Genomic DNA, 219002 nt, shown 5'->3' with positions numbered 1-219002 from the left:
ACTTCCAGGAGCAGCAATTCCCATAGGGATAATTACTCCAGCCACAACAGGTTCGGCATTTTAGAACTCACTACGCAAAGAATTAAATTTAAGTGTAAGAGAGAAATGAAAACGATGAATTGCACAGACCAGTCAAAACCCAAAACTAATCCACTTGGCAAGCAGTGAAAGTAATAACAATGAGTGAAGGATAACTACGTCTACACTGGAGCTTCTTGTGCAAAAATTCTTCCAGAAGAGAGCATCTACACTGGCATGTGCCTTTGTGCAAGAGCATCCATGCCAGTGTAGATGCTCTCTTGCGCACAAAAGCTCCGATGGCCATTTTAACCATAGGGCTTTCTTGAACAAGAAATTCATGTTGCCTGTCTACACTGGCCTCTTGCGCAAGAACAGTTGCACAAAAGGGCTTATGCCTGAGTGGGAGCGTCAGAGTTCTGGCGCAAGAAGCCCTGATTTTATACATTAGAACATCAGTGTTCTTGCGCAAGAACTCATGGCCAGTGTGGACAGGCAGCAAGTTTTTGCGCAAGATCGCGCCAGCGTAGACACAGCCACAGTGTGTGAGCGGGACAGAGGTTTACATTGCCACGCTCCCACCAGCCCCTTCTCCCTGTGTGGAGCTCAGTCAGGCTCACCGGTCAGCGGCTCCAAGACCTACCAGTAGAGCCCGGTCTACTGGTTGGTGACCTCTGTGCTAAGGATTTTTCTCCCTTGCAGGTGCAGGGAAGTGTTGAGGGACGGACTCGGGCAGCTGCCCTTCTGTGAAAGCTCTGAAAGCTAAGCTGAGGCATCTCTGGCTAGCGGGATGAAGGCCCCTGCCTGCAGAGCTTTCCCCACCACATGTGGAGCAATCGCCTGGTGCAGTGGCTAACTCCTGTCTGACTGGGCAGTTCTCTTCAGTGGGGCAGTGTAACTGGTACCAGAGCCACATACGCCGGGAATGCAGCGGGTGGATTTAAAGAATACTTGCACAAAAAGGGACCCGTGTTACATGGCTGCCAAAGGCCTACTGGTTTGGTTCACCTGCGCCTCCTGATGGGTTGCGTCAAATGGCTGGTGCGGTTGCTACAGCCAGCTGCAATGAGGCGCAGGTTCCTATCCTGTACAGCTGTGGTCAGTGGGGCAGGTGCTGCAAGGCAGATGCTGAGGCATTTAACTTGCTGGTCTCTTAAGGTGGAATGTGGCATCCACATTCTGCCTATCCAAGGGCAGGCCAACAGCTTGATGGGTAGCACAGGCTAGAGCAGCTCACAGGCTGCACCTCTGGGGGCAGGTGGGCTTCCAGATGCTTGGGTAGAGTGGAGAGACAAGCTTCCTCTGGGGTGGGGTTCAGCACACCCAGAGAGGAGCCAGGCAGCAGCCCCTTGTGGCTTGGCCATATGCCCTCTCCTTAGAAGGCCTCCCTTTGCCTGGTGCCCTGCAGAGGCTAACACAGGCCTTGGGGCTGTGGGCAGTCCCCCTAGAACACATTTGTCTTGTCAGCGCCTCAGCGAGGAATAGCTGTTAGCTCTCTGGCAGTTGATGCTATTTCATTAAGTCGCTTGTTGGCGGCATTAAGTCTAGTTGCACCCTTGCCTTGCCTGGCATGTCTGCCCAGGCTAAGCCTGCTGCTGCTTTCTCCAGTCCTGCAGGGAGTGGCTATGCCAGGACTAGCCACAGCTTCCTCACAGCCAGGCTGCCACGCCACATGCTGCAGCCATGCTGGCCTTGAGATGCTGGCCTGGATCATGCAGCACTAGTCCTAGGTGACTTGCCCAGGGGGCCCTTGTGGGGATCAGAGCATGGGCAGTAACAGCATCTGCTGGGAGAGGCTGACACTGGGAAGAACTGTGGGTGCCACCATCACAAGTGCTCCTGCCTTATTCTCTGCACCACCCCGTGGGACACACCAGGCGTAGAATAGCTAGTGGCAGATGCCAGCTTGTGGGTAAGGGCCATAACCAATCGCCTGCAGGCGTGGGGAGGCGGAAGTCCAGCACAGTAAACCAGCCAGTTCCACCCAGACAAGCAGAAACGGGACTTCATGTGTCTGAAGCCTGGCCCCTCGCCAGGATGGTGAAAGCTCTACAGGCCTGTGTCAGGGCAGGGAATTCACCAGCTTTGCACAAAGCTTAGACCGACTGCATAGGCAAGGGGCTCTCAACCGCCCACAGCATAGGCCATCCCCGACCAGTGCCGTTGTACAATCCAGCCCGGGCGTTCCAGTGGGTGGGGGAGGCCCACCCCTGCCCCAGCCCCCCCAGTAGTTTCAGGGATTACAGCTGGGACGGGGAGCCTGGCACCGGGCAGCAGCAGCAGTTAGGCTCCCCTGTACTCCATGGCAGCAGGGAAGCAGTGCAAGTCCACTGAGACTGCTGGGCTGCATCTGGCAAGCTCTCTGGGCGAGGCTGGCCTGTGGGCCGGGAGTTTGAGCCCCCGTCATAGCCTCAGCCATTAAAGGCCAGAAGGGTTTAGCACAATCAGCAGTTCTGACCACCTGCACAGCACAGGCCACAGAAACTTGCCCACCCCCTAACCACACATACTGAAGTCCTCTCAGCATAGGCTCAAGCTGTCCTGTGCAAATGCATCTCAGGGCAGATTACAGCCAGCTCATGCTTCACCCCCCCGGGAGGGGGGGGGGCAAAGGATTATGCCAATCCTTAGTCAAGCCAGGAAGCCTCCTTGGGGAAAAGCCATAAAAGAGCGTCTAGACTGGTGCGATCCTCCGGAATAAAGCCCTTTTCCGGAGGATCTCTTATTCCTACTTGCAAGTACGTGCCTCTTGCAAGTAGGAATAAGAGATCCTCCGGAAAAGGGCTTTATTCCGGAGGATTGCGCCAGTCTAGACGCTCTTTTCCGGCTTTTCCCCGAGCCGGAACAAAAGCGGCGGCCATGTTTATTTAAATCCCGCGGGGGATATTTAAATCCCCTGTGGATTTCCCTATTCTGACTTGCTTGCTTTGCATGCCTCTTCCGGAGAAGGGGCCAGGCTAGACGTAGCCTAGCAGTAATAGACTGGCACCATAAACTGCAACCACGACCACCTCCCTCTATAGCTACCTGGTTTACAAATCCTCTCCTGGCCCAGGCTTAACCTTAGGTCTAAGTCACACTGCAGGCTTTTTGCAGAACAGCTGTTGTGCAAAAACTTGTGGAGCATCTACACTGCACATGCATTTCTTGTGCAAGTGAATTTACAGTAAAGCAGCAGAAAAGAGGGCTTCTTGTTCAAGCATTACTCCTCTCCCCATGAGGAATAAGCCTTCTTGCACAAGAAGGCAGTGTGGATGGGCAACAGGTTTCTTGCACAAGAAACCGCCGTGGCTAAAATGGCCATTGGAGCTTTCTTGCGCAAGAGAGCGTCCATACTGCCATGGCCGCTCTTGCGCAAAAGCACATGGCAGTGTGGACGTGCTCTTGTGCAAGACCTTTTGTGCAAGAACGCTTGCGCAAACCAGTTCTTGCACAAGAAGCCTGCAGTGTAGACATAGCCTAGGAGTTTTGTTCCCAGTATGCCCTGGGTAGAGACCAAGTGCTGCAGTGCCAAGGTGGCCTGTAATTCTTGTTCTACTTTCTCTGTCTTACCCCACTATTGATTTATTCACTTTAATTAATGCAGAAGCTGTTTAACACAGTCTTGGTCCAGCCCTCTCCTCGGAGCCCTGGCTAACCCGCCAGGCTAGGCAGCAGCCACAGGACTGATCCCGTAGCTAGTATGTCACAGTGTTTCCTGGCTGGCACCACCCAGAGTTCCCAGAACTGAAGCAGGACATGGGACTATAGGTGGGTTTGTTTTTTTAAAAGACTTTTATTGGAAAAGAAAAACAATCCAAAAGTGGTGAGGGCTGGCCCAAAACCTGTGTGAGCACGGAAAACAGGGAGAGGCCACAGCGCCCCGGCACAGACATGGATTAGAAGAAACAGACGGGAAAGGAAAAGGGAAAGGCCCATGAACCTGGGTGGCGGGGAGGGTGGGGGTGGCAGGGGAGGGAATTTTTCCTGGTTGCTGCAGGAGTCTCAGGGTTGCACCTTCTGGTGGAGATGCAGGCAGCAGGAAGGGGTCACCCTGGCCAAAAAGGCCAGGCCTTGGGTGAGCAACTTGTGAGCCAAATGCAGGGCAGGGGAAGCTGCAGGCACACAGCAGCCCACTGCTGGGACAGACGCATGGTGCCTCTCGCAAAGTCGAGGCAACCAGAACGAAGGGGCTAAGGGGACGGCTCCACATTTTTCCATTGCACATGAGCCCAGGCAGGCACTGGGCTCCACCCTTCCTGCTCATTACACCTCCCCTCCGTGACCCGGCCAGCAACAAGGTCAGCGCTTTAGCTTTTCTGTTTCCTTAAAGCACCCCTGTGAATCAGACAGGGCACAAGCTTCCCACAGATGTGCCGGAGGCCACTGAGCTCCAACAAGGGGTCCAGAAGGTGAAGGGCTCCAGCTGCTCCCAGCTCAGAGCTCCCCACGCACATGGCACTGAACAGTTGAAAACAGATGCAGGGAAGCGAACACTGGGTCCAAATAAAGGCACCTGACAGTGGCACGGAGTGGGGCTGGGGAAGGTAAACAGCACCTCCTTCAGGCAAGGGCGGGTTTGGTCTCTACACAGCTAGTGATTAGAAAAGGCATCTCAGTTAAGGAGGAAGTTGCAGGGGGCTGGGGGAGGAGGAAGAATGGAATCTGGCAAAACATTGCCGAGCAGGGGGACCGTGCTGCAGCTCCGAGTGGTGGATGTCCAAATGGGTTCAGGCACCGTGTCTAGGAGATAGGAGGGTCGGGCCATGCCTTCTAGTCCTTCCCCTTCCCTTTCCTGGCTGTTTGGAACAACAGAACAAGAGACCAGTTAGCGCACACCCGGGTACAAGCTGCAGCGGGGGTATCTGAAGTGGGCACTTAACAGGACACAAAGCCTCCTGCAGACCTCTTGCTCAGGTTCTGGCTGCAGTGGCACATGGGTCAGGCAGCTGCACTGAATCTAGCCAGAGCCAAGCCGGATAAATCCTGCAAGCCTGTGCATTGCCTGAGACGGCCTGTTGAGTGAGTCCCACATGGTGCTACTGGCAGATCCCAGACCTCCTGGCCTTTGACAAACCAGGAGGCACTTTACTATTTGCTTTAACTCAGTTGGGCTTTGGAGATACAGTGACTAGGTACGATTGGCAGAGCAAAGCAGGGGCCAGCATCCAACACCTGGACATGCCCTGGTCACCAATGGAGGGAGGCTGCCCAGGCATTGCTGTACCAGCTCAATGACCTATACACCACTGACTTGCACTCAGAAGCAGAGGGCAAGCACAGCTGGCAGTTCCCAGCTACAGCATTGACTCCAAGTGGCACAAGCAAAGTGTATCAAGACTCAAATGACTAGCCATGAGAATGGACTAGGGGCCTTTCATGCTTTGAAAGATCCCAACATGCCTCACAGGCTCTATAGCAGGGGTGGGGAACCTATGGCCTGATCTGGCTCTTGAGGCTCAGCACTCACTGCCCCGCCTCAGGGAGCTGTGCTCCAGCTCTGTGACCCCCTTTCTTCCCAGTACCCACACTTCTATTCCCCTCTTGCACCCTGCCTCCCGCCCAACCCTGCCACCCCCAACCTGCTTCTGCACCCTCCCAGACCCTACACTCGTAGGCTGCTTCCCAGCAGCTCCCTCCCACACACACAACCCTCATTTTGGCCTTACCCCAGAGCACAGCCTGGGCCCCCCGGCTCTGGTGTGCGAGGGGAATGTGGAGAGTGTCGTTCTGCTTCTCAGTCGTGTTTTTTTTCTTCACACTTGTGCAGCCCCCAACTGATTTTTCTGTAGCTCAGCAGTCCTTGACCCAAAAAAGGTTCCCCACCCCTGTCTATAGGCAGATTGCTAAAGCACCATTGAAATGCAGCTCTCTCTAGAGTGTGCTGTACTGCAACTCACCAACTAAGGGAAAGAAAGAAGGTGAAATCTTGTCTCCATGGAAGTCCCTGGGGGCGTGGCGTGTCTCCAGCGAGGAGTTATTTCAAAATAACTCCCCTTGTTTTGAAACAACAAGATGAATGTCCACATTGCCAGGCCCGCTATTTCAAAATAATGGGCTAGTTATTTTGAAATATTCCTCTTCACAAGCAGGAGTAGTTAACGCCTATTTCAAAATACGCATTTCGGGTGTTATTATTTTGAAATAATTTCCCAGTGTAGACATGCCCTGGGAGTGTTGCTAGTGGCAACAGGATTTCACACGGACACTCCTGTAGCCATTTGAAACAGCAGTGGGATTTGAAGCCCCATGGACTGTAAGGATCCAAAAAGCAATTTCACCAGGCTCGAGTTAACAACCCAGCTCTTATGAGCGGAGCCAGGAACTTAAGGAGCCCAAGTACCAAGGACCTCAGTGGTTTGTTTCCTCCAACAGTTACTCTGGCAGAGGCAGAGAGCTGCCCAGCACCATGCCAGCGCGCAGGCGCAGTACGGACCTGGAGCCCTTCCTAATGAATCACCAGCACCACTTTGCAGTGGTAGAACGGTCCTTGGAAACACCATCACAACCGACCTAGCTTAGTCTGTAAGACCCAGCATGGTCACATGCCTAGCTGGGATGGCTCCGTTCCTCTTGAACGTGTCATGCATGCGACGTTCACTGGCTCCCCACACGCTGAGGTGGGATAAGGACATCTAGTGGTGGGACTGACCTTTGGATTTTGACTTGGACTTGGGAGAGCAGGGCTTGGTCACTTGGATGGTCTCCTGACATTCCGCATTGTATAGGGCTTTCTTCAGGGTGCCCGAACGGGCCTTCAGACCTGTGGCCGCATCGCACCCGCCCCAACTCTCAAACTTGTACTTGCAGTCGGCTGGAAGAGAGGTTGGAGACATCAGTTCTATGCAGGGCCCAGAGTAAATGGCAGCCTGATGGGAGCCCCAGGGACCATAGGTGCTGGAGCGAGGGGGGCTGCCCCACCCCTGGCTTGCACTGGTTTCCATTACACACAGCGTTGGTTCAAGAGCTCCCAGCACCCCCACTATACACAGTGTTCATGCTGCTCTATTGGACAACCTTGCATTGCATTCCCATTGCGCCGGTTAGTCGCGCTCTTCAGGCCCTCCAAGGCAGTTGGTCATCCTAGTTGACTGATCAGCACCCAGCTATACACAGCATGTGGTACCAGAACTGATCCCTGTGTCACAGACACAGCATCCAAATAGCATCTGGACAGCACTCGTGCTCCCTCAGGGGAACCTGATACCCAACTCTGTTCTTCATGGGCGTGTCTCACCGAACAGGCCATGCCAACAGGCCCGATACCCAGATGGTGAGGCACAGTTAGGCAGCTGGAAGGGAAAAGCAGATGAGGCTACTTGCCCCAGTCCCTGAACCCCAGCTCAAGCTCTGAAGACAGCAGCACCAGCTGCCATAGTCTCGGAGGGGTGCCAGGTCTGAACTGAGAAGGGCAGGCCTCACCGGCCAGGCAAATGTAAAGCAAAGCTCAGTTGTGAGATACTGTGTGAGGCCCCCAATTCTGCATTAGACCATTGGTCTATCTAACCTGCCCTGCAGCACTGGGTCACATCTATGGCCCATACAGCCTGTTGTCCCTAGGTGTCACCAAGGGCCAAACGTGGCCTGCAGAGCCTTCCCAAATGGAGTCCAACAGCAGCAGTTGAATCTGGAACCCTCCAGCCAGGACGAGCGTCTGCTCATTTCAGGCTAACCGGTCTCCAGTAGCAAATTCTGTGTCGGCCCCATGCCCTGTCTTCTCAGAGCGCAGCTACTGCTCGGATGGCAGAGCGTTTAGCCTTTCAGCCATTGCATTGCACCCACAATGCACTGCTCTTTTCACTTTGGCAGGGAAAGAGACACGCCCCTGCCTCTCTCACCAGGGAGGTGCTGAACACGGACGTGCCCACTGTGCCACTTGCAGCCATCCCAGCCGTTCACAGAGGGGTAGTCTGCAGAGGTTACATGCCCATTGTGCAGGCCTCTGTCAGGAAGGAATGGCCAGGCCAAAGCATTGCATTCTGGGACTTGCTGTCTCTAGAGGCCCACAGATCCATTAGGACACTGGGTGAAAGGTGGTGGGAGGTCAGGTCCTAGATGCACACTTGGGCTCCTGGTTAGCGGCTTGCATGGACCTGAGAAAGGTAATGTTGGGGTTCTCATAGGTTAAAGGGGCTACCACCACAGAAAGACTCCAGATCTCCCTTGGCTGCCCCCTGAGCCTGGTGACTCTTTCTGGGATGGGGTTACGCACTCACCTCCAAACTCCTTCTTCCAGTTACAGGGGATCTTGCACTTGAGTCTCTTTGTCTCCTCCTTGCAGGTCCCCTCGCGGTAGCCCACGCCACAGTCTTTGCTGTTTGGGGTGCAAGGCCCCCAGCGCCAATCCTCACATTCAGAGCTGTTCTTCTTTACCTTGTCTGCAGTGCAGAGCAGACAGTCACGCCAAAGGATACAGAACAGCAGTAGGTCCCCTAGATAGGGGCTCTCCCCTCCCTCACTTGCAGCCAAAAACATGAACCATCCTCCCCCCCAGGGTGGGGAACCTAGAGAGGCAGATGTGTGCACCAGCCCCATGGTGGAACGGCAGGAGAGCTGGAGCACCCACCATCACAGGCTCCCCAATGCTGGGGGGGGAGGGGAAGTCCCGAGCCTTGGGGGCTAGATCCAGGCAAGCTAAGGGCCACACCTAGCCCTTGGGCCTTAGGTTCCCCACCCCTGACCTACCCCCCACGCATAGCAAGTCCCGGAGCAGAGGATGAGAGATGAATTCTCCTCTTCCTAAGCAGCCATGAATTTGTCCCTCACCTTTCTTGTTTTTTCCAGCCTCAGAGGCTGCAGTCATGAGGATCAGCACCAGGAGAAGGATGAGCCCGTGGACCTGCATTCTGCATGGAAGAGGGAGATACATCAGCCTGGAGGAGGACCCAGGCGAGAGAGGAGAAGGACACCAGGCTGGTGTTGGGGAGGGAAAGAGGGTTCTGATGCTGATGGGCAGGCTTGAGCTCAGGGGAGGGTGCCTGGGTCACTCTTCTGGGCTCAAGATGGGCCAAGTCCCAGGGATTTCAGTCCCTTCCTGCTTAGTGCTGTGAAGCCCCTTCTGCACTCTCCCCACAATCTCCGTGTGTCACTCTACAGGGTAGAGGGGAGCAGGGAACACGTAGCCCCAAACATTGAGCTGAGCTGTGTCTCTTCCCTAGGCCAGGCACAGGGCTGGACGAGGGACAGGAACGGGGGAGGCACTACTGCTCTGAGTGCTAATCGCCCTAGTGCCTAGCAGGAGGGAACAGGTCCCATGTAGCAAGTGTTTCTACCTGAGGCCCTGCTTCTTCCCAGAGCACGGAGCCATCCCCCCGCACGTTGCCCAGGGGCCCAGCATGGCTGTTGGCTCCCCTGGTCAAGCAGGAGCCTCCCCTAGCTGCAGGATTGGGGGGCTCCCAAGCCAGGCTCAGGGACAGGACTGGGACACAGCCAACCCCTGCAGTCTTGAGAGAAGTCAGGCTGGCTCCCCACCAGCGCTCAACAGTGAGTGGGACTCGCCCCAGCCTGTGTGCACATTGGTGAGCATCTTACGTGCACTCAACTTACAAGCCCTCCCTCCAGGCTAGGGCACGTTCAGCCAGACCACACCAGCAGAGGGGCCATGGCCCAGTGCAGCTCTCAGCCCGATCCTCCCCTTCCAAGGCGGGCGGAAAGTGCTCCCGGCAGGCTGGCTGACGGGACTTCTGGTTATAGAGGCGCATGAGTCCTTCCCACTCCAGAGCAAAGGACGGATACAGTGACCCCAGAGACCCCATCCTAGCGGGGTGAGAGGAGGAGCCTTATCTCCAATAACGAGCTGCCCAGCAACTGGGGCGTCTCAGCAGATCGGCACCTTTTATCATTGCTGCTGTCCTCACTACCAGGCCAGCAGGAATGAGGCAATGGGCCCTCACAACCACAGGCCTGTGTGTCATATAAATGCTGCCCTCCCCATCCTTGGAGCAGCCCAAGGTAGCAAGCAAGTCTTTTCCACACCAGCCCGGCTCGCGGCCTCCTGCGCAGAGCTCACCCCGAGAGGATCACAGATGACTACAACGCTGTAACGATCTCCATGTGCCTCACTGTGCAGCGAGTCAGGTTTGTGTGTGGAAGTGGCCACCAGACACTTCACCTCTTCTGGGCTCTACAGGCTACTCTGTAGTCACATGCAAACTAAGGCCCCGTGTGCAACTTACAGCAGACCCTTAGCTAAGCACAACATTTGGGCCTGATCCGTCCTCCTACACCCAATGACACAGGGCAGCAGGAAAATGCAGGATTACGCCCTTCATTACAGCTTCTCCCACGTGACCTTGTCTGTCTCTGAATAGCTGCTGGGACTCCTGCTGGTGAGTATCAGGAGGGGAAGAGGGCTCAGGCCTCTTGTTACAGGGCATGGGTAGGCACATTAACATCACAATCCCCACCCCCAGCTTTAAACCAGAAAAAAAAGGAGGCTGGGAAAGCCAATCCGCCTGGGGGGGGGAGGGTTGTGCCACTCTGGCCCTTGGAAAGCAGAGAAGCCTCCTGTTTGTCTGCTGGCAGTAATGAGGCCTTGCCCCCCGACTCCCCAACCCCAGTGATTCCTCAGCCCCCTTCCATGCCCACATTTCCCAGTGCCTCTTTTATCCAACGCCCAGCAGGCTCTCTCGCCCACGCCAAAAATCCCCATGGGGACAGCAGCTGCCATGGAAGCTTTATCCGGCTCCAAAAGAATCCAGGGCAGAAAAAAACCCTACGACCATCGTTTTTTGAAAACTAAAACAGAAGATTAAAAAAAGCCCATACAATGTGGAGCTCATGTGGAGCTTTAGAAGTGAAAGCTGCTCCCCCTGCTGGTTCCCTTAATGTCAGCCCATTACCATACAGGCACAAAGGGACTGCGGATGCAGAAGGCCAGTCTGGGGGTGGGGGGACAAGGAGGGAACAGAAGACCTGGAAGTAGGAGTCATGGGTGTGCATGCACATGCCTCTCTGTTTGAATGTGCAAGGCAAGAACTTGTGCACAGCGGAGGAGCATGTGTGTACGTGCATCTGTATGCGCATGGAGAGGCAGTGAATGCACGGAGTACATGAGGGAGTATGTGCACGCTATGGGACAGTGCATACATTTGTTCAATTACTATTTTAGCTCCACAGTGCTAGCTTTAGCTCCTCTAAGAGGGCCCCTGAACAGTATTGAAGTTAGAGGGGCAGTGTCCCTGTGTGGGCAGGTCAGTGACTGCCTACGCACCTTAGTTTCCAGCAAATACGGTTTCTAGAAATAGATCCAACCCCAAATCAGACACTTGGTGGGACACAGAATCCAGATGCGGAATTCCCCACCTCACCTGTATCCGCTGGAACCTGAACTCTGAGCTGAGTCCCCTGAATCTGATGGGTTTGAAATCTGGCTTTGGAGCCCCCTCTAGAGTGGTGCGGGAGCTGCCCCTTATTTTGTGGGGTCTGAGCTTTTGCTGACATCACTGCATCTGTCCCTCCCTTTTAGCTCCAGGAGATCCCGCAGCACTGTGGGTGTGAACAAAGGACCTTGGCAGAGCAGTGGTCCTGTTTGGGGGGGATGGGCAACAGCTTTTTACCTGCTCTTCCCATGACCAATGAGACTTCCTCTGATGGTTTCCCCACTGGTAGCAGTTCCATGAAGGACAGCAATTGACCCACTGTCTTATGCTGAGCTGGCACAGACAGTGACAAAGCCAACTTCCCCCACACTCACAAGGGGCCTCTATGGTGGGTGGCAGTGGCGGGGGGGTTATCATGTGTGCACCTCATTAAACAAATGTACAAATTCACCACCAGGGGGAGCCATACAGGTTGCAACTGAAGCCCAGGCTTAAATGGGAGTGGACTGGTGCCAGGCAGTATGTGCAGAAGAGGGAGAAAACTCCTATACAGAAAATGGCAGCTGCCAACCCAGGGAGCAGGTGAAATCCGGGTACTAGGAGGAAAGGGGATTAGACTAGCTGAACATTACAGCAGCTTGGAGCCAATGTGTTTTGATGGATGTGATGCTTCTCACTAGGTCCATATGCAGGGGGCACAGCCCAGCTTGGCTTCACCTTCTGCCCATCCCAAGTGCATTGCTAAGCTAGTCACTCACACTTGTGGGCCTCTCCCCCACGTACAAGGCCTAGTAAACCATGGACACACCCCGTCCCACTGTTACTTATGACAAGGCAGCTCCCAAGTTGATAACAGCACGTCCACCCTGGCTCGAGGGAATCGGCTCCCCCATCCTGCCCTGGGTGCAAAACCCTCCTGGCAGGCCAGCTATAGGATGGGACACGCGGGGTATGGTGTGGAGGGGGAGAAACACTTGGTCAGTGTTCGCTCCCTTCCCCCACACGGCCACCCTGGCAGCACGCTGGGTGAAGCAGCTCAGTTCGTTATTCAGGCTCCAGTGCACTCACCTTTTGTGTGTCGTTGCTGTGAAGCGCCCGGCTTCACTCTGAATTGAAGTGTCACAGAGAATTACACAGCCCGGCTGGCTGAAGGCAGAGCTGAGGGGACTAGAGCCGCCTTCCCCACCTCAGATGAGAATTATCTGGGGAGCCCTATGCCAGCCAGATCACAGCTCAAACGCCTTCCCACCACACTCTCCTCAAAGAGGTTGCAAAGACAAGAGCTCAGCATTGAGAAGGAGCCAAAGCAGCCCAGCTTCCGGAGGCAGAGGCTGGGAGCTGGCTACAGCCAACACTTCTGCCCTGTTCCATAATACCTCCTGCTGGGAGGCCATGGGACTAGAGCAAAAGGAGCTTTGCACAGCCTATGTTTCTGCCTTGATCTCTACAGCACTTCCTGCAGGAGTGGATGAGGCTACGGTAACCAAGCGCCCCCACCCCCCTCCCGAGACAGAGTTCCTATCCAATTCCCTACTGGCTCTTGGAGCAGTCTTCTATTGCCCCTTACTCAGACTCTCCCATTCACCTCCACTCTGTAAGGATTGCTTCTGCCTTGGCTATCCTCAGCCCAGCTCTGCAACATGGCCCTGGTAATACAGCCTCCCTCTGTTCCCTCTGGCTTGTCTCTCCTCCAGCCTGCAACTTTCACAGACCTCTTCATTGGCTCCTCGGTGCCCATTGGCTGGCCTTACTTTTAAAAGTCTCCATGGAGTTAGTCCTCTTTGCATCATGGTCTTTACTTCCCTGCTTCTTCTGCTGTACCCCTCAACTTCTCCCCAGTATGGGTGTGAGAGCCTTTTCTCTGTAGCTCCCACTGTGGGCTAACACGCAGGTACAACTGCCCTCCCTGGTGCATGGTAAGCATGTCCGCCAACTTCTGGAGGTGGGATGCACTAACTAGTCGACCATCCAATAAGCAAAAGCTTATTGGATAGTCCAGTTGACTAGTTGATTCCACCTCCCCTTGCTGCCTCTATCAGATGCAGGCAGCAAAGAAGGGGGAAAGAGGGTGTACTTCAAAGCGGCAGTGCTGCACCGCTGTGCCCAGGATCAGCTGTGTGGCGCTGCCCTTTTGGAATGCCGCCACAGTGCAGTGCTGCAAGGAGCCCCGGGTCAGAGACTCCCCAGCTGATCCTAGGGTCTGGGGAAATGCCATGCAGAACCCAGTCTCAGCTGGGGAGTCGCCTGCTGATCCCAGGCTCCATGCAGGCGTTTCCACTTTGAAATGCACAAGAGCCTCCGCTGGGGACTCTTGTACATTTCAAAGCTGGCTGGCACCTGCCTGCAGCCTGGAGTCAGCAAGACTTCCTGCTGGCTTCCAGGCTGCATGCAGAGTTCTGCATTCCTCCTTTGAAATGTACAAGAGCCCCAGTAGGAATGCAGGAATGCCTATCGACTAGTCGATTGAAATTCTATCGACTATTTGACTAGTAAATTACTCACTATTTAACATCCTTAATCTAGTCCTCTGCCTGTGAGCAAAACCCCAGGAAACAGTTATAAAAGAAACAAACAAACACACACACCCCAAGAATCCTCATTTCAGTGCGATGTCCCAGAACTCTGTGCCTGAGCTCCCCCTGCAGGGCCATCAGCTAAACACTCTTGCAGAATGCTGTCCTGCTGCCAGACAAGTAAAACAAGGCAGGTTTGGCTAAAGCCCTAGCACTGGAGCAAGGAGGCCTGGGTTCTATTCCAAGCTTCACTACAGAATTGCTGTGCAAATCACTTTCCATCACTGTGCCTGAGTCAGAAAGAAAAATAAATGAAACTCTGGAGACATCATTCAGTCTGCAGTATTCCACCGAGAAAGGGAGGGAACATAAATGTTCAGAATAAATTTCAGCCCCCCACATGGTTCCAATTCCAGCTGAAAATGACCACAAGTGTGTTTGCAAAACTGTCGTCCTTTTTGCAGCTGGATCTAGCGGCCCCCTTGCTGATCCAAGGCATCTATCCCCCACGTCTGCTCTCTCCCCAGGCAGACTGCACGTGTCGAGCTGAGAGAGTTTATACTGATTTTGGCAGCATCTTCCATTGCTAAGGATTTCACTCACTTTGGCTCAGATGTCAGGCTGATATTGAAATGGGATCCAAAGTGCCAAACATAACAATGAGGGGCCTTGGGACCTCGTCTGATCTGCACTCTGTGCCAGGCAAAGCCAGCTGCAGTTGCCACTCCTGAAGCAGGCACAGCAGCATATTTCCCGGCTTCCTCTGCATCCACTAGACCTCTGGTTCCTGTTGTGGCGGCCTCGAAAGGCTCTGAGTGACCCTAGGGAGTGAGGAATGTTGCGTTCCTGCTAATCTGACCTGCGCCCCTTGCTTTCAATACAGGGACCCCTCCGCTTGGCTCACACTATATCTAGGTCAGGTAGCAGAGACTCCCTGAGTCTGCGAAGCACAGGGCAGGGGGACAAAGGAGTTAACCAACCCCTGCCGCTTTAGAAATTTTCCCTAGAGCTGAGCAACTCCCCAAGGCTGGAGTAGCACACTCTCCTGGCCAGGATCTCAGTACAGACGGAGCCAGGACAGGGTTCACTAACCCTTCCCCACTGACTCATTATGTGCAACAGTGTTGGTACAGTACCCTAAGGCCTTGGGTGTGGCTGGGCAGCAGGGTTCTCTGGGGGCAGTGAGCTTTCTCCAGGGACCATGATAACCTATACTGAGGGAAGAGAGGTTGCCTGTTTCAGCCCATTCCTGATGGAAGGGGGCTTCATGCCACAGACTCCCCTTCAGTCCTGGCTTGCAGGAGCCAGCAGGTTGCCTGTGGTTAAAACTGCAGCAGGGAAGGAGACTGGGGAGGCTTGCTGCCTCCCCATCCATTGCGTGCACCACCAGCTGAATCTGCCTGCCTGGCTACTCTTTGCCTATGGTCTTCCAGGCAAGGCCACTAACCTTCTCTACCATGCTGAAACCAGCCTCCTGCTCTGAGGCCATCTTCCTCCCTCCTCTCCCCACAGATATCCTTCCCCTTGAGCTGCCACATGCCTTAGTTCTCCCGAGCCATTCTCTTCCTTAGAACTCCCTGTGCCCTCTCCCTCCACACGCTCTTAGGTTTGTTGCCTTAACCCCCACCCCTTCCTCCTCACGTAGCCCACTGGGGTCTTCAGTTTCTCTTTGGTTTTAATCTTCTCTCCCCTGACTCCCTTCTGTCCACTGCCCCATAGTGCCAGATGCTCCTCCCCTCCCATAATGTTGTGGCAGGACAAGTGCTAATGTTGCTCGAATAGTCCCGGCTCAGGGGTCAGGGCAGATGCGTTCAATGTGTGCAGCATGCACTGGCCTCCATGTCTGACTGGGGGGCAGCTGCTCTGTAGCCTGAGGCTGTATCATCCCAGGCTATTTCTTCCACAGTTACTCTCAGTCCTTGCCCAGGACACAGAGCAGCTCTGTTCTTGGGCTTCCTTGGATTTTGCAAAATGGAGCAGAAAGTGTCTGAGCTACCTGCTTTCCTTGCTCACTTGTGTTATCAGGGCTCTCTCCAACATAGACCTGTCCCCATGGCTCCACTTCGCCTTCCTATGGACTTGCAAATCTGGCCCATCCAAACCTAACCTTCCCTGCAGATCCAGACACCAGCAATGCCCCAGCTCCATAGCATCCAGCTCTCTCTGCCAATCTGTTGAGAGCTTTCTCCCCTGATCACCACCTGGCAAAGGAATCCATGGCCATCTCTATCTTGTCCCAGTTCTCAAGGGCACTTTAACAGTATCTCCTCCTCCAGCATAGCCAGCTTCTGGCAGGACCCAGTCCAATCACCCTTTCCCTCGCATGCCCTTTGGCTCCTGCTCCCACATTACTGCAGATGTGGGCAGCCTCTTTCCCTCCAACCTTTCCCAGCTCTCCCCTTCTCCCTCTCCATTCTGCTGCTTACTCACTCCCTTTCCTCTCTTCAGCACCAGCAGATAAGAAAGCAGCACACCCCACTTACCAGACAGATTCCTGGGCCATTTCTGTCTGCGCTTCTATAGCCTAACTGCCCCCAGTTAACCTGCAGCTCCCTCCTCAGGCTCCCTGGCCTTACTGATTCCTGTGCTGGGGCATGTTTTCTCTTCTCTTCTGTTCCTACCTTCCATCTAGGCACCTCCTGGGTGCCTGTTCCTGGACAGATCGCTGGTCACAACCACCAATCACTGGGGGCTGGCCCTACCCGGGGCTGTTGCCGAAGCGGGTGCTAGGAGAGGGAAGGCGGGGAGGCTGCACCAGATGTTGCAGAGAAGGAGGGTCTCCCCACCCTTGGTGAGCACTGATAGGACTGAGGGGGAAGGCCTGTGCTAGGGAGAAGAGAGGCTGGGGCTGCGAGGTTGGTAGGAGCCCTCCATGGGCAGTTTTAAGGAGACAGTTTGTCACTGGCCCAAGCAACAGCTGGGGAGCCCCAGAGGTGCAGCAGAGGGGTGGGAGGTGATCACCAGGCAGGGTGACTGCAGCCAGCAGAGCCGGGGGAGGAGCTGCAGGCACTGGGAGAACTAGGCTCTGCCCAGCAAGGACTGGGGTGCGCCCCACACCCCTTTAACTCAGCTGGGTGGGGAACCCCTGGGGCAGCGGGCTGGCCCAGCCCCCAGCCCTTCCGGGCGGGGGAGGGGGGGGAGTGCAACCCGCCCCAGAGCCCCAACAGCCCGCCCCTGAGCCTTCGGGTTGGGAGGAGTCACAGCCCCAGCTCCGCCCCTCCCCCCAGGATGCTGGAGAGTTGGGGGGGTCACAGTAGGGCGGGGGGGGCGGTGAGCCGCAGCCGGGCGGGGGGGGGGGTTGCTCCTACTGGGGAGCGGGGCTCTCGCGGTGCCGGAGTCCCGGCTGCAGCGCTGTTGCTCCTGCCGCAGCAGGGGAAACCCGCCTGCTCCGAGCCTGGCGGCCCGGGGTCAACGGGTCCCTCCAGCGCGGGGGAAAGCGCCGCCTCGGCTCGCTGCTGGTCGGAGAGCGGCCACGAGCGAGAGCCGGGGATGAGCCGCGCAGGGACTCCCAGCGACGCCCCCGGACTGTGCCTGGGCGGGGGGGGGAGTCCTAGCGGGACTGAGGCGCGGCAGTCCCGGGAACTCGGAGTCCAGCCGGGCAGAGGGGCTCGGGCGGCAGAGCCACCGTTTCCTTTCCCGGGCCCCCTGCAGCGCAGGAGCCCCCAGCCGCCACGAGAGACGACCACGTTAGTGGTGGGGCGGGGGAAACTGAGGCACGGGGCGGCGTCTTGCCCGGGACACTGCGTGTGCGCTCTCAGGAGGGACCAGGGCCCGATCCCTCTTTTCTGGGCGGAAGGGGCTGGGCAGCTAGTTAACCCCCCCCCCCCCCGTTCTAGCAGCACCGCAGGGTCCCACAGTGCCTGGCAGATGACAGCCCATGCGGGGCAGAACCGCGCGGGGAGAACTTGCCCCGGCTCCCCCCACAGGCAGCTCCGCGCCCGGGAGCGCAGCGCTCCGCTCCCCAGCAGTGCGATCGGGGCTCCGGCCTGGGCGGGGGCTGCTGCCCACGCGGGACGCTGGCGGGGGCTTTAGCTCGCGTTGCCCATCCAGAGCCGCCGGCAGCGGGGGAGCGCGGCCCCGCTCCCCGGCTCCGCACTCACTTGCCTCGGCGCCGAGCTTCGCTTCGCTGCGCTACTTGGTCTCCCGGGGTTAATCCTTCGGCCGCGCTCGCTGCCCCGCCGCCGCGCTCCCTATCTGCTTCCCTTTGTGTCTTAGAACTAGTTTCAGCTGGTCACATGTGGACACCACCTCGCGGAGCGCAGCGGCCCCTGACGTCGCTCCCAGCTGACAACAAAAGGTAGTTCGAGCCCAAACTTCGCAGGCTCCGCCCCCTTCGCGGAGAACCAGGGCAGGGAACAAAAGCTCCAGCGGCAAATCCTGCCCCCGGGGCCGCCTGGGCTCGGAGAGGGAAGAAACTGTCCCGCTCCCCCCAGCCCGGGCCCGCTGGCTGGAAGCCTCTTCCAAGACCTGGTGGTAAAGACAGTGGCCAGCGGCCGAAGAGAGGTGGTGCCCGGAATCATTTACCGCTTCCCAGCCCATCAGCAAGTGAGGGAGGCAGACAAAGCCCAGTCAAAATGTAGCACGGAAGGCCAAGGCAAAGCATGACGGGGGGAGGAGGCTGCCAGAGCCTTTCTACCCCCGTGTCCTGAAACCCCCGTTAAAGCACCTGGTGGAAAAAGTGAAGCTGAAAACCTGTGGCTCACTCAGCTGGGGAGATAGAGGGCTTCACCGCAACCTGTCGCCGATCAGGCACAGGCAGCAGTGACCGACCGTCCTTATCTGCCTGGCTTGTATCCACTCCAGACAGACTCCAGTGGGTCTGTTTCTTTTGCAGTACTGGTCACGCCAGTAACTTCTCTTGAGTTGAACTGAACTGATGGGGAGATGCAAGGGGGATGTGGCAGGGCAAGGGGAGGCTACAGATCAAAGAGTGGATCAAAGGGGCATCACTCACCCCCATAGGACTTGAGACAAAGGGCCAGATCCACCCTTTGGGCCTACCGGCTCCAAGTCCTATCTGTAGACAGTTTGTGGTGGCATCTCTGGGGCATGAGCAAGTTCTAGGAGTGATTTCATTGACTCCACAACCATCTCTTAGGCTCCAATGCAGCCTTCCAGACCTGTGCTGAGCCAGCCTCCCCCTTCCTTCACTCATGTCTCTTTCTCCTGGGCTACAGCACCAGCCCTGTGTCCCTTCTCTCCCTGCTGCACACACACAGCCCTTGCATGCTGATTGAGGGCCCACCCACCACTGCCCAGGATCATTTATATCCTGTGACACAACACAGACTATACAGGCACTATTCCAGCTCCTCTCTAGGCTGACATGGCCCCATGCACAACCATCTCTGAATCTGTTCTAGCTCCAGATCCTTGGATGCATTTCCCTCCTCTGCTCATTTTGGGCACAGTCCCCTTCCCCCCTGAAAAAATTCAGGGAAATAAAAGGACACTGGTGACAGTGATTCTTCCCCCACCCACCTTCCATCTCCAGTGAGGAGAGGAATTCAGGGGCCAAGCCAGCTCTCCTGCTTTGCTGCCCAGCAGACAGCAGGGCTGGTGTCATGCCTAAGGAATGGGGTTGTGGTGGGGAATGAAGTAATTTTTCCACCATCCCCTCTGGAAGGATGCTGCAGAGAGAATTGAGAAGCCACAGATTTTATAAACCACTTCAGAATCTGAACTCTCCAAGAGAGTCCCACTTTTAACTCACACATTGCTGGCAGTTTCCTGAATGACTGTCCAGGATCATGCCACGCTCATTCATGTGTAAGTACAAAGCTCACATGTAGTTACACTCTGGCCTAGGTTTTCAAGTGAGGTTGTGGAGTCCCCATCTTTGGGAGTCTTTAAGAGCAGGTTGGACAAACACCTGAACTTTACTTGACCCTGCCTCAGCACAGGGGGCTGGACTAAATGACTTAAGGTCCCTTCCAGCCTGACATTTCTATGATTCTGGCATGATGTCTGGAGCATACAGGGGGTGAAAGAACCTCCAAACCAGAGCTGAGCACATTTCCTTTGCATTGTCTCCTCTCTTTGTCCATTACCCAGACACTAATGGGCAAAGATCCATCACAATAAGCTGGCCTCCTTCCCGATTCATTCAGTTACCCCGGGGCCTCGTGGTGCGTGGTGTCTAACCAAGCCACGACAGCATGGGGAGATGTGAGAACAAGGCAATACGCATCTGAAGAGGGAAACCCCCAAGAGGAACAAGAGTCCTTCAGAGGGATGCAGAGAAAAGCAACAGGAGTGCATTTATGCAAGGGAACATTCCAGCTGCATCTCACCAAAAGCATCTTGGAGACTGGAGAATTGTTTTCCCAAGGGGCCAGGATGAAGAACCCATCCCTGGATATTTAAAATGAGATTGAACAGAGCCTGAAAAGGACAAAGTTCAACTTCAAAGAACAGGAGGAGCTGCCTGACCAGTTGTGGAGAGCTGGTAGGGCTTGCAAGTCTCTAACTTGAGCCCATGGGTATGAATGGTGGTGTAAAAGACCTTGGCTCCTGGTATCTGTGAAATATTCTGTTCCGAAGGAAAGAGCTGCTGGTTTTGCTCAGTCTTTTCTGGACTATGGAGTGTGAGGACAGGAGGTACCAGGCCACTGCAGCAGGAGCCTGCTAGTGTCTCATGCTTGATCTTCTCAACATGCTTAGATACTGAAAATCAATAGTATTTTTCTTTCTTTGCTTTCTCTCTCCCTGCTGTTGCTGCTCCTCCCCTTGCTCCCATATTCCCTTGTCCACCTAGGGACTAGAGCATGGTAATGACAGTTTGGTGATTGGGAAGCAGAGTGCATTTGTAAGGATCACTTAATTGCAAGGGAGGGGACAGCCCTCTGCCTGTTCCAAGCAAGCGGAGGGACTCCAAGGGGGGACAAACCCAAGGGCACTTCCCTGCAGCTGTGTAGATAGATGTAATGCAAAAAATCCCACAGAAACAATCCACCACTTACTGGCTTGACTTTTAAAGGTGCCCTGGAAAAGCATGGCATGGGCCCCTAATAAAGGTGGCACTGTTTGGTTGTAACCTGTCCTTGTGAGAACATGGACGGGCAGCCTTGTCTTGGTGGTAGCTGGGATAGAGAGTAGCTGACGAGGGTAATGATTAACACGGCCCATGTGTGCACCCTCCAGCACTCAGCACAGGGTCTAGTTACTAAGAGCTGGGTTTGTGTGTGTATTCAGTGGCATACATATGCTAGCAGTGTAGGCAGCGGGCACTCAGGTGTCTTCCATCTATGAGCATACCAATGTACTTGTTATACTTACACACTTCCAACCCCGTCCCAATTCCATCCCCCCCTCCCCATTGGATTCTACAGGAATCTCTGGAGGCCATGTCCTGCAGGCAGGGAGAGTTTCAGAAATCCAGTACCTCTCTGTATGGAACTGCACATTTCTTCCACCCTCCCCACCTCCCACAAGGAACTGGATGCAGAATCCTACAGACTCTCATCAGAGCAATAGGATTTTTGAATTCTCTCTCTCTCCCCACAAAAAATATGACACCAAGGCAGCTGGAAAACTGGTCTCTCTCCTTACAGACAGTACTGGGGAGAAGTGGCTCAAATGCTGAGGGGTCTGGACACTGATATGGAACTATTCCCCTTCACCCCCCCAAAAAAATCCCAGCATGTATATTTGATCACTGAGCAGAGAAACAAAAGGGCTGGTGCAATTTAGCATGCACAGTACCAGCCACAAAAATCCTGCCACTAGCTTAAGAGGGGCTGTGAGTGACACAAGGCTTCCTAGGGGTGGGAAGGAAGTCTGTATTGGTGGAAGAAGGGAAACTTGGAAATTCCAGCTAACCTACAGAATATAGTGGGGGAAGATTACTTACACAGCCTTTGGGGGTCTGAATTTGAGGCAAATAAATTTCCCAGCCCTCACTCTACCTCATGAATGAGCAAATTCTGTGTCCATTTGTAACATCTTCAATAGGCATAGCTCAAAGTACTGTGGCTTGTTCTCTCTATTTTACATAGATATAGACACAGAGATGAACTGTTCACACTCATATGAATGAATCAATACCAGAACTGCAAACAGAACCCACGAAGCCTGGCTCCAAGATTCCCCTGACCCCCCACCTGCAGGAATCCTCACTTCCAATTTCAAAGCAAATCAATTTCACATAATAACAAATAACCCTGCAGCTGCAGAGGACAAGGAAGGTCCGACTATGGGGACACAAACCCCATAAGAACCTGACCCCAAAAGAAAGAAGACAATGCTCAAAACAACAGGCATAAAATTGGGAGCTCGCAGTTCATGCTGATCCTCAGAGTGGGGGTGGGGAGGGGGAGAGAGAAATTCTCCATGCTACCTTACACTGCACTGTTGGATCACTGGCCAAGTGCACATCAGTGGGGAGGGGTCCTCTGCAAAGAAAGGCATTGGGCCTAGGGAGGGAGGACCTGGTTCATCCTTCTGCACTCCAGGCCAGGGTTTAGAAAGGAGGCATGTTATTGAAGGGCCACCTTAGCTTCACATGAGGCTGGCTAGCTCATTCCTGTAGCATCTATCATCCTTGCAGACTGAGAGGGGGACATCAACAGGCAGTAAAATGTCCTTTTTATTTTAATGGCAAGAAACTACAACATCCAAACTGTCAAAGATGAAAAGTGAAGGGAGTGAAGGCTGCTGTCCAGGCACTTGGCCTGCCAGAGCCACAGTCCCAACAGTTACAAATATACAATCCTAAGAGTCTAGGAGACAGAAACCAGGCACTGCACAGAATCTCCACCCTCTGGTATTACAAAATACCCATCCCCTCGCATAAAAACAAGCCAGGCTTGGAATTGCACCGCAACTCAGCTCATGGACACACACAAGGACACGGGGGAAGTGACCAGCGTGTGTCTGAACTATCTGTACAAAGACTAAGAGAATGTACAAAACGGAGCGGGGAGGATGGGTTCAGGGTGTAAACACTTTCAGGCCAGACTCAGTGTCCCCGCAGAGAGAGCAGCTTGTGCAATTAATGAGACAGTGGGTCTGTCCTGCTGTGGGCTAGCAGGCAGCCCCATCAGGACGATGAGGCCCTTTATCCTGACCCTCTGCATCTGTGCAAGAGGGACATGGAACGTCATCCAGTGGTGCCCAGCAAATGATCACCAGCCTAAACTGGCTCAGAATCACCTTTCTCTTGAATGGACAAGGGCAAGGCCATGATGGTTCATCTGACCCAAGCAGCCTGGCCCCATTGCATGCCAGCGTCTTACTTCCCGGGGGTTGCTGCTGTACTATGTAGTTGGGTAGCACTTGTTTTATGGATGCAGACTTGCAAAACTACCATCTCACCCCATGCATTTGGACAGATGGGTCACTCTGTTCACTTGTACCCTGGGGCACAGCTGGATGCAAGAAAATCTCCCCTGCAAGGATGGTGAGTGCTGGTTGGTTAGCTGTGGGCTCCCCTCCCTCCGTATCTCTGCAGGCCCAAATACCACCTTTGCCTCCAAACCAGGCCATCTGGCTCGCAACTCATCAAGCATTGTGCCTGTGGTAGCCAGGCTTGTTGATTTTTGCCACACAGTTGTCCTCATGTAGGGGGTGGGTGGCTGTCCAAGCAGAGGATGAATAGCCACAGCACAGGAGGGGGACTCCCTGGTAGCAGCACTGATACAGTGCCCAAACAGGCTCAAGGCAGATTACAGCAGCTCCTAATGACACAAGCTCCACCACAACAGGAATAACAGCGGATGGGATGGGGGCAGTACAATTCTGCTTTTCTTCCACTCATGCTGGGAAGAGTGAACTACTGAAAACAAACATGCTAAAAAGCAGGTTTCCCCTTCCCCAGCTCTGTAAACCAAATGAACAAGCTGCCCCTCCCCTCCTGTGCCCCAAGCACAGGCTCCCACAGCCCCAGTGCTCAAAGACCTGCTAGGAGAGTGGAGCTCCCTCGTGCCTTGTTTCTCAGAGCGGTCTCGGTACCCAAGGCTGAAATGAACTCACTGGAAGGCTCTCGCCTCCTGGCTCCTTCAGGGCACACAATGGCCCCACTGAATCTTCATGTTTTGCTGCTTGTGCTCCACATCTGAGTTTCACCCCTGAACTACTCAGCTTCTGGCCTGGAAAGTCCTGCTGCTCCCACCCTAGCATACAGCCAGGTATGGGCCAGCTGGCTACTTCCTTGGTATATCACCCACACTCAGGATTAGGGCTTCCCACGCAGCAGAAGGGTTAGCCTTATTGTTCTGGAATGTGTGGGGCAGACTTCACCTGGAATTGGGGCCACTGCAGTGAGGAGGCTCCGACTCCCCTTCTTTATTTTTATGTCTATTGCAAAGGTGGCAAACGAAGTAGCTAAGAGCCAGGGAAGACGCATACTGCTGGGTGAGCACACAGCTCAAAGCAGCTCAGAGTAGACAGGAGGGGCCATGCACAGAGAACTGGGGGCACCAGCCCAGACAAGGAATCTGATGAGGCAAGGGCATGAAAGCCCCCGAGCAAAGGGGAGGGAAGTATGCAGGGCTCAGTAGGGAGCAAAATGGTGGTGGGGGGAAGAGGGGGAAGAGTAGCAGCAAGGCGAGCCAAGGGACACAGGCTGCTTCTTGGGAAGCATGCTGATAGGAGCTGGGGTGGGCTTTGCTTAGCCAAAGCCCTGGGAATAGATTTTAAGAACTAAGCCTGCTCTGGCCATGGGTCCAGAGGGCTCAACAGGGCATCTTCTATCCCTTACATCTAAAGCTGTGGCTCTCACACCCTGGGGCACTTGTACAGATGCAGGCGCTGGCTCTCGGTATGGGAGCATCTAGTCTATGGTGCACTCCAAACTACGTGACTGCCCCAGCTGTACATTCAGAGGGCCCAGGGCAAGTGTTTGCAATGGGGGTGCTGGTACAGGAAGAACCCAGTACTATGGTTAACTACAAGCTCTCCCCCCAGCCTGGCAGCCTCCCTGCTGCATAAACAGCACATTTTTTTACCCACACTCAAAGCCTGCTGGTGTTCAGCAAATTAGAAACACATGTGAAGGAAGGGGAGCAGGAGATGAGCTTGGAGAGGGGAATCAGGAAAGTGAGGAGAGTGCCAGGAAGAGGAAGCCTGGAAGATCCGGGCACATCGCTGACATTTTGTTGCAGCATCAGGTTCCAACTTCGACCAGAGGACAGCTTGCCTGCCTCCACTGGACATACCAGGGGCTCCGGCCAGCTGTCGGGAGTCCCTTGCGCAGCTGCACCGAGCCTCGGGGCAAAGGGAGGCAGGAGGAGGGGGAGGTGTTAGGTCTGGCTAGGTGAACTCAGTAGCACTTAACCGCTCAGGCCCACAAGCATCCCCACCTCTTCTGCCATCTGGAGAGCCAGCTAGCACCAAGTGCAGGAGCAGAGCTGCTTTCTGAGACTCCCTGGGGCTCTGCCAGGCGTGGTGTGGGCAGGCTCCTGGGGACGAGTGAGGGCAGTGCTAGTGGTGATGAGTCCAGTGCAAAGGCGGCACTTTGGAGCCACGACGGGCTGGCAGGTGGAGGCTGAACGCGAGCACCTAAGGGCTAGAGGCTGTTGAGGGGGCACCAGCCATTACTCCTGCCTACAAGGGCGGCACAGAGTCTCCATCTCTTCCCAGCCATGGAGATGGCTCCTACAGGACGCACAGGTGGGAGAGCTGCAGGAGCAGAGTCCATCCAGTGCAGGGGATATGGAATGTGGTTGGAGATGGGGGAAGGCAGCGAGCCAGGCTCTGAGTCCCAAATGTCCTCCATACAAATGAATACAGCCTCAACCAGGCCTGGGTCAGAGCTGCTGCCACCTCTTTCCCCTCCTCCTGGGACCAAGCAGAGATCCAGGGAGGGGTGGGCTGGACCCATAGCTCGGTGGTCGCCCTCCTGTCCTGCCCACACTGGCAGGACTGCGGGGTAAGGCACACTGAGCACTACACAGCCGTCTCCTGATCTTCCCGCTGGATCATCTGGTAGTGCTGTCGATTTTCGAGGTAGGCAGCCAGGTCAGAGTCATTGGCCTTCTCGGCTCTGTGCTTGGGGGTGTCTCCCTGTGCAGAGGAAGAAAAGCAGAGGTGAAACTCCGAACAGATCCCCAGGAGATCCCGCCCCACAGCCTGCAACAAGTGTGTGTCAGCGGGGCTTCTCTGCACCCAAGGGTCAGCATACGTGAGTCTGTTACAGCTCCAAGCACAGAGCACTGAACCTACAGCTCAAGCTGTAGCAGCTTGTACTTTCAGCTCTGGTTGTCCCCAGCTCAGTCCAAGATGGCGGCCACCATGCTTTCAGCCCTTTCTCCCTGCCCTGCCATGGGATGTGCTGTGGGCTGACCATGGGCATAAGAGCTGCTGTCTCTACTCTTGGTGGGTTATCTTACTGTGTGGGGAGAGCTCTCTCGGCCTCTGCTCAGCATGAGTATCACGCTGCTCTTCTTCTATCACACGCCCATGTCCTTCCCTGGCCTAGCAGCTCTGTGCTTGGGGTAGCCCCCTGCCCTGGGCTTCCCCTTTCATGGGAGTGTATCTTGTAGCCTAGTGTGCTGGTTTTCTAATTGTGGGGCATGCACCCTGGTGGGGAGCCCCATTAAGTTCCTGGGAGGATGCGAGGACCTGGCTGCTTAAGAATTTTGTCTTGTTTCCGCTAAATCCTGTTGACAAAATAAAAATTCCTCCCACCAGCTGCCTCTCCTGTTCCAGCTGCTGTTGCCAGGCTGAAAGGTTGGAGGGGCCCTCAACTCACAGACCTCTCCCAAGACTGATGAACAGAGGCCCCCTGAGGGATGTAATTGCTCCCTGCCCCCATGGGCTCTTGTACATGTGTGCCATGGCTCACACCAGAGTCGGGTGCTTGCGGCCTGGGATGATTCTGGTAGGTCCAGAGGCAGGAGCACAAGGAGAAAGGTGCAGCCCACTTCTGTGTCCTGTTGGGGACTTGTAGAAATGCTGCTTTCCCCCAGAGCCACAGGCTGCGAGAGGGCAGAATCCAGGGTCAAACTGCTGCCGTCCATATTTGGTTCCCCACAGGACACGTGGCAGATGTGCAGTGCAATGTCCGCTGGTAACAGATTTGCCAGAAAGGGAGGGGAAGCAGGACTGGAAGAGGTGGGTGCCTTCTGGAAAGAATACTTAGATGTTTGCTAAGAGACGAGGAGAGATGCTAGCTAGATAAGCCCCAGTCAAGCCATTTCCATCTCCTGTGGGATGGAACAGAAACTGTCCTGTGTATCTCCCTCCTCATGCACGGCACACAAAGATGACCAAAACTGGGGTCTCTAATCATTTTTAACCTGCTGCTTTCCCAGCTCTGTGGAGTCAGACTGGAGCGAGGGGGAAAGAGCTGGAAGGAGGAACGAGGTGTATGTCTGGGGAGAGCTTTGAAACACCATCCCTCCCCTTTGGTACCCCCCCAGTAACTGCTCCAGCTCCTCAAGGAGGCTCACATTTCACCAGCTTATTGCAGCCATCTGGACTGTGTCCACTAATGAACTCCCGCACTCCATAAAAAGCAAATCTGTTAACAGCTTTCAGCTCCATCTCCCCTCTCCTCCCTTCCCCCTCCCGCTCGTTAACTGCCCCAGCTTCTCCGGCTGAACAAACCCTCTGCTGAGCAGGGCCAAGGAAACCTTGGCACTCTGCCGCTTCCATTGAAAACCCCCTCTCCAAGGAGAGTGCAACTTACCCACACTGGCTCGCAGAGCTCAGCAGGGTGATGGCAGCCAGAACAAGGGGGAAGGGAACAAGCTTCTGGGACTACCCACATTTATATTTCATTTGGGCAAACAATGCTCAGACACGCAAGGGTCTCACAAACATGGATGCAGCTGCAGGCACAAGCCCACACACACAGAGGCACAAAGGCAGATAGATGCAAGGCACACACAGCCACTTGCAGTTTGTGTGTCTGTCTGCGGCGTGCGCGCGTGCACCCCTCCCCCCCAGGATCTCAAAGATCTTTCCCCTGACAGGGTTGGAGCTAGGGTGTTGTGTTTCACTGCCCAGTGCTCCTCCACGGGTCTCCTCTCAGTACGCAGAAGCTAAACACTCATTGACCGAAAGGAAATACTAGGTTTCCCTTCTGACTGCATAAGTCCCGATGCTGTGCTGCCTGCTGGAGTTTGCAGACACAGCCTGAAACAAGAGCTGCAAGGGGCCCTCCGCACGGCCCAACTGATTCATGTAACATGATGCAGACCATTCTACCCTGGTTTGCTCTGCCAAACCAGGCAGTGTGGGGGATCAGACTGGACTGTACACACATTACCAAACTGTATTCCAGCTCTGTAAGGATCAGGGTTCACGTATGGGCTTCCAGAATGCGGTTTGTTCTTGTCCTTACTACAGGAAAGTTCTAAGCAGTCAGTGCTGTTGAGGATGCAGGACTTCCTAAACCAGTCACAAGCCCAGACATGCATTTATATAAGCAGATACACCCCAGCAGGCCCACTTTCCTATGCTAGGCAGTCAATTCTGGAACAAATTCTCTTCAGCATGACTCAGAGGGGCCACTTGTCCCCGAGAACTCAAGGTAACAAACATCCGGGCCCTTCTCACTTCAAAGAGGATTCCATGCCCAGAAAACTTGCGGTGCGACCTTAGCAAAACTGCCCTGGCAAAGTCTTCCGAGTCCTCAGCCTACCTTGGTCCCTTTCTCCTTTGTTTCTATGCACTCAACGTGCAGCCACCAAAGCCATTTCTGACCCAGGCACATCCCGAGGCCTGAGCCATTCGCTGGAAGTCAGGAAAGCAGGGCAGCTGCTGGTGAGTATTTGTAAAACATCTCCCTGGCTGCTGGCAAAGGGCTTGATCTTGGCCTAAAGCATTTAAAAGCTTGTACAGCCTCATTAGACTTGGCTCTCCAGGTGAGCTTCTGCGCTGTGGCCCAGCCCCTGGGAACGTCTGGCACCAAGACATGACTGCACCTCTTGGCTAGCCACCAACTCCCCGAGTTGGCCCGGCACCGAGATGCTATTATGTTCCCTGTGCTCCATCCCAACTCACAGCTTGACACTTCTGCTTCCCTGCCACCGTATGCCAGTCCCTGGGAACCTCTTGTATCAAAACATAACCTTGCCCTCTTCGATGCAAGTCCTCTGGCAGAGACATGACTTCATCCCAGTCCCTACGGCTTGGGCCTCACACGCTGCTGGCACCAGGACACAACTGAATCTATTCTGCATGTAAGTAGCGCTGCCTGAGCCACTCGCTAACACTCTGTGGGGCTGTTCCAAAGCATCTCTCAGAGATCCCCGTCCCCACACTTAGGAGAGCTGACAGTGGTGCTGGGCAGGGAATGGTCTGGTGAGACTATCCTTGCAATGACCTCAGACGGTGGGAAGGGGGAAAAAGCATTCCAGCCAGTTGCCACAGGGACAGCAGGCAAGAGCTAGGAGAAGACATATTTAACCCTTTATGCAGCTGCAGGGTTCTGCTCCATGAGGGGAAAGGGCTAGGTGAGACAGACCCAGGAACCCCCTTCATGCAGGGAATATGTGGCACATTTGACTGGGCTCCAAACTCGTGCTCTAATGTTCCCTTCACTGCTCCTCAGTCTTCTCCATCTCTGCGCCAGCCACTCACCCATGCCCCATGTACACCCTTGTTCCTAGCACTCCTACTTCCCATTCACAGCCCCTCTGACCTTACCTGCAGGTCTGTTTTCATGAGTGAAGCCCCAGCCTCCACAATGTAGTGGCAGATGGTGCGCTGGCGCAGGGCAGCTGCCTGGTGCAAACTGGTCTCACCACTGGGCAGAAGAGAAAAGAGAGATTCCCAGGCAAAGTGAGAAGTGACACACACACAGGCTGCGGGGAGGAAGCCAGTCTGGTAAGGGAGGCGAATTCAGTCTGGCCACAGTGCTTCACCAGCAAACCCTACTCCTGCCCCAAAGAACACCAGGGTGGGAGCAGAATTCAGTACCTGGGATTGTGTGGTGGTGGCTGGAGGCTGCAGTGAAGGCAGGTGGTTACAGAACACAGAGGGTCTGGGCAACAAATAATACAAACCAGCAAGCAACTTACTTCTCTTCTTCTGTTGCATCCAGGATCTCCGCAGGGGCTGGGGAGAGAGAGATAATGTAGGGCCATGAGACCGGCTTGCTTGACAGAATTTCTTGCGCACTTCCTCAGCAATGCAAAGGCTAGTCTCTTCTCACACACTTCAGGTCTCCTGCACAACACTGTGGAGACCTCGTCTGGTATGTGAGCGAGTCCCACTCAGCTAGGGAGATAGCTGCCTGGGAACAGTGGTAGGAGCTGGCCATTAGGATTTGGGAGGAGTTGCTGCCTCTGGACCCAAATACAGATAAATGCAAAAGAAAAATCCACCCTCATTCTGGTGAGACCCACCAAAACCCAACCTGTGAGCTGCCCCCTGTGAACTGGCAAAAGCAGGTAACTAGCAAACATGCTTCCCAGAGAGAGGGGTATCAACAGGGATGCTGCAGTGCACAGGCAGAAGATCCAGGCAGCCAAACTCAAAATGCACCAACACACACAGGCCATGTTGCAGCCTCAGTTATTTCTCCGAAGCCAAAGGCATTATACAGGCCTGAGGCTGAACCTGGCCTTGTTTGCCCGCAATAACACATACAACAGGAAGAGGAGGATACGGGAAATTTCCCAAGCCTAGCAGGGAGGACAGAGGTCACCACAAACCCAACAAGGCTGAGAGGGGCATCTGCACACTAGCAGCATCCCTTTGGAGCAGAGACTCATAGGGAGGCTGAGTGAATTTGGCCTCCATCCCTCTGTGTCAGCTCTAGGGGCCAGGATGCCCCCCTCCCAAAGCTGTTCCACCAGCCAGATCCAGGTCCCACTTACCATTCTTGAGGATGTATTTAACAATCTCCTTGCTCCCCGATTTAACGGCATGGTGCAGCACGGTCTGACCCGAGGGGTCTCGCATCATCAGGTCCTCCCCCGCCTGGTGCAGCTCTTGGAACTACAGGAGCATAAGTCAGCTCTGGGTTAACTTTTGCTACTCAGGCCTCTGAGCACCTGAGCAACAGCCGTGCCTGTGGGAAGGCCCTTCCCATCAGACCCTGCAGGAAGGCCCTTCCCATCAGACCCTGCAGGGCTGGCCTTTGCCAGCTGAACCTACAGCAAGATGACCAAATATTTCCAACCGTGAAGGGGACTGAACCACTTGCTAAGCTCTACCAACAAGGCTACGGCCGCCTTCATCTAACACGGCATGTGCCAGGGCTCCTCCCTCAACAGGATTTCTTGTGAGCCTGTCTGGACCCCATCCGGCACTGCTCGGGGGGAGCTCACACTGCTAAGGACTCGCCACGCACTGCTGTGAGGAAGGAGTCACAGCTGGGGCTGGCAGGGCAAAGACAGAGCCTGGCTAGGAGGCACCATTACGGTGTTGGAGAAGGGAGGCTCACACCACACTGGGGTTCTAGCTAGCTGCTGTGGAGAAAGGCACGGCACACCCCTAGCTCAGAGGCTGGGCTCATGGCCTCTGGCAGTTCTTACCTTCTGGAAATCATTACTCTTGGCAGCAGCTATCAAAGCATTATCTGCAAAGAGGAGACGCTGGTCAGGATGATAGAAGCCAAGCAGGAGCTGGGGAGAGAGTGCAGGAGAGATTCTCTCTCTCTCCCTGCACATACACTGAGGGCTGAGCTGCCATGTATCCTGCAATAGGGCAGGTGAGGAGCAGCCGCTTTTTCCCAGGCTTCCATTTCGGTCTCTCCTGGGCGTGGCCAGGGCATAAGAGGCCGTTTTAATGGCAGAGTGATGGTGCCCACCCCAGGCCAGGACACATCATGCACTTCTGGAGCTGCGCAGGGACACAGCTCTCAGCCTGTTAGTGCCTGTACAACAGGAAAACAACAAGGAGTCCCGGGCACTTTAAAGACTAAGCAGTTCATTAGGACTTGCTGTGCACTGCTGAGAGGAAGGAGTCACAGCTGGGGCTGGCAGGGCCAGAACAGAGCTTAGATGCCACCGGACTCCTTGGTTGTTTTGGCTGAAACAGACTAACATGGCCACCCCTCTGGAACCTGTGCAATGGGAGTGGCTGGAGGCAAGTTACTCCAGCACCAGTCTGTGCCGACGCCTTGCTCCAAGCATGAGCAGGGCCAAAAATCTCCCCACCCTCTCCTGAACATCAAGGCGCTGCCTCGTGGCATCCCTGGGCCTGGAATTCCCACGAGTCCAATCCCTTGTGCAAGGCTTGGAAAGAGCAGTTTGGAGGAGTCTGGAGATCAGCAGCCATTGGACAGGTTGGTTTTGCCTGTAACATGGCCTGCACCAGAGGGTCTGTGTGTGTGGGAGAGGGAGGTCAGCTTTATAACAAAGGGTAGCCCTAGGGCTGGGGGAGAGGTAAGGAGAAAATGGGGTAGCTGATGGGATGGGATGTGAGGGGAGAAACACCTGTGGGAGTGGAGGAATCACAGCACATTTTGGGGGCAAGGCTAGGCCCCAGCTCGGACACAGTCCAGAAGGAATGTTTGCAAAGCCCTGGGAAAAGGAACTCCTGAGGTGCAGGGGGAGGAGCAGGGTAAAGGGCAAACGTGGAGGTCCCCAGGGAGCTGGCCAGCTGGGATGCCTCTCACCAGTGATTCACTCACACATTCAGGACCCAGCTCTGTTCAAGCTCCAGGAAACTCTTTCCATTTGCTCAGCTGAGGGAGGCCCCTGACCTTGTGCTCCCGCTCCCAGAGCCCCAACTGGTGCCTGGCAGAGATAAACTCCACCTCACAACAACACAGCTCCAGGCCTGGGCTCTGCAGGTGGGAGATTAACCTCACCACCCTGTCATTTCCTGCTCTCTGCAACTGGGAGCGCCACACTTCACAAGCAGGCTGGGAAAAGGCTCCCTGCCCTGCTCTGCTCTGCAAGCAAATGTCTATTGGGCTTCTCCAACCGATCACTCCTGCTGCTCTCCTCGGGGCACCTCCCCTATATTCTCAGCCCCTGCCACAGCAGGGAAGGAAAATGTGATCCCCCCTGAATGGCTGTGCACGGTGCAGTCACAGCAGCCCCAGGTGAGACCTGCTCCCTCACCACCCCATAGACTGTGTAGTGTCTCAGCAGTGTCATGAGATGCCAGCAGGGGCTGGTCTCTCCAGACTTCCATCACCCCAGTTTTCTTAGATGAAGATAATTTTTGGTTTGTGAGCAGCACAGAATCAGGGCAGAGACTCAGGAGCATCCACTAGTGAGACAGGGGCATGAGACATGCCAGAGGCCTGCTGTGCAGACTGAAAAACTCACCTTCGGGGCAGGAGCAGCCCTTTTCTTCTGAGCTGAAGATAAGAGAAGGAGAGATTGAGAACTAATGCTGCCAAAGGCCATGATAAGCAAGTCTTCTACAGCAAATTCCCTCCCCTCCCTTCTCCTCCCCACAGGCACAGCCCCTGCTAGCAATCTTTGCTGGGACAGGCCTGGACTGGTTGGGAACTTCTTGTGATGAAGTGGGAATTTTCGTTAATATTTTATGAATCCTCTTTGTGCCTCAGTTTCCCCTATGTGCTGCTCTGGTAAATATGGGGTAGAAAAGGACTGTTTGCTCAAATGTAGATATGGGTGCTGCCTGAATGTCTGGGGCTCGGTCCCTACATCACTGGAGCCTCTGAAAAGACAATGGTAAATTGAATTGAGACCTAGCAATTAGGGATGTGAAGGTTTAACCAGTAAGCCTCACTCTTATGGTTAAGGTTAACCAGTGGACATGGAGCAACTCTAGCAAACTAGCCACACTCAACCGGCCAAAGAGCCACGTGTAGCTAGTGGCTAGTGTGTAGGACAACACAGGGTTAAATGATATGTTTAAATGGTTAGCCAATTAAACAAGATTTTACATCCCTACTAATAATTGACAACCAAGAGATGTAGACTTCCCTGCCTCATGGGGAGTGGAGGTGGAACAGCATATTCCCAGGTCTGGTCCAAAGGATGGGGGAGATTGAGATGGAGGGGTAAGTGTTGGCTGCTGGAGGCAGCCAGGGAGGCTCTCACCTGGAGTCTGACCAAGGACAGAGAGACACAGCTCTTGAACAAGGAGGTTCACTTCAGCATGGCTAGGCTCTGGGCTAACCAGATGGACTTTAATCTTTGGTCTTCTATGCTCACCTAAGGGCTTGCTATGCTTTGTTCCAGATGACTTATAACCCCCCTTTGACAGTGCTGCATGAGTGTTGCTGCACATGCCTGGCAAGGTGCATTAATCCCCAAGACATGCACAAATCTCCTGCTGCAGCTGGATTTGCTAAATGGTGCTCACAGTGCGAAGCAGCAGTGCCACGGACCCAAAGGTCCAGTTTGTGGAGGTGTGTAGCTGTGTGGCCTACCCTGGGGGAAGTGAGACACCCTTTGGGGGGCTGGCACACTGAAGGGGATCCTCCCAGATACTGTTCCAAGGCTGGGATCCTAGCACTGACTCAGCCCCCCTGTCAGAGCCCTGGAGAAGAGAATCACAGAATTAGAAGCCTAGGTGGGAGCTCCAGAGGGCACCTAGTCCAGCCCACCGTGCTGAGGCAGGGCCAAACAAACCTACCCCATCCCAGATAAGTGTCTGCCCAACCTGTCCTTAAAAACCTCCAGTGATGGGGATTACACAGCCTCTGTTAAAGCAACAAAGGGTTCTGTGGCACCTTATAGACTAAGTGATGAAGTGGGTCTTTGCCCACGAAAGCTTACACTCCAATACATCTGTTAGTCTATAAGGTGCCACAGGACTCCTTGTCGCTTTTGCAGATCCAGACTAACACAGCTACTCCTCTGATACTTGACAACCTCTGTTGGAAGCTTTAGTCCACAGCCCAGCTACCTCGAGAGCTAGGAAGTTTTTCCTACTATCTAACCTAAATTTCTCTTGATGCAGATTAAGCCCTTTATGTCTACCTTCACTGGACATGAAGGACAACCGATTGCCATCCTCCGTATAACAGCCCTGAACATATCTGTAACACTTAACAGGTCGCCCCTCAGTCTTTTTTTCTGAAGATGGAACATGCCCAGTGTTTTTAACCTTTCCTCACAAGTCAGATTTCCTAAAACCTTTTATCATTGTTGCTGCTCTCCTCTGCACTCTCTCCAATTCGCCTACATCTCTCCTAACATGAGGTGCCCGGAACTGGACCTAGCACTCCAGCTGAGGCCTCAGCAGCGCTGAGTACAGCATGACAAATACCTCCCATGTTTACACAGGACACCCCTATTAATACACCCCAGAAAGACATTAGCCATTTTCACAACTGCATCACACTGTTATTCGTATTCCATTTGTAAACCACTAGAACCCCCAGATGCTCCTTCAGTAGTATGGCCACTTGGATAGTTATTCCCAATTTTGCAGCAGTACATCTCATTTTTTTCCTCCCTAACGAAGTACTTTGCACTTGCTTTTATTGAATGTCACCTTACTGATTGCAGACCAATTCTCTAACCAATCGAGATTGTTTTGAATTCTCATCATGCCTTCCAAGGCGCTTCCATCTTCTGCCAGTTCGGTGTCATACGCCCATTTTGTAAGAATCCTTTTCACTTTGCTATCCAATCACTAATAAAGATATTGAATAGTGCCAGGCCCAGAAATGGCCTCAGTAGGCCCCCCTAGATATACCCTCCCTGTTTGACAGTGAACCATTGAGAACTACTATTTTGTACAGTTTTTCAATCAGTTGTGTAGCCACTTTATAGTAATCTCATCTAGTCCACATTCCTCTAGTCTGCTTATGACAACGTCACACAGGACTGCATCAAAAGCCTTACTAAAAATCAAGATACATCATGTCAATTGCTTCCCTTATCCACTAGATGAGTAACCCTGTTAAAGAAGGAAATTAGGTTCACTTGGCATGACTGTTCTTGACAAACCCATCCTAGCTATTGCTGAAAATGCTATTATCTTCCCAATGCTTACCAATTGAAAGGCTGAGGGAATTAGCCATGCCTCAGCAACGACACTCATGCCTTTTCTTGACTTGGGTTTCTTTCTCCTGCCTGGCCCATCCTCCATCACCTATTTCTTCCCTTTCCAGCTGTCAGTGACACTTATGCCTATCCCAGCTCTGTGACTCTCATGCTTTCCAAGGAGCCATCTTCCTTTGCCATATGCATTAGCGCTGGCTAACAAGTTCTGGAGTCTGAGTCAACCCTGGGCTTATGCAGCTAAGCTAGAGCCATGGGTGCAAACCTGCAATGCAGTCCCACTGTCCCACAATCACCCCTTGTGAGGGCAGGACACGTGTGGGGGAGGAAAGGGAAGATTGCCAGTCTCCATAGAGACCAGCCCAGCTGTCTTTTGCAGCAACCTGAAGAGAAAATTCTTGCTCGCATGTCACACAGAACTGCTGTTTCACTTTGGAGCTCATGCTTCAGAGCTGCTAAGTTAGGGTCAGACCTCTCAAGCTGGTCCTTCTTCCACTCCTCCCTCAGACTCTTCTCTCCATCCCACCAGGACATTCTCACCTGCAGACGAGAGTGGTCAGGCTCACCTGAGGGCTGGCGAGGAGGGTGGAGAGGATGAGGAAGAAGGGAAAGCGAAATGGTGTCCTGTGGGTATGGAGGACGAGTTATCGAGGTCAGGCATGGCGGGCGAGGTGCCCACGTTCTGGGTGATCACCAGCTCCGGGTCCAGCACAAAGAGCTCATCTTGGGAAATCTCAGTCACGTAGTTGAGGTGCTCCTGAAAGGCAGAGATCAGCCTGTTGGAGAGGGGATCCACCCACCCCAGGCCAGTCACCCTGGGGAAACACCCCCCTTGCGGCCAGAGCAATACTCTTTGGGGTGATGGACCATGACAGCTCAACGGGGCTAGGAGTGGGGTTGGGCCATGGGATGGCACCTAGGAGAGCTGCTCATGGTGACTAGCAGGGTCTCCAGCCTCCTGCAGATCATAGGCTGTTTCTAGTTGACTTTTAAGCTGTCTCCCTTTTCCTGGCCAACTCTTCCATAGCCGTGCACATCTCACACCAGGGCATCTCCAAAGACTCCACTGCAACATCCCTTCTCCAAACCCCTGCCCCCATCTCTTGTTAGGACCCTATGCAATCCCTTTCCACCCTTAGCTGTTACCCCAGGATGATGTTTGCAGACTGTCTGCAAACGGCGAGCGCTCCTGAGCCAGACGTGCCCTGCGTGGGTGTGCAAGAACCGCACAGGAAGGGACTATCTCCCTGCATCTTGACGTGAGGCTTCTTGGCTTGGGAGACTCACAGCTGATTCCAGGCGAGGTCTCTCCAGAGCCTTGGACAGAGAGACTGGTCCCTATTCTCTCTCTGTCTCTCACCCATTCCAGCGCTCTGTGTTCACCTCCATTGAAGATCATGGTTTCGGGTTATTTTTCCCAGCTGCAGTATCTACATTTCCCCAGCTGAGTCTCACTAAGACTACGAAACGCTGATCCTACGCCTGGGCTACGCCCCAGCCCCTTTACATCATTCCAGCAGCATAATGGGCCTGGTGCCCATCAGATCTCCATTCTGGGAATAACCCAGGAGAAGATGGATTTTCCAGGGAGTGGGGCCAGCAGCATGTCCCTCTGCTGTCCTCAGGCCATGTGTGTGAGGGAGGAGGGGAGTCTGGAGATGCTTTAAGCTCTAGCTATTGTGGGATGCCATGTAGTCCCCCCTCAGGGACAGCTGTATCTAGGGTGCAAGTTAGAGCTGTCTCTGGGACTCCTCTGCTTATAATGGGGGCTGATTTAGTTTCCAATAGCCTTAGAGTCAAAGTGGTACAGAGGTAGCTAAAGTCAACCTAGGGACCGAGGCTGAAGAAGTTGAAGAGGCACCTGAAGCATCTAATACCAGCTGATCCCAGGAGTGCCTGACTGCACAGGGAAGAGCATCTCTATTTCCTGAGGCTTACAACCTTCCCGGGAAACTGTATCCCCTTGTCCATAACGTGATCACAGGACATGGGCAGCATGGGACAAAGCAGACTAAGCAGCGGGCCTGGTGCACATATGTGTCTGAACGTACGAGCGCTGCTGGCTAAGCAGAGCAGTACAACAGTGCCTTGGTCCCCACCATCCCTATGAACGAGGCTGCACTCACCTGTGCCCGGTCTATCCTGTAAAACCGATCAGCTGTAGTTGCTACAACAGAGAGAGAGAGAAAGAACGTGATTCGGGCCCCCAGAATCTAGCAAGCGACAAGGAAGCAAAGGGACTGCCTATAATCACTGCATCCCACTCTTGGGCAACATGACACGGTTCAGTCACCTTATCACCCCTGAATGAGCATAGACACGTAACCACAGGAACAGAGTTAACTCCGGACCAGGAACAGCCCATCAATGTCTGCAATATGCCCTAAAGACAAGTTGGTTCTCTTCACAGACTACAGACTGCAGCACACAACGTTCCAGTTTGTCTGAGCAGCCAGTCCTCGCTCTAGGCTCTGATCACCTTTTGGAGTAGGCAGAGGCAGCAAGGCAGAGGCAAGCAACACCTGGCTGCCTTCAGCTGTCTGGGGACTGTATAGCAGAGCCTTCCCTGAGCAGGCTGCGGAGATGACAGCCCACCACTGTCAGGACTTGGACCGGGGAGAGATTATTCCTTCTGCTTAAACACACTCCTGGCCACTTTTATTGTGACACAATAGCTGCAGGGACAGAGAACAGCCAAGATGGAGAGCTCAGGCCTTTCTGTTCTCCACTCTCAGGGACTTGGTGCCTCTCACATTTTTCATTCTTGACTATGGCTCATAAACTGGATCCAGGCCTTCTGTATTGTCCCTGGCTTTGATATGGCACACTTCCCCAGAGGCGGGTGGGATGGACATTGATCCCTGTCCCTTTGGATGACAGCAGTCTAAAACAAGCACTCAAAATCCACTCTCCTAGTGGGAGCTAAGAACTGTACTCAAGTGGGTCCACAGTTTGTCCCTCTGTCCTGGGTGCTTGTAGCTCTCTCTGCTGAGCACCTGCTCCAGGGACAGAAGAGCCCTCCCCCCCAACCACTGATATACTGGGGCACGAGGAGCAGAGTGGTCCGGGCGGGGGGGGGGGGGGGGAAGAAGAGAGGATGTTTGGGAAGCACTTAGCAATTCTGGGATGCAGACAGTAACTATGAAAATCACCATCAAAATCCCACGAGGTGAAGGAAGCCCAGTAAGGGAGCGGGGGCTCCTAAGCCTTGTTGCAATATGGTGGGTAGGGCGGGGACAGGCCAGGGTTAGTGGGCTCCAGTACTTGACGGGCATTTTCTCCATGGACTCTGTGCCCCCCCACTGGGCTGAGGACTGCTGCCCAGGCTGGGGTTGCTATGGCTGGGCCCTAAAGGGACTGGGGAATTCTCTCTAGGAACAGAACAGAATGTGGGGGAGGGGTGTCCATGACACAAGCCAGAGCAGATTAGAGGAGTGAAAGGGCCCGTTTATCCTGTCCCTGCAAGAGATTTACAGCCACAGAGCTGCTAACGAAGGTCTGTAATTCAGCCACTTTAATGAGCCTGCGCTGCCCTTGAATGCAGCTCCAGCCTCTTTCCTGACACATTTTCCTCAGTGCCGAACCTGCTGCTGGGAAACCAGCGAAAGGAGGAAATAACCCACAGCAGCAATATCTGGGAGCAGGGACCATGTGAGTGGTGTCTATCCCACTCCCACAGGGTGGGACCCCACATTCTTAAGGTAGGGTGGGGAGGGAGGTGGATCTTCCGCTAGTCTAATGGATAAGACATCAGCCTCTGGAGCTCGGGGTTGTGGGTTCACTTGGCTTGGGTTGCCACCGCTAGCCAAACTCCAAGGGCTACGCTGACCCCCTTGCTGGGGATTGTTCCTGACATGCCCTTCGCCCAGATGTTGTGGCAGTGAGGGGGCGATGGTGTGCTCTGAAATCCGAGATTTGGTGGGGACCCTGGAAGGAGGCAGAGCAAGAGGAAAACAAACACAAGAAAAACAGGGAGAGGAGCAGAAATTTCAGAACCTGGGTAGGAAAGAGCAACCTGTCCTCACAGCATCTTGGGCAAGGCTCTGGCGTTTTTGTTCCCCTGGTCCTTCCAGTGTCTCCCCTGGTGGAGTGAAATGCTGGTCTCCCAGTGATCCCCACCTTGTCTATGTGCAGTCAGGCTCCTCAGGTGGGGAGGCAGGTGCCCAGTGAGCGCCTGGTGCAGCCCTGCCAGCTCTGAGGATCAGTGCAGGGAGACAAGCCTGCCTTGCTTGGTGCCCCTTCATGAGCTTCTCCCTGTGTGTTTGGGAACTCGCTCCAGCACCATTACCAGGCACAAAAGCCCCTATTGTCCCAGGCTGTGGGGGATTCCCAGGGAATGGTTCAAACCGAAAACAGAGACACCAAAACTATGCTAGTAACAGCAAAAACGCAGCCTGGAGCTTCAGGAACAAAGAGTCGACCTCGGGCGGGGGTGGAAAGGGGAGAAGGGGCTGAGAAAGGAGCTGGAACAAAGCCATGTTTATAAACAAGTCCCCACTGCTTTGCCCTAGCACTCAGGGGCTCCTGGAAACGTAGCCGGTTGGGTCACAGGCTTAGCACGTCAGGCCCTCTTCTCTTCCTGCTCCACAAGGCACCAATGTACCCGCCTGTAATTGAATTAGCTGCACAAAGGCATCTCTCACTGCAGCCGCTGTGCTGCTTACAGTGCCCCTTGCTGGAGAGGTCTGCCACTGCAGCAGCTCCCTCATGACTGACGTGTCTATTCACTGCAGTGCCTCCTGCTGGGGGAAGAATCTGGGACCAGCTCCTGGTTTTCACTTTCCCTCTGGGCCCACCCACAGTGACAAGTCTTTTTGCAGTAGCTGGGCTCCTAGTTCGGTTCTTCCCCACCCCCCAGGCTCCAAACTCTTAGTTCAGGGCTAGCAGTACTCATGAAAGAGCACAGTGCTTTCTGCAGGGAACTCCCCTCGGAAGGCTAGGAATGGCCACCTGTCGTCCTTTCCCCCAGGCAGAGGGAGAACAGCGCATCTTTCCGACCGGGGTAGCACCCTGGGTGCTGGGGAGAAGAAGACTGTTTGCACAAAGAGGCTGGTCTATCAGCCAAGCACAGCTCTAGCCAGGGACTGCACACAGAGCCACAGGAGATTGTGCAGTGCCTCGCTGAGGCTGTTCCCTGCCTGAGGGAGACCCCTGTCAGTCAGACCCAGGCACAGCACCTCGGCCCAGGCCTGGAGAGCCCACTCCACACACAGGCCAGGAGTAAAGATTTGCGGCCAGGTGTGCTGTTCGCAAACACTCCCCACCTGGCAGCCTCTGCGGGATCCACATGACCAGCAGCAATGGGCACAGTTGCTGCTCTGGGGGCAGGGGAGGCATGTTCCCCATGGCCCTAACCTGCAATCCTCAGGCACCTAACGGGGAACTGCCTGCCTGCCTGGGAGACACGCGCACACAGCACCAGGACAATGGAAATGCTGCCATGGGGCGACCCAGCTAGCACGTCCCGGGGAAGGAGCATTTGCAGGCAGCACTGTTGGTTGGGACTTTTGCAACATTCCTAGCATGGATCATCCCAGCCCTCGCAGGGCAGACCACGCTATGGCGCCGTATGGCGAGGATACTCACAGTCCAAGAAACACCACTTGGGAGACAGCTTCTGAGATGAAAGCGTCTTTACTTTGGCTCCATCCCCTTCCTGCACAAAGAGAAGCGAGTGACATTTCCTCCATTCATTCCTGCACTGGGAGTTTGGGCAGGCTCAGACTTATGGCCCTTTGACAGAAGCGGTTTGCACCCAGGCATGGCATGGGAGACAGTGGGACACAGAGGGCCATGGCACAAGAGGCAGAGAACACAGGCACGGCATAGGGTGCAGCTGCAGACAAATACACCAAACTAACTGGGGAGGTGTTCACAAGCCCACACGACTGGCACCACATACAGGACCGATAATCCAGGAGGGAAGGGAGGTGGTTGATACACACCTGAAGGAGCAGGCACTGTAAGGAAGGGGGGCATGGAAGAAAATCCTGCGAAGAGGTAAGGGGGGGGTTATCACATTCATTCAACTGCCTTCCTCTCTCAGCACACACCTGTATGAGGTGCCAGCCCCTGCCACAGCATGTACCTGCCCTGATCTATGCATTCTCAGCACTGAGCCCCCACACCCCTTGGGTTCAGAGTTTCATGACGTGCTCCAGATGGAAAATGAAAGGGGGGCAGAAAGGCAGCAGCCAAACCCGAGAACTGGGTGTCCCAAGCTGCCCAGCTCCTGTGTCCTCAGACACATCATCAAAAGCATAAGCCAGGAGACAGGCCAGGCCACTCCTAGGGCCCTCACCCCTTCCAGCTGCAGGAACTTCCCCAGGATGTAGCCAGAGTTGCTTCCCATGACTTCATGAGAGGGACGGGATTGGGTAAGGGCTGAGATATTAGGCCAGGGGAGCACAAGATACAGACCAGGGGCCAGCGCCGGCCCGCCAAGCTTTTCAATCCAGTCCACAGACTATTGCGCTGGACCCACAGGCAGGGAGCAGACCCAGGGCTCAGAGCGGCTCGCTGCTCCATCTGCCCGTCTATGCTGGGGGAAAAGGGGCAAGCTTTGCATGTTGCAAACCCCCTCCTTCACTCAAACTGCCTCTCAGACCCCACCCCCTCTCCTGCACCCCAATCCCTTACCCTGAGCTCCCTTCTGCACCTAACGTCCATCCCAGACCCCACAACCCCTCCACAGAAAAGTGCAGCCCTTGACCACTTTCCAAAGCCTTGGATGGCCCCCCACCAAAACTTATTACCCACCCCTGTATTAGGCCCTCACCAAACCCATCACTATGGCTGTCCAGCCACGTGTCTGTGAGTGTCTCCTCCCCCCCAGACACCTAATCCAGGCATTGCAGGGACTGGCACGTGAGAAATAAAGACAAGCAGGAGAGGAATAGGCAGGTTCCTGCATGCCAGCCCACACAACCTGTGCTGTCAGTAAACATGGCAGATTGCGCCTCTCTCTGTGGTCACTAAGGGTGTGTCTAGACTACATGCCTCCGTCGACGGAGGCATGTAGATTAGCCAGATCAGCAGAGGGAAATGAAGCCACGATTAAAATAATCGCGGCTTCATTTAAATTTAAATGGCTGCCCCGCTCTGCCGATCAGCTGTTTGTCGGCAGATCGGGGCAGTCTGGACGCACCGCGCCGACAAAGAAGCCTTTCTTGATCGGCACAGGTATGCCTCGTGAAACCAGGTCTACCTGTGCCGATCAAGAAAGGCTTCTTTGTTGGCGCGGTGCATCCAGACTGCCCCGATCTGCCGACAAACAGCTGATCGGCAGAGCGGGGCAGCCGTTTAAATTTAAATGAAGCCGCGATTATTTTAATCGCAGCTTCATTTCCCTCTGCCGATCTGGCTAATCTACATGCCTCCGTCGACAGAGGCATGTAGTTTAGACGTACCCTAACAAACCAGACAAGGGTCCTGCAGCACTTCCTAGGTCACAGGTAGCCCACTCTCTGGCTGTGCAGGGCCCCTGCAGGTGAAGCCAAATCCCTTGCAGGAGGTAGGGAAGAAAGAAACCAGGGTCCAGGGCTGGTGCAGTGCCTTGAGGCACACCCCTGGAGCTCCCCAGTCTGTGAGAGAGAGGAGAGCTGGGCAGGGGAAACGCATAAATCCACAGGCACTAAGAGAAACAAAACTCTCTGCCCCCCGAGGTGGGGGCTGAGGAGCTCACACTAGTACAAGAGGGGAGAGAAAGGGGCACCCAACAGGGGGAGACGGACACTGCACTGCACCCAGGTTTGGGGGAGGGACTAGGATTTTGTTGATATTCAGAGCAAGACAAACGCCTTCTCTTTCCACCTACCTACTGGCCTCTCCTTGCCCAATGCCTGGAGGAGGGCTACAAGGCAGGATGGAGGAAGGGAACTAGTGAGGCTGATACACAGGAGCTGTCAGACTCAACAGATCAATGGCCCCTCTAGCCTGGGATCCCGCCTCCATCAAAGGCCAATGCGGGAGGCTCAGAATGCCAACTGTGTGAGGCTACAATAACCAGGAGCTCAAGAGACCCCTCCCCTGAGCCTCCCTCCCCTCAGCAAGCAGCTCCTACCCCATAGGCAGTGCCTCACCTCCTGCAGCCTCTCGATGTGGGTCCGACAGACCTCCAGGTCACTATCTCCCGGAACCACAATGATCCCTAAGGGCACAGCTGAAAGCAAAGCACAGACATCTCAGGGAGCTGCCTGCTGCTAGGGCTTCTACCTAGTCCCTGAGAGAGCACGGCCACTCGCCAGAGACATGCTGAGAACAACATAACATGGGGCTGGCCACAGCCACCCAGAGACTACAGTTCAAGCATGCAACACTCCATCTGCAGCCCACATGGCTTGGTTAGGGCACAGCTGCAGCCTGCCAGAGCTGCCCCTGTGTTCAGTGCTCAAGAGGCCTCGCCCACCACCCCCAGGGATGGCACACTCCTAAAGTCTCCAGGCACGTGGGCTGGCCACTCACAGGCTTCCTTGAGCTTCTCCTTGTCGTAGTGAAGTGCCTCATAGTCGTGCATGCTGATACGGTTCACCCGGATTCGCAGCCGCTCAGGCACTGGCTGCTGGCTGCACGCAGGCCGGAGGAAAAGGGAAAGGGTTAGAAAGGAGGCCCTACAAGTGTAGGCAGGAGCACCCAGCTACATTAGCCTTGACTCCTCCAGCGAGAGGCAACTGAGGAAGCTAGGCAAGAGCACTGGCTTCAGGTGCCAACTTAGGGAGCTCCCAGCTATGCAGCACTTGTCTCTCCCAGCCAGCAGCACTGTAAGCAGAAGTGGAGCTGCACTGTTATGGCTGGCTAGGGACACAGGGCAGTGCTCCCAGCCACCCCAGGACTTGACTCCCCCAGGGAGTGGTGCTGGAGGCTGTGCGGCAGAACCCCTTGCTAACCCAGTTCCAAAAGCAGGTGAGAAGGGGAAGGGCTACATTTTTTTGCAGCTGATGGCTGCCATAACTCAAGCCACCCAGAATAAACACTCTGGTACAAGCCCCCTGTGCCCTTTGAGGCTGCGTCTGGGGCTCCCAGGGTTTCCCTGCGCCAGGTGAACGTACTCATTGAGCAGGGGCATGGAGTTGCGTCGCTTGGTCTTCTGCACCATATTGGCCTGGTTGCGTAGGGAGATGTGAATGCAGGAGGCTGCCAGCTTGCATGGCTCCCCGTCCACCTGCATAGGAATGGCCTTGGCTGTGGTGAGCATCACCTCCTGGCACTGGTGCAGCCGCTCTCCATGTCCACCCACCTGCAAGGCAGCCTGCAAACAGAACCAGGGTTACAGCAGGGCTGCCTGCGGGGAAGAGGCTCACCAGTCACACCTCACAGCAGCACCACTTGGAGTCACAACCACACTGAGCTTGGAAGTGAAAGGAATCATCTTCACAGCCTCAAGTGAAAGGAATCATTCACAGAGACTAGCACACACTGGAGCCCTCAACTGCGCTCTCAGCTCTGGAGAGGCCCTGAATGGGGAGGCAGGAGCAGAGGCGTAATGAGGGTGTTATGCACCCAGGGGCAAAGGAAAAATTTGCACTTCCCACTCCTGCCGCCACCATGGGGCAGGGCCCTGAACCTGGTGCACAGCTGAGTCTGACCCTGGGAGAGGGGGCGGGGGGGGGGAGGGGGGAGGGCAGAGGGGAACTTGTACCGCATCTTCCCCTGCTCCCTCCAGTTTGGGGCAGGCTGCCACAAGCACTAACCCGCCAGCAGAGATGGAGGAGGGTTGGCCTAGGAGCAGAGAGGCAGGGAGGAGGCTCCAGCTGCCGGCGGCAGGCAGAGTAGGAGCAGGGGAGCTGAGGGATGACAGGGGGAGCAGAATGGGATTAAATTGGCACCTACCTAGCACGGTGCCCAGGGGCAACTGACCCCTCCGGCCCCCACGCTACGCCACTGCTCCCCCCTCCTGCGGATCTATCATCTTATGCATGTGCAAGATCTGTGAGAGCCATCCCACAGATCTGCAGTTAGTGTCTGAGGCACCTGCTTCTGGGGGGAGGGGGTGTCTCAATGCTGCCACATTTCACTTCCAAAGAGGGGGCTTCCCAAAGCAGGCCCTTGCTGCTGACCCCCAAGACATCCACAGGTCCAGTCTCCTTTCAATGGGCCCACTTCCCAGGACTCATTGGTCTTGGATCTGGCTTCCATCCCCTCTCCAACCCTTGCAACTGCCTAGAGATGCTCACCTTCCACCTTATCCATCCCCACCTCATTCACTCCACAGGGACAGTCTCTACTTCACTTGTTTTAGGGACTATTCTACCACGACGTAATACAAAATTTCCATGTAAAAGGACTCAATACAAAGCTAAAAACTTCAGTGAGAGAATGATTAATACAGAGACGTATCTACATCTGCTGCAGGGAGACACCCTTGCCTGTCTCCAGCCCTCTCCCCCAGAGTCTACAGCCCCATTGCAAAGTGCGGGAGGGGAAGGAAAGGGGCTGAGGCCCAGTCAACGGGACTGAAGCAGTCATCACAAGCCATGCCTGGGAGCCATTCCCCTGTCCATTGCTGGTACTGTGTTGCTTCAGGTATGCTGAAATGCAGTCACCTCTGGGGTGGGCTGGACAGCTGTTTAACACCTGCACAAGGGGTTTCAGGCAGGGGGCAGTGCAGGCTGCCTTCCTGCAGAGCCCCCATCAGAACCACTGTGCTCTCCTGGCTTAGGAAAAGAACAAATAGGAGGACTGGAAATTAACCCACCTAGTCTCACGTCCCCTAGGCAGAGAATGAGCCATCTACGCAGAGAATGAGCCATCTACATTAGGCCCCAGCTGGAGTATTGTGTCCAGTTCTGGGTGCTACATTTCAGTAAACATGTGGAGAAACTGTAGAAAGTCCAGAGAAGAGCAACACAAATGATGAAAGGTCTAGAGAACATGAGCTATGAGGCAAGGCTGAAGGAACCGTCCTTGTTTAGGTTGGAAAAGAGAAGACTGAAAAGGGACAGGAGAGCAGCTTTCAAGTATCTAAAAAGTGTCATAAAGAGGAGGAAGAAAAATCGTTCTCCTTGGCCCCTGAGGATGGCCAAGGACAAGAAGCAACAGGCTTAAACTGCAGCAAGGGAGGTTTAGGTTGGACATTAGGAAAAACTTCCTGCCTGTCAGGGTGGTTAAAGACTGGAATAAATTGCCTAGGGAGATTGTGGACTCTCCATCACTCGAGATATTTAAGAGCACGTTAGACAGACATCTGTCAGGGATGAGCAGGGGTCGACAAATAATGCAATCTACTTGCCTGTGGTGAGTAGATTGCAACCTGGAAGAGCCGGTTTCGGGCAATCTGCGCATGCGCAGATCGCCGGACGGTGCGGCTGTTGAGCGGGGCTCGCCGTGGTTCGGTGAGCCCTGGGGATGAGCTAGGGCAATTCAACTTTGGAAGCACTGATACTCACAGAACATGCTGAGGGCCTCAACTTAAGTGTGGTTGCATATATAAGCATATATACACAAATAGCTTCTCTCACACTGACAGGCATGAATCCAATGATTAAGGCAAGACTATACAACACACAGGCCCCATTTAAGTCAGTTTTGCTGATATTAATAAAATGCAACATTTACCCGATTTCCACCCATATGACAGCACTTTTCACGAGCAATGACAGTCCAAGAATTTAACTACTAAAATGCATCTCAACTGAAGACCATTACATTGACTGCTTTTTTGTTTTGGCTCCCACCCACAAGCTGTGTGTTGATCCCCACATAAACCCAAACCTCACCACAGGCCGCAAACAAACTGGCCATGGGCAGCATGCGGCCCACGGGCCATGTGTTGAGTAGCCCTAGGTGCTTGGTCCTGCTGTGAGGTCCGGGCACTGGACTCGATGACCTCTTGAGGTCCCTCTCAGCTCTAGTGTTCTATGATTCTATGCTGCCTGCATGGGGTTAGATAGGGGCTGGTGCCTCCTAGAGGGGACGGGTCCCCAGAGCCCATCCATACCTTTCTGTGAGCCAGCCTGTGCCCTCTGCCCTGGGACTGAACCGGAGCCAGCATACCTTAGAGAGGCCCTCTAGCCTCCTGTGCACCAGTGGGATTTTGGTGCCAGGCCACTCCCTCAAGTGGATCCCTTGAACTGGGGGTCAGGTCAGGCCCTATTCTCTCCCACACTGTGGAGTCCCTGGGACCGGGCCCTGTGGTGCCTCTAGGCAGGTGTTGCGGCGCGAGGGGAGTGAATTGGCTAGGTCCGAAGCATTCCCCCCACAAAGCTCAGCAAGCCTGGGAGCAGGGCTGAGCGGGTGGGAGAAGTGGGGGCAGGGGATGGCTGCCAGGTATCAGTCTCTGCCCCTCACTGCCGTTAGTTGGGCTGCACCATGGGCTGGTGGGCAGCTCCCAGGACTGTCTCCTTTGAGCAGAGGCGGCTTGATTGCAGCACGAGCTAGACAGGGTGTGATTGCTGAAGTCCCCCCCCACCCCACGGTTGTTCCTCACATTAGTCAGATTGCAGTGAGCCAGGTTATGCCGGGCTGTGCTGCAATCACATCTTCGCTACCCATATAGACAGCCCCTGAACCACTGGAAACTGAGCTTCTAGTCCAGCCTGGTGTGTGACCTCAGGCATGTCACAGCCCCCACTGTGCCTCAGTTTCTCCAGCTGTAAAATGGGAACAATACTAGCCTCCCTGGGAAAGCCCTCTGAGTACTACCAATGGGCAGCGTGAGGGTTGGTGAGGATTAGCTTTGGTTATGTGGGCTTGGTACCGTTCCAGCGGGCAGATGGTGCCATCAGTTGCTTGACAGCGCTTTGTGTCCATATGAAACCCAGTGAGGTGATCCAGTTACAGGCGGGTGAGTGACTGAAAGTCAGTGGGCAGGGAACCGGGTGCCAGGTGGCAGGTCACTGGCAATTCAGTGTACAGGGAAGGGGGCTCCCCACGCCTCAGCTCCCAGCTCTTGCAGGCGGAGTTCACAAATTACAAAGCTCCTCTTGCTTCCCCGCCAGCCAAGCTATCACTTTACTCGGGGTCCTTAACACATGCTGTCCCTTGCCTTGGCTGGGCACTGCTCCAGGGCGGACCTGGCTCTCCTAGCCCAGAATCACAGAAGTGCCCAAAAAGTGGGGCTGGGGGGCACAAGCACCTGGACCTGTGATCCCCCACCCTGCTGTTCTTGCCCCAAGGCCCCACCCAAACACTGTCCCACCCCCCCAAAATGCTCCTGAGCTACCTCTTCCTCCCAAGACCCACCCCCCACTTGTGCTCTCCCCTTGTCATTGCATGCCCTTACACACCTCTGGCCCCTCACCCCCTGCTCCTGCCCTCTGGCCCTGGCCTGCCGGAACAGGGGCTGCTGCTGGAGACTGGCAGGTTTTCTACCAACTGATGCCAGAGCCAGGCACCCCCAGTGTCTCCCCCAACCAAATCCCCCCCCTTCAGAACCAGGCGCCAGAGGAACCCTAGGGCTGTTGCTACACTTCAAAGGCGAAAGCGACATGTGGAGCCCAGGGTCAGCTGGGGACTCCCCCACTGTCCCTGGGCTCCTGTGGCGCTGCCACTTTGAATCGCCTCAAGGAGCCGGACGCTGGGCTCCCCGTGGTGTTTCAAAGCATCAGCGCAGCACTGAGCCCAGGGGCAGCTGGGGACTCCCCAGCTGATCCCGGGCTCTGTGAGGTTTTGCTGCTTTGAAACCCAGCGTGCAGCCTGGGGAACACCCTAGTTGGCCCCGGGCTGCACGGGGCTTTTCAAAGCAGCAGCACCGTGTGGAACCCAAGGTCTGGCCCCAGGCTTCAAGTGGCACTGCCGCTTTGAAGAACCCCCTGTTCTTCCCCCCACTTGGTGACTATCTGATAGGGGCGGGGGTGGGGGAAGCAACTTGTTGACTAGTCCTTCACATCCCTAGTTCTCTCCCACTGCTAGCCACATGGGCACAGGATGCAGGTTGGCGAGTGTTCTAGGGAGGGCTGCTCCTGCACACAAGGCTCCTCTGTTGCTGGCAGAGGTCCCCCGCAAAGCTATAGATGGGGGGCGGGTGCCCCTCCAAGGTGCTGATTCTGAGCCATGCTGGCTGCAGACTGGAAGGTCCCACTGACTCAGGGAACGAGTCCCGCCTGGAGCTCAGGCACAGATGCATTTCACATCAAGGTCCCAAGGAAGGAGGTGGACACTGGGGGCAGGCAGAATGCAGCATCCTGCAGCATCCTGCAGGCCAGAACCCACAGCTCCCTTGCTTGCTGCCAGTGGCTGAGCTGACTTACCAGGGATGTCATGGTAAAGCCGATGACCTCAATGCAACCATCATCATGGCGCTGGGGCTCGAAGTCATGGTGCTCCCCAGGGTTGCCCCAGGGCATGGTGCCCGCACAGTACCTGCAGAGAGACAACGGGAGCAGAGTACCACCTGGGACCAACAGGAGGGCTCCTCAAATGCCAGGCAGTGAGCCCAGGCTGAGCAGCACGCATAGGCACTGGAGCCACTCACCGAGGAATGTTCAGAAAGACAAGGCACTGGGGCTTCAGGTCCTGGATCTTGGGCGTCAGGTCTGTTCCATCACACTGAAAACAGACAGACAGACTGCAGTCGGACACATAGGCTGGCTGCAGAAGGGCCCAGCCCAGCCCAAGTCGCCTGGGGGAATGAAAGCCCCATTGCCTTCAGAAACGGAGTTGTCGCCCTGCCGCACTCAAGCCATGTCACCAGCCCCAGGGGGATGATCCCAGACACTCACCACAACTTTGACGTGCTTTGCCAAGTCTTTGGAGCTGCCCGTGAGAAAGTCGGAAAACGCCGTCTGCCAATACAAGCGAGAAGGTTAGTGCCTGGAGACTCCGTCTCTGAGCAGCAGCTGGATCACCCAGACCCTTCAAGTTTTATTGGGTCTCAAGTCAAATCCCCGAGGCTTCTGAGGTTGGGCAAATCTTCTTCCAGTGCTCACATTGCCCATCTGGCACAGCTGCAGATGCACCTCACGCCTGTGAGAACCCACATCTCGGGACATCTCCCAGCTGACAGTGAACTCCAGTCCTAACTTGCAGCCTCCCCACCTCGTGTCGAGGCTGGGCCTCCAGGAGCTGCTGTGATCTAGGGCTAGGGCACTTTCTTCTCCAGGTGGGCAGTGACACTGGGGGCTTGGATGGCCAATTATTCATGGCAAATGTGATTGGGCCCAGAACAGGAGCAACACCAGCCTTCTCTATGGGAGGCAACTAGGGGAGGGCATGAAACAACATGACATGCAGTCTAGGGTAACACAGCTAGTCCCCCAAAATCCCCAGATCCTTAATGGGAAGGACAGCACTGGGAAGCAGAAGCAGCCAAGACTCAAGAGGAAGGAGAAAATTAGCTGGTGGGGGTGGAGGTGTGGGTTGCACTGCAATAGGGTTGTACAAAGAGTAATGCAAACTGGGGACTGCGTATGCAGCGATCCCTCCTAGGGCAGAAGCGGACAGTCACCCTCTAATGCAGGTCTGGGAGGTTGAGTCTGGGCTCGGCTCCTCAGTACAAGAACACACTAGAACAATTATCATGGGTCTGGAGGGACAGAATGACCGGGGGAGATTAAAAGAGTTGCTCAAAAATCTTGTTTGTAACTACTCAAAGAACGTAGCTTTGGAACTACCTAAGAGTAGCTGGAGCTTAGACAGTCAGCCCTTGTCTCCATGGAGTCCCACACACTCACCCCAGCATAGAACATTTTATTGCGAAACCGGCTGTTAAATTTCTCTGGATTGGCCTCTGGGGAAAGAAAAGAAAAGTGAGTGTCATTCACGCACTGCTGGGAGCAACTCAGCTGCCTGTTGCCCCACACCCCGCCTCACTCTCTCAGGCTCCCGCCCGCCCCAATTCTCTAGCCACCTTTCCCACTCTCCTTGGCTTCTTCTTCCCCTCCCACTGACTTGCACGCTCTCCCCTATCTGATTGTTCACACCCTCTTCCTAGCCACTCCCCCTTCCCCTCTCCTCAGTTGGTTCCCCTATTGCCATCTCCCTGCCACAAAGTGTTTCAAGTGACCACACATGGGCACCCCCAGCTTACAGCCCTGCTTCCCTCCTGCTCACTGCTCCCTCCAAATCCTGGGATTCTCCCACTGTGCGGCCCTGCCACTTTGCATAGAAGGTACCAGCCAGCTCCGCTCCAGCCCCCACCTACCTCGAGACTCATGGAACTCCAGCGTCACACGAGCATCAAAGCCAAGGCTGAAATAGTTATTGAAGACGTCGAGGGGAAGCTGAAGGGGGAAGAGAAGATTGAGGCTGGGAACACTAGTACCAGGGCATGGGGCTAGGAATGTGCGTTACTACAAGGGAGTGACCACACGTCACTAGCCAGCCACAAGCCATGTACAGGGGCCGCTGCCAACAGAGTGAGGCAGAGGCAGCTACTGGCCTGAGAAAGGGATATACCGAGAGGGAGGGAGTAACCCTTTCTGCTGCCCTGAGTGCCCTCAGTACAATATCCATGCAGGCTCAGCCCTTGGCCCAGACTCAGCATCCCCACAGGCAATGGGGATGCAGTGTCCAGCCCAGAATGAGCAACTGCTTGGGGCCTGTTTCCATAGGAACCTTCAGGAACCCAGAGAGGGATATACGTCTCCGCCTCACCAAACCCCGTCCCAGCTGCTCTGTACCCCTTCTTGCAGGGTCACTCTTGGCTCACCACGCCGAGTGGGACTCAGGAGTCAGGCAATCTCTGCTCCTTGAGACACTTGCTGTTCTCAGGATCTTTGCACCAAAAGGAATGGCCTCACAGTGAGTCTTCCAAAACTCATGCAGACCTACCTCTTTGGGCCAGCTGTGGCCACCCCTAGCCCATAGGAAGCAGGGAGAAACCTCTGAGCCATGAGGTGAGAAAGTGGAAACGGGGGCGGGGGGGAAGAGAGGGATGCCTGCCCTGTATTGTATCCCGAGGGAGCAGAGAGCTGGCTGGGTTGGGGACAGATGGTGAAGGCTGGCCCGTGGTGGAGGAGCTGTGAGTACCACCCACCAAGGTGCGGGAATCTCACCTTGTCTGTGGCTGTCTCATCCTTTTCCTCAGGGTTCACCTCGGAGTTTGGCTCCACCTGGAGATTCCAGCGATCGAGCTGCACAATGTTTCCCTCTTCCACGTGCGAGAGGATCTTTGACAAGGGCTCATCCGTGTAACCCTATAGGCCAAAGCAGAACTCAGTGAGCCGCCCAACTAGATTCCCCTACTGGGAAAGAAGGGGTGCGGGGCCAGCTGCCCCAGAGCAAAGAGTGGGGAGAACGCAGGGCTGGGACACACTACTGTGTAACCTGCATCCCAGGAGGTGCCATCTCTGGGGCCAGGGGGTGTTTGCCATGGTGACTCTCAGCCCACCACAGTGGCTTGTCTGATGGCACAATTGGTTACTTCTCACAAGGGAGTGGGTTTCTACGTACAGCTGATGCCGGGGGGGGGGGGGGGAGGGGGGCAGAAGAGGAGGTGATCTGGGGAGAGACCAGGCCTCTGGGTGATGCCCACACCACAGGGATCCTCATGCGCAACCACAGGCCAGTCCCAGCCTTCTAGAATATGCGCCGCACCTCCAGCACACAACCCCACCTGCCCCTTGCCGCACTCGCCTCTGCTGCTGGGAGCTCTCTAGCACACTGCGCATGGCTCCCACATGGCAGAGCATGGAGCACGAGCAAGAAAGCTCCCCACGCCAGAGAAAAGAGCTCAGCTCTATCTCCCTCCCCCCCAACGCTGATCCCAGGGCTCAGCTCCCTTCCCCAACACATCAAACCTCTGTCTGGCCATCATAGTTCATCTCCCTCCCCTCTTCCAGCTACCTGGGCCCAAGCTCGGGAGCCAGCAGTACCAGGGTACTGCGTTCTATGGCTTTCCAGTGCAAGCACCCCACGCTGCACCCTTCCCCCAAGTCACTTACCCCACCCCAGTTCAGTGTCCTGGCTAGGTCATTCCCGGTCCCCAGAGGGAGGATGGCTACAGGCGGAGGTGGGTTCACGCGTAACTGGTCCAGGATGGAGAGGATCCACCCCACCTGGCCAAACAAACAGGGAAGACACCAAAGAGGAAGCTGGTTACTTCAGAGCCCTATGAAGTGACCAGCTTGCGGGGGGAAGAGAATGTTTCCAAGAGCCAGAAACAAGGAGGACATGGAGACTGGGACTCCCCAAGCACCAACCGTTAGAGGAGATGCTCAGCTATTCCCTGTCAATGCTCCAGAGTGAGGGGGCAAACCCCATCTTTCTACCCAGTGTTCTGGGGAAATCCCTGCCCTGCCTCAAATGGCACAAGTGATGCTTCTTTCGAAAGAAGCCTGCAGTCTAGACACAGCCTGGGAGCGTGATAGTTAATCTTTCCAGATTGCTGGAGCCAGAGCCAGATGGAAGCCTGAATTCTGGCTCCAAAACTTTGCCTACCCAATGGCTGCGTTAGCAGCTCATCAGGAGCTTGAAGGCTGCAGCTAATGGCATCAAATGAAGACGTACAGCCGCTCTCATCTCTAGTGTGGAGACGCAGCCCACAACAACTACTGGCCCTAACAACCCATGCAGCTATTCCCTGAGATGCATGGCATGCTGGCACCTGTAGTGTCTGAGGGCCGAGAGCCGTATAGTAGCATTTGGGAGACCCATTCTGGATTAGAGTAAGGAAGCCACCACCTCTCTTGGAAGGGAAAGGAGATGGATTCAGGCACCAGCCACATGCCTCAATAGCTCTGAAAGCACTGAGCGGTCAAGGTCACTCACCGTGCCATCCCCCCCACACGCCAGGATGCGCAGGTTGTGCACTTTCCGATACATCTCCAGCCTGCAGGGAAAGTGGAGGGGATCAGGCAGGAGAGTCACTGAGATGCTTGAAGCTGCAGCTATGAAAATGCACTGGCCTGCGTCTGCAATGGGCTCCTCTGCCAGGCTGCCCATTGGAGGAGTCACAACTCCATGCCTGTCTGTGGCCCCCTCTCTTCACCCTACAGCCTCATGGCATTGGACACTCGAATCAGCGGATCATCACAGGCTTCTGGGAAGGGAACCCAGGTGCGTTACCCCCGTTATGCGGATGGAGAAACGCAGGCGTAGAGAGGGAATGGGACTGGCCCCAGGTCACAGAGCAGGGTAGGGGCAGAGGTGGGCATAAAACCCAGGAACTTAGCCATTCGGCCATCCCTCCTCCTGGGAACACAAGGGAGCCAGGGCTGACTGAAAAGTCAAATGGGATCAGTCCGCAAAGACACTTTGAACCTGCGCTTGCTGTGCAGCCACAGAGCTCTCCCCAAGGGCCTTTCCTGGAGCGTCAGTCCCTCACTAGTGGCCAGCTGGAAGGGAAGGGCCCAAGGCTCCTATTGGGAGACTCAGTGGGAGAAGGGGATGTGTCACTACTCACGCCTCTTTGGGGCCACCTTGGCTGAGGTCAAAGACTTGCCGTGGGTTGAGATACCACATGAAGGACTGGATGATCTTGGCCCCCTAAAAGGAGGAAAGATGTCAGGCAAGAGGATACAGACAATACCAATGGGGTGATGGGGGTTCGGAGGAAGCAGAGTCTCAGACAGAGTTGATGGGAATTGACAGTCCTGGGCAGTCGGGCCAGGCCTGGCCTCAAAAGGAGATGGTAGGGAGTAAGTTGGCATCACCCTGCCTGCGTGTGTATTTGCAGCTGAGACATCACTGAACTTGCTGGATTCTCAACAGTTGGGATGTGAGGCCTCCATGGAGCTGGTTTCCCCAGAACACGCTGGAAAATGTTCCTACCTGATTCCCACCACTCTTGGGGTTCACAAACACCAGCAGCGGCTTCATGAGTGGGGCTGGCGTGGGCTTGATGACAAAAGGCTTCCAGCGCCCCTCCTGCAAGAGACAACACAACACCATCAGCAACCTCGGGCAAACACCAGCTCTCACCTGCCACAATGTAAAGTCACTGAGGTCTGAAGTTGGAGACAAAATACTGCACATTCCAACCATCCCCAGGGTCCCAGCATGGAGATCACCCTCCCCAGCTGTGAGGCAGGAGCAGGATCCTCCCCAGTGCCCTAGAACTGGGATCCAGCTCCAGTGGGAGTGGAATCCACATACCAGCCTTTCTGTTCTCTTGTCAAACACGCCTCTGAGATATCTTACAGTTGCAAATGACCCTCCACCTCATTTGCCCATGCTCTGTGTCCAGAGATTGTCCTTCACCAACACCCATTCCTGCCCTCCAATTCCCAATTAGCACCAGCCTCATTCTCTGACCTCTGCTCCCTTTTTGCTGGATTTCCGCTTGAACGATGTCCTCTTCTTTTTCTTACTGGACTTCAGTGTATTCTAGTAAAGGAGAAAAACCACGTCAGCAACTGCTGGTCGAGCAGGAGTCACTGATTAAATGGGACCAAAGCCCGAGGGGCAACTAGCCTGGGGGCGCCGGACCCGCAGAATCCAGGTTGGAGGGACAACGACAGCAGCATGAGCCCCCAGGGTGCATGGCTCCTCGATGCGTTGCAGCATAAAGCACGACACCTTACTGTGATACTGCAAGGGAGAGAGAACGCAGCACTTATTTGCTCAAGCATGCTCTGGGGAGCCCAGCTCTGCACACCCACAGCACCATCAGGGGACGCTGCAGGAAATGCACCAGGAGCCTAACAGCGTGAAGGCTCCCAACAGGAGGTATTGCAGGGAAAAGGTGGGAACCTTGCTTGAGAGAGGCTATATCTACATTACGAGGCTTTACTGGAAAAAGGTACAGAAAATGCGCTTCGCAACTTTTTCTGATAGTTTTGTCAGAAGAGCCTTTTCTGAAACTTGGCCCCTCTACACTGGGCCAAATTTCGGAAAAAAACCCCTCATTCGGGAGAGCCCTTCTTCCTCGTGGGAGGAGAAAGAGGGGGCTTCCGAAAGAGCACATCTGCTCTTCCGCAAAAAAAAGCCGAAGCGCAGATGCGTTCCCTGGACGAGGCAGAGTTTTTCCTGGGATTCTGTATCCCAGAAAAACCCCGTAGTCTAGACATAGCTCCAGCGACTCCAATCCCAGCCTTGCTCAGTAAGAGGCATTGTCAGGAAGGGGGCAGGAGCAACAGCTGGAATTTAGGCCATTACCTTGGCCGATGTACCCAGGGGAGGGCTGCACTCACCGCTTGCTTACACCAGGAGCAGCTGATGGCTACAATCTCCTTGCTGTGAAAGGCAAACTTCTGCTGGAAACCCTGCGGAGAGAAGGAGGTGGGTCTCGTGAAGCTCCCGACAACCCTCCACAATGCAGCAACTGGCCCACAGGACGGGGAACTTCAGCTCCCCAGCTAGGGCAGATGTTAGCCACGAGAGTCTCTCTGGAAGTGGGTTGTGCTTGCGAAAGCTCATGCTACCCTCCACGTGTTTTGTTAGTCTTTAAGGTGCTACTAGTATATTGATGTTGTTTAAGTTTTTCCTATGCAGCTAGTGTACCTCCGTCTCTGTCAGAGTATTCCCCGTCCACAGGCCTGGCATTGGGGAATTCCATGTGCTTGGGGCAAGCTTCCCTGGAACAGAGGGAAGGAGCCAGCCAAAGATGCCCACGGAGCCCCCTCCAGGACAGACTGGATCCCCTGGGAGACCACTGTGGAAATCCTATGACTGGATGAAGATGGGGACTGAGGGAGTGCTGTCTGTGCTGCCAGTAGGGCGCGATACATGGAACAGCAGGATTCCTGGCTGTGAGGGAGCTGCCCCCTCCCATCAGAGACTGAATGTCTCCTGCTCCACATGGTTCTTCTGTCAGTTCCTCACCCCGACCACTTCCCCACCTGACCGCAGCTCTTCTTCAGCCCCTCTCACCTTTCCGCACTGCCTGCACTTCCCTTCCTGGCGTCTCCGGTGCACCCAGTGATGCCGGACGACTATGGGCTAAACAGAAACACAAGGGCCAGGTTCAAAGAGAATGCAGAGAATGGTGAGGACATAATCCTGTTAGCACACTGCTCAGCTGGGACCCCCAGTGTTCCGACCTCCTCGCCGGCCCATATGGAACAGAATCTCCTTGGCAGCCCCTTTAGCAACGAAAGGACACTGCAGAAGCCCCTGAGAACATCTTAGTCCAGATACCGGAGAGGTTCAGAAATATGAGCACTCAGCAGTGGGCACCTGACTGAGATGCCAGGGTCCTCATCCCCCAATGCCTCTCTCAACAACCCCCAGGAGAAATCCAAGCAGGCATGGAGGAAGCCCTATTGTCAGGTGCACATCCCAGGTTTGGCCTGGTATATTTTTGGAACAACGAGAGACACCCAGTTCTCCCTAAACAGACAGCAAGTTTGCTTCATGAAAAACGACCTCAACCAGGCTTGGTTGAAAATGCTGGAGAGAACTCAGCTTCTTTAGACAGGAGGGTAACATGCTCATTACGCTTAGTCACTAGCGAGCATATTGTGATTTTGTATCCTATGTAACCCTTTATTTCCAGTGGAGCAAGGGAAGGACTCTACAGAAAATGCTCAGAGGACTGAGGGGTTTGGGCATGTGCCTATCACTAACCTGTAGAGAGAAAATGAGGCCTGCAGAGGATTGGAGGGAAGTGTTTGCCTTGCTGGAGGCTGGTGGAGTCAGGGAGCGGACTGCAGGCACAAACCAGGTTCCCTCACCCTAAGGGCAGGTGATAGTTTAGTGCCTCACAGTGCTGGGTATCCTGGGAAATGTCACATTTCTGACTAATAATCAAAAAAAGGAGATGCGGTGAATCCACGCTGCTTCCCCCATGGCAAAGCATTTCTCTGCCAAAGGCCTCATGGAAAACAGATCAACCTTGCGCATGGCCCTAGCAGATACCCTGGATCTACCTGCAGCCCTAAACAAAGATGATGAAGGCAAAGGACTGAAAGGGCTGAACTCCACACCAGAACCGTCACCAAGGAGAGAAAAACCAGTTACTCACCTCCATGTAACTGCTGTTCATGTCCATTCCACTCAGGTGTGTGCGCGCACATGTGCGCAATAGCCAGAAGATTTTTTCCCCTAGTAGCTAGCCATAGGGTCACTCTGAGCACTCCCTGGAGTCAGACTTTCATGGTGCCCAATATAGAGCCTTGCCAAACTGCCACCCCCTCAGTTCCCTCTTGCTGGCTACTCTGACAGATGGGAAAGGTATTGGAATGGACATGAACACCATACCTTGAAGAACAACAGTTACAAAAAGGTAAGTAGCCATTTTTCTTCTTTGAGTGCGTGCTCATGTCCAGTCCAATCATGTGACTCAAAAGCCCAAATTCATACAGTGGGGTTGGAGTCTTTCACTAACTGGAGCACTGCTCTTCTGAAGGCCATTGTCTCTGGACTGCTGGATAATTGCATAGTGTGCGGAGAAAGTCTGGATGGAAGAGCAAGTTGCCACACTACATATTTCCTGTGCTAGGAATGCTGTGGACACGTGTGTGCGTGCGTGTGTACGCACACACGTGTGCGCACAGACAGTGGAGATGCAGGAACTACTGCCAAGCTGTAGCACTCAAGTAAAGGATGCTATTCATGATGAGATGTGATGAGAGGACACAGACTGACCTTTCACTTTGTCTGCCACAGCCAAAAATAACTGGACTAGTTTTCTAAACGATTTTGTTCTCTCAATGGAAAAGGCCAACACTCTTCAGTCATCTAAAGAGTGGAGTTCCTGCTCTATGATGCTAGAAAGCAGCTTAGGGTAGAATATCAGAAGAAAGATGTCCTGGCTGATGTGAAACTGACACAACCTTTGGGAAGAAAGCAGGATGAGGCTACACCTTGTCCTTATAGAACTGAGTGCAGGGAGGCTCTGATGTTAGGGACTTGAGCTCGGACACCCTCCCAGTCGAGGTTATCATTGCCAGGAACGCCACCTTGAAAAAGAAGTAGAACAGGGAGCACTTTGCCAATGGTTGAAATGGAGGCTCCGTGAGTCTGGAGAAGACCGGGTTAAGGTCCCAGGCAGGAACTAGATAATGGACATGAGGGTGCAGACTGTCGAGACCCTTCAAAAACATTCTCACCAGCGAGTTAGTAAACACTGAGGGGCTCTCTGCACTCAGGTGGAAGGCTGATATGGTAGCTAAGTGGCACCCTTACTGATAAGAGAAGCCCCTGCTGCTTCAGATGTAGGAGGTAGCTCAGGTGCTGCGTCAACCAGACTGAAAATCTCTTCCATGTGGTCAGGTAGGTGGCTTGGCAGTTTCCTGGACTTGTCTAACCTGGTGTGAGCAAAAAAGCTCTATCGGGTTCAACCAGGGAGCTTCCACACCAGGAGGTGAAGGGACCTGAGATTCAGGTGCTGAAGCTGACCGTGATCTTGCATGAGAAGGTCCAGGAAAAGTGACAAGGTGACTGGTGCCTCCCTGAACATGTCTAGGAGAGATGCTGATGGGGCCAGGCAGGTGCTATCAATATGACCTGAGTTTATTCCCCCAAGATCTTGAGCAGTACCTTCTGAATGAGCAGTATGGTCGGAAAGGGATACAGAAGAGAATCTCCCCAATGGAGGAGAAACACATTCACAGTGGAGCCTGGGTTACGATTCTGGAAGGAGAAGAACTGCTGGCATATCCTGTTGTGTCGCGTGGCGAATAAGTCTATTTGGGGAAAGCCCAACCTCTGGAAGATTGAAACTGTGATGTCTGGGCAAAGGGACCACTTGTGACTATGAAACAAGCTGCTGAGGTGGTCCACCTGCTCATTATATACCCTGGTGCGGTACAACGCTTGCAGTTGTATTGAATATTCTACACAGAAGTACCACAGCAGGAGAGCTTCTAGGCACAGGGGAGAAGAACACGCACCCTCTTTGTTGATACAAAACATTGCTGTTGTCGTATCCGTCATAATGGATTGAATGGACATTCCTCTGTCTACCACATGGAACACTCAGCAAGGTCTGAGGTGATACAGGGCCATGCACAGTAGAAAGGAGACAGTCGGGATGAGAAGGCAAGGCAGGGTGGATCCAGATTGTGGTGTGGTACATCATCCACAACTCTGCCTTCAAAAGGCCGGTTTGGCCCCTGAAGATGACTTAGGGTAACCTGAGCCCTGGCCAGAGGGTTCCTGCAACTTCCTCCTGCCACTACGATTTCTCCTTCTGAAGCCATGCTGATGGCTCTGCTGACCGAAACACTGTTGGGACAATGGGGAGGGGGCGGGAAGGAAGTGTCTCCTCTGGATTGACAGAGTGTAGAGGCCTAATGGCTGCTCTAGACCTGTGATTCCTAACCTTTTCCAGATGGGGACCCATTTTGACAATTCAGGAAGACTTGGTGACCCAAGGCAATTCAAAAATGGGGGGAGGAAAGGGGGCAGAGCCAACTGAGGAGACACTTGGCGACCCTTTTGAAATATAATGGTGACCCATATTTGGGTCTCGATCCATAGGTTGGGAAACTCTGCTCTAGACTCTTTAAAGCTGTTTAGCCTTGTCAGTTTTCTCTGAGAAGAGTTTCACTCTCAAAGGGAAGCTCTTGGATAGTTCACTGCACCTCGTAGGGAAAGCCTGAAACCTGGAGCTATGAGCCCCTCAACATGGCTACTTCTGTAGCTGCCATAATATTGGTGTCCTCATCAACTGCAACAAATGCTGCCTATGCAGCCCTGTGCCAGCGCCTAATGGCCGCGCGGTGGCCAATCTACCCTTCCCAAGCCAGGGGAGTACTTTTAGGGAGATGAAAGGAGGAGGCATTCCCCCCAGCTTTTACAGGACGGTGAGATGGGAAGGCTTGTTTCTTTCCTCTCCCTCCACCCCCAATTTTAAGCCTCCATGTGGAAGGGGGAAGGAAGGGACACAGAGTAGGGAGCACAGGGAAGGCTGAGTTTGCTGCTTAGTGCAAGAGCACTCTCTGCCCCCCTTGCTCCTGAGCAGCTGGACCAATGAATTCTGGGCTTCAGAGCACTGTCAGGGTCTGAGATCTAACCCCTATTTCCTGGCTAAAGGCTGGCAAGGTAAGTTTGAGGAATAAGGGAGCTCAGATACCATAAGGATGGGCACCTTGGAAACAGATTAGATTAGGTTCTCTATGGGGACCACAGAGGAAAGATCTCCAGCTATGCTTCTAATCTAAAAGCTACCATAGTAGCTTTTCAGGTGAACCCTAGATGTGTGTTCCCATGGAGATCCCTGGCCTGTGTCCTACCAAAAGCTCCTCTACACATGCCTACAAGTTTGCAATTGCCCTAGGACTAGTTTGTGTGAATACTCACCAGTTCCCACCACCCCCAGCTTTCAGCACCACGGAGAGCTCCATATCCCTAGGGACACAGGGGGTCCGAGCTCCTGGCAGATAGAGGCTGCTCCACCTCCCAAAGAACAGCCTCTGTCTGCAGTGGGCCTGGGCCCACCCCAGAAAAAGCAGCCCCCATCCACAGGGTGTCCCAGCTCACTGTGGGAGGTGGAGCAGCCACTGACCATGGGGAGTTTGGGCCCCTGCAGCTGCTCCCTGGGGCCAGCCTCTATTTGTGGTGGGCCCAGGTTTGTGGCAGAGAGAGATTGCTTCGTGGCAGCCTCCTGTCCCCCTCTGCAGCAGCCTCTGTCCATGGGGAGTCTGGACCCCCGCAGGTAGGGGCTGCTGCTACCCTCTGCTGCTGCCTCTGTATCAAAGACAGCAGTGTGGGGTGGCAGCCGGTCTGCAAAAGAAGCAGGTTTTTAAACGGCCTTCCCTTGTGGACCAGCTCCCACCTACCACCCCACACTGCTGTCTCTGATACAGATGCAGCACTGGAGGGTAGGAGCAGCCCCTGTCCATGGGGGCTAAGAATTTATTCAATTACCCGATATCTAACATCCCTAGTTTGCAGGAAAGCTCTTGAGGGAGGCATTACTGTGTTTCTCCAGAAGACAGGGAGAGGCAGCCATTTATTCCTTCCTAGGTAGCAGGGTAGGGCACGCTGGAGAGATGGCAGCAAAAGGCACCATAGAGGAAATAGAATCAGGGCAGATAGGGAGCCTGCATTAGCCGCAGGAGGTATTGGGATGGTGAGGGAGGAAATGATCAGTAGGGCCCATGGGCCTCAGTTTGAGAAACATGGGTTTGACGTGCTAGAGTACATGTTTAACCTGGCCTGGACACAGCCCTGCAGTACAGGCTATAGGGGACAATCCTGCCCTAGCTGGAAGAAATGGAGTGGATTGGACTTAACAGGGCATACAATCAAGAAGCCCTACAGGTAAGGGGTACCCAGGGGTTAACCAGGGTCAAGTTCAAGTCCTCTGACAATAAGTACAGCTAAACCGAACTGGGGCAGAAAAGCAAAAACTCTCCTCTTCCCCGAAACCTCCACACACTTTCTCGAAGGCCTGCAAAAGTTCAACTGTTTTCTTTCAGTCTCCCAGGGCCAGCACTAGGTGGTCTGAAATTCCTCCTGGAAAAGTTTGTCTTTGAGGTGTCTCAGGCCTAGCCTCTAGGCCAAGGAGGTTCTGAGAATGCAGATCCTGATTGACCAGTAGCAGATATTCCCTGAATGATCTGAGATTCACCCTACAACAGTAGCAATCCTGTGCAGATCCATTTCAAAGAAATGCCCCACAGGATGGGTGACTATGCCTCTTCAGTGCCCAGAGGTTTCACAGGTAGCACAAACTCAGGGGCTTGTCACATTTGAAGACAGCTAGTCTGTCTGTGTCTTCCACAACAAACCAAGCTAAGCCCTTCACTGGCACCCTGTGCCCTCTGCCACCAAACTAGAAGATGATGACAGGACTTCCCCCTGGCAAACACTGCAAGCAGCTCTGCGATTCTCACCTCCCGAACGTTCCTTGATCCTGACTCCCTGAAGGAAGGCTTGCAGCGGAAATTTATCTGCAAAATGTAACACACACAAGAGAAGAGTCAATGAAACCATCTGCTAAAGGAGACCTACTGGAGCTGAGTTCTGGCCTGGGAGACTTGGGATATTTGATCCTCATCTGACCCCCTATGGAATGAACAATTTGCCGGCCCTTGGGCCTAAAACACTCAGCAATCTGCTAAAAGTCTATTTCCCCACTAGACTGTCCTGTTAGGAAGCACTTGCCTGTCATGACAATGGCTAGCCAGAACAAATGGAGTTCAGTGCTGGCCCCACCCTGAATGCTGCCCAGGTAAGTGGCAACCAGCTCTTCAGGAGTGGCCTGTACTGGGCTTTACTCACTTTCTCCAACTGCTCTATGCAGGGTGTATGCACTACGATTTTGCAGGCTGCACACTTGCGTCTGGTCAGGGGTTTCTGCTGAAAAATGGAAAAGATCCCATGTTAATTAGGGATGTAAAAATCTCGCTTAATCTGTAAACCAGTTAAAGATTACGTTTGCCTGGTTAACCACTTAAATGGCCTCCACCCGTGGCGCGGTGCGGCAGGCCTAGCGGGGCTGGAGTGGTTCCTTGTGGGCCCGCTGCACCGCGGGTTTTTAATTTACACTTGAGAAGTGCTGGAACTTCACTCACTTCTCCATTCCCAGGCAGGTGCTCCGGAGAGCAGCACCTCAGTGCTCTGCAGGATGAGGAAGCCATAAAGAACAAGCGTGCCCCTAGGATCACTGCAGGTGAAAACCTCCTCCCTTGAACAGAATGCCCCAGCTCCGCCTGGGACAAGAGGCGAAGGCACTCTCCACGGACCAGTCAGACCTCAATCTCTTCTGACACTGGCACCAGGCAGCCCATCACTGCCACCTGGGGAGGTGTTGGTACTGTCCCTCAGACCAAAACCCCAAACTCATTTCACCCAGACCAATGGACATGGATGGGCATTGTCCTCACAGCTGTAGCGACCCGCCCTTAGAGAGGGACAGCTGAAGTGTCGCTGAAGGCACTGCAGGGTGCAGGCTTCCAGCCTGCGGCTCTTCCTTTTATTCTTCCTGGAAAGTCCTGGAATCAAATTTTCTTTTGGGGCATCGGGGGTCGCTAAAGCCCTGAGCAGAATCTCTGCATCAACTCAGCCAGCTGGACCCTAGTCGCAAAGATACCCAGCTGCCAGCACAGAGGCAGCAACTTTCCAGACTCAAAGCAGCAGGCAGAGTCTGGAGCAGAACATTTTCCATCTCCCTCGCTGGACCCCAGAATGCCTGAGAACTTCCTCTAAGCCCAGGCTGAGTGCAGAAAGGGATCCCCAGATTTCTCCACTAGGTGGCAGCGCAGCCTTTTACTTAGCTCAAGCTGAGCTGATGATGGGGATCACTGAGCTGGACTTACCAGCATCTTGGCCACACAGTTCTGTTCCCCCACATAGCAGAAGTCCCCAGAGACGCTGGTCTCAAACCAGATGTGCTCCCCGTAGATTGCAGTCTCCTGGAAGGCACAAGATACTGTTGCACTTCTCCAATAGGTCACAAGAGTCCCAATATAGGACCTGGTCAGAGATCCCAGCAGTCACCTCCAACATGAATAACATAAATACATTGTGCTACACTCTAGTCAGCTGCAGGGGGCTTATGAAGCACCACTGGCTGCCATGGAGGTCTCATTTTCTGAAGAGGACACATCTAGGAATCTCACTGTGGTCCAGACATGTCAGAAATGGAAAGGTACAGTATGTAGGATGCTGTCCCATCTAGCTGTAAACAATGGGCTGTCCAGGAGAGGAGTCTCTTGAGAAAATCCACCTCATTGCTAGAGAGTTTTCCTAAGATTCAGCTTACATTTTCCTTCACTTCCCATCATCCGCTCCGCCTCTGTGTCCCACCCCAGCCTTACTGGCAGATGGTCAAATCCCCATTCACTGCTGAGCTGAACCAGACAGCTCTCTCCTCACAGGTCAGTCCCTCCTGCTCTGAACACCCTTCCATGTCCCAGGTCGAACTATCCCCCCACTCCCTGCTTCCAAACACAAGGCCTCTGGGAATGAGGAACACAGAGCAGAAGGCGCGACCCCAGTTAGGTGTCCCCAGAGCTGTACAAAGGGACTGTCCCCACGCTTCACTCAAGGTCGCTGGGGACGCAGCTCACAATGGACTCAATTTTGCCAGTGCAGAACAGAAGGTGGAGCAGAGGTGCTTGTGCATCTCAGAGACAGAGAGCAGTGCCTCCTACCACTCCCCACACATGCCACCTGGTCTCCATTCCCAGGAACAGAATAGATGGCTGTGTAGCAGCAGTGGGAAGTCAGGGTGAATGCACTGTTTTTCCTAGCAGCAAGGGGTTTTGCCCAGCAACATCAGCAAGAGCCAGCTACTAGCTACAAGGCTATATGCATGTCAAAGCAGGAATTACCTGGTACAGCTTCATAGCCCCCCTGGGAATGGCCACAAGCCAAGTGCAGTCACTATCATGTCAGAGTCCCCACCCAAGCACCAAGAAAATTAAAGGCAACTTACACTCCAGTCCACAGTGTTGCGGATCTGCCTCTCTGATTCACTCCTCAGGGCTAGCGTGGGGTTCGGCTGAGCTACCATGTGCTGGAGGCCAGACTTGGCAATGGCTTTCCTGGAAGAAAGAGGGAGGGGTGGCTATAAAAAACGGATGGGACTATAAATGCATGCAAGGCTCTGTGTGCGTTTCAGACAGGAACACTAAAGGGGGGCAAAGCAGCATTCAAAACCAGCAACATGGGCTGAGGCTGAATTCACCATCACCACATGCCGGCAATAGCCACCTTCCCTGCATGTGCCATGAGGATGAGCTAGTGAAGGGTTCTTTCCAGTGGTGAAGTCGAGGGCCCTATATCTACATGATCTGGCCCCTCTTGTGGTGGCTGGGCCACAGAGCAATTTGGGACTCTGCCAGGGCCCAGAGCTAACAGATCAGGGTTCGCTCAGGCAATAGGCACTCATGGTTTTTAGATCTGGAGGCCCACTTAGGGCATCATGCTACATCCAAAAAGCTTGAGACTTGAGCTTGTGGGCGAAGGTCAGAGGTAGGGACCCTTCTGAAGACCCTTCCCAGAGATGGCCCTTCTCACTGGAGCATCACAAATGGACAGAGCATCGAAAGCCAGAGAAGTGGGGCAAAGTGTGTGAGAAGCGGGGGAAGCAGCTCACAAGTCTCCAATTCAGCACCTGCTGTGCTGGGACCAGCGACCCCGTCAAAGAGTTTGAGCCCTCCCGCCATGGCAGTGCCATTTCCCATAGCTGCCTGGGCAGGGAGTTGTGCAGCCTCTGAGCCCAGCAGCCTGTGAAGCCAGGCAGAGCATGACAATTGGAGAAACCGGACACGTCCTTCCTCTCTCTTCCCAATCCTTTCTCATGATGCCTCTTTATTCACGCTTGCACCTGGCACCAGCAGCTGGGAGAAGCCAGCAAGCACAGGGATACTGCAAACAGCCTGGAAGCAGACTCAGCAGCCAGTCAAACACACAGATGGACAAGAGGCTCACTGGCCTATGACCCTCAGCCCAGGAGACAAGGAAATGGAGCACTGGTGCACAGACAGCATGTGCCACACTGCATCCACAAATGCACCACAAGCTGCCTTCACAGAGCACATGGGTGGGAGCTGCAGCTTCCCTCACCGTACCCAGAGGCCCCATGCAGACCCTCCAGATCCCTCTCCTCACTGCCACCACTAGCTCGGAGCCAGAAGGGACTGGCGCGCCATGCCAATGAATCAACCATGCCCTCACCTTCCCCACCCCACACCAGACAAGCCCTATGTCAGTCTCCGCTCCCTTCAATATTGCCCAACCCATGGCCTGGCCACCTGTCTGAATCCCCCCCACTTGGGAATACTATACATACAGCAGCAGAGGGCTCCAGGCTTCAGGAGAGGCACTGGCATAGTTGCAATAGGCAGGCTCCATTCCCAGGCATTCGTATACGGCTGCTGACGGCCGCCTGGCTCCAGGAGGAACCTTCCACCGCTTGGCAGCCAGCCGTGCTCTGCATGGCGGGAGCAGAGTGCCTGGCCTGGAGGTCTCCCCTGAGAGCCGTGGTTGGCTGAGGCGTCGGTAGCACCCCTGCAGCCCGCAGGCTGCCTTGCTGTACACAAACTCTGCTGGCAGGAGGTGAGAGGAGCGGCGGCGCAGGTAGCGTGGAGCTCGCAAGAGAGGCCTCATGCTGAGAGGGTGCAGGGCAGGGGGTCTGCTCCTTGGGGGAAGCTTAGCCTGCTGCTCACACCGATCCAACCTGACTGCTGAGGTGACATTCTCCTCCCTGACACAGCCCTCCTTCAGTTCCTCCCTGGGCGACTCGGGTCCAGAGCCTTCAGCACAGGCCATCCGCTTCCCTTCCTCTTCCTCACTCATTTGGATGAGGCTGGCTAGCAGCATGGAGGGGCCCATGAGCTGGACATCGATGGTGCGCACCTGGCCCCCACGTTTCTTCTGGACAGCAAATCTGGGGCTGAGATAGGGTGGGGTGGTGCTGGAGCGTCGCCGGGGGCTCATGCTGCCCTTGTCTGGGGAGCCCAGGCAGGACAGGCTCTGCAGCTGGGTACTGGACCTGCGGCGGCGCTGTACCAGCGAGGCCGAGGGCAGGCCTGCCGTGGAGCGCCGCCGGGCCTTGCCAGTGGGCACGGACACGACGCTGGCACGCTGGGAGCCCAATGACGCTGCATTCCTCCGGAAGTGCCTTTTAAAAAAGGTTTCCATAGTGACGGGGGTGCCCCGAGCAGTGGCTGTTAACACAGAAACCAGCAATTAAAGGGGGAGGGACTCTCGCCAAGCCTCCTACCAGGTCTGCAAAGCCCCCAGTGAAGGATAGGTGCTACCACTCTCCGGAGAGGCGGGGAAGAAGGAGCTCGCTGAAGGCTGTGTGAGGGAGCTCTGGAGGCACTCAAAGGGCATTGCCGTGAGGGGCATCAGAGAGAGAAGGGATGGAAAGGGACGGGGACACAGGGGAAAGCTAACACAGGGCGCTGCTGCCCAGAGACCTATCTTGGACACTACAACATTTGAGGCCAATGCAGGGCAATGAAATCCCTGTGCAAGGCCAAAAAGGAGAAGAGGAAGGTAAGAGGCCCAAAGGCCTTTTCTGGTGGCTCAGGAGTTGGCCATGAGCGATGAGGAAGAACACCTGGATTTGAGGAGCTTTCATACCAGACCAGCTGGCAAATTGTAGACGAGCCCCAACCATGCACCTGAAGACAGCCATGGTGAGTTCTCTCCATGCAGGAGACAACAGCCTGGATTTGCAGCCAGCTTCTGATTTCTAAGGCAGCTGCAGGGAGCCGACTAAGCACCATAATCAGCCCATCTGAGGGGTGTACAACATTGCTCCCTGCCTGGGGTTGCTGGCTACGGCAAAGACAGGATGGAGGGAAAGCTGTTGGCTATGAGCTGGTGTCCATCTGGAGCACTCCATCTCCCTGCAGAGATGAGCAGCCTACCACAGGGAGCAGAGCTGGGGCCAAACCAAAGATGCACAGCTCCCACCCCATGAAGCAGATCCACTGAGCGATGAACAGATTCTAAGCTCCCACTCGTCTTGACTATTAAAGAAAGTGCATGTCTGATGGTGCTGGAAAAGGGAATGAGCAGCAAGGCCTCTGCACAGGGGACCCCCACTCCTAGTTAATAACAATGTATGCTCCTTCAGCAGCTTTCCACAGATCGAGACCCACTGCACCCTCTTGAGCACAGGACTCCAACTTCAGCCCCAACAGAGCCGTCAGGGATATAAAATCCCATATAACTGGCTAACTGATTAGGCAGAGGAGGTGGAGAGGCCTCACCGATTAACCAAAACCAGTTAACACCCCCTAGTCCCTGGGAACCCTGGGCCTGGGTGCAAACTCAGCCCCCCACATGCTGGTTAAAGGGACACCTGGGAGCAGTTGTGCAATGACAGAGCACCTCAGGGAGAGTCACAATGCCACTCTGCAAACCACGTGCTTTTCTCTGGCCCAGTCTATGCTTAAAAGCGACAACACTCAGGGTGTGAACAACTCCCACCCACAAGCACAGCAGCTGAGCTGAGCTGAGCTATCCCGCCCCCCCCAGGCAGATGTGCTAAGTCCAGTGGAAGAATGCTTCTGTCATCTCATCAACCACCCCTGGAGAAGGTGGATTATCTACAACAGTGGTGCTCAACCTTTTTTCATTCGTGACCCCCGAAGCTGGGAAAATTTTTATTGAGGGGGGGGGAAAAAAAAAACCACGCCGGGAACATTGTATTGTGGCCCCTTTAATTTAAAGCGCTGATCCGCTCCCCTGCCATTCCCTCCGCCCCCACCACGTGTACATCGGGCACAGAGCCAGGAAAACAAAATGCCAGCTGGCTCGATCAAAGCACTGCGACCCCCCCAAGAAGACAGCCACCACCCGCTTGGGGGTCGCAACCTACGGGTTGGGCACTGCTGATCTAAAATGCCAGGAAGAACTTGTCTGTCGCTCTAAGAAGTGTCTACACTACAGCACTAGAGTGACAATGGTACAGCACTATAGCTGTGCTACTGTAGTGCCTGTCATATAGAGATGGCCTTAAAGAGATGCAGCCAGGAAACGTCACTCACCCCTTGGGTAGGACCCAAACATTTATACAGTATAAAGTGCATGGGAGCTGAGTGCCCCTCTGTAGTCTCTCTCGTGCTCTAATTTTCCATTTCTATTTCTCAGGAAGTAGCTGAGGCTGCTACTAATCTGGTTGTCACCCTGGAGGAAGCTGAATTATATCTCTGTTTAAACGCAACTGCCCTGACAGTACTGAGTTTACAGCTGGTTCCTAGAACCATTTCTCTGCAGAAAATAAAAAATGGTAAAAAAAAAAAAAACCCAAGTGACCTTTTTTAAAGCCAGGTAAATGTTGGACTTAGTGCTGCTGAAAGTAGAGTCCCTGTAAATCAAACTGACATCCACCTACATGAGGAGGTGGTAACATGCAGCGTCTGATGGCATACGGCACAGGATGCTTTCAGTGCAGGCATCCGGGAACTCTCTGCTTCAGTTACACAGTAATTCCTGCTGGGTTTCCCAAAGTCTGCAGGAGAACAGCTACCCTCGTAGGTACCATCTATGGATGTATGCCGGTGACACCAGCTCCCTTCCAGGAGATCTTGGGAAGATCCCCGTCTTTGCTCACTGCCCTCAGTTATTCAATTTCCTTCCTCCCTTACCGCCCCCATCATGTTTTCTACTTGTAAATACTAACCACTGACATTTCTGATGTTACAGAAATTCTAGACATACCAGATCTAAGCACTCTTAGCTTACAAACAGAAACTGACAGTAAACGTAGGGCAGAAGGTGCCTGCTTAGGACTTAAAGAGAGTGGGGACTGGCTAACAAGCTGAGGCGGAGAAATGAGGAGGCTTGGAACAAGGCGGAGAAAATAATCTGTATCCGCTCTGCTCGAAATGTCACTCTTCTGCGGGAGAGAGCTTTAACTTATTTCTTCTAGCCTTAGTCCCAGCTAGAAGGTTGGGCCTTTCTCCATTCCACAGTAGTTCCTCAGCTAGGTTGCCAGAGACAAAAACCTTTTGTATGACATTCATCAACCTAGTTTTTGTTTTTTCAACCTCTCTCATTCTCCACTTCTAAGTTTGACACTCTGTTTCCTATATAATCATCTTTTTCCATGCCCTAACCATCTAAGCCTCGAATCCTTCAGCTTTTCTGTAAGTGCTACCGCTCTCACTTTCCTTAATGTGTTCATTCCAAACATGGTCCATCCTTATACTCTACGTTTCTACCGTAATATTTTATTTTCCAGCATATTCAAGATTTACCCCTATCTCTTTATGAGTCTCCAGCATTCAGAGCCATATTAAAGTGCAAGCCTAATTACTTTTCAATTTGATAGGAACTCTCCTATCACAAACAGCTCTGCTCACTTCTCTCCAGTTAGTCCCCACTGGTCCAGGTCTGCTTAAAAGTTCGTTGTTGAGTTCACTGTGATCCTGTATTAGCTGAATCTAGGCACTTGCACTGTGTTTTTGATAGTGGCTAGGCCCCCAGACTTACAGTTCCATTGTTTTCTTTAAGATATAATCAAATCTACAGACCATACATTTGGTTTTATTTCTGCAGATTTTCATGCTGTTTCTTTCAAGTATGCATCTCCATCTCTTTCAATCTTCTTCCACTTCCCCTTTGCTCTCCCTTTGTAAATGCATCTAGCACCAAGGCAAACAAAACGGCTCAGCAACGAGCTGTGACGTAGTCCATCTCTTAAATGAAACTCTTCAGTTCTTCCACATGGCCTTCTAACTGAGAAGATAGCACCCTCGCAAATGCCCAGCTACTAGACAAACCTGCTCTCGTCTGTAGGCATTCAGTCTCATACACCTTCAGGCAAGCTCTCTCAAAACATGGCTAGAAGCCTCCCTAAGATCCATCAATACTGTGTGTGCAATCTTTTCCTCTTTCTTCTATGTTTTCCACAATCAAGCTTAATGCAAAGACAGCATCCGCTGAAGACCTGCCTGTCATGAATCCAAACTGACTGCCACTGACCTTTTATTTTTTTCACTGTCTCTTATCAATAACTTTCTCCCACATCATCATGTGACTCACGAGTTTAATGCTGTGGTAGTTACCACAGCCTTGTATATCTCCTTTCCTTTTAAATACTGGTATTAATGAACTATTTCGGAAAACCATCAAGTAACTAACTATAAATAAAGTGCTTGTATTTTTGGTAAGTAAGAGATAGTGAGCATATGATTACCTCTTCTTTCCCCTCCACCTGGCATATGGCATGTGAAAATCCTAGACCTGTAATTTTAAGATAAATATAATTATATTACAATAGTGTTGTGTTGGAAGTAGGAGGCATGACTGTGCACAGCAGAGGTCTTTGAAGTTCTAGGATGGGTGTCTTGTGGGCTGCAGTCCTGCAAAACTGAAAGTGAATACTAAAGGCCTTGTCTATATGGCAAATTTTTTTATATTATCCTACCATTGCAATAGCATCACTGCAGCTCCATCACAGTTAGCAGCAATGGCAGGGCTAGTGTAAGCCAGCCAACAGAATTTTAACCAGCAGAATCTAGAGCAGCTCAGATCAGCCTTACAGAGTTGCTAGCATCCTGGTGTGCGGTCACATGCAGGGTCTTTTTAACATCCTTAGAAGGAAGAAGAATCCCACATCCTGTGGAAATTGCAGGGGATTTTAAAGCTGGATGGCAGAACAGAAGAAATCTTCCAAACCATGTCATGGCTTTTTCCAGGGATCGTCTACACAGCATGCTGGAGCCAAGGGCGCCATTTCGGGAGAGTGGGGGTGAGCTCCCTTCACCAGCCAGGAGAGAGGCATGCATAGAATGTAAGCACTTTCCCCTCACTCCTTTAGCGTCCGGGGAATGGGATGAAAAGCTAGCCACGTCCCGGAGCGCATGGCTGCTGCACCCCCCTCCCCCCCCACTCTTCTGAAATGGCGTCCTTGACTGGAGCCTGTGGGAATAAGCTTTCCCTCAACCCAAGTTGAGGGACTCTGGCTAACCAGGCCTGCAGTATAAAACTAGCTGGGTTGTTAGCGCTTCAGTCTCACAGCTTGGGTTGCAGCGCAGACTCTGAAGCCCACCCTAGCACCAGGCTTGAGAGACCAAGCTCCAGCCCAAACCATGATTTCAAAACACTGGCTGCACGGTTAGTTTTAGATGACTAGAGTGCTAGCCCTGCTAGCCCAAATCTCTCAGCCTGTGCTGGAAGGCTTGCTCCAAAATATGTAGTCCTACCACGAGGGCCAGGACGGATGGGGAGGACTAGCAAGGGGGTGCTGCAGCCCAAGTCTGAAGGGCAGAGCCGTGGGCAGAGCCTGTAGCTGGAAGAAGTGTGTTTGTTGGCAGTGAGGGGCATTAACAGCACTGAGAGAGACCCCACAAGAGCCATCGGTCTCACCCTTTCAGATGTATATGATTTTGCTGTGGTCTGGAAGCCTTTTAAAATATTCTTTGATGGCAAGATAGGAAGGAACATTCATTGCCTGCCTGTAACTATTCCAGAGCAAACATCACCGGGACATATTAGATAAAGGGTCCTTGCAGAGGCAATCAGACATTCACAGGGAGTGGGGGTGGGGGTGGGGGGATAATGTGGCATATGCCAGGGCCCTGGCTCTTGTCTCAAACCGTCCTGCGTTCTCATAATCCTTCTGTGCCCACAACATGGTGGCTTTGATCTGCTAATGATCTGTGATCAGGGTTGTGATGAGCTTTCCTAATGGGGACCATATCGCTCTGACAAAAGGCAGATGGGGGCCCAGCATAATAAAATGGCTGGTGGAGTCATGCAGGCAGGGTCCTCTGGCTCGTCTTGCAGGAAGAGATCATGAATAGAGTAAGCTTCGGAAGAGTCTTTTCCCCCAGGCAACCCGCTTCCACAGTCCGGCCTAGAGAGTTTCCTGCCCAGGTTTACATAAAGAGAAGCAGCTTCAGATTCAAAGCCCTCCCCTCTTACACACACCCTGGACATGGATCTGTAGGGACAGCCAATGGAGGGGCACACCAGGCTGCCTGGGCACTAGGAGGAATAAGGAAAAACATCACGAATCCTAAACATTAACCTAGGCTGTTGACCCTACTGCAGTTACAACTGGGGATTCCTTGACAACAATGCAGATGAGAGAGTCCAGTGGAGAGCTCTTAGTTGCTGACCTAGGACCCCTCTGTGACCCCAGAAAGTGCCAAGCCTCCACGATAACAAATGGGCCACAGGTTCTTCACCTGACACCTTCTAGGGCAGGAGTTCTCAAGCTTCACTGCACCACAACCCTCTTCTGACAACACCAATTATTACCCAACTCCAGGAGGGGGACTGAAGCCTGAGCCCACCTGTAACAGGTGACTGCCTTGCATGGATACAGAAAAGATTAAAACAGCCCTGGCTGAAGGCCGGGGCTGGGACCCAATCAGGAGAGCGCTAGAGACAGCCAATCATAGCCTGACTAGGCACTATAAGAAGGGCTCCTGGAGAGGTGGTGCATGCTCTTGCTTCAGCTGTGGAACAGGAAGGGCCTGACTGCCTGGTAGTCTAGAGAGGAGACTGGAGACAAACCAGTGCTGGGGAAGGGCAGGCAGAGCTGGGGAGCTGTGGCCTAACCCAACTCCTGGGCTGCAGGCCTAAACAGGGGCTTGAGGCAACCAAGTCCAAGCTAGGGTTGTAAAGGGTTAACTAGTTATCCAGTAAGTACTGCCTTACTGGCATGTTTATCGGAGTAACTGGTGCCCAGCCCAGCTGGAGCAGTCCCCCCCGGCCCACTGTGACATGCATCTGCTCCAGCGCCACCCCGCCCCCTTGCCTCACAATGCCGCAGGCTGGTTAATCCCCAAAGTCTCATGCAGGGCCAAGGTCACTTATTTCAAAACCAGGAGAACCACTGGAAGATCCCAAGAGCTGTCAATTCATCTCTCTCCTCTGTGTCCCATACAGACTTATTGGAAGATAACGCCAATGTGCACCACTGCTATCCAGACAAAGGGTCCCCAAAGCCCAAGCCCAAGCTCCATTGCCCTGGCAAGGGGAAAGCAAAGCCCAAAGACTTCAGCCTCAGGCAGGAGACCTATAACCTGAGCCCAGTTGCTTCGGATCCAGGGAGTGGGGTTTAGCCCCAAGCTCCAGCTCTGGCGGCCCCATTAAAAAAAAAAAATCACAACCCACTTTGGGGTTCCAACCCAGAGTTTGAGAACCACTGAGCCATACAGCAGACGGTGCTTAAAGCTTTTCCAAAGTCTTTACATCAGCCATCTTTGATCACCACAGGAGTGCAGATATCAACAATAAATGTAGACGCATATGTCAGCGTGCTGGCTGAGGTTGGACTTGACAGGTACAACCAATATAAATTACACTTATTACATTTTCTGTGAATTAGTTTGGGTAGCTGTTGCAAATAGAACCCTAGAGGCTATTGTCCACGGTATAGGTGGTCATCAGAGGCAATTAAGCTCTATCAGGAATTAAAATCAGCTAGTAATAAACAGGAATTCATTCAACTGCTAGATCAAACCAGGAGTGAGCGATAGCAAGGGGGATGAGTCACTAAGATTGACTTTACTCTCTCTCGCCAGGGAGCCTAGAAAATCATCACAAGATTTTCTAAGAGATTCTACCCTTTCCAAAAAAGGAGTTTTCAGTCACCACAAATGCATCCCAGCTAGTGGTTCACACACAGAACTTGGATAAGTTTTCCACCATGCAGGCAAAACTGATCTTATAGAGAGGTAGCAGGCTCCTATTGTAGACTCTAATCTGAGGGCTCTTTTTTCAGGCAAAATGGCATCAGGCTACAAAACCAGAAAGACTTCAGGTCTGGATTATATCCACAGAGTTCCTACTTCACCCAGGCCCAAAAGCTGGCTGCTTTGGCTCTTCAACCTACGTTTCCAGGAAAAGTACATCTCAAAAGTTTCATGCAGGGCAAAGGTCATTGCTATTCCGAAACCAGGAAAACTACTGGAAGATCCCAAAAGCTGTCAACCCAACTTTCTCCTCTGTGTCCCATACAAGCTTACTGAAGGATGACTCTGATGTGCACCAACGAAGTTACTGAACTACAACTGCCTTTTGTTCAAGCAGACTTCAGCAGAAGACAACATACCCAAGTGCAAATCATTCACTTAATACAAGACCATTGGGGGTGGGTGTGAGTGAGAGAGAGAGAGAGAGAGACAGAAAGGGCCTGGGAAATCAGCCTTTCCATTTCCTGGAGTTCAGGCACGATGGGTCCCTCCCGCACATTTTCCAGGGCTGAGCACATCTCTGTCCAGAAATGCTGCCTGAGTTTCAGCTTGAGTTTCCCTGCCTTCCTTCCCTCCCTAGATACAAGCTCTGCACATGAAACTGAAGGATCCCTGTACGCCTTTCTGAGCTAGCAGATTGCTACTTTGCACACCCTTTGCTATCCCTCTAGCACTACTTGAGTTGTGTTATTCTTTGAGCTCCTTCCACTTTCTCGATGTGTTCCTGGTACTGAGCTGCCCAGAACCTGAGGAAATGGCATTCCACTTTACACACCCTGCCAGTCCTGGCACCCTACCTCCCACCACTAAATCTGCCAGGAAACAGCACTCCAGAGGCTCAGACCAGCAGCACCCACAGGACACACCTGTCTTTGGGCATGTGTGGGTTCCTGTGATCTCCTCCCCACCAGTTAGTGATCTGACAAGAATTTGTTTCAAACAGAGAGGAGGGCAGGGTGGTAATGCCCTTCTAGCATATTGATGATTTTACTATAGAGAACTTTCTGGGTGTCTGGCTGATGAGTCTTGCCCACATGCTCAGGGTTTAGCTAATCGCCATATTTGGGGTTGGGAAGGAATTTTCCTCCAGGGTAGATTGGCAGAGGCCCTGGAGGTTTTTCGCTTTCCTCTGTAGCATGGGGTACAGATCACAGCTAGAGGATTCTCTGCATCTTGGGGTCTTCAAAGTATTTGAAGGCTTCAATATCTGAGATATAGGAGATGGATTATTCTAGGAGGGGTGGGTGAGATTTTGTGGCCTGCACTGTGCAGGGGGTCAGACTAGATGATCATAATGGTCCCTTCTGACCTTAAAGTCTATGAGTCTATGAGTAATGGGGTGGCTGGGTGCATAAAAACCCCTGTCCAGTTTGCTAGATGTGGCTTGTCTCTGAGGGGGGCTGCCAGCCTCATCAACTCAGGAAAATACAAAGTATGATGAGTGCTATTAATAGCACACACTACCATCTGGGTTCTGCTGTCTCCTTGCCATCAGGATGCTGAAGGAACCAGGGGCACAGGCCGGAGAGCTTGTCCAGGGAGGCCATTCTGACTCCCGCTTAGTTTACATACCACCACTTTCCTTCAGCTTCAGTTTCCATGGGAATCTCCTATTCCCCTCTAATCACAGGAGGATTTCATTTCCTCATGTACAATGCTGCCTTAGTTCCCCTTTGCTGAGATCCTTTCCTGTCCCAAGCCATTCCAACTCCCTCCTCCACGACTTCGTCAGTCCACGTGCAGTGCTGCAGAACTACACAGGTGCATCAGGGGAGATATATTTTCCTTCCAAGTACCACACACTGGTCATTGTGAGAGGCCAGATACCCAATTAGATGAGCCAGAAGTCTGATATGGTGCAGGAAAGCCAGCGTGCAGGAAGAAGGGTATGGAGCTTGTAGGGAGACACCGCACTCTGTGGGTTAGTGCTAGGGAAAATCTCCAGTAAAAATAATCTGCTTCCCATCATCTGTTAAAGGGAGCCAGAAGCTGCCTGCGGGGGAAGTTCAGTCAGAATAAAGGCCCCAGGACAGCAAAGTCTGAAAATAATCTGAGCATCAACTGACATTTCCATATACAGCTCTGGTCACGCGAGGGGACACAAGCACTAACAACTTTATACTGAGTGTACAAGAACTACCTCACACAGCACTGAACTGCACACACTTCTGGGGCAGGATGTAGCAGCAGTTTAAACTAGGGATATTAAAAATGCATGTAATTAAGTAACCGTGTAACCACCAAACTTTCAGCGGTTATCTGGTTTCACGCAGAGCAGCAATCAGCTCTGACCTGCCCCCACCATTGCTGCTTCTGATACAGAGGCAGCCACCTAGAGGTGTGGGGAGCAGGCAGCTCCCTGGGAGCCAGTGCATGTGGGGAATCGGCTTTTAAGCCAGCTCCCTGTGCATACTGGGAGCCCATGTGTAACCATGAAGATTAACTGATGAGCCCAGGCTCATCAGTTAACAGTGTACACGGTTACACTTTCACATCCCTAGTGTAAACACACAGCGCATAACTCCACAACGATTCTAAGACAGCAGATGAAAATCTCCACGCTACTGAGTTCTTCAGCCATTTTCATGGAGGGATCAAAAATTTAGCTGAGAGCTTGCCTTGTGTACACCAGCCAGCTCTTCGTTACCCCTGCCATTCATCATCACAGACAGTGCATGAATAACACAACATACACAGACCCTGAGACCTTGAAATGAGCCCTCAGCATTTGCAGGATGAGGCCCTTAAAGAGACACAACTGCCTCTCCTTATCTGCCATTTGACCCAAGGGGAAGGGCTGCTAGGACAGAGGATTGTGGAATACACTGGAGCTGACAGACGAGAGGTCTCAACCCCTTCTGGTTTCCCCGCCTCCACAACTGAGATGCTGAATTAATGCACAGGGAGCAGCTGCTGAGGGGGCTGGCTCCTGGCAGTGGTTGTTTTCTATTTTAAGTTTCATTCAATTGATGAACTGCAACAAGTGCCAACGTCTGTGAGAGGAATGGGTGCAGCTGCTGCCCTTCAAGCTCAGTGCCTAGTCACAGAGTGCCATGAAATTATAATATGCAGACGCCTTTTGCCATCCCTCAGGCTGGCAGTGACCAGGGTGCTCTCAGTGGTATGATCCCCCTCTTTCCTATGAAAAGAAGGGGGTGAGCAAGATCCTCTAGACAATCCTCGGTTCCAGTTGGTTTAATCCAGAGGACTCTGAAGCCACATAAGCAGCAAATAACTTCCCCATGGTTCATAGTACCCAGTGAAGGCCTCTCAGACACCCAGCTGTAACCACTGAAACCAACTCCGCCACATACCAATATGCCAGCCCATCACAGGCACTCCTTCCTGATGCTCTGGACCCGTGGCTGTCAGTCTTTCTAGACTACTTGTACCCCAAGTTTCACCTCACCTAAAAACTACTTACAAAACCAGATATAAAATGCAAGAGTGTCCCACCACATCATTACTGAAAAATTGGTTATAGCAGGAGTGGCCAACCAGTTAGCGACTAGGAGCCAAAATAGTGGAGGACAATGATGCAAAAAGCTATGTATTATATATTTATTTAAATATATCTATAACCCGAAGACACCCCCAGTCCTCCCCGCTCTAACCCAATGCACCCCACCTTCCCCCAGAGCCAGGCAGCCCCAGATTCTTTTAACAACACCCTGGGTCTCACTGGAGCTGCTGCCACGCACTTTTCCCTCCAGGCGCTGGGGCATGTGCACAGAGCAGCTGTGAACTGTCCAGGTGCGCGGCTCTGAAAAACAGTCGAATGTTCCCTTGAAGGCAGGTGCCGCCGCCCCCTCCCCGAATCCCGGACATTTTTTGTTTTAAAAAAGCCAGCCGGATGGCCATTTAACATGGGAAAACAAGGACATTTCCAGGAAAAACTGGAGATATGGTAACTCTAATAAGAGCCGCATTTCTATGAGCAAAGAGCCGCCTATGGCTCGAGAGCCGCAGGTTAGCCATCCTTGGGTTATAGTCTCATTTTTAACCACATAATCAGGGCTTGACAATTAGGGCAATCTACTTGCCTGTGGCGAGTAGATTTTAGCCCGGCATGGCGCTGCAGTGCGATCAGTGCATGCGCAGCACACCAAACCACGTGACTGGCGAGCAGGGCTCACCACCGCTTGTCAAGCCCTGCACATAATTATAAATCAATTGGAATATAAATATTGGACTTCCATTTCAGTATATAGTACATAGTAGAAATTAAGTCACTATCTGAATGAGATTTTAGATTGCACTGACTTCACTAGTGCTTTTTATGTCCATTGTAAAATAGGCAAATATCTAGGGACGTCAATGTACCCATTGGAAGACTTTGTGTACTCCACCTCCCCGGGGTACATGCACCCATAATTGAGAACCATTGCTCTAGACAACATTTCACTGGTCACAGGAATCCTCCTCTCTTGCTAGTCATAGGTAGTCAATGGTTCCTAGCTGCAGATGTAGGTTGTCTGCTAAATATGCAGCACTAGGCACAAGATACTCACGCTAGTTCTGAAATAAAAATACACTTGCTCTAGGGTCTTAAGCAGCATGATCAGTGGAGCAGATTCATCCCCAGATTTGCTGTGATTACATTGGACACAATAACCAGGGACTGCCTTTTTTGTCTGGCTCTTCTTCCCATCCCAGTCTGCCACTCCTCCTCTTTCCCCATCTCTCCCACACCCTGCTTACATCTCCCACCTAGTTCCTGATGTTTTCTACAGCCCAGTCCACCTAATAAGGAAAAAGGGCAGAGACAATGACATGCTCCTGAGACAGGTAATCTTGTCACTCTCACTGTATCACTCTCACTGTCACTCCAAGAATGGAACAGACTGGAGAGCAGGGACATGCACTGTCAGTGCAGAAGCTGCTAACTCACACAATTTACTTCACAGGACAGGAATTTCGTGGCACAGCGAGCACACCTAATGAACATCCCTGGCCCATAGCAGTGAAAAGGCTGCATTACAAAATAACTTGTGATTTTGAAGTCCAGGACACCTTACACAGGGGTAAAGAACCAGGAACAACACAGCTCTATGGTCCCAGTTCCTCATGCACCTTTATGTTTTTTGTGCCACAGGGCACCATGTGGACTCCCAGGAAAAAAGGAGCAAACCACTAAGTAAGGCTTCCACTATCAAATGCAGCTCAGTGAGAAAGCCCTGGTCTGTACAAAATTTTCATCCAGACCAGGCTTGCCAACAGCAGTGCTGGGCCCCCCCATGTGCACACACTGGAAGATGAATGGGGAGACTAGCGACAGGTAAGCAGGTGGGAAAGGGAGAGGAGGCATGAGAAAAAATGGTGGCTACTGAGCACCCACTGGCAGCCCCCCTTACCAACTCTCCCTCCCCTCAGTGCCTCCTACCTGCCTGGATAGATGTTTTGCAGTGTCAGGAGGCATTGGGAGGAAGAGGGGGAAGAGGCGCACAGTGCTTGGAGGAGGCAGAACTGGGAAGGCAAGAGGCAGGGATGGGGCTGAGTGAGGGGTGGAGCCTTGGGGGAAGTGGGGATGGCACCAGGGCAGAGCCAGGGGGTGCATGCCCCAGCAGATTAGAATATATCCCGGGTCCCACACACCCTTAGGTGGCTGTGCAGGGCCATTTCTAGGGGCTCTGCAGCTTGCCTGGGTGATTTAAAAGGGCCCAGGGCTCGCATCAGTGGCTGGGGGTCCTTGGGCATCCTTCCTTGCTTTCTTTGGGGTGGGACAAACAGAGATCAGAATGGCCTCTTAAGAGTTCCAGATCACAAAAAGCCAATGGACAAGACACAGGGCTGTGATGAATGAGGCCTGGGTTATATTCCTCGTACTACCAATGGCCTGCAATTGACCCTGAGCAACTCACTTCAACTCCCTGCACTTCAGTTTTCCAATCTGTAAATGGGGGTTGATACCAGCCTCCCTTGTAAAGTATTTTGCAATCTACCTCTTAAAAGAGCTGGTTGGCAACACTGCCTCCTACACACACCTGGGGGCCTATGAGGAAGTTACTCATCAGGTGTTCATGCGCTCAGAGAATCAGGGAGGAAAGGGAAACACTTGGCTCAGCAGACTGAGCTCCCTCCTTGCCCCATATTGTCTTTGTGGCTTCTCTGTTCCAGGGATTAGAGGCCCATTTCAGACATCTAGGATTGGGCAGAAGACTGACAATCTCTCCCTCCCTCCCACCACCCAATCTCAGCACAAATATTGGTTTAAAATAATGCTGAATGACATTTTAATGAGGAGCTACTGAAAAAACACATTAGTTGGCCTGCTATACCAAGGGGCAGCCTAGGGTTAATATGACAAGCAAACAAACACCTTCCTAATCAAGAGGAGGCCAGAAGAGAAGCTGAACAAACATTGCTGACTCCCTCCAATCACCTCCTGCCACATAACATCTCCAGACACCCACCACCCAGACCTGCACACCCGACTGACAGGCTCCCTCCCGCTCTCATGCAGTAAGGATCTGACTCATAGGAGTGCTGGTAAGACCTTCTGCCTAACTCCCCCGACCCCTGCTACCAATCCCCTCAACCCAACACTCACCCACAGCACTCTGGCTGTGTCTTCAGTATAAAAATGCACCCTTTTACCACCGAGACAGCTTTTTCACTGTCAAATCCCAATGGATGGTTAGTTTTTACCTGGACAGAATCATGTGAAGTAAATTTCAGGTGTGTGGGGGTAGTAAAGCGTTACCTCCACTATCTACATCAAAACAAAGCCACCTGTGACTTGTTCTCACTGTGACTTTACACTGAAAGGCCCAACTCCACGCAAACACACACACTTTTTTTTTAAACCAATGAACACAAAGTTGCTCACATTTTTCTGGTGAGTCCAAGACAAAAAAACAACAGGTGGAGACACCAGATGTGGGGAGCTGAAGGTGACAGCGAGACGAGGGTTGGAGTAATAAACAGCAGTCACAGCACACTGCCTGCCTAGCCATCACTGAGCATTACAGGCATCACAGCAGAAGCCAGTTTTGAGGAGCAGGTTACAGGGGCTTTGTGGTTCTTATAGGGAGTTCCTCCTACGGGCAACACAGAGTAAGAGCCGTGGGGCTGGGTTACTGCTCAACGGGCGATTACTCTCCCCACTAGTCTGCACAGGAACTGAACACTTTCATGGTTCTATCTGTAGGATAGTGGGGGAGAAAGAGTCAGAAACTAGCTGGGAATTTTACTGATCACTTCTTGCTCCCTGTCAAACTACACTGCAATGCCTCAGAAACTCTACTGGCCATCTTCTCCATTGCACCCCCAGCGCACACAGTCATCCTCACCAACTTCAGCATGTGTGCTTGTAAAGAGTCATCAGATAAGAACGTCCTCACTCCCTTCTGCCTAGATGTCCCGCATGCAATGCAAGACACAGGCTGGCGCCAAAGAGCAGAGCATTCCACTGTCCCCATAGCTATGCACCAACCCCAGATGATGCAGCTCAGATAGTCAGGCTGCCTCAGCCTCTCAGTCCTCTCCTATCAGCTATGCTCTTTTCAATGCTCTGCCAGCAGCCCAAGATCAGTTCTCAGCCTGTTTAAAGGGATCCCAAACCGACTTAGTCCTTACATTTACGTCTTGTAAAATGAAGGGTTTGACAACCCCAAGATCAATGGAAATGTTCTGGTACAATATTGGATTTCTTTAAACAAAGTCCAAAAATAAGTGTTTTGTATGAATTGAAACAATCGCCTGTTGTGTTTGCAACACCAACTTTGCTGCTTTGGGCTGGTGTGCGAGATCCAGAAAGCAAGAACGACTGATCCAATTCCACTCTTCAAGTGGTGTGAAGTGTAAAAACTGGGTAGGCAGCAGAGGTGGGGGAAGATGACCATTTAGTTTCTGTTTTAGTCATCTTAGGGCAGTGGTTTTCAACTTGTGACCTGTGAATCCACTGGGGTCTGCAGACTATGGCTAAGATTTTCAAAGGGCTCCGCAAATAAAAAAGGATGAAAACTACTGTTTTAGTGGTTACTAGAGACGCAGGGAGGGAAGGACAGTCTTGTTTCTTAGCTATCAAAATGCCCCCTACAGAATTCCATGCAAAAGAGCAAAGGCAGGCATGGTGGAAGTTAGACCAGTTCCCTCAGCATGTTGGGTGTACTGCCAGGCCTGAGATGCAGGACATAGGGAAGCTAAAATGGACCTGAGCTGATGTTTTGTAGCAGCCTCCTGTGTTATGCCTCAGGGCCATCCCATCTCAGGGTACAACTTCCTGCTATGTAGCTGGAGGAAGAACACTCTTCCTTTGACTTCCCTTACTCCTTATGACTTCTGTAACCCTCATTTCAGAGTAAGAAGACTTCCAGCTCGACATTTATTTTGAAATAATGGCTTGCTGTGTAGCTCTATAGCGCGCACACTGGGATTTCAACAGTCACTGTTCACAAAAACTTTGTCCTACAGCCCAGCCATTTGATTTGCAGCTTCCTGGCTGGGCTCCAGCATTTTCCCCTAGCCGGACAGGAACAAGAGGGAAAAATTCCTGGCGCAATTCCATCTGGAGAGCTGTTTGTACCACTGTGACAACTGCCTAGTATGGATGCAATATGACCAGGATAAAGAGCAACAGAGCAGTATAGCTTTGCCTAGAACATTATAGCTGGACAAAGGCTGTGTATGAACAGCCATGTTTCCCATGAGGGACACTGGAAGGACTAGCTGAGAGCATGAAGGAAAGGTAACAGAGCCCTAGTCATTCAGCTGGTCAACTCACAAGCAACTGAAAATAGAGACCAACACAAAAGCAATGGGTCTCCCTGTGACATGGCATAGTGACAACCCCTGCTACGGCTCCTAGTTGAACCACAGTACAAGGAAACGGCTCAAGAATGCCAAAGAAAAGGGAGCTTCAGAGAGCCTAGATGTCTTTGTCCCGCACTCCCATCAGATGAATTCCCTGTGAGATTATCAGCTCTTCATGGCAGGGGCTTTTTTTTTTTTTTTTTTTTTTAAAAGGAAAAAGGAATTCCCGGCTGCACGGAACGACTTTCACTTTGTTATTTCCTGGGACCCATTAGCATACGGGATGCACTGATGGCACACAGGCAATAATAAACCACCAGGCAGGTCATGCAGCCAGAGGCTCATGTCCCCCTGGACACCGCTTCCTTCCCCCCAGAGGTCAGTTTACACTTGTGTGCAGCAGGGTGGCATTGTGACGAAAGTTGCATGCACTAGAAGCTTCAGCTCTAAGAGGCTCCATATCAACAGCAAGCAAACTTTGCTAGCACAACAGAGCAGCTCTGACCTGCTCCATTCCCCAGTGCAACAGCTCAGCAAGGATTCAGCTGAAGGACTAAGAGTTCACCCTGGGATCTTGTTGCCTCCCCTTGTCCATGACCTGTCCTCCCTGCCTTTTAACCAGCATGGTGGGGTGAGATACACGCTCAGATTATACCCAGTGTGCTAGATATTCACTCCCGTCCCCAAAGTCCTCGTTTCCTCCCCCTCCCCCAAACACCACCACACAGAGGGAAGACATGGAACTAGGGGAGAGGAGGAGGAAGGGGAACGGATGGGAAAAGCCCTTGTGACCTGATCCGACGCAGAGGAGTCGTGTTTCTGCAGGTGAAGAGCCAGCGGCAGTGGCAGTGGAGGAGCAGAGCCAGCCCTGCTGCACAGATTAAGTCCTAGTTTGGAGAGCGAGGGCTCTGTTTATCCCTCCGCCTCCTCCCCATGCTGCAAACAGTGACAGTGCCTGTTAAAATAACTGACTGCACACTTCCTCTTCAAGCAGCCCCGAAGGCAAGCTCTCCAGGGAGGGGGCGGGGGGAGAGAGAGAGACTCTCACTGCCTTGTAACTCTCAGGACCCCCCCCCCCTCCCTCCGCCACACACACACAGGAGTGCAAAGATACTTTACTGGGCTGAAACTCAAGCTCAAGGTAGAGAATGATCTCTCAGAGCTCTGTATCTAAGGTGGGGACAAGCTGCCTGGGCACGACTACTCCCCATGTTCAAGGTTCCTCCCCAATTCATGCCCACTCTCATTAGCATCTATTTCTGACCCAATTGCAAGCTGCTACGTGCTCCAAGCATCCCCTGAAAATACACATAGCAAAAGGTTGCAGACACCCCCGTACCAGCTTGGATAACTGTCCTCATTTCCCCAGTAACCCTCATTTCTCCAGTAACCCTCATTTCTCTCTCCCATGTGTTCATGCCATTTGGCCAGAGCACTGACATGCCTGCAGCCAATCACTCCGGTAAATGTCACCCTCCCAGTTCATTTCCTTCCCTTTGTTTATAGCTTTTCTAGTTAAACAGACTTAGTCACATTGGCTTCCAGTTATAGGCACACTCCATTCATAGGGAGAGCCCCTACCCCTGCATTCAGTGACTGTGCTGCCTTCCCTGTGTGCAGTGAAGTTGCTGTTGCATTCAGATGTGATTTCATGGAGTAACATCCCCCCGCCGCCCTCAGGCATTACATTGGGGTAGAGGCTGGCGGAGGGCAGGGATCTTCTTGAGCCCAGGCAGTGACACAGACAGGTGGGAGTGGGGGATGATGTGCAAGAGATTTCCTGCTCACTTAGGATTTAATCCTTTTTTACAACACTAAATGCAGTTTTCCTGAAAGGTGTCAAATTGGCAGCCCTGTAGACTGAGGCCTCTGTTTTACCGCCGGTCAAGTACAGCATCCTGCATCCCCACCTGAGACACCCCCGTTAGGCGCAAGCAGTGCCACAGCTCATTCGATTCTCGGTTCTGCTGGGTCTATCAACAAGGAGGGAAACTAGTGTCCGGGCTAGGGTGGTATGAGGTGTGCTGTGGATTGAAACAGCATTTCAGACATCAGCTAAAGAGCAAGCATCAGATGGGAACAGTCTTTGGTCACTACTGACATTTACTGAACTAGAACCAGTAGCCTAGAGGCAAAAGGCTCCATGTATCCAATTCACCAGTCCCTGAGCCTGCCTGTCTCCTTGATCAGGGTCCAGACTGGAATCAGTGTCCTCCAGGGTGACAGCCCTTCATCCATCAGTGTTCACTCGAGCCTATCAGTTCTTCAGGATTCTCTCTTGTGGCCTGTAGAAGTGTGATTGTGCTTTGCCTATATGCTGAATATGTCCACCCGCAACATCCACAAAGTACTCTGGGAGAGAGTATAGAGAATGCAAGGGCTGCATGAAGTTACCTGTTATTGACATTTTGTACACACACACCCTCCGCAAGCTCCTTCATGCTGCTCTCTACCTACAGGGCTCCCTCCCAATTTTCATCTGACCCGCTGTCACTGACATACAAGAGCAACAGACCAGTGGGATAAGAAGGGGCCATTTCAGCAGTCGTTTTGCAGAACAGAGTGGCACTGAGGACTCACTCTCCCCACGATAGCTGTAAGAAGTGAGTTAGTGGTTGCTGTTATTTAAGATAAAACCACTTATTACAAGAGCCTCTGGAAATGCCCACAGTTGTACTGAGTCTGTGTGTGATCCTGCTGTTGAGACCATGTCCACTCATACCTTGTTTCTTTTCTCGGTTTGTCCCCTCACCTCACCATGTCATATCTAAAATTAGAGAGAGAGCTTTCTGCACTTGTTTGAACGGCACTCAGCACACTTTGGGGGCTGACATATTCATAACTACTAAATGTCAAATGTGCTTTCTGCCAGAGCAGCAGTGTCAAGCACTGGGCCAGCTGCCTTACTGCTGATGGGTATCTAGAAAGCAGCTCACAGGAAACCATTAACCAGAGGAGAGCCGGGGACCAAAGGCTGAGCAGCAGCTACGGTTACATGCAACTACATATCCTGACAAGAGCTTAGTCACTGCAAAGGGAACAAACACTCTTAAAGCAGCAGCAGGAGATGCTGGTAGGATGAAACATTAGCCATTCTTCAACTCGGCAGTACACAACTGCCGCTTTTGCAGCGAATTAGGCTGTTTTCAGCTGTTTTTGCTTTGCTGGCCCGGAAGTGAAACAGAGTTGTGAAGAAGCCCCAAGGAGGGAGGGGAAAAACAGCAGGGAACCTGTGCTCAACTCCCTCTCCGCTAAAGCCCAGCTCGCACACAAGGGAGGGATTGGTCTTCCTCCTAATTGCTGCATAAACGCAATCACTTACATCTGCCCTTCTGATGCCAAAAGGCATTTGCAGAGAGCTCTTGCAAGGAAGGGCCTCACAGAAAGCAGGCCTTGATCACACACAGAGGTCCACTCCACTCCCCTACAACCCCTTTTCCTGACAGTTCACCCCAGTCCATTTCAGGCTCCTGGCCATTTCCTGAACCAAGCCACTTGCTGACCCTTCTTGATTCACCTAGTGGGAGGGGGAAGGGAGGATTATTTTTTTCAATGTATTTTTTAAGACATAAAAACGGAGATGTATTTGGCCTTCATTGTTCTCAAATGTCAGTGAGATGCCAGGTCAGGGGGTTTGGGTGCAGCAGCAGCACAGATCATTCTAGGTCTCCAACTTATGCAGTGATGTTCACCCTGCAGAGATCAGCCAGAGGCACTTGTGTCCTGCTGACACACTGCACATCTCCAGGCCCAGCGGCTCTGAAAGCCTTTGGGGAGAACAGAGGCTCCTTGTGACATCAATTCCTGTTTCTCAACTATGTCATGAGCAAACTTCCTGTTTTGGGCCTGCAGGAGCTGGGCATGCAGATGAAAATACATCTGCCCTAGGAGGGGATGCTCAGCTCCATGTGGGTTCTGCCCAACCCCTGCTGAGGTAAGAACAAACCGTGTTCCACTTCCTAGGTACCAGGAAAAAGCAAAGGAGCCAAAGCCTACTCCGTGGACCCATCTAGTACTCCAAAGTTCCTTCATAGTCAGGGGATTCTCAGAGGCCATTGTGGAATAACTGAGGGTCTCGTTCACATTGCAACACAGAGCAAGGACTGAACGAGCCACAAAGACTGAGCATCCCTCTCCAGTGTGGTTCCAAAGGAAAAAGAGAACTCTTGCACTGACTCAACAATGCAAATCTCTTTCTGAAGTCCACATATATGAAAGACTAACCCCACGTGCAGCGTGGAGGGGGGAAACTAAAGGGCTCTCTCGCCTTCTGTCTTGCTGTCACCAGTTTCAGTCTGATGCATTCAAGCAGAAGCCACAGATCTCAGCAATGATCCTCCAAAAGGCTGTTCCCCCTGCGCCACCGTCGCACAGCCCTGACTCAAGTTTTCCAAGCAACTGAGCTTGGGCTCCGTTCGGGGAAATGTGCCTGTAACCACAGAGCCAGCAGCAGTTCCTGCAGGTGCCCAGACAGCTGGCAGGGTGGGTTGTGAAAAGGAAAGAGGACATGGAGAGCTAGAAATCAATGGCACTTCTGAAAAATCAGGCCCCAAAGCAACTTGCCCAAAGCCATACGGGAAGTCCATGGCAGAGCCAGGAAATGAAACTCAGGCTTCCCGGGTCCCAGTCCCATGCTTTAACCACAAGCCCAAGCACAGCATGCGTTGGCCCATGCCCAGGAGGAGTTTCCATCCTGGTTAATGTAACTGTGGACATTATGCACGTAAGCATCTAACCCTATTTTTAATCTTTGGTGTCACTTATAACTTGTGGCAGTGAGGTCAGCAGGTAAAGCATAAATATTAATTCCTTTTAGCAGGTTTGAATTTGCTGCCTTTCCCAAAGCATCCACTTGTTCTTACATTATGAGAAAGGGTCAATAGGAACAATTTCCCTCCTCCAGACTGTTCATTATTCTGTGTACCTGTGTCATGCCCCTCTTATTTTTCTCCTCTTTAAACTTGCCAAAACTTGCCAAGCTTTGTCTATACATTAACTCCAAAATGCAGCCACAGCAGCATAGTCACAGTAAGAGCTCTCCCAGTAGGGTTGCCAGATGGTTTCAGAAAAAAATACTGAAAAAACACCCCTGAGAGTTGTTAGGGGAAAAAAACCAACATGGCCCCTTTAAAAAACTGCGTGGTGAGCCCTCACAGGCTGCCGGCGGCCACCCACCATCTTGCCTCCCTGCGCGGGGCTGGACAGCTCCCCTGCAGAACCCAGTAAGCACTAGGGTTGCCAGGCTGCCTCCGTATTAAGCTGGACAGCCTGCGATTTTCACCGCCTGTCTGGGAAAAAAAAATAAATCAGAAAGTACCGATCATTTTAGGTGTCCAGTATTTTCTGCCTTTTTTTCCCTTTTTTAACTGGACAGGAGGCAAAAATACCAGACTATCTGGTTTAATACTGGATACCTGGCAACCCTATCTCCCAGCGCTGAAGGGAAGCCACCTCCACAAGGGGGAAGCAGCTGATATAGCACTGTCCACACTGCCGCTTTATAACACTGCAACTAGCTACACTTGGGAGGGGATCGGGGTGCGTATGTACTCCTGAGTGAGAAAGTTACAGCACAGTAACTTGCCAGTGTAGGCAAACCCTCATTCTCAGTCTCTCTTCACATACAACTTTCCCCAGGCCACTAGTCTTTTTACGGACACTCTCTCTAGCCTGTCTCTCTTGCTGTGCTGTTCTTTTGGAGACTAGGTGACCAGAATTCCAAGCAAGGAGGTAACACTCATTTGTAGAATGGCATAAAGACACTTGGCTACTGGCTCAGGTTTTTGCCTACCACTTGTGGATACTGCCTTTGCCCACAGTAAGATGACTTAGCTAGTGCCTCCAAACCCAGACTGCTGCCTTTGTTCACTCGTTTCCAGCACTGCTGGGGAAAAGCATTCTGGGAGCCCCAGTCTAGGAGAGCAATCCAAACATCAGGCATCAGTGTCTCAGTGGCTGCGTGGATGTTGCAAGTACAGTTACTAAAGAGTTAATGTACACATTAATGGGACCCAAGAACCTCTGTCAGCATGGAAGCCAGTTAGCTAGCTAATGGCTTCTTTTGGCTATGTATTTGCCCAGAGGGGGCAGGCCTGAGTGTCAGGGAATGGGGCCAGAGCTAATGGGGAAATGCTATCGATCTCACTCATTCCACTCCATGCCAGAACTAAATAATCCTTTGTGCAGACTCTGCTGAGCCTCCTCTCAGAGGAGTCATTTTAAAAAGCTAAATAATCTGCCTCTCTAACTGGACTAAGATAAGCATGTGTTAGAACAGTCTCCAAACATTTGGAGGGGTAGATTTCCAAGGAGGGAGATGACTTAGGAGAAACCTGGGGCAGATTTTGGAGCATGAGATGAAAGGACAATGGGTTGGCTTGGAAAGCTTCGATTTTTGTTAGTAAATGTTGATTTCACTGTATACACACAAACCGATCAAAAATATTTTCACTGATAATAATCAAAACATACCGAGGCAAAGAAAAATGCAACAGGAGAGCTTAGCATAGTTTGATTTAAGGCTAACATTTGGATATATGCTATGGGCGGTGTGATTTAATGGTAATACAGCTTTAACTTTCTGAACTCAACATTTACTATCATTGCATGATATCTGCCTGGTGCCTCCCACCCATCATCCGTAACTTCCTGTAACTGTGAACATTTAGATTAATAAAAATTAAGGAAAATGCTTAAAAACAAACATTCACGTCAGGAACCAAAATAATGAAAAATAAAGTCAAATCAAATTTGCCTGGTCTACTAACTGGACTGAGCTCTGGAGAAATGTCCCAATAGCAAGATGGGCAAGTCCAGGGACTCATCTGGTGAGAGTCCATCACTGGTCAGAGATGGCAGAGTTGGGCTGCACAAAGCACCAGAAAACTGTGCTGTGGGAGTAAAGCTGCACTGAGCCCAGGAGAGCTATCCTCCATTTCAAATTCCTCTAAGACTTCCACACAGAAGAGTGCCCACACCCGGTAGCACTTCCATTTCCTTCCAAACCTCTTCACTCCACCTCACAGAGATTTGGGGCTCACTCCACTGTCCCCCAGCGTATCCTGGCCACACTGCTCTACCCAAAAGTTTTTCAAGAAGCCTCAAACTGAGCAGTGAATTGCTTACATCTCTGCCCGATTAAGCCTTTGGTATCTCCACTTACCACTGACCTATCGCCCACCAGGCAAGGCATTGAGGAAAGAGCAGGAAACATGGACACCAGGGATCATTGTGAAGAGAGGGTGGCACAAGCACAAAAACCAGAAAACAGACAGTCAGAGCAGCCGCTACACTCTCCAGTGAGTCTGCAGCACCCAGCATAGCAGGCACAATGGCAGCCGCTGAGTGCTACAATAATACAGAACAATTAAAGAGAATGTGTGACCAGGACCTGAATACACCCCATTAGCTCACCCATGGCATCTGCCCTCAGAACTCACCTAAATAGGTCCTGTCCCTCTTTAACGAGGGGAGATGTTTGGAGTCTCACTCCTGGGGCCAGCCTGCCTAACACCAGACATGGCCTGACCCATCCATCTGACATGCTCAGGCTCTCCTGAAGGTTGGCATGACCGAAATGCCCTCCTACAACCCCTGGGACAGTCTTGTTTAGATCAGTAGCTCACAACCTTTCCTCCTACTGTATCCCTTTTAGGAATCTGGTTTGTCTTGCATAGCCCCAAGTTTCCCCTCACTTAAAAGCTACTTGCTTTCAAAGTCTGACAAAAATGCAGAAGTGTCACAGCATATTATGATTGAAATATTGCTGTTTCGTTTTTACCGTATAATTATAAATCAATCAAAATATAAACACTGTACTTACATTTCAGTGAATAGTCTACAGAGCAGCATAAATGTGTCACTGTATGAAATGTTAGTTCATAATGACTTTAGTAGTGCTTTTATGTAGCTTATTATAAAACTAGGCAAAAATCTAGAAGAACTAATGTACCCTCTGGAAGACCTGGTTGACAACCACCAGTTTAGATCATCTACCAGTCTTGGGTGTTTTTAGAGCTCTGGTTGGCATGGTTCTAGGCACTATGGATCATGCACCTAGGACTTTTAGGAAGGGGTGTGAGAAGCAGGGATGTTAGCTATCATGTAATTGAATAGTCATGTAACTGCATGAAATCTTAGCAGTTACATGACTATTTGATAGTCCCCAGGGGTGGGGCCGGCAGCCAGTGCACTCCCGGCCCCCTCCCAAGGGAGCTCCCTGACACCCTTGCTGCTGCCTCTGTATCCAAGGCAGAAGCATGGGGTGGCTGGTGGGAGCCAGGCCATGAGGGGAGCCAGTTTAAAAACTAGCTTCTCATGCAGACCAGCTGCTGCTGCCCTGCACTGCTGCCTCTGACAGACAGCAGCCCCTGTCCGCAGGGGTCTGAGCTCCCTGTGGACAAGGGCTGCTACTGCAGACCAGCCTCTGTCCACAGCAGGTTCAGGCTTGCTGCTGACAGAGGCTGCTTCATGGGAGGTGGAACAGCCCCTGCCCACAGGGAGGTTAACCCCCCCGCAGACAGGGGCTGCTGCTACTGCAGACCAGCCTCTGTCTGCAGTGGGCCCAGGTTCGCCACAGACAGGCTACTTCATAGCAGCTTCCTCTGTTCCCTCCAACCACTGTGCTGCTGCCTCTGATGGGGTGAGCAGGGAAGTGACACTGGAGAGCTGGTACTGGGGGAACTTGCTTTTAAACCTCCATAGGTAGTAGCAAATGGGGGAGGGTAGGCGGGTCTGCAGAGCCAGCATGTGCAGGGAGCCTGCTTATCGGCTGTGTATTGGCTCCAGCAGGGGGAGGCAGATTCAGAGCTTGTGGGGAGCCAGCTTCTCGGGGCACTGGCTCCTGCTCCCTTACCCCACAGTGTGTGTAGCTGACAAGATTAACCAATTAGCCCAGGCTGACATTGGAAGTAAAGCCATCGACTACTCTGCTGTCCCCCACCTCTGCAGCAGGCAGAAGAAATGCTCACAGACAATGATGTGTCAGGACACAAGCTTCAGTGTAACAGAATACCCAGGACAAGGCTGCCACATAAGCAAATTTAAGTGCAGCACCGATTGCTGACCTCTGGACCAAGGTTAGTGACACACAAGGTAGAAAGGCAGCCCCTAGTCTTCAGGGGCTTTGTTTAGTGCAGACACAAGAAGGTTATGTTAGGCAAGAAACAGGCGGGAGGGAGGAGAGCTCTTGATCAGCGATGCTGCTACAGCTGCCAAAACTACACAGCCCAGACAAGCTAATAAAAATGCCACATACTTATACACTGCTGGCCTGTGCTTTATCCTCCTGGATCCCCAACGGCTGGGCAGGCTGCCCTGGAGGCAAGGGAGAGCCCCTTTGTGGGGCAGGTGGAGTCTAGGGACACAAAGAGAGTGGTCAGCAAACTCCACATTCCCGCACCTGCACAGCTTTCCCTCCCACCACAACAGCTACCTTGCCCTGTCACTCCAATCCTTAACAGCCAGCATGCTCAGGGCTCACTCTGATTGCACTCCCCTCACTGCCTGTACCACCACTGCTGGGAAGCTATGTGGAGGAAGCTCCATGGCCTGTGTTACACAGAAAGTCAGAGGAGACCATCACACTGGTGCCTTCTGGCCTTGGAATCGATGAGTCATTCCCGCAGCATGTCACTGGAGCCCATACCGCTACCCTGCTGTTATACCACATTACTAAATTCACTGTAGATACTGCGAAAGGCTACATCGAGGTAGGAAGGGAAAGATCCCTGTTTCCATTGTAGAGCCAGCCCAGGCCAAACACAGAATTCAGTCAGGCCACTGCCGCCATCAGCCAGGACTATCCAGGAAAGTGTGGGCAGCAGAGCTGCCTTGTGCTCACCGCAACCAAACACAGGGGGTGAAGTCTGAATGTCTGCACCACTGACCCTCTGCATGTGATCCCATCACCTCTAGCCAGGGTGACAAGATGCGCTTCAGGTCCCACATGTACTGAATGCATGCACTCCTGGAAACACTGTGGGGACCTTAGGAACAGGGAGGCGGGGGGCAGGGGAGGGATTAGACCGTATTTCTTCTACATGCTGCTCCGTTGCTTCACAGCTCCTGTAGGCACAGCTCTGATAACAGAGTAGACGCAGTGAATGACTTTCACCACCAGGTGGCAGCAGAGCCCTCAGAGCAGCAAGAGTGCAGGGGCCTGTGTCAATGTGCTTCAAACTGCTTCCCCAGTGTGTGACCCAGATACTTTGACAATGCTGAGGGAGGAAAGTCAGGTGGTTGATCTGACAGCAGGCTCCTCCCCCCACCGCCACCCACAGCACCACACAGGCTCCTGTCCCTTGGCAGCCTTCACTCCAGCACCTTGGCTGCTAGTCACAGCTATGGATTTGAATTTCAAATCAATGGATAAAGGCACCTGACAAACTTTGCATGAACCAGAATGAAGCCTTGTTTAGTGAGGACAGCTGGGAAAGCAGGAGCCAAGATAGCTGCTCCCCACACTCCATGACAGCTCAACCAGCCCTCGGGAAAAGCAGTTACACTTCCACCCTAGCGAAGGGGCAGTGGGAACAGCATGCTGAGCCTTTGGTGAGCAGTGCATATCCTAACCAAATGAGCAGCCTGTGAGTGAAGTGGGCTCGTCACCACAGAAACAAGGTGGAAAAGCCTTCTTAGGTCCCACTTAGCCTGCTGCTTGCTCCCCACAACATTCAAATTAGAGTCCAAGTTTTCAGGCACGTGATGGCCTCACATAACGCAGTTGTACAACTGAGTCATTTCTGGTAGCCTCAGTCAAGGATTGTGACGTCTTCCTGACCCCTTTGTTTTCCGGGGCGGTGGGGGGGGCGGGCGGGCAGGGTTGAGGTGTACACAGAAACACAAGTCACCAATGAACAATAGTGTCTATAAAAAGCCCCTACCTGGGCTGACAGCTCCAATTCCAAGCTCTAAGCCTGAACGACATACCCTTGAAAGCAAGGTTTACAAGGCAGCCTCCAGCACAGCATGAGGCAGCTGCAGGACCACAGTGTTCCCCATCTTAAATGTGAAACACATTGCTCTGCTGCTCCTCCCTCTCCCACCATGTACCACACAGGCCAGGCCAGAGATATATTTCAGACTCTCTCGGGCAGCCTGGCAGCCCTCAGGGTGGGGCACGGTAACTGGGGGTACAGTGCCGTCAGATAGGTGACCACGTGCTCATCAGATCAGTGGGAAAGGCACACAGGTTCCTGTGCTGTGGAGCCAGCACCATGCCTATCCCACAGAGACTCCACAGCCCAGGAACCTGTGTGCCTTTCCCACTGATCTGATGAGCACATGGTCACCTATCTGAAGGCACTGTACCCCCAGTTACTATGTCCCCTACTGAAGGAGAAAGGAGGACGCTCATGGGTTAAAAGCACAGAAAAGAACCCGTGTCACATGCCCCTGGAAAACATGGAACAGCAAGACAGGCTCAGTGTGTGTGTGCTGGGGGAGAGGGATTCCTGCAGTTGCAAGGACTGCATAAGTAGATAGGTAGGTAGAAAGGCAGATGGATTTACAAGTGGAGTTAGCTGGTCATGACAGTGGGATAGCCCCTAACCAATAAGGCAGTGGTTCTTGAAGTGTGGCTGGTAGTCATCTCACAGGTGGGCCCCGGGTTTGCTCTCCCACCACAACGTGGAGCACACAATCGCACTCCAGCCATACACATCCCCTTGCAAGATTGGCGCACCAGTACCGGCTCCCGCTGTGGGGGGATGGGGAGCCTTGTGAGCCTGATTCAGTTTGTGGGGAAGGAATTGGCTCTGCGGCTGCTGCTGCTCCCCCTCCTCACTGGCTGGGGGAAGAGCAGCACAGGAAACCGCTCACCTGGAGGCTTTCGCTGCTGCTCCCTTTGGCTGGAATCATGACCAATGGGAGCAGCAGGAAGCATGAAGCCAAGCAAGTGTCCCCCATCCTACTCATGCCCAGACCCTGCATCCCCATTCCCCTCACGCACCCCTCCCGCCAAGACCCACCTCCACCCTGCTCCTGCACACTCCCTCCTTCCCAGACCCCCTATCTCCACCTTGCTCCTGCACCCTCCCATACAGATCCCCATCCCCTCAGCCTGCTCCTACATCCAACTTCACACACAGATCACACCACCCCCAACCTGCTCCAGCACCCAACCTTCCTCCCTCCCAGACTCCACACCTCCTCCTGCACCCATTTTGTCACCATGGATGGTTGGCTGGTGGGCCACAAAAAGGTCTGCATTGAGCGGGGCGGGCCGCAGGCTAAAAAGTTTGAGAACCACTGCCCTAAGGGGAGCAAAATCCATGGAGAATTTCCTATGTTTCAACAGTCAGCTGAGTGCCTGCAGCAATGCTCCCAGGTGTGATGTGCTTTTTAATGGTGACCCCAGATTATGCAGTAAGAGGCATAAAGCAGCATCAGGTCAGCTCAAGGCACTGGTCATTGACGGCACTGACTAGAAGATAAGATACCAAATAATCTGATGGACAAGAACTTTCACACATAGTGGTCCAGCACATTCCCCTTCTCCTGAGGGCTACACAGGGAAGGGGAGGGGTCCCAACCAGCATCTGCACAGACCCCTGCTCCTTGAGTACTTCAGGCCTAATATCTGTTGAGGCTTGAGATTCGGCTGTGTGGGTAGTGTGAAGAATGAGCTCCCCAACGCGCAGTAGAGCATGCAGCACCAGGCTCCCTGGGCTCCGGAGCCAGACATCGGGAGAGGGAAGGAAAGCAGATGGGACCTAGGGGAAGGGAGGAAGGCTCCACACGCTGGAGCATCAACTCTACTGGATACACACAGTTGAACTGCACCTGGGCCATCTGTCACAGCAGAGCTTCAGCAGCGGGTGAACAACAGGCTGTTTGTGGCACCAGCATTTCCTGTGGAGTCTCGCTGCACCACAGGAGGGGAAACCCCTTTGCAGTGAGGTGCACTGTTAGCTTCATGGACTTCCTGGGATAGAAGGCCATGGACTCCTGTGACTTCCAGCCCAGTGCAGCTGCCCTGGGAAGAGATGATTGCAGGCTAGCATTGGGTGCCCCCCCCCCCCAAAATGGACCTGGGTAAAGCCCCTTTGGAGCGAGGAGAAAACAAACCTGGACTGTATTTCCGTGCTCCAAGGGAATGACATCTGGGCAGCATTTACCAGAACACATCTAAATGTGGGGTTGTGATCACCTTTGCACTGTGACTCAGGTCTGGCATTAGCTGCTGCTCCATAAGTCATTTGGGCAGAGCTGCATTAATAGCTCAGCAATGACCATTAGTGACAGCAGGGAACGGTCTGCAGGGCCCACAGAAGGTATTTTCAGTTGCCTTTATAAGCATGATGCAGCAGGCACATGCATGCACATGTGACTGCTCAAGACAGCTGGTGCGGGTTAATCTGGGATGTTTGAATAAATTCTAACAAGGCCATGTTCCAGTCCTACAGCATCACAATCAGGTCTCACCTCCTGGTCCCCCCCCCCCCCCCCGGAAAGCTTACAACCTCTGCCAAAGGTGAAGGATGCTCAACCTATTGGACCAACATCCCAATCATAGGGATAGACAAACAACTAGAGAGGCCTGCGAGGCTCTCTTCTCCCAGCAGATCTCTCATAGCAGGGAGATGTGCAAATCTAAGGCAAGCTCTCATCAGATGCAGAACCAGTGGTCATAAACCAAAGGTGGAAACAGTCACAAAACACAATCCAAAACCAGCAAGCAGTAACAGGAGAGGCAAGTCGTGGGCCCTTTCTCCTCGAGGGTCCACGCACGAAGGAACCAAAAAGTCCACATGATCCAGGACAAGAGGAGGCTTTTAATCAAAAAGCAACAAGGAGGAGTTGGGCCTGGGTATGGGAGAGTTAAGGAACCGTCAGGAATACATTGTAAAATCTCAGTTAATGTCAGTTGGTCTAAATCAGTTATAAATATATTTGGACACAACATGTATACTTGGTGTTATGTTCCTGTTCATATTTTTTGAACTTAAAAGTTGACAGACAACCTTTATTACCAATAATATGTAATGTACTTTACAATGTTCCTGACATATTTCAGCTTCCTGGATTTTTTTTTCATCTGGCCTTCAGATATGAAAGGCAGAGTGATTTAACACCTGTTTAGATTTGTCATCCATGTGATGAAATGAAAAGTATGCCGTTTGCAATAAACTTTGCATAAAATAGTTAATTTGCATTTAATTTTAATGGTTCAAAGAATGTCAGGCAAAATGGTCGGCCCTCACTCATGTTCACTTCATCAAATCTGGCCCTCTTTGAAAAAAGTTTGGACGCCCCTGCTATAAGGTAACTCTGCTATGGGAGCCAAGCCCTGTAATTGACTAAGGGCATTGTTACATAATTGACGCCTGTTCTCTTTAAAACATTGTAACTTTACTCAGCACTCAGAGAATGTTTTAAGCAATACCACCCAGAAACTTTTGTAACTACAACTTTATTATTATACAAAATACTGTATGGGAAACATTAATTAGGGAATGTATGTAAGAGAGAGTGAGTGCTTGGATGATGAATGAATGGTTCTGAGAGGTGCCAGCCTGAGAATACAGCAACAAAGGGCTGAAGAAGGCATCAGGTGCCAGTGCAACCAAAAGGTGTCAAGTGGAGAAACCCAAGTACTGGAGGTCCACCCAATGAGATCACCGACGAGCACCTGGCAGCCACCCTGGAGACATCAGCATGATGCAGCAATTTTCATAGAGTGGCATGGGAAGAAATTCCTATAAGAACTGGACTAAAAAACTATGGAATCAGAGTCCAAGGTTCTGCTGCCAGCCTACCAGGAGCTTCAGATGCGCATCTGATCAGGACTTTGCTCCCCACTACCATCACTTGTGTACAGAATACCTGGCCAGTATTCTGTCACAAGCAACTTCCAGACTGGTAACTATAACAAATACACAGAACCTGAATGAATGGATGAATGAATGTTTATATGTATAAGGGTTAAGTAGTTAAACAATGTTGTTTGCTTCTATCTTTTCTTTTTTTTTATCATCTTTACAATAAATGTGGCTTTTTGCCTTATCCCCCTCATAAGATCCTGCTTGCTTTTATTTGGTACAACAAAATGAGGGAGGATGCTCTGGGGATGTCTCCTGCAAACAGCATATTGCACTCTCCTTAGAATGGGGGTGGGGACAGGGGCATCCTCATATAAGGACAAGAGATGACTGACAGTCTGTGGTTGGAGGCACTAGTGTGGGGTACATAGTAGGGATGTTAAAATTAATCAACTAATTGAATAGTTGTTGGAATTTCATTGACTATTTGATTAGTCGATAAGGGCGCTTCCGATTTTGAAATGTAGCAAGAGCCCACCTGGCTGTTGCTACATTTCAAAGGTGGAAGTGCCGCCATTTGTTCTGCCTTTGAAATGTACAAGAGCCCCAGCAGGGCTTTTAAGCCGGCTGCCCCTATCACCCTTTCCTCTTCCCTCGCTTTGGGGGAGGTGGGGAGCGACTAGTCGACTATCTGATAAGCTTTAGCTTATAGCATAGTCTACTAGTCAATTAGTCGCTTACATCCCTATTACATACAGCAATGAGCAACAATATGTCCTGAGTGTTAATGACAGCTTGTACCAGGGTGAGAAACAGATTGTGTGTCTGGGGCTTTTGTTATGGATTATTTGAACTATGTTCTTGTAATAAACCAACACCGTGGATGTCTAGCACTGAGACAAAAAAGCCTGAAGTGAAGGTATAGGGTCACCTGAGGGGGAAAACAGGCAGGCATGCCTATCATGCAGTGGCCTGCTAAAGGAGGATGCTCTGGGCAGGATTACCTAATGACAAGCTCATCAGATGAAAGAGCAGTTTGCACCTCTGAGCAATTGTTTCAGCCTCGCCACAAGCTCAGTAAAACAACGCTCTATTGGTTACCCTGGGTTCACCTTACTGAGGTTTCCTTCACCAGCATGAGGGCTAGAAACTATTTACAGCTGAGATTTCGGGAAACAGGTCTGTGGCAAGAAGTGAATTTGACAGCCACAGAATTGTGGGACACATTGCATCCTGCCTACATGCTTCTGTCATGGCTGGGATGGGTCAGTTACAGAGGTGAGAAGGGCATTCAAGTCCCCAAACCTATCTGGTTTCTTTGCTAAGGCTATGGACTGGGGCTAACGAGTCCTCCCAGAGGTGCTGGCCAGAGCAATGCTGACACTTACCCATTAGAGTTGGACTGAGAACCTGACAGTGTCAGATGGCAAGGACGTTCACTCAGCAGGCTGGCACTAAAATCAATTACCTGAAGGAGGTAACAGACTCCATCTCTCACCACAGAAGCGAGCAAGTGCGGGCTCGAACAGGCTCCCGAGAGTCAGCTCTGAGGGGGACCTGGGAACAGCAACAAATGAAACGAGCACCAAAAAGAGCAGAACTGGAAACGATATTTAGGGGGCTCAGAAGCCTCCAAAGAGACTGACTGCTCCTCTGCATTACACCGAGAGACCAGTCCTAACTCAGGTCTCTGCCCTCCTTCCACAGCCAAATCACACTGACAGCACCTCCCTGTTCTTCACCTGCCCACCTCACCACGGCTTGGTGCCTTTACTTTTTCACAGGCCCAGGCCTGCCCAGCCAGTTCACAACACCTCACCACCTGCAATCAACCCCACTACTGTCCCCAGAGCTTCTTCCCCTGCCTGGCTGATACCAAGCACTTCTGCTGTCTTGCTAGGGCCTGTGTCCATTTTGCTAATCCTCAGAACTTCTACCTGACCTACATCCTCTCCACCAGCACCCAGTACTACTCCCTATCCCCTCCACACTATTGCCAATGTCTCTGCTCCCACAATCCCAGCATCTCTCTAATCCCCTTCTAAGGGACCCATAATCACTCCAGCAATTCCTGTTCCTGGCACTTTTGCCCCCTGCATTATCCAAGATCCTGTGCTCCTTGCCAGGCCTACCCCTAACTAGGCATTAGTGATGTAAACTCCCATTTAATTGGTTAACCAGTTAAAAGGAAGGGAGATCAGGGGTCCCAGTTGGAGCAGCCCCTGATCATGGGGCACCTGAGCCCGCCAGAGCAGCCCCCTGCCTGTGGTGGGCAGGGAGCTGCTCCAGGCCCCCACTGGTTAACCCTTAACTGGTAAGCCTGACCCATTAAAGGTGAGACTGACCCATTAACCAGTTAAAATTCAGATCCCTACTACAGATGTGAATGGATAACCAGCAAGCATCACCCAGTGATGCTTATCGGTTATGGTTAACTGGCGGGGGCTGAAGCAGCCCCTTGTCCACTGCATGATCTTGGTAACTAATTGACCATTCATTATCAGTGGGAAATAGGAGTTATTATAGAGAACTTTCTGGGTGTCTGGCTGGTGAGTCTTGCCCACATGCCCAGGGTTTAGCTGATCGCCATATTTGGGGGCGGGAAGGAATTTTCCTCCAGGGTAGATTGGCAGAGGCCTTGGAGGTTTTTCGCTTTCCCCTGTAGCATGGGGTACAGATCACAGCTGGAGGATTCTCTGCATCTTGGGGTCTTCAAAGTATTTGAAGGCTTCAATATCTGATACACAGGTGAGAGGATTATTCTAGGAGGGGTGGGTGAGATTCTGTGGCCTGTACTGTGCAGGGGGTCAGACTAGATGATCATAATGGTCCCTTCTGACCTTAGTCTGAGTCTATGAGATCCAGCCTGATTAAACAGCATTTTACGTACCCAGACACCCAGCATTTCTGCCCCAATAGGACCCATTCCCACACCCCCAATGCCCAGCCCCTGAGTTCATTACAGACACCTCGCCATCCTGACAAGGCCTGCACCAACCCAAGCACCTCTAGCTCCCAGAGGGGCTGCACCCTATGCCCACATCACCAATAGATAATGCCAACGCCCCTGGAATGAGAAACAGGCCCAGGCAGAAATGTCCCCCTCCTACCTCTAATGAAGAGCCCACTCCTCCAGGACCAAGGGGTTTGTTGTCCAGCCTACCCCTAGGTTTCCTGTCCCATTGATTGGATTACATCTTCCTGGAAGGGGCACTCTGCCCCTAATCAGATTAGGAGACCTTCCCCATTCTCTACAGCAGTGAGCACAGAGACCCAGGCAGGCAACTTCTCTGAGCTCTGCAGGGCAGCCAAAGCAGGAGCTGTAGTTTGCCACCTCCCCCACAAACAAACAGAAGTGTCAGCAGAAGCAGCTGCAGCCAAAGCCCTTCTTCACTTTGACTTGCTCATGCTCATTATCTGTGAAGTGAAAGGAAAGGGAAGAAAAGGAGGGTTGGAGGTTTCACCATGGGCCCCAGCTAGTGCATGTGGATGGGTGGGGGGGGAGCAGTAATCCTTTCCCACCCGCCTGCTCCAGAGCCACTGTCAGGTGCAGCCATCTTTGAAGTCTCTAATAGGACTTCGGTGTTGAATTTTTCAAGTAAACTGTGCTTGGACCACAGCAGTTTGCAGACTTTAATCTTTAAATTCTAGGTCACCCCCATGGTCTGGGGTCTGGTCTCTGTACAGCAATGGGGGGGGGCAACCTACAGCCCACTGGGGTTTATGTTTGGCCCCCGAGACATTTTGTTTACCGTTGCCCATGAACAAAAGGTTGCCAGATTCTGCTGGTATTACTAAAGTGACATGCACTTAAGGCAAGGGCACACAAAGTGAGGTGTGTGCTGACTGCACACAACTGAGAGAGCCATGTGCTCCCTCTGCAACCAAGCAAGTGCTGCCACGGTTCAATCGGCACACCCTGCAAATTCTGGGTATGCAAGTGCAGTTAGCAAAACTACCCCTATCCCAGGGAACCATCTTGGTTACAACAATCTTGTGGCCCACTGAGATGAAGGAGGGCCACTCATGTGGCCCATTCACTAACCTAGGTTGCCCCTCACTGCAGTACAGGTCTCTTGGTTCCTGGATCCATTCCACTGCAAGACCTCTGCACCTTTAGCTGCCTCTCCCTGCCACAGCATGGAGATGTATATACAAGGCCCTATGTATTCTGCAGCAAAATGGGCCCATGTTCTGTGGCAAGGCCCTTTGTTTTGACACAAGAGCTACAGCCTGAAAATTCGGTAATGGATTTAGATAAATTCATATACACAGAAACACAGTGAACAATACAGTTTGTGCAATGGGAAAAGGAAACAAGGAGACAGCCCAGCAGAGTACAGACAACTGCACATGAGGGCTACATCAACTCCTCTCTCCCACCTCTGCACACACATTAACACATACATGGAACAAAGAGACACCAAGTCCCCAAACTGAGTAACACCTCAGAGAGGCGTAGGCAGGAGCTCGTTTTGGTTTCATTTTTTGCCCACACATTGCCTCACCTCAGAAATGCTCTGTAGTGTAGCTGCTCCTCTCCCTACCCCATCCCCAGGGTCACAGTGCAACAGCATAGTGCCAAGGGAGGTCAGCCAGATTCAAACCACAAGCCAGCTGGCAGCTCCACTGTGGGGCTTGTACACCATCACTGCTGATCAGTAACATCCCCACCGCTTGTAAGCATTTTGGTCTGATCATGTTATTTATCTCCTTTCACAAGGAACCCATTACACCCCATGGATAGGCTATTTCAATTGCTCATCTTTAGGGCAAGGAGGGTCAGGAAAAGATTTAATCCCCATCAGATGTACACACTCATCCACTGTGGGAGGGACTTCTCGCTGCTCACTTACAGCACGAGGAGTGAGGTGGCCTGAAAGGTGGTGGGGATTAAATTCCTTATCACCTCGGCTCCAATCTCTGCATCAACCCAATTAAAAGAATTGTCCATTCTGGGTCCAGATCATGCACTGTGCATTTGTCTTTATCCGTTCCGGAGCCAATTACTCCACCCTCCCTTTAAGGAAATTACAAGTTACAGAAATAAACCTGTTCTCAGAACACATCAACCTCACTTGCTGCAGTTCTGGCCTTCAGAGAAAATTGGTGCCACTGCCTCTTCCATCTAACAGGCCCATACCCAGCGCTCCACAGAGAGCAGGCTGCACTTTATTAGAGGTGGCGCCAGGTTAACAGGTATTGTGTGCCACCAAAGCCTGCTCTGGATCTCAGAGAAAAGAGTGAGAAGCCAGGGGAATACCCTTACAACTTGGATTTGTTGCCCCTCCAGTGACACCACATTTTTCTGAGCGCTCCGAGTGGGATTGTAAACAGCTTGCTCTATGCTGCAATCCACCCGCAGGATTCCATTTCAGTGAGGTAGTGGTGTTGACAAATCAGGTGTCAGCTATGTGAGTGGGCGGATATCTGGGGCATACGTGCATAGCTGTGGGGCAGAAGGACTGGCATTGGATCAGTCTTTCCTACACAGTATTGCTTGAAGTTCTTTGCACTCAGTGCTTACCTGACTGAGCCCAGGAAAGCTGTAACCATGTTACCTGAGACTACAAGATAATCTAAAAAAATGACCAGTGTCAGGTCTGGGCAGTGCTAGGATGGGAAACTTTCAAGGCACAATCAGGAGCTTTTGAGAGTGGTGTGGGTGAATCAGCAGTGAGTGCCCTCCTGTCTAAGTGAGGACTGACCCAAATGCTTAAGGGCACTGTGCTACTGGGGGGGGGGGGGGGGGGGAGGGGGGGGGGGGAAGAGACATCTTTCAGACAGGATAAAAATCCAAATTCCTGATCACTGGTGGTCATGAAAGGGCCTCGTGGATTTAAACCCAATGTACTGGCCACATTCCAGCCTAAACGAGGTGTATGCTTCTCAGGCAATCACCATTAGAAGGAAGAACATCCCAGGAAGAAGGGCTGTCTAGCATAATCTTCCCCAAAATCCTGCTCCTAATACACTAAATTGCCACCCCACCTCACTTATAATCACGTGGGATTCAAACCCACTTTCCACTCTGAAATTCAGAGGGGAGCCATCTGTATAGCAAGTGAAGCAGCTCAAAGCTGATGTCCTACATCCCACCTCAAGGATCATTGTACAAGGACTTTCCCCTTTCTCCAAGGCACATCAAGATGTCTACCCCACACACACATTTTTTCTGCAGTGCCCATGACTGATGTTCTTAAGTGATGTCTCTAAATCATCCCCAGCCAGTCAGGAACAATCTACTCCTCCAGCACAGTGCTTCTGCTGAGAGAGGTTAGTGATTCCAGCAATGATGAACAGCACAATGTCATGAACACGGAGGATACCCCCTTTACCCACTGCACCTTCTCCTATACTGTCCTGCAAGACACACCCCACCTTTCTCTCACCAACAGGTTCGCACACATCATAATTGTCGCCGTACAGACTATACTGCAGTTTTAAAGGCGGAGAGACATTTTCTAATCTTGGGAGTAAGACAAGACACGGTGTCATGCACTATGCCATCCGCTGCCGCCAAATCTGAAACCAGAGCAGAAGGAAGCAGCCCCATTCTGTCACTCAGCCTCTGCTTAGAGCCAGACTCTGATGGAGTAACCTTGGCAACACATCAGGCCTGCTCACAGCAATATAAGGGCTGGAATGGGAGAGAGCAAGCAAAGGGGGGTAGAGAGGGGGCTCCTAACTATAGCATGTGAATCACAAAATGGGTGTATGCCTCTTTGTCCTGCATGGAACCTCAGCCTGAGGCCCTGACGGAAGAATCAGATCATTGAACAATAATTTAGTGCTCCAGAGCATTAAGGAGGAATGGGGCAAACACAAAATCTGGCAAATTCAGGTGGACAATGAGGGAGGAAGCAGCACACGGGAACGTAGGGTAAAAAACAAGCTCCTTGCAGCCCAGGGGACATCATGATCATTGCCTGAAGGGCCTGGTAGGTTGCAGGCTGGCTATGCAGGGGGTAGATGGCACTCATTTTTCACCTGTTTCCCAAGGGCTGCAGGAATGTCCTGTGACAGCTGGAGAGGAAAAAGAGACGTTACTCAGCTCTAAGCGCAGAAACAAATCAGGGAAGGAGGGATGATTCTGTTTCCCTTTACTCAAATTACATTCAGTGAGTCAAAGGAAACAGTGCTCAGAGCCCAAATATCTCCATCTTCATCTCCCTTATGTCCAGCTCACCTCCAGGCCATTTCACAGCTTAGCTAGGCTTTTCACCTGTACGGTTCGCCACCTGTCTCAAAACTTCTGACATTACCAGGGAAAATAACTCTCACATACTCACCCTCACCCAGACGACAGTTTCATTTGTGTAGCTATACCGGGCCTAGAATATTGGAGTGGGGGCGGGGGTGTGGCTGGTATGTCAGGATCAAGAAGCATTGTCAAAGCTGTGTATGACCTGCCCAGGACTGCAATAGCAAAGGCCAGGAGGGAATGAACAAGGTGCATTTGAATCACACTTTTATTTGCAAACTGCAACCAAGCTGACAACAGCATAGCAACATGTATCATACAGGTAGGATTTCCTTGGTATACCTAAAGCTAAGTGCATCTTCCAAAGTGACCTGTGTGATAACACAAGGATCCAACCAACTTTAACCACAACATCTGGCCCAGCCTTTCATCACTGCACATTGTTTACTACCTAATCAGACACCAGGCCACTGTCTTATGGGCAGGAGCCTCTAATTACATCTCTAGGATTGAAATTATGGTCTGCTCCTATCCACACCATAATCCTCCTACGCAGAGCTCCCTACTCAGCCCAGCAAGGATACATCTGTGTAACACAGAATCCATGGGTCTAAGGACAGCAGTTTCATCCTACTTGCCAGGTGCACAGACCCACTCAAACCTTCCGTACATACCCCATCAGAGCGAGCTGTAATGATGCTACTTTGTCAAGGAGGAAGCAGAAAGGTCAAATTTCTTTTTCTGAAATGCAGCTCCTCAGTCCAAGGAAAGATTGTGGCCCAGTGAAATGAGCTAGAAAGTAGTACAAGATACAGAGGAAGACATGACGCCTGCTCTTATGGCTACAACTACATTGCTGAACAAAACAACCCAACATAACTTGTGGCAGCAAATCTCAGAGCCCAGGACAACTGACCACAGGGATCAAAATAGCAGTATATAATAGGTATCTACAGTGTTGGGCTTGTGCTGTAGGTCTCAAAACAAGTCAAGCGTACCATCTCGAATTCCAGCTCCTGGGATATCACTCCTAACACATCTCTTCAATAGCCAAGCTGTCTCCATTCCAGCCATGCTCTTATCTCTAACTGGGCAAGAGAATGGAAATAAATTGTTCTAATGGTTAATTACCCCATTAAAAATTGTTTTTAACAAAAGGTCATGGTGGGTTCACCAATCCCAAACATTTTAAAATCTGTCTGTTTCTCTCTAAAAGCTATGTTCCAGGAATGATTTCAGGGGAAAGTCTATAGTCTGTGTTTCAGAGAAGGTCAGGTGAGATAGTCACAATGGTCCCTTCTGGCCTTATAATCTATAAACAGTCCTGCTTCCTCTCAGGACTCCAGGGCAGGCTGATTCAGTGCAAAGATGGGAGGGAATTCCTTTCACAATTTAAGGAGAGGAAGAGACAGGGGCTTTATATCTAGGAGCTGCTGGACTCTCCACCTAAACCCACACATGGAACCTCTTCCACTACTTTTGTGAAGAGAATTCCCAATCTAATTATTTAGCATTTCTATTATATGGGCAGCCAGAGGCCTCAGTGAGGACTGGGTATACACAGTGCTTGGCACTGTACATACACAAATAATACAAAGATATGGTCCCTGTCCCAAAGAGCATATAGTCTAAATTCTATAGGAATCAGCAAAGAGCAGGAAGTGAGAACCAGCAACCACACTGGATCAAGTTCTCTCACCAGAGGATATGCAATACAACCTGAGAGTCTCAGGAGTAATGGAAAGGTATGTCTAGGGGTGATGGAATAATAGTCTTTCCTTATATCACCTCCCACTACAGCAGAACAAACCAATGGTCCATCTAGCCTCCTCTTTTATTTCCAACAGTAGATGCCAATTTGATGACACTGTACGCTAGGATTTCTTGCTGACCCTACCTTGTGATCAACTGATGCCCTGAAGTAGGAGGATCAATATCACTTGCACAAAAGTTAGTTTCATTGATGTTGTACTAAGAAGTCTTTGCCTTTCCTGACCAACAGTATATTGCAGCAGTGCGTTCCAAAGTGTAAGCATATGGTAAGCAGCAAAGTAAAGGAATCCAATGGCAAGAGCATGGGAAGGGGAAGAAATGTTGGGCCTCGATTTATGAAGTGCTAAATTGGCATTTGGAGATAAACTCTACATTCTGCAGGAGACAAGCTGTAGCATAAGGAGTATGACAATAAAGGCTCAGGCCTTGTCTGCACTAACAAAGCCACAGCTATACTGACAAACATTTCTGGCAGAGATGCAGCTTACCCAGCAAGAGAGTCCTTTTGCCAGTATAGCTCATGCCAGTTCCCCACGTGAACTAAGGCAAAAGTACTTTCTTGCAGCTACAACTTGGCTAGGGCTTTTGCGGGCATTGGGGGCATGATTCATTTCCCCTCCCAAGCCACACAGCTATCCCCACAACACTTAAGTGTAGACCTTAAGACCAGCGCTGAGAAGGAGCCAGCTCTGGGCACCAGCACAGCGGGCGGCTGTGTCAGAGCGTCCGCAGGACCCTGAGCCAGAGTCCACATTAAGACACAGCAGGCAGGCGAGGGGCTGTGTGCTCAGCCTGGCCGGGAACGCAGGAGCCCCTGCCCGCCTGCCCCACTGCCCACAGGGCCACGCTGGCCCCTCACCTGCGCCCGAAGAGCCGGAGCCCCGTGAACCTCTTGTTGCTGTGCCTTCGCCCCGGCGCCGGGCCCTTCTCCGGCTCCAGCGAGATCTCCGAGCCGGTGGAGGACGGGGAGCTGGAGGCGCCGGCCTCCGCGCACCCCTCCTGCGGCTCCATGACCCGCGCGGGCTGCGCTCAGCCGCCGCCGGGCGCCCCTGTCATGCCCCGGCGCTCAGCGGGGGCCACCTGCCCATGCGGCGGGAGCGCGCCGCGGAGAGCCTCGCGCCGGGGCTAGGAACGCAGGGCCCGCCCCCGCCGCGCGCCCCGCCGCCAGCCTGGCTCATGCCCCGGCCGCGGGCGCGTCCCAGCGGGCGGGCGGCCGGAGCGAGGCAGGAAGAGGCAGCGGTGAGCGGCGCAAGGTAGCGCCCGAGGACCCCGATAGCTGCCCGCGCCACTGCCTCGCGCCGCGCGCCCGCCGGCCAGCGCCCCCCGGCGGCCCCGGGCTGCAAGCGGGGCGGCCGGTGCAGGGTTCTCGCCTCCCCGCTCTGGGCCGCAGGGGAGAGGCTGCGGGGAGGGAGCTCGGAGCCGCCCCCACGCTGGACAGTTCCCAAGGCCGGGGCGCCGCATCCTACTCCGAGCAGGGGTCAGGCCGCGAGGGAGACCGATCAGTCAGCGGAAGCTGCAGGGGGGGGGGGATCTTAAGGCGGCCCCCGGGGAGCTGAGTGAAACCCCGGGCAAGGAGCGCTGCGGGCCCCCTCCCCCCCACAGGTGGACAAGACCTCGCTGCTCCGCTGGCTCATCAAAACTATGACTCCTGCACAGCGCAGGGCAGCTAGTTTGGTGCTGACTGTGCAAATAGTGCCACCTGCTGTAGCGCCAACACAACTGAACGTGTTCCGTGTAGGCCTGACAGCTACATGCCACCCAGCACTGACCCTCTTGAGCTTGAATTAAGCGTCTGCTGCCCTGAACTTCCTGAGAGCAGTGTCTCGTTGGTGCCAGGCCAGCACAAAGACTTCTCAGCAGTGCCTCTGTCATATTTGGGTTAGCTCATCACAGCAAAGCCACATCCTGCCAGCCCTTTCACTTTCATGCAATTGTCTCAACACCTTGTTTGTCTTAACCCATTAAAGAAGCCTTATCTGACACAAAATCAGCCTCACATGACAACAGTTAACACCTCAGAGACGAAAAGTTGCCTCACAGGGACAACACTCAACCCCACTGATCCTCATTAGAATGAGGATGGTGTTGTTCTGGTTAAGAAAGAGCTAACGAAGACTCCCGTTGCACAAGCTTCCACACAGCACTGCCAGTCCGCACCATCTGTGACTCTAGCTGTGTGAACTTCCTTGCAGTAGTGCTTTGTTTTTATCCTAGATTTCAGGCTACCTGGTCCCCATCATCCCAAGGATCATCAGAGGCTCAGCTCCAATCTCATCCATTCTCTGTCTAAATGTCAGACATGTCCCAGAAATGCCTTAACAAGTTACCAAACAGGAAGAAAGTATTATCCATGGACAGTCTTCAAGACAGTTAACTTGGTTCCCCAAGTGGAAACCGCTGCTGCTACTCACCTTTGGAGCATTGTAACCTGCAAGCAACTCACATAGCAAGAAGCTGTTAGCTACCTTGAATGGTGAGGCCTTGCTAGAATGGGAGTGGTATCAATTGGAAAAGGTAGCTTTGAAACGAACCCATTGCTTCTCAGTGGGCCACCCCATGCCTGATGCCTGTGTCTACTACTATTACTGGCCTGTGGACCACAGCAAGGTCTGTGGAAACGCCAAAGTGTTTATACAACAAAGGGAGGAGAAGGACTAATGCTTAACATTTATCCAGTACTTCTGTGAGGAGGTATTCACTCCAAACCACCTCTGCAGGAGTTAAAATGGCTCAGAAGGACCTGCTTGACAGGATGGGCTGCACTGGATGAGATATACACTGGATACACAGCCCTAATTGAATCTGAAGCCCAGCAAGGCACGAAGAGATGAGCAGAAAGGACATGCTCCATGGGGAGAGAGTTAGCAGTCACTCTCAGGGATGAGAGGAAGGAGTGGGAAGAAGCCTAGGGGAAACAAACGGAAGGCTGAAACCATCTGGACCTTAGCTGCTGCTTGTAGGGTCCCTAGGCTGGAACCCAGTGTAGAAGATGGGCCTGGGTCCCCTACCAGTCACTTTGGGAGTAGCACAAACAAGACAATGAACTTTGAAGACTGTCTGAGGTAGGGATGTGAGCGACTAGTCAACTATCCGATAAGCAAATGCTCATTGAATAGTTGACAGGCTAGTTGACTAGTCGCTTCTCTTCCTCCCCCCCCCCCCCCCCCCCCGCTGCCTTTATTAGAAAGATGGAGGGAGCTTGGTAATGCAAATATCTGTCACTCTCTCACACTATGTATGTCTCTGTCATTCTCAAGCGCTGTCCTTTCACGCTCATCTCCCAACCCAACACATTCGTGCCGGGTTGTTGTTACTTCTTTTATTGCTTGCAAAGTGTGCTATTTTTGGTTTTTGATAGGTCTGTGCATTTCATAGTTTTCCTTTCTCGCTTATGCTTACATTTAATTCTTTAAGTAGTGAGTTCTAAAATGGTGAACCTGTCATGACTGGAGTAATTACCCCTGTGGTAATAGTTGCTCCTGGAAGGGGCTGGCATGTCCCTGCAACCGCTGAGAAAGGCAGAGCAGGGGGTCTCCACAGGCTGTCCTTATCTGCAAACACCACTCCTGCCGCTCCCATTGATCAGTAATGGGGAGCCATGACCAGTAGAAGCTGTGGACTCTGTGCCTGTAGATGAGGGGCAGCACATGGTGCCAAGGAGCCATTGCTGTACATTCCAGCTGCTTTCAGGAGTGGTGCAGGGCCAGGGCAGGAGTAAGCCTGCCTTAACTCCACTGCTCCACCACCTGAAAGCCATCTCAGTTAAATGGTGCCCAGCCAGAGCCTGCTTCCTGAACCCCTGTCCCAGCTCTGACCCTCCTCCTGAACCCAACCTGCTGCCCTGAACCCAACCTGCTGCCTTAGAATTTGCACCGTGATCCCCCCCCCCCCCAGACCCCAATCCTCCACCCTGGGCTAAGCCCAGAGCCCCACCAACACTCTGAACCCTTTGGCCCAAGACCAGAAACTGCATCCCCACCTCCTACCCCAGCCTGGTGAAAGTGAATGAGATCGGGGAGGAAGGGGGATGGAGTGAGCAGGGTGAGGCCTCACAGAAGGGGTGGAGCAGGGGTGGGGCCTCAGAGAAGGGGCGCAAAGAAAGCGGGACAAGGGTATTTGGGTGTGAGGTAGCTCTTACATTCCACTTAAATTGAAAAAGTGATCTTGTGGTTAAAAAGGTTGGAGACCACTGTCCTAAAGCCTCATTAGCCCTCTGCCAAGAGGACCAGGACCAGGGCTGGCCTTAGACCGATTCCCCCAATTCCCCAGCATGGGGCCCCACGCCTGAGGGGGCCCCGCACCCACGGAAGCGACGCATGTGCCATGCGCCAGGAGCATGATGCTTGCGCGGGGCCCCCCAGGTGCACAGCACATGTGTCGTGACGTCCTGGGCGCATGGGGCCACGCATGCGTTGTGCTCATGGGGCACGGTGCATGCGTGGGCCCCCGGGCACACAGCGCATGCGTCGTGACGTCCGGGACGCACAGTGTATGTGTCGTGCCTCTGGCGCACGACGCATGCGCCATGCTGCCTGGGGCCCCGCGCATGTGTGGACTCGCCCCCGGAATCGGGCCCCACGCTTAGTAGAGCCGGCCCTGACCAGGATCATCTCTCCCATGTTACAGCTAGGAAAACAGAGGTAGAGAGGGAAAAGACCTGCCCAAGATCACATAGGGCATCATGATCAGAGCCAGAATTAAAACACAAGTGATTCAGCCCCTCACCTGTGTGTTCAGCATCTTAGAGTGCAAGGGCCTGTTATGCACTGAGCCCTCTCCCAGTTCAGCCAGACAGCTCAGGAAGTAAAGCAGCATCACTCACACTCCTGTCGCTACTAGCAGGAAGCTGCTGCCCAACCTCAAAAACAAGAGAGCTTTCCCTCCCCTCTATTGTTACACTCACTGTAGCATCCTGTTTAAAATTGGACTGTGAGTCTTTCTGGGAAGGGTTGTATTAATGCAGTGTCCAGTTCAATGGTGCCCAGTACCGATTAGGGCCTCTGGATACAGATAATGATGATAAAAAAAATCAAGGCAAGGTGAAAGTGAGGCCAGATTCTTGACTGTGCATCTCCCCAAAGGAACCATCTGAATTTTCCATGGCTGTGACCCATGGAACAGCTGCTTAGGCCTTAGAATCAGCTCCCTTCGTGCACATCAATTCAGGAAAGCCCCAGGGATATGGGAGGGACTGTTTAGGAGCTTTCAAGTTAAAAGCTACCCCATGTCCGCTTCTCTCTTTATCCCCCATATGCCACAGAGCGACCTGGACACTAGTTCTCGAGTTCCTCAGCAGATAGATGATCCTGCCAAAGGCAGCAGCCTGCTAAATCAGGTGAGTTGCTTATCTCCCTGCCCAAACCACCATACAAGTTGTTCCAGCAATATGTTCCTGTGACCAACAGTGAGCACTGGTCCCCCAACACCAGATTCTCCATCTTAGCAGCATGCTGTGGGCCATATCATACTTGCTAAATGGCGAGACATGTGCAAGAAGCATGGAGCTATAAAAGTGTATCACTCACCAAGCTCTGCTCTCCAGTACAATTTCCCCCTCTTTGCACCAAGCTCTAGCAATATTCTGTGCAAAAGTTCTGAATAGCAGTATCTCATATTCTGTACGGCTAGAAAGACCGGTGAAATCACCTACTCCAGCCTTGCACATGCAGGATGGGCACCTGCTGCTTGGCCAGCTCTAGCCACATCCCTCTGTTTTTGGTTGAAGAATGGGCAGCAACACCACACACACACACACAGGATGGGCTGGTAGCCAATGAGGCTTCCTCCTGTTCTGCACCTGAGTGTGTGGGAGCAGGATCTCACTGCAGCTCAGGAACTTGCTGGAAACTCCACCCACCCACCACATTCTCCATTATAACTGATTTCAGGTCACGGCATTTTGTTCAGAGTCAAAAATCCCATCCCATCTCCTTGATGGCTGGGAATGAGAGAGCAGCCTAGCTAATGCATATTCCAAGGAGATGTGGGTTAAACCAGCTCATCTGACAGCTGCCTCAGATATTACCATTCTCTCAGACTGAGTGCATACAGACTGGGAGGGGGAAGCTCCCCTGCTGGAGATCTGGGGGTTTGTTGTTGTGGGCCAGGCACCATTCAGATATGCTTAGGCCTGGATGTCCCCACAACCTTTTCTTGGCAGGAGTTAAAGAGTCTCACCCACAACCCATTTCTAGCAGACTCAAGCAGGTGGGGAGTGAAGGGGCAGACAGTCTTATGTCCTTCCCTGTCAGCTTGTTCCCACAGACTACACTCTCCTAACGGGATCAGATGCAGGAACAAACTGGCTGCTTACATAGACGCCCTTTGAGTGCTAGAGCCAGGAAAGCTCAGTACCCTACCACAGACAATGGGAAAAGGGAAGGGGATTCCAGCAAGGATCTGGAACATGGCAAGCCCCAAGGAAACCTTCTCCCTCAAGGTGGAAAGATGTAAGTGGCTGCCGTCAGCACTAGAAGCAGAGGACATCAGCTCAGCAAGCAAGAGAAATCTAACACAGACCAGGCACAGTGGGTACCGTATATTTGTGGCCTCTGATGAGTGCTGAGGGACGTCCCATGACTGGTGCCGCCACATCTACTGTAGTGCAGGTGGTTGCTCCTTCCTCACTGCGCCCTGGATCCACTCTCCTGCTTCCCCTTGGGGCTTTGTTTTAGTGTCATTCCACGGGCAGGTCCTTGCCAGCTCTGCACCATCAGAATCGGAGGAGACTAGAGGCTTTGTTCATTCTCTCCACTTGGTTCCTCTTTCTGCACTTCCTGAAAGCACAGCTGTTGCTGCACCGTGCTAAACAATGCTCTAGTTCTGGGCAGCCCAAATCACAAGCCAGGCTCCTTTGCAGAGGTGAGATAGATACCCACATGCCTTTCCAGAGAAACCCCTGCTTCAGCCGAGGCAAGAGGAAAAAAGCCTCGGTGCTCAGGACTCTAGGACAGAGAAATCAGTCCCGCAGGGGCAAAGCACCTCAGATCAGCCTGACACTCTAAAAGAGGCAGCCTCAGTAGCAAATGCACTGAATGGAACTCAGTGCTTGCCTGGACTCAGGACTGAGCCAGACACAGCAAGCAGCACACAATACATACTGTAGGGACAGTTGTACCATGCTTTATCTCTCCAGGTTCTTATATCCTACCTTCCCTCGGGACCCCAGCACCTTTCAGAGACAAAAACTTTCACCACAGATTAACAGACCAACAAAACAAGAAAGCACAAAAGTAAAGTCACCATGGCAGAACACAGAGTAGGCCTCTCCCCCCATCACAGTCACATAAAATGGCAGCTGCCCAAGACAGGCAGAGAAAGACCTGAGCTATTTAAAGGGACAGTACACAATAAAACTCTCAGCAGTCACATTTACAGCTACTCAGTCTGTTATTACAGCTGCTTTGTTCTCACTCAAAATGGCACCAGCTAACACTGAGCCAGTCTCTGGCAGCGGCAGTTCAGAAGGCAGTGCGGCAAACAAGCTACAGGCTTTGTAGAAATGGCAAACACACATTCGACTATGAGGAAATATGAACATGTTTCTTATGAGGAATGTTCATACTTGAAACTCACAGCCACCCTCTGGGACTGTCCACTGTAACATGGAGAGAGCTAGACAAGAATGAGCACTTTTACAAATGTAACCCACATATCTAGTGGGTGTGGTTCACTGTCCTATGTAGTGGCACAGGCCACTTACAATGAGAGATAAGAATGAGTGAATTCCACAGTCTAAGCTGAGAGCCAGCTGGCTTTTTAGCTCAAGTGGTAGAGGCTCCTACACAACGCTCCCAAGGTCCCAGGTTCAAATCTGCCTGGTGGCTGTTACAAGCGGGGGGCTCATCTGGGATTTCAACTGGGTCTCTGAAGCCCTCAGCTAGGGGAAGTATGTAACTCACTCACCTAGGCTACATCTACACTGCAGAGTTTTTGCACAAAAACAGCCAGTTTTGCACAAAAACTCACGGAACGTCCACACTACAAGCATGTATTTGCGCAAGAAAAAGTACAGTAGATCGTCAGAAGACAGGGCTTTTGCACAAGAGTTATTCCTCTTTCTACGAGGAATAAGCCTTTTTTGTGCACGAATTCTTGCGTAAAAAGGCGTGTGTGGACGGACAACAAGAAACCCCTATTGGAAAAAGCTCTAGTGCTCGGGTGGCCATTCTGTGAATGGCCATCAGAGCTTTCTTTGTGCAAGAGCATCCATGACAGTGTGGACGCTTTCTTGAGCAAAGGCACGTCTCTTGCGCAAAAGCACATGGCAGTGTGGACACGCTCTTGCACAAGAACTTTTTGCGGAAGCTCTCGTCCACAAAAAGTTCCTGCACAAGAAGCCTGCAATGTAGACGTAGCCCCCGTGTGTGTGGTTCACTGTCCCATGAAGTGGCACTCAGACCACTTACAATGAGAGATAAGAATGAGTGAGCTCTACAGCCTAAACTAAGACAGCACTGGCTTTATAGCTCAAGCTGTACAGGCCCCTACATTAAGCTCCAAAGATCACAGGTTCAAACCTGCCTCTAAGTGGTTACCCACACACATAGACATTTCATAGGAATGTTACATTTGAATAGTTGATGAGATTTCCATTGACTATTTGGTTAATTGATGAGGACTAGTGCATTTGGCCTTGTGCATGTCAAAGATTGAAATGCTGTGTGGAGCCTGGGCTCAGTGGGACTCCTCAGTGGCCCCAGGGCTCCATGCAGCATTTCAATCTTTGAAATGCACAAGAGCTCCTATTGAGGCTCTTGTACATTTCAAAGAGGAAGTACGGCAAGGAGTCTGGAGACAGCAAGGGACTCAGAGTCCTGGGCTGCTCACGTGTTCCAACTTGAAAAGTCCCAGAGCCCCAGCAGGGACTCTTGTACATTTCAAAGTTGGAAGTGAACCGACTTTTAAGCCAGGTCCCCACCCAGCACCCGCTCTTCTTTCCCCCTTGCTTCCTCTTTATGATAGAGGCAGCAAGGGGGGCGGGCGGGGGAAGCGCCTAGTCAACTAGTGTGTCACCTATCTGATAAGCTTTTGCTTATTGACTAGTTGACTAATCGATTAGTCGCTTAGATCCCTAGTACTCATCTTAGTATGAATCTGCTCAGGAGTCAGGAAACCTTTAGCTCTTATCATATACCTGCAGAGGCTCAACATAGCCCATACTTGCTGAGCACAGTTACAAGTTAGAAGAGCCAAGCACAGAATGTCAGTCTCTGAACCAGAATTTGGGATGATAATTCCACCAGACAATATGCAGGGAATTGTGGCCCTCTTAGTCCATTTCCACTGATCAAGACTTTGCCACACAAAAGAACCCATTATTCTTCGAGATTTCCACATTTCTGTAACCCCTCCCTTCTATGCCCCTTCCTTCATTACAAAATGGACTGGTAGGGCTAACACAAGCCAACTTTTCCTGTACCCTTTATAGCCTCCAGTTACTTAGGCCACATAACTTCAGGAAAATGGTGGGCATTTTGAGGACCTGTTCCTACAGAACTATGGCCAGGTAAATGGAGACACTATTACAGACACATCCCAGAAAAGGTACCTCATTGGCTCCCGTTCATACTACAAGACTCAGCAAGCCAGTCTGTCTTAACATCCATATGAGAGGACCTGACATTGCTGACTCCTCCCTACCATGCAGTTGTTTGTGTCTGCACCTAACTTGTCAGGCAGGCAGGCAGGCAACAGACCCAAGGGCACAGCATCCCTGACATGGGATCTCTTTGCCCCAGGGCTCCCTGGCCAGCTCCTGTGTTACTGTGTGCTTCCAGGAGCCGGCCAGCAGGTTCTCCTCTATGCTGCATGAGTACTAAAGCATGCTCAGAGAACGTGTCACAGAGGGAGGATGGAGGCAGACAGGACTAGAGCAGGACAGTGGGAATGGCACATGTCTGCCTTCAATGCAGCCAGGCTCCATCATAGCCCACCACCTCTGAAGCCCCACTTGCCCCTCCCCAAAGTTGCATCCCTGCCTGGGAGCTGAGCCCCTAGTGCTAGCAATCACCATGCCCGAGGCAGGCTACAGCCTAGTGTGGAAGGGGGAATCGCTCATGAAAATCCAACAGCCCTTCACTCCATGGGCACAGAGCAGATGGTGCTTCTAGAAAGAAGAGAGCCCTTGAGAAAGGCTGACCCAGACTCACTGCCCCTGCTCTCATCAGCCTGAACCAGCTGCACTCCCAAAGGTGGGCTACAGTGACCAGCAGCAGGGAGGTCTGAGGGCAGGGTGAATGCTTTGGTTCACACCTGCCTCCGAGAGCAACTTAATTCACTCATGACTGCACTTCCCAATCCAGGCCCTGGGCTACACTCAAAACAGCATGGAGGAAAAGGGGCAGTCAGTTCCTACCCCATACATGTAGGAGCAGGGGCCTCATTTCCTATAGGATTTGCCCACTCCCAGACTTTTCATAAGTCTATATGCTCCATTAGGTCTTCCACTTCTCCCCGCCCCAGCTTTCCAGGATATAATGTCACTGTGTTCTGACACAGCTTAGCCATGATTTTTTTCAAAAATGCTGCTCCTTGGGAGTTCTTAAAATGCTGAGCCCAAGAAGTAAATACCTGCCTAGCTCTGTGCTACTCCTGGGAGGGGAACAAACTCTTGGGCAAAAAGCTGAGCCCCAGAGCAGGCGTGGCAGTAAGTGTGCCCACCTGAGCTCCAGCACATAGCACTTGCTGGATGTTTTGTCAGCTCCCTCAGCCCCTCAGGCAGGATTGCAACTAGAGCAGGGCAAGTGGGAGGAGAACACATTGGCAAGTGAACTCATCCATCCCTATGGAACAAGGGAAACCCAGGGACACCTCCCCAAATTCTTCAGAGATCGGAACGGCAAGCAAACAGTTTACCAAGGGCTTCCTGTCAGAGTCTAGCTGAGAGTCTGGCAGAGTGCATGTCCCCGCAGCAGTACCCTGTTGGGACTCCAGGAGCGTGAGCTGTGCCTGTGAGCATCAGGGCTCCCTTTCTCCCTGTTGCACAGAGGGAGGCGGAGATGGATGGGTCTGTCAAAGAGCTGCAGGCACAGCTTGGTGGGAACAATTGGGAATGTGATTACGTGGTTCTGTGCAGCCTGATTAATGTGATGAAAAGGCAAGCACACAGCAGTCGAAGGAAAGGCTGAGCTGGAAGAAGCCGTTCACCCTTCCGTGCACAGGCCTCATGCAGGGAGCTGGTGCACTGGGAACTGGTACTCTTTCACCTCATTTCCTCACACCCACATTCAATGATAGCAGTGCCAGCATTTGCTCCATGTTGCACTACTCTGGACTTAACAGCAGACCAGGAGCTGCACAGCAAGACTACTCAGAGCAGTGTTGAGAACCCAGGCTAGTGAGTAGGCCATGTGAGAGGCCATAGTGGGCTGCAAGATTGTTGTTATCAAGACAATCTCCTGGGATTACGTAATTTCATTAACTGCATATGCCTACTTAGAATTGTGGAGTGTGCCTACTGAATTGTAGCAGCGGTTTAACTGGCTGGAGAGGGAGCACAAGGCACTCAGTCAGCATTGTGTGCAATCAGCATGCACCTCATTTCACGTGCTCTTGCGTTACGTCTGTGTCTCTTTAGTAATATCGGTAGAAAAAAAAATGTGTGTGGATGGAAACCAGTGGAATCCAGTGACCCTGCGCATGAGAAACAATTAGGAAAATGTCTCTTGGGCCACACATAGAACCCCAATGGGCCACAGGTTGCCCACTAGTGATTCAGAGCCTCTCAAAGAGCAGCAGGGACAGAGCTCAGGAGCTCCTGCTCCATAAGTCATGTGAGTTAAAGAAGAATCTCCATCACCTGTTGAGAAGTACAGGATCTCTGACACACAACTGAGCAGCTATCTTTCCACCCACATGATGGCAGTGGTGTGCACCCCCTTACCCAGACAGCTGTTATATTATGTTGCTAATGCAGCCAGCAGAATCAAGGAGAGAGATTTAGACCACCGTGTAATTACTGGCCATAGGTGGCGGGTATCACAGCTAGGTGAAGACACTGCTTTCCCAAACTGCCTCACCCGGCCCTGCCCATGTTCCACCAGAGTCCCCCAGACTCTCTCCCACATCCCGCTGTTGTGGTGCCAGCTTGTCATTCCCCCGGTCCTCCTGGTGCAGGGGCTAGTGGCTCAGCTGTGGAGGAGGGGGCTTCCTGGTTAGGGGTCTGGTTTGAAGAAATAATCCGAGGAGGCTGGCACCCCAGAGCTCTAGAGCTGGGGAAGGCTGGGGCTGCACTATCCCCGGCTCGGGGCACTATCCTGGGTAGGGGAAAGGGCCAGCAGCCACATGGGGGTCAGGGGTATGGACAGGGGCCAGCAGAAGGCACAGTGGGTGAAGATGAGCTCTGGTGGGCACAGAATCGGTGGGCCCTCAGGCAGAATGGAGGGGTCTTGCCTCCCCAAGCCATGGGGTCACCCAATGCCCATGTTCCTAGGGAAGGCAGTTCCCTGAGCTCAGTGTAAGCATGGGATAGTTTAAAAAAGACCAAGTAGTGCTGACTTTAACTGCGTGAATGAATACAACCCAATCCCCCACACTCCAGGCACTTATAACAGTCAATGGTCTAGCAGAGTCTTCACCAGCCTGTTACCCATACAGGGAGCAGTAACAGCATTTGTTACTACAGTAACTACAGGAATTAGTATGTTGACCATGCAGATGCAGCTCCTATTCTGACTTCAGCCCAGGCCTTACTTCAGGTCTCCTCCAGAGGCAGACGGTGTCACCTGCAAGTACATAGCATCTGTAGGAGTTGACTGCTGGCACATTCCGGCAGCACACAGCCTGGCACTGGGTAAACGGGAGGCACTTGGTCTGCCACAGGCCTTGCAGCATCTGGAGAGAATCCCGGCCCCACACCCACTGCCTCCTGTCCCCAGCTCAAGCCTGTTCCCGGGGCACATAACCGGCTCAGAAACTCCTGTGGGAAGCCTTGTCAGCTGCAGCTACTTCCATCTGACTGCTGGGGTAACATGAGGCAGGGCTCAATGGGAGGAGTTTATGAATGTCTGTATCTAAGAAGCCGAGCAGGGCACAGCTTCTCTTCTGTGCTCAGCACCTGGGTATCGGCTTCCTCTCCAGGGCTTGGATGCCACGAATGTACCCCTGTGTTGCAATAGTTTTCCTCTCCAATGTAGGAAGCAGAGCATGACATAATGAGCTGGAACCCCTGGGCTGCACAGGAGCCCAGCCCCAGCTGAATGAGAGCAGGAAGGGAAATCAGCAGAGGTGCGGCTGCAACCAACTCCCCTGGCCCTCCAGATTCCTCTCCTCTACAGGTCTTGCTGGCTGCCCCTGGCTCCACTCCACCCTTTGCACGAGAAGCAGGCTGCCAGCTTTCTCCCTCACCTCACTATTTGCATTGCAAAACAGCCCCTCCCCCTGCTCTGGGTTATATTTAGCTCCCTGGCACAGCCTGTCAGAAGCATCAGGTGCCTCCTACCTGCCATCCCCATGCCCCCGCTGAGAAGCCATGATGCTGTAGCTCCAGCTCTCATTAGCAACCCAAGAGTCACCTTGGGGTCTCATTCTCTGCAAAGCAGGCATAGGAGCAGATGCTGGTCTCTGTGTGGGGCTAATGCCGTGCGGGAGGCCAGGGCAGGAGATGAGAACTCATCTTTGGGCCACTGCAGGCAACAAGCCTGAGGCTGCTGGGGCAGGCCCTGCTCTGACTCAAGGGGTGGCATGTGCAGTCAGCAGAGAGTATCAGGAGAGAACAGAGGGGCTGAGGGCCCAGGCAGCCCCAGAGGAGCAGATCTGCAAGGCGGGAATGAGACCTATTAGTCCCAGCCTGGCTGGAGCAAATGAGGGCCAAGAGCTAGGGCCTGCTGTGTATGCAGTTGTGCAGCAGAGATGCCCAGTGCTGGAGCTGGCGGCTGCCCTTGGGAAAATCTCCCAGAGCCCAGGTGGAGCCCTGCAGGCTGAGAAATGACTCTGTGCCTGCTGCTCTCCTGCCCTTGCACCAGCAACAGCACAGTCCATGTCCCCAGTACATGAGCAGCAGGCCCAAGCATAGGGACAGCTTAGCCTCAGGCTGCCACCCTGTCTAACCTCTGGGCCCCTGATGTTTGCTTTCTGGAGTGCAGCACAAGCAGGCCCAGCTACACAGGGACGTCTGTGTCAGGGACAAGCTTCTTTGTTTTACTAGTAGAACTGAAACAGTCGCTGTGAGAGTCAGGAGCTGCTCTCCCGCCCTTTCCTTTGGCAGCCCATGTGGGGAAACCGATACACACAGATCATCTGGATGAACAGAACACGCAGCGCCACCCCTCTTCCCTCCCTCCCCTGCAAATGTTCCTCTGCAGGAAGGAGGTGGGGGGGGGGCAAATAAAAGGGTGAAATCTGGGAGCTCCCCCCACCATGTGTCACCTCTGATGTACCCAATGCCCATCTGCCTGCACTGCTGGGAGGCAGTGATGGCAAAGGGAGGCTGTGGCTGGGAGCTGCATCCCAAACATCTGCAGGGAAGCTCAGGGTAGGTGCCAAGGATGAAAGAGCCCCAAACTCCTGAGATCCTTGAGGCTGCAGCAGGGACAGACCCAGGCCCAGCCATGCAGCCCCCAGGGAAAGGAAAGGATGGATGCCTCACTTCAAGCAGCCAGGGGCTTTGCCACTTGCCTCTGGCTCCCTGGCACCACAGTACCTGGTGCAGGGATGGTTACTGACAGCCCGTGTCAGAGCAGCGTCTGTATGTGTTACTTCCTTGTCAGAGCTACCAGGCTTCCCTTTGAGGGTTTGTCCAAGTGTGAGTGCAGATAGAGCATGGTCCAACCTTACAGGCCTGATTCTCTCAGTGTCTGAGCACCCCGATTACTGCTGCCAGGCCCGGGAGCTGCAGGTGCCTCGCACTTTAGAAACCAGCCCACTTCAGTAACCGGTGCCCAAAGCAGAGGAGATATGATTTTACAGGAGTCACTGTCAGAGTCAAGCATTACATTTGGCACCTGCTCAACCTTTTATAGTGCTAGCTGAAGGAGCAAGAATTGCTGGTACTTCAGAGGTTTCTCCCCTGTGGAGCCGGTGTCCTTGAGTCAGTGAGTTTGTGGCACAATTAACATCATTAGCAGGCTTGGCACACTAAAGCACTAAATATAATTTGTGCACTGAGCCCCCATTCCACCACCTGAGACGCCTCCATGAACCACATCAGCTATTTCTGGAAGGCACTAAATAGCCAAGCTTAAAATATCATTTCTGCTCATTTGAAACCCTTATATAATGACTGACGTCACCTCTCTCTCGTGCTGGCTAATGGGCCCCAGCAGGAGCTGGGCAGGCTAGTGATGTCAGCAGCCAGGGGACTCAGCAACCTCATTTGTTCTCCAGGCCTTCACCTCACATGAAATCTACTGTGATCTCTGTGACCCAGGGAGGAGCCCATGCTGACCAGCAGTGTCCAAACTCGGCAGCTTTCCCACGAGCCCTCTGCACGTTCCCATATCTCAGGCGTCAGGGAAGCATCTGCCGAGTCCTACACCTGGACTGAGCAATGGCCAAAGGGGGTGTTCAAGTCCCACACGCCGGGCTGCTCTTGTCCAGGGCTGTGCATAGAATGACCATATGGGGTCAGACCAAAGGTCCAGATATGGGAGAAGAGAACAAGGGCTAGATGCTGCCTGCAGCTCCGCAATTCCTCCACCAGATCCATCATGTCCCCAACTCACCCAGTGCTGACCTCTTAATCCAGTGCATCACAATGGAATAAATATCCACGCCTGTTCCACATTGTCCTTAGGGAGCAGCCAGGCCTGATGACTTCACAGGAGCCCCAGGGCAGAGTCCTGCTTTGAGACACTTCCCTACTACAGCACCCCCTTCCTGTTTTTGCTGGGATGCCAGGAATCGAGGGTGGTATAATAAGCAATTCCTCCGAACCCTTGCACTGGAGGGGCAGTAACATCCCAGCAGCTGGTCCAAACCCTGATCAGGGCACAAAGGACGTCTCCCTTGCCTGTTAACATGTTACCTTCATGGAAACACTTGTAAAATTCAATACCACAGAGCCCTGGTGCTGGGGGTCAGGATGAAAGGCATCCACAGAGCGGGGTGGGACCCAGGGCTGGAAGAACAGGCTGGGGGCTCTGCAGGCCAGGAGGGAGGAGAATCAGTAGAGATGTGAAGGAAGGAGAGATGGGGTCTGGCATAGCAAGATTAAAGCGATCCCCAGAAATATTAGAGCTGGAACAAGTCCAGGCTGATTAAATTAGGTTGCAATATGCTCCAGTCCTCCCCGGGGAGTTTGGGATAATTGCAGCCAGTTAATACATTCATGCACATCTGGAGCAAAACAGCTAAGAAAGGAAAATCCTGCTTTGTGCCTTCCACTGTGCATGATAAGCCTTCGCTTTTGCTGATGGCAGGGCACAAACCTTTTAAAGCAGCTGACAATAGATCAAACTAAGGCAAATCATCCCCACAGTCCAAACCATGCAGCCTGTTGCACCTCCCAATAAGGCATTTTTTGAGTATATTGGGGACCAGAGACCCACACCCAGTGACATGGTGAGGGGGGGGCCTGCTTCGACTGGGACTCCCCCTTTACCAACTCAGGGACCAGCAACCAGCTGAGTCTAGTCGGTTCCTGGCAGAAGGATGCCAGACTCGCTAAGATACTTGCATGGCCCCTGTTAGGGCTGTATTTGTGTGCCTCAATCTTTACTACATTTATCCTCCCCACATTCCACTAAGCCCTGGTCTACTCTAGGGAGTTATTTCGAAATAACGCTCCTTTTTTCAAAATGACAAGTGGAGCATCCATACTACCATGCCCGTTATTTCGTAAGAAGGGGCTCAATCCTTTGAAATAACTCCTGCTTTCCATGAAGAATAATGCTAATTTCAAAACAGTTACTTCGAAATAGCAGTCGTGTGGACGCTCCACTTCTGCTGTTTTGAAATAGCTACTCCCCAGAGTCATTCAAAATAATTACTCCCCACTGCTTCCTGGGGCTCTAAGTTGCATCACATTAAGGGAGTCTGCCTTGGACTAATTTCAAGGTGTCCCTGTAGGGTGGACACATTATTTCAAAACTATTATTTTGGGCATTAGTATTTCAAAATAAGTTATTTTGAAATAATTTCCTAGTGTAGACATGCCCTGAGATGGGGAATGCTAGTGTCTCCACAGGGAACTTAGCCAAAAAAAAAACAAGTGACTTCCATGAGGTCATACAGGAAGTCTGTGGCAGAGCCAAGAACAGAATCCATGTCTCCTCGGGCCTTAGTGAGCATTCTAGTCACTGAACCTGCCTTCTGTTCCACATACAAGTCTCCTCGGTATAAGATACTTAGCCTCTGAGCTCTGTAATTCTTCAGCCCCTAATGAATAATCAATCACACAGAGCCGAGGGCAGAACACAGGACTCAGTGGGATCCATTATCCCAGCCAGCTCACAAGAAAACAAGAGCTGCTCCCATCTCTCTCCTCTTAACACAATCCCACAGCATCTAATCATCCCAAAATGACAGTCCCTATTGCGTGTGTTGCCTCCTGCTCTGGGCAAGGAGAACTAGATCCAGTGTTTCCTGTCCTGTCACACCATCCAGTCTGAGGAGCTACTCCATAGAGAGCAATGGCATTACAGCAGGGTTTGTTCAAATGTTGAGAGAGGGCAACCAGGCCTCAGCCCTTCCTTCACCTCCTGGAGGAGTGAAAATAAAGCCTAAGTTGCTGGACCCACCGTGACATGAGTACCACCCTAGACAGGTGGCAGGAGCTACTCAGGAATAAAAACTCAGTTAGGTATCCAGACAGGGGATGTGTGTGCTAATGGCTCACAGAAGTGGGCAGCCTCATTATGGGGTTATGAAGAGTAGCAAGAACGCCTGCTCCTATTGCCCTTCCCCACAGATTATGTTTCCCTCTGGGGGGAATTGGGGACACAGCAAACTCATGAGAAGAAGAGCTGTGCGGGGAGCAAATCATTACACATTGGGTCCCTTTGCAACAACCTTTCCCAGAAGATTTCCCAGGCCAATGCCCATATCAGCCCCCACAGTGACCTATCACTGCTCAGCCACCCGGGGAGCTCAAAACCCTGGGCCACTGACCTCCAGGAATACCAGGGAGAGAGGAAGAACAAGTCCTTAGCTCAGCCCAGGAGAGCTGTAGTGGCCCAATAATGAGGAGAGGAAGGAAAATGGCATCCTAGAGGGCAAAGCAACTGCCAGGGCCATGCCAGTGTCCTCAGGAGGCAGTGGTATGGGGTCTAGGAAAGCCATTGCCCCAAGGACAGGGAAGAAGGGAAGCTGGAGGGGGCAGTCAGAGTAGAAGGGAGGAGGGGCTATGGGATGGTAGTGGGATGAGAATGGGGAACCAGCCAGGAGGGAGGGAGGGGTGTTTCCCTGGGCAGAGGGTGTGACAGGACCCCATCTGATCCGCACCACGCTGCTGCCCTCAGAGGCACAGGGCCAGCATGCCTGGGGAGAGTAGCAGCCTGGACCTAGCACCGGACTTCAAGAGAAGATTTAAAGTGACAGGCATGATAGAGAAAAGAGCAAAAGGGCCCAAGGTCAGTAGGAGACTATGGGTTCCAGCTACTGAACCAAGAGTCCCCTCCCCACCACCACCACTCGCTCTGTCTCTGCAGCGGTAACTTTCCCCACCCACAGCAATTTGGCTCAAAGTCTCTCAATGGGACAGTCCTCCAGGGCTCAGCTCCCACAGCTGCTTATGGAAAATCACCCCACGCAGACATGGGGCAGGCAGGGGGGACAGCAGGAGCCCCCAGAGTCATGCACATTGTAAATCCCTTGCCATGGGGCACAGGCACATCTCCCCGCTACCCCGGGGGTGACCACAGGAAATCCGGGGCAAAAAAAGAAAGTTTTTTTTGTGTGGAAGGTACCACATGCTCCTGCCGTGAAGGGCTGACACTGTTTTGCAGCTTCACAGTAATGCAGGGAGCAGGGGACCCATGACGGTTCCCAGGGCTGGTCAGGGAAGCTTCCATCACTGTGTTTGCACTAGCCCCAAAGTGATGCAGTGAGAGGGAGGCTCCTACCTGTAGGACACCTGCTTCCTGATGGTCAGGTTCAGGAGCTGCTCCTCCACCTGTGCCCTTGCAGCCGGGCTGGCTGCCATGCTGGCTCCTCTCCCCTCAGCCCGTTGAGGGTCCAAGTCCTGGTGCAGATGGAGGCCTGCAGGCTGCATCAGTCCTACACGTTCTTCTCTCGCTTCGTCTTCTTTTGCTGCCCCTTGGGGGTTTTCCTGGGTCCCTCCATCCTCCCTGTCCAGCATGCAGCCTCTCCAGCTCCTGGGAGCTTCTGCCATTCCCAGCAGTGCTACAAATAGCCAACCGGAGACCTTCCACCTGTCCAGAAGAGTCCTGCTCTCTCCGTGCTCACTGCCTGGTGCGCTCAGTCCAGCCCCACGACCGCACTGCACGCCACTTGTCTCACAAGGGCCCCCACAAAGTTCCTGGGGTAGCTTGAACTTCCAGGGAAGAAAAACAAAACGGTCCAACTTCTTCCCAATCTTATTTATCGGCTTCCTGAACGGAGGGTTAATGCGGCTCAGAATTTGCAGCTCGGCCTCAGTCTGTCTCCTGTACCCCTTGGAGGGTGGTCAGCAAAAAGGTAAAACAGGAACAATCTGGATGGGGGTAACCCAGAAACCCAGGCACAGCTGAGCTCCTCGGCTGAGATCTGCCTGGCCCAGCAAGCGCAGAGGGATGAAGGAAATGACTGTGAATAAGAAACAGTCCTGGTCAGAAACAAGGATCCCGGGAGGCAACAAAGCTGTGAAGAGCACAGCTCCCACCAAAAGTGGGGCAGTCCAGCTTTTCCACTGCTGGGAGAAGGGGGTCAGGGCTGAGTCACCAGGGATCTCAGTGTCTCCTCCAACAGCAGTCCAACTCAGAAGCAAAAAAGAGCCAGGTGCCTGTGCACAGATCCTGCAGCAGAAGCAGCAGCCAGAAGACAACGCACAACGCACAGTGCACAGCGAGAGGGGGAAAGGGGCTGTGCTAACTGTGAACGCTACACCGGGAGTGCAGTGTCACCTTAGAGACACTCTGAAATTGGCACTTAACCCATTGGTGCCAAGACCGGGGAACACTGCACAGTCTGCACAGTGCTCAGCCAGGGCTCCCTCTGACTGACACATGCCACGCTGGCTCAGTCTCTCCTCATTGAGCGAACCCCCCAGCCAAATTAGCAAGACATGCAAATTCACACGCTGCGAGATTTTATTGGCCTGAAATGCTGCACAAGGCTGCCAAAGTGTTGCAAGGAGATGCACGAATCTGGGCTCTGAGGTGGGGTGGGGGACGTGATGTGAGCTGGGACAAGTCGCCCAGTGGCAGGCAGTTCCATGCTGTTCAGGGACTCTCCTTCCCTCAGCTCATCCCTTTGGATATGTCAACACCGCATTCCTCTTTCAAGAGAGGAATGAAAATGTAGCCGAGTGAAATTGCAAATGAAGCGCAGATTTGAATTTCCTGCGCTTCATTTGCATAATCGCGTCCGGCCGCTATTTCGAAACACCCTATTTTGAGATAAACGCCGTGTAGATGCAATTATTTGGAAAGAAACCCCTTCTTTCGAAATAATCATTAAACCTCATTTGTTAAGGAGCAAGGGTTATTTTGAAAGAAGGGGTTTCTTTCAAAATAACTGTGTCTACACAGCGTTTTTTATCTCAAAATAGGGTGTTTTGAAATAGCGGCCGGACGCGATTATGCAAATGAAGTGTGGGAAATTCAAATCCGCGCTTCATTTGCAATTTCACTCAGCTGCATCTGCATTCCTCTCTCAAAAGAGGAATGCAGTGTAGACATACACTTTTTGATGAAAAGTCATTTCTCATCCCTGATCATTTGGGAAGTTTCCTTCTGGCTGCCCCTGCAAATCTGCACATATCTGCTGTACAGCCGCGGGTATCTGCAGCCACAGATATGGATGCAGATATCAGCAGATCATTTTTGCAGCTGTGAATGTGGCTACAAATTTTGTAAATGTGCAGGGCTCTAATCACACAGACACTAGCTAGAGAAGCCAGTCCCCATCCTCAGGGACCAGGACAGGGCTGGACTCACCAGTTTAGTTACCAAGACTTTGGCCAGCCTTAAGTGTCACTTCTTGTGACAGTTCCCCTTTGTTCTTTCTCTCCTTGGAGCTTACACCTTTCGGATGCTATGCACAGTGATCAAGCCCAGCCCCACCTACCCCACCCACCTAGTCGTGACTTGTCACATAGCCATGCTTCCAACATGCAGCACTCTCCCTGTGCAGGAGTGAGTCAGCTCCGCCAACCCCCAGATACATTTTGTTCCTCTTCTCTGGATTCCCTCCAGTTTATCACCCGCTTTTCCCAAGTTACAGGTTCTGGGTGGAATTAACACCGGAAAGTCTCAGCCATTCTCTGTCACTGACTAAGTCAGTGGAGTCTTTGTTTGCCAGAGCTGACTGTGTGCTGTGTGCAGCGTGTTGCTTGCTGGCATTGATGTGTGATTGTGCTATTGCTTATTACTCCCCACGAGAAGCCTTGAAATAAAGCGTATTGGAGCACCGTGGAAGAAAAGGACATTTTTTCAGCAACGAGGTTCCCCAGGGCTGAACATGGAGTCCCAGGTGAAGTCTCTCCAGACTGTGGCTAACCCCTCCCTGCTCTGGGACTGAGGCCTTTGAGTACCCAGGAAGAATTTCACCTGTGTTTGTAGCCATCTCATTGCAAACTACTATCCCTTTTGCTGCCCCCAACTCTGGCTTCCTGGGCCACTACTCCCCCCTCCCTCACCAGTTCTCTTCCTTCAGGTTATTTTTCTCCTATTGCATTTCCCCAGGCTGAGACTCACCTTGCTGTTTGACAGCTGTCTCTCTTGTTTCCCTCTTGGATAATTTTCTGTCTTCACTGGAGTCCATGGCCCCTCCCAGTTGCTATAATCCCTCTCCTTCAACTCTCATCTTTCAAATCAGCCAGGCAGAGGCGCAGTAATAATGGACTTGACCTTGACTGAGTTTACTCAACTTCATTCATTAACTTTTGCATATGTAGTATTGGAGGCTGTGCCTTTAAGGGCAGAATGTCTCAAGTCTAGCTGGGGCGTTGGGAAGCTTGTGTGGCTACGCTCACCCGGCTACAACCAGACCCTGAGAGAAGCAGCTTTCCGCAAGCCTCACAAGCACTTGGTGATCACAGAACACCACAGGGGACCAGGAGTAGAAAGGAACTAAGAAGCACTGTGAGTGGAAGAATGGTAGCTCTGAACCACTCCTGAATGAACTCTCTGGCTATATGGGAAACAACAGGAAAGGTTTAACACCCTCTTTCCCCACCTCCCTGGCCACACACACTCTGTCTCTACGGGAAATGGTGCCAGCAAAAAGGGCCAGAAGGCTGCTGAATTCCCAACACTAGCTGCTTCTGAAGCCTGTGGTGTGCTTCCCCATTGTCAGTGGGCTAGGAAAGAAATTTGAGCAGGGCTGCACTCCATGCAGCAGTGAAACACCAGAGAGGTGTTTTCAAGTAGAGGCTGAGCCCACATACAGAAAGTGAAACCACAGAGGAGTTGGTGACTGCTCCAAGGCTGAAGAGCCAGTCTGGCAAGTTGAAGGTGCAGAGTACCAGAGACAACTGCAAGGTCCAGAATTCACCCGGGACAAAGCAATCAGCATTTGCCAAGCCAAGGAAGTCACCAAGTCCAGAACTGTGGGGACATAAGAAAGGACCCCATATGCTACAGGAAAAGAGATGGGAGGTAGAGGGGCATGGAGAGAGCTCAAAGCCAGAGCTCAGCAAAACCAGCACAAGCAGTGGCAACCCTCACCACCCAAGACAATGCCTGGCCTGCGGGCAACCTGCATTCCTCCCTCGCTGCCACACCCACAACTCTCTTTTGAGGTCAGTTTACTGGCCATCCAAACAAACCAGTTTCTCAGCTCACCCGTTTAGGTTTTCCTTTTCTCCAGCTTCTAGGCTCTGAGCCAGTGTCTTGCCCCTCCCCTCTGACTCTTTAGCCTCACCTTAATTGATCCAGCTGGGAGGGGACCAGGACTTCAAGAGAGGTCTGTGATATATAATACCTCCTCCTTTTTCTTGCCTCTTTCATAGCCACTTATTTTCTGAGTTGCAAGGCCACATCTGGATTGCTCTCACATCCTAACTCCATATAAATTCATACATATCAGTATTCCCTGTATTCCCCACAGTTCTTAAAGCCAGCATTACAGTCTCTAGACCCCCCACCAGGGCAGTCCATTTAATATTCATTGGGGTTTCTAAGTGTCTGCACATAGAAACCCTAATTCTCCCTCTGGGAGTCTGATCATGATGATGAGGTGACCACTCCCTTCCTTAGTGGCCCAATGTGCCACCGCTTGTTGCTTTCTTCCTTGCGGAATCATCTATAACTTGTGTTCTGCTGCTGCCAGTTGCTCTGGCAATTCTCCTGTCCCAATAACAGAGCCCAGTGAACAGCTGTTTTCTACCTCTCCTCCCATAAAGGACCCCTGCTTTCACTGACACCCTGGCCCTTATCTGGATCCTCCTATCCTGCTGATGAATCACTTGTTACATCATTCAAGGTTCACTGACTGTTTGGGATGAATTGCAAACGCCTGCTCGCAGCATGAGAGAGTCTTTGTCTGTGCCCACTGGGGAAAAGTTCTCTCAAAGCCACTTGCTGCAGGCAATGCAATCATTCCCCTCTGGCCTCCACAAGCCCTGATCTTTCCCACTGGACTGGAGGATGGTAGTTTACACACCCCATCTTGTTACTCTTGATGCCCAGTTGCCTATCTTCAGTGTGCACTGATTTGCTGTCTCCGTGGAGATGGAGCACCCCAGTTGACTGGCTTCACCTCACTTTGTTTAGCCCAAGGCACTTAGATGTATTTAGAGTAAAAGCAAAGTGAAGTTTGTTTAACAGAGCTTGAGTTTAAGATTCAAATAAAAGGATTTGGGAAAAATAAGGTTGCATGAAAAAGAAAAACGGACCATGCACTCCATAACCTTTACTTATTAACAAGTTATTTTCCTTACTGATAGAGTCAGGGATCAGCCCATATCTTGCTTGGCCCATCCAGAGAGCTGGGGTCTGTTTTTTATGAGAAAGTCACATTGGCAGAGTTTCTCTTCCATAATGGATCATGCACAGGGCCAGCCCACAACATTTTGGCACCTGAGATGGGGAGCTCAAAGGACCCCCCCCCCCATGCCTCCTCGCTTGGGCCAAAACTTTGAAAGGTTTCAAATCTGCCTTCTTCCTGTTCTACTCCTCTCATGGTACTGCTCTGCTACCTGCAGATGCACCAGCAGCAGACACAATTTTCTGCACTCTGGGTCCTAGTGGCACTCCCCCCACCGTCTGGCACCTGAGGTGGCCGCCTCAGTTCGCTTCATGGTAGGGCCAGCCCTGCTCATGCAGTCCCAGACTTTTGTCTCATTTCCTAATCAGGGCGTTGAGCTTCAGCTCAGTCCTGATGGTTCCTTCTTTAGCATCTTCCCTTGGGGTTCTTTTGTCTTTGTCAATGCTCAAGCCTGCAACTGCTCCACACTGTGTACACAGGGCTGCACTGGGTCTAGGGACATCAGTTGTTCTCATTGGTGACTGAGTTAGCTCTGAGACCCATTCTGCCTCAGGTGACATTTTTCACTGTTTAATTTTTCATTTTCCAACAATTTAATATTCTACAAATCACATAACTCTAAAAGTGTTTGCCATATAATATCCCATGCTAACAGTGATAACCAGCTAGTGCTCCACAAGGCCCCCTTCAGTGGAATACTGGGGAGATGGTCTGACACAAGTATAATATTCCTTCCTGGGCACGTCTAGGTCACAGGGCTCCCTCGGTCCCCACTGTACCCTGATCCAACTTTGCCATCATCCTTTGTTCCCTGGCCCCCTTTGGACCCCAGCTAACTCATGGCCCAGCTTTAAGTCCTGCTTTTCACACTCTCTGCCTCTACTTGATCCTGAGCTAATTTCTGTTCTGGTTCTATCACCACAGAAATAATCTCCTGCTGGAGGTGCTGACATTTTGTTCAACAGAAAACTGAGAATAAGAATGCCTGCGCTGATGTCAGAGTCACTGGGGATTGACAAATGTATGAGACAGATGAGGCAAAACAAAAACCCTCAATATAAAATGGGTTCACTAGAGGTGCCACCACTTTATAAAAATGACCCTGTGCATCTCTAAGGTGGGAAGCAACAGTCACAAACTGAAGAGGTGTCACAAGAGGTTGTCAGCACAGATGCATAACGAGGAGGCATAGGCAACACTGTGTCCGAGTCCCAGACAAGAGGGAGATAAGGGATGCTAAGTCTGGTGTTTTGTCCAAGAGGGTCTCAGATGGGCAACAATCACGCCAAGTTAAGACAATGGCACCCCAGAGCATGTATACTCACTGCTGTCTGACAACAGGAGAGGTGTTCTGGGCAGCCCACGTGGTGCAAGCAACAGCATAGGGCAGCTCAAAGACTAATTTAATGTGTTTAGTTATTAGGTTGTTTATAAGTATTTTTATAATTTTGCATTATATGTATGTTGGTTTTTTTAAGTGTTACTCATTTTTTACTTGAAAGGGAAAGTGTGACACAGGGGGGTTGTGCCTTGACGGGCTGAGATTCCCAGAGAGTCTTGTTATGCGCAGTCAGTTGGAACCGACACAGAATAAAGCAGTTGTCTTGCAAGCATCTTAATCATTAAGGGCATATCTACACTAGGAAATTATTTCAAAATAACTGAATTTGAAAGAACTCCTGAAATAACTATTTCAAAATAAGCTTATTCTCTAAGGCAGTGGTCCCCAACCTTTTCAGGTTGGCGGGCGCCAGGGGGCGTGGCCGTTCGCCCGCCGGGCGCCAGGGGGCGGGGACACTTGCCCGCCCGGGGGCGGCCCCCACCAGCCGCATGCCCGGGGGCGGGGCCCCCTCCATAGCCGCGCGCCCGGGGAAGGCGCCCCCTGGCAAGCGCCGCGCACCCGGTACCCCCCCTCGTAAGCGCCGCGTGCCCGGCACCCCCCCCATAAGCGCCGCGGGGCCGGGGCCGGCGCTCCCCCCCCCGTAAGCGCCGCAGGGCCGGGGCACGCGCGGCGCCAGAGCCGGCAAGGGCACGCGCGGCGCCCCGGGGTCGGGACCGGCCATGCGCCCGGGGCTGGCACCTGCCAGCCCAGATTGCTCCGCGGGCGCATGTAAAGAGCCCGGCGGGCGCCATGGCGCCCACGGGCACCGGGTTGGGGACCACGGCTCTAAGGAAAGCAGGAGTACAGATTTCAAAATAACCAGCCCCTTATTTTGAAATAACAGGCTTGACAGTGTGAACTCTCCACTTATTATTTCAAAATAACTCCCTAGTGTAGATCAAGGCTAAGGGACCACTGAACATCACAGTTTATGCTTCCTCAGTTGGCTTCCAATGTATGGGAGAGAATCATACATAAGCCAAGTGGAATAAATATATTACTAAGAAACTCTCCCAGACACCAGCTCATTTACATCTTCCCTTTATCCAGTCTACTTAGGAGTTCATCAAAAGAAGTGATTGAGTGCATCAGGCACGGAATGTATTGCATTCCATGGGAAACAGAGAAATTAGAGAAGATTGCAGTGTAACACAACTTTCTTTCTTTGAAATCAGAATAGCATATAAGAACCCTAAAACAGAGAGCGAGTAAACAGGCTGCTCCCTATGGCAACAAATCACAACTCATCTTCCCCCTCCACCATTTTATTTGTCTGTTTCTAGACTGGCTGGCTACTGGCTGACTCAGATCACATGATCTTCCTCAGCGCTCTCTAGCCAGAAAACAGGATGAGGAAATTATAGCTTGTCATTTTGAACCAGTTCCCAAAACATCACATTTTGCGTCTCATAAACTTCACCATGAGGATAGATCCTGGATCTATCACCAGCCAGAAATACTTGCCATCTGCTACCACAGTGTTTCTCAATCTTTTTAAATAAAGTACCCCTTTTTCAAAATAAAATAAAATAACATAAAATTATAAGTACCCCCAGTATCTACAGTTTTCAGACACACTTTTTTCTTCTACCATTGCAACATATTTGTTTAAACAACTTAACTGTCGCCGGGCAGGCAATGAAGTTTTTTGGTGTAAAAAGTACAACAATAATAAAGTGTTGTAAAACTTAAAACAAACATTCAGTTTTCTCCAAATTTCAGTTGTGATGACATACCCCTCCCCCCAGACTTCTCTCAAGTACCCCAAAGGGAACGTGTTCCACTGGTTGAGAAACGCTGTGCTAGCACACACCCTGCCAGAGGCTGTTAGAGTAGCATAGCGCTGTTACCCAGAGCAGAGGGATACAGAGCTAGCACCTTTTGCTCCAGCTTTCTAAGTTGCCCAATGAGCAGTGACCTTTCCTTTGGGAGAGATGACATGGGAGCTTATATCATGCTCGGTCACAGGGAACTTGAGAGGATTCCACTCCCTGTTCTTGAAAGATCTAGATTAGATTCAGTGCTGGCCTCAGCTTCTGGAATTTTCCTGACATTTCCAAAACAAGCTGGGTCTAGTCCTGTCAGACCACCCAGGTGAGCCCCAGCCTCTCTCTTCATTTCCTACCCCCTGACACTTAAGTTAGCACAAACGTCCCTGGCTGCTAACAGGAGTGCTTGTAAGGAGACATGGCTGGACAGAGGGACGGTAGTTAATAGACAAAGTGCCAGCAGATGGCACTAAGCAGCATGCAGCATTGTATCATGGTTTTATAAATCCACTATAACGTCTCACGTGCACTTGCAAAGGGCTTCTGCAGTGCAGCTCTCAACATTGCCACAGGAAAAGGTGCAGGAGGCCTAGGCATGATGGAGTTCATTGCTCCTTTTCCTGGCCTTTCCCAGAGGAGGCATGCACTTAGGAAACTAGGCAGGAGCATAGGTAGAGGGAGCCATCTCAGTTACTCTAAGCCCAGCCTATCCCAGTGGATACAAGAACTGGTTTTGTGCCAGCTCACAGCTGCTGCAGCCTGAACTTCTCACAGCAGCAGGTGCTGTAGGCATTTCCATTTCAGCTATTTACTCACCCCTGGAGCTAGTTCATCAGTGACTTTTGTGCTATGACATTTCCTCTAACACCTGTGCTTGAAACCCTGGAATAATTAGCCTACTCATCTGCAGTGATTGTAGGGAGGGGATTCCATTCTCCCTGGGATAACTGAGTTGGTACTAGCTGAGGGTGGCTTCCTGGTGACATATATCTCTTACTGTTGATGACTGTATTGAAGCTATAGCTCCAAGCAGGGAATTCGGGCAAAGTTGTGTTGCAAAGTCCCCTGGTATCAGAGGGGTAGCCGTGTTAGTCTGAATGTAAGTGGGGCAATGGTCCCGCTATTGTGGGGAACTTTCCTGGCTTTTATACCACCCCGGTGAAATGGACCAGCGAAAGTATCTGAGTCCCCGCTCCCACTTCCTTTATCCCACGGCTTCCCTGATCCTGAGGGCTCCCCTTCCACTCTCCTGAGTAGCAGAGTCCTCAAAACCCCAACAAGGCTGGGCCCAGGTTTCCTGGGGCTTAATCCCCGACCTTGTAGTCACTAGGGGCAGGAGTTAGGGTGTCCCCACTCTGAGGTGCTCTCTTCACACTGCATGCTTTCTTGGCCCAGTGATCATTTCATAAGGTTCAAAGCAAATACAATTTATTAAACATCAACTGATTAAAGAGAAAAGAATAAGAAAAAATGAGAATGTTTAAATGAGAACACACTGTCCTGCTCTGTATCATGGGGACATCAAAACAGCAGTCTGCAGAGTGTAAGGACAGTCCACAGTCTCTTCCTTATAGGCCCCTTAGAGGCCCTTTATGTGCTGCAGGGGGGCTGCAGGCTGGACACGCTTGCTCTGGTAGTGACCACACAGCCTCAAGCTCTAAGTGGCCAGACCCCTCTCCCAGTCTGGCCTGCTGGGCCTCTTGGCTGGTGATATCTCCCTGCCTAGAGCCTCTCCCCGCACTTTGCTGGTCCCAGCTGCTCACCACGGCCAGCTGCAGCTCCTTGCGATGCTTCTCTGTCCCTTTTGGCTCTCTGAGCACTGCCAGTCTTCTGCTCAACACAGGGTCTGCACTCCTTGGACTGTGTGTGCCTGCCTCTGTTGCTGCAAAACTGCCCCTCAGCACAGCTTGCACTCCTTGGGCTGTATGTGCCTGGCTCTATTGCTGCAGGACTGCTTCTCCACACAGCTTGCTCCTCTTAGCTGTCTCACTCCTTGCTCATAGAGACCCAGAAAAATCCCAGCTCACAGGGAGGACGGGGCCTGACCTCTCACTTTCCTCACTGGCCTGTCCAACCTGTCAATCAAGCCGAGCTGAAGTGTTGGCTGCTTTCCATTGTCTCTGGGGTCTGTCAGTCTCAGGGCCCTGATTTCTCATGCACCCTTCTTCCCCTTTTGATACTGGGAGCTGGCGAACCAAAAACTCCCACAGAGTTTTAGGAAGGGGCTAACAGTCCCCTTACATGAATCTGCAAAAGCAGTGAGGAGTCCTGTGGCACCTTATAGACTAACCGAAGTGTTGGAGCATAAGCTTTCTGGGCAAAGACCCACTTTGTCAGATCATGCATCTGACTAAGTGGGTCTTTGCCCACGAAAGCTTATGCTCCTACACTTCAGTTAGTCTATAAGGTGCCACAGGACTCCTCACTGCTTTTGCAAAGTCCTCTGGGTTACCTGGTGCACCAGATCCCAGAGTCTGGAGTCCCAGCTGCAGGATATTGTTCCAGAAGCTGCAGTTAATAAATATCCTGGCGGGGCAGAGAAGAGCAAGATGGTAAACATCCCTCTTCTTTCGTGTCCATTGCTGCTGTCATCCTGTGTTTGTGGGGAAGGTGTCAGCAGGGCTGGATTACCCAATAGACAGACCAAGCATGTGCTTAGGGAACAGCAAAGCAGGGGCGCGCGCACACACACACACACACACACACACACACACACACAAAGATGACACACACACACACACACACACACACACAAAGATGATTTTATGGTATAGTATTGTTTTTATTTTGTATTATATATGAGAAGGCACCATAATCTTTTCAGTGCTTAGGGCCTCTAAAGGTCTTAATCCGGCTCTGGGTGTCACTCTGTATGCTGTGGTCCTTTTTCAGGCAAGCCACTGGTAGCTGGGCCTACATTTGGCACCAATGTCTGGGCCCCATGCACCAGGAAGGAAAAGATAGGAGAGTGGAAAAGGAGCAAGTGGTAGAATACCCAGGGCAAGAACAGAGCAAGGAGAGATGAGGGAGTCATTGGGTCTCTGCAGGGGCTGGGCTAGCTGCAGCTCGTCCCTTGCCCATCTCCTCAGATGGAGTAGGACAAATCAGGGTGTGGGACTGGAGTTTTCACATAATCTGCTGTATACAGTAGCTGATTCTGCCACTGAGGGGAGCAATCCTATCTTGATTTTCAGCTGGGATCAGCTCTGATGTGTGGGGCCCCAACAGTGTGGTCTCTAGCAGCTGCTGGTGAGGGAATGGATGGAGTCTGAGGTGGGGTGGGAATGGAGTCCTGGGGAGCTCATCTCACTTCCCCTCTTCCCCCTAGTTAGCAAGGGCATTTCTTAATTTGTGGGTGGGGTCTCTGCAGGTCGGCAGCTGCTGTATCTCTGTGGGAAGGGACAAGTGGGAGTGAGTGGGGACAGCCATCATTGCAGCATAGAGCCCATCTGGCCCACGTGGCTATGAGTGTGGAATAGAGTAGATCAGCGCAGCTCCTAAGGGAGCAAAGTCCTTGGCTCTTTGTATTTGGAGTCACTTCCTGTCGTCACTGGATCCTGAACTCATAGAATCCTAGGGTTGGAAGAGCTCTCAGGTGGTCATCTAATCCAACCCCCAGCTCCAAGAAGGACCAAGAAAGATCTAGTTTACAGAAAAACTGAAAAAGCCTGCCAGACCTACTAGCAGAACACTGAACCTGTGCCATTGCAGTGGTAATGAAGCCATTTAACAGGCATTTGCCAATGCCAGATATATACTGCCAGTTTCCAAATTTACTGTTAGTCTACAGGGCCTTAGTTTAAAATTTGCGTTAAAAATATTTCATTAGTGTGTAGCTGAAAATTATAAAATCACATCTCTAAAAAAATCACACACACACACACCAGGGACTGCCATTGGGCATGGTTTAATAGTACTATGTAGGGCCCCCAAAATCCTAAGGATGTCCTGACTGTAAACAATGAGCCCCCCTCCCCAAACACACATGCATCAGAAATGCACAGAAATAAAAACCAGAATAGCAAACTTGAGTTCATTCCCTCACTCTACACCTTTCTGCCTCACCCTCTTTCCCAGGTGAGACCCTGCCAGCCCTCACCTACAGAGCCTATCTCAGTGGTCACCAACCAGTAGCTTGGGAGCTACTGATAGGTCTTGGAGCCTCTGATAGGTGATCCTGACTAGTTTGGCCAAGAGGCTGTCAAGTGCCAGCATGTCAGCTGCACCTCCCCCCACTGCTGCTCATCTCCTGCCCTTTGCCTTGGAGCTGCCCCTCCTGCTGGGGAGCCTCCTGCTTTCTGTGCAGGGCAGGGGAGGGACAGGAGGAGTGCTGATGTCAGGGTGCTCCCTCCCACTCTGTGTCTTTTCTCCACAAAGCAGAGAGGGGGCACAACAGGACTTGGGATGGAGGGAGTTTGCTGGCTACTTTAGGGAGTGGCAGAGGGCCAGGACAGGGGTGAGCCTGCCTTAGCCCCACTTCACCCCCAACCAGGAGCCACCAGCAGTGCCCAGCTGGAGCCCACATCCCAAACTCCAACCCCAGTCATGAGCCCCCTTGAACTCCCCTGCATCCAAACGCCATCACAGAGCCGGCACCTAGAACCCACTCCTACATCCCAACTGCCCGCCCCAAGAGCAGCTCAGAGTCCCTCTCACACTCCAGATCCCTTAGTCCAAGACCAGAGCCTGCACCCCAACCCTCTGCCCCAGCCTGATGAAAGAGAGTGAGGATGGGCAAGAGAGGGAGGATGGAGTGAGCAGGGGCGGGGCCTTGGAGAACAGGTGGGAAGGAGGCGGGGCAAGGGTGTTTTTATTTGAGGTAGATCTTGGATTGCACTCAAATTCAGAAAGTGATCTTGTGCTTAAAAAGGTTGGAGACCTCTGTTCTACATTATTTTAAATGCATGTCACTGACTGACCAACAAGTGCAGACCAGACCAGGATACAAACTGCAACTACATGGATGGTAGGGCAAAAAGGAAAATCAGACTCCCTTTTTTCTCCTTTCTGATTATGGACTGAAATAGAGGGGATCAGCCACCTCATCCTGCAAAGGGACCCTGAGACCCATGTCAGAGAGTAATTAGCCACGAGCACTGCTTCAGACCCTGGAGTGCAAACTCATTCAAAGCCACTGCATCTCAGACCCCAGTCAGGTAGCGGGTCCATTCATCTCCCCATAAAGACAGTGGTCGTAACAGGCAAGTCCTGTTGTTTTAATGGGTGACACCAGTTCAGAGATGCACCCTGGCTTCACAGAAATAATAATCCTTTGTCCTGCCATAGAGTGATCTCAGAGTTCTCACAATCAGCAATTTTCAACACGTCAGCCTGCCCTCTGTGATGGGCATAGTGAAGAATTTTATCCCGGTGTGCTGCAGAGGCATAATAGCCTAGCACAAGAAGGGACACATAGCTCCTTCCATACTGCATTGCTCAGACCACAGGTAGAATGCAGCACACAGTCATGGGCACCTCACTACCAGAAAGATGCTGATGGTTCTGGGTTAGTTTTCCTTCTCCATAAACTTCCAGATGTGAAAGCAGCCAGTGAGAGGGGTCAGAACAAAAGGCAGGCTATAGGCATGGAGATGTAAAATGCCACTTGAGTTCCTCAATCTAGGATGGAGCTATTTGGCACTTTCTAGAAAATTAAGGGCCTGATTCTTCATTGCCCTGAACCTTATGCAGAGTAGATATCAAATGCTACCACTTTCACTGGTGTAAATGGCTACCATATGTGCAGGATAACAGAGGAACAGGGCCCAAGTTTTTACCTTAAAAGTAGGTGCCGGCATTTTGTTGCGCTGCTAACAAAGAGGTTTAAATGCTGCTTTAATGGTAATGGCACCTTACGTAGGGAGCAAGTGGTAATATCCCCCTTCCATAGACATAACAGCTCCAGGCCCACTGGTAGCACTTTACAGATTTTTATTCGTAACTCTTACCAATCCATGGGAGGAAGGCTGTAGTCCTGTGCTACAGATATGGAAGCTGAGGCAAAGTGGTTGTGAGTTGCCCGTAGCCACAAAACAAGTCAGTGGCTCAGGCAAAAACAGAACTCCCAAGTTCACTCCAAGGCTACATCTATACTGCAAGCCTCTTCCAGAAGAGCAAATGCGTTCATTTGCATATGCAGCACTCTCATTTGCATTTCCTCTTCCTTTCCCTTTTGCGCAAAAAAGCGCTGTGTAGAAGGTGCCTTTTTGCACAAAAACCCTCTTTTGTGCAAGAGCCGTTCTTCCTTTTTTGAGGAAGAACAGCTCATGTGCAAAAAGGGGTGTTTGCGCAAAAACCTCTTGCACAAAAGGGAAAGGAAGAGGAAATGTAAATGAGAGTGCTGCATATGCAAATGCAGGACAATGTAGCACTTTAAAGACTAACAAGATGGTTTATTAGATGATGAGCTTTCGTGGGCCAGACCCACTTCCTTGATCTGAGGAAGTGGGTCTGGCCCACGAAAGCTCATCATCTAATAAACCATCTTGTTAGTCTTTAAAGTGCTACATTGTCCTGCATTTTGCTTCAGCTACCCCAGACTAACACGGCTACATCTCTACCACTATTCTGCATATGCAAATGAGTGCTACATTTGTATTTGCTCTTCCGCAAGAGGCTTGCAGTATAGACGTAGCCCAAGAGGCCAGCTCTGACCACTGGGTCCCACTGCTTAGATAGGGAATTCTGTGCATATGAGAGAAGCTGGGAGCACTTGATATGAGGGGCAATGTTGCACATACAAGTTAGCAAGCTAACGACATAAAGAAAGGCCCAAACACAGTGCTTGATGCTGCATCTTTTTTTTTTAATTTTGCTTCTCTAAAGCGAAAGCAGAGCAAGTGATAGGAGGAAAAAAGTGATTAAAAAAAAAACAAAATAAAGGAAAAGGCAGCTGCTGGGCTATAAGGGGAAAAAGAGCCCCCAAAAGGGAGGAAATTCGTAAAGGCTAAGCCCGCACTAACTCTTAATAAAATACAATACTGAAAATAAGATCAGAGAGTCTCCAAAATACAATATCTCAAGGATTGCAATAATACAAAATAAGGTTCATTATGTACAAACAATTTCTGCTTTTGGCTCTGTACAACGGTGTGACTGGGAGGCCTGCATGGGCGGTGCATAGTGGATTTGTTGGGTAAGGAGATGTGGTACACTCAGACCTGACAGTGGTTCTATATGCTGGAGTGGAGCACAAGGAAGGGAGGTGTAGGGGTGGTGTTGGGTGAGTGGGTCCTGGTGGACCTTGACTTAGGGTTGTTCTGAAGGATCTTCCTCTTCCCATGTCCATGGCTGAGTGCATGTGGCATCATGGCTGGGATTTGCTGTGTCCAGGTCTGTCCCAAACAGCTCCAAGCAAAGCAAAAGCAAAGCAAAGCAAAATGGAGAAGAGAGGGAAGTGAGGGTTGCCCTCCTGCCCCATCCTTCTCCCTGACCAGCAAAAGCCTTCCCATTCCTCTTCCTCTGAGAGCCATGGAGAAACAGTAGAGAGTCCCCTCCTATTTGCAGTCTCAGGGTGGAGGTGGTGGACAGAAGATGAGATGAGAGCAGCAGCAAGGTGTTGAGAAGGGACTTCTTTTTATTGTTATTTTGAACTGTCAAGTCTCAGAGGGGCAGCCGTGTTAGCCTGTATCTGCAGAAACAACGAGTCCTGTGGACCTTAAAGACTAACAGGTTTATTTGGACATAAGCTTTCATGGGTGCAAACCACTTCGTCAGATGCATTGGCAATACCTCTGACCGGGGCGGCCCGTGACTTTAGGCTGTCTCAGCCGTCGCCTAGGGCGCCGCCTTCAATGGCACCCGATGATGACGTCACCCCACTGACGGGCCATTGACGGCCGTGTAGGCGGGAGCGCCAATCGCGCATTCCGCCTTTGGCGCCAGCTGCCGCAGCCCGCCTCAGGCCACTCCTGCTTCTGACAAAGTGGTTTTTACCCATGGAAGCTTATGCTGAAATAAACCTGTTAGTCTTTTAAGATGCCATAGGACTTGTCATTGATTTTTTTTTGCGGGAGGAGGTACGAAAAAAATGACCCAAAGAAGTGTCTGGAGGAGAGTGAGAACTGGCAGGGGATGGCAAATCCCATTTACAAAAGTAGGGAAATCCAGGCCAGGTCTGGTCTCAGGGACGGCTCCAGGTACTATTCTTTTAGCAAGGGGCAACAAGGAAATATGCAACTCTTCCAGCATGGCCTTTCCCAGTAGGGAGAAGGGACCAAAACTACTATCTGGGAGCTACAGGGAAATTTTGAGTGGGGAGGAACCTCCCAAGACTGGGATGAGGCCTCTGACACAGAACTAAAGATGAGGCAGTCTCCACACCATATTCATCAAGTCTGGAGCTAAAGGGATGAAGGCTTTGGTAATTTTGGTGTCAGCATCTAGAGAGTGGGGACCCACAGCACTCTTTGCTAACCCTCATTTATTCCATTTACTGTGGCTACTGAAGCCCACTACCACATAACAGAAACCCCCATTCCATAGGGAAAGATCTGTGGAAAGTGGGCAGGGAGAGCTGTGCTCTGTCTTAGGATATGTCCACACTACAGAGAAGATGGAAGCTGCTGCTGTCAATCTTCCAGGGTTTGAATTAATGGGTCTAGTTAAGACAGCTAATTCGAACTGAGAAGGGCGCTCCGGTCAATGCTGGCAGTCCTGCTTCCACGAGGAGTAAGGGAAGTCCATGGGAGAGTGTTCTCCCTTCGACTTCCTGCAGTGTGGACAGCGCCAAACATCGAGTTAAGGTACTTCGACTTCAGCTACGCAATTAATGTAGTTGAAGTTGCGTAGCTTAATTCGACCTTGTCCCATAGTGTAGTAGACATACCCCACTTAAGGTGCACTGGTTTCCCTGGAGCTGCAGACAGAATTTTACATCTGATTCTAAGAGTCTGTGAAATTTCTGAAGGTGGCTGGAATGGAAGTTACATGAGCACATCCTTTGAGAGACAGCTAGATCAAAGTAGGTCTTCTCTCTGCTGAGGCAGAAGCATATTAACTGTGGAGTGAAGGGAGGAAACTATCTCACTCCCAGTTCTCTAGGGCTATGTCTAGACTGGCCAGTTTTTCCGGAAAATTAGCCGCTTTTCCAGGAAAACTTGCCAGCTGTCTACACTGGCCGCTTGAATTTCCGCAAAAGCACTGACTTCCTACTGTAAGAAATCAGTGCTTCTTGTGGAAATACTATTCTGCTCCCGTTCAGGCAAAAGTCCCTTTTGTGCAAAGCTTTTGCACAAAAGGGCCAGGGTAGACAGCTCAGATTTGTTTTCCGCAAAAAAGCCCCGATTGCGAAAATGGCGATCGGGGCTTTTTTGTGGAAAAGCGTGTCTAGATTGGCACGGACACTTTTCTGCAAAAAGTGCTTTTGTGGAAAAGCATCCGTGCCAATCTAGACGCTCTGTTCCGAAAATGCTTTTAACGGAAAACTTTTCCGTTAAAAGCATTTCTGGAAAATAATGCCAATCTAGATGCAGCCTAGGAGACTAACCCCGAAGTTACCATACTAGCAGGTAATAAGCTCAGCTCTCTCTCCTTCGGGTGCATTTGACTGACATGAGCAAGGGGTACAGAACTGTTGGAAATGATGTCACATACAAATCTCAAGTCACACACGGATCTCCTCCTCCAGCCCAGCAAGAGGGTGAACACACACTGGTGAGGCAATGTTCACAGGGGAGGAGAGAAGGGCTTGGGCAGAGACAATCCCTGATGCTGGCAGTCACAGTGAATCCCATCAGAGAGATCAGCACTAACATGGGCTGCGTGGAAATGAGAGGCTGAGGCCAACACCAGCTTGGGAGTGTCTGAACGCAGTGTCCTCTCCCACCAAGTCCCCTCAATCACTCAGTGGGGAGGGGAGTCTGCATCCAGTCGGACGAGGCCTTGAGGGCTGGCATCTGCTACAAAGATTCGGCTGCATCACTGGAGCGCACCTCCCTGAGGGAAAGAAAAGCCAAGCAATCAGATCTGCTGCGTTTACCTTTCTTTCCCACCCACTGAGCCCACTTCTTGCCACTGTCCAAGCAGAGTTAATTTTATGCCTCCCTTATTTCTGTTTTGGGAGCAGAGAACTCCTCTGCAGTCCCTTTCGTCTCCTCCCTCTGTTCCCCACTCGCTCGGTGATCTGCACCTAGCTGATCTGCCCTGCACAGTGACTGTGAGTCCCATCTCCGCGTCCCATTTGGTGATGGCCTCACTGTTCAGATTATCTACACGGGAACAAAGAGGGCCAATTAAGAGGGCTGTCTTTTGCCGTGGATACTGGTTTGTACTGTTCAGGAAAGAGTCTCCCAGACCTTCACACCTGAGCACTGACCAGCCTGCAAATTTTGGAATCCTTTAGCTTTCCAGCGCCCTTGTGTCTACTGGTCACTATGCCAGAGCAACTCCACTTTCTAGTCCCACTTGTGGCTCCCACTCTTCTGATCCAGCCACAGTCCCTGTATTAGTGCACTCCCAGGAGAGCTTGTTTAGCCTATCAGCGCCCAGCCTTGTGTCAAAGCGCTCCCCTTTCTGGGAGCACAGGACAGCTCTGACACTCTCCCTCTCTCAGGCCATTCTGTGGTTTGGAGACAAAGCCCCGGAATAGGCAGGGCAGAGGGATGAGTTGCCAGCCTGCTTACCTCTCCTGGAACTGCTCTTTGAGGTGGGTAAGAGTTGGGTTAGTTTGGTTCTGGTCTGGGCCCTCCATGTGGGATTTGTTTAGATACTTGGCTGTCTCGTGCACCCTGGCCAGGTGGCCCTGCATGCGCTCCTGAGGCCTCCTCTCCTCAGACTGCCCTTTGTCCGTCTCCCAGCCCACAGGATGCTCCACTGGAAGGAAGGAGCCGTAGCCCTCCTCTAAGGAGCCAGTGCCCTCGTCATAGAACAGGAGGCTCCGGGACTGAACTGTAAAAGGGGAGAGTATCATTAAATGCAAAACCAGCCACAAGCTGCACACATGCAGATTGCCCAGCACACAGCTACCCAAGCACATTGCGGTCCACGCACACCAACACAGCCTGCCCCACTTCAACTGCCTAAGACCAACCCCGATGCACACACGCTGCATCCCTGGAACACCCTCAGCCTGCAATGGGAGGAAAGAGATGGATCCATTATTTTCTTCTCCCATCCTGTCTTTTAGGAGCTGTCGTGTGCTAAATGGAGAAACAAGAGCAATGCACAAAGCACTGCTTTGAGACAGCTCACCCTGGTAGGGCCCTGCTGTGAGGAAGCTCTCCCCGCTGTAAGCATATCAGGAGGAGAGGGGCTAGGAGCACTTCCAAGGGATTACAAGAATGTGTCATGTCGGACTCACTCTTACTGGTTGTGTAAATGTCTGGAGCCGGAGCGGCTTTCACTGTCTGTGAGGTGGAGGAGAATTCTGGGAGACACGGCATCATGGATCCCAGGACCAGAACGAAACACAGCACCAGTACCTGGGGGTGAGACATTAAAAACCATCAGCACTGCCAGGCACGAGGCAATACTGTGATCCCAGCACACAAACCCCCAGCAGCGGGAGACCACGTGGTGGGATTGACAACTGGGTCACTCCTGCTCTTTTGAGATTATCAAGAGAAAGGATTAAATCTGCTGTTCCCCACTGTCACTTTCTCTGAAATACTTCCAGCTCCGCAGGCAGGGCCAGCTAGGCAGGCAACTTCAGAGTCTCATTCCATGGGCAGGAGATGGAATACAGAGAAGGGGGTTAGAGTCTCTAGTCAGCAGTGCCAGGGAGAAGAGCCTACATCTAAGAGGTGGAGACAGACTGCAGGCATGGAGAATGAATCCAGTCTGGGGACACTGTTAAAGCAGGAGGTAGGGCAGGGGTGGGGATCCTTTTTTGGGTCAGGGGCCACTGACCCATGGAAAAATGAGTCAGGGGCCGCACACAAGTGAGAAGCAAAAACAAACAAAACCCCTCACTGACATGGCCCTTGACTGAGAAGGAGAAAGACACTCCCCACATTCCCCTCCCACACCAGAGCTTAGGGAAGCCTAGCATAGTAGATTTGTTGTCCTCCAGTCCCATGGTGTGGCAATGCAGGCAGGAGGGTCTGGAGCACCAGCATGGGCTCACCAGTGGGGGAGGGGGACTGAACCTCAGGGGCCAGATCCAGGCAAACCAGGGGCTGCATCCGGCCCCTGGGCCTGAGGTTCCCCACCCCTGAGCTAGGGGAAAGACAATAGGTCCAGAAGGGCACTCAGATCAAAAACATTTGCTAGGAATGTGAGTTATATAAAGATATCTCTGTATCCAGTACAGGATAAGACCTAAATGCTTGATGAACTGGAACAGTGGCAGCCTGAGCTCAGATCTCCTGTTGATTTTCAGGTTAAGGAGTGACATAAAAACAGGTGAATGGTCAAAAGTAAAAACTACCTGTGTCTACACAAATGTGAGAAGACTGAAAGCACAAATAGGTGAATGAGCATGCCTGGCAGTGGAAGAAGACCTCGATGTAAATGGAATTGCTGAAACATGGTAGAATCAATAGGCTATTGCAGTATTGATCTATTGCAATACAGAGAGGACAGGTAAGCTCACAAAGGGAGGAGTGGGCATCTGGGGGGAAGAGTGTACTTGCGGTTCTATAGAACTAGGGCAATAACAATTCAGAGTGAGAATCTGTGTAGGCTCTAATCTCATGTCACGAGAATACAATTGGACTAGTAGTGTTATACTACCAGGCTCCAGCATAGCCAAAGATATTAATTGCACAGTGCTGGAAAGATCCAGGAATCAACACAGCCTAGTACAAAACAGTAATGATGAGTGCTTTCTTCTACTTGCATTATATAAACTGGTCAAGTGTCACATCAGGATAAAAACTAGAGGAGCAATTTATTGACACCTTAAGCAAGTGATTTTTGGAACAAATAGCTCTAGAGCTCAAAAGAAGAGAGATTTTTAATGCAGTCCTAAGTAACAGAGCAGTTGGTTTATCAAGAACTAATAGCTGAGCAGCTAAGTAGGCACAGTATAATGAAGCTTTCCAAATTCTAGCACAGTGACACCGTACTCTGGAAAGGGAGATTTCAAAAAAGGAGAGTCTGGTCCAAAAAACCTCCTACAGTCAAAAGAGAGAAAATGAAATTAGCTAAACTCCACATGAAGGCTACTAACATTGTGTAGAGACTATGTATGCACACAAGGGCACTCAGGATCCTCACCTGGACTCAGGAAGATGAGTGGGGAGAACAATCCAGAGTGGGTAAATCCAAAGGTTGAAGAGATTATTTGAGCCAACCCCTCCCCCCCCACTGAAAAACAAAAACCCTTCAGAAAATGGCAATCCAACCCATGAAGTCAACAGAGAGAAGCATAAATGAGAGGAAGGAAAATACAAGTAGGGTTACCAAATGGTTTAAAAAAATACTGGACACACAATCTCAGATGGGGGGTGAGGACCAGCTGGGAGGGGAGCGGGGCTGGCCGGGAGCGGGTTGGGGGGAGTGGGGCTGGCCAGGGGGGAAGAGCAGGGGGAAACCGGCCAGTGGGGAGCAGGGTTGGTCCAGGCGCATGTAGATCCTGGGGTGATGCCCATCCTGTGCACGGTCCCGGTGGGGTGCACAGGCGAGTCTGGCCCCAGGGATTCCATCCCGCCCTGCCCCCACCCCACTGTGTACTTGCGTACTGCCTGGCTGGTAGACACGCTCACTCAGCGCGAGTGTGTGTACCAGCCAGGCAGTATGCAACTACGTACTGATACTCATGATAATAATAAAAACTTAATTAGGAAATATCAGACACCTGCCAACCCTAAATAGAAGATGGAATCAGAGAGAGCTACAAGGGAATATGAGGAGCAAATAGCCGAAGATAGTAACACAAATAAATTCTTGAAATAGCGTCGAGGCAGTAAGCCCGTGAGAGAACTGGACTGTCATAGAGTGAAGGCAGCAACTAAGGAAAACAAAACATTTCTGAGAAGCTAATATATTTTATACATTAGTCTATAGCACAGAAGGTCTGGGAGATGTTTGTCCTAAACCTACTCTTTCCAGGCAATAAAGATGAAATGTGTCAAACATTGCGGCTGTCCAAGAACCAACAGATGCCTGATGGAGCAATGAGGTACTAGGCCCAGATACATAGTTTACACCCAACAATTGAGAAGGGCTGGAAGTGGCTGAGCTGCTAACGAAAATATGCAATCTCTCATTATAATTAGAAGTCCTGAAGAGGAGCAAATATATCTAAGGGTACATCTAGACCAGGGGTTAGCAAAAGGGCCTCTGTGGGCCTGATTCGGCCTGCTAAGCAGGTGGACCCGGCCTGCGGAGGCCCTGCTGCTCCCCTACCCCCATGCCAATCATAGTCTGGGGGTGGGTAGCCCTGCCCCCTTCCTGTTTAGGTTTAGGGCCCCACCCCTTCCTATTTAGGTCCCTCCCCTCCAGGGGTGGCCCAGGACTACTTCAAAAATGTTTGAAGTGGGCCCTGGGCAAAAATTATTGCCCACCCCAATCTAGACAGTGGTGCTATTTTGGGATACTTCTGGTGTCCCGAAATAGCTATTCTGCATCTTTTAAGCAAACCCATTATTTTGAAATATAATGGGCTCGCTATTCCAATGTCCCTGTAAACCTCGTTCCACAAGGATTAAGGGATGTTTTAGAATAGCAGTTTATTTTGAAATTTGGCGCCATGGAGCTTATTTTGAGCCAAGGGTGAAGTGTAGATGCACCCGACCTGTAAAAAGGAGAGATGCTAGGAATTGCAGATGCTGAGCTCACTTGAGCATCAAGGGTCCTGAAGCAGGATTAAAAATGAATTCAGAAACACTTGATGTACTAGGAACAAATCAGCACGACTTTGGTTAAAAAAAAAAGTAGCCTTTCCAAGCTACTAGAATTTGATGGTTCTGTCAACACAGCGGTAGATAAAGGAGAACTGATTGAAAGTATTTGGATTTACAGAAGAGCTTTTGACCAAGTCCTGTGGAAGAAGCTGTTAAGAAAATGCCTCTAGCTGTAACATGATGAGAGGTAAAGATCTGTCATGGACCAGGAGCTATCCAAGAAGCAAAAAAACAAAAATAAGAATAATCAGTTCAGTTTTCACCATGGCCAAAGGTTAATAGTGAGGTGCCCTGCATGCCCATAGTAGGGCTGGGGGTGTTGAAAGGATCTAGCAATGATTTGTGAAAAGAGCAACCAGCAGAGGTAGCACAAAACGATGTGGTTAGTCAAGGAGAGAGCAAACTTTGAGGAATTTCTGAGGGATTTAATGAAGTTAGATGACCAGGCAGCTCAATACTGGATAAAATTCACTGTTGAAAAAATATAAGGCAATGAACACAGGAAGGAATAATTTGAACTATTCATACAGTAAGCATTAACTTGAGCCATCCAGGAGAGAAGGTCTGGGCACCATTGTGGGAGCTCAGTTCCAAGTTTTGCTTGATGCACAGTGGTTGACAAAAAGCAAAGAAAAGGCTGTTTGCGTGGTGAGTGAGATGACAACTATTACAATGCCATTATACTCTCACCAACGAGACTGCTCAGCTCTGGTCACCCAGTCTCAAAAAATGAAATAGCAGCTAGAGGGGGGTTCAGAAATGGGCAATGGGAATGAGAGAAGGCCTGACTTTTGTTTGGCAAGAGACTGAAAAGAATAGGTTTGTTAGTTTAGATTAGAAGGATACAAATAAGAGGCAAGAGAGAGTTAAATAATGAATGGTGCCGAGAAGGTAGATCAGACACTCCAGTTTAACCTTGCTCATAATAAAAGAACTAGGGGGAATTCAATGGAACAGCAGGGTTTCGTATATCCACCTAGCACTAGCCACTATCGAAGGTTGGATATTGGACTAGCAGGACTCCTGGTCTAATTCAGTCTTGCAATTCCTATATTTGGCCTCAAAGGTGGGGCATACAAAGCAGTGAAACAGAGAAGAGGCTCTTCTGGGCTCCCAGAAGGATATTGAGGATCCTTGGAGAAAGGGCTGCATGCTTGATTTCCCCCCATTTTATTGCAAGGCAATAAATAGCCAAAATAAAGCCCCTCTTTTTGTTGGACACTGGACTTGTATCCACTAGTTATTCCAGGCTGGGAAGCATGCTATAGAGAATTCCCTGGCTTGTCTGGGAATGGGGTGATGGATAAAGGTGCACAAGGAATCACGGCCAATAAAGAATGGAGAATCTGAAGCACATACCATCAGGCAGGTCCCTGTCTGTGTGGAAGCCATTTTATATGGTCTGGAGACCTTCCCAGCTACTAGGGCCTGGAGCTTCTGTAATTGCTGGAGCAAAGTCCTAGGAGAGAACACAATCACAAGTCAGTGCAATGAGGAGGGAACAATCATCAAGGGTTACGAGACTGAAGCTGAACCCTCCAATGTCCACCCCAGTTTTCTTCTGAGTGAGATGAGCTCCGTTATTTCTCCAAGTCCTCCCACCAGACAGGCCTGGCAAGCAAACAAATGAAGGTGATAGTCACAGAGGCAATGGAGCCAAAAGGAGTTGGGTAAAGGACATCTCTTCACTTGGTGCCACATTAACCCCTCTGCCCTGACTCCACCGATCAGATTTAGTTGGAACCGGACTCCAGTCCACTCTGCCCAGATAGAGCCAATACCCAGAGGTGGGGTGCATAGCATGGCCACTGTTCCACCCCCACAATACAGGCGATGCCAGTACTTCTGGGAATGGCATGACCCTGTTCCTGGTGGTATGACCTCACCGGATGTGGGTGAGCTCATGCCCGCAGGGGCAGGGCACCAGCTGTTCAAAATGGCATTACTCATCTCTGATGCCAGACAACACCACATCTGGTTTTGTCTCACTATTGGACAATGGACAAACCCAAGAAAATGAGGCCCCAAACTGGACAAACGGTTTGCCTTAAGGCTGCTGCACATCCCATAGCACTACCCATGCCACCTGGTCCTCACATCGGGTGAGGTCATACCACCAGGAGCAGGGTCATGCCATTCCCAGAAGTACTGGCATCGCCCATATTCTGGGGGTGGAACAGTGGCCATGCTATGCACCCCACCTCTGGGTTACCTAGGGAAGTAGTTGAGTCTCCATCCCTAGCGGTGTTTAAGTCTCGGCTTGACAAAGTCCTGGCCGGGTTGATTTAGTTGGGATTGGTCCTGCCTAGAGCAGGGGGCTGAACTCAATGACCTTCTGAGGTCTCTTCCAGCTCTATGGTTCTATGATTCTATGATAAGGCTGAAAGGGAAGCAAAAAAACAAACAACAAAAAAAAGTGATCCATTTCAGCTTCATCTCTCTTGCCAGGCTCTACAGGGGGCTGTGAGCGAAGCCAGATGTAGAGCTGAGTGAATAATTCCTCCCCTAGTTGCCCTGTCTTCCACATAACAGGCTTACCACCTGGTTTAAATTCCCTCACATGCTCCCCCCCCAGTTCTGGACACATTACTTACTTCCCACTACAAAGCAGAACCACTTAGAAATGGAATGGTAAAGGAATGGTTTTTTTGGGGTGGGGAGGGGGGAGTAGAGGGGAAGGCTGCAAGAAGCATTAGTGAACCTTGGGCTTGATATGAATTGCCTAGTAGGGTGCGTCTAGACTGGCAAGATTGCAAAAACTTGCCAGCTGTCTACACTGGCCACTTGAATTTCCGCAAGAACACTGACTTTGTAATGTACAAAATCAATGCTTCTTGCTTAAATACTTTGATGCTCCCGCTCAGGGATAAGCCCTCTTGCACAAGAATATTTGCGCAAGAGGGCCAGTGTAGACAGGCACCTTAATTTTTTGCGCAAGAAAGCCCGTTGTCTAAAATGGCAATCGGAGCTTTCTTGCGCAAAAACGCATCTATACTGGGCATGGATGCTTTTGCGCAAAAGCACGTTTTGCGCAAAAGCATCCATGCCAATCTAGATGCTCTTTTGCAGAAATACTTTTAACGGAAAAACTTTTCCGTTAAAAGTATTTCCGCAAAATCATGCCAGTCTAGACGCAGCCGGAATGTCCCGGATGCAGAACTACCAACTCTCACAATCTTATTGCAAATCTTATCATAGCTGGTATTTTTCATAAAGCCCCAGTTCCTGGAGTCAGGTGGTTTCAGGAAAATCTCAGATTTCATGTTTTAAAAGTTAGTTTCGAATTCTCCTGGCCATGGAGGAAAGTAGAAAACATGACCTCTCAGGCAGATAAAACAAACTCGGTTATTCTTATTTTGTGACAACTCATGATTTTTAAGCCAATCATATGAATATGGGATCCTGACTCATGCCTTTTGAATGCTGGGGACCAACAATGCTGCTTCTGCTCCTGGCTGCTTCTCAAAAGCCCAGAGGGAAGAAATGCAGGGCTTGTGCTAGGAAAGGATGGCCTGCTGTTCACAAACTGTCCAGCAGGTGGCAGGCCCCAACCATCTTCACCAGGCAAAAGTTAAACACAGCTCCCAAGCTGGGAGGGGCTTTTGCTTGACAATCTCCTGGATCTGTGAAAAGCAGCATCTGACCTGGAAGTTGGGGTCAGAGCCTCAGTGTCAGGGGATGAGAGGAAAAGAGTCTGCCAAAGAGCCTCAAAGCAAGGTTAGGGAGGACAATAGCCCCTGGGGAACTCCAATCATGATGATGGGGTCAAGTGGGAAGATGGTTTGGTTAACAGAGTCACTGATTGAGTTCCCTCCCTCCTTGGCCAAAGGTTCATGGTTAAAGGAGTTTCCATGTGCAGTTTCCAGTATCGGTGCGGCTCTGAGGGGGGTATCTAAGTAAATGTGCAGGAGGGTGTGAATTCAGAATGAAGGGAACATGTACATAGGAATATGTTAAAGAGAGCTTTCCCCTTTCCCCTCCACACCCTCCCCCCCCACCCCCCCGCTCCAAATTTCTGGCAATTCCAAGCTGCTGATTTTGCTCTTGCTCTGCCACACATGCACAGTGACAGGAGGCAGAGCTAACTTCAGTTTCAAGTGCTGCTTCCTATTTCTACTGCATGTGTATGTGTCTTCCATGTTACAGATTAAAAGGAAACAAATTCCTGAGGTGGAGAGGCTGCCAGCTCCGAGCGCTGAGACCCCATGCACTTTCCAGACTTTCAGCCAAGGAAGCTAGGGGCCTGCTTTAGGGCTGCAAGGAGAGACGTACTCCCTCAAGCAAACAGCTGTGCCAGTATCAGACAAGGAGGACGCTCCCACAGGCTAGAGGGAGGGAGAATATAATGGGATCTGCATGGGTGCCAGACATCTAGAAGGCTCTCTCAGGCTGCAAGGGCTAGCAGGGTTTGCACTGGTGTCAGGTCTGGAAAGAGCTATTTTGAGTTATATGGACCTATTCTCCAATACATATAGGAGAAAATTCCTAGAATCTGCCGAGTCACCTTGTAAACCTAGCTCTTTCTTGTAGGGAAATCCCAAATTGGTATCTTGTGCCCCTTGTCTTCCCAGCCCTTGCTATTTAATAGCCCTCTCTGCTTCAGAGAGCAGAACAAGTAGGTTGAGAAATAGGTGTCACTGTCATGCCTTCTGCGGCCTCCTGCATGGGATCTTCCATGGAGACGAGAAGAGTGGAAGGATTTGAGAGGCAGTCAGAAAGATTCTGGGATGTGAGGAGAGGAAGGAAGGGATGGCAGAAAGCTCCCTTGCTCCTTCTCTTTCTTTGCTGACAGTCCCTGCCTTGCTGACCCAACACAAACATTCCACACTCACTAACCAAACCCAGCTGAATTGCTGCTGCCATTGGAGGGGAACCAGGGCCTGCTGTGCAGCCCAGGCTCTGCCAGGAATTGGGGGAGGGCTGCCTTGCCTTTCCTTCCAAGCACTTCTCTGGCTTCTCTTCTTGGCAGCCCACCCCTGTTCTCTCACCTGTTTGCGTTTTCTAAGGTTTCCACTTTTTTCCACAGTTCATTGTTTTCAGATGTGAAAGTCTCAACTCTGTAAGAAAAAAACCCAAATCCCCATTAGTTACAAATGCTGCAAAAAGAAACAAACATTGCACACAGTCCTTCATCAGGGTCTAGTCCCTGAACTGCCCTGTGTCCTCAGTCTCTGGCAGATGTGCTCCTAGTGCCAGGAGTCAAAATGATCATACACTGTCTAGCTCAAGGGTGGGCAATAAAACGGTGGCAGTTCACCAGCATTAGCTCTTGGAGGGCCACTGCCAGTATATTTACCTGCATCTCCAGAGGCATAGGCAACTGCAGCTCCCATTAGCCAGAAATGGTGATCCATGGCCAACAGGATCTGCGATCCCCTGTACCTGCAGGTAAATATGGTAATGTGGGGGCCTGCCGGGGGCTAATCCTGGGAGACTGGATCCAGCTCACGGCCAAGGATAGAAAATGTTAGAGGGAACACTGTCCATGCCCCCCCACTCTACTTCCCACTCCCAGTGCCCTGCCCTGCCTCTTGCACCTCCCACACACCGGCCCTGAGCCCATTATACACCTGTACCCCCTGTCCTGAGCCCCTCATACACCCCAACCCAGACTCCTGCATCCCCAAATCCTCAGCTCCCTGCTATACACTCCTGCACCCCCCATGCTCCAAGCCTGTGCCCTGAGCCCATCATACACCTGAATCCCCTGCCCTGAGCCCCCATACACGCCAACCCAAACTCCTGCACTCCCACATCCCTAGCCCCCTGCCATAAGATTGACAGAAGACAGCCTGAATGCGTACATGAAGCTGGATTTGACTAGTTATGATGTAAACTTCAAAGAAATGTGCAGAAAGATGCAGCAGCATTAGTCCCATTACAATGTTTGAGTACAAAGTCTGAGTACAATGTTTCATTTATGCTATTATTAATCATCATGTCAATTATCAATAATATTAAGTTGTATATTCTCAGTCATGCAAATGGGCATTCTTATAGGGCTCTTTGTTGAGCACTTGTTCTGAATTTTGATGTAGTTTGGCTCTTTGGTTTTAAAAGGTTGCGCTAGACCAGGCATGTCCAAAGTCCGGCCCGCGGGCCAATTGCGGCCCGTGTTCCGGTTTAATACGGCCCCACAGGTAATTTGGCAATATCTATCTTTTATGGCCCCCAACGAATCCATATGTATTGAGATGAATACATTGTAAAATCTCAGTTAATGTCAGTTGGTCTAAATCAGTTATAAATATATTTGGACACAACATGTATACTTGGTGTTATGTTCCTGTTCATATTTTTTGAACTTAAAAGTTGACAGACAACCTTTATTACCAATAATATGTAATGTACTTTACAATGTTCCTGACATATATTTCAGCTTCCTGGATTTTTTTTTCATCTGGCCTTCAGATATGAAAGGCAGAGTGATTTAACACCTGTTTAGATTTGTCATCCATGTGACGAAATGAAAAGTATGCCGTTTGCAATAAACTTTGCATAAAATAGTTAATTTGCATTTAATTTTAATGGTTCAAAGAATGTCAGGCAAAATGGTCGGCCCTCACTCATGTTCACTTCATCAAATCTGGCCCTTTTTGAAAAAAGTTTGGACACTCCTGCGCTAGACTAATTTGGGCCTCACTATCCTCTGAGCTAAAGGAGAATTTGCATTAGTTGCCACCCTATTAGGGGGGAAAGAATTCATGGCTCAAACATGTGACCAGCTCTAGCCATTGGGGGGCAGTGGAGAACCTGCATAATCTCCTTTTTCTCCTAGTAGTAGAAATGTAGCCGTGTTAGTCTGGTGTAGCTGAAGCAAAATGCAGGACTATGTAGCACTTTAAAGACTAACAAGATGGTTTATTAGATGATGAGCTCTGGCCCACGATAGCTCATCATCTAATAGACCATCTTGTTAGTCTTTAAAGTGCTACATAGTCCTGCATTTTGCCTTTTCTCCTAGTTCTTCTCCAGAACTGTATTATGGCAAAAGCATCCTGCAAAGGTCCAGGGAACAGCTGAAGGGAAAATTCTGAAGGGCTGGGGGAAGAATAGTGGCTATGGAAGTGACATTAATAAAACAGAAGACTTTCCAATACATACAACCATGTCAAATGACCTTGTCTAGTTTCTGAACTACCCATTCAATATAAAAATTGTGCTTAACGGGACACTACCAGGTTGAACCTTTTAGGCCCACATGTAGGTTTTGTACAAACTAAGGTCCATAAAAATATTTTGGTTACACTTGAAATTCCAATGAACTTTTTTCTTAACACATTAACCCTACACCGTAGTCCAGATATTGTAGCACAGTGATAAAGTAATAATCAGCCATGAACATACAGACACTATGGGCATGAGCAGGGAATGAACCTAGTATCTTCAGGACTGAAAGTACATTACCCTGACACTCAAACTAGAGGAGCAATCCTGTTAACTGGAAGAGGTGGACTTTTATCCTTACCTGTAGCCAACCACCAGAGGGAGATACACTCACATGCACACACTTAGTTAGAGTTTTACAACATAAGAGCAAAAGAGCCAGAAGGTGAAACTGACTCATCTGTTTCCATTGTGCATTTCTCTCCATTTAGAGAGGAAAGTGAAAACTGAATTGGGCCTTTTAAAGACTCTGCCCATTGTAATGATCTCAGGTGTTATTAATGACAGAGGAAAGGACACTCTTAAAACACTGGTCATGACACTGGATCCTTGAGAACTGACTTCTGTGTCTAAGAGGCCCATTTGGGGCTCCACAAAAATTTTGGGAGCCTCTTGCACGGATCTGATTGCAGGGCCATGCCATAGATTATTTCTAACCCGACAGTGTCCCAGCATGTTAAACTTGTAACCGCAACTCAGACAGGCAAGCCGGGATCTATGAAGGGAAGTAGATCCTATCGCCCTAGCTCACATTATAAGAAGAAAAGCAAACCTCAAGCAGGGGACTTTAGGGAACAAAATTGACCTTAGCTTCTTCCTGGCTATCAGCCACTTGAGTCATCATCTTAGCCTTGAGGGATGAGGGGATTTTATTTAATACCCCCAAGTGCCCACACTGCTATGGCATCAACCATATGCAAAATATATGAAAGCGTATGCAGAGAGCAGTGAGATGTACAGTTACTCCATATGTTCATGCAAATGTGGGATTTCTGATCAGAGCAGATGCACGAATAATATAGTGATAGTCACAATTGAAAATTTGAATACCGGGTGTCAGAAGAATCTGTCTGTGGGTCTGTATTTGATTAGTCATTAACTGGGTTTGATCCACAGTGTAGTCAGCTCTGGCTGCATGCCGGGCGAGGGCCTGACCACTTTTTGGCTGGGCCAAACATCAGAGGCGCTGTGGCCCAGTGTGGGTCACTCACAACACCACTCACTCCAGTTTTGAGGTTGTGGAGCTCACAGACGAGGGGTGTCCGGTGCTAGTGTAGGATGCACCTCTGAGGGAAAGAAAGGGGCCAGTTGGTGGTGGGGAAAATTTGTGCCTTCCCCCATCATTTTAAGTGGCATCCCAAAGCCAAGTGACCGCACAGACCAGAGCTAAAGAAACAATAATCTCACCAAACATGCTACCCGAACAATGGGTCATAAGGCCTGGAATATTGGGGGCAAACAAAATAAGGCAAGCAGAAGAGAGATGATTCCAAGAATCATCTAGCACTGCAAAGGCTGTCTGGGGGCAGGTGGGGGTGGGGAGGAGCGGTTGTTCATAAACCAAATCTGTGTGCCAAGAAACCCACCTAACACCTGTACAGAGAATCATGGTTAGACCTAATACCCCAAACATCACCAAGTAGTGTGTATGCTGAGGACTCCCCACTATCAAATAGGGTGTCACCACTTCAAGGCTGTGCTCTGAGGCACAGATATTAAGAAGAGTCAGCAGCTGAAATCTCAGATACTTTAAGATGATTTTTAACTTAAAAGCCCTCGGAACAGAATCCTATCAAAGCCAGACAGCCCAGGCATTGCAGTGCCATTACTTGCAATAGCTGTAGTGTTTTCCTGTACAGTACTGGGATTGGGGAGAGATCTTTGCAGCTGTCATGGCCATCTCTGGGGTGGGGCATGCTTAGAGCTGAATTCCAGCCCCCAGAAAAGGTGAGTGAACAGCTGGATGGGCTTTGGGGCCCCAGGACACTGCATCACAACATGAGCAGTGACAATGTAGAGGCCAGAGGCCCTCATGTCCAGTAATAACCTTGCTTGGACCCATAGAAGAGAGAAGACGACACTTACTTTTTCTCTAGACACTCTACATATTCCTTCTTCTTCCTGCGACTCTCCTGAGCAGAGATCTGGGAGGTGAGGAAGTACCAAACATGAGTCAGCACTATAGACTTCAAGCCCCTTGGTCTCCGTCCTCACCCCAGTTTTGTTAGATGCCTGTTTCCTTTGCACACACTTTCTCCTGTCTAAAGGAGACTGGTCTATCACTCTTCCCATTCACATCTGGCCACAGAACACTTAGGAAGCCAAGAGTGAGACATGACGTTGCCCAATGTGAAGGTTACAAATCACTTTTGCAATGGACCTGAACTTCATCCCCCCTGCAGGCATCTCTGGGGTCACTCAGAAATCTACTGACTCATGTGGCTACGTGATGGGGTTGTCTGGAAAGAATCTTGCCCTAAACCATCTTTGAATCACCAGTGGTGACTAATACATGCTGCGGGATCTCATCAGCTCCGCCATGGGGCTCCTGCTAATCTGAGTGTCTCATGGAACCTCACAGCAGTACCCAGTTATATGATTTAATATGTCTGTTATGGTAATGCCCAGTGGCTCTGTTCAGTATTTGGACTCCTTTGTGCTGAGTGCTGAACACACAATCAGAGGAAACCTTGGGCCCTGCCCCAAAGAGCTTACAATATTCTTTGGGACAAGCTGCAGGAGGTGATTGTAGGGAGGAGGGGCAGGGGAGAGTAACAATAGCAATAAGATTGTGCGGTTACACTGGTTGGTTATGGCACGTGCACAGCCTGATGTGTCTGCATCATTTAAACTATTTGTTTAAGATGTAATTAAATGAGAGACCTTATTCTTGATTTTCCTCCTGACCCTCTTCAGTGCCTTCTCCTCTGCTTTGGTGAGGGGCAGCTTGGTAGGGATGGGGTAGCCCTCTGCAATCAGGGTGCGTTTCTCCTCCTCAGTCAAGAGCAGGGGGCCTGACGTCCCTTGTAACTTCTGAAATAAACAGGCAGAAGCTATCAGTGGCACACGGAGCATCAGCAACAAATCCCACCCCACGGGCCCTCACTTTAGCCACCGCAACAGGGGCCCTTGCTGTAAATAAACCCCTGGCAATGGTCTTCACTGCAGCTTCACTCTGTCCCTAGTGACACAGTCAGCTGACTGCTTCCCACTCCGCTCACCAATACATCTGCTCCCCAAGCTGTTGTTGCCTATGGCATTTGTTGTAGAGCTCATGAAAGGCAGTTACTTCATGTCCCTTCTACGTGACTTCTCAGTTATTCCTTTGCCAGGAACTCCCTTATGCGTGCTTTGGTGAATTGAGTGATCCTGAAAGTGAAACACTAACATAATTCTGGGTGGAGTGAGGTGGTCACAGGCAGGTGATATTCAAGCCTCTTTCCATCATCTTTCTCTGGCATGTATCTCAAGCCTGACTTGCAACACTCCCTCCAATCTCACCACTTCAGGCCTGGAGTCCCAGCCAGCTCTGCCAATGGACCTCACTCCTGACTTGCAGCACCCCTCTGGTTATCCAGTCCTGGGCCTGAGCAGAAATTACCAACAGTCTGACTAATAACCAAGGTCACCCTGTGACCTTCAGCCACGTAAAGTCCCAGCTCCTATGAGCACAAAGAACCCTGCACTCTAGGCTGTGGCAACGCTCTGACGTCTTCATTCTCGCTCCTTACATGTGGTGCCGTGAGGAGAGGCGAGGTGGAGATGGCACTGGAAGAGCGAGCAGCTGGCCGGGCCGGGCTGGAGGGAGGCAGGGAGCGTGGACTCTGGGATCCGTCACTGTCACTGCCATGGCTGCTGGGGGGTGTCGGAGGCATCTGCACCAGGTCATCTAATGGGAAGTAAGGAGAGCCTGTTACTCACTACTACAACATCCACCTGCTGGGACAGGTGCGGGGCCATGGACAGCATCAGGGCCAGTGCTTCCCTGAGAAAGGGGCGGGGAGGAGAAAGCACTGTCCATAGCACTCTGGGGGCTGGAGGAGGGCAAGCTCGCTGAGGCTCAACCCAGGAAAGACACAATGTTGGTAACTTGGGGGAATAAATGGAAGAACCATCAACGGTTGTGCCATGACCTGCACATGGCGGCTGTCTCTACACTGGCAAGTTATTCCGGAAAATCAGCCGCTTTTCCGGAAAAACTTGCCAGCTGTCTCCACTGGCTGCTTGAATTTCCGGAAAATCACTGACGATCTAATGTAAAATCATCAGTGCTTTTCCGGAAAAACTATGCTGCTCCCGTTTGGGCAAAAGTCTTTTTCCGGAAAACTGTTCCGGAAAAGGGCCAGTGTAGACAGCACAGTAGTGTTTTCTGCAAAAAAGCTCCGATCGCGAAAATGACGATCGGGGCTTTTTTGCGGAAAAGCGCATCTAGATTGGCCACGGACGCTTTTCCAGAAAAAGTGCTTTTTTGGAAAAGCGTCCTGCCAATCTAGACACGCTTTTCCAAAAATGCTTTTAACGGAAAACTTCCGTTAAAAGCATTTCCGGAAAATCATGCTAGTGTAGACGTAGCCAGAGAGTACACGTTCCACCCTTGCCTTTGAGGGGGTAAGTGGGGCCAGGGCTGTTCTTGATGCCCAGGCAGTGACTGTGGAAGAGGGCTTTCTTTGAGCCATGACAAGGGGAAGGATGCAAGTGAGCCTTCTTATCCAGGCCTCTGTGACCTTGAGAGCCCATTGCTATGATGTGCTCTGTGTGGGGCTTGCGAGCGCTCAGGAGCTCTGATTTTGGGTACTTCAGTTTCTGAATGTTCAGTCGGAGACATTCAAAATCAGCTGCCACTTGAAAAATTCAGTCCCAGCAAGTTTTGGGGTTGAACATTTCAGCAGTGCCTCTCCGCCCATGCCATACAGCTGCAGTCAATGGTGCCAGATAGCAGGGATGAAGGGTTGTGGTGGTGAACACTTGTTCAAAGTTCCATAAACTGCAAAACTCAGAGGCTGGGGGAGGCAGGGCCTGGCCACTTTTAAGCAGTGGTGGTCCCATGCTAAAGCAGCACTGCTACAATGTCCCTGAAATTTGATGCAGTTACCCCTCTGTACACATGGAGGGACAGCTAGACCAAATGGTGTTGAAACCTTGGACACTGGGAGTCTGTTCTTATGTAATTAGGGTATGTTTACACTGTAGGGTATCACGGAAAAACTCCACTGTGTCCAAGGAATACATTTGCTCTTCCGTTTTTTGGTTGTTGGTTTTTTTTTGGTGGAAGAGCAAATGCGCTCTTTTGGGGAGCACTATATGTCTCGTTCCACGAGGGATAAGGGTTCCACTGAAAGAGCAGGCTTTTTCACCATCTGGCCCCATCTAAACTGGGCCAAATGGCAGAAAAGCCTCTTCCGGAAAAGCGATTGGAAAAAGCTATGCAAATTGCGGAGTCAATTTGCAAAGCTTTTTCTGAAAAAACCCTATAGTGTAGACCTAGCCTAACAGAGTGCAAGGGAGTCCTCTGAGAACTTGATTTTCAGTAGTACTGGCTCATACACAGTGTGGGTGAGAGAGAAGGGAAATCCCCAGGGCTAAGGTAGTGATAAAGCCCCTGTGGAGGGGATATGAATGCAGGGACTGGAACAAAGTCCCTGCTGGGAGGAAGTGACCAGAATTTGCTTCCCAAAGAAATACCTTATGCTGCCATGCATTTGGCTTAAAGGAGAGGGAACTGTTCACTGTGGCACCCTGCATAGGATATTACTCTGTGGATATATCTCCTGCTCCAGCTGCCTCACCTTTTGTTTGTTAACCTGGCCAAGCTGCAAGGCCCACCATTCTTCCTAGACCTTTAGGAAGGAGGCACTCTGAGGAGATGGGATACTGTGAATTTGATGAGGGCCATTGTTACCAAGGAGGCCAGCTGTACTGATGTTCACAGAAGCAGCCCATTGGATGTGCTCTAGGTGTGTGATATCTGTAAGCAGGCTTGTTTGTTTTAATTAGTGTGAGCAGACCATGCAACAGCCTTGATTTTACATGACTGGCCAATTTGAGCCTCAAAACCCCTGTCTCGGCGGGAACAGAACATGTCCCACATTTGGTAGCGCCTGCAGCAGTACCATTGGCCTTCTAATGTATTCCTACAATCATGGTTATAAAATGAGTTCTCTAAGGGTGCATCTATACTTCACCATAACTGGAAATAAGATACGCAATTTGAGCTATGCAAATTGCATAACTTATTTTGATGCTATTTCAAAAGAGCTTATTTCACCATTTGGCACTGTCTATACGGCACCAAATTTCGAAAAAAAGTGCTATTCTGAAACATTCCTTACTCCTCGTAGAATGGGGTTTGCAGGGACATTGGAATAGCAAGCCCGAGATAACGGGCTTGTTGTGAAGATGCAGGATAGCTATTTCAGGAGACTCCAGTATCCTGAAATAGTGTTGCAGTGTAGATGTAGCCTAATAGGACTTGGTGAAATCTAGTGCCCCAGACAAAATCAGAGATGTTAGAAAACATGTGTCAAAAAGCATTCAGGGCTAAATTAGCAATGTCTGAATCAAGCCAGCTTCCAGAGAACTGACTCTGCTACCATTAGGGAGTTGGCCAAAATGCTGGGGATCTTTACAAGGTATCCAGATACCACAATGATGGGTTGGTATCAGGACCAAAACAGCATGCAAAGTCTGCTGTGCCCTGGCTCAGCTATGCTGCTCCAAAACGACCCTCCCCTTTGCCTAGTACACACTCACAGGCAAAGGGAGGTCTCCAGGGGAAGAGTACCACTCTGTGCTTAGTTTCCTCATCTGTAAAATGGGAATAAAGATACCGACCTCCTTTGTAGAGCATTTTGATGAAAAGCGCTATATGGGAGTCAGGCAGTATTATTAAAGCATTTCAGGGGCTCACACACTCGCCATGGTACTTAGTGCACTCTAGTGGCTCTGGTTCCTCGGTATCGTAATCTAGCACCTGGTGCTTGAGAACTGCTTCACCTCTGGGTCACAGGACTGACTCCACTCCTCCAGGCTGAGTTCTATGTGGGAGCATGATTAGGCTGTGTCTCTCTGGGACAGTCAGAATTCTTAATGACGCCTTAATTGTGCATTTTCAGACTTCAAATGTTTGAGTTCCTTTCAAATTAAACTGAGTTCTGAATTTCCTGGCTTTCAGATGGTTGTTTTTGGATAACTCCAAGGTCCCTGTGAGGCTTTCAATGCTCAGATCTCTCATAGATATTTCCAGCTGTAAGACAGTTTCTTGTGCATAGAAGTTGCAAATAATTCTGTATGTGTCAATCTGGACATGCTGTAATTCCGCTTGTATCTGAACACAGGTCATTCTGCATGAAGATAGGGGATCCATGGTAACTCATCTCAGCCTGCCTGATGTTATTCTATGCTAAAGGATCAATGTAGGAGAGTTGTTTAGTGTGCCTATGTGCGTGTCTTGGAGTGACTAGCTTTGCAGTCAGATCTGTGCAATACTGAAGGGATCCGGGACTGGAACAAGTACCAGCTGGCTGATTCTATTTTCTTACCTGCTGGTACATTTAAAAACTGGTTCACTTCCCTGGGCTCAGCTTTGATCACGGGTGGTGGAGTCATTTCCACAGGTGCCTGTGAAAAAGCAAGAGTGCACAGCTATCTCTCAGTGTCTTTTTTGCTTCCCTTCCCCACCTTTCACAAACAGCCCTGGCAGAGTGTTGGCTGTGGCCATGGCTTTACCAGTTCTCTACATTGCCACATTCCACCTTGAGCCCCTGAGCCCACCCACCAGCCTGCTCCGGCACTAGCAACAGGTACACTGGCAACCGACAGCATGTAGACAGTCATGTCAAAAATCTCTCCCTGTGCCTGACACACCAAATACAAACATGTAGATGTGCTGAGGGAGGGGAAGCCACCCACAACCATGCTGCCACTGCAAATGACAAGGCAGCATCTCTGCAGGAAGACTATTACCTCCGTGGCCATTAGCCCAGCTCAAGGCTGCAAAAACACTATTTAAACAGCTCCCCTGAATTAAGAGGGATGCCTCTCCTAGATCTGCCTTAATCAGAGCTGTGAGAATGTACACAGGCTTTAAGAAAAAGAGTAAAACCACTCTAGGGCTCAGGGCTTTCACCAGGGCCTCTGAACAGCTGTTTCTCATCAAAGGGATTAAGAGTTAACATGAACAGCATGGTGCTCCCAGCTTGGACTGAACTGCCCCTCTGCTTCCAGCCTCCCTTCCCCCATTCCAGCACAGGCAAGACTGAGAGATTTTACACTGAACAGTCACATTGCAAACTCCCCCAGTCTGTAAACATAGCTGAGGGAGGGTCCTATCAGCTGTCAGGCACACAAAACCGATCTGCATTTGAGGGCACAGGGAGTTCACGCAGTGTAAATAATGAAGAAAGTTTGTGTGCATTTCTGGCTTGAAGAGCTGATTTTTTTAATAGAATTGTCTGAAAGGGAAGTCGCCCAGCATGAGTCAAAAAAGGAAGATAAACCAGGAAAGGATCTACTGTATCTGATGGGTCACAAGGTACAAGATAGTTCAGCACCAAGCAAGATTGGACAAACCTCCCCTCTCAGAAGAACCCCACAGGAACCAGGGCTAAACTGAGCCCTCAAGTGACCTGCATGTCACCAAGGGGAGCATGTATCCAAAAGTGTTCTTCAGGGTCATTGTAAGGACATTGGGCGTGGATGAGAGCTTTGGTCCCCCAGTTCTTGGAAATATTCATAACAATTGTTAACACTTTGCAGGTGGTATTCACCTGAACCTCACAAATAGCAGCAACTGGAACCTCAAAGAAGGGTCATTATCCCCGTTGTTCAGTTTGGGAAGTGAGGGGCCCAAGGCCACATGACAAGTGAGTGGCAGAGCTGGGGGCAGGACTGAGAAGCAGCAGGCTCATATTCAGCCCATCAAAAAATGAGGAGTAATGTTAGTTCGAACCAAGGGGTTTGATTAGAACTAACACAGCCCAGAGCACGCTTTCACTTTCGAAACAGCTGGGTTCCGAAACAGCGCGTGACCAAGATTATGCTAATGAAGCGCAGGATATTTAAATCCTGGCTTCATTTACTATTTCAAATGCCTACATTTACATCCCTAGTTCGAACTGGGGTGCAAGTGTAGACATACCCTCCATGTCGACACAGGAGGAGTATGTGCTCTTTGGTCCTTTTGCTCTTTTCATTAAAATAGGGAGACGGGGGAGTTAACACCATTCTACTAGATATTTCAAGGGAGACATTGCTAGTAATAAGGAAATAGTTGGGAATCAACTTTGTTTCACCTTCAGCCCCCTTCCCAGAAGGACCCTATAATGGCAGCTAAGGGGCCCACAGAGCCAAGACACAGTCGGGGTTTGTTGTTGGGAAGTTCCAGTTAACAGACACATACCCAGGCCCATATTCTGGGTGAAATAGGCTCACCTCCTCAGGTGCCGGCAGTCTCTGCAGTGGGTTGAGGTTCAGCGCTGGCACTAAGCTGGCTGCAAGCTGGGATTCAGGAAGTTCTGGAACCAGGTTTTGTTCCTGCTTCACCATAATGGAACACAGCTTGTGTCCAAGGGCCCACACGCCACTCTCCAGGTCTGAAACAAGCACACCGTGAGAATCAAACCCCACCAAGCTTCTTGGGACACCAGCCATAGCACATCAATGAAAGAGAGTTTTCTCTATCTGCAAAGGGCCCCTTTCCAATGTGTATAGGGGATATGGATGACTCTTTCTCCATTGAGATATGTGATAGGCACTGGTGCTGCACAAATGTGTGAATACCCTCAAGATGTAAGGGGTTAGTTAATCCCTCTCCTCAGGGACACTACTCATGCTGACATTTGTTCTCCAGGTGCAGAGGAATGCATGTATGCCGCTCCCCCCTCCCAGCCAGAAGAGGCTGCAGTCTCTACCATGCAGGCATTAGTGTGGAGGGAGAGGGAAAGCCCTCTGAGGAGCATGTCAGGGCCTGAGTGCCCCTCTCTTTGTGCATGCTTGGGGTGTAGATATTTAGGATGACAGGAAATCACAGGAGCTGGATCTCAGACAAAAAGAGATAATGGTTAATTCAAACAAGGTGAAGTCTCTTGGCCTCTATTCTGGAGTTCTGGTCCCAGCCTTCCTACTCCTTAGACACCAAGTCTGCACCCGTTTCAGGTCATACATCCTCCTCCCTAATCCTTTTCTCTTCCTTTTTCATCTCAGCACTGGAAACTTACTGGCTGCCACATTACAGCTTTTAATGCAGCGTGTCACCAGTCAGTGTGCGGGTTAGTTCTAACCATGTCCTGGGTAGCTCAAACCCGGATGCAAGATTTTGGGCTACTACCGTAGCCTCTAGACACTGCTCTGGTAGCGGCTAGGAACTATAAATACAAAAGCCTAGAGGAGAGTCACAAAAGCCTACAGGAGAGTTCCTTTGAGGTTAGAACTGCATGGGGCCTGTGTATGCAATTGTAAACTGTTCCTCCTTGCAGCTCCCAGTGCAGGGGACATGCCCAGGGCAAGGTGTAAATGGCCAACCTGAACCGTAGAGTAGCCTTTAGTCATCCATAAGTCAGAGCAGCCGCTTATGTTGGGGCTACCGAATCAGCCCTGAGTGCACTCAGCAACCAGATAGTTCTAAGGTGGATTAAAGCCACCTTTCCCCAAACCGTTCCTGGGACTTTCTGTACTGTTCTTCTGGGAGGCACAGCACAGAATTTAGTTTGTGCCTACACGGAAAGTAGTTAAAACTCTAGCAGTAACTAGGGCTATAAACAGTGTGTCACCCTGGCAGTGGCCTATTCTGGCTGTCTTCCTGTACCTAGTTTGACACACTTATTCTGCTATGTAGAAAGGACTCCATAACAGTGCCTGTGTAACTGGTCTGGCTTGTCCTCCTTCCTTCCAGCTCTCTGTTTAATAGGAAGTCTCTGAGTGCACTTCCCTATGCCCTGCTGGTGCTGCTCTCTATGTATATCCCCTGGCTAGTCCCTGTTGAGGCACTATGGGATAGCTACTTGGATTTTCCCAGAATGCACCAATGCAGACATGATTAGGCATCCTAGTAGGTGTGAATGAATAACACAATAGTGATGGCAGCAAAGGTGCTGTGTGGACACAAGCGGAACTTTGTTACCTGTTAAAGAAGCCAAACCATACCCAGTTACAAAATTCACAATTGTCGTTCTAGTGTGGATGGGCCCTGTATTTTGAACAGTGGGGGAGGGTCGGGTGTGACAAGGCCACAGGCAACTGTACCCAGCAAACTTGGATGAACTTTCCCCTCCACCTAGCTGTTCTGCCACAAAGGTAAAAGCTGGACTGGAAAGTTTTACATTTCCTTTTCTGAAAGAGCAATGGTGCCCCCTCTGCCTGTGAATGCTTATTCGCCAGAATGGGTCGGAATGGTGCCCCTGGCCTCTGTTTGTCAAGGACTGGAAATGGATGACAGGAGAGGGATCACTTGATGATACCTGTTCTATTCACTCCCTCTGGGGTCTCTGGCATTGGCCATTGTTGGAAGACAGGATACTAAGCTAGATGGACCTTTGGTCTGACCCACTATGGCCATTCTTATGAACACTGTGGCTACTAGACTTGTTACTAATCAAAGCAGAAGAGGGCAAACAAGGGGCTCTTACTGTCTAGAATGAACTAGGTGAAAGGATATCCCCCAGCAATGTCACTCCAAATAGGCCATGCACTGAACATCCAAACCAGCACATTCTGTCCTTCCTTTTCTTGTCCCCATGCCAAGCCCCTCTGTCTGTCTCACCCTGCAAAATTTATTGCAAGAGCAATCGGTTACAGAAATGAACAGGACACAAAGTGTTGTTAAGGGCCAGATGAGAAGGCATTTTCCATGGGTGCGTCTACATTCCACAGGCTCAGTGGACATCCCAAAGATGTAGATGATCCTGTAACACTAAGATGTGACTGGATCCAACTGTGAGTGGTGTCAGGAGATTCTGCCTCTGCACTCTTCTCTAGATACATCTTTTACGGTCAGATATTGGGAAAGTGTGTGCAGTATAAAAATATGGGCCCATCAAAACAGACATGAGAAATCCATTACTCCTCTGAAAGCAGGTAGGTGTCTGAAGAGAAATGAGAGAAGGGGAATATATTTAAATGTAGGGTAATCATTTCTCTTTCTTCTCTGTGCTTTAGAACCACAGCCTGCTTGTTGGCATAGAACTGGACTCTACAGCTCAACAGCTCAGCCACTTTCATGTAATCAGATGTACAACTTCTGCTCTAGAGACCTGTAGCCTGCTTGTGGGCATGAAATCATGCCTGCACTCCCTGCTGCAGAATGATCATCTGTTACCCAGAACCAGGGGTTCTGTATTCGTACCCATGACCCATTAAGTAAGTGGATTCCACTGAACAGCAAGACCATGAGACAGATGAGCAACCTGAAACTCATAATCTAACTGAATGAGTGGATGTCTAGCATGGGATGGGCAGGATTCTGACGTTTTTGAAGTCAGCAGGGAAGCATGGAGAAAGCCAATGTGTAAAGCCATAGCCAGCTCCAAAACTAGATACTGCCAAGGTTCCTTTGAGAGTGCTGCAGGCTGAGACTTATTTATGCTTGCTGCAAAGGTATTTTGTACTCATTCTCTGTACAGAGGTGAATTGCACTCTCTGACTAGTAATGCATGACTGGCACACCACTTCAGTCCTACTGGTTTAAGTGGTGCATGGCTAAGCACTATACAGACAAGGGTATACAAAGAGCCCAAAGAGCTTACAGTCAAAGTAGAGCTATCCCAATATGTGGAAAGAGGAGGAAGGAGAAGAGATGACAAGTGTAACTCAGATACAAGTTCCTATGGGTATGTCTACACTACAGCACTAATTCGAACTAACTTAATTCAAATTAGTTAATTCGAACTAAGCTAATTCGAACTAGTGCATCTAGACCTAAAAACTAGTTCGAATTAGCGTTTTGCTAATTCGAACTAGCATGTCCACATTGAGTGGACCCTGAACCGAGGTTAAGGATGGCCGGAAGCAGTGCCGGCAGGGCATCAGATTAGGACTTAGAGTGTGGAGCTGCTGTCTCAGGCTAGCCAAAGGCTGTGGTTAAAGGGACCCGACCCTCACCCCGGACAGACAGTTCTCAGGGGTTCCCCGCACGCTTGTCTAACTCAATGAGGGACAGCAAAGCAGTCCTGGCTTGAAGTGCCCTGAATGCCCACACTCGGCACATCACAGCACTCGGCCATCAGCTCGGCTGCACTTGCCGCAGGCTGCCATCCGGAGGGGAGGTCAATCGGGGGGCTGCAGGAGAGCTTCCACCCCGAGGAGCCTGCAGAGCCATCCCAGTCCTCCCCATTGGGGGCTCGTACCCCATTCCTCCCTCACCTCCTTCCACTTACCCCTCCTTAGCCCCCCTTCCTAATGTACAAAATAAAGGACACGTGTGTTCAAAAATAGAAACTCTCTTTATTGAACAAAACTCGGGGAGACTGGGAAAAGGAGGTGGGAGAGGGGAAGAGAGAGGGTGGGAGAGGGGAAGTCTACTAAAATGATCAGGGGTTTGGAACAGGTCCCATATGCAGAGAGACTGAAGAGACTGGGACTTCTCAGCTTAGAAAAGAGGAGACTGAGGGGGGATATGATAGAGGTCTATAAAAGCACGAATGGTGTGGAGAGGGTGCATAAAGAAAAGTTCTTCATTAGTTCCCATAATAGAAGGACTAGAGGACACCAAATGAAATGAATGGGTAGCAGGCTTCAAACTAATAACAGAAAGTTCTTCTTCACAAAGCAAATAGTCAACCTGTGGAACTCCTTGCTGCAGGAGGCAGTGAAGGTTAGAACTATAACAGATTTTAAAGAGAAGTTAGATAAATTCATGGAGGCTGGGTCCATGGAGTGGTATTAGCCAGGGGATAGAAATGGTGTCCCTGGCCTCTGTTTTGGAAGGCTGGAGATGGATGGCACGAGACAAATGGCTTGGTCATTGTCTTCGGTCCACCACCTCCGGGGTATCTGGTGTTGGCCACTGTCGGCAGACAGGCTACTGGGCTAGATGGACCTTTGGTCTGACCCAGTACGGCCGTTCTAAGCTCAGGGCTCAGGGTCGGGGGGTCTCACTGGACCACCTTGATTTTCATGCAAACCTGCTCCTGTGTGGCCAGGCTGGCAGCTCTCCTGACCTAGACGGCCACTTTCCTGTGCCTAGTGTGGAGGTCGTGGATGAGGTCCACAATCTCTGCAGTAGACCAGGCGGGCGCCCGCCTCTTGCGGCCCCGGGCAGGCTCCTGGGAGCCGCCAGCCTGGTCCCGGGAAGAGGCGGAGGGCTGGGTGGCAGCGGGTGGCTGGTTCGTGCCGTGCCAGGTGCAGGGTCTGCTGGCTGAGTGCTGGCAGGCTTGCACCTGGCACGGGCACCGTAGCCAGACCGTGCCCTTTAAGGGCTCCAGGGCCGGGAGGGGGGCAGAAGAATTTCCCTGGTGGTGCCCAGAGTGGCCACCAGGGAAAGACGGGGAGGGCTAGCCTCCCACTAGTTCGAATTAAGTGGCTACACAGCCCTTAATTCGAACTACTTAATTCGAACTAGGCGTTAGTCCTCGTAGAATGAGGTTTACCTAGTTCGAATTAAGCGCTCCGCTAGTTCGAATTAAGTTCGAACTAGCGGTTTGTATGTGTAGCGCCTATCAAAGTTAATTCGAACTAACGGCTGTTAGTTCGAATTAATTTTGTAGTGTAGACATACCCTATGTTACTTTAGTACAACTACATATCTTCTTTGTTTTGTGTTTCACTGCTCACTGCATCTCCATCCTGTTTGCTTCTAATCCTGCCATCATGATCTTTATTCTCATTTTATTTATTTACAGTGTATGCATGTCTCAAGTCCATGTGTGTTAAGGTGTGTGTCCTTACCTGATTGGTTTTTACTAGTTGGCCAAGAAACTCTGCTTCTGTTGAGCCCCCTGCAGGGCTGTGTTAGTATTAAAATTAGGGACAGGAAACCCTTCTAAATGTAAAATGTTTAAGGTTAAGGAAAAGCTGTTGAGCTGATGTTATAGGGCCTTCACTTGGTGACCCTCTAATGCATTGTCTGAGTTGTGTGCATTGACCCAAAAGGTGGTAACTGTGCAATTTGCAAAGAACAAAGAGGCAGCAGATGGCAGTTTCTCTCCTTTCTTGGTGTTTGCTATCACAGAGCAGGGATAGTTCCTGGCTACAATGGAGAAACCTCTATCCCAGCCTTTACACTAGCTGAAAGGAAGGGCTTTCTTCCCCTTATATATACTGAGTCAGTGACACAGCTTTTTCAGGCAGTCTGGTGTCCATCAGCTGCCAGGACACCCACAGAGTCCCACAAATTACAGGACTGCCTGTTGGGATTGGTCTAAAAATATCTAGTCATCATGAATTATCCTGAAATGAATTGTTTTAAGAACAGGGTTTGAAATAACTCTTCCTCACTGTCTTCCTCTAAGAGATCCATTCATAAGGAAGCCACTTACTTTTCCACATGCACCAACATTGGCTGAAGGCAGAGACTCATGCTCCCTATTTCCGGACCAAAACCTTACTGGTAAGCTCCAGGAAAGGACTTGAGTCCAGTGCATGCACTCCCAACCTACCAGGGTCCTAAGGAACTGCCAGGATCACACAACGCACAGAGACACTGTGGCGTAGTGGGGGTGCTGTCTGCTCTGTGACCCAGGGTCCCCTTGCGCTGTGATGAGAGATTCTCACTGGCTCTCCCAAATGTGTATTAACCCAGACATGCAGGCTCAGCCTCCCAGGGAGGGAGACAAAGGAAGGAGGGCGGAGACCAACACCTGGCTGGGGGGCAGGGCTGGAAGAGAGTTTTTTAGTTGTCTGTCTGGTATAATGGAGGAAACAGCCTAAGCAAGGGGCTGGGATTTAGGGGCCCAGTCTCCCCTATCTCAAGGGGGGCTGAGGCATCCTAGGCCTGCTCCGTAACCAGATTACATCTAGGCTGTGCTGTATCCTGGAGAAGCAATAAACTCCCTCTATTCTACTGGCCGGTGGAGTCTGTTCGTGCCATTACAGGGGTGCAGGAGTCGGGGGAACCCCGACGCGCCGTCACAGACACAAACCATAATCATCAAAATGACTAATGTTCAGCAAGGGAAATGAATAATTATGTTGTGACGTAGCAAATGTAAGAAAAAATGTGGAGCAAATTCATAAAACAGCAGACAAATGTATCTGAGGACCAACTGTACCAAGTCAAAGCAGTTAGGCAGTGCCCCAGTGCAGAGGAGCCTGACTTGGGTCCAGCAGGCCCCACCTCTGCTCAAAGACCTCAGCTCTCCTAGCACATGTAGCATATCTTTTGGAAACACGGCAATTTGCATATGGGTTTCCTGTGCTCACCATTGGCATTATCTTCGGTCTTGATAGGCATGAGGGGGCTCTGGGGAGCAGAATCTCCACTGAGCGAATAGCTGTGCTCTGCCTGGATGCCTGGAGTAGCAGGGTCCAAGTCCATGTCCATGTCCAGTAGAGGATTCTTTTCAGCCAACATTGGATCATCAAAGAAACTGCTGAAGAGTTCGTTGGAGAAATCCTCCATGTTCTCAGAGAAATGATCCAGATTCTCAGAGAAATGCTAGGAGGGAACCAAGTGAAAGACAATGTTATTGTCAACTCCAATAGGGGCTAGGGAGCCTTCCACTGAACTGTGATAAAAACGTCAGCAACCACATCATTTGGATGAAAAATAACAACAAATCCATCCTTTATTCGGATCAATGCTATAGCTAAATAAAATTATCTTGCTATTAATAAGGTACAGTTCAAATGCTCAATGATATATCTACCTCTCTCTCCCTCTGTCTTATACATCTAACTACACCCAACTAGCTATCTCTCTGTCTTCCTTATGTACCCATCTGTCTGTCTACGTAGGGTTTATTATACTGTATGCTATTTAGTAGAAGAAAGAACTTAAGGAAAACTTGTGTGATAAAAAATTGCAAGTACATCAAAAAGTTGTGTTCTTCTAAGTCTGCGCTTGGTGACATAAATGTTCCCATATGTTCTCCAAGTAGCAGTAGGCACTCTGGTACCAAGGATAACAAAACCCAATCCTGGATTTTTATCAGTGAGAAAACATTAATATGATCAAAATAAAAGGAAGGCCCCATGTTGTATTTAATTTCCTTTAGGATTCCATAGCCCTTCTGTGGACCCTATGAGAATGCCCTCAGGCCAGTTAGTGCCTGTGAAATTCTGCTTCCCGATTAAATTTAAACCCCACAAATTGCCTGTTAACAGTAAACAATCATTCCACTAACAGCCAATAAATCTGATCCCATGCAGAACCTGTTTCCCCTGAGACAAGCACTCCTATTTAGAAGTCAGATCACTAACTTTTCTTTTTGATACAACAAAACATTGCTGGGGCAATGAGAAAAACAATGGTTACCAATAGCCAGCTGAAAATGTATTGGCAGAGTGACACTTTCACAGAGGAAAGAAAGAGAACACATACATTCAATAGACTAGATAACATAAGTGGTCTTGAAAGGTATGGATAGAGCTGACCCAAAGTCAGAAAAGGCTAGGCAGGCTAGAGGAGGCTGAAGAGGGGAGAACGAGGGTTGTGGGCCTGGGGAGGAGGCACAGCAAGTGAAATACTGAAAGCAATGGAGTGTGTGTGTGTGTGTGTGTGTGTGTGTGTGTGTGTGTGTGTGTGTGTGTGTGTGTGTGTGTGTGTGTGTGTGTGTTAGGGATGTAAAATCTCATTTAATTGATTAACTGGTTAAGCATAATGTTTAACCGGTTAACTGATTAAAGAAAACAGGGCTGGTGGAGGGGCTGCTCCAGCCCCTGCCACTGGCAAGGGCAGCTCATGCCTGGAGCGGGAGGGAGCCACTCCAACTGGAGGGGGGCTGTCGCTTTTGGCCTGGTGTGAGGCTGCTGGCTCTCAGGATATGTGGGGAGCTGGCAGCCCCATGTGAGGACCTGGCAAAGCTGCTTCCAGGTATCAGTTAACCATTACCCGGTAAGTGTCACCCTGAACAGATGCTTACCAGGTAACCCTTACCATTTGCATTGTGTATGTGTGTGTGTGTGTGTGTGAGTGTGAGTATGAGAGAGAGAGACGCATACATTACAGACCTCTGACTCCACAGCTATACTTACCTGCGGATCAATGTGGATCGATCTTCTGGCATTTGATTTAGCAGGTGTAGTAAGGACCCACTAAATCAAATGCTGAGGGCACTGCCATCAAGCATTGGTACTCCTACTCCTCAAAAGGAGCAAGGGAAGTCAACGGGAGCGTTTCTCCCTTCAACCTCCTGCTATGGGGATTGCACCAAAGCTCTAATCAAGGTATGTCAACTCCAGCTATGCAATTAATGTAGCTGGAGTTGCATATCTTAATTTGAACATATCCCCTCATGTAGACCTGGCCTGCGTAGCAGTGGGAGGAGACCATGTACCAGGAGGAGCCTTAGAGGGTAGAAGAGGTTATAGGTGTGTGTTGAGAGTCATTTCATTCTCTAATCAGAGCTGAGGGAGGAATTGGCCAGGGGACCCCGGATACTAGACTCTATTAGTTCCTGTTCCAACAGGAAGGTGTGTTTGTTTTACCTTAACACCATATCTTTCTGTAAACATAGCCCTGGCAGTGAGAGCGTTGGGAAGAGGAACAGACTGAGCTGGCAGCCCCCCTACCTTAACAGAGAGAAGCTGGGGAGAGCACAAAAGGCAGAGGGAACATCTGCAGTTGGTCACTCCCTCCCACGCCCCGTCTTCGATTTGAAATCAGAGAACAAAGGAGCACTAAGCGTGCAATTCTCCAAAATCTCTAGGCTACATCTACACTGGCATGATTTTGCGCAAATACTTTTAATGCAAGAGTTTTTGCGCTAAAGTATTTGCGCAAGAGAGCATCTACACTGGCATGTGCTTTTGCGCAAGAGATGTGCTATTGCGCAAAACATCCGTGCCAGTGTAGACGCTCTTTTGCACAAGAAAGCTCCGATGGCCATTTTAGCCATCGGGCTTTCTTGTGCAAGAAATTCATGTTGCCTGTCTACACTGGCCTCTTGCACAAGAACAGTTGCGCAAGAAGGCTTATCCCTGAGCGGGAGCGTCAGACTATTTGCGCAAGAAGCACTGGTTTTATACATTAGAACGTCAGTGTTCTTGTGCAAGTACTCGCAGCCAGTGTAGACAGGCAAGATTTTGCGCAAAAGCTAATGCTTTTGCGCAAAATCTTGCCAATGTAGACACAGCCCTAGAGTCTGTGACTCCTGCTTTCCTCCTGGTGCTAGGTTTTCTGTCCCTTTGTTTCCCTTGTCCTCACTCCTGTCCTTCCAGTCACCCCAGTGACATGTAGCCATCCAAACATCCCTTGATATTACAAGAAGAATGGGGAGGGCTGAGAAGGAGGCACTTTCATTCTAAGCCCTGGTTTTCAGCCACTCACTGGACATTAGGATTGAATTTTTTCCAAGCTTTTTTTTTTGGAGAGGCACATTTGGTTTGATAGCTTAGTAAAGCCCACTTGGCCATTATCAATATATCTACAAGGATTTTTGTACTTGGATAACTCACAGAAAACTACTCAAAATTGCTCTGAGCATAACCCTTTGCAAGGAGAGGAAGACATACAGGGAAAGGAACATCTCTACCCCTTCCTATATAGTATATCTGGGGTTCGCACTGCTCAGCACATTGGCTATAAGGAACACATATTCATACAGATGCTGCCACACCTGCCCTGCAGGTGACTTTTCTTTTTAAAACAAAACAAACAAATTCAGGATAAGAAAGGACAATCGTGCAATTATAAGGGTGGGGCTGTAAGTAGGAAAGTGAAAGAATCCAGAGTTCTGGCACAGGCCTGTATGTAGGAATTTCTGTGGGGGGTGCTTTTTTGGGGGTAAATGTGGACTGCAAGGGTGTGACTGCACCCCCCATGGTCCCCCAAGTAAGTGGGGAATTTAGCCCCAGCCTTCTCCCCTGCTGACCAGAGCATGGGGGAGGAAGGCTCAGGCATCACGCAGCTCCTGCCTTCCCCTTGCCGGTTGAACCATGCTTACTTGGGTGACCATGGGGGAGTGGCCAAGAACATGACATACCAGGCTCCCTTCACAGTGAGCAAAGATATGAAAGAAAAAGCTATAGTCAAACCTACCCATGTGTCAAGGCTGGAGGAACAGTGCTATGAGAATCATCAGCAAGTTTCCAGGGAGTTTCAAATCTCCGCCACAGCTTTGTGTTAACAAAAGGAGCGAGGGTGGGGAAAGAGTCAGAGACAAGTTGCACTGAATTATGCAATAATTTCACATAAAATCCTCATAGCTGCATCCCACCTACAGGTAAGAACAAGGATCTCTCATCACAGAGTGGTCTCCAAAGTGCAGGATAAACAGAGAAAGTGTGATGACATGACACTGATTTAAGACAAAACCTACTGGAGGAGGCTTATTTAGAGGTTAGAAATGAGGGAAGGGGAGATTTTTTTCAAAATGTCGTAGCTGTTTGGCTCAAACAAACAACCTTTTTTCAAAAGCAGCCATTGGTTTGGGGCACTTTTTCTTTTGGGCACCCAAAAATTATAACAGGACTCAGAATGAGTAGCCACTTTTGAAAATGTGGCTGCAGAGTCAAAGCTGTCATTACAGAGATGCAAGAGGGCTGTTTTTCAAGGTACCACTCCCTCCCCCCTCCAGGGATCTTAGCTAACTTGTACAGTGAAAGGAAAATTGGAGCTGGGGAAGACAAAGGAATCCATACCCACCCTACAAATCCAAAAGGCAATAACATCGGGGGTACATCCATCCCCTGGATTCTATTATTTTAATACTTCAGCAAGCATAAATATTCTGCCTGTTCATCAGTGCTGCTTTCATCTCTCACCAAGTGCTCACCAGCTCAGGACTAATCCTCGGGTGTCTTAGAGTGTAGGGAGCAGACATAAGAGAATGCTGTGATTAAGATAGACCAGTCCCTGAGATTGGGGATAATTACAGTTATCATCAAAGATGGCACCAGGGATCAGACTCCCATATACTGAAAGTGTGCACAAAAATATCATAGGTTTGTAAATTGTTGCTTTTATCCAGAAAAGCTGGCAAGGACATAGTAGCAAGAAATGGGTGGGATCGGAGTGGGTGGGGGAAAGAGAGATAAAGGGGAGGCAGAGGTTGTGGGAGGGTATGTCTACACTACCACCCTAGTTCGAACTAGGGTGGTTAATGTAGGCAACCGAAGTTGCAAATGAAGCCCGGGATTTAAATATCCCGGGCTTCATTTGCATCTTGCCGGGCGCCGCCATTTTTAAAGCCCCGGTAGTTCGGACTCTGTGCCCGCGGCTACATGCAGTACGGAGTAGGTAGTTCGAATTAGGCTCTCTAATTCGAACTACCATTACTCCTCGTGGAACAAGGTGTACTGGTAGTTCGGATTAGAGAGCCTAATTTGAACTACCTACTCCGTGCCGCATGTAGCCGCGGGCACGGAGTCCGAACTACCAGGGCTTTAAAAATGGCGGCGCCCAGCAAGATGCAAATGAAGCCCGGGATATTTAAATCCCGGGCTTCATTTGCAACTTCGGTTGCCTACATTAACCACCCTAGTTCGAACTAGAGTGGTAGTGTAGACATACCCGGAGAGATAAGACCATTTGCAGTTGCATATATCTATGTTGGAGACAACTAGGCACTGGACTGCCCCTTCACAGAAGTGCTGTTGTATCCCTTGTGATGGGCTTTGGTCTCCTGTACTGCCCCACTATATAAAATTAACTTGGTAAATTTCTGAGAAGTAAATGTATCCATCTACACCTGGCAAAATAAAATAGAGTCTGAATGTCCAGACCCTACAGTGATGGGCATCCTGGATCCCGTGGCAAAGGGCAGTCCAAAGCCTATGATGATGGACATCACTGAAACACATCTGATAAAGACTTATACAATCAACTAACAGAGGATGCTCAAACTCTACGCCCCACCCCAAGGCCTCTTCTGGAATCTGGCCAAGAACATGACAACTTCATCAAATTTATGTTAAAGGCAACAGATTTACAACTGCCTTCACCTTTAATTTGGAGAAGTCTTGGGGAAATTATGAAAGCCAGTATGTAATATGGTCACTTGAGTCAGAAAAGAGCATATTGCATATTGGAGTCTGTAGTCTCAGCAGGCCACACCTCCCTAATAAAGAGGAGGACCATATTGTAGAACTAGAGTTTTTATAGGTTTTACTTAATGCTCTAGGAGTAAGGAGATCAATGGAGCAAAGGTCAGAAACACACAATTAAGAGTGAGGCCTAAGGAAGGAATTCATGAGGGCTTAGATGTGAATGAAGTTAAGGACAATAAGGAGTTGCACAGAACAATCTCATTCCCACTGCATCTTTCTAGAATCTCCTTTTGGGAACATCTTCCTGCTAAGTGAGACCTGCCAAGACTCTCATGGATTCAGCTGTGATATGATGAAGGATTCTGCAGTGAGCTTTACATAGCTAGAATCTCCCTCATGATTTTTTGAAATCACCTTCATATAAATGGCCCCAGCTTAAGGAGAGGGGACCAGCCAGCTAGGAAATGTGATCTTCACCATTCCAGTCCAAAGGGAGGGGCGTGAAATTGACTTGGAGAAAACTTTTTCCAGATGGGATCCAAAGCTAACAGCTCAGCCTCTCTTCACATCATTCCCTCCTGCTATCTCTTCCTCCCTTTCATGCTCTCCTTCTTTCTCACTCCCTTTGACCATGCTCTGCAGCCAAGAAATATCACGAGATATATTTCCAACACTGTATTGCCAGTGAGCGGTCAGGAAGGGGGCAGCCAAGGGACAGCAGCCCCATGGTGATGATGTGCAGGATTTCCTGATCCAAACCATGGTCTTTGGCAGCCCCTCCCCCTCAACACTGTTCCATGGAGATTAGATCTGCATGTATGCATGTGTGTGCTGGAACCATGGAGCAGCGTGTCTCCAGACACAGATATCCCCAAAGCATCTATGACACCACAGGAATATTTGCTCAAATTCAGACAAATCATCATCAAGGAGAGAGTGTGAGTCTTTGAGAATTGGCTCCTGCACCCTTCCAAGCTTGGTGAATGACATACGCACTGAATTGTCCAAACATCTTTCCACCACATGTTTTCACCCAGGCCCCATACTCAGAGTTGCTTGAATATCAAGCTCCCTGTGGTCATATCTCACATTTAAAGACCTAGCATAAGACATCCAAATGTGAGCGCTCAACAGTCATCTCAACAGTCACCTGAGCGTGGTCCCTCATTTCTCCTCTGCCAGCCCCTCTTCTGTGGGCTCTCCCCTCCCCATCCCTTATTGAGCTGCCTTGGGGCAGTCTCCCTTGAGATTTAGTTCAGTTCTCACAGCCTTGTCACTCCTGCTATGAAATAGCTCAGGGGTTTCACTCCAAAGAGGAACCAGCAAAGAGCCAGTACAGCTGAGTATAGGCCAAATCCAGGGTTTAAGACCTTTGCAGGTTGGAGGTACTGCACATGTTGGCAGGCTAGCAAATGAGGAGGGGTTTCTTCTACGTTTTCTCTTTATTTTAAAATATTTTCCCTCTCTGCTTGCCAAGATAAATCTCCCATTCCAGCTGTGACATCTGCATTTCCCTTCTTTGCTTTCACTGAGGAATGAATCCCCTGCACTCCAGCTTCACAGCAGAGATTTCCTATTCGTTCCAAGAAAGAAGAGACCACATGCTCTTCTATCCAGTCCTTTCACTTGCTTAAAAATGTGGTGAATTTTAGTGCTCATGAAAGTTAAGGTCTGACTGTGCTAACAAGAGCCAGGCAGAGTGTGGGCAGATGCTATGCAAGCTTCCCTCTCACAATGCAGTCATGCATCTTCCTCCTTCAGTTCTTCCTGCTATTGTTGTCTGAAACTCTAATTGGCTATTCCAATGCACTTCAGGCTTGATCTGCTGACCCAGCTATTCCAATCTAGTCCCCAGGCATCCCCATCCAAACCTGCAGCTCCCTGCTATTCCAGTCCCTCCCCAAAGCTCTGCCAACACCTCAGAGCTAACCCACAATTCTCCTTGAGTATCTATGCAGCTCAGTGGAAGCACTTCAATACAATTGACTGGGATCTGCAGACTCCACTACTGCTATCTCAGGCCCTCAATTCTGACCTGTAGCACCACCTGCTATTCCAGCCTTCAATCTTTCCCAGAGATTGCCAAGCATGTCCAGGTTTTCTGCTATCATTTTTAGCGGAAAGACTTCAGAGAACATCCAAATCCCTAATATGCTGCACTTTCACAGATTGACTGCACAGCTCTACAGCCAGTACGAAAGTTTGTCATTACAATTAACAGATAGTCTTGGGAGGAGGGGAGTTTCACACCACCACAAATATCAGAGAGGGTCCACTCCCTCACAGTAAAAGTGTGGTATTTACTTTTGTGCTGTCTGTACAGTATTTTGAGACTCAGATGGAAGGTGCTGTGTGTTATTATTCCTTGGTTGTGGCCCCTGTCCATTACATTTTACAGTGATTATTATGTGCATTGTATTGCAAAAGTTCCTTCCATTAAATCTGTGTCAAAGACCTGGATATATAATTTGTAGAGCTAAGTGCCACATGTCCTGCTGGATGTGACACAAACTCCAGATAATCAGAGGAAGGTGATTAGTAAACTGGAACAGGATAACCCACTACCCCACATATCATAGGGTATGTCTACACTACCCCGCTAGTTCGAACTAGCGGGGGTAATGTAGTCATCCGCAATTGCAAATGAAGCCCGGGATTTGAATTTCCCGGGCTTCATTTGCATGAAGCCGGCCGGCGCCATTTTTAAATGCCGGCTAGTTCGAACCCCGTGCCGCGTGTAGCCGGGGTAGTGTAGACATACCCATAGAGAGGAAGGAGCAGTTGAAAAGTCATAGTACCTCTTTCCCAGGATCGCTTTCAGATATTAGTGATTCCTTTGCACTTTGGCCACATAAAACTAGAAGGGATCAGTTTCCGGCTAATGACTGACTCATTTATTTATTTTACAAATGTTTACAGGTAGGAATTTTTTTTTATGCGTATGTCTATCCTAAGTTCTTATATAATCCCAAGAATGTAACATACCTCACAACACCCCTGAGAGGTAAGGTAGTGTTATTATCTGCATTTTATAGTCAGGGGACTGAGGCACAGGGGGGTTGCAGCCTTCTCTGCATTGGCAGCCACTTGTAGGTTATGTATAACTTGACCCTATAGTGAAAAGCAGGCTGCATATATTGTGATATGTAGCTGTGAAAGGCTCTGGCAGGGGCAGGCAATGGGGAAAAGGCTCTGGCAGCACTGAGTTACTGGAGCCTTTCCTGACTTCCTTCCCTCTGCCAAAGCTTGAGCCTCTGCAGGATGCTTTCACTGAGGGCTGGGAAAGGTTTCTGTAGTAGGGAGGCATTGGGACACTAAACCCTATTAAAAACAGCTATGTAGATGGGGGAGGCACTGCTTGGATATGTGGGGTGTGTCTACACAGCAGTGCTTAACTCAAAATAAGCTATGCAAATTGACCAATGTCAGCTGCGTAGCTTATTTTGAAATAGCTTATTTCAAAATTGGGAGTGTCTAAACAGCACTTATTTTGAAATAGAGCACTCTTCCCTCTGACTTCCCTGCTCCTCGTATAATGAGGGTAACATGAGTTAGAGTAAGAAGTCCTCCAGCTTGACAGTATTTTGACATTATTTCAAAATAACTGCCTGCTGCATAGACGTGGACTAAGTTATTTTGAAGTAGTGCTAGTTATTTTAAAATAATGTTGCTGTGTAGACATACCTGTGGGGAGCCAGACATGTGCTAAGGTCCTGGTGGTCTTTACTCCACTAAGCAGTACTTCATTGCAGGGATATGGAAACTGTGTGTGGGGGAATGGGGGGATGGTCCTCCCACATTTTAACAGGGGTAAAGTGGGGGGGGGCATGGTGCTGCATTGCCCTCCAAACTGCAAGCCTCGGGCAGGCATGTTGATGAACTCCCACATCACAAATCACAGCCGCTGCAGTGCCAGTAGTACTAGCTTCTTCTCTTAGCTCCCACCCTCCACCCCAAGGCCCTCCATTTGTGTTGCACAGCATGCCCTGCAGGTAGGGACACAATCTGGGGACTGCTCTCGGGCTTCCTGCACCTCCACCCAGGCCTGATGGAGGCTCAGAGACTCCTCACAGGCGTCCAGGCTCCCTTGGCAGCTCTTACTATCGCCCAGCTCTAGCTTTCCAGGAGGGAAGAGGAAGAGCAAGAGTTTGGAGCCTCATGCCCCCCTCTTCCCTCCCCCCCCCCACTGCCAGGAAGGTCCTGGGCCTCCTTCTATTGTCTACACTGCTATTTATACCAGTTTGGTGCTAGGAGGCCTGCAGCTACATACTCTAGTCTGCAAGCTGCTCCAAGAGTAGACGTAACCTAAGTGACGTGCTCCAGACCACACAGGAAATCTGCAGTGGCCTAAGGATGTTAAGAGGCGGGTAACTGACTAATTGTGTAGTCGATACCATTTGTATAGACTACACAATTAGTCGATAAGGGGTCCCACTGTGGCTCTGCAGTTTAAATGTACTGAACGCCAGACAAGCAGGCAGCACAGCTCCTACTACATTTAAACTGCATAGCTCAGCGGAAGTAGGTCCTCTCAGACCTGGCACTAACTGGGACTCAGCAGTCGGATCCTGGCTCGTTGCATCTCTGCCCCACCTGCTTGCCTCCCACACTGTGGAGATGGTGCTGGGGAGAACCAGTGCTGATGGGGGGGGAGGGCAAGTAGTCGAATAGGTACCAGACTAGTTTCTTACACCCCTACTGTGGCCCAGGCAAACAAACTCAATTTCTAGGCTAGTGCCCTGCTTGGGACTCCCTTGGAAACCTTTGCTCTCGGGGCACGGGGCCAGGGCAGCTTCCTCCCCTCTCAGACCCAGAGGGAGAGCAGGAGACTCCTGGGCACTGGCATGCATATGGGGTGTGCTGGGTGTGCCCAGGGTGTGACACTCTAATGTCTTAGGGTTGCCAGGTGTCCGGTTTTCTACTGGACAGTCTGGTTTTTTGGGGCTCTGTCCGGTAAAAAAATCCAGAAAATACCGGACACGTGCAATGTCCAGTATTTTCTGGTTTTCCGACTGGGTGCCCGGAAGCCTGGTGGGGGGAGTATGATCGGCACTGGGAGCCCTGGTTGTGTGTGAGGAGGAAGGGCAGCCCAGTTCGTGCTCCTGCGCACTGGTCAAGCGCGTGGTGGAGCCGCAGCCGGACTGACTTGTGCTTCGCCTGGACCGTGCGCAGGGCAGAAGCGCCCTGGGATCTGCACTGCCCGGGTCAGTCCCGCTACCCACCGGCTGATACGCTTCTCCTCCCCCCCCCCCCCGCTCCCTTTGGGCCGGCCAGTTAGTTCTACTCCACTTCTCCTCCCGATCTTCACCAGCCAGCCCCGCTGTACCCAACCACTGCCCCCGCCACCAGCTCTACCTCCCACCGGCCGGTTCCTCCTCCCGATCTTCCCTGGCCAGCCCTGCTGCACCCTCTGCCAGCGCTGCTTCCGGTGGCCAGTTCTCCCCTCCTTCTCCTGAGCTCCCGCGGCCAGCCCCGCTCCGCCTGAATACCTCCCCCCCACCTGGGCAGCTCTGCTTCCCACCTCCCCCCCTTTCCTCCTGGCCAGCCCCGCTTCCCTCCCGGCCGGGCCCTCCCTCCATATGAAGTGTGTTCAGTATTTTTTTTAAGACTACCTAGTAACCCTATAATGTCTCAAAAAAAAGTGGCTTTGCGTTTTAATGTAATCGCATGATACACTCTTTTAGTTTTCAAGTATGGATTGCTGCATTATGCAATAAGCGCCGAATTGCACATGTAAAAAACAAACTAAGAAGTACAATGTCCCGTACTTAAGTTTGTATTTTTTCAGTAAAGTTTAGTTAATTTAAAAAAATCCGGATAGTTCAGTTTTAGTTTCTTTAGTTTGTTTGATGAATAAAGTCCTTTATGATTGAGCATTCAATAAATGTTCGCCTTTAAAAATAAAATTCCCTGGTGCACACCCGAATGAAATGTGCTGCGCACGCCTATGCGCTGGGTGAGGCGTTTCACCATGGGCCAGACCCAGGAGGGGTCAGGTCTCTCTCTCAGCGCTGTGGCGGGCGGGAGCCGAGGAGCGGTGGGGAAAGGAGGCAAGGGCAGGGGACGCGGGCGGCAGGAGCGCGGAGCCGCCTGCAAGGGGTTAACCGCTGTCCCGAAGAGGCCTTGGAAAGAAGACCAGGAGGGAGCTGGCAGCCCATTGGACAGCTCCGAGAGACCCAGAGCCAATAGGGAAGCGCCTGCCAAGCAGCTGTTCCGCGAGGGGCGGTGCCGATCCAGAGGAGTGCAGGGTTAGAACGGAGCGGCTCGCAGGCACAGCCGGGCCCGGGCCGCTGGGGCCCGACCCGTGCGAGGCGCTGCGCTGCGCTCGCCGGCAGGAGCGGGAAGCGGCAGGCGCTCTGCGTCGCTCCCTCTTGCCCCAGGGTCGCTATCACCGCAGCCCCCCCCAGCGCTCTTTGCCAGGGTCACGCCGGCTCAGTGGTGCGAGTCACCCCCGGCAGGCAGACCTGCCGCCCGCCCGTCCGCCCGCCTCCACGGGGTCCCTCGCCGGGACTCGGCTAGTGCATAGGCCCGGGTGCTCTGCCCCGAGTGAGCGTGACCTGGGCAGAGCAGGGCCGGGCACAAGCATTTCTCTCGGTTTCTGTACCACGTTCACCACTGTAGTAACTAAGCATCTCACCATGTCATCACTGCCTCTTACAAAGAGAGTAGCAGTTACTCCTGGCTCCCTAGGACCACAGATGGGAGACAACCCCTTTGCCGGGTGGGAGAAGGGGGTGGGGGAGGACAGAGAATGAAGAAATCCAGTCTCCAGAAAGTAAGTTGGGCAAGTGTCCAAGAGGAAGAAATTATCCTCCCTTTTGCTTCAGATTTCCATGCTGCAGCCGTCTGTGCTGTGAATCCTAGTGAGATGAAACAGGCGAGCCCCGCAGGTCCCCACGCACAGGATGGGGGTATTCCCTGAACTGCTGCTACTCGCAGCCTGAATGCAGAGCCTGTTGAGGAAATATGTTTGGTGCACAGCATTTTCATGGTCAGACAAGCTATTGCCTAATTTTCATACCCAGAGACCTTGGCCTCCCCAAGGCCCATGAGTCCATGCCTTTGAGTCATTGTGTTTGTGTAGGGGTGGAGTGGGAATGGAGCCACAAAGCAGATTCATACAACATATCCATTAACCAGCTGCAAACTGCTAAAACTAAGTAGGCAGACCAACTCTTCAAATCAGCTAGCTCTGAGTTTCCTGGCAGACTAAGATCTGGACATGGTTGGGTCTACTCTAAACAGAACCATTCCTGGTCTCTGACTTCTTCCCTAAAATAAATTACAAATCAACCTGAATCATTTGTGGCAGTCTGAAGCCCGGGGCATCTGGGAGCATTTGATGCTATCCTGAAAGAAATACACAAGGCTGAAGGGTGATTGCTGGATAAAGAACACCCCCAAGATTATTCAGTTCCCATCTCTGGCTAACCAGCCTGACCTAATGCAAGAGAATGTTAGAAATGTCATTTCACACAAACACACATCAGAGGCACCTTCTTCCAGAGCTATATTCAGAAAGTCACAGAACCTAATTCCAGTTTTTCCTCTTTCCCTGGGGCTGCATTCTGAGGACATTCCGATAGATAACAATCATACAGCACAAGCCTTCTCTTCTCCAATTGTGCTGTGCAAACATGAAACAGTTGATCCAGGCATGAAATGAGGGGGAAGCATAGAAATCCAGTTCAGCTTCTTTCCCTGCTGGGCCTGCACCAGACTTCAGTGCTGCCAGGCTCTTGCTTTATGGTGTGTCACTTTAAACTTGTTACACACATACAATTTGTGTAGGGTCCCAGTGCTTGCCTGTCTGCAGCTCCTTTCATCGTCCCAGACTACCCTTGCAATATTAGTTTGTTAGCTGTGTTCCAGTATCATCTTTTAGGACTAGTGTCAAAACTTTCTGAGTTCTGTTCCAGCTTGCCGATCAAATATTGGGGCTTAGAGACCAAGTCCCACAATCCCCAAACCATCTCAAATTATGCTTCACATGAGATTCTTCCAGGTTACTCATGCACCCAGTCCCCATGTATCAGACCTTACTAGGAATGGGACTCTAATCCCCACTGTGATTTGAATTGATCGCTGTACCTCATCTCTTCTTGTTTCTGACCTTTTTGCAGTTCTCTCTGGCTGTTTTTAATGAGCAGCTAAGAAGAGACAAGTCCAGTCTGGGAGCTCTGTCAACTTAGCACTTTGGTACTTACTCATTCCACAGTTTGCAGTTTCCATCTGTGGCAAACATAGAGGTTTTCTATTCACACCCTCCCTCACAACTCTCAAATGAAAAAAATCAGCTAATGAAAATGCACAGTATTGTTAAAAAACACAAACACACAATGCACACCACATCAAAACCATGTGGCCAGCATCAGTCATGTAATGCTAACTTTAACTTTCCATATCCACTGTGGAGGAATTTTGGGAGACAACCAGGCTCTTGGGGGTAGTTGGGTTTGTTTTTTAACTTTATATTTTTGACCCAAAAGTAAAAGGAACAAGGAAAATGTATAAATTACACACTGACTGGATACTCTGCAGTATCCCCAACAGAGGTACTGAAAGTGCCTGCTACTACAGGACCGGAGAAATCTAGGTCCACCAACATCTTCATAACTGGATTCAGTTTGCTTTGTGTAAATGTGATTGACAACTGACCATGGTGGTTTTGCTGCAAGGATCAGAGCTGCAGAAACTGTATCAAAGGGGCTAAAAGCACCCTAGTAGGTGTGTGATGTTGTGGGTGCAGGGCAGAGCCCCCAAAATAGAAAGTACTCAAAAGGATTGGTAGCACAGCAATGTGATCAGCCATGTGTGTGTGTGTGTGTTACAAGCTGTGCTAAGCAACTAACTGGTAGTTACTATGTCAAATTTCTCAATTCAGACAAGACCTATATGCTCTTTGTACAATGAATATATTTGAAAAGTCCAGTTTGCTGTCTGCAAGAAACTAGCTGAATTTGCAGAGTCCTGAATGGAGACAGGAAACTCTCCATTCTGGTCATCAGCATCCTGAGCATATCTACCAGCCAGGAAGTATGCAACTACATACTGATACTCATGATAATAATACAACTTACTTAATTATAAAATACTGGACACATAAATGTAATTGGATTTATATGTCTGGTATTTTCTCAATTTGTTTCCCGGACAGAAAGCTCAAATATTAGAATGTCTGGTTCAAAACCGGGCACCTGGCAACCCTAGACTTGACCCACACACTTGAGGGAACACAACCCTTGTATTCCAAGTGAAACGTAACAAATGGGAGTGCTCCCTCCCCTACGGTTGGGGTATAACCCCATTTCAACTATCCAAGGCTATGTCTACACTTGCGGCTTCTTGCACCAGAAATATGCAAATGAGGCTAAGTGTGGAATATCGCCAAATCGCATTTGCATACCTAATGAGCCACCATTTTTGCAGAAGAGGCTTTTGCCTCTTGCGCAGCGCCGTTCTTCCTGAAAAGTAATCGGTGTAACAGCATTGTGCAAAAGGGTTTTTGTTGCGCAAGAAGGGGCAGTGTAGACAGCTCCTTCTGGTGCAAGAGCCTCTTCTGCAAAAATGGCGGCTCATTAGGTATGCAAATGCGGTTCGGCGATATTCCACACTTAGCCTCATTTGCATATTACTAGCGCAAGAAGCCGCGAGTGTAGACATAGCCGAGTCCTGCCTTCATAGGGGTCAGCTGTGAATAACTGAGCTTTAAGAACTCAGGACATCTGCCAATTAAAAATTCTAGCATTCTTTTTTTCTGGCTTTTAATGCCACTTGTTATCTGAATCAGCTCTTGTGAGCAGAGCTTCTGCAGAATGACTTGTGTTTCTCTGTGCAGCACTCCATACTGAGATCACAGATCCCCCACTTCATAGGATTTTCCGTACAGATATTTCATTGTTCTTTACTGCCTTAGTAATCTAGCCCTGGCAGAGACTTAATGCCAGCTATAGCTTTGAGAGGGAGCAGGTTCAGTCCTCAGCCCTCTCACTAGGGTTAATGCAGAGGCCCAAGCTCTGCAAAATACAAAAGCAAAATTCTGCTCCTAGCTAGGACCCTAGTTCTTAGGCATACCAGACTCACTGGAATTGCAAGTGTAAATCTTGAAGGGGTCACCTAAGCCATCAGCGTTTAGGGGCAGAAAAAGTGAATTCTATGCCATTGTATATGTGATGAGATCCTTAAAAGTGTGGTTCTGTTTGTAGCCATGGGAGAACCTGAGTTCTTTTGGCAAGAGGTGAGGTTTAGCGTGACAATTTTTGCCAACATTTACCTTCCCCTCTCTATTGTACAATTGTGTTGATTAGCTGATTCTCTTCCCCATCTTCTCTGATGGCTAAATGATGGTGGTGCTGTGTAGTTAGCAGAGTGCTTTGGGACAGTTTGCAATGAAAAGCTAGAGGAGTGTAAGGAATATGATTACTCTTATCAACAATTCATCAATTCATATGAAGTGCCTGTCTATCAAATCCAACTCTGTTACAACTTCATCTCCTCCAATACACTTTCTCTTAAAATATCCTCAAAAGATCCCTCCTCAGGGCTCTCAAAGATGCTGCCAAAAAACAATCAGAATTCAACTGAGATTCACATCTGCATAAAATGTCACTGTAGCCTACAAAAGAAAAACTGCAGTACTACAGCAAACCCTGATGATATGCCCAGAGACCTTAAGGAAAACTTCTGCCTGATGCATAGTGGCAATCAAAATGTTAGGCTACTTGAGGTAAAGGATGGACAATAATATTGAGAATAATATGATGCCAGGTTCTGAATCAATTGTAGGGCTTCATCTGAAATATTGTGTTCAGTTTTTATCAACCTGTTGGCAAAAGGACAGAGCAGAATAGAGTCCGGAGACAGTAAGGCTGTATCTACACAGCAGTGGTATTTTGGAATAACTAACGTTATTCCAAAACAACATAGTCCGTGTCTACACAGCAAGCAGTTATTTTGACAATGTCAAAATGATGTCGAGATGGAGGACTTCTTACTCTGACTCCTCTAACCCTCATTTTATAAGGAGTAAGGGAAGTCAGAGGAAAAGTGCTCTAACTTGACTTCCTGCTGGATAGACAGTGCCAAAAGCCAAAACAAGCTATTTCGACTTAAGCTACACAATTGACATAGCTCAGGTTGCATAGCTTATTTTAGATTTAACCCTGATGTGTAGACATGCCCTGAATGACAGTGTAGACATACAAGTGATTAGAAGCTTGGAGAGAGTTTTCTATCAGGAGAGACTGAAAAGATTGGGACTGTTGAGAGAAGACACAGTAAGTGATGACAGAAGTATATAAAATAATAGATGTTCTAATAAAAGTAAATCCTATTCACTTTTTATTATAATTCAGGTAGGTGGAGACATTGAAGGAAACTGAAAGACAACTAATTTTAAACAAATAAAAGTAATTACTTCTTTTACTCAGTGAAAAATAGCATGTGGAAATCATTGCCAAACTATATCAATGGAGCCAAGATCTTAATAGGGTTCAAAGGCTTAGATATTTGTATGGATAAGAAGAACATCCTCAGTGACATTACATAGTATTAAAAATAAGATAAAGATATACAGCTTCCTGCTTCTGCATGTAAACCAACCACTAACTGATGGGGTTAGGAAGCAACTTCCCTTGAGAACAGCTTATTCCATAATTGTTACTTTATGCATCTTCCACCGAAGCATGTGATACTGGCTGATACTGCAGCTAGCTAGGCTTCTGGTCTAAGTGCACCATAGATCTTAACTGGGACAGTAATTCCCATGTTCCCATGAGCCTGCTGTTCTACCCAGTGTGGGGAAGGAAGGACACAATGCAGTAAGAACACAAGCCAAGGAGATAGAAGGTGACTGTTTTGTGAGGAAAAGTTTGTCTTTCCTTTATCACTCTCTTCTTTATCATTCAAACCATTTTTCTCAATACCCAAGGAGTGAAATCAGGAACAATCCCTATCCTGCCACAGGGTAGGTCCCAGAAGAGCAATGGAGGAAGCAGGCTTTTGATGTGGAATACAGCACTGAATTATTCAGTTCAGAAAACTCAGGTATTAATGCCAAGCACTACTGATGGTTTTGAACCTGGCCTTTCATGAAGGGTAACCCCAGACGAAGAAGATCTGGACTTGAAAGGAAAGAACTTGTGATTCAAGCAACTGAGAGGGTTTCACAGCAAATCATGAGAGAAGTCACAGCATGCTGGGAAACTCTTCAGTGGGCAGGCTGAGGGGGAGCTGCCCTTAGCATGTTTATGTAACTAACAGATTGAACAGTGTCTCATCAGCTGCTAAATTGTTTATGGCTTTCAGGTTGTGATATGCACAGGCATCATGGCAAGGGAGGAGCTTGGACAGGGAGATGACTGTCTCTCTAGGTCTGCATACTTCTGAGCACAGGGGCTGTTTTCAAAGTGACTTGGCTCTGAATGCAGATTTCTGACCTCCTGCCAGTAACCCAATGGAAAGTCTGTGCCCTGAAAAACAGATAGGAAATTAAGCTTTAATTTGTAATTTGAGGGTATCATTTTCACCTCAGCATCAGAGCTGGAGAAGTGAGAGTCTGGAGAAAGCAGAACAAAGTGCATTTTTTAGCCCCAGCAAGGGGATGGTCCCTCTAGGTCACTATTCAGGCATGTTGGCGAGGGGAGGCAAAACCCATGGCTGATTCCATTCTCAGTCACAAGCAAGGCAGTGGTGCTAACTGGTGTGGCAACAGGAGGAGGGGGGGAAATCCACAATTCTGTGAAATGGGCAGTGTTCCCCTCAGATTGGGGTGCTGGTCCCTTTGCTCAGCTGGAGACAGTCCTAGTACATTGTTGTCTAAATTCAGTGTTCTTTCTTCCCTCTCTCCTGGCATTATCTCTCATTATTATCATCCCCAAGGAGGTGGACTTCCCCCTGACAAAGCATAACAGCTGTGTCCTATGTACCTCTCTCCCTCCTCCCCCAAAGTCTCCTTATGTCCCTAACTAGCAAAAAGAAACAAAGGGAGTTAATTCACCTGAGACCAGTTATTAAATTCCTAGAAATTTATCCTAGGAATAAATTTCACATTTTCCTTTGACAATGGCTAATCTCCACAGAGCTCCTGGTAGGTTCCAAGTCAAGCACATGTTTTCCAAGTGTAAAGAGTCTGCAGAAACCTGCCCTGCAGATTGCAGGGTGAATGAGCCCAAGCAGGCTTTCAAATTGCAATAGCATTCAGCTGATGGTTTAGAGGCAAAAAGGACAATTATGATAATCTAGTCTAGTGATTCCCAAATTGTGCATCCCCCAAGAGAGGTAGGGAGGAACATTCAGGGGGATGCAGGAGGGCCCTGGCCAGACCCCATGGAGGGCAGGCAGGAAGTGCCACCCAGTCCCTCTCTGCTCCATCCCTGGCTCCTGGCTCCTGGCTGTGGCCCTGGCTCCTCGCTGCCTCTCCGCCCCAAGCCATGCCACCTGGCCTCAGCCTCTGGCTTCCAGATGCTGGCCCCAGCAGCTGGCCCAGCCCCAGCTCCACTCCCAGCCCTGGCTCCAGCCTCAGCCTCAGGCCCCGACCAGGACTCAGCTGCAGCCTTAGCCCTGTCCCCCGTTCCAGCCATTGGTTCCCATCTGCAGCTCTGGAACCAGCCTTGGCTCCAAGTGCTAACTGTGATCATGCTCCCAGTCCTGGCTCCCACCTGAGGATTATGGGAGAGGAACAGACAGAGGTAAGAGGGGCACAAGGTGAAAAGTTTGGGGACCACTGATCTAGTCTGACCACCTGCATAGCATAGGCCATATAATTTCATTCAACCCATAAGATGTAGTTGAGCTTTTGCATATAATTTAGAATAACAACTAATCTTTATTTTAAAATACTTCCATTTATGGAAAATTCACCAAATCCCTGAGTAAGTGGTTCCAGTGGTGAATCACCTCCCTTAAAATTGTGCATTATTTCTAGTCTAAAGTTGCCTCAGCTTCCAGCCACTGGATTTTGTTATGCCTTTGTCTGTAGTATTAGAGACCTCTGCTATCAGAAATATCCTCATGTACATACTTATAGACCATGATCAAGTTCCCTGTTAACCAATGTAACAACCTGGTGGATACTACCACAGCAGATTATTTTACTAACTATGGTTACATCTACATTGCAAGGTTTTTGCACAAAAACAGCCATTTTTGCACAAAAACCGGTAGAACATCCATACCTCAAGCACGTTTTTGTGCAAGTAAATCTGCAGAACAGAGGGCTTTTGCCAACAGAATTATTCCTCTCCCCACAAGGAATAACTCCTTTTAGCACTACAACGCTTGTGCAAATAGGCATGTGTGAACACTTCGCAGGGGGTTTTGCGCAAGAAACTCCTATCAGCAAAAGCATAGGTGCTCTGATAGCCATTCTGTGAATGGCCATCAGAGCTTTCTTGCACAAGAGTGTCCATGCAGTGTGGATGCTCTCTTCCACAAAAGCACATCACTTTTGCAATGCACTTTGAGGTATGAATGCGCCTTTGCACAAGAAGTTTTTGCAGAAGATCTCTTCTGCAAAAGGCTTCTTGTGCAAAAACCCTGCAATGTAGACAAAGCCAGAGGGTACAATCCTCCTCTCATGAAAGTCAATTGGAGTTTGGACATTAATTTTAACAATAGTGGGATCTAGCCATTTAGGTAAATTTTATCATTGGATTTCAAGATTAATTATTATATTACTTGTATTCAAATTTTGAGATAATTATTTCACAGGAGGAAGCAATCAACTCCTCTGGGAAAAAAAGGAAGTGTAGTATGAAATAGTCAACAGTGATGTGGAAAGTGCAGAGGTATGATTTCAGCCCTGGAAAATTAAAGCAAAGGCTCCAGTGATTTGACTTTCCAACATTCTTTCAGATAGTACATAGTTAAACAGTTATATAGCTGTGCAGAGCTGGAATCAGTGACAGGGCCGGTGTGTCTGGGATGTTTTTATGCCAAAGGAGACAGACAAATCCATAACTAATCTGCAGAAAAAGGGCAGGATCAACAAAATATCCCCCTTCTGGTCCCAAAGAGCAGATGGTTTTTCCTAAATATGAAACTTTTCATTTATTAAATTCCACAACTTGTCAAGTTTGTACTCCGATATATTAGCTTGTGACTCCAAGATCTCAACTGGGGTTTCATGGTATCCCTTCACTATTCTGTAAGAAGCCTTCTGATGTGATCACTCTTAATTTAAATCTCTAGGGCCGGATTCTTCCCTGTTTTGTTCCTTATTCTTCCTCCTCTGCCTCTCAAACAGGGTACACACGTCTTCTCCTCCCTCCATGCCTCTCTCCTCACTCACTCACTAATTCTGGTGTCCTACCCTCATTAATTGGGCGATAAATCTCACCCCGCATCTTGGGTTAATTTTCTAGAGGGTTTGAATGGATTTTTGGAAATGCTCTTGGACAATAAAAACTGTTCCTTTGAACTGAGGCCATCTGGAAGGAGCTCTCCACACTGCAGCTGACATGCAGGCTTTGGCTTTCATGCTCACCAGCTCTTTCCTCTCCTGTTCTCTCTAGTTTTTGCAGAGTTTGAGTTTTCCTCAGGTTTTATTTTTGGAACAAGCAGTGAATCTGTGAATCTTTCTGTTATTAAAAAGTATTATTTCTGTTTCTGGTGGCCTTCTCAGGGCAAGGGGTGGTTCTCTCGCTCTCTCACTGTCTGTCCCAAACATGAAAGGACCCACGCATGAAATGATTTCTGCTGCCACCGGCCAAAACTATGACTCAAAATTGTTGGCCTTCTCCCAGGAGAGGTGCTTGGTTTTCACCAGGCAGTTTCTAAAGAGGCGGTCATCTTTCCTCAGCACCTCCCTTGCTCAGCAAGGATCAGTTCCTGCCTCCAAGCAGAACCTCCCTAAGACCACCCTTCAGCATATTATCCAGCAATGAGAGCTAGGCACTGCTCCCTCTAGACACAATCAATGTGGCATTTTAATCAGCCAGTGGACTCCATATTACACAAAATGTCAGTCAGCAGAGGCTGAACAGGTCATATACTCAACAACCCCAGCCCTGACTCCTAGGAAAAACAAGAATGAAGCACATGGTTCAGGAGAAGGAGTCATGGTTATCATACACCATTGTCAAACTGTTGCTTACTGATTCACCTCAATGCTGTCTACATCTCTTCAAACAGAGCTGAGACAAATATGTCCTTGAGCAGGACTATAGGATAAGCATGAGAGGGTCAGGTACTGGTTGCAGCTATATAACTTTGTGGGGGAAATCTTTTCTTCAAGCCCACAGCATCCACATACTCATCTGTCCCCATTCTTCTGGGTGTTGCTCCATTTCTTCAGATCTGAAGGAGGATAAGGGATCAATCCTTTACTATTTGCTTCTCCTGGAATTTACCCCAAACAGAAATAACGCTGTGCATCTATATGAGTCTTTTTACCTAAAGATCCCAAAGCAGTCTGAAGAAGTGTGTGTATCATTAATTGCAGCACAGAAAAGGGAAACAATTTGCTCTAGACTACAAAAAGTCAGACACAAAGTCAGGATGAAAACCCAGATCCAAGACCTATTTGCTGGTCACAGTACCACAGATGAATGAAAATCAAGCACCACATTATTCTGTATAGCATATACAGAGAGCGGTACCAAATGAATGGACTTGAGGGATACTGGCCCGGATGCTAGCGGCTGAATACAGATAGCTCCTCATGGACAGAACAGGATGAACACTTTAGCATAGTGGGCAGCATCAAACAATCCATTAAGTCAGCCTTCCCCCTTTTCTGCCATCCCCTGCAAGTGTGGCTGATTTCCAGAGCTGCGATGGCTTTGTGATGATTGGGCCGAACAACCACTGTAGGAGAACCGTTGAATCAAGTAAATCATGCTTCATACCATCGGAGGAACAGGAGAAGTCCACAAGCTGCAGGACTTGAGTGGAACACAAGTTTCTCAATAGTCACTATGTTTGCTGGTGCTACAGGGGAGACCTGCTCCAGAGCCGACCAACAAGGTTCCCAACATTATCCAGAGGGATCATCCTACTCCCAGGCCAAGGTGCTGTTCAAGGATTTGACTCCCAAGGGAACAAAGCTTCAGTAAAAAGCTGCGCAGTTTCTCACTTCTCGGAAACACAAAACACACCAGCAGCTACTGAGGACTAGCTAGGAGAACTCCACAAATAGTAATAGGAAATCAAAGTGCCCATACCAAACATGCTCCAGCTAAGAGGCCATTTAGAGCCACGAGAAATCAGAGCTGGACAGTGGAGATTACATCATGGTGTGGATAAACCTGTGAGCCTGTCCAACTGGAACCATGCCAGCTGATCCAGATGGCTGAAGAATGTCCTGAATAAATAGCTACCTCCATCTCCTCTTCTCTCTTTCCTCCATGATCTCTCTGTTTTCCCTCTTTCTTCCCATGTTCTCCTCCTCTCTTCCCTTTTCTCCTTCCCCTTCTCTCAGAAAAATACTGTAATTCCTCAAAAAGGTTGCATAAACATATTGCTCAAATGTGTATCTATAATTATCACATTGTGCACTGAGAGGCAGCCTAGTACAGCTGACAGGGCACAGGAGACTTGGGTCCTATCTGCAGCTCTGTCACTGGCCAGCTGCGTGATCTTGTGTAAGTCACTCACCAATTAGTACTTCGTCTACTCCCACTCTTTCTCTACTTAGACCATAAGTTCTTTGGAGAAGAGACTGTCTCTTACTATGTGTTTGTACAGTACCGAGCACCATGGAGCCTCAGTCTCAGTTTGGGGCTTATAGGTGCTACTCTGGTTCATATTACAATTAACAGAACACTGTGAGATCAGATCCTTCTTTGTGTGTAATGACATCAGTGGTGTATATCCCATTAGCTATTCGGACTCCCTTCTGGCACTCAGGATGAGAGATGGGTAACAATTCTACCAGGTTTATAAAAAACAGGTAAAGGGTCTCCTTTGGAAACAATAAAATGTGTACAGTTTGACAGGTCTGGGGGATATCACAAGGGAATTTGCTAATAAATACTGACAAATATGCTGAATTCCTGACAATTATGTTTATAAGTCATAGGGTATGTCTATACTTGCACCCTAGTTCGAACTAGGGATACAAATGTAGGCAACCAAAATTGCTAATGAAGCGGGGATTTAAATATCCCGCGCTTCATTAGCATGATCTCGCCGGCACATTACTCTGCTCAACAGCTGTTCCGAAAGTGAGCTGTTGATGCACGCCGGGATGCATTAGTTCGAACGAAACCCTTTGGTTCGAACTAACATTACTCCTCATTTTTTGAAATAGGACAGGAAATAGGACAGGGGCCAGAAGGCTAGAAAAAACAAATAGGATTCTAGTCTTTAAAAACGGATGAGGAGAAATGCCATCCAGAAAAATCTAACTTTAAACACAAAAGTCTCTTGCTTACTGTTTAAGGAAAAAAATCTTCAAACATCTACAAGACAATGCATCCATGTGCAATAAGCAGCCTTGGGGACTGTAAGGGTACATCTACACAGCAGTGTTATTTTGGAATAACTGACATTATTCCAAAATAACATAGTCTGCGTTTACACTACAAGCGGTTATTTCAACATAACTGAGCTGGAGGACTTCTTACTCCAACTCCTATACCCATCATTTTATGAGGTGTAAGTGAAGTCGGAGGAAGAGGTTCTTTCTTGGATTTCCTACTGTGTAGACAGCACCAAAAGCCGAAATAAGCTATTTCGACTTAAGCTATGCAATTGATGTAGCTGAAGTTGCATAGCTTATTTTGGCTTTAGCCCTGCTGTGTAGACGTACCCTAAGAGTACCATAGAGGTCTTCTATTGTCTCCCTCTTTAGCGGGTGTTAATACCCTACATAAAATGTCTGAAGTTCCGCTGGCTCACTGGGACAGATGCAGCTTGTTAAGTCCTTCCTGGATATAATGGAGGTGGGAGCCTCTTTTTTGAGTTAGAAGGAATTTTACCCAATTCTAGGGACAGCTGTGGCTAGGGAGCAAGTTTTGGTAGAGGTTATGTTGTATTACTGAGTTGTTTATTTTCTTGGGGATGAGGCAGTGCCAGGGATTAAGTCCCAGTTTTGGCTTCACTGCAATCCACCAGACTCCTACCAAACCCTGTGGGCTCCTAAACTCACTTGGCACCTATGTTTTCAGGGTATAAGTTCCCTGAGTATCTATATATCTACCTATGAGCATGTACACTGCCGCCTCCCTTCTAGGGATGTTGAGATGCCTATCTTTTGCCTAAGCCCCAGGGTAATTCCCCAACCGAGGAGGAGGAAGAGGTGAGACAAGCATTTGTGTGCTTGCATCATGTGCAGGGCCAGATTCAATAGTCTGGTTGGAAGAGGTGTCCATTCCATAGTGTTACTGTTAGCCCAATGGTTAGAATACCTATCTAGTTGAATGGGGAAAATTCAGGTTCTGCTATAGAAGGAGATAGAATTTGAACATGGGTCTCCCACCTCTCAAGAGGCCCAGTGACTCTAAGTATTTATCCACAGCAGAACAGTCACTCAGCCAGAGAAAGAATAAGAATGACTCTGTAGTCTAGTGTTAAGACACCACGTGGCAGGTGGAAGACTCTAGCACTCAGTTTTCCAACTCCTACCTCTCTTTCATTATTAATCCACCATGGAATAGCTTCCACAGGAGACAGTGAGAGAGACCCACATCTTCCCAGCTCTGTGGTTACAGCACTACCCTAACATGTGTGAGACTGTTCAAATTCTCATCCTTCGGTAAAGAAGGGGAAACTGAAACTGTGGCTTTCATATCACAGAGTGTGGGCTAACCACTGGACAAGAAATTATTTCTCCTCTGGCTGCTTTGTATGGAGCTAGACAAGTCATAAAATGATAGGACTGGAATGTCTGGAGGGACCTCAAGAGGTCATCTAGTTGAATTCCCTGCACTCTTGGCAGGACTAAGTGTTATCTAGATCAGTGTTTCTGAAAGTGTTCCATGGAATCACTTTCATAGACACATTAACTGCCTGCCCCGGTTTGTTTATTTACCGACACTGTGGCCACGGAGCCTCGTGGCTCCCATTGGCTCCGTTTCGCTCTTTGCAGTCAAGCAGAGCAGCAGGAAGCGGTGGCCCGGCCCACCCCGCTTCCTGCGGCTCCCCTTGGCAACAAAGAGCGAAACAGAGCCAATGGGAGCCGCGAGGCTCTGTGGACACAGTGTCGGTAAATAAACAAACCAGGGCAGCCAGTTAATGTGTCTCTGAAAGTGATTCCATAGAACACTTTAAGAAACACAGATCTAACCCATCCCAGACATGTGCTTGTCTAATCTGCTCTTAAAAACTCCAGTGATGGAAATTCCACAACCTCCCTAGGCAATTTATTCCAGTGCTTAACCACCCTGACAATTAGGACGGTTTTCCTAATGTCCAACCTAAACCTCCCTTGCTGTAATTTAAGCCCATTGCTAATTGTCCCGTCATCAGAGAATAAGAACAGTTATTCTTCCTTCTCTTTGTAACAACCTTTTATGTACTTGAAAGTGATTATCGTGTCCCCTCTCAATAGTCTCTTCTCCAGATTAAACCAATCCAATTACTTAATCTTCCCTCATAGATTATTATTCTAGAATTTTAATATTTTTTGTTGCTTTTCTCAGGACTTTTTTCCAGTTTGTCCATATCTTTCTGAAATGGAATGCCAAGAACTGGACACAATATTCCAGATGAGCCCTAATCAGCACAGAGTAGAGCAGAATTACTTCTCATGTCTTGGTTATAACACTCCTGCTAATATATCCCAGAATTATGTTTGCTTTTTTTTGCAACAGTGTCACAATAATGACTCATATTTAGCTTGTGGTCCATTATGATCCCCAGATCTCTTTCTGTAATACCATTTTCTAGGCAGTCCGTTCCCATTCTGTATGGCTGTGTCTACACTGGGCCACTTATTCCGGAAAATCAGCCGCTTTTCCGGAATAAGCCGCGAGCTGTCTACACTGGCCCTTGAATTTCTGGAAAAGCAACGATGCTCTACTGTACAAAATCAGCCGCTATTCTGGAAAAACTATTCTGCTCCCGCTCAGGCATAAGTCCTTATTCCGGAACACTGTTCCGGAAAAGGGCCAGTGTAGACAGCCCAGTAGTCTTTTCCGGAAAAAAGCCCCGATTGCAAAAATGGCGATCGGGGCTCTTTTCCGGAAAAGCACGTCTACATTGGCCACAGACGCTTTTCCAGAAAAAGGGCTTTTCCGGAAAAGCAGCCTGCCAATGTAGACGCTTCTTTTCCGGAAAAACTGAAAACGGAATAGTATTCCATTTTAAGCATTTCCGGAAATTCATGCCAGTGTAGACACAGCCAGAGTGTGTAACTGATGGTTCCTTCCTAAGTAGAATACTTTGAATTTGTCCTTACTGAATTTCATCCTATTTATTTCAGACCATTTCTCCAGTTTTCCCAGATCATTCTGAATCGTAAACCTATCCTCCCCAAAGCACTTGCAACCTGTCCCAGTGTATTATTGTCCACAAATCTTACAAGTGTACTCTTTATGCCATAATCAAAATTATTTATAAAGATTTTGAACAGAACTGGACTGAGAACTGATCCTTGCAGGACTCCATTCATTATGCCCCTTCCAACTTGACTGGGAAGTATTGATAACTATTTTCTGGAAACAGTTTTCCAATTTATGCACCTACCTTATACTAGCTCTATCTAGGTTGTATTTCCATAGTTTGTTTATGAGAAGGTCATGTGAGACAGTATCAAAAGAATTATTAAAGTCAAGATATACCACATTTACTGTTTCCCCCCTTATCTATAATACTTGTTACTCTGTCAAAGAAAGCTGTCAGGTTGGTTTGACACTATTTATTCGTGACAAATCCATGTTGACTGATGCTTCTCACTTTATTATTTTCTAGATGTTTGCAAATTGATTGCTTAATTACTTGCTACATTATCCTTCCAGATACAGAAGTTAAGCGGACAGGACTGTAATGCTCTGGGTTACCCTTATTTCCATGTTTATACATGGACACTATATTTGCCCCTTTCCAGTCTGCTAGAATCTCTCCCATCATACATGATCGTTCAAAGATAATTGCTAATGGCTCAGATATCTCATAAATCAACTCTCCTTGAGTATTCTAGGAAGCATTTCATCAGGCCCTGATGACCTGACGACATCTAACTTGTCTAAGTAATTTTTCAACTTGTTGTTTCCCTATTATAGCTTCTGAAACTACCTCACTTTCACTGGCATTCACTATGTTAGATGTCTAATTGCCACCAACCTTCTTGGTGAAAACTGAAACAAAGAAGTCATTAAGTACCTGTGAGACTTACACTTTTCCCTCCTTCATTGAGTAAAAGGCCTACCCTCTCCTTGGTCTTCCTCTTGCTTCTAATGCAGTGATTCCTAACCTTTTTCCCATGGAGGAACCCCTAAAATAATTTTTCATATCCCAAGGAACCCCTACCTATGAAAATGTTTGCGTGCACTAGAAAAGACTAGAAATGCAGAGAATTCTGGGAAGCAGAAGGGCAGGCACAATACAACTAAATATAACCTTAGATACAAAATGACCAAAATAAAACAAAGAGGCAGTTGGTAGTGTACAAAGATTACTCCAGTATTGCCAATTGCTGGACAAAAATTCCCGTGATATTTTGAGGGATATGTGGAATTGGTCGCAGGATTTCAAAATTTGTATTTATTTATTCCACGATTTCTTGCGGAACCTCTGAAGGTGGTCTACGGAACCCCAGGGTTCTGCAGAACCCTGGTTGGGAAACACTGTTCTAATTTATGTGTAAAATGTTTTCTTGTTGCCCTTTATGTCTCTAGCTAGACAGAGCTCATTTTGTGTCTTGTTTTTTCTAATTTTTTCATTAAATACTTGTGTAGGCCTTAGGTACCAGAGCTTCCTGATATCTACTGGCTGGTTCCCATTTGTGAATCATTAAACAGAGACAAGCTTTTTTGACATCTCCTACTGGGTAGTTTAGACAGCTCCCCAAGTAGGATGTTGGCTTTTCTGCCTTTCATTCTAGGGTGCCTTTCTCTCTCTCTCCCATTCATTACATATTGAGCGTTGGTTTTGTGAATTAATGTTGTTCCTGTTATTTTCTAGGTGCCTAAAAGATAGATGCCACGATGAGCAGTGTTTCAATGTCTAAGTCCCTTTGTGAATCCCACCTTAGTTTATCCATTTGGTTGATAAGGAACAAATAATTTATCTTCAGTTTGGAATATAGAAAGCAAAAATCACAACCCAGTCAGGACCAAATACTGACCTTTGTTACTCTTGTGTAAATCCTGAAGCTATCTGAGTAATTATGGACTGAATTTAGTGAAGTTACTCTGGATTTACTTGGTTTCTTTGAGATCAGAATCAGACCTACAGAGTTCAAAGGTATAGAATCAGGACCTTATGACTCATTCGGTTCAGCTGTATTCATTCAGCACTAGACCCACAGCTCACTGAGACAATGTAAAAAAGTCTCTGACTACAATGGGTTTTGGATTAGATCCTTCACGCAGAGTCCCGTAGAAGTAAAGTATATGATACAGTGATGGACTTCCCAAAGTCTTGCCTGTAAATTTAGCTCAAATTGAGTTGTATGTGAACACTATTAGGTGGGCTGACCTTGGTAACAGAAGTGTAAACCAGGGCTAAATGGAAGCAAGGGAGAACTGTCCCTGGCATAGTGCAAGGAGTAGAGTTAGCCCAAAAGAAAGCTAGTGGCAATAGCATGTGAATTTAACATGCAGCTGACACTAACTTGGCGCTGTTTGCAAGAACCAAGTAGTAATACTAAGGTATATATTTAATGTGGACAGGAACATGAAATGCACAATGCAAAATACATGAGATCTTTTCCAATTAATGCAGCTGGCAGAAACCAACCACAGCCTCTAACGCCTAATATTTATATAGCCTCAGAGGGGCCAACGAACTTGCCAGGCCTCTGAGCAAGATGTGGGGTTTGCATCCCCAGAAGAGACAGGGCCTTAGATAGAAGGGGCAAGGCTGGGGGCAGCCAGCCCTCATTGCCCTCTGGAAGGCAGTGCACACTGTCCCCCTCAGCTCACAGCCAGCCCTGACCCATGCAGTGCTCCCAGGGTAATTTAAAGGACTCAGGGGTCTGGCTGCTGTCACTGCAGTGGTAGCAGCCAGGAGCCCCAGGCCCTTTTGAATCACCTGGCCCCAGGGCATCTGCCCCTCTATATCCCTTTGTTGACAGCCCTTTATAATCCAAATATGAATAAGTATCATCACAATCCTCAATCAACCTACCCACAAGGCAACTAACAGAGAGAGGAATAGAACACAGGTCTCCTCACTCCTAGGCTAATGGGCATTCAAAGGACCATTGACCTTTACTAGCACAGCTCTCTTGGCAAGTAAGGATTTGTGGCTTCACAGCACTTCACTAACTCCCATGTCACTCTATTAGCATGGAAACATCAGACAGAGTTCAGAGATTAACTCATCACTATGCAAACAACTTTGAGATAGAGAGACTGAAAGGAGCTTTGGGGGAAAAAAAGTGTTCCATCAACATTATTTTAAAATGTCACAACTAATTTCCCCTCAATTAAACTGCCTGCCTTTCAGTCTCTTCCCTGGGGCAGCTGTTAGTTCACTTGCCCATCCTCTCTCCCTCTCTCTTTTGGCTGTCATTAACACCTAGGTTCTACCTTAAGCCATTTTGACATGCAAAACTTAACTAACAATGAAATGCACCCACAAAAATTGATCTCTTCTAAATTCAGCTTGGCTTATGACTCAGAGCAGACTTTTTCATGTTTCGTAATATGTGCACTCAAACGCGCCATGCAATCTTATGTATATATTCTCCCTGCCCAGAAAGAGCTCCACCAGGAGAGGGGGTATAAGTAACCATAGAAAGCCAGGAGAAGGATCATATGCAGAAATCTAGACTCTGCATATTGGCTAGTGGGGACAAGTTGACATAGGTAGGAAGCTCACTCTGCCTGCATTCCAGTGGCATTGCAGTGAGGAAGCTTACCCTGCTACAAATGAATTCCAGTAGGCACCAAGGGTATGTCTACACTACAGAGTTAGTTTGAACTAACGGACGTTAGTTTGAACTAACTTTAATAGGCGCTACACTAGCGCTCCGCTAGTTTGAACTAGGTAAACCTCATTTTACGAGGACTAAGCCTAGTTCGAACTAGCTAGTTCGAATTAAGGGCTGTGTAGACCCTTAATTCGAACTAGTGGGAGGCTAAGGCTTCCCAGGTTTCCCTGGTGGCCACTCTGGCCAACACCAGGGAAACTCTATGCCCTCCTCCCGGCCCCGGACCCCTTAAAGGGGCACGGGCTGGCTACGGTGCCCGTGCCAGGTGCAAGCCTGCCAGCACCCAGCCAGCAGACCCTGCACCTGGCACGGATCGAGCCAGCCACCCGATGCCCCCCAGCCCTCCCCCTCTTCCCGGGACCAGGCTGGCGGCTCCCGGGAGCTTGCCCGGGACCGCAAGAGGCAGGCACCCGCCTGGGCTAGTGCGGACATCGTGGACCTCGTCCACGATCTCCGCACTAGGCACAGGAAGGTGGCCATCTAGGGCAGGAGAGCTGCCAGCCTGGCCACCCAGGAGCAGGAGTGCATGAAAATCAAGGTGGTCCACTGAGACCCCCGACCCTGAGCCCTGAGCTTACAATGGCCGTCCTGGGTCAGACCAAAGGTCCATCTAGCCCAGTAGCCTGTCTGCCGACAGCGGCCAACCCTAGGGACCCTGGAAGGGATGGACCAAAGACAGTGACCAAGCCATTTGTCTCGTGCCATCCCTCTCCAGCCTTCCACAAACCTTGGGCAGGGACACCACTCCTACCCCCTGGCTAATAGCACTCAATGGACCCAACCTCCATGACTTGATCTCACTTCCCTTTCAACTCTGTTCTAGTTCTAGCCTTCACAGCCTCCTGCAGCAAGGAGTTCCACAGGTTGACTCTTTGCTTTGTGAAGAACAACTTTCTGTTACTAGTTTGAAGCCTGCTACCCATTCCTTTCCTTTGGTGTCCTCTAGTCCTTCTTTATGGGAACTAATGAAGAACTTTTCTGTATGCACCCTCTCCACCCAACTCCTGCTTTTAGAGACCTCTATCCTGTCCCCCCTCCATCTCCTCTTTTCTAAGCTGAAAAGTCCCAGTCTCTTTAGCCTCTCTTCATATGGGACCTGTTCCCAACCCCTGATCATTGTAGTTGCCCTCCCCTTTCCCACCCTCTCTCTTCCCCTCTCCCACCTCCTATTCCCAGTCTCCCACAGTTTTGTTCAATAAAGACAGATTCCATTTTTGAACACAATTGTCCTTTATTTTGTACATCAAGAAAAGGGGCTAGGGAAGGGTAAGTGGAAGGAGGTGAGGGAGGAATGGGGCACGAGCCCCCGATGGGGAGGACTGGGCTGGCTCTGCGGGCTTCTGGGGTCGGGATCCTTTAAGCACAGCCCTCGGCTAGCCTGAGACAGCATCTCCACGCTCTAAGTCCTCCTCTGATGCCCTGCCGGCACTGCTTCTGGCCATCCTCAAGCCTGGTTCAGGGTCCACTTAATGTGGACGCGCTAGTTCGAATTAGCAAAATGCTAATTTGAACTAGTTTTAAGTTCTAGACGCGTTAGTTCGAATTAGCTTAGTTCGAATTAACTAATTCGAACCAAGTTAGTTCGAATTAGTGCTGTAGTGTAGACATACCCCAAGTGAGTAAACCTATCCTGTTAGAATTTTAGTAGGAACTGCAGTAAGGGAGCTCATCCTGCTAGAATCCCAGTAGGCATGACTGTAAGGAATCTCGCCCTGCAGAAGGAATCCTGACAACTTATCTACGAGCACCAAAAAAGAATGTACTATCTCCCGCTTATGTAATATACCTCATAACTGATACAAAATGCATCTATAGTGCTGCCTCTGCCACCAAAACGAATGATAACACTTATGTTGAACAGGAGCCTGGTCATCAAATTAAAGGTGTTATTTTCTATTTATTCTAGGAAAAAGACCAAGTTTAAGTCAGGCTTAGTTAATACAAGTGCCATCACTGTTTGAGACAGTGTGACTCATGCAACTTAGAGGGACATAGGATTCATCACAGCCCAGCAAATATGTGTGTGTGTGAGAGAGAGAACGCACATAGGGAGAAGTTACTGGACAGTGTGTGTCTTGGCACTCACATTCAAACCCTCCATGTGACCTTGTCTGGTGTGTAGAGAAGACCTGCTTCAAGCATCTTTTCACTTTGACACTGACCGTGCCAGAAAAAGCCCAGAGAGGGTTAGGGAGGCAGACAGATAATGAGAGATTTAACAAGAGAAAAAGTGAGAAATGGAGGAAGGAGGAAAAATGGAGAGGGTAAGGAAATTAGACGCCTATGGAAAAAAAAAGAAGAAGGGGATGGTCAGGTGGGTTCATGAGCAACATGAATGAAAGAAAGGTCATTTCAAATTCTTTCTCCTTGCTGCAGGAGAGAAATGGAAGCTTGTTTTTTAGAGCAGCCAGGAATAACTAGATAGAGGTAAACATTGCATGGTGGATATATGGAAAGCAACTGGATTGAAACACACAGCCTGCCTTTCAGTGCACTATCTGCAGTCACCTCCTGTTCTGGCATTGCCCTAAGATTCCCACTCCCTGCTCCAGCTTTTCCTGATCTGAGAACAAATACAGTCTGTGCAATGGGAGACATACTGACTCAAGAAAGCACCTAACCATTCAATCCTATTTTACAAGGCCTTATCTGAGCTTTCTAAAGAGGAAAGAATAAAAAAGGAGATTTTGAGAGTCACCAGCTCTCTTGTATCTCACAAGTCTAAAACAAATCATTTTCCTAGAAAATCTGCTATCCTAGGAATAACTAAATATGACTCTTCTTATCTTATTAGCACTGAGTTCAAGTTGGAAATAGTATGAGCTTTCCTCCTATGCTATCTGTTCTTCTACATCATAACTACAGCAAAGGGCCTAATCAGGGGGATTTTTTAGTTCCACCTTGCTTCCAATATGGACTTTCCAACAGAGGAGTCATCTAGTGGGTGTGAGTTGTTGAAATCCAAATAGTGTGGGCAGAATGCACAGATTTTAATAAATGGAATAATCTAAGTTGCACCAAAATAAAGAAAACTTGAGAAGAATTACAATCACCTTTATACCAGGATACATTCTCACCACCTGGATGTGAGGGGACACCTGTCATGCTATTCTTTTGAGCCCAGCTTCCTAGATGAAATAAATTCCCTCATCTCCACTGATATTATAAGGATTTCCTACATACAAAGAGATGGTCTGGAAATAGGAAGAGATCATGTGGAGTCCAGAGTTATGCCTTTCTCAGAAACATCACCTAAAACATAAGAGAAGCTTTTCAGTCAAATATGGACTGTTATTGTAAAGTCACTCTCCCCAGGACTCCACTTGAAGAGAGAGAGATCTATTCATTATTTATTTTTGTACTCACTGAAACTAATTGTCTACTAGAAATGGATTCTGTTCCAGTCTCTAAGAGTACCGTCAAGTTAGTCTCTCCACTAACTCTCCTTTCTCTATTACTTCAAACAAGCTGATTGTATTCAAGGCACTTTATAGTTAGCTCCCCACCCTGCCTGTCTTCTCTCATTCACTATCAAGCTGTTGATGAACACCTCTGTATTTTTGCTCTGGGTTTGCACAGCACCTAGCACAATGGGAGCCTTGTCCATACCTAAGGCTCCCATGTGCTCCGGTAATACAAATAAACAAACACACCTGAGAACCTGAAACTGTCTCCTACTCATGAGCATCATTAGACTGAAATTTCTCCAGTGATAATCAAGTATCCCTAACCTATCAGCTACTGCAAGCATACAGGTTGGGTATTTTCTTACCCACCAAATAATATTCTCCCAGGTTCCCTTCTCCCCCCACAAAAACCAAAACAAAACAGCAACCTGATGTTGCACCAAAGACTTCAGGTGTATTCAGCACCAAGGCCAGAGCCTGAGGGGGAAAACCCCAAGTGCTATAACAATGGAAGCTGAGAATCAAAAAGGAAACTAGGCATTTGAAGCATGTGATTTACTTTCCTCTGTCAGGCAGGTGGTGCATGTAGTGAAGACAGACCAGCAACAGTGGCATATCTTACTGTTTAGCAACCAGGTTTTCATCTCCTGGAGAAAGGAAGGGGCAAGAATTGCTTACATGTTTCCCAGAAGATAAATTCTATTGAATCTCAGTGAATGAAACTATGTTTCTAGCAGGGCCCTCAAAGGTCGGGGTAAAACAAGCTGGGAAGTTACAGTATGGGAAGTTTTCCATATTCTGATGCTCTCCTCTGATCTCTTGCAGCAAGACCCTCCACCTCCACCAAAACCACCACCAGCACTAGCTACTGAGCATATCTCCAAGGAGACAGCAATTTTCTGAAAGATCTGGCTAAAGTGCATTTCAGACATCTTCCCCAACATCTGCAGAACTACTATCTTGCAGTATCTGACTCACAATTACTGCTGTGGATGTGCTCTTCTGGATTGGCCAGCATAACCAGTGACCTCAGCACACACCTAACAGGAAGCTTCCACCCTCTGCTCATTGCTTAATATATTTACTTTGCAAACATTTTCACAAAATTCCTTCTTGTTTCCCCTCACTCATGTGCCCATTTCTGTGTCTATTTTATTCCTCATTGTGAGGTCTAGCTCTCTGCAGAGATGGCCCAAGGCCCTCTCTTTGTATCTGCCTCTGAACAGCAGCAGTCAGGTACGTACCATAACTATGTCATGCCACCATGATTAGTAGGATCTTCTCAGGACATGAGGTTGGTGGCTGGGATGAGATTAGCCAACTGAGCTTGACACACATGCTGTTTTCTGGATGATGTTTCTCAAGTGTTCCTGACAGAGAGTTCTTAGTTTCCTTTAAAGTGTGTTAAATATACACAACACTCCACCACTCAACAGATGATGAGACCTTCCAATGAAAGGTCATATCTCTCCACTGCCAAAAAACAAATACTGATTTTCAATTTAAGGTTACAAAATGACAATGTTGTAGGCTCAGGAGGTACCTTATGTCGGAGAGGGGAAGGGCAGTCTGGTGGTTAGATTGCTAGCTAGTAAGTTCTGAGGCCTTTTTCTGCAGCCACATTAGGACAACAGCTACCATCAGTTAAAAGGCAGAAAATCACATCCTCACATTCCACCTTAATTACATTAAAACAATGAAATATTGGGCTTTTAAGAAATTACTCCTGTCCTAAGAGTACCCATCATCATCAGGTAAAGAAACAGATCTGAAGATGTTTAAAGAAAATGATGTTTGATAGTATTATGAATGGCAAGGAATCCCTTATCAACAGTTGCGATTGTGAAATATATACTTTTTTATTGTTTTGCCTTCATGGTCCCAACTTCTCTATTGTTTATCTGTATGGTTACTGTCTGGATCTTTGATTGTTTCTGTCACAAAACTAATTTTGAAAGATATAAATCAACTAAGGCTGTGGGGTATGATTGGTTAAAGAAATGTTTATCTATACACTAGGGCGGGTCAAAGAATTATTTTATAATACCTTAAAGTGTTTGAAAATAGAAATGTAGCCGTGTTACTCTGGTGTAGCTGAAACAAAAAACAGGACTATGTAGCACTTTAAAGACTAACAAGATCAAATAGTGGAAGAAAATTGGCATGACCATACATACCAAAGGATACAATAAAAAAAATGAACGCATATGAAAAAGACAAATCAAATTTCAGAACAGAAGGGGTATGGGGGGGGAAGGTAAATGTCTGTGAGCTAATGATATTAGAGGTGATAATTAGGGAAGCTATTTTTGTAATGGGTAAGATAATTAGCATCCTTGTTAAGACCTAGGTGTAAAGTGTCAAATTTAAGCATGAATGACAGTTCAGAGAATTCTTTCAAGTCTGGTGTTAAAATGTCTTTGAAGCAGGATGCAGGTAGTTAAGTCATTGAGACAATGCCCTTTCTGGTTGAAATGGCAAGAAACTGTTTTTTCTTTGTGATCCTGTCTAATATCTGTTTTGTAGGCATTGATTCTTTGGCGAAGTGTCTGAGACGTTTGTCCAATGTACATAGCAGATGGACTATTTCCACTATTTGATCTGAGGAAATGGGTCTGGCCCACGAAAGCTCATCACCTAATAAACCATCTTGTTAGTCTTTAAAGTGTTTGGTTAAGGTATAGCTCAAGTTTATGTATATAAATTGGGGTCCAAAGGAAGTTCTTTGGAAACTCACTCCAGGACACAGCTGAGGATTTGATCTCAACACCTTGCCACCCACACTCTGAAGAAACTGGAAGTGCCCCCAGATAATCTAATCCTCATTGGCCACCAGGAAAAGTTCATCTGCCTTATTGGTAGTCGTGAGCACTGTATGCTTAGTGTGTGCATTCTGTTTTGGTAACTGTTAATAAATAGAATTAAAAACATTGCAGTGTAAGGCTCTTCCACTGGTAAAAGTCCCCAGAATCACTCAGATTATATCTTAGAAGTTGGTATGGGTGGCTCTGAGCCTTAGGAAATAGATAGGCGCCTTTCACCTGGAGCCCTAAGAACTGGGAAAAGGTGGGAATGCCTAAAGTAACTAGTTACTGCTTGAGCCCATGGAAAGGTAAAAGTGGGGTGCCCTAGTCTGTGAGTAACAAGTGTAGAACTTGCAAGATAGGGGTGCAGTTCCCTATATGGCCATAAACTTCCTGAGTGACCATGGGCAAGTAAGTTAGCCTCTCTGTGTCACTCACTCCATCTACATCACAGAGGTATTGTGAGGACAAGAATCATAGAATCATGGGGCTGGAAGGAACTTCAACAGGTTATCTAATGATCCAATCCCCAGTGCTCAGGGCAATATTAAGCATTAACTAGACCAGCAGCAGGCAAAACATGTTTCTGATTATTTATGCACCAATCTTGCAGTAGCTCCGCCTATGCTGGAGTTGTATTTAATTTACTATATATTTGGTTATGTCTACACAGCAGCATTATTTTGGAATAACGTCAGTTATTCTAAAATAACATAGTGTGCATCTACAGAGCAAGCCCGTTATTTCAAAATAATTTCAAAATTACAGGTTTCCCCTCTGACTCCTGTAACCTGCATTGTATGGGAGTAAGGGAAGATGGGGGAAGAGTGCTCTATTTTGAAATAACTGCTATGTTGACAGTGCCAAAAGTCAAAATAAGCTATTTTGACTTAAGCAACGCAATTAGTGTAGCTCGAGTTGTGTAGCTTATTTCGAGTCTAGCCCTGCTGTGTAGATGTGCCCTTTGAGAGAGTTTGTCTGTGAGTGAGCAAGTCTCTCTATCTTAATGCTCAAGAACTCCTCCTAAACAGCAAGAGTTATGGCCACCAAATTTGGTATGTAGCTTGCTTTTATCTTAACTTAAAGCAAGGTAAAGGTTTGTTTGTGCCAGGACAATGAATGTGCCTGGAATGCAACTGTTTTCATAACATGGAAAGAGAGGGGGCTGTTAAACTGTGTTATGACCACAGGGGGCAGCAAAGGGCCCAAGATGGGGACCAGGGCAGCTAGAACACTATTGGGGCAGTAAGGGGAAAGTGTAGAGGTAAGCTTCCCACCCACCCCTGGCCAGCATGGCCCTCACCGTGGCCAGCCCTTTGGAGCCATCACCTGGCCAGCACGGCAGCTGCCCCAGTCAGCCCTGAGGAGCTGCCACCCAAGCTGTGTAGCTCCCACTGTGGGGCTCTGGGGAGCTGCCACCCAGGCTATATAACCCTCACTGGCTCCTGAACCCCCACACTCTCAGCCACCTTAAGCCCCTCCCTCACGCCCCAACCCTGACTCGTTCACCCCCCACACCTCCAGCCCTGAGCCCCCTCCCCCATCCCCAGACCCTGCCCTAGCTCCTGCATCCCCAGCCCGCTGCCCTGAAGGACCCTAGATTTACCCAAGCTGGGTAAATCTAGTGTAATAAACACATTAAAGAATTGCGAGATGCTCAGATACTACAGTAATAGGGGTCATATAAAAAGCTTAGAAAATAAGAGCAGATGAAGTGTTTTTACATTTTTCCTTTTTATTTCTGATCATATCATGATCTGTAATGGTGTGTTCTTTTGAGGGCTGCTAGTGCTGAGTTAACTGCCCTATTTCACTGATGCTTCTTAGACATCTCTGGATGCAAGATCAGCTACAAGAGAGTGTCCAGGAAGAGGAGCTGAAGAAGCAAAGTGAACGAGCCAAATGAAAAATCAGAAAAATTAAGAAAACCTGGGAATGTCTGTTATTAAAATGCTTTCCTTCAGCCAAAGTCTCTCCATATCTACTACCTATCCAGAAGGGCCACTGAGCTATTGCTGACAAGCCAAATTCTAAACAAGATAAAGATCATATATTTTACTGACCTGCCCATTACACCAAAACAGACCAAGAAACTAAAGACATGTAACTATAAGAATAATACAAATTAACTACATTTATTAGCTTGAAGATTAGGAAATGATACTTTCAAATGTGTCTATGCCTGGTATCAGCCCCAGAGACAGTTGTGGGCCTCTCATAACATCTGATATCAGGTGCCTACATAAAGAGAGGGGCACCCCAATAATTGGTGGGGGCACAGAAGTCTTTTGGCCCCAGGGTTTGGGCATAAAACATTCCCCTCTAAAACCCAATGAAATTTGAAGTCATGCACTGGCCCCTGGCTAGTAACGAGTTAGCTCTGAAATCCAACAAAAGAAATAGAATCTGATGAGAATTCATGGCTAACCGTTTAATTCCAGCTGTGGGGGCAAGGAAGGAAAGAATGGGGTTCATACAGGGAAAAACCCACCCCTGGGCCAAGAGCAGAGCAAGGAGAAAGGGGTAAGCAGTGAGGTGGTAAAGTTTGTGGATGATAAACTGTTTAGGATAGTCAGGACAGAAGCAGACTGTGAGGGACTCCAAAAAGACCTCACCAAACTGAGTGATTGGGCAACAAAATGGCAAATGAAATTTAATGTGGGTAAGTGTAAAGTAATGCACATCGGGAAAAATAACCCCAACTATACGTACAGTATGATGGGGGCTAATTTGGCTATGAAAAATCAGGAAAGAGATCTTGGAGTTATTGTGGATAGTTCTCTGAAAACTTCCACACAGTGTGCTGCGGCAGTCAAAAAGGCAAATAAGATGCTAGGAATTATTAAGAAAGGGATAGAAAATAAGACACAGAATATCTTACTGCCCCTGTATAAAACTATGGTACGCCCACATCTTGAATACTGTGTACAGGTGTGGTCTCCTCACCTCAAAAAAGATATTTTGGCCTTGGAAAGGGTTCAGAAAAGGGCAACTAAAATGATTAGGGGTTTGGAACGGGTCCCATATGAAGAGAGATTGAAACAACGGGGACTTTTCAGTTTAGAAAAGAGGAGACTGAGAGGGGATATAATTGAGGTATATAAAATCATGAGTGGTGTGGAGAGGGCGAAAAAAGAAAAATTATATATTAGTTCCCATAATAGAAGGACTAGAGGACACCAAATGAAGTTAATGGGTAGCAGGTTTAAAACTAATAAAAGAAAGTTCTTCTTCACACAGCATATAGTCAACCTGTGGAACTCCTTGCCAGAGGAGGCTGTGAAGGCTAGGACTATAACAGAGTTTAAAGAGAAGCTAGATAATTTCATGGAGGTTAGGTCCATAAAAGGCTATTAGCCAGGGGATAGAAATGGTGTCCCTGGCCTCTGTTGGCTGGAGAAGGATTGCAGGAGACAAATGGCTTGATCATTGTCTTTGGTCCACCCTCTCTGGGGCACCCTTACTGGGCTAGATGGACCTTTGGTCTGACCCAGTACGGCCGTTCTTATGTTCACTAATTAAATTATAAAAATAAGATATAAAAGAGGAGCTTATGGGACATAGGCCTTGCACTGGCCTTCTGCACACCCACAAGGAACAGACTATGGTTATGTTTGAAAGGGTATGTCTAGACTGCGAGGATCTATTGGAAAAAGATACACAAAATGCGCTCAGTATTTTGCGTATCTTTTTCCGATACTTTTGTCAGAAGAGGCTTTTCCAAAATTTGGCCCATCTAGATTGGGCCAACTTTCAGACCCTCCCCCATCTTTTGAAAGCCCCCTTCTTCCTCATGGAACAAGGAATACAGGGGCTTCTGAAAGAGCGTGTTTGCTCTTCTGCAAAAAAAAGGGGAAGAGCAAACGCATTCCCTGGATGCGATGGAGTTTTTTCGGGATACTTCTGGTAACAGCTAGCTCTGGCATAGCTGCAGTTCTGCAGTGTTTTAAAAACAAATGCTTACTGGGTGCATGATTCCTGAAGGGTACAAGTCTCAACAGATGTCTGAACTCATTGGGCCTCACTGTAGAGCAAAAAGTGAGAAAAAGGGTGCTGGAGCCTGAAGGCGCAATTTCAGAATCATAAGGCTAAGAAGCTTGATAATGAAAGCTGAGAAAGAGACAGAGATAGAGCTACCTGAGCCATAACTCTAATAAAATCAGGGAGTGAATATGTGCATTCTGACAAGAATAACGACAAATGCCAAAGCCTGGTGTGGATAGTGCAGAATTCAGACAGGTTAATTCAATAAGCAAACATCACATGAAGGATTAGCTTTATTACTAATCAGTCATTTCTAATGAAAACACTGAACAAACTCTTCCGTGTTCAAAAGCAGTAGAGTGACCCAGAAAGCTAAAGGAGAATCTGATTTTTCTGTCATTAGTAATATGCTCATCTCAGTGAACAAAAGGAACATTTTCCATGGACACCTTTTCCCTTGTGTGTACCCATCCAAGCACTGATTAGACCCAGCCATGTTTATGCTTTTTAAACTAGATATCAGTCATCCTCTGACAAATAACACTGTTCTCTTTCAAACATCCCTTTTCAAACACATTAATTTATTAATTCCAAGATGCACCTTAGACCTATGATCCAATTATTTCATCTTGTAACAGACTTAGATTTTATAAACTACTGCTTAAGTGACAAGATGATTAACTAAAGAAGGTTACTGTTGCAGGAAAGGGTTCTTAGTGAACTCAATGCTCACTCAACTTCTTTAGAGGGAACTACATTTGCTGAGCATTACATGAAGAGTCTCCATATTGAACCTCATCTCTCCCTCCAAAGAAAAATCATTGACAGTTTTAAGGATTACCATGCAACCCTAGTGCTTTGATGTTAAGTACAATACTCTGAAAAGCAACTATGTAAAAATGAGATCTTCTTAATCAACAGATCCCGTCCCATTAAGATTTGATGGATTTCCTAAAGTTAATCTTTGCTCCTTTTTATGGCAGTTTTCCCTGCAGATCCACTACACAAAGGGTGAATTAGATTCCAGTACATTCTGGCTTTGGTATCATCAACAGATTTGTTATCTGCACTAAGATTACAGAATCTTTATTGTTGATCCTGCACAAGAACAAAGAGTCTCAGATCCCCAGGGTAGTCTGTGGTGTAAATGGAAAAAAAAGTTTTTACTTGTCAATTGAGCATAATAAATCTAGAGTCACTGAGAAATAATGAAAATGGATGACTCCTCAGGTCAGTTTTACAGTCACTGCCAGAACAGAGATGGAATTTAATCAGTCAGGAAATTAACACAATGCATATGGTCAGTACACATTTGTAAATATCATGTCATGGTGGGTATCACTGGATGAGGCAGTAGGTATAGTCTATTTGATATAGTTAAGTTATACAACTCCCCTAATGCGGCTCCAGATATAGTGGCATAAAAATACATATAATGATTTATATTATTCTTATATAAAAATAAGCTAATTTGCTGCAAGGGACTTTTATATTAGAATAACTTCATCCCATCCAAAGGCTTTTACCAGTATTACTGAGGGGGCGGCAGAGATCCCACTCCTAATTAAAATAATTACACAAGTAAAACTTTCAAATGTATGCAGACCAGGTCTTAGGTTGAGAACAAATGTTCTGTCTTGAGAAGACCTGCTGTGCGTGGGTTAGTTTTGGCATGCAAAGATTCTAGGTAGAATGAGCTGTGTAAGCAGAAGAAGAATTTACTCTCAACCTAAGGGTATGTCTACACTGCAATTAGAGGTATGCCGTCTCCACTCATAAACAGTAGGCTAGATGTGCTCTATTTAGCTCAAATAACTTATAGAAGACTTGCTGCAGTACAGGTTAGTCACTCCAATATATCATCAGGGTCCCTTGCTGCTGGAATTCACTGATATTGATTGAGTTAGCTAGATCAAAGGTAATTTAGGCATGTGTACATGTGCTGCAGTCCCTCCATGATGTTGACATATCCTTTGTCTCTAACTGGAGTCAATTCTTGAGACAGGCCATGGAGAGGCCTGAAAGGAGGTATTACTTCCATGCTGTTTGTGACCATCTCTGTTCCAGGACTGGTGTACATGTAAATAAAACATGTTACACTTAGAACAAACCAGATTCTGTGTCACTGTTTTATCTTTTACTGGGACGATAACCCCAGATAATCCAAAGCTACATTTGCTCACAAACAACAAAGTTTGAATTCCTCATCTGGGATAACGACCTCCTATGGAACTACTGTACATGTGAGTTACATGACATGAGTACACAAAGTCTGGACAATCTTCTTAAAGACAAATACTCTCTTTTGACACACTAAATAGATCTAGTCCTAGTTCACTCGTCCTCCCCCTAAAGTAAATCGCTACTGTGTTAGCCAAGCAACAGATGTTTCACCCCCAGGTCATTTTACAAAAAGCAGGTAAGCAAGGGAAATAGCAGCAGAAGGGCTGCCCCCACAGCTTTAGGGTCTCCACTCTCCAGTGCAGTTAGAGTGGGATGAGTTAATTATGCCACGGAATTACACCCCAGGACCTGCTGCGGGATCCCTATTAGACACGGTTTCAAAAACAATGGCATGGATCTTACTAGAGGGGCTGAGACGACCGATCCCCTAGAGGAGGTGCCAGGAGTTGTGTGTGTGTGGGGGGGGGGGGAGCTCCAGAGGACTTGAGCTGGCTGAGCTTTGAGGCCCAGGGGGCGCTCAGGACTGCAGCCAGGTGCAGGAAAAGGGGCGCTGCGCTGCCCAGGCTCCCGGCACGAGTAGGAGCCGTTTGGCGGGGAGCCCAGGACAAGCAGGACGAGCCCAGGCAGCCCCCGCCCACCGCCGGCCGGCGCCCTTACCACATTGCTGAGGAAATCCGCTTCGTTCAGGTCGCCCAGGTCCAGGAAGCCGGAGCCGCCTCCGGGGAAGAGGCGCTCGGAGGGGAAGGGCTCCAGGATACTGTCCATGGTGCCGGGGTTAGGTGCGGCGCAGAGCCGCCCTCCCGCCAGCGCGGCGGGCCGGAGCCGGGGCGTCCTCGCTCCCTCCGCAGACCCGCCAGGCTCGGAGTTACTCCCGCGCCGCCCGGTGCAGCCGATGGCAGGGCCCCGGGCACCGACTGCACATGGCTCCTCCTCCCAAGGGACGGCGGCAATCCATAGGGCGCGGGGGCACAGGGGCTCCCCGGAGAGGCGGGGGCTGCTGGGGGTCCCCCGACGGCTGAGGACGGGACAGGGGGGCAAAGGTGCCACGCCTGGGGCTGGGCAGATCCGAACCCCCCGGGCGCGGGCAGGGGCCCGGGCTGCCTCCTGGAGCCGTGCAGGAGGAAGGCGGGGCGGTGCACTCCGCCGGGACTCCCCTCTGCCCAGCTGTCACTTTCACACTCCGCCGAGGATCCCCAGGCTCAGCCGCCTGGCCGGCCTGGACATCACGCCCCCTAGCTCATGAATATTAAAGGTTCTGCGAGGCAGCACTCCCCTCCTTGATCAGCCTCTTAAGGAAGCTCTGGTGCAATGCCCTGCTCCTCCCTTGCTCTCACACTGACAGCACAGAGCTAGGGACAGTGGGCGCATCCTACCCAGAGCCAGGGCAGGGAACTGGGCTCGTGGAGGATCTGAGCAGCTATCAGGCCCCAGACAGCCTGGGGGACAACACAGACAGAAGCCATTGTGGGGAGATGTAAGAGGGAGAAAGCTGTGAAAGACCATTGCATGCAAGAGTGGCAGCCAGGCCACGGCTGACTGCTCCGCCTTTGCAGGGCCCAGTGCTAATGTGTGTCCCCAGCACAATCTAGAACTTCTCCTGGACATCCCAATGACTCTGACAAGGACAACTTCTGCAGCACCACATTAGGGCACTGGGCTCTGTACTCCCAGAGAGCATCTCCTACTGAGGGATACCAATTGCTACAGCACAAGGTTCCCTACCACTATTATGGGGATGATACACTAGGTGGCACTCTTCTGAGCCAGTAGTGTATTTCCAACACCCTAGGTCAGGGCTACTCAACTTTGGAAGCCCCGGGGGCCACAATAATACTCACAGAACATGCCAAGGGCCGCAACTTAAGTGTGGTTGCATATACATGCACATATATATACAAATAGCTTCTTTCACACTGATGGGCATGAATACAAAGATTAAGGCAAGACTACACAACACACAGGCCCCATTTAAGTTGGTTCTGCTGATATTAATAAAACGCAATATTTACCAGATTTCCACCCATGTGACAGCACTTTTAATGAGCAATGACAGTCCAGGAATTTAAATGCTAAAATGCATATCAACGGAAAACCACTATATTGATTATTTTTTTGCTTTGGCTCCCACCCGCAGGCCACATGTTGAGCACCACGTAAACCCAAACCACATCATGGGCTGCAAACAAATGGACCGTGGGCCACATGCAGCTCATGGGCCACGTGTTGAGTAGCCCTGCCCTAGGTATTCCTTTCATTACCTTAGAACAGGGGTGGCCACATTTACTGACTGCCAAAGCAAGTTCACTGTTAAACATCTGCCAATATTTTATCCTAAGATA

At 50.1% G+C, this 219002-nt stretch overlaps 3 protein-coding genes and 1 long non-coding RNA gene across 10 annotated transcripts; all 4 read right to left on the bottom strand.

Moving 5' to 3' along the window:
- Positions 1-3773: 3773 nt before the first annotated feature.
- MDK (midkine) lies at positions 3774-18121 on the bottom strand. Of its 2 annotated transcripts, none has more exons than XM_075927591.1 (5): positions 17932-18121; positions 8764-8843; positions 8214-8375; positions 6650-6811; positions 3774-4796 (listed from the first exon to the last, which is right to left on the bottom strand). In XM_075927591.1, exons 2-5 carry the CDS (start codon positions 8840-8842, stop codon positions 4771-4773), a joined length of 429 nt encoding a protein of 142 aa, XP_075783706.1. In that variant the 5' UTR covers position 8843; positions 17932-18121; the 3' UTR covers positions 3774-4770. The 2 variants fall into 2 exon arrangements, with proteins under 2 accessions (XP_075783706.1, XP_006117348.2); XM_006117286.4 differs by having other exon boundaries at positions 17936-18121.
- Positions 18122-22400: 4279 nt separating this feature from the next.
- Positions 22401-109316, bottom strand: DGKZ (diacylglycerol kinase zeta). 5 transcript variants are annotated; one of them, XM_075927587.1, is made up of 33 exons: positions 108898-109031; positions 67169-68045; positions 65810-65918; positions 64689-64784; positions 63652-63729; positions 63264-63320; positions 57352-57420; positions 56673-56744; positions 55954-56070; positions 55795-55866; positions 55312-55407; positions 54944-55026; positions 54310-54370; positions 53484-53597; positions 52596-52736; positions 51743-51821; positions 51273-51328; positions 50322-50384; positions 50075-50148; positions 49851-49962; positions 44712-44911; positions 44128-44228; positions 43746-43825; positions 41610-41654; positions 41251-41320; positions 37791-37831; positions 36231-36421; positions 33007-33038; positions 31261-31304; positions 30601-30721; positions 29800-29836; positions 29426-29525; positions 22401-25834 (listed from the first exon to the last, which is right to left on the bottom strand). In XM_075927587.1, exons 2-33 carry the CDS (start codon positions 68017-68019, stop codon positions 25718-25720), a joined length of 3579 nt encoding a protein of 1192 aa, XP_075783702.1. In that variant the 5' UTR covers positions 68020-68045; positions 108898-109031; the 3' UTR covers positions 22401-25717. The 5 variants fall into 5 exon arrangements, with proteins under 5 accessions (XP_075783702.1, XP_075783701.1, XP_075783704.1 ...); XM_075927586.1 differs by lacking the exon at positions 108898-109031 and adding an exon at positions 85092-85313; XM_075927589.1 differs by lacking the exons at positions 41610-41654; positions 67169-68045 and adding an exon at positions 26618-26895 and having other exon boundaries at positions 108898-109316.
- Positions 109317-119905: 10589 nt separating this feature from the next.
- On the bottom strand, positions 119906-130246 carry LOC142829165 (uncharacterized). Its single transcript, XR_012903545.1, has 3 exons — positions 129833-130246; positions 127040-127721; positions 119906-120763 (listed from the first exon to the last, which is right to left on the bottom strand). It is a non-coding gene; the product is annotated as an uncharacterized LOC142829165 (long non-coding RNA).
- An 11753-nt stretch (positions 130247-141999) lies between these two features.
- Positions 142000-217889, bottom strand: CREB3L1 (cAMP responsive element binding protein 3 like 1). Of its 2 annotated transcripts, none has more exons than XM_006117285.4 (12): positions 217321-217889; positions 173519-173753; positions 166598-166758; positions 164707-164785; positions 160900-161057; positions 160052-160201; positions 159254-159312; positions 154990-155058; positions 151361-151460; positions 146521-146635; positions 145838-146102; positions 142000-145151 (listed from the first exon to the last, which is right to left on the bottom strand). In XM_006117285.4, the coding sequence occupies exons 1-12, from the start codon at positions 217426-217428 to the stop codon at positions 145115-145117; spliced, it is 1536 nt and encodes a 511-aa protein (XP_006117347.1). In that variant the 5' UTR covers positions 217429-217889; the 3' UTR covers positions 142000-145114. The 2 variants fall into 2 exon arrangements, with proteins under 2 accessions (XP_006117347.1, XP_006117346.1); XM_006117284.4 differs by having other exon boundaries at positions 146515-146635; positions 217321-217888.
- Between the last annotated feature and the right edge of the window lie 1113 nt (positions 217890-219002).

The sequence above is a fragment of the Pelodiscus sinensis genome, chromosome 4 (genome assembly GCF_049634645.1).
Source record: "Pelodiscus sinensis isolate JC-2024 chromosome 4, ASM4963464v1, whole genome shotgun sequence".
Lineage (NCBI taxonomy): Eukaryota > Metazoa > Chordata > Testudines > Trionychidae > Pelodiscus > Pelodiscus sinensis.
This window is presented reverse-complemented; position numbering and strand designations above follow the sequence as displayed.

Excerpts from the sequence above, each read along its gene's own strand:
- DGKZ (XM_075927587.1), bottom strand. The coding sequence starts at position 68,019 with ATGGAAACCTTTTTTAAAAGGCACTTCCGGAGGAATGCAGCGTCATTG. Across the intron at positions 52,737-53,483 it reads GGACACTGAACTGGGGTGGG|GGTTACACGGATGAGCCCTT; the intron begins GTAAGTGACTTG and ends TTTGGCCTATAG. Across the intron at positions 50,385-51,272 it reads ATAAAATGTTCTATGCTGGG|ACGGCGTTTTCCGACTTTCT; the intron begins GTGAGTGTGTGG and ends TTGTATTGGCAG.
- MDK (XM_075927591.1), bottom strand. The coding sequence starts at position 8,842 with ATGCAGGTCCACGGGCTCATCCTTCTCCTGGTGCTGATCCTCATGACT. Across the intron at positions 6,812-8,213 it reads CTGGAAGAAGGAGTTTGGAG|CCGACTGCAAGTACAAGTTT; the intron begins GTGAGTGCGTAA and ends CCTCTCTTCCAG. Across the intron at positions 4,797-6,649 it reads GTCCAAGTCAAAATCCAAAG|CCAGGAAAGGGAAGGGGAAG; the intron begins GTCAGTCCCACC and ends TGTTCCAAACAG.
- CREB3L1 (XM_006117284.4), bottom strand. The coding sequence starts at position 217,428 with ATGGACAGTATCCTGGAGCCCTTCCCCTCCGAGCGCCTCTTCCCCGGA. Across the intron at positions 161,058-164,706 it reads GTTTTTAAATGTACCAGCAG|ATGACCTGGTGCAGATGCCT; the intron begins GTAAGAAAATAG and ends ACTTCCCATTAG. Across the intron at positions 160,202-160,899 it reads CTCTCCTCACGGCACCACAT|AAGTTACAAGGGACGTCAGG; the intron begins GTAAGGAGCGAG and ends TGTTTATTTCAG.